The 244,912-nt window shown below is 43.4% G+C and overlaps 4 protein-coding genes and 1 long non-coding RNA gene across 10 annotated transcripts; 3 read left to right on the top strand and 2 right to left on the bottom strand.

The window, feature by feature from the left end:
* The first annotated feature begins 9,883 nt into the window (after window positions 1–9,883).
* Window positions 9,884–103,432, top strand: NRK (Nik related kinase). 4 transcript variants are annotated; one of them, XM_014255319.2, is made up of 31 exons: window positions 9,884–9,991; window positions 14,508–14,573; window positions 39,360–39,416; window positions 46,011–46,136; window positions 46,921–47,031; window positions 48,860–48,950; window positions 50,992–51,122; window positions 53,524–53,578; window positions 55,635–55,713; window positions 56,401–56,576; window positions 58,291–58,363; window positions 58,751–58,946; window positions 60,317–60,382; window positions 61,219–61,380; window positions 64,749–64,907; window positions 71,846–71,977; window positions 74,244–74,311; window positions 75,382–75,497; window positions 77,907–78,013; window positions 78,391–78,524; window positions 82,200–82,293; window positions 84,348–84,521; window positions 85,019–85,148; window positions 85,508–85,666; window positions 87,305–87,448; window positions 88,654–88,788; window positions 90,537–90,637; window positions 91,201–91,350; window positions 94,269–94,428; window positions 98,775–98,914; window positions 99,739–103,432. In XM_014255319.2, exons 1-31 carry the CDS (start codon window positions 9,950–9,952, stop codon window positions 99,820–99,822), a joined length of 3,618 nt encoding a protein of 1,205 aa, XP_014110794.2. In that variant the 5' UTR covers window positions 9,884–9,949; the 3' UTR covers window positions 99,823–103,432. The 4 variants fall into 4 exon arrangements, with proteins under 4 accessions (XP_014110794.2, XP_014110792.2, XP_014110791.2 ...); XM_014255317.2 differs by having other exon boundaries at window positions 60,317–60,481; window positions 61,222–61,380; XM_014255316.2 differs by having other exon boundaries at window positions 60,317–60,481.
* Window positions 103,433–106,198: 2,766 nt separating this feature from the next.
* On the top strand, window positions 106,199–127,417 carry RADX (RPA1 related single stranded DNA binding protein, X-linked). Its single transcript, XM_005526254.3, has 15 exons — window positions 106,199–106,750; window positions 108,123–108,265; window positions 108,998–109,190; window positions 112,329–112,437; window positions 112,568–112,659; window positions 112,756–112,878; window positions 113,983–114,090; window positions 114,640–114,807; window positions 115,301–115,461; window positions 115,863–116,056; window positions 117,081–117,149; window positions 121,810–121,889; window positions 122,351–122,644; window positions 123,819–124,001; window positions 124,418–127,417. Exons 1-15 carry the CDS (start codon window positions 106,201–106,203, stop codon window positions 124,561–124,563), a joined length of 2,613 nt encoding a protein of 870 aa, XP_005526311.2. The 5' UTR covers window positions 106,199–106,200; the 3' UTR covers window positions 124,564–127,417.
* Window positions 127,418–133,672: 6,255 nt separating this feature from the next.
* IL13RA1 (interleukin 13 receptor subunit alpha 1) lies at window positions 133,673–151,627 on the bottom strand. The gene is made up of 10 exons (XM_014255367.2): window positions 151,457–151,627; window positions 148,081–148,238; window positions 144,744–144,879; window positions 142,858–142,978; window positions 140,950–141,134; window positions 140,431–140,576; window positions 139,139–139,271; window positions 138,581–138,677; window positions 138,214–138,298; window positions 133,673–136,396 (listed from the first exon to the last, which is right to left on the bottom strand). The coding sequence occupies exons 1-10, from the start codon at window positions 151,536–151,538 to the stop codon at window positions 136,277–136,279; spliced, it is 1,263 nt and encodes a 420-aa protein (XP_014110842.1). The 5' UTR covers window positions 151,539–151,627; the 3' UTR covers window positions 133,673–136,276.
* Window positions 151,628–151,763: 136 nt separating this feature from the next.
* LOC148183062 (uncharacterized) lies at window positions 151,764–157,183 on the top strand. Its single transcript, XR_015773838.1, has 2 exons — window positions 151,764–152,135; window positions 153,871–157,183. It is a non-coding gene; the product is annotated as an uncharacterized LOC148183062 (long non-coding RNA).
* DOCK11 (dedicator of cytokinesis 11) lies at window positions 155,089–236,417 on the bottom strand. 3 transcript variants are annotated; one of them, XM_014255279.2, is made up of 54 exons: window positions 236,267–236,417; window positions 218,796–218,912; window positions 218,484–218,573; window positions 217,721–217,803; window positions 216,707–216,776; window positions 214,404–214,499; window positions 211,295–211,429; window positions 210,122–210,299; window positions 209,600–209,679; window positions 209,115–209,198; window positions 207,259–207,399; window positions 205,386–205,595; window positions 204,939–205,061; window positions 203,865–203,947; window positions 202,281–202,403; window positions 202,020–202,096; window positions 201,319–201,503; window positions 201,142–201,207; window positions 200,873–200,965; window positions 200,351–200,474; window positions 199,599–199,720; window positions 199,094–199,180; window positions 197,089–197,178; window positions 195,453–195,571; window positions 193,373–193,442; window positions 193,171–193,296; window positions 192,527–192,598; window positions 191,997–192,143; window positions 191,432–191,515; window positions 190,906–191,017; window positions 187,307–187,485; window positions 185,340–185,453; window positions 184,771–184,846; window positions 184,403–184,506; window positions 182,394–182,505; window positions 182,207–182,273; window positions 181,686–181,733; window positions 181,433–181,498; window positions 181,071–181,204; window positions 180,430–180,545; window positions 178,530–178,667; window positions 173,936–174,118; window positions 173,167–173,280; window positions 171,276–171,491; window positions 171,135–171,192; window positions 169,348–169,454; window positions 168,251–168,373; window positions 167,282–167,395; window positions 165,340–165,486; window positions 164,268–164,478; window positions 163,753–163,946; window positions 163,191–163,291; window positions 161,785–161,923; window positions 155,089–159,294 (listed from the first exon to the last, which is right to left on the bottom strand). In XM_014255279.2, exons 1-54 carry the CDS (start codon window positions 236,366–236,368, stop codon window positions 159,172–159,174), a joined length of 6,273 nt encoding a protein of 2,090 aa, XP_014110754.1. In that variant the 5' UTR covers window positions 236,369–236,417; the 3' UTR covers window positions 155,089–159,171. The 3 variants fall into 3 exon arrangements, with proteins under 3 accessions (XP_014110754.1, XP_087918636.1, XP_005526250.1); XM_088062510.1 differs by having other exon boundaries at window positions 199,094–199,177; XM_005526193.3 differs by lacking the exon at window positions 181,433–181,498.
* Window positions 236,418–244,912: the final 8,495 nt, after the last annotated feature.

Below are 244,912 nucleotides of genomic sequence, written 5' to 3'. Positions count from 1 at the left end.
AAATTGGAGGTGGCCACGAAGGGGATTAAATATGACTGGAGAAACAGGCAGCATTGGTATGGGAGAATAATCAAAATAAGCAAAAAGGAGAAAGGGAATGAGGATAAACACTACCAACCTTCGCTACACTGTTCACAGAAATGTCAAGGGAAAACCCAAACCCATACAGCCACACACAAGTAAAGCAAATTATCAGCCTGAGCAGGAAGACATGCCTGGACAAGAAAGAAAACAATTGATCTCTGCGGGGTGACCTAAATCCACAAAAAAGAACAAAAGGGTTCAAGTATTGTAGAGTTAAACTGAAAGTTCTCTGGTTGTTTTTTTTTTTTTTTTCTGTAGCTTTTGATTTATTTTTTTTTAATATTGATCAGAGACAAAAACCTAGGGAAAAGAATGGAAGTGGTACTGCTGCTTCAAAGGAAGAGATGGTACAAATCATGTGTCTCAGAGGAGGTGTGTGAGCACCCACAGCGTGTGCATGTCTGCTCACAGCCAGCCTGAGACTCTGGTCGGACAGAACAGATTAAAGAGGAGAAAGTGCCGAGCACATGGGTGTTAATCCACACCAGGGAAGCCCACAGGACAGCCAGGCTGGGGAGACAGCCCCCACTGTGTCCCAGAGCAGCTCAGCACAGCCAGAGCCAGGACCAAGGGGAGCAGTGCTGGGTTGGCTAAAACCACCCCAAAAGCACCGAGTTACAGCCGAGGTGCCCAGAACTAGGGGTTGGAAAGCTCTGGAGGAAGTGGATGGACTGTGGTGGAGGGCATCACTCCTGCTTGCTGCAGCACAGCAGGCTGTTGCAAAATGCAAGTGCCAGCTGCAGGTCACCAAGTTGCACAAAGGCATTGATGAGTAATGATGGCACATTACTGGGACAGGGGTCATCCTGGACAGCCCATTCCAGCACCCTCACATCTGCTCCAGGGTCCAGGGGCTGCACCTCAGTGCCACATCCTTCTTGGCTGAACCTGGTGGAGAGGGCACTACCTGGGTGCTGAGCAGATGGAGCTTTCTGGGATGATTTGTCACTGGTTTAGAGGAAACAGAGAGGGAGACCTTGAGCAGCTCCAGAGCTATGGGTTTGCCCTTCACAAAACACTCATGCAAATGTTCCTTTTCAGCCATAAGCACGTCTGACCTCAAGTATGTGGGCAAACTGTATATTTATTGCTATAAAATGACAGCAAGTTCACTGACAAAAGCAGATTGGGCAGCTGGTGGGGATTTTTAATCACAGAGAAGATTCAGTGGTCACTGAATGTTAATCCACAACTGTTTACAGAATCACATTGTTACTGCAGCACGTTGCTTTTACTTTGAAGGAGTTAAAACTGTATTCTGACAACATAATGGAATATGGTTATTAACTGACTTAAAAAGAGCATTTAGGAGATATACAATGATTTTTTAAAAGTATATATAATATATGTACTTTATATATAAATATATCTAGCTGTGCAGGATATGTCTTACAGGAAACAAAGGGGGCTGGTGATATCTTCTCATATAAAGACATAAAATTTTATGTTGTGGTTTTGTGGCTTTGGAGATGTTGCTGATTTGTCCATTTAAAAACAAACAGAAAGAAAACCTAAGAGAAAAGCCTAGAACAGTACTTCAGAGACTTGGTTCTAAGCTTTCATATTAAAATATCAAATGACTGTATTACTGTTCTCCTACTTAGAGTGTTAACTAATCCAAAGGAAAAAAGACAGGAAGGAGAGATAAGGCTCTGGGATGGGACCCGAGGGGATGACACCATTTATGTCTGCCTACACTTCCTCAGTGGATGTGTAAATGAGGATAATAACTGCTTTACTCCCACTCTCAGTGTGTAAAGTTTATGAGCACATGGGGCCATTCATAACCTAGAGCTGGGGCTTCTGGAAAGCAAAGGAATAAAGGTGGAGTTGGCCTTTTCCAAACCTGCAAGAATTTGCTGTCAGGATTGAGGCCACAGAGTGCAGCACTCTGAGGCTGGTCTGCAGAGGATTCCAGACTTGCCAACTCTGCCTGGGATTGCTTGGCCTGTGACCTCATAAAATGCTCAGGTCCTGGCTGGATGAAATCAGCTTTCAGCCTGTAAAGCCATGTAAGCATGCAAACTGCTCAGGGAAGGTAGGAGAGCTCAAGGACTTAAAGATGTTTAATTGGCTTATGGAGCTAAACTCCTTAAAGAACCTAAGCTGCTGTGAAAAGGGAAGCTGGTTTAAATCCCCAAATTTCCCTGCTGGAAGGAGAAGCTCAAGTGTGCTCTAGGGTGGCAGTGCAGGGCCTGGCTGTGACTTGGCTCCTGCACAGCAGCCACCAGCCCTCCAGAGGGGACAGGTTTCCTGGCTGGCACAGAAGCTGCTGTGGCCAGGACATCTGGCTCCCCAATAACTTTGGGCTAGTGTAGCTGTCAGAGAGGCTGCTGAAAGCTCCAATTTGGGGTGCTCTGAGCACTCTATCACACCCTAGGAACCAGAAAGTGAGAGGCCCATGAGAAATGGAAACCAAGAGGTCTGTGGACGTGCAGTGCCTTTGTTTCTACTTTGCTGAAGTTTTTTTTTAGTTGGGGGGGGTTGGGGTGTATTTTTGTTATTGTTTGGTTCTGCTTCAGCTACTGGCTTTCATTATGTCTCATGTGATTAAAATGCCACTATTTTCTCCTTAGGAGAAAATATAAAAGTCACTTCTCTTTTTAATAAGGTTAAAGCTTTAGCTATTCCAAGTGGGCACATAAAACCATTTTGTCCTCAGTATAAATTTTTGTACCCCCTCCTTTCACTGAATCCAAGTCTTCATTTCTGCTCTGTGCATTACTAGAAAGATGCTGGAGCTGCTGTCTTGGCAAAGCAGTGTTGGAGGAAAAGTCCCTTCCCTTGTCTTTCCTTGTTTATGCAGCTGGTCCCATCAGCCCTTGTCCTACAGTTTTGCACTGAGGTGTCCCCAGATTGGACATGGTTTGGGGCTCTGGGCAGTGTCCAGGCAGTGGGAGGAGGGTCTGTGCCACAGCCCTTCACCCCACTGTGTGCAGGCTGGGCTTGCACGTAACCTGGCACGAGCTGCTGCTCAGAATATTGTTTTCATGGGTTTATTTAGCAGTTGTTTCCAAGTTATCAATGAAAACAGTGAATACACTCAGTCTCAGACCTGTGCAAACACATTTCTTTCCCACAAAACTTCCATGACTAAATATGACTAAAAATGGCAGATGTACGGAGCCTTCCCGTTCTTCCCAAACCACTAAACAACTTGTCAGATTTAATTTTTAACATGTTTACAGTCTCAGCTGACAGCTGCACTGTGCAGCAGCAACATCAAGGTGAGTGCACCTCCTCAGTGCTCTACCCAAAACACTGTGAAGTGCAGAGAGAAGCTGACAGAGCCCCACCGGAGCTGCCTCTTTCCAGGCTGAGCCTGGTGTTACAGGCACAAATGAAACTTGGCTGGAAGTTATATGCAGGTTATTAATATACAAAGATAAAGAATGTTTAGATAGGACTGGCACAGATCTACAGGAAAAGACCCAGACTTATTCATCAGTTAGTGTTGGAAGAGGGCACTGTTGCTCAATGCCTACATGAGCTTCCCTTTGCCTTCCCCATCCAGAAGACACGCACACAATAATTAGGCAGCTTCCCAAATACAGGATACATTTCCCTTGAGGAAAAGAGGAGAATTTAAAAGACCCAGGTGCTGCACTGGGGCACCCAAGTGTGTTTGAAATAGTTGGAGTTGGCAAAATACTGAGATGAAAAGCAGCTTGGAACTAAATGGAAGTTGCAGCAAGAATAGAGGAGACTTCCCCAATGATGTTTAGTAGGTCACAGAGGGCAGGTTTTGTTCCAGAGGGCTGGATGGAGCTTTATAAATTACAGTTCCTCCTTTGCCTTTTTTTAACTCCTCTAAGGAAAGGAGAAGCAGAGGGCCTGGGAAATGCAGATGTGTAAGAGGGACTTGAGCAACAAGTTGGGCTTTTTTTGTAGCTAAGGCAAGGTTAAAATTGTACAATTTTGTGAGGCACAGGTTAGGCTTGCAACAGGACTGAAAACATCTGTTTAATTTACTGAAAATGTGCCCAGATTGACACAGAACATAGAGAAGGTTAAAAAGACAGGATGAAGTTAATTTTTTAATTTTTATTTTTTTTTTTGTGTAAGAAAGGTGTCCTCACATTTAAAGTTGTTGATCTTTGTTTTCTTTCCTTTAGGAAAGAAGGGAACAGAAACCAAACCAACACCCTGCCACCAAAACCCCATGCCCAAGACTGATCTGACAATTCCTCCCAAGCAAGGGTGATTCAGATACCAGCTCCTTTTTAGCTAACCACCAAACTTCAGTGGTTTGGATAAAAGGGAACCGTGGTCTGACTCATCCTGAGTTACTATTTGGTTGGCAAAGCCATGCATGCAGGATTTTCTGAAGTCAAAAAATCCCTGTTTGTCTGCCAGAATTACCACAACTTGTCTTGCTTTCAGAAAAAGACCGTCTGCCATGTGATATTTTGACTGATAAATTTAATGTGGTAGTGATTAAACTGTGCATTGTCAGTTTTCTTTGTGTTTAGTTGTTGTTTTTGTTTTTTTTTTTACTGAGAGATCTGCCTGTGAAGAGGCAGCAGCTATTTTTTTCCATAATTGCATCTGTTTCAGAGAGCAGACAGATGTTGGGCTGAAATTCATTATGGTATTCGTAAACCCCATTGGGATCTGATGACCTAGTAACATATAGCTACTGTTCCTTGCAAAGTGCTTCAAAGTGTTCGTACTTTGAATGAAGAAATAAATTTGCAGAAGATGGGAGAGGAAAGGGAAAAACCTCTAGCAAGGCAGATGGCTGCACAATAGCAAAATACAATAGTTATTAAAAAAGTAAGAGTTCAATTTATTTCAACAAATTATCTTTATTTTGCAAAATTGCCAGCCAGCCTTTGTGCACTGGTATTGTTGAAGCAGGCAGACACTGACTTGTAATTCTGATGTAAGGCAGAGTCACAGTGAAACACTCAGTGACACAGGAAAGAAAAGAAAATCAGAGTAGGAAAAATTCTAATGGAGAGATAAAATAATAGAAATAGCTTTCACACAGGGAAGCAGTTATCTATATAATTCATGCACAAAATCACCACTGAGGATTCAGCTGCTGCTGGAACAGAGTCCAAAGACAGGAGGGCAAAGTAGCATCGTTGCAGAAGACACGTAATGTGCCCTGAAGTGTTGGTGTGGCTGTTTTCAGGGAGAGCAGGGCTGTGTGCTGGGCTGATGGGAAACTGGAAACTTCCAGTGGCAGCATTTGTTTCCTTGAGAAACTCTGAAGGGCTGAGCTAAAGCACTGCTGTGAAGTCCTGGGTCAGGCAGCCACGGAGGGTGATCGGTGCTGCAGGGAGAGGGCTCCTCGTGCTCCCTGTGCTGTGTGAGGGAACAGCCTGGCATGGGCTTGTCTGGCTACCACTGGAAAGAAAATAAATTCCTGAAGAAGTCCCAGTGAGTGGCATTTGGAGTAATTCATGTTTTGTGAGAGACCTATATATTAAGTTTTAGCCTTGGGAAATGAGGCGGACATCCTGGCTGGGATTACAGTAGTCAGAGGCACTTTTTCCAGCTTGCCTGTCCACTCAGGAATCCTTTGGGAAGGAAACAGTTTGGTCTCATTTTGGATATCCTGTGAAACTGAACTAGCATGGTTGTCAGGAACTGAAAAAAGTTATTTAATTTTTAAAGAGCTGAAAACTGCTGTATGTGCTACTGAGTACTGTACGGGAAATCACTGTTTTGGTTTGTTTGTCTGGATTTCTGGAATTTCCAGTTTACTCAGCATAGCAACCCTGTCTCTTGATCCTAATGCAGCAGTCTCTGCAAAGTGGAAATCTGAAAACAGATTCAGGTTTAAATAGGACTTTCTGGCCCAGCCTTAATGTGTTTGGAATGAAGTGGGAATTTTCTTTAGTTCAAATAGGGGAAAGCATGAGAAATATTCAGAGCACAATCCAACAATGCACTGAAAACAACGACATTTTACTGTGATTTCCAAGCACTGTAGGGAGGGGTCCCAGGAATGCTGAAGATATAAAGTGGATTGTGTTGGTAGTTCATTTTCTTGCATCTCTTAACTAAACTGGAATGTAAGTGGACATCCATGGACTGAAACTTTAATCTTCCCTTCACAGTCCAAAAACATTTTGCAGCAGCTGCACTAAGTTATCCTGCTATTTTCCAAGGTGTGACCTGATAAAAGTATTCTCTGCTTTTCTCTGGTCTTGAAATAGTGATCCTGGCATTGTGTGACTGCTAACAAGCTAGCATCCAGACATCCAGGCTGTATACAAGCCTACACAGACTTTTAATGTGTAGCCAGAGAAGGGCTGTCCCCTAAATAAACACTGAGGAGATGTCTAAAATATCTAGTTATATATAGGAGAAAAGTGCTGATGTTGGAGCGTCAGCGTCAAACTGATCAGGTGCCCCAGGCAAGGGCATAATGCAGGTTCCTTACAAAGGTAAGAAAACTTCCAGCAAAATAAATCTCTCAAGTGGTGTGTCAGTGCTAAGGAAAGCTGGTGTTCCTAGAGATCCTAACGCTGCTGCATGTGCTGGGGAGCTGCCGTAGAGAGGAGTCCTGGCTGGCTCTCCACCATGAAGCTGGGAGCAGGGGAACCCAGAAGCTTGAAGAGGAATTTGTCTCCTACCTGTATAGCAGGGAGCCTAACTTGAGCTTTGAGCATGTTGGATTTGTATCCTGAAAATGCTGGGGAATGCATGCAGAGGGTTGGCTCTGGAGTCACAGATGTGGCATGAGCTGCTGAGCCTGGCTGTTCCCACAGGCATGGGAGTGGCAGGGATGTCCATTCCCTGAGCATCATCTGGGTGATTATTTCAATAAAACAATCATGTGTGTTGGAGTTTTTCTGAATGAAAATTTTTCTGAATTTACAGCTCAGAGAAATGCTGAAAATAGTTTGCCCTTTTCAGGCTAAGCCCCCAGTTTAAGAAGCTGTTTATCTCCTGTAGACCAGAAGTCTTGTTCTCTTATGAGTTATCTTCTTGTTTATTTCTCTGCCAGCTTCACACCTGTAGCTGAGACCCAATGTCAACAAAGCTAGAGGAAACAAGCCAGCATGTCAACTTGAGCCTCAGTTTTAAACACTCTCTTCCTTTACTGAGTGTCACATCTGGCAGGGGCAATTACTCTTGGTAGGATTATTATGGACCTAAATCTGTGTAAGGATGATGACAAAAGAGCTCAGAATTAGCCCAGTACTTCTGGGGTACAATGGCATTTCCTTTGCTAAAACAAAGGAAGTTCTTTCCCCTTCATTCTTGCACTTCCCTTTTAATACAAAACATCCTTTGCATACACATAGACATTTGAAAGGTTTTTATGTTTGGGTCTGTGGTTGCAGAATTTGGCTTCAGGGTTTTGACTATGGCTGTTGGAGAGAAAAGCTGTACGGATAACTTTTAATTGTCTCTTGTGTTTGTTATGCTTTTGTTGTTTAGTATTTTTAAAATCAAATTTATTAAGGGAACCTGTTCACTTTTTATTATTGGTAAGGCAAATGTGGGTTTATTAACAATTGCACTAATGCATCGAATTTCTGATTCCTGGGAGTTACTCTGCCACACAGCTTCATGCAGAAGAGTGAAGTGGGAGAACCTGCTCCAGGTCAGCAATAGCACAAGCACCCTGCTTGGTCAGGGCTTTAGGAAGGATTTGCCAGGAGCAGAGCACGAGGCTGTGGGGGACACCTGGAGCACTTTCTGTGTCTGTAGAACCTGTTAGCAAGCTGGTGATGAACTCAGGCCTTGTAAATCTGGTTCTATGTAAAGCAGCCTTGTCCTTGTGGCATTTGTAGCCTCAACAGATCTGCTGTGAATATTGGTGACAAAAGCAGCTGTTGCTTCTGTTAGATCTGCAAGGCCTTTATGGGGAAATGATGTTCTGCCTTCCTCAGCAGCAAGGGAAGAACTGCTCAGAGCCCTGCCTGCAGTGGTGTGAGTGGGACTGGAGTACCCACAGAAACTCCCAGCAGGGTGCGGGGGAAAGGCAAGGAAATGTGGTGGTAAAAGCACATAGCAGGGATAGTGAGATCTGCCTGCAAAAATACTACAAGCCATGTTATACTTCTAAACACTTTTATACTTGTCATTTTTGGGTAGAGCTTTCTCTCAGGTGGAAATTAATCCTCAAGTTGGAGCACTCACCAGAGGTGAGCAAGGCAGGCAGGATTAATTTCAGTGAAGGATCTAAGAGATGGAGAGGGAGAGAGGGCATTGGGTAGAAAACAGTTGGGAGTTTCACACCAGTTCTCACCAGGGAGGCAGGAAGGAAGTGGAAAGTGGCAGGAGACAAAGTACAGTCTGAAAGTTAGAGACAAGAGATAAATAGGGATTGTGAGAAATAACACAAGCAAAAAGGCTAATGATGTATTTATGTGAGGCAGGAAGGCTCAAATGGGGAGCAAAGCTCTGGCTTAGCTTTGACAAAGGTGACACGAGGGCCAGAATTTTCTAAATGCTGCCGAGGGGAGAGCAGGGGGCTGGGCTGTTGCTGTGTGTGGATTTCTGCTGCATTGCACATCACTGCATTACATGTTTAGTTCTTCAACAAACTTACACTTCAATGCAGCGATTGGCCTCAACTCTTTAGCAGTGCGTCTGCATGCTGGCCCGCAGGCAGGAGAGAGCACAAATTCAGGGTCACATTAGCGATAACGTACCCAACGTGGGCTATTGTACAAGAATACTTTGAAGCTGAGCGATACATCAGCACTTCTTTCAAGGAAATTGCCAAATGCCTTTATTACAACACTGCCCCTCGCTGCTGGCATTGCAGCCGTCCTGGTGTGCTAATAGGCACCAAAGACACTTCAATCACTTTGTCTTGAATTTATGTCTGCAACCGTGAAAGTACAGATTGAGAATTTCGGTCCCTTTGCTTGCTCTCTGCGAGGGGACAAGGCCCTGAACATCCTTTGAGAATGCTGAAGGACTTTGTCTGAGAAATGTTCATTTCCACTGATATTTGTCTCTAAATACGAGGCCCACGAATACCCACAAGTCCTTCCAGCCTGCTAAGCTATAGTCGCACGGCTCGTTCTTCCCGCGGTCCCAGTTCCCGGGCTGTGGGGCTGCGAGGGGCCGCGGTGGAGCCGCTGCGGGGCTCGGCTGAGGGGCTGCTGCCAGCTCGGCCCCCCGGCACGGCCGTGTCCCCGTTCATCGTGGGGCCGCGGGGCCGAGCCGACTCCGGGAGCATCGCTGGGAGCACCGCTGGAGCTGGGAGCATCGCTGGAGCCCGGCGCTGGGAGCATCGCTGGAGCCCGGCGCTGGGAGCACCGCTGGAGCTGGGAGCATCGCTGGAACCCGGAGCACCGCTGGAGCCCGGCGCTGGGAGCACCGCTGGAGCCCGGCGCTGGGAGCACCGCTGCCGTCAGCCCCCGGGCTCATGTTCGCAGCGCCCGTCACCCGAGGGGAAGGGGCTGTCAGTGTCTCAGCTGTGTGTAGTATATATAATTTATGTATAAAATCCTGCTCTTTGGGCACTGTCACTGCGGTTTTGGGGGTTTCGGGGGTTTGGTATGGGGCAGGTGCATTGCCCCGTACGCCGTGCGGGAGCGGAGCGCGGTCCCCGCTCTCGGCCCGGCCCTTCCCGGCCCCGCGTGGGGCGGTGCGTGTGGGGGAACTCCCATATCCCACATGCCGTATTCCCGAGGCGATCCCCCCATTCCCGCCCCGCGTGGGGCGCGGAGCGCGGCCGCCCCCGCCCCGCCGGCGGCAGGTGGCCCCGACCCCCGCCGGCGCCGCACGTCACTTCCTCGCAAACTTTTCCCGAGCTGCTCCCTCCGCTAAAGTTGCCGGGGAGGGCGTTGGGGCGGGCCGGGCATGCCCGGCTCGCTGCGCCCGCCGGGGCACGGCCGGGCCGGCGGGGGCCGCCCGCGGCACCGCTAGCTCGGGGCCCGCAGCCATGGCCCGCAGCCTGGACGGCATCGACCTGGCGGCGCTGCGGGTAAGGACGGCCGGGGGCTGCCCCGCGGCGGGGCGGCGGCGGGGGGGGACGCCCTGCCCCGGGCTCGGGGCTGCCGAACCCGCTCCTCGCCCCGCGGCGTGTGCGAGGCTTCACCCCCCGCGTTCCGCCGGTCGGAGGGGGCTCCGCTCTGCCGCGCCCGGGAAGGAGCGCCCACGCTGGGGACGGCAGTGGGGGGACCGCGGGACATCCGTGGCGGCGGCGGGGACAGCGGCGCGATGCTGCCCTCGGGCTCGGGGTGCAGCCTCGGAGCTCCCCGGTCCCGCAGCCCTCGGGCTCCACAGGTCGCGCTCCCTTGGCTGGAGCGGGGTCCCGCGGGAGCGCTGCCCTGCCCGGCTGCCAGCGCTGCACCGCCGAGGCGCCTTCCCCTGCCAGGGTAATAAATAATTCCCAGCGGCATCCCGAAAGGTGTTGTAAATGCTGTGGAGAGAAAACAAAAGGGAAACTGTGATCTTCTGGAAGAAAATACGTGTGGGGGGGATGTTGGCTTTTGTGGCCTTTCTGTTGTTATTGAAGTTTGGGATTTTTTTATCCTACTCCCCCTCCTTCCCCCAAGCTAAGAAAGTCAGCATTCACCTGGGTTGCTGTGCATTTTTATTGTTACCTTCTCATGTTTTTCATGTAAGCCAGACTTTGGCCACGTTAAAACCTGTGCTGTCAGTGTTTCGCATCCACAAAGCGGTAACAGGGCTGTGTGTGATGCCCCCGAGTTCCACTTGCCCTTTTCACAGGAGCTCACCACCGAGCAGCCCATCCAACCCAGGCAGGTCTTTTGTGGAGCACTCTCGACGGAAGAGGAGGGAAGAACTCCATTGTGGCAAAAAGCAGTCATCCCCAGGCAGTGATACCAAAGCAATATTTCTAAAAATATCAGGGAAAATAGAAAGAGGGCTGGGAGAAGCCTTTGCGATATTCACGTGGCGAGGAGGGTGTTCCAGACTGGAGGCAGAAAGAGGAAAAGCAGCAGGGACAGTAAAGTTAGGAAGGATGGCAAAAGGCTACTAACTAAGCAAGCAGAAGTTTAATCTGGCTCTGTATGGGGTGTAAGGCAAAATAATGTTTATTATTTTTAATTCTTTAGAGCTTTAGCAGATGAATGTTGCCTCCTTAAATAAATAAGGAAATAGTGTGAGTTTGAAAAGGAGTCGTTCTGCAAAGCAGACAGCAGGCTTTGTGACAGAACCAAGTGATTCACAGCCTCCAAAGCCTGAGAGCACTGTGTCAGCCTCGACAGGGGAAGGGATAAATGTCTCGTTTTGGAAGAAACCCCTTTGAACTTGTCAGCAGTCAGCACCCCACCCCATAGTTTGGGGTTTGTGCTAAGTAGGAAATGGGAGGTAGCTGAGCTGTGGAAATTATTTAAAGACAGGTGCCTTGCCTTTGTCATGTCTGAGGTGTTCCTGAGGCCAGTGGGAGCTGCCTGGTGCTGTGCTCCAGCCTCCCACAGTTGTGAGCAGGGTCATTTTCAAACTCAGATTGCCCTCCTCCCCTCCAAATGAGTGTTCAGCAGGGCTCTCCCCTTTCCCTGGAAAACAAGGGCCCAGGTTTCCTGGTGTTGCTGGGTTCACCAGGGCAGTCAGAGGCTAAAAAGCCCCTGAGCTCTGCATTAGGTGCTGGGGCACAGAGGCCCTGTAGAACTTGTGCTTCAGACACCTGTATCTTCTTTAGCTGCAGGGATGTGAAAAGTGCATTTTGGTCACGCTCTTGCTGCATGTGTTGCTTTTCATTCTGCCTTGCAGAGGAGATGGATGTGGCCTGGGTAGCTCTGGGTCAGCAGTCTTGCTCTTGCTTTCTGAGTGCGCTGCAGATGACTCGAGGGAAGCCAAGGTGGTCACCATATGGTGCTGTGTATGATGGTAATTAACCTTAGAGTGATGAATGTTCAGGCCGGTATTTTGGCATCTTTCAAAGGGAATTAGCAATTTAGCAGGTGCTGGCTGGTGAAGGGTTAGCTGGACCATGGGCTTAAGAGGTAGCTGAGAGGGAACACTACATCAACAATGATATGTAACTCCAAGATAATTAAGAAGGTGGCCCATTGTGAAGAATGCCAGCAAACAACTCAGTGCCGATATCCAAGCAAACAAGGGCAATCCAAGGACCAGAGCCCAGATTAATATCCTTTATGACTCTTAACAAGGCTTGGTTCACTGTGGTGTCCTGATTAAAAGAGGAGAGATGGCCAAGTATTTGGCTGCACTCAGACCTGTGGAGGCTTGAGATGTTAATGCTCAATTTTCTAGCAAGGACAGGATAGGATATGCACTATATCAACTTTAGTGCTACTGTTTATTTAGATAATTGTTAGGGTCTTTCCTAGAGTGTCAGAAGCCTTTAGAAGGAAACTATTAGGGTGCTAAATCAGAATTAAATTTATTGAAAGATAAAAGAGAAGCTAATTTTGAGGCACTTAAATTAGTATATTTGCATAATGAGCTTAAAGAAGAAGTGTGAAGACAGCACACATTTAAGTGAGAGAGGCAGTTGCAAAGTCCAAGTTGAAAATGCAATTTAGGTTCCTCTGGGTTTCTGTGCACTGTGGGCACTTCTTAATTCAGCAATGCTGCTTTGTGCAGGAGAGCTGGGGAATTAGCTCGTGCTTCCCGGGGAGTGCAGTAGATATTATGCATGGAAGCTCTTTACTGGGAGGGTTCCTCAGAGAGCTGCTGTGAGTTTCACTGCCTGGACCATGAGCTGCCTACAGCACAGTTCTGTGCAGAGGTTTTGTACCACCCACCAGTTGCTTTAGCAGTAGCAATGGTTTATTTGCTGACTTCAGTCCCACTGAAGTAAAGCATTTGTTTATATGCAGATGAGTCAAAATGTAAAATGAGGAAATGAGAAGAAAGCAAACTTCAGTGAGATCCAGTCTTGTAGGCATTCTTATGCCTGTGCTTAAGTCCATATATGAGAGTTCCCAATGATTCCCTTTTAACTGACGGCTTTTGGAATTGGAGTTTTAGTCTAGGACGCTTACTGACTTGTTTTAAAATAAGAGACGGAAAAAAAAAGACGCAGACTGACCTGCATGGGTCAAAAGTAAGTCATCTTGATCTGATTTACACATTTTCTTTTTTAAAAAAAGAAAAATGTCTTGTAAGGTTGACAGTTCAGGAAGTTTAAGATTAAAACTCATTTAACTTACAGCCAAATGAACTCACTAGTGCTTTCAGTTATGGAAGTCTGGGCTGTGTTGCTCTGAAAGCTCTTGGTGTTTATCATGACAGTTGTGACAATAAAGGTAGAATCTGCTCAGAAAAAAAACCTGTGTGGTTCCACTGGGATTTTGCCAAGGTAAACATTTCTTTATCAGATATGAAGAAAGAATTACTTATATTAAAAGATTAACATGTAAGTGGAGTGGGGATAGTAGCTTGATACCTCCAAAAAAAGGATGTTTTGCAACCAGGAAAACCAATAGAATTTGTATCTCTGAGATCGTGTTTTTCTGTATCACATCCCTCAGCAGTACCAATAGGCATTAACTGACATGACAGATTGCTGAAACAGATGTGGTAAAACTGACACATGGAGTTAATAATATTTTATATAAATCTCTTAGTGATACCATGGCAAGAAATGAGCAGAGTGATAAATGGCTTAGTCAGAAACCAAGAAAATGTTCTCTTGAGTTCTTAATGGTTTTAAATAAATCGCTCAAGTGAGTTTTAACTGGTGTTTTTATGTACTCAGTCATTCAGGAAGGAGCACTGCCTGTGCCTGGCAGCAAGATGGGCTGCCTGTACCTGAGGGGTTGCAGCAATGTTGCAGGAGAACCTCAGTGGTTGGTTTTAGAGCAACTGGTGCTATAGCACGAGGACAGAAGTTCATTCATGTGGAATGGTAGACTGATCACCTGACTCATTAATCTTTTATGTAAATTAACAGCAATCTAGTTTGGGTTCAAAGCCAAGAGTTCAATACCTCAGTCAAATTCACTTTGTTATGTTTGCAGAATAGGAGAGTTGAGTGTTCTCAGCTTGCCTCTAAGTTAATGTTGCCTGGTTTGGTACATTTCCCCTCACTGAGGTAACTGGGCTCAGGTGCTTTATATTGTAATTTTTTCAGTTCTGCTCTTTGGTTTTTTTCCTTCGTTGTACTGCTCATACCAAGTGTTTCACAGCAGAGGACAGCAGCTCGGCCTCCAGGCTAGCTCAGTGTGGTAAGGCTCAGGAACTTGGAGTTTTTCCTTATTCTGCTGTCAGCCAAGTCAGCAGTTGAATTCTAGTATTTTTAACACACATCCATTTAGTTATTGTATCTGCTGTAGTACCTGCCAATCTTCACCGAGTTGTTTTGTATATAGAGTTTTGCGAAACTTGACTGAAAACTTAAATATTAATGCATTTCTTACCCTGTGGTTTGGCAATTTCCCCTTTAGTGTGTAATGCAGATCATTAGGAGATGTGCCTGATTTCCTTTTGATGGTGTACAATTAGTTTATGTTATGAATTGGTTGCTGGAATCCAAATAATGTTATTTCTTCTGCTTTTTGCAGGACCCTGCAGGAATATTTGAACTGGTGCAAGTTGTTGGAAATGGGACATATGGACAAGTCTATAAGGTTTGGATGCCTCTTTAATTTAGGATGCTGTTCTTGATAAAGCTGTATTACCTAAAGTAGAAGCAAGCACCATTCAAGAAGGCAGGCAATTGTTCCAGTAATAGCCTGGTTTATCTTGCTCTCTTTTCTGCATACTGCAAAGTGTACTTCCTGTGAAATTCCATGGCCCTTCCTTCTGTCCTGCTTTCATGTTTTCTCATTGCTGCCACAAGTCACATAAGCGGTTTTTGTACTGACTTGCCTCTACTCTGTGCTTACTTTCTCCTTTTCAATTTTATTTAAAAGGTGTCTGGCAGAAATTTACATCAGTGATGGCTGAATCTGGCCTGGACTGGGTGAAGTTCAAAACTCAGACAGCAGTGCTCTTCAACACAGAGGTGTCAATTAGCCCTGCTCTGCAGGCAGGCAATGAAGTTTTTGGTTTCTGTCGTTACCTTTGTCACTGTGGTATCAAAGCAGAACCACCAAACAAGAAACTGCAGCAATTAGCATTGTTTGCCACAACACAGCACTCTGTTCACTGTGCAGTGCACAGCTTACTTTAGTTATAACAACAAGCCTAGAAAAGTGTTCTTTCACTATGAAGCCTTCCCTAAAAGTGATTTAAGAAGAGGAAATAATTGTGATTAAATAGAGAACCAAGTTCCATTTCAGGAACGAAGGCAGAGGAAGGAAAAGGCCATGCTGCTGAACCCTTGAAGGTACATCAGAGGAGCAGTGGCATTGGAATAAGTCTGGTGTTGCTTCTCCCTCAGGTCCCACTTCTGACAAGCCCCTGCTTGGCAAGTCCTTGTGTGTGAGCAGGCTCTTTGTGCATTGATCCCTCTGAGGGAAAATGCAGAAAGGTCCTGGTGCAGCAATGCAGGATTGTTCTTTCTCCTGTGCACTGATACATGCTACATTTTGGTGGCTATCCTCTGGTGGCAGATCTGCTGTAATCACATTTTACTTTCCCTTTGAAGCTATAGGTTCTGGAAAATGCTTCACAGAAGCAATTCTGGGAAGTCTCTCTTTTCCCATGCTACCATTTTATTATTATTATTTTATTTTTTTTTGTCAGAAGCAGGATCTTTCTCATGTAACTCTTTGTGGTGGTGAAGTCTGTTGTTTCTGAGATTGTCATTCAGATACTGTTCAGAATACTACTGAACTAAAAGTACATGCTAGGGGTTCACATGGACAGATTAGAAGCCAGGAGAGATTTAGAGGTGCTGTTGTTTTTTACCTGCAAAAAGATCCCAAAACCTCTTGAATGTTCTGTTCAATAGTTGACTTGCTTTTTGTGTCTGGATTTATTTTATATTGGGAGAGAAAAATTTCAATCTGGTAATCTTTTATGAGTGTTGAGTTTGAATCAGCTGCTTAGTCATGGCAGAAGCAGGAAGGAACAACGTAGTTTGCTTCTGTGCTGCAAAAGAAAATGTTTTGAGCTGTCATGTAGCTCACTAGAGTGTTAGTTGCCAAAATGTGCAAGAAATATTGACAGTGACAATTTAAAATTGTACCCAAAGGCTTATTTCCACTGAGCATGCAGGAAACCAGGGTCTGACAGCTCTGGGAATGGGGTGATCTGAGTCTCTGCTCATTCTGCACTTGCTCTGGCTGGAACTTCTGTGTAGCATATCCTCTGATCTATAAAATGCTAGGACTGGTAGCATGAATGAATGGAATTCTGAAATAATTTTGCAGTTTGTCTGCTATAGGCATGTGATTATAAATATTTAAGTTGTTAATTAGTCTCTGTTATCCATATACTTTACTCATATCATTAGAGCATGTTTTTATTCTCCTGAGGTGTTAGATTCTTCCTTATGATCAGAAACTACACATAATCAAAGAAAAACTTATTTCAGGCTAAATAAATTATATTCAGGATTACTAAATTCCTTTGTTGGCTGTGAAGAGGATTCATATTGTAATATATGCAACTCTATAAAAACGAAAATAAGATTTTGAGGATTCATCATTACGATTTGGAAAATGGATTTATTGAAACAGATTTATTGAAGGAGAGTATTATTCATACTGAATTATTCCAGTTCCAGCTCAGGGTTTTCTAAAATGAAATGGAAGAGGTATGAATTTTACACATAACAACGCTAGAGCTGAGTAGAAATGTTACAAAGATTTGTGTATAATAGCTGACTAAAAGCCAGCAGATTTTTTTTGACAGCTTATGAAGTAGTAGGACATAAATACTCCAGTACTGGCAACTTCAGCCTTTGGGAAGCATGAATTGGGTGTGGAAAAAATTCCAGTGGTAGCCAGAATTCATGAGACTTAGGCTTCATTACCTCTTGAAATGACAGGTGAGTTTTTCAGTTAATTCCTGGTTTCCATGTGCTGGAATCCAAAGAGCAATCCTATGTAAGAGGTGATTCGGAATGCCATGGGAGGTGGTAGCACAGAGTCTTCCCTGACAGTAAGGGAAAACTGAAAGTAGTTGGAAATAGTGCTTTTGGTGGTGGTTGGCAGGTAGGAGTATTGACTCTTCCATGCCTTTGTCTCCTCAGTGCTGAGGAGCTGAAGGTCAGATAGTGTCCCGTCTCTGCACCATCTCCATTGAATGCACATGGGAAAGATCTGTTTCTGAGCATCCCATGGACCACTTCTGGCAACGTCTGTCCATCCTCCTGCATACTCTTGAGGCCAGGGATGAAAATGAGTGTGCAGGGCATGAGCAGTTGCTCTCCAAAGTATGAGGGCCAGCACTTTTGAGGGTTTCTAGAGCTGCTGATCATTAAGGACCTTTGGACAGCAGAGAAATGTTTTGTATCATGTAACTGTTGGTGTCATCTGGAGGAAGTGAGAAGGCTGAAGGTGTCACTTGGAAGTCCTTGGGATCTGTTGAGACATTGCATTGTTGTGAGTTCTTTGCCTATTCCCATTGCCTCCAGGAGTTTATCTGCATGGACTCCCTGGCTCTGAAGTGCTGGACAGTGATGGGCCATCACCCACCCTTGATGTAGAACACTTGTATGCTGGTCTGTGCTTGTGTGCCTAGTAAACTAAACTCTAAGTTTGGGGGAAGTGAAGTATTTTTGTCAAAGATTTCTGCTGTTAGTTTCATAATCTTTGATGAGGGGTGTTTCTTCCATAGAAGCCTGTTAATGCATTTTCTATGCTCCCATTTTCAATGCAGGGTCATTTTTATGTTGAGTAAATGGGGAAGGGGACATATGGAGGCAGCTGAAGGGGTTGCTGTTTTTGGAGTGTTTGGGTCACACAATTCTTCCTGAGCTCTGGAAGAGGCTGTGAGACCCTGAGTTTATGGCTGCTCTGTTTTTTCAGTTGTCAAGGTGAAGAGGAATTGTTCCTAATCCTCTTTCAGCCATGCTCTGACAGTCCTCATCTTTCTGAAGTTTTCATGGACCAAATGAGGTCAGCAATGGTGTTTTCTGATGTCAAGAGGCACCTGACTGGGGCTTTTGTCTTCCTTATTTTTAGTGATGTGGATTAGCCTTCTCCTGGGCTTGCCATTTTTCAGTGGCCTAGGGAAAGAGAGGCCAGTGTCTTTGCATAGTTCCAGGGGCTGATGTTTTTTGGCACAGGAACTTGGAGGCTGGTGATAAACCCTGACAGATTTGCAGCTGCTGTGTGTGCAAAATGGTTGTATCTTTAATGGAGCCTGAGGGACAGGGAGCTTGGGAGAGGTGCCCTGGTTTGGAGCTGTGACAGTCAAGAGGGAAGATGTGGTTTCCCAGTGATGCAGCTGATGAAGAAGCAGGAGGGCTGTTGCTGGGGCCTTGTAGGGGTGGAAGCAACCCTGCCTTCCTGTAGTGATTCTGCATAACTAATATTTTTATTCCTCTGTGGTCACATAGGACTCAGGATACAAAAAGGAAGCAGCTCTGAGTAAGGAAGTGTGGGGTTTTGTTTGTTTGGTTTTGTTTTTTTTTAACACAGTTGCTTCTTGGCACTGAATTGAGCTTCAATTGCTGGCATGAGTCATGAGTTACTTTGCTGTTGATGTAGAGTGGCAGGAGTGCAGCAAAACATAAATACAATGTTTCAGTTTATCTTAATTTGAAAGTCTGTTAAGTTCTTCATATTCCATTCCACTGGATAACTGGCTGCTGTAATTGAGTTGGGAGTGATGGAGGGGAAGGAACCTGGGTTTTTTGAGACTGGGTAGTGTGGGGAAAGAATCACCTAACCATGCTGTTATGGAGTGTTATAATCTGTGGACTGTGTTGAAACCTTAATTCATGATAGTACCTGGAAGGTTAAATTTAAGAAACATTACAGTTATGTTCAATATAATCCAAATGGTGAATGTGTATAAACTGAAGACTTTAAAATCATCCCTTCTGTGGGTGGGTCAGAAATAGCCACTTTCCAAAGATTGTGTCTTGGGGCTGAAATGCAATTTTAGAGTCTCCAAAGTGCTGCATAGACGTTAAAAATGACACATAATCTGAGGTTGTTCTGTTGTCATTTGTGGTGAGTTACAGTCTTCAAACTAATCTTAATCTTCAGGGCACTGAGATTTTGATGAGTCAAGAAGGGAAATCAGTTGTACTCTGTAGAAATGGCAAAATGCTGCTCTATTTCACTAGCAGTTGGTAAAAGTGCTTGTTTGTCTATCCATTTACTTTATTTTGGTTTTCTGATAGCAATGCCTATTTCTTCGTCCTAAAATTAAGAGCCAGTTAAGGGATAAAGGGATTTTACTTCAGTGTTTAATCAGGATCCTTTTGGTGCAACAATTCATCAAGGTGGAATATGCACACACATAGTAGATCATGTATACAGTTTTATAGACCTTGCAAATTATTGTATCTAACGAAGATGTCCCAATGAGAGGCTTGAATGAATAATGTGACATGTCCCTATTCTAAAGTGTTCCCCCCCAGATGGGCCCAGTCCTAGTTTACAGGATGTGTTCTAGGGGAGGCTCTGGTTTCTCAAAATAGTGTAAGGCTTTCCTGCCTCCAGCTGTGAGGCCTTTGGGATGTTTGCTCTCCTGGCCTAGCAGAGCACCAGGACTATGCTATTCTGAGTAAGTATTCTGAGTAAGTATTCTATGACTATTCTAGCCTTAAAGAATTAAAAGTATGCTAAGGGCATAAGAATACGTAAAAGGTACAGAAAAAGAAAAGGCAAAAATCATTGTGGCAGCAGTGGAAGAGCTGATTATCTTGTCCACATGAAAAACTAGTTAATTACAGTAGGCAGCAGTGTATAAAGTCACTGCCAACAGTGCATGGGATGGAGTCAGCAGCTCATTGCACAGATCCTTGGTTGGCTTGTGCAAACAAATAATGGAGATTGCTGCTCCTGGCCACAAGGATCTCCCAGGAATACACCTGAACTTACTGTGTGCTGCTGCCATTGTAGTAAGATATGAAATGCTGCTGTGCTTATGAGTGGGTTGCCCTGAAAACTGAAGGATGTAGGGCTGCGACACCATTAATACACTAGAGAGGCGTGGGTGGGGGTTTTGATATTTAACTTCTTCAGTTTTTGATAAGACCCTTGAAGTCTGCATGCTACCAGGTGTGTTTCTTCATCAGCGTTCTCTCAGTCTGCAAATCCTAAATACACTCCCATAAATGTCTCTGTGCCTTTCTTATTGCTTCTGCAGCACAACTGTCCTCTTCCTTCCCATCAGAACATTCCACATCAGGTGTGGAATTGGCATCCGTGATACAAGGAGGGCAAACTGTGCCTTGGACTCCATCAGCAAGAGCCTAGCAAGCAAATCACAGGATGTGATAATTTTCCATGCTCTTGTTAGGCCACACCTGGAATGTTGTGTCCCATCTTTGCTCCCTCAGTTGCAGAAATGTTGAGAACCAGAGAGGATTCATCAAGAGACCACTAAAGCATTTAGTGGGTTGAAGAAGGAAAGGCTGAAGGAATTGGATGTTTTCAGCCTTGGGAAGAGGGCAGCCTGGTCACAGTTTTCAGGTGCTTCAATGATGGTTGGTACAGGAGGTGCCAGTACAGAGATGCACAGGACAAATGGGTTGCTCAGGAAAAGTTCCATTTGGATGTCAGAAAAAAATTCTGTACCATGAGTCATCACTGGAATAGGTTTCTTGTGGTGGTTGTGGAGCCACCCTTGCTGGAAATATCCAAGGCTGTTTGACAGTCTTGGTTAATAAAACCTGTCCCTGCTTTTAACAGCAGCTGGAACCATGTGTTCCTAGAGGTCTTTTCCAATATCAGCTTGAGTTCAAGATGTATCTACTATCAACCCTGCCTATTACAGTGTGAATTACTAACTTGGAGGATACAAAAACCCCCCACTTTTATTTGAAAAAAAATTAAAAATAAAAATTTATATATATATTTATAAAATAGGTAGTTCATGGTGTGTATTTAGTTGTCAGATAAAGGAGTATTTTTGTGCCAGGGTGTTTTAGGGGTTTGGCATTGTGTTTGTTGGAGTTTTTTTTAAGACTTGGCTTCCCTGCCTATTTGCATAGCAGTGCCAAACTATATTCAGCACTGGATTTTAAAATAATGGCTCAAACATTCGAAATTAATTAGCAAATTGTGAAGTCCTGGTTCTAGTTAGTGAATATTTCAGAGGAACTCGATTAAGATTCTTAGGAGCCAAACTAGTTTATCAAAAATAGAAGAGTAAGGATATGAAAAAAACCTCTTAGCTGTGGAGTGTCTCTATAAAATAAAGGCTCTGACTGAACAGAACAATGTACAATAATTAGATGTGCCATTAAAAGTAGTAAAATCCTTGCAAATGGTTTGTTGACAGGCCTGCTGCTTTCAGGTCCTCCATGTTTGGGACCTAAATGCCCAGGTGGGAGATGCATTTTCATCCTAAACTGTTGGCATTTTGAGCTCATGTTGCATAACACTTCAGATTTTGTCACTGGGTCATGCTATTTTGAAGGTAAGAGAACGTGCTAAAAATGCACTGGTGGTAATATGAGTGTAGTAGGAAGTAGTTCAAACTCTTAATTCCCTGCTCAAGCACTTCACTGTGCCCCAAACACCTCATTAGTGACATTGATTTCAGTAATCCTGACTGCTCAGTAGCATCCAGATTCACACCAGTGATACACATCAGTGTGACCAGTGCTTCATGGGTCTGAGTTTTGTCATATCCAACCCACTCAGGAGTATTTTCATTGTATATGATACGTAAATTTGTGGAACTTGGGGAAAACTCCTAATTGTCTATTTGCAGTCCAGAAAACCATAGCTATAACAGTTAATGAATGAATGACAGGATATTACTTAATTTTAAATAGCAGAAAATCTAGTGTGTTGTTTATAGATGTTTGAACCGATTCCCACGGCAGGTTAGCTTTAGTAACTGCTTTTTTCACAGTGAACTGCAGGATTTTAGAGCCTGATGAGGACACGTCACCTTATCTCTGTGTCTCTGTTTATTTCTTAGAGCTCCTTATGAATTGTACTTTCTGAGTCTGCTTTAACGTCCTGAAGAGTGCACGTATGTTTTTTTGAAAGTCCTTCTTTGGTACCTCTGGGCTATAGCTAATGGAGCATAATAAAAGGAACAACCAATCAGTTGGTTTCCTAAAATTGAAGAAGCAACTATTTTTCAGCTCTTTGTTGTATGCTTTTTAGTTTTCAAAGTCCTTGTGTATTATAAGTCTGCCCTTGTAACCTACTGACCTTGTGCAATTCCTGGAAGGTTCTCAAGATTTGCTTTAGAAGCACCTACTCAAAAGCCATTTCTTTCTCATCCCCTTCTTCCCACCCTTGAAAATACTGAATTTTAGTAACTTCTGAGATCTTACAGCTGAGCAGTCCAGAAGACACACTTTGTAGCAAACTGTGACCTTTTCAGTGTCCTGCATGATGTTATTAGTGTGGTCTGGGGCAGTGCCTTAGGGAGCTCCCCGTGTGTGAAAAAGGCAATTTTTCATAAAGGTAAGAGAGGGGCTGATGTGGGCAGCTGTGGCTCAGGAGATCCTGCTTCTCTTCTCCTCTCTGCTTCCCATCATAGCTAAAAACCATGAATTTGCTGGAAATGGAGCTCTTCAAGTCAGTGTAGCTGTTAAAATGGAGGCAGCCCTTGTTTTTGTGAAGCTTCTTGGGATTTTGGTTAGGAGGAATTAGTGTGCTTATGGAGGTGATTTGTGAAAATTGGTTAGCAGCCACTTACTCAACAATATGCTGTTTGAAAACAGTTTCACTTGAATCCAAACATGGGCTCAAGAGAAACCGGAGTGGGAAAATTTCAAGAAATGAGTTGGCTTTTGTTTTTAAACTTTGTTTCAGAAATGTCAAAACATTACATTTAATTTGCTTCATTTGAATATACATTTAAATTCAGGAGGATGTTTAATAGATTGGGGGGAAAAAGGTACAGTCATACTGAAATAATTTGGCATGACAAAGAGAAATGTGAATATTAATGTGAATTATTCTGAGTTTGTATTCTGAGAGAAATGTTTGCAACCAAAAGCGAGACCAGTTGGCAAAACACTGACATTTTGTTGGTATTTACTGAATACTGAAGTTTACTACATTCTGTTTTCTGACTGTGCAGTTGCTACATCTGATATGAGCTTTTTTAATGCAATTTTTTCTTGTATATCTATTGTTAAAAATGGAAACATTTAGAGGAAAAGGTCATAAGAGGAATGTGTGATGGCCTTCTGAAAAAAATAATTACTCAAGTTCAGTAAAATGTAGATATCTTTCTTATTTAGAATGCTGAATTTTAGCAAGGCATTTCCCCAGTATTTAAAAATAACAAGGGTAACTAGTTTACTAATTATTTCTGTTGCAGTAGATTTGTCTACTTCTGTTTTACTCTTGGCTTTAAACCTGTGAACAATTGTACTAAAATATGCAACAAAACCATCATGAAATAAATATGCATATGACTTTGATAATGGGTTCTCAAATGTATTATTTACACAGATTGTTCATGATGTTGTCTTGTTATATGGAAAAAGGAAAGAGCTAGAAAAAATAATATTTGTTTTTTGCAGTCTAACATGAAATATTTATCGTAACAGGCTTCTTGCAAACATTCTGCCCCCAGAAGCCAAATCTTATCAGTAGATATCTGATTGCCTTTTATTATTATCAGAGGGTAAAGTTAGGAGTTGGGGGCCAGCATTACATCATGTTTAGAAAATCTAATTACTGTGGTGGGATCTTCCAGTTTTCGTGTATTTTGCCCTGCAGAAGAGGACAGGCAGCACCAGTGCATGACTCGGGGGTACCAGAGCATTCCTGCTTTGGGATCCCTTCGGGATGAAGGGTGGTTTGTTTCCAGAGACACTGGGCTGTGCTTTCTTGTCCCTCCCAGTGAAAGACAGCCAAGTTTTGCAGGCAGGCACGTTGGGAGTCGAGGGGTGCCCAGTGAGCCCTGGAATGGCTCAGATGTGGAAGGGGTTGGAGGCAGTGAATGTGGTGCTCTGAGGGCACACTGAGCTTTTTGTGCATGTGCAGATCAGCCTAAGCAGGTCTGACATTTCCCAAAGGCATCTGAGCTCTGGTGCACGTGCAGATTGCTGGGTGCCCAACTGGGACAGCTTCCCTGGCAGAAAAAGGGCTTGTGTGGGGAGACAATGCACGGATGGTCGCCTGCTCTCCAAAAATGTGCCTGAAAATGGAAAAAGGGTGAAGGAATAGAGAGGATGGACTAACTTTTGGACACTTGGAAAAAAATCAGTCAGAACCCTTTTGAGTAGAGGAAGATACAAAACAAAGACTGAAAGCTCAGGTCTCTGATAGCACATGTTGGAGAATAAAGAACAGAGAGGATTTTGGACTCATCCTTCCCTAAGTTCCCCTCTTCCTTTCTTCACATTATGTTGGTTTGTAGGTACCCACCTGTTGGAGGACTTTGCATGGCCTGTGTCCCTGGCCTGCATGATGCAGTTACAGTATTTTCATGCTGGCAAGGGAGTCAGCCTGTACTCATTCATTGCATGAATGCCCACGTTTGCAAAGCACCTTCTGCCTTTGTGAGGCTGTTCAGAGTCACAGCAAGCTCCTGGTCAGGCCTTAGAATGTCATTTGCATTCCTACATCTGCCAAAGTCACGGTTCTCTGACCAGGAATGAAAAAAACCTGCTTTATCAGCGCTGGGTGATGGCTGGAGCCTGCATAGCACATGCCCTGTCTATCACACAGATGGGTTTTGAGTGTCATAGTGAATATATGAAATATCTGGCTGGCTAAGCTTTTGTGGTTGCTGTATCCTGCACTGTTTACATTGCTCTGGCAGATCTCTCCCTTTCAAAGTTATTAATATTAAAATAGAGCATTTCTTTATGTGGAGGAGATATCCTTCTAGCCCAGCTCTGTTAGGGGTGGCTGGGAGGCTTCAGGCACCTGTGCTGGGATGGAGGCAGTGCTGAGCCACACCAGGGCTGGACAGGGATTGTAGGTGCCAGAGGAGTTTGGGCTGGAAATGACACACTGGTCTGTAAATTGTGGTTCTTGATGAGGAGCCTGTCTGGTTGAATCCTCTGGTGTGTAAATGCTGCCTGATCTTCTGGAGAGGTTGTACCTTCAGATTAGGTGAGCATATGCCAGCAGTGGGTTTTCTTTCCTTTCTGGCTTCCTTTATTGCCAGTAGCATGAATGTCACTGTACAGTGCCCTGTTGTGTGAGCTGTCAAAAGCCATTGTGTGATGTGAAAAGTCCCCAGAGATTGCATGATGCATTTTGATTTCTCCTTGTAGAACTGGGAGCATGATCAGAAAGAGAAATGGGGAAGCTGCTGCCTCTGCCTTTTCCCCCACCCTGGGCAGGCTGGTGACCGTGCAGTTCTCCAGGTGTATTCCAGGAGCTGGTTGTGATAATCTGATGATAATCTGTGATAATCTATGAACATCTGTCCTGCCTGCCAAGGAGGACATCCATGTTTGTGATTGACCCTTTATTAGCAAACTGTTTGCAGTACAGGAGGTGACACGGAGGGCTTTGCATTTTAATTTCTTTTGTTATTCCCACCCTTACTGTGTTTGCCTTTGGTGCAGCCATGCATCTCTGCAGATGTGCTGCTGTGGTTTTGTGGCCCCAGCTGACATCCTTCAGGTGTGTCCATGGGTGCTGGGGTCTGTCTGTAACAGGGCGTGTGCCTGGACCTGCTGGTGGAGCAGAGCAACAGCTCTCTTGAGGTTTGGCAGAAAATAGTTTCTTTCTTTTTTTATATTTTTACCTTGGTGATAACAAGAGGAAGCTTTAGCAGGTAGGAGGTTGATGCTTTGCCACAAAATCAAGTTCTCACATATCAGTGCAGTGAGGACAAAACCACAAGCTGCACCCACCCCTGGCTGTGGGCAGCATTTACTGTCCCAGTTAGTGATAAAACCCATGTTCTCGCTCTTTGAATCATGAGGCATATGAATATTAAATTACTACAGTTAATTGCTGACTTTTCTAAAACAAATTCTCTTCTAAGAAGAAGAAGAAAGAGCTGGTAACAGAAGTAAACAGAAATTTTCAAAGAACTGAGCGGTAATCTCCTATTAAAGCCACTGTGAAAGTGGACAGAAATGGAGTTCTGCAAAAAATGAGCATTTTGATGGTTGGTGTGGCTAGATCAATGAAAGGGAAATGACAAATAAACCAGATTCAGGCCACTGAGCATGTCCACGCTTAACAAAATTGAGCTGGAAATAACATTTCTAATTAAACTGGGTCAAACCATACATGCAAACCAGGTCTTTAAAAATAATTATATGAAACCTTGTTTTTTTCCAGTCTTTTGCACATGATGTCATTTGTTTGACCTATTCAGAGAGGATTTTAGGTGCTAACAGTGGCGTGATGGTGCTTTGTGCTTACCTTGCACTCATTTGATTACAGAGAAAATGGCAAATCAGAATCAGTGTGGGGAATCCAGTCCCTAAAGGTGACTCAGTGACTAATTTCAGAACCCCTTCTTGTTAGGTATTTGTTTTTCTCTAACTCTTCAGTTACTGAATGTATTAGATTATTTTCTTGTGCAAACATGTCAAAAATAGGTATTTTCTGTAAGCCTCAGTGGTACAGGGAGGAAAGGAGTGTGTGCACAAAGCACACAGGAATTGAATCATCTTGGAGACTTCAGATTTGGTTGGAATGGGCTGACTGGTTAAAACATGATTGCATGCAAGAGCAGTGCAATTCCATACACTGTCTTCTTCCAAAAAAAAAAAACCTGGCTGGGCTTCTGTCTTTGGTAGTGCAAGTTCTTGCAATCTTGTGTGCTCCCCTGAGCCTTCAGAAGGTAGAAGATGGCTTTTCTGCTGTGGGGTTTTCATATGCACTTTGATTTTTTTTTTTTAATGACAGTTTTGTTGTAAATAGATACCTAATTATTTAAATTTCTGTTACTTAAATATGTGCATTGGCAATGCTGTAGAGTTTTAGTTTATCCTGCAAAATTTTCCTCTGGCACATATTTATCCAAAGCAGCAGTGAGCTCTTGGTGGCATATTTTAGCATCTGGATGTAAATGACAGAAAATGCAAAGGAGCTGCAAAAGGAAGCTGTTCTGGAATCTTGTGGATGGTTAAACTTTTAAAGTAATTTTTTTAAGTGAGAACAACTAGTTGTTAAAGCAGAAATGCTAGCTGTTAAAATTTGTATTATTCATGTAAGCCAGCAAGTTGCTGGCATTAGCTGGATGCCTTGTGGAATGTTGAGGTTGTTTTGCTGTTTTGTTTTTGTCTCTCTTGACAGCTGCTTTAGATGTGATGCAGCTGGTTGGACAGGCTATTGCTTTACAAGGTAAAGGAAACACATAGGGTTTGGAGCTCGGAAAATGCGAAGTGGCTTTGAGACTCAGTCATGAGAAGGGTTCTGGTGCAGCTTCACTGACATCTGAGGTACCTTGGGCTAGGCCAGGGGATTTCAGTCTTTCAATTTTGAATCTCTCTGTATGTGCTTCATGCATGCCCTTTTGTCTGTACTACCTGGGCCCTGTTGTGTTTGGTGTGGAGGGAGTTCACAGTTCCCATTGCTGCCAAAGCTTCATGTGACACCAGCTGAGAACCCCCGAGCAGGGCGATGCCGTCGGATCCCGGCGCCTGTGAACGTGAATACATGAGTCAGAGCAGTGAGTGTTCTCTCTTTCCATCTGGCCTTCATCTCCAGGTTTATGGAGAGCCTCATTTCCCATCGGCTCTGAACTTTGGGTGGCAGCCCTGCAGTTGCTTGTCAGAGATACTTCTACACGAGTGGACACAGTGGAGCAGTGGCTTAGGTTTACTTATTGTGTCACAAGCGCTGGCTCAAACCTGTGAGAGGATCTGTGTAATCATGCCTTTTCCAAGAGAGAAACCATTGGAAATACACTTTTTTTTTTATTGTTAAGTGAGGTTTGGTTGAGAAATTTGACCCTTTATGAGACAAATTCAGATCTGATAAACTCAACAGCAGAAATTCCTTAGGATATAGAATGATTCAGACTGTTGGGTTGACTTCAGTGGGGCCAGAAGTGTGTGTGAGAACCTCAGTGTGGGGACAATCCATGATCACTGTTGGTGGGAAGTGCTGCAGGGAACCTTTGGGAGGTGTAGCCAGCAGTGCTGGGAGGAGGGCAGGGGGCCCCCAGCCTGTGCTGGGGCTCTGGTGCTGTTTTACCCATATTCACTGTGTCATTCACTGCTTCATCTTGCCCTCTACAAAATTAATTTGGCTCGTTTAAACAGGGCAAGACATAGAGATGAGAGTTTCAAAAATCCTGTAGGGCTGTTCAGTAGTTAATTTCAGGAAACTACTGGTACCTCTTGTGACCAGTTCTTCCAATGATTCACTGCTGCTTTTGCTTCATGTGTGCTTGCAATTATGCTGAGCTGCATTGCTTAAGGCTTTGCGGCTCTTCAGCTGTAATGTGTTTAGCCATTTTCTTGAAATTATTCTGCAGGGGTATTTATTTCTTTCTTCTTCTCAAGAGCTCACTGTTCATTTCTGTCCTGCTGTGATTGACTTCAATTCCCCTACAAGTAATACAGAAATTTAGAAGATCCAGCATTGAGCAGTACCTGCTTGTAGCTGTTCAGGAACTATTACTGTGCAACTGACCTATAGTTTGCTGGGGAAGGGAACCTTTTCCAGCCAGGCTTCTGCTGTACAAAGCTGATTAGATCAGTTTAGAAAAAATTAACACCAGTGCTTCTAATGAATTCATATTTTTTTGTTTTTGAACTTGGAGTCTCCTCTCTGTTTTAAATTCATTAGAAAAGCGAGCTGTACTTCACTTGTAAGACTAATTAGAAGGGTAGTCTGGTTTCATTTTGGAGACTAACTTAACACTGAAAGCCTTTCCAAACATTTAAGTAATTTTCCCTTGAGTTTTCTGGACCATCTGGCCAATAGGATTTTGGAAGGAAATGGGAATTGACTGCTGCTGTGAGATCAGTGCCATGTAGCTCATCTCTTACAGAAATAATTCAGAAATCTGGAGGCTTGTGTGTTTTTTCACAGACTAATTGTGTTCATTAACTCCATTTTAATTTTTGGAGAGGATTCACCAGATAGAGCCAAATGAAAAGGCATGATTAGATGCTCTGTTTTTTCCCTCAGTTAAATGCTCTGGGAAGACTTCGGTATGTGCATAAAGAATATGACCTTTCCCTCGGCAAACCTCAGATCTTCTGGACTTGACAGTATTAGTCAGCAGAGTTTTTTATGTCAGGATTCACCTCAGGTGAACAGAGTCCTAGGGAGGGTATTGGCCAAGAAACACTGAGGGCAAGACTCTGAGACTGTAAGAGAAACATTTTTAGTGCCAGTTGTTAGTACTGGGCTGTCCCATACTGTGTGTGCTGTGCACTGCCATCTGCAGAGGCACGTACCCACATGGTGTTTCTCTGTGTGAGAAAAACACCAGCACAACTGGAGTGGGAAAGTAAATCACCCTTAAGGTTATTGTAGCTCTGTCATCATTTAGGCTGGAACTTGCAGCTGTGTACCCTGCTTGCCTCAAAGCCTTTTTGTAAAAACAAACCCCAGTAACACAGTTTTAACCTGTGCAGAGCCATGTCCATGTTCTCTATTATATGCAAGAGAAAATTCAACAATGTTACAGTTGCTGTTCACAAGAATGCTGAAGGATCTTTAAAAATTCAGTGATAAAAATGTTAAGAGCTTAATGTGCTCACAAGGTTGCGTTTATGTGGGATAGAAGGCTAATAAAGCTACAACACTTTAAAAGTTAAAAGATGACTCTCCAAACATGAGGTTTGTAATTACTGTGTGCAGCTTAACCTTTGTAGCAATGGTGAGCCAAAAAACCTTCCTTTGAGGGATTCTTGCTCCAAAATTCTGGCCACCCATCAGCTGACCTCCTACAGTCCAGCCCTGACTTCCTTTCCGCAGGATGGGGCTGGCAGGACACACTTAACTCCTTGTGACCTTATCCAGCAGAGATGTGCTATGAACAGGTTTTCTCTAGCGCCTTGTATTTCTGTAAATGGATGATTATGAGTCAGGCAGCAAAAATTCACTGGGGTGGAGGGATTTGTACCTCACCCCAGACACAGCTTCTCAGCAACCCCTGTTCTGCAGAGTGAGAGCCTTACAAGGGCTGAGGCTTTTCCAAAATTGTTTATTTTTCTGGATGAATAGACTTCTGGTGCAGCAGATCTTTGCTGTGGTGAATCACTGGCCTCCCAAGTGCTATGTGTGACTGGCTCTGTGCCAGGGCTATTCCAACCCTCCCATGCACAGCAAGAGGAGCCCTGGGACTTCAAATACCCCATATCCCCACTGCCCTGCATCCCTACTGCCCTGTGCTGTACTGAACAACCCACCAGCCCAGTGTGCCCAAGGCAGAGCTCCCATGGGAAGAGGAAAGCTGACTGTGTCCACAGAGCCTCCGTGCCCTGATGGGAGTCTGGGCCTGGAAATCTGAGAGTGTTCCAACAGATGTGAAGGGATGTGACAAATGCCAAAGCTCAGGATGAACAGCAAGGCTGTTGAAGCTGCTGCTTGTGCAAATAGTGATATTTAAGTTCAATGAAATCAGTTTTCATGTCCCAGTAAATGGAGTGTAAGGAAAATAGGATAACTGCACAGCCTACTTCTCAGACCTCTCCTTCAATTCACTGTGCTGCTATCTGAGTTACTTGACCCACACATGGCCCCAAAATGTTGCTTTTCTTTCCTTGTTGGCAGTAGTTCCCACTCAGGGGCCTTGCAGTTCCCTCTAAACTTAAGCACCTGGATGACTTTTGAACAGAGAGGAGCTGGAGCTTCAGTGTTTGCCATCCCCTCAGATGCTACTGAAGTATCACCCGATGGAAATTGGACCAAATCAAAGTCAGTGGGACTTCAGCAGGAGCAGCTCTGCCTCCAGTAACTCTGTGACCCCAATATGGCAGGTGAAGGTTGCTCATCCAAGGTTCTCTGTGTGCTGCAACTCTCAATCTCCCACTGACACCCACCACAAGCCACCCTGGTTTTATCTGGCCCAGGAGAACTGTTCCTGCTCTTTCCTGCTGTCTGTCTTGCACATTGTTCACATTGTTCAGAAACTTTAAGTAGCATTTGGGGATCTAAAGCATCATGTCTGCATGTTAGCTGAGCAGGGAGAAGCCACAGGAAGGGTACTTCCCTCCAAATGAGCATGGAGCTGCAGAAGATTACATGGGATGTTCTTCTGCACACACCACCCACTTCAAATAAGTAGAGGACAAGCCTCTTATATTATGGCTAGAATGGTATTTTCAAAAGAGCTTGGTGCTTTGCTTGATCTTGCTGATCACAGTAACCCATTTGGGAGGAGGTTTCAGTATCCCAAAAGATCAGCCCCTAATCCATTCCCATACCAGTGTGCAGTGGCCTTGAGTGGTTCATATTTTGGATGAGAATGGTAATTTGATCAAGTGAACATACTGATATTGCAAAAAATGTAGGTATTCAAATATGTGTTTGTGAAAGAGCTTGAATGTTTTCCTTTGTTTCATTTTCTTTTCCCACTGGTCTGCAGTCAGACACAGTCAGACAAACATTAGGCAAAGCAAACAATCTGTGTTTCCACTCATACAATGGGAGGAAATAGGAACTGAAAGGAAAAAAAAAAAAAAAAAAAAAAACCTGGACAGAAAAACTGCTTCTGGTGCCTCTTGGGTTTTACAGTTCATGAGGGTTGTGGTACAGACATTTACAGTGGGGATGCAAAACTGTTGTTTTCCTCCAGAGATCAAGGTGATTTGATCTGGTACTTTTGAAATGACCCTTATCCATCCCTCCCTTCTAGACAATGTGGATGTGGGTAGAGTTTTAAATGACTGGTGGAGGTTATATTTTATAATCTCTTCTCTGGGCTAATGTCTTGCTATTTTAGTATACAGGAAGTTCTCCTACGCCAGCTTAGTTATCTTCAGTGGTACTATGATTTACAGTGATAATTTTGTTTGTTTCTTTAAACATGTGACACAAGAAGGGGCCCTGAGAGAAATTCTTGATTTTCTTTTTTAACATCTTACCCCTGAAACATCTAAAACTTCATTTAGAAAAATTCATAAAACTGACATTTTCACTTTGAATGAGTGCAAATACATTCCCACTCTGAATATGGGGGTAGGGGGGGGAAGAAGAGAAAAGCAGTAGGATGGATAAAATTACATGTTCTGCACATAAATAGGGTGGTGGTGTTTCCAAGGAAAATAATTTGTTTTTCATTGAATATTCAATCCATTTTTACTACATAAAAGGGATAAGCTTTACAAAATTATATTTTTTTAAATTTGGAATGCAGTGTAACATTTTAGGGTTTTAAAAATAATTTTAAATCCATTTATAAATCATATATATCCCTAATATTTCTTCATTAATGTAGCAGCCTTTGTCTCAAAGAACACTGAATGTAATTAATTTTCATTCTTTATATATCTACATGCAGACATTTTAGGGTTTAGCGCTCGTATTTTGCAACCCAAGTTCTGGGATACGAGAAATAACATTTGACTTACTGGTATGGTCTATACCTAAAGTGATGCATTTTAGCTGACTTGTTAGAACACAACTAATCACAGATTTAGGGGGTTTTAAATGGGGTTTAGCATATAGGAGGAAAAAAGACCAGTGTGACATAAACCTTGAAGAGCATGTCTTGATTACCTACAGTGTGTTCCTATTTCTGTTGTTCACCACTGACAAGGGTGATGTTTTGTAGTGTTTAGGTGATGTGCTTTGCTTTCCCTGGCAGGAAACATTTAGGGTTGGCTCTGTAGGCAGCCTTAAGTTGGGGTCTGCCAGGCAGTCCTGCTCCAAGTGAGGGACTGTGCCTGGTGGTGATGTTGGACTGTCTGAGAGCAAGAGAGGACCTTCATGTTGCCTCGTGTTGATCTCAGGAGCTGGTGCTGAGTGTGCCCTTCCTCTCTTTGGCACAGTGAACGGCAGCAAAGCTACCCAGAGTGTGTTAAAGGAGCATAGGGAAGAGGAAATGTGATATTTCTGCTGCCCAGGTGGTGTTGGGTGAGACCTGGGACTGTCTGGAAATTGTGTGGCTGCTGTGGTGGTGAAAGGGCAAATGTGTTGCATCCACACGGCAGCAGTGAGGCACTGCAGCTGGGTTGTGGTTTTATGGCAGCCCCTGCATCCTGCACTGCTGGCATGAAAGCAGTCACAAGGAGAGAAAGGTGGGCTTCAGCTGGGAGATGGAGCTGAGGGCTACCCTAGAGGTGACCTGGAACAGCTTCCAAAATCTCAGCATCTCCCAGTATGATAAAAAAGGAAAGAAATGCTCTAGGGGAATACCATTTTTTGATTTACAGCCCTGAAATACAATTGACATCCAGAGCTAATGTGACAAAAGTACCACCAGAACTTTATAATGTCAGTCAGAGGAGGCTTTCTGCAGCCTGAGTTGTGTGATTAAAAGGATGAAGCTGTAATCAAAACGATAGCTGTGTTCCCACCTGGCTGGTGTCTCGAGCTCTTTGTGACGGGTTAAAAAAGAAAAAAAAATGACTTTGTGAAACTGATGCCCATCTGTCCAAGGTGTTTGTGGTTTAGGGGGTTTTGTGTGGTTTTTTGTGTTTGTATTTTTGTGGGTTTTTAAACTATCAGAGTTGACGTGGATTACATGTCATAGCCTACGATGAAATGGATTGTTCCTGAAATTCAGTGCATGACTTACTCTGAACTTTGCCTTGGGCCACTAACTAACAAAAACAAGCTATAAGCTCTTAATTACTTCTTCCTTGGAATATATCCCTGTTCTTTCAAGTTTTGCATTACTGCTGTATTTTTAGCTGAAGAGCTCTAACCACAACTACAGTGTGCTGTCTCACATGGTTGCAGTTGCTGAATTGAGATGTATGGACTGCTCTTGCTGATAGAGCTCACCTAAAAATTGCCTTCTCAGGTGATAGCCCCAGGTGTGCAAGCCCTGACCACTTGTTTACATCATGAAGACCCTGAGGGACAGCAGAATGCTTCTATGGGCAGCCTTCTGCTGTAGAACAGTGGCTGTGTCTAAGTGGCAGCACAGGAGCAGCATATCTGCAGGTTTTGTATTTTTGGGGTTCTCCTCCCTGCCATGCTGACCCACTGGAGACCACGCTGCAGCTGCATGGGAGGCTGCTCCTGCCTGCCTGTGGTGGGAACAGGCAGAGCTCGTGTTCCCACTGGCTCTGGGGCTGGGGTTAGCAAACACTGCTCGTCCCTTCTAAAGAACTGGGTCTGAGTAGAAAAGTCCTGTGCGGGTGGAAAGGGAAACAGAAGGATCGTGACTTCATTAAGGTCACATGGAATAAGACATAGGGTTTCCTGGATCACTATGCAGAGCATTGTTCACTCTATGCATAATCTCTTGAAGGCTTTTCTTGTATTGGCAGGATGGAAATGGTAGAGAGGCAAGAGGTGAAAGGGTGGGGACCAGTCCCACAAGGCACAGCTGAGCTGGCAAGCTGCCAGCAACTGCAAAGCCACACAGATTTACCCAAGATGGGCTCAAACTTCAAAGTTCATCAGTGCATTTTGAACAGGAAATCTGCTCGCTCGAGTTCACTTTCGGTGAGAGCTTGCAGTGACACAGCTGTGCCTTCACCTCGCTCCCAAAGGGCAGGTGGCCACAAACTGCATCTCTTACCCTGTAAGGAATGCTTCTGGTTGAGGAAGACCTTGACCACCAAAGTCCCACACTTCCATCAACCACATCTTGCTTTACAATGTGAATCTTGAACATCCAGAGAAGTCCTGAGAGTTAAGGTTGTGGCATCTACCAGGGATTACACAGGCAGGCAGCACTGTGATGGGTCGCCCAGGAGTCCCATACCCTTGTGCTAATGCTGTGAGCTGATTGTGTCTGTGCCTGACAGCAGAGTGTGTTTGCTATGAAATGGCTCTTCATGCAGGCACAGAGGTGCAAACTGCAAAGTGTCCAGGTCTTCTGGTTTTTGGAAGATGTCCCTGCACACAGGCACCTGACTGCCTCTCCGAAACCCCTGCTTTTTAAGGGAGACACAAGTGGTGTGGTGCTTCTTGTTGCAGACAAGAAGACAAGGACATGGAGCAAGGACTTACTGTGTGGTCAAACACACCAGCTCTGTGCTGACTTGGTGTCCTGCAGTCCCTGCCTTTCTCCTGCACTTCTTCCTGCTGCAGTTACATGGGGACAGCTCCATCAGACAGGCCCAGAAACACGTGAACATTAATGAGTGCCTGTTGCCAAAAAGGAAGCCTGTGCTGGGAATGCCGTGGGCTGCCTTGGCACAGTGTGCAGCACTTGACTGGACAGCTGGCTTCTGCTGTCTGGACTTGCAATTGTCTGCTCCAAGTCTGGCAAATCCCAAGTGGGGAGAGAAGCTGATGGGAGCTGTTTCCCACCCCTAGGAAGAGAGATACGTGCAGGATCTGGGAGGGAAGCTGTCAAACCAAGCTCTCTGCATATGACTTGCAACCAAATAATCTCATTGGGACCTTGGGTCTCTTCTTAAAATCATGGCCTCAGACTGGGACTGTCCAAAATTTTAATTAGAACCTAAGAGGAAAAGGTGTTGTACATGACCAAATGCATTTTATAAATATACTTAATTCATGTAAGGCCCCTTTATCAGCTAATAGCTGGCTGCTAATGTTGACACTCTTGTTTGATGTAAATAGAAAAGTACACGTCTTGACCCTTAGAGGTCACCTTAGAGGGTGTAGATAAGTGGTTGCTTTATCTGAGGTGAAAAGATAAATACACATCCAACAGAAATATTGCTGAGCAATCTGCCCTCTTCCGTGTATCTCTCCCTGCAGAGATAACGCAGGGTTGGAGCTCATCAGAACCAGATCTTTGGCATAAAGGATCTCCCACAAGTCTGGCTTCAGTGAGCAGTCTGCATTGAAAAATGTGTGTGTTGGCTGAATGTTACTGTAGTGACTAACTGGCAACTACTGCACACTTTATGCGGAAATATTTTCTGGAGGAGACCCGGAATTTAGCTGGACTCAAGGCTAATGGGAGAATTTTTTCCAGCTTGGATACCTCACCAAAATGAAGGGTGGAACATCAATTTTAGAAAGTCGTTGAGCCTCAGAATCGTTCATGTCTTAGCTCTGTATGAGCTTGATAGAGTTTGATGTTTTACTCCTGGGTAGGAATATGGGTGTTGCAAATGGCTGTTGGTTGTTTTGACTACATTCTCCAGAGCTCTTATACTGAGCATTTGGGTGAAAGATGAAACATTTTATTAGGGAAACCGGCCCACAGACCATTCCAGCCCTCTGCCCAGTTTCTGGGGAAATGTGCAGTGGAGGATCTTGAATCACAGCAGACTGAACTCCAATTATCTGGAGAGGATGGGCAGTGGCAGAGTGAACAGAGGGCTGGGAGGACAATGCCTCTTGTTCTTCCTCCCATTTCAGATTAAATCAATAAGGATGAACTTCAGCATGTCTTATCACTGAAAGTAAGTGAATCACTTGATCTCATTTGGTTGGGAATCAGTTAAAACAGCTAGTTTACTCCTAGAAGCTTTAAACAAAAATCGAAACACCACTTTTCTCCAAACAATTCACACATGCTCAACTTAGTGGCTTCAGCAGTAGCAGCAATGTGAGAGTTCCCATGAACTCTGGCTAACCTCTGAGATTTATTGATAAATGAAGAGAATAAGGGACCAGCACTGAAATCTTTTCTTGCTAAGGCATTACTCTCTATCTCTTAGCAAGAAGCCCAGGGCTGGGTTCAGGATATTTATTCCTCTTAGAGATGTTAAGGAAAATTGATTCTGAACAGTTTAAATGACCAATATTGAGAAATCTGTGATTTTTGTTTTGAACTGCCAGCACAGTCATGTGCCTTAATACAGGAGCAGGATTGAGTTGTGCATCTTAGTTAACAGGGACACATTTTTGAGCAAAGGTGAATAACAACCCACAAAACAAAATAACTTGCTGTTTTATTTCCCATAAATACTTATTTTCAAAACCTTTTTTTTTGGGGGGGGAGGGATGGTGGGGTGGTTAGGATTCACATTTATGGTGGTAAGTGACAGCAGTAGGTTTTGCATCCAGTGGAAATAACTGTGGCAGCAAGATAACCAATATCTGTTGTAGAGAGGGATAATTTGACCAGGAGTTGTGCTTCAAAACCAGGACTGAATGCCAAGCCTTTCCCTATTCCTTATTCTGACGAATATTCAAGTGCAGTGTTAACCTAGTACTGATTGATTATTTTTTCAATAAAGAAGCAGGTTTCTTTGCTTCACTACAGTTATGAAAATCAGTGTTAGTTCTTGGTCCTTTGCAGAATCTACAGCAGTCCAGAGGAGACCCCTGTTTTCCCTGGGCTGCTCACCTGGTGCGTGGTGTCCAGAGACATGGAGCGACCAGTGTCCTCTCCAGACAAACTCTGGGGTGAGGACAGGGTGGCTGTGCTTTGGGGAGGGCCCTCTTCCTGTCTTGCCAAGACATTCCATGGAAATGGGAACATTTGCAGACAGTGGTTCCAAGAGAGGAGCTGTGGATGTGCAGAGGAAACTTGCTGACCAGCGTTGGCGTTAGCAGGGATGGACACCAGGGATGCCCAACATCAGCATCCTTTGGGCTGGCAGTGGTCACTGCCCGTCCACACTCACCCACCGAGGCCTGTGTGGCCTGGGGAGAGTGTGTCCTCTTTTCTTCCTGCTGAGGTCTGTGCTGATCCTCTCCTGGTCTGTAAATCCTGTCATTCTACATCATGAGAAAATGCTTTGCAATCCCGGGAGTGCTTCCGTGGAAAGGGGACACTTATACAAAAAACTCAGCAGGATTTAGTCTTTTGTAAAAGAAAACATGACTGTGACATATTGCCTGAGAATGAGGAATCATTTTTCTTTGATGCAAAGTTGCTTAGTCTTAGAAATAACATTTGCGTACACTTTTGTGCAGATAGAACCTGGGTTTTAAAATTACATCAACCCGACTTTTAATTTTGTGAGTGTAAATTGCACCTGCAAATCATTTTGTCTGCAAACTGCAGCATTTCATATTTGATTTCCTGATTTCCAGGGGCTTGCTTAACTGGTGTCAGTTAGTTATTTTGATATACAGCTTTTCAGGCACTACTATTTTAGGAATAAAATTGCGATCTCAAAGCTTGAAACCCATTTCTGAACATCTGATGGAAGTGAGGAGCTAGGATGTATTGCAAACCCACTGTATATTCAAATCTTTTGATACCGTCTTCCAGTGTGAGGTCATTGCTGGTTATCATGGTGAAAGGCATCATCTGTGGTATCTGTTGAGCAGCTTGACCTAACCAAAGCAAGAAACTGCAACTGACAGCAAGATTCATGGTTTTGTTCATGATGTGTGTTTTTGTGAATCACATTTTGTCAGTCTCAGTAGCAAGTTTGCTCTTTTAATAGCTTTATTTCCTATTACCTCCCTTTACCTAGCTGTGTTTTCAAAACCAGGCCTCTTAGCTAGTCTGAAGTTACCAGCTGTCTGTTGTTTAAAAGTGCCTATGGGGTGTGGGCATTTCATAATGAACTGTCTACATGTGTAGGCACCCACAGACAGTCAAAGTCCTGGGTTAGTTCCTCCCCACCACCACAGAAGATGACATTTTTAAATTCAAAGCTCCTGCATGCTTTTGGGGAAGTAGCTGAGATACTAGCTGAGTAGTAGCTGAGATACAGTTAACTCAGCTAAAGTAAGCATTACAAAAACTAAGCATTTTGAAGTAAAAATTATTTTAAAGAAATTTTAAAAAACAGAAGAAAAGAGAAGGCAAAATCACACATAAAGCCTTGTTTCTTAGCAGCCACATAGATGTTGCCAGATTGAGGCACTGGAACCCAGAGTTTTGTCTTTACCCTGATGTGTGCCAGGACATGTCAGGGGTCAGTGTGGGGACAGAGCCAACTGCCCAATCCCTTCCAGCTTCCCCAGCACGCCTCAGCCACGGATGGCAGGACTGGAACGTGGCTCTTGTTCAGATATTCTGAGGCTGTGCTGAGATTTCCTAGAAGAGGAGGCTCCAGGGCTGGCATCACCTGTTGGACAGAAGTTAGATGGAGACCTGTGAGCTTGTGCCATGTTGTGGTGTGAGAACAGAGGTCTCCCAGCATTGCTGCTTCCTTCGTGCTAAAGGGAAATTCAGCCCTGTAGAGATAACTCTGTTAAATTCAGAGCACAGTAAGGGTGTGGCTCTGGTAACACATCACCAAACTTCACTGTGGTGGTTTTGTGTCACTGGAAGGTTGCTTGGTGCATAGAATCATAGAATAGTTTGGGTTGGAAAGCATCTTTTAAAGGTCACCTTGCAAGGAGCAGGGACAGCTTCAGCTAGAACATTGCCTTGAACTTGATTGAAAGCAATTAGTCAAACCTAGTTGTTAGAGGCCTAATTTATTGTGTATTCCTAGTTTGCCTACATGTTTTACTTAGTGTCTTCTGTTATTTTAACAGGGTCGCCATGTTAAGACTGGGCAGCTGGCAGCAATCAAAGTGATGAATGTTACTGAGGTGAGTGCAAAACCAAAAATAATATTGTCACTGTTAAGCAGCAAGGAAAAATAAATAATGAGATCAAGAGAAGGTGGACAGCTCATGAAAGAAGATCCACTGGTGTAAATCATGGTTCCTGAGCACCAATTTGTGTCTTACAAAGTACGGAGTGGTGTTAACATAATCATATTTTTAAAGCGTGGCTGACCAATGGTGACAAAGCAATAAGGGAGTGCATTGACATATATTTTGATGTTCAATAATATCAAAGGCAAGAAGTCCCTTCCTGCTTGTTTCTAGTTGATTATCTGCTTTCAGAGATAGTAATTAAAAGATTTCCTGTATCTCTGCACTGCCTCTGCTGTTTCATCACATCCTATCCCCTCGTGAGCCAGCTGTTCCTCGGCGTAGTGCCCTGACAGCCAGCAAGCAGGAACATGTTAGAAATGCAAATGCAGTGCTTTTTTATTGTGATTTGACAGATGAGGGAAGGAGACAGTTTAATTTGCACTGTCCCTACTCACATTTATAAATGGATGTCAGTGCTGAAACAAGGTGTTGAAAAAGTTGCTAAATACTGGGTTTTGTCTCTCCTTTTAAGAGCACAGCCAGTAGTGAAGCAGCTTGTCTCCTTGAGATCACATTAGTCTGAGCCCCAGGAATGTTGGGGAGGCTCTGTACTTCTTCCTCTTGAATTTCCTAGAAGTCTGGTTTGGTAGGATGCACTCAGACTCGCTGAAGACCAGCTCCCTGTTCTGTCACACTGGCAGTGTGGATACAGAGAACAGAAACCCAGCTCCTCTTGCGATATGATGGAAGGGTTATCATCTGAAATTCAAAAAAAAACAAACCAAGGGCCAAATTGTCTGGGCCAGGGCTGCCAATGGTTCATCTACACATGGTGTTTGGACATGCACAAGCAAGCCTTGCCTGCATTTTCATGTGTCTTTTCATTGTCTTGAAAGGCAGCAGACCAAGGTGGTGTCTGTGTTGGTCCTGTCACATAGAGCAGGTCCAGGGCAGTTCTCTCTGTTGATGGTGTGAGAATCCAGCCCTGAGCAGCAAGTGGTCTGAACTTGGATGCTACTGTAATGTACAAAGCACATCTAAGGGCTGGTTTGACTGTGGCTGCTGCTCACGCAATAGCTGAATTGCCAGTTTTGTGCTGAGGAGGATGGGTTTTGTTTTTAAATGAGTGCTACATTAGATCAGTGGAATTTCTGCTTTTAGGTCTGTAGGTACATTTATCATCAGGTGCTTTGGCTTTAAAAAATGGCAGTCACCAAGCATGAGGCTGCTGGATTTTGGAAGGGAGAGCAGATACGGATTGGATGACAGTCAGATTCCTGAGATGAGAGCACCTCCCTGCCTTGACAGAGGAGCTGACAGAATGGATCCTGGCACAGGCTCATAAGTTATCCAGCTCTGCTTTCCTGTTTTGCTGGGTCAGTCAACAATGTGTAAGGACTGGTTAAAGGTGTAGCCTGTGGGTTGTCACGTTAACACCAGTGACCGTCCCTTCTGTGATGAAACAACTGAAGAAAAGACTGCAGGAAGGGAACCTTGGAAAGATTTCTTTCCCTATGCTGTACATAACATAATCTCCTTTGTATGCAAGCAACAAACTGTAGCATCCAGTAATGGCTACTTACTTGAAAACAAAATTTAAAGAGGACAATTTCAGGAATTTAAAAAAAAATTAAAATATTTAAAAAGATTTTAAAAAGATTTTAAATTTAAAATATTTTAAAAATTTAAAGAGGACAACTTCATCCCACTTCATGAATCACCTTAGTAGACTGCCAAGATTCTGAGAACAAAACAAAGCTGTTAAGGTTTGATTTGCTGCAGGTGACAGAACCAGCATCATGCTGGGGAGCCTGTCCCATTGTTTGAGGGGCAGTGATAGCAGGTCATGCTGTTTTCACATTAAGACCCTTCATGGGAAGGTGAGGAGCATGTTAGTGCAACTGGCCAAAAGGATTTTCCCTGGTGCTCTTCCCCCACTAAACCCTGAACAATTCCAGCTCAACTGTGCTCAAGTGTTCCTGCTTTCTGACCTTGGCACAGGGTGAGTGCAGGGATTTCTGCTCTTATTTCCACTTTCCTAATGCAGAGTTGGCTTCACTTCTGCTACTTCTGCCACCTTTGTTCTCCGAAAGATTCTGATTCGCTTGCCAAATCTACAGGGTTTCTTTTTCCACTAAGAAGTCATTTAATCAGAAATTGCCTGACCAGCTCCAGCTGTGATTGTTCAGATCTGGGACACTCCGAGAGCTCAGCAAATCTGCCCTTTGCTGTCATGAGCTGCAGCCCCAGGCCGGTTTCTTAAGAGCGGCAGCAGGATGCTGTGGTCATTGTGGGATCCTCTGGACATCTGTCAGGAAGTGCTGCTGTATTGAGTTGCACAGGGGGGTGGGGGGAGCCCTTTGAAATGGTTAAAGGGGAGCTGATGGCAACGTGCACTCATGTGCCTCTCCATGCAGGCTCTGCTTCCTGTTTTTTGACAGAGCCAAACAAGCAGAGTGCTTGCAGAGAGACTGGATTCTTGCTGCTTGTCTCTTCTGCTATCGGTGCAGGTGATCAAAGAGCTCTTCTCCAGCACATCATTCTCCATCTGTCTTTGCTTTCATTCTTTCTAGAGAGCAAAATAACATTTAAATGTGAAACTTGTTTTTAGACCTGCCCCAGTACTAAGGGGTCTCTTGGTGCAGAATTTATCAGCTGACGATCTGGTTTCCATTTGCGGTCAGAGGAATGTGTTTTCTAGTTCTAATGCCATTGTACATAGGCACACATCTTCAAAAACAGCCTTTGATCATGAACCTGTCATCTCTGTGCACGCAGCCATCTGTGCCCAGGAACGCACTGGTTTGTGAAAGCAAACAGCTTTTTGCACCTGCACATCTGCAAGCCTGTTTCCTTTCCTGGAGCAGCTTTATTCATGAGCAGGTTTGTAGACCCCTGAGACATGGGGCTGATGGTAATGCTGGCAAGAGGGGTGGTGTAAAGTGGAAAATGTGAGTGTGGGCATGCACTGAGAAGCTGAGGGTGCTTTTGTCCCCAGTCATCGTGCTTGAAGGATGTACACATCACTGAGGCTTAGCAAGCCTGGGTTCAGTTCCTGGGCGGGCCTCATGACACGGCCCATGGGACACAATCACATTTACCCTTCTGCCTTGGTTTTTCCATGGCATTGAATATTTCTTCCAAAACTCACCGGGGCACTGGGAGGGCAGAGTGCATTTGTCTGTGAATGCCGAGCTGCTGTCCTGTGCAGCCCTTAGAGACTGACCAGCACCTGAAGGTCAGCTGTTTGCTCCAGGGGGTGTCTTCCCAAGGCAGTCAGCTGTACTGGGCATTGCTGCTTGGGCCAGGATGGGCAAGGCGAAAACAGGTGCAGGAGGGATAAAGTTCTGGCCTTCAGGGTAAATAAAGACACAAGAGAAAGCAGGAATTGCATCTTGCTGATTCTAGGAAAGGAGCATTACCCATGTGCAGCTCCTCTTGCTCTTGCCAGAGGGTGTGGAAGAGCCTGTGGGCTATCCTGGCTGTGTTCATGTGTAGGTGTAAAAAGCTGACAGTGAGAGACTTCTCCAGGGTCAGGCTGCTCTTGGTGTAAGCAGTTTATTATTTAGTAGAAGGTGGAAGAGATCTGTTTACACTGCCAGCCACAGCATAAACATGCTCAGAGAGGGAGAGAGAGAGTGGAAAGAGGGGTCTGAGAGCATGAGAGCAGTAGGCAATTAAGGGGGTAGAGAGAGAGAGAGGGGGGCAAGAGGGGGTAAGAGAGGGTAAGAGCCTAAGAGGTAAAGGGCAGTAAAGAGAGCAGGAGTATGAGAGGCTGAGTAAGAGCGTAAGAGAGGAAGTTAAGTGAGTGAAGTTCTTGTTACAATACATTATATCTTTTTCTATAGTGAATATTCTAATTCCCAGTACCCAACCAGTATATGACACACATTCTATAGAAATTACATATAGCCTGTAATAACTACTACATTACCATACAGTGTTGCATTTTAAACTGTAAAAGCTACTTTTCAAATTCTTCTCATGCTTCTTCGACCTTTGGATTCACTGTCAGCAGAAGGGTATTGTTTAATCAACAGGGATTCTCCTTCAGCTGGCTAGGCTATTGTTCTTTGGTTATATAGTAACTAACACTCAGTATCCTATAGCTCAAAGCTAGTTTTCATTTCTGTTTCGATTCTAGGCTTCATATTTTCAGAATCTTTTGCTAAACAATCATATTCATAAGGTTTCCCTGTTTCATCTTCCCCAACATTCATGGACATGCTTGGTTTTGTTTTAAAAACATGGAGGTCAGATTGCAGAGGTTTACAAAGTACTTGGATAAGAGCTTTGCCAGCATGGTTCCAACATCCAGAAAATTAATTGGGTAAAGGATGAAGAGCTGAAAAAGAGGCAGCAGCAATGAGGAAGTGGTTGGGATCTGCCAGCTCCCAGAAGGAAACTTTGTGAAAGCCACAGGCTGGTGCTGAGGGCACCGCAGGGAGCTGGGCTCCACCAGAGCAAATTTCATGTAGGTAGGCAGAGTTAAAAAAACTGAACCCTTCACATCTGTAAATATTATAAGTAATTTGGAGAAGGCCTTTACCAAAGATGACTTGCCCCTCCAGACGTTTGCAGGAGTGGGCAGAGTGCAGGAGGGACAGCAGAGGAAGGAAGGAGTCCTCTCTGTTCCTCTTTCTGCCCATCTTCCCTAAGGATTCAGAAGCTTGTGTAGGTGACAGAGCCCTTGTGGTCAGGTCCAGGATGACAGCTCCCATGTCCTTATTCTCTGCTCCTCCTTGCCTGCTTGTGCCCACCCTTTCATTTGCACTGTCGAGTTCCAAAGGGAGTAGAGCCTTGTATCCCCTCAGCACAAGCTCTCACCTCCCTTTGCTCCTCATGCTCTGTCTGTGTGCAGAGTCCTGCCCCTGGAGGATTTCCTGTTTGCTGTCTGGAGTCAGCTCCCATTTCTCCTGGACACTCCACGTGCTGCACTGGGCTCCTCTTCAGCCTAATTCAGTCATACAACATCCAGGGCTGTATCAAGCCAAGGATTAAGGGTCCTCCCTTCTCCCTAAGTGAAAACAAAATACAAATTAACTATTTAGTATAATGTATGCAGCTTGAGAGCCTGTGTTCAGCAAAGATTATTATGAAACCTGAAATAGTTTCATTTAGCTTCAACCAGAGTTGTTTTATGTCTCTGAAGGCTTAATACAGTTAGGCTTTGGTCTGGTAATGTGTCTCCTGGGTGTTGATGTTACTGGAGAAGACTTACTGGTCCCTTCTGTTGGGAGTGATTTTTATGTGGTCAAGTTTAATAAGACACATCATATGCATATTCTTGAGGGAATTTGGCTTTAGCCTGTTAGGCTTTAATGTGTTGCTCCAGGTAGAAAGGTCAATGTGTCTGGCTTTGTAAGGAGTCCATTATGGTTGTTAAAGGAATGCTTCAATGGCAAAACTACTGGAAAATAGAGGAAAAGCACAGAAAAATGTCTTTTGGGGCTGAATTGTTCTTGCTGCCTCTTTTTTTTTTTTTTCCCCCTTTGTATAATAAGTGATGACTGGGATGTTTTGCAACAAAGTAAATTAACTTTCAAGTTTTTCCTACTCCTTTTAACTGGAACAAGGATACCCTGTAGCAGCACTCCTTTCCTGATAAGGTGAAAACCTAGGTGTGTTTCGCTGGGTGTGGTGCCCCATAGCAAACAGGCTCTGAGGGGGCCTTTCCAAATCAGGCAGTTCTCTGAAAAAGGGCTTTTCCTTCCTACATAATTATTAAAACTTGTGTTTCCATTAGTTGTCTTATTGTGCACAATGTTGTATGGGCAGAAGAGAATGTCTGCCCGGGCGAGACTGGAACAAAGCCAAGGGAAAACAGGCAGCTAGTGCCTGGAAGCTGATGTCTAGGGGTGTGCTAGCCCCCAACGTGCCAGGGGCAGCTTGGTGTTAGGAGGGGGGAAAGCCCATGGTCAGGATAGGGCAGCCTCACAGCAGTAAGGGAGGAACAGATCCTGACCCTGGCTTACGCTGGAGTTTGATTTGTGGCAAGTCACCTCCTTCTTGGCTTTGGTTTCCTCCCAGCAGGATCCTCCACAGGACTGGGAAGACAAATTGTCTGATGTGTGCACTCAGTGCTTTTCCAAGTATTTAAATGATGGTGTGTTAGGAATAATTTTCTTTTTGTTTGAATCTGGTTAGTTTCTCTGAGACTAAACTAATGCTTGCAGAAACCATAAATGGGGGGGTAACAGGTCCTGTCTAAGCTCCCTGAGGAGACAATATGCAATTTGTATGCCCGAGTAGGGACGTTTTTGATTCTTTAGGTCAAGCCATAGCAATTCATTGGTTTAGACCCATGGATCAGGGTGATTCAGCTGTCAATATAAGAGCCATCTATCAGCTGCAGTCTCATAATCCCAGGGTGGCTCTGGTCCCAACCTCCTGCTCAAAGCAGGGTCAGCCATGGATCAGAGCTGCTTGCTCAGGGTGGTTCCAGCTGGCTGTTGAGGCCTCCAAAGACAGAGACTGCTTTGCAGCCTTGGGGCTCTCCAGTCTCTGGTCACCTAAGGAGCCTCCTTCTCTCTTTTGTTACAGAATGAAGAGGAGGAAATCAAGCTGGAGATAAATATGTTAAAAAAGTACTCCCATCACCGGAATATTGCTACATATTATGGGGCTTTTGTAAAGAAAAGTCCTGCAGGCCAGGATGATCAGCTCTGGGTAAGTTTTTAGTGTCATTTCTGCTCATCAGATTTACAGCTCCTTCTTTAGAGCTCCAGCGCACTTGGCTTGGACTCTGTCTCAGTGAAGCTCTGGAGTCATTGTTCTGAAGAATAACATATAAAAGAGAAAAATTACTCCTCCCTAGACATCTTCCATGCTTATGATTTCCTTTGAGGATGGGCATAAAATACGTTATGATTCTTGTGACTTGTGCTGTCATTCTGATTTGTTGCTTGAACCCTTTTTTTTCCCAATTAAATTATTCTCTATTTTTTATTTTCTGAAGTGAAAGAGTTTGTCCTTTTCTCCTTCTCTCATTCTTGTTGCTTTTTCTTTTTTTTCACATTGAAAATATAAAAAAAAAAAAAAAGGAAGCAGAAGAAATGGCAATAAAGAAAGGAAGACTAATGAATCCTCCAATTTTTTGGCTGCAAGATTTTTGAGGCTCTGCAGCAAAATGAGAAATTTCAAATTTTTGAAAAATTCCCATGATTTTCAGTGCTGTTAGCTCTTGCTTTTCCAATTTTGTATATACTAAAAAAATAAAAAAAAGAACTACTAAAAACCTGCAACAGGAGAGGAGCACTAGTGAGGTTTTTTATTTATTTAGCAGTTTGTGTGATTCAGGAAATGAGTTTTTAAGTCACTTGGCATCCGAGAAGGCCATGTGTAGTTTGCCATGCCTGGGTTGTGGTGGAGGTGGGTGTTTGCAGGTGTTCTCTCTGCTGGCCCCTGGCAGAGCTGTGGTAAAGGTGCCCTGTGTGTGTTTGTGTCCCTGCAGCTGGTGATGGAGTACTGCGGTGCGGGCTCTGTCACTGACTTGGTAAAGAAGACAAAAGGGAACTGTTTCAAGGAAGACTGGATTGCTTACATCTGCAGAGAGGTTCTCAGGGTGAGTCCTGCCAGCAGAGCTTCGCTGCTCATTTGCAACAAAAAGGCCTTTCCAAGCCTTTGGTTGCTAAAAATAGGTCACTAATGAGCATTATTGTTTAAAGGTTGTGATCCATGGGGCTCATGGGCTATGGTCCTCGAGTTCAGAAGAGCCCTGAGAGCCAGCATGATGGCTGCTTGACATCCCATATTGTTGTAGTTAATCCCATTTTCTGTATGAAGAACAGAAGATTCCTCTTTCCTATGGCAAATAGCCATCTTCTGAAATTCCAGACAGTGGGCACCTAGAAAAGGAAATAAATTTTCTGTTTTCGGTATGTCTGCCCTGCCCTCCACATCAGGACATCTTTCTGCTCAGTGCTTCAGCTGTTCATGCTTGTGAGACCTTTCTGTCCATAATTCCTTTACCATAGTACCTTTACCTGTTCCTAATTCCTTTACTCAGGGGTCTCTTTTCCACACTATATGACAAAATGTTGACTAAACAGCATTCCAAAATCTTAATGGTTTCTCTGCTGGGATAGTATTCCCCAAGACAAATCTTGGGGCTATATTTCATTCTGTGCAGGCTTAGGACTGCTTTCTTTTTCTTCTTTTTTTTTTTTTTTTCTTGGAAAGTACAGAGCATAAAACAATTCCCAAGTGTAATCTAGTGAACTAGCCTGGAAAAAAAATATGATGTTGGAGCCAGTAATTCTAAATTCAAAACCCATTACAGAGTTACTGATCTGTCTTCTCCATAATAGAGTTTTGCATCTTTTCAAAATAATGGTAAGATAAATGCGTATTCTGGGAGTTGGAATGTAGATGGCATGCTGAAGTAATGCTTGAATAGGGGTAAAACTTTCTTTTTGGGGCATAGGAGTTGAGAGATGTGCTTGGCAGAGAATATTGTCCTTCTTGCAGGGATTTGGCACTAGCCTGCAGATTATGATCGTTATATCTGGAAAGTGTGGGGAGTTCTGCAAAAGAAAAAAACCTTAATGGCACAGTCAGGTTGTTCCTCACTGGTGTGGCTGTTATATCTCTGTTAAAGCAATTGATGTTAAAACATTTGGTTTATGCTCATGCAATTGAAAACTGTAACAGCATGTTGGTAAAAGTGAGGGATTGGATTAATCATGCTTGTTTCAAGACAAAATGGCCCGGTTGCACATGGATTAACAATGTTTCCTTCTGGAAAATTTACAGTCTGGGCGGAAGCTCTGTTTGAAGCCATTAATGTTAGTGGGGCTAAATGTTGTGAGTGAAGCATCCCTGGATTACTATAATGGATTATTTCAGTGTGTTCCTTTATGTCTATGCTAGTTCAACCATGGGCAATTTTGAAATGCAGGAGGAGACAGCAAATATTAGCTGATTGAAAACAATATTTGCTGCAATCAAAAAGAGGTCTGACATGGTATTTTTAACTTTCTCTAGTCCATTTACCACTGAATTTCTCGTTTTGTTGAATAAAAACTTCAGGTCACTACAGCCAGCCATCTGCTGTCTCTGGTCCTCGTACAGAGAATTCTGCTTTGCTCTTTTTCTCTTTTGTTTGCTCTTAGCATAGAGTGTAAGGAGCATCCCTTGATACTGAGACAGAAGTTAAAATACCTTGTTCTCTTCACACTTGACTCAAGAGATGCTCCACCACTGTCAGGCCTGTGGTGAAGAAGACAATCAAACTTAGGATTGTTGTCCTCTCTCCTCCCTGGAAATGTTGCTAGTAGCATCTAAAGGACTTTCCTTATGAATAATGACTGAAAAGAGTGAAAGTGTAAAAAGGCAACAGTGCTGTGCTAGTGTTAGGAAGAGGGAATAAAGCAAATCTGATTTTCTTTTAGGGATTGGCACATCTTCATGCTCATCATGTCATCCATCGAGATATTAAAGGACAGAATGTTCTTCTTACAGAAAATGCAGAAGTAAAATTGGGTAAGTTTCCTTAAATGTGTGCTAGAAACCTGTTAGTTAATACTAAGGTTTCCATCTTGACTCAGAAAGAACTTTCAGTAACCTGAGTGCAGCATGTGTGCCAAGTATCATTGATGCTTGTGCTTACAAGGTGTCTGTAATGTAGAAGTTGAAAATGTAAAGTGTTCTGCAAGGATGTCCCTCACAGCCTGAGGGCAATACACACAGTCACACACAGAACCAGCCCGGTAAGTCACAGCACCATCAGGCCTTCACAGAGAATCCTGGGATGCAAAAGACTTCCAAAGTAAAAAAGTTGGGGGAACAAATTTTGCTAATCCATTTTTCTAAAGGAAGTGGTCTTAGAGATTTGCATAAATCTAGCAGTGGGTGGAATTACTCATGTGTAAGGGCTACCACTGAAAAACAGTCATCTCTCAAAAAGGTTGGAGGGTTTACTCATTTCCTTTTATTACTGTGACATGTCAGTGTTGACAGCCTCTGACTTCCTAAAACTAAACTCAAGTATGTATCTCTCTTGAGGAAGGCATGTCTTTCATGTTTTGGAAAGACATCACAGGGAAGTGTTTTAAAGGAGAAATCTCAAGGGGAGCAATTCTTCTTTGTGATGATCTTTACAGTCCCTCTCTTTAACTGAAAAAATTCACTGGAGAGTTGGAAAACAACAAATAATAAACATGGCTTGTGGATGTGGGATAGGATATTTGGTTGGAGCAAGTAAAATAAGTACTTTAAATCTCATTATGGTTTAACCTTGTGGCAGAAACCCGGCTTCATTGAAGTCAAAGGGAGTTTTGCTGTCAAATTAAATGAAGGCAGGATTTTGCTTGTAGTCTCTAATTCATATGTACTAATTGTCAACTGTTCCCTCTCAAAACAAGTAAGATAGAGGTGTTGTGTGTTTTATAGTCCTGTATAGTTATTACTTCCAGCATTCTTCACATGGTTGACAAAACAGTTAAACCTTTCTAACTCTGGGTAAAGATTAAACAGATTTACTAAGTATAATGATTTTTAAAAAGAAGAAAAAAAGTTATTTCCAGAGAGATTTAGCTCATGTGTCTTAAGGCAAAGAAGCTAGAAAGCCAAGAGGTTCTCAATTCAATTCTATTCCACCTCAGTGTGAGAGTGTGCACTTCCATCAGGAGCACAGAACACAGGATGTTCCCAAAGGTCAGATCCACCTTCTTGGAAAAGGTTTGCTAAGCAGGCACATGAAATTATAGCACTACAAATTATTTTGGTTTGCAGATAATCTGCAATGAGGCAACATCAATAAGAAAATCTGCTCCTTGATGGAAACCATGGGCCTGTCTCCTTTCAGTACTCTTTCCCCCTTCCTTTGTGAATACCAATCCAGTGCTATCCCACTGGATCCAATTAGTGTATCTTGGGGTTTTGTTCAAAGAGAAATGCAGTCACATAATTATTGGTTGTATGGACCCTTTTCATATTTGAACAAAACCATTTTGCTGTGCAGACCTTATGAGAGTATCACCCTTTTCAGCACAAAGGAAACCACAGGATTTGTTTATTATAATGATCTCAGATGAGAATAAAGTAGTAGATTCTCCAGTTTGTTCTAAGATAGTGTTTGAAGGTAGGGAAGGATTTATTCCAGACACCTCAAAATGAAGTCATGCAGTGGTTATTTCCAGCTTTCATAAGTGGCTATATTAGACACATCCAAATTTGCCTTGTGTGTAGATACTATTTTTACTTTCAGTCTAGTTGAAGACCTTGAGTCCTACTCAATTAAACATAAATTATTCCATAATGTCTTGTAGAGCAATTCCTCTTTCTGTAACCCACCGGTCAGATTTAGCATGCTGTTTATTTAATTCTTCTGTCAAAAAGAAGGGGGAAAAAAGAGACAGATAAATTTCAACTATTGGATAAGATGTGCTGGAGGAGCTCAGATTTCATATATATTGTAGACCAAAGGTTTGGTGTTCTAAACAGTATGCAAGTGACCAAGCACACACTCTGCAATGTGGATACAACTCTTTGCTAATTTCTTTACCTCTCCTTGGCTTTTCAGTGGATTTTGGTGTAAGTGCTCAGCTGGACAGGACTATTGGGAGAAGAAACACATTTATTGGCACCCCGTATTGGATGGCACCCGAGGTCATTGCGTGTGAGGAGAACCCAGACTCTACATATGATTACAGAGTAAGTGTTAAACGCTCCACAAGGTAAGAAGACATGTGGGTTATTGCTGAAATCCTGCTCATTTGAAAAGTTCAAACTTCCTGCCTTTTAAACCACAATAATGCTAGAACTATACAAACAGAAGTATTTGTAATATGAGGGTGGAGGCTCTTTTTAAGAGTGAGGTTTCACTGTGAGTATTTTTTCTGAATTTTTAATACATGAAATACACTTTTGTGAACCTTTCTGAAATAAAAAAAAATACTAAGAAGGTTGCAGGTCTGGATAGAAAAGAAAAGAAGAGAGGAGTTCCAAAGGAATGCTTGAGCTAGTGCAATATTAATATGGCAAGTTACTGCACACTGTGGTAGAGCTGTTTTGCTCTACTCAGCTGTGAATCCTGAGTTAATTGGCAGTAATTACTACCCCTTTGCTCATTTATGAGCATGTGACTGCAAGTGGTTTCCTATCCCAGAATGATTTCTGGTTAGTGGCAGGGTGGCTGAGGTGAGAAGGCACAGAATTTCCTGTATTATTGCAGTTTGTGAGCATTGCCTCTTGTCCTCACCATGCAGTGTGTTTTCCAGGGATGGCTTTTTGAGCAGGTATCTTCTGGGTGACCCTCCAGTCACTCCTTTAGTTCAGGTGCTTCCTCCATTGCCACTTTACACCTCTCCTTCCATTTGTGGCTTCAGAAATATTTATGAGAAGAACCTGGTTTTGCTTCCATTTCCTAGTGATTCAGAGGCTGTGATTCTCTGAGACCTTCTGTACTGCACTGGCCCAGCGAGGCTGTGTTGTGTGTGTGTCAGTCATCACTAAAGAATATTTATTTTTTTTCCATATCATAGCAATCTATTGAAACCTCAAGAAGTTAATCTTGTCTTCATTCCCTGTCCCCAGTTGATTTCCTTCTCTGAATGTGTACTTACCAGAAGATACAATCATGAAGAATGTGCACCCCTAATTCTTGAGCTTTCTTTGCCTTCAGTAATAATCCTGGTTTGTCTGCTTCCAAACAGATACTGCAAATGGTGTTTAAAAACTGATCAGCAGAGGGTTTTGGAAGCACTTGTGCAAACAGTGCTGTGACCCAGAAGGTTGCACAGGGCTGGTTTTTCCCACAGAGACTTTTACCTGATAGGATGGGCTAAGTAGCCAGAACAACCAAACAAGACAAAACAAGTACAAATATATCCACATAATTATGTTTATATACACACTGAGCTTTACAAACACTGCTGTCATCCTCCCTTACACCTGTCTGTCTCTCATGCTTTGGAACTCCAAACCAAAATTCCTTGTAGCCTGGATGTTTCTCTCACTGTCTTCAAAACCTGCAGTATTACCCCTTGAAGACTCTCAATTTCCAGTCATTTACTAAATAACAAGTCAGGATCGTGAATCTATGAAATCCCCACCAGTTTTGTTGCTGAATCCCTCCACAAACTGTGATGTGAACTGGCTTTCAGCTTGTATGAAGAGTTCAGAGCAGCTCGACTGAGAGGGTTCTGATGATAAAATTAGATTTAGAGTGCTGGGCTTGGTATGAACTGCTATTAATGTAATGGTTTATTCCTTCTAATATTTGAAGGTTTTCTGTCACTTTTTTTAAAAAAGATGAGTTTTAGAGGAGCTCTGCATGTTGGTTTAGCCACATGCCTCTCATTTGGCTACATTTAGACACAGAAAATACTGAAATAATGCACATGATTAATCAAGTGGAAACATGTGAAGTTTTTACAGCCACTGATCGTGGTTGCAATTTACCTTCCATGATCAAAACCTGGCCCTTGGCATCCAGATCAGCTGATAAAGAGAACTCCACTCTGTTAACTGAGATGAATATACATTGTGGCATAAATCTGACTGCATGATGTACTCTTCTCTCATGTGCCCAAAAACGTGTGACTAGAGACTTTGTACAGCAAAAGTCAGACCCCAAGGCCTGACTTTAATTCCTGTTCCATCAGTGTAGAACTCATCAATGACTGCTCTGAAATAAGCATTAAGACCAAGAATTATTTTTGGCCAGAAGGAGAAGGGTGAGACACTGCTGTGTCTTGCTGCCTCATGAAAAGAGATTTAAGACATATATTTAAACAGTGCCTGCTATATTCTGTCTGGCTCTTGTTTTCTCAATGCAGAAGGTCTGCATTTTGGGGCTAGATGCATAAATGATGGATCAGCTGTTCAGAGTTGCATGGGAAATGGGAAGATTCTGACTATTAGCATGTTTCCGAGAAGCTCAGTAGGGAGTGGGAGGGAGTGAATATTTGTCACTCCAAGTAAAACAACATGATCCAGGAGAGATCCAGGGAAACTTAAAAAAACCCCAACAAAACCAAGAAGAAAACAAATAAATGAAACAAACAAGCTTGAATGCTGCAAGCTGCAATGTGCATTGTTTCTTTTCCTGCAGAGTGACCTGTGGTCTCTGGGAATCACTGCTATTGAAATGGCTGAAGGAGCACCTCGTAAGTTATTTGGTATAAAGGTGGGGGTGTTCTGTGTTAAAATAACTCATGCTTGGCAAATGCACTGATGCACAGAATTCTGGTTCTGACTGTATCTTTAAAAACACTCTATGACTTTTTCTCATTTGGACTGTATTGCGTTCTCTTCCTTTTAGACTCTTTCAGTCAATGTTTTGATTCCTTGCCTTCATCTCCTGGGAAAACAAAACTTTTGTTCTTAAACTCTTGTTAGCATCAGTTTGTTGGTTACTGCCTGTGGATACAACTAAGTAGAAGTGATTGATATGTTAGCAGAAAATATTGTCTGGAGTGGCTTTGGGTTTAGGTCACTAGAAAAAATGATGACAGTGGAAGAAGGTAGGCCTAAAGGTTATATTTGTACTCTGAAACTGACTTTTTTCTCACAGATTGTGTGACTAATAGGGCATTTACTCACATGTAATGGTTTTGAGCTGTGACCACACTCTCAGCCTGTACAGCAGATTGCCACAGTTTTCCAGCCTGCTGCCCCCTCACTCCCCCAGAGAGCCTCTTGCAGGGCATGTAGAGATCTGTGAGTGCAAAGTCCTCATGCATTTTTGTTTGCGTGGAGGGCTGGTGCTTTGCCCCAGGTCCTGGAGCAGATGGGATATGTGGGGTGTTCAGTCACTGCTGAGAGCACGGGAGATGAAATCCATCATACTCTGGCCTGAGCCTGAGAGCACGTAGGCTGTTTCTAAATAACCCACTTGGCTGTTCTCCCATCAGACTTGGTTTTTAGCAGGAGCCAGCTGGAGTTCAGGAGCACTTTCAGACCCTGTGCTTTAGCCTGACTGAAGCTTAGTCCCGAGACATGAGTCCATGGGGAGTTTTCTTTGGGAGAGACCTTTTCATGCCAGCTCCTCATGTATTTGATGTTTTCTGTAGTTTTGACAGGGAAATGCTGTGGATTATATTCTGTTGCCTTGTGTTTTTTTTACTGTAGTACAACAGTGTCTGGGACCCAGAGCTAGAAACCAGACCTCTTCCCCTCATTTCCACTGTATCATGTACTGTTGAGCATACCAAGGAAAAAGTCAAAGCCAGAACCAAATGCGAGAAACCTATGGCAGGTGGAGGCAGAGAGAAATTAATAGAAGGTAGGGAAAGCTTTGCCAGAGCACAGTCTTCTCACTTCTGCTGGTTCTGTAATGCTTTAAGTCCATTTCTATTAAGAGCATCACTGCTGAACACCTAAATATTATAAGAAATCAGCCTCCATGTAGTTCCCATCAGTTGTCATTCAGTAGCTCTGTTTGGTGAAGGAAGACCTTTTACCCTCAACATTTCTCCCTGACAAATAGAACAGATTCAAAATTCAAACATACATACAAAGTGTCTGGGATAGATGAGATGTGATGGTATTTGCTTTCTGCTGAGTTCCTCATAACTTCAACTTTCCACAGCACTAGCCCTAAAGAGAAGTGCAGTGGGCTGGAGTGAAGGTAGCTTCTGAATACAAAGTGGAATCTGTGGCAGATTTCCTGATAATGTTGCTCCCATTCCCAGAGCACAGGATGGATGAAATGTGTGCTCAGTCATTCTGCTCTGTTCCACAGTGCTGGTTATGAGCTCTGTGCTTTGTATCAGCTTCTCTTCATCCTGGTTTTCTCATATACCATGAACAATGTGAGAAACAGTTTGGTTAAAACTGAGCTTATCATTTATCTGAAACCAGAAGCCAGACATAATAACTAGATAAATATTTCAATCTCAGCTTTAACTTCTGTTTATGTGCAAGCACACTTTTGTGTATGGGAAAGGTGAGCTTTTTTATGTCCTTCCAAAGCTATGTATATAGAAAACATGAAGAAAGTTGTACTTGTTCTTGCCTTGCAGCCTTTCTTTTTAATCTCTTTTAGCTGGAAATCTCTATGTGCTCAGAGACTTAATTTCTTGGCTGTAGTGTGAATTTGGTTGGCTCCTGGCTGGGTTCTGGGGCAGATGCTGTAATGTTGGAAGTGGAGGAGTTTGGAAGTGGGAAGTGAGGTCACAGGGGGTACATGTATCCTTCCATAATTTGTGGTTTCCTTTGCAGCCCTGTGTGACATGCATCCCATGAGAGCACTCTTCCTCATCCCAAGGAACCCACCTCCAAAGTTGAAATCCAGAAAATGGTAAAGAGATGTGTAAAAAAACCTGTATTTTTTCTGCAGTGGGCTTAGGAGGGCTTTTAGCTCTCTTGTCCAGAGACAGTGATTTTGTTAAATCATCTAGTTATCTAGGAGGTGATTCCTAAGCTGTCTCTACAAGCTGGATTGAGTCAGAGGGCAGATATAGTTTACATTTGGGAAGCAACATCTTTCTTCTGAACTCCGCCTAAACTGTGGCAGTTGTTTCATTTTGGTGTCTGTGGCCAAAATTGCAGGATAAACAAGGAAACTTAGATATGTTTCTTGGGGTCAAGGCTTTATCAGAAGATTGCTTGGACATTGTGGGGCTAATAGAAGTCACCTGCCCTACAGAGAATTACTTTTTGTTTTAAATGAAGTGTGTAAAGAAAATCTTCACCTTATCAAAAGGTCAAGGGCATTTTTGAAAAGCTTGTGTTGGCCAGATTGTGGTTTTGTTGATCAGGATGTAAATTCAAGGTAACAACTCCTCTGAGAGGGTGGTGAGATGGAGTTCACCTTCAGCATTGTGCTGGTCACAGGAGTCTCACTGGAGGCAGGGCTCCAATTGTCTCTCAGTTCCAGCACAGAAGGAACCTTTGCAAAGTCAGTGCTTTCCACCAGTCAGGGTAGTGCTTGGACCACGAGTTGAAAAGGATTATTGGTCTTTCTCCACTGTTGTGTCTTTTTTAGGTCAAAGAAGTTCCTAAATTTTGTTGAAAGCTGCCTTGTAAAGCATTATTTGCATCGCCCATCCACGGAGACCCTGCTGAAGCATTCCTTCATCCGAGACATGCAGAACGAGCGGCAAGTGCGCATCATGCTGAAGGATCACCTGGACAGGACAAGGAAGAAAAAAGGAGAAAAGGGTAACATAGCAAAAACAAAATGAAGGACACTTCAGGTTTTGGCAGCAGAGCACAAGGCAGATGCAGCTGGAATACTAGAACCAGGAAAATTGAGAAAGCATTGTCCATGATAGTGGGGCCACTTTGAAGATTCCTTTGTCAAAGCCTGGGTCCGTGGTGGTGTTTTAGTTCTAAAGTCCTTGGAACCTTGAGTTACTGAGAGCAGCCCTGATGCTAGCAGGGAGCGAGGACTCCAAGTAAAGTCTGGGTCTCTGAGCAGTGCTCCACAAGTGTTTCCTGGTCTCTCAGTTCATACTTCTGTCCCAGATCTAATTGATTTACCTGTTGTATCTCCATATAATTTTGTCTTGTGAGTTCTTTGGGAGCAGAAGGGTTCTTTAAGTGTTTTGCAATCGAGTGCACAAAAGAGACCTAGAGAAGACCTCCAAGCTCCAGTAAAATACAGATGTTAATAATGAATCACTTCCTTCACAGTGTGTATGAAGAAAAAGAGAGTTCAGATTTGTTCCAAATGCCAGCCTTACCCTTTGGAGCAAAAGCTGGAAGGAGCAGTGCAGGAATGGGGGTGATACTTGTGAAAAATGCCTGTGCAGTTTTTTGCTTAGGGCTGTACAAAGGGGACAGAGATATGTGGCCTCTTGACCAACAACCCTGCCCTCTCTCTCCTTCTCTCCTTCAGTATGTTTTATACTGCCAGAAGCACTGTGAGAGCAAACTTAGAAAGCACTATGGAAGTTGGAAGGTGTCTTATAAATGCCCTGACTGGACAACAGGAGTATTAGCATCTAAAATGAAATTGCTGTTGCAAAGCAGATTTACTGACTCCAGTAGTAGTTGCAAATTCTGCCACCTCTTTCAGCTATGAGTCTCAAAGCACACTGAAATAGAAATATAGCGAGTTAGAATTTCTCACAAATGCCCTTGAGAGGGGTGGAGGAATGAAAAGATAATAGTCACTTCTTCATAAATAGTTATATTTTGACCTGAAAATGCTATTTTTAATCAAAACTCCCCTGAAAAGGAGAATAGTGTGGAATTACCAGACTACACACTTCAAAATAGTTACTTAAAAAAAATGAGGTCCCAATTTAGCATGTAATACAGCCAACAATTCAGGGTAGGACCAGTTTGAAATTATCCTATAAAAACTGCCTTTGTGTCAGTCTTGAAGAGAACTTTAAAACTATGGGTTAGCTTTTGAAATTTTGTGCTAAAACTAGTATTAGTTTTTCTTTTCTTTTTTGCTTACTTAATAATTCCCTTTGATACAAAAGGAAACCTGGATTTACTGGTGGCCTCAGCATAGCCATGACACAGGTACAGAGAGCAGAGCAGGGCAGTGCAAGCTTTTATATCCTATCTTCTTTTTGAAGAACCCCTCTGCTGGTGGTGCTGTGGGGGTTGGGTTTCTCTGTGGGTTTAGCCTAATTTGTTTCAGATTATGGAAGTAGGTTAGTTTTGCAAAACCAATACAGTCAGTCACGGGAAAAGGTGGGTGTGTGTAACGGGGCTGCCCTGAATCATTATCTGAACTAGATTTTGAATTATGTACATGGGTATTTTACCTCCCTTCAGCCTCCCAGTACAACATGTGACTTTTAAATTCCAGTTCCTCTATAGCCTGTAGTTCAGGCTGAATGCTCAAAAATAAAGGTCAAGATCATGTCTTAAATAACAGCATCCTCCTCTGGTGTTTGTTTATTCTCCTTTTTAGAAGAAACAGACTATGATTACAGTGGAAGTGAGGAGGAAGATGATGAGCTGAATGAAGATGAAGGAGAACCAAGGTTAATTTTATTACTGAAATAGAAAATTTGACTGCCCAATCTGTTCTCACTGAAGGCAGCCTCTCCTCAGCCATAACAGCTTTCTTAACTTGCTCTAAATCCTTAATCTCCTGGTTGCCCTTTGGTAGCTTTAACTGTTTTGTTGCTGTCAAACACAACTGCTGGGTATAAAATGTCAGTAATAAGCTGCTGCTTTAGTTTCCTTGCAGTAGGGGGGAAGCTCTCAAATGAAGGACCCAATAATCAGCTTCAGGCTGGTTTGTAGCACACCAGGTGCTGCTGGAGACATATCGTGGTTTGCTAACACAGGGCAAGAAACATTCTCAAAGCACCTTGTATTCTCTCTTTAATGCTATGTTTTCTCACTTAGAAACCTGTTTGTTTCAGCTCCATAGTTAATCTCCCAGGGGAGTCAACTCTCCGCCGTGAATTTCTGAGGCTGCAGCAGGAGAACAAAACCCGTTCAGACCCTCATCGGCAGCAGCAGCAGCTGAAGGACCAGGAGAAGTACAAGAAACAGCTGCTGGCAGAGCGGCAGAAGCGCATCGAGCAGCAGAAGGAGCAGAGGAGGAGGCTGGAGGATGTAGGGGGCTGGCTTTGTTGTTATTCCATCACAAATTTTGTTATTTCATCACAAATGAAAAATGTCCCTGTAGGGAGTAGGCTTTGCAAGGCAAGAGGGCTCTGTTAAATCATCAGCTCAACCTGGATTGTAATCTTGCACCTTGGGGAAACTCTGTCACTTTTGAACACAATGGTTTTAGATGGGCTTTGTCCTTTTCCTGCTGGTAACCTGCCCTGAACTGTGTGAGCAGAAGAGGAAGGGCATTTGTTCGAGTAGGTTTGGTGGTGGTAGCCTGGCAGATGTGGTGAGAGATCCCCATTTCTTCCTCATATGCATTTCCCAGTTTGCAGTCTGTTGGTCTGGTCCAGAGTCTTGGCCCTGCTTTTGTTGAAGATATTAAAAGACAGCTGTTTGCCTCTTCAGCTGCCTGACTGACACACTGTTGTCTTTGAGGCAGAGCTAAATCATAAAATCACAGAACCATTAAGGTTGGAAAAGACCTCTAGGATCCAGTCCAATCATTAACCCAGCACTGATGTGTCCACCACTATATCTTGGTCCTAAGGACCACATCCACGTACGTTTTCTTAACACTTGCAGGAGTGGTGGTTCCATCACTTCCCTGGGCAGTCTGTTCCAATGCCTGACCAGCCTTTCAGTGAACAAATTGCTCCTAATATCCAATCTAAACCTCCCATGGCACAGCTTGTTTGTTACGTGGGAGAAGAGGCTGTCCTGCACCTGGCTACAACCTCCTGTCAGGGAGTCGTGCAGAGCAGTAAGGTCCCCCCTGAGCCTTCTTTTCTCCAGGCTGAACACTCTCAGCTCCCTCAGCTGCTCCTCATCACACCTGTGCTCCACACTCCTCCACAGCTCTGTTGCTCTTCTCTGAACACACTCCAGGCCCTCAATGTCTTTGTTGCAGTGGCACAACACAAAAATCACCAACATGTCTCTTCTCTTGAATATCTGACAAAACTCAAGCCTTGTGTGAACACTTCAGAGCTGACATTTGTGAAGCACAGTGCTGCTCCAGCAAGATGGGAATGCTCTGGAAAAAGAAACTCTTCCTTCTTGAAATGTTGGGAAGACATTTGTCATTAGATTAATGGCCAGCTGTCAGGGCGATCTCACGTGCCTCATAAATGACAGATCTGCCCTGTCAAAAAGGATCTGCCCAAAAGGGCAGAGGTTTCACTTCAGGTTTGGCAGTCACGGTGGTGGCAGCTTGTCCTTGCCCACTTTTGCTCTATGGTGTGTCAGGTGTCCCCTCTTTAGTGACTGCAGAGCAGGAAATGGGCCTTCTGATTTATGAACACTGGCATCAGTAATTGGTGGGTACTAAAGTAAAGTAAAATAAGCAATGTTATCCCCTGGCTTTCTTCCAGCACCAGAAGAGAGAGCAGGAGCTACGAAGGCAGCAGGAGTGTGAGCAGAGGTGGCCAGAGGCAAAGGTCAGTCAGAGGAAAGAGGAAAGGGGTAAAGAAGACAAAAGGGCTGTGGAAGATGAATACTTCATAGTAGATGGACAGAGGAAATTAGAGAAGAAGCAGGTATGAAGAGGGTGTTTGCTGACAGCAGTTTGCAGCTCCCTGTTCTGTATCTGATGTCTTTCTCAGTTCCCTGAGGGTGTTCCTATCCTCTGAATCGTGGACCAAAGAGGGACTTCATTAATGCATTTACTGCCTCTTGTTCTCGTTCTTGTTGCCTTCCTTTGAGTAAACTTAGATGTTACTGAGTTACCCTCCTTATCTACAGCAGGGACACTGCCTCTCCCACTTTTGTCCCTGCTGTTTCTCTGGGCTGAAATGGTCTGTTTAAAATTCCTTTACCCTGAAAGCTACCAGCATCAGCTAAACCTAAACTTAAATCTCCAGTCCCCATTTTGCATTCATGTTGTAACCAGGACAATTTCTTGTTCACAAAAACAATGGATCAGAGGTTAATTTTGATGCTGAACTGTCATTATCAAGTCTGTCACCTTGGCCACAATGTTTTTTTAATGTTTCAGCTGCAAATTGATCTGTAATCAAACAGAAGCACGCAGTGTTTGGTTAAAGACCTCTGGTTTTAGTAAAAGTAAAAAGAACAAATACAATTTTCTGACCTGCTGTCTAAAAAGCCTAACAGTGTTTGGTGCCACTTTATTCTTCCTGTTGCTCGAGGTTCTGACTCTTCTGTCAGCTCTGCTGGAATTGTGGTCACTTTGTTTGAAAAGCCACTATTTCCAGCAACTTGTTTGTCCTCCAAGGCATCATTGTCTCTGAGGTTCATCACTCTCTGCTTTCAGAAGATGGAAGATGTGCAGCACAACAGGAAGATGCACCGAACTCTCCCCAAAGATCAGACACAGCTGCTGTCTCTCCAGCATGATCACAGGCAGAAGAAGAAGGAGCCTTCCAAGACTTCAAATGCAGGAGTGCATCCTCCATCAAGCAGCACAAGCAAAGAGGTATTGTCTTGGCCAGGGCAGCATTTTGGTGCTTTGTAGTTTATGATGCTGTAGGAATGCTGAATCAGAAAGCAGACTGATCTTTAAACCTACATCTGGAGCTTGACCTGTCTTCCTACACTCTTGCACTACATTCTTCAGTTTCCTTTAATATTCAGAGGATAAAGGAAAGGAAGAATTGTTCTGTGACTTCTGCTTGAGTTGAGAGAAGTGTTTGGTTGATGAGGGGAGAAACGAGGTTCTTCTGGTCAAATAGGTGTCATTCCCTTGTCTTTCAAAGAGGCATGAAATAAGGTAATACCACCTGAGGTTTAATAGAGGTCTTTGCCTGATGTTAGGGTTCACAGAATTGACCCAGGCACAGAATGGCATCCTACCTCTTGAGCACAGATCTCTGTGCCCCAGCAAGCAGGCTGTGATGCCTTTTATTGTCTTGTATGTCCCAGGATAAGGTTTGATGGATCAGGGATAGCCACATATCATCAGCCTGTACTGTAATCCGTTTTCCTCCTTTGCTAACTCTATTACAATAATAGAAATACTCTAACAGTATTTCTACCCAGCAACTCATTCTGGTCACTGTCACCATATCCTGAAAAGCTCTGAGTCCATTTCCATATCCTACCTCCTCATTCCTAGCATGATTTTTTATATAATCCCAACTGGTTAACCTAGTTCTACAGCTGGTGTGTGATTTGTTGTGTCACTAAAGTCTGGGTCAAAAATCTCAGCAGCTCACAGGTGCCTCCTCAGTAGAAGAGTGGATGTGATGTTCTCTGCAGTCATGCCAAAGTATCTTCCCAAAATGCCCAAACAGAGGCATGAGGGGAACTCATGCACATGTAAATAGGAGAAATGCAGTGCAGCTTCTTAACACCTTGCTGCTGCCTTCAGGCACGTGCCATCTTTGTCATTTTCTTGTGTGTGTGTGCTGCAACTATTCCCTGAGCTGAAATGTCCTGTATTGATAGTTAAATGTAACTGCTAGGATTGGTGAAATGATGAATTTCAGTAACAGAATAGAGTCTGCGAACAGCCAAGCAGCACCATGAAGTGAGGAAAACAAAAGATGCTAAGCTCCTTGTTAGAGGAGCAGTTTGTGAAAATGAGAGTAATTCTGTTTGAAGTACAGCCTAACTGTCAAAACCACAAACACCCTGGCTCTAAAGGCTTTATTGTACTGACTGATTAAACAAATCATTACTAAAATTTGAAATCGGTATTTGTTTGATGATGGAAGGCTGGGTCTTATTCCAGCTGAGGAGCAAATTGAGTGTGGACAGAGAAGTAAGCTGCTTTTTCTAAATACACAGCATCAAAGTCAGTAGAAAAGCTTTGCCTTTGTTAGGCATTTAATGGGTGAAAATGCAACTCAGATGATTAATTTATCTTCTACTTTATTGTAGTTAGAAGACAAACCAATAAAATATTGTCTTAGATACTCATCTCTGGTTTTGGCATGTGTTTTGTAAATGACTCCTTGAAAGCAAAATGAAATATGTTACAGAATTTAGTGTGCAGTCACTGTTAACTTTTAATTTAGTGGTGAAATATAGTATAATTAGTTGTGTTTTAGGTTCACAGCATGAGGCTTTTGTCATTATGGCTACAATAATATATTCTAGTTTTCAGGGTATTGTACAATACTATTTACTGAATCTCAGAACTTCTTGGAAGTCAGAGGTCCTTCCACTAAATTGGTGGTACAGGGTTGCATTTTTTGGTTGAGACTTTTTTGTCAGCAGTCATAACTATTTGCAATGATTTAAAAACGCTTTAAAGCTGTAACTGTTTTTAACAGGGATAAGTCAGTGCTTTTGCTCCTGTTGATACTTATCTTTTCCAGTTCATTAGCCAGAGAGATATTAGTTCCTCTGTTGAGAGGGACCTGCATAGGGACAGTGGTAGCCTACACAAGAGTGAGTTTGTTTGTACTTTGAAGGGGTCCCATTTCTAGCACCAGTCATTGGTACACAGAAGCTCTTGAGAATTATTGTTTCGTTGAGACATTGAAAACAAACAGAGAATCCTAGAGCCCTCCAAAGCCTCAAGTTTAATGTTTGGGGGTCCAGAACCCTCTCTGGGAAGTTCCTTGTCGTTGCTATTGTGCTTATCCTGTGCCCAGCAGGTCAGGACAATTTTCCCCTGCACACCTGTGAGCTCACTCAGATGTGAGCTCACTCTGTGCGGTATCTGGTCCCAGCAGCACCAGGGTGAAGGAGTTGGGAGTCAGACTCCAAGCTCAGGCTACGCTAGCTCAGTGCCTGGATGGGGCTTGGCATTAGTTCTGGAAGCCCAAAGTGTCACCTGCATGAGTTTGTGTCTGGATCATAAAACCTTTCGTGCCAGCTCCCCGTGGGCACAGATCTGGGAGGTGAATTACCGTATCTGGCTTTTACATTGCCTTCCTTGCTTATGGTAAAATTTGCCTTTCATTATTATGAGTTGCAGGTAGTGGAAATGTGGCCTCGAGAACATGTTCACTGGGGCTAGAATTTCATAGTGTTTAGCTGTGGTTGCTTGTCTTAGTAAGGGGTTAGGTTTTTTTTACATTTTGGTCTTCTTTTTTCCCACAGTGGGGATCTGTGCGACTAAGTGGAATCATTTTCCATGTCCTCAGCAGTTTCTAGGCTGTGCTAAGAATATGCTTACCTTTCTGATACAGGCACAAACATCCAGATATAGTGAGAGATAGCATTAAGAATTCCCACCCCAACACAGATAAAAGAGTATTTTTATGGCATTAATCTCTAGTTTACTGTGTAGAGTTGTTTCCAGGCTGCTGAATCAGAGGATATGCTAAAGATTTACACTAGAGAATGAGAATTAGTCATGTTGAAAAGAATTGAAAAGAGTAGTAGGGTCAAAACCACAGGATAAAGACTTTCGTAATGAGCAATGCCCTCAGGAAATTTGTTCCTTCTAGATCATGTTCCTCAGTCTTTCTCACAGTACAAGTAACATACCAAAAGACAGAGTGTTTAAAGTGTTTTAAGGTAGAAAGCAACATGCAGTAATGTCAATGCTGTGGAAGGGGGTAATTAATGCACAGCAAAACAGGCTGCATGTCGTCCAAGATAAGTAAGTATAGACACATGATTCGTCCCAGCTAAAATCCCAGCCTGCAGCCAAAGGAGTGGCCTAGAATACAGCAGATGGAAACTCAGGCCCTTCTCCTTGCTGCAGCTTGCAAACTTGATGGAAAAGGAAGGGTTGCAAATGGAAAGGAAAGAGTGGTTTGTGCTGTGCCAAGGCTGTCCTTGGTGGGAAGGTCTGTCAGAGGTTTGTGCTCTGTGCTGCTGTGGGACAGCATCCAGCCCGCAAACCCAGGCTCTTTGTGCAATGTGCTGCTCTTTTGTCCTTCCCAGGCCGAGGACCAAAGAGGAGCAAAGAAGAGTGACAGCATCCAGCCCTCCCTGCAATGGCCAGTGGCGCTGGGACACGAGGCCACCCCACAGCCCAGGATGGGATCCGGGAGCAGCTCCAGCCCCTGCACCCCTGCACCACAGAGAGCCCTGGTAGTGCAGGTACTGCTGCCCTGGCTGGAGACCAGGGACCAGGGGTGCTTCTAGGCAGGACAACCCATCAGAAACAGAATTCCCTTCTGGAGCAGGTGACTGAGGCCTGTGCAAACCGGCCCGAGGTTTTCTGGTGCCACCTCTGCTGCTGGGTTCTGTGTGGAATTATACTTAAGCACTGCAGATCAGGATTAGATAAGAGTTATTTTTTATGCTTGATACCTGATTGTTGATTCCATGAAACTCCTCTCAGATGTTTCACAGAAAGTCTGAATGACAGTGCTGTTGCAGTCCCTGGATGATGTATTATTTATATGGTGCCATAAATGTATATGGCACTTTACATCCAAACACAATTTTTTTATGAGTGAAACCATGTAAACAATCAAGGTTTTTATTGATCTTATGAAATAATCTGTAAGTATGTGGAGATACAATAAGGAGCAATGCAGAATGAGATTTTACCTGTGGATAGAGCCCTGAAAGTCTGAGTCTTTTAAAATTTCAGTATTAGATGTAGAAGTGGGACCCAAACAGTACCTGTGTAGTGAAGGCATTCTGATGAAGTTCTGCATTGGAATCCTTCTCTTAAAACATTTTAGCTCCTGATATTTTTATCAGTTCTGGAAGAGGTGATTCATGGTTCTCACAATGTGCCCAAAAATTGGGCTTCCTTTCAGCATCCTACTCACAGTGTGTATGAAGTAGCTTGGACTGCAGGGTTTTTTCTCCACTCTCTTGTGAAAAGGCTGTAAGCATATGTGAGCAAAAGAAAAACAAAACAGCAAGTAAAAATGGAATAAACTACTATAAGTGTGAGCACAAGTCTTTTAGCCTGAATATCTCCACTTATTCTGAAGGTGTGCAGTGGCCAGAATAATCTTACTGCTGGTACATTTTACATAGGTTTACATTTTACATAGTTTAGTGCTGTACATTTTACATAGTATTTCATTTTGCATTCATTCATCCCCTCAGAGAGGACATACAGTCATAGCACTAGTTTTAATCTTGGCAGCTCTCAGTTTCCACTGGACCTCTGGATGCATGGATAGATAGATGGATAGTTTTTGTAGGCATCTCTCAAATTGATTCTGTGGGATTTAGCTACTGCTACCCACAGGAGTCTGACATTCAGATCAGGCTTAGGCATTGTTTGTGTGCCGCTGTGGCATCTTGTGACCTCATTCTGCTCTGGGTCATGGAGTCAAAGGGGGAAGGTCAGACTGCAGAGAAGGATGGGTTATTGGGTGCAGCTCAGCTGCTTTCATGATGCCTCATGAAAGGCGCTAAAGCAACAGTGTAGGTCTTTGTACTTTGAGCACACCTGCAATTATGGGTTATTTCTATGAGATCAGGTTGTATTATCCTAAATGTTTCTTATACTCATTGTTGATTTTGCTTGGCATGAGCTTCATATGAACATCCTCCATGAAAGGTCAGAGAGTCATAGCATGGTTTGGGTCAGAAGGGACCTCTAAGAGTCAGTCCAGCCTCTCCACCATGAGCAGGGACATTTTCAAATAGATCAGGTTGCTCAGAGCCCCATCCAGCCTGGTCTTGAATGTTTCCAGAGATGGGACATCTGCAGCCTCTCTGGGCAACCTTCTCCAGTGTTGCACCACCCTCATCATAAGAATTTCTTTCCTTACTTTCCTAAAATGCAGGGTTCTGACTTTACCTTTTGCCTGAGCCATATCCTTCAGAACTATGAACTCTACCAGTGTGTGATCACTGCAGCCCCAGCCGCCTCCAGCCTTGAGTTCACTGATTAGCTCCCCTGTGTTGGTGACCCTCAGGACCAGTATTGCATCCCCCCTGTCAGGGCTGCCTACCACCTGGCTGAAAGTCATCCTCTGTGCATTCCAGGACTCTCCTGGACTGCCTACAGCTCACTGTGCTGCTTTCCCAGCAGATACAGGAGTAGTTGAAATTCCCCAGCAGGATGTGGGGATGCAGCTCTCCCCTATCCTGCTTTGGTTTGTGCCCTGGAGTGAGTCTGAGAGCTTGGGAGGTGGATAATAGCTGGCTCTTAGTGTCTCTGAGTCAAAGCCTCCCTGCGCCTTTCCTCTTCAGGTTGCTTTGCTGTTTGGTGATGATGGAAAAATCACCAGAGACAAATGTGAGCAGAAAGGCCTCATTTGACCTGATAGCTTTTACCTGGAAAAATATTTATGTGTGTGTTCTCACATCTATTTTTTCCAGGGTCTGTTTGTTGTTTCAAGTCACGAGTATTTTAAGTGGGCTGAGTTGATGGCCTGGCTTGCAGCACCAAATCACTGGAGAGCTATGCAAGGTCTACAAGAAGGACATTTGTATCTTAGCCTTGGGCAGAGGCTGGCAGCTTCCCTGAGGCAAATATTTCAGCCCTGTAACAGCAGTGGGAGCATCCACAGTTTATTGCATTTGGGATTCTGCAGGAGTACAGTGGCTGTACAGAGGATAGTCTTGCCCTTGCTTAGGTGTCACTCCTGGGATGAGAGGCTGCTTCACCTGGGACAAGTGATCATTCCTCTGCACCCTATCAGTGCTTTCCTGTTTGTAGCACCTCTCCAAGCTGTGGATAGGGATGGTGGGGAATGAAGCAGTATTTACCAACTTCTTTAACATTTCTTGATGGAAGCTACACTACAAAAAATATATGCTGTTTAGAATGATGGTGTTACTTAAGGATAATAGCAGCAAGTGGTGCACAGCAGTTGCAGTGTGATTTCACTCCCTGCTGGGAGGTGCCCTGGTACCCCCTCACAAAGCAGAGCTCCAGCTGACAGTGCATGTAGACAGGGAGAAGCCAATCTGTGCTGCTGCCTGCTGTGTTCACATGGAGACCACATGAACTTCAATGGGTAATTTATAAATTCCCTGAAGGGTTATTTTTCCCTTTGCTAGTTGGGAGCAGCTGCTGATGCTAATGGCAGCATGTTTGGACATGCTGCCTGCATTAACTGGATGAGGTGTTTAGGCAATAGAAGTGATGGGTCAGGTAGTCACCTGGAGATTAAAAGACACAACAACACACTTGTGAAGTTCAGTATGTGGGTGCCTAGTTGATTTAAAATAAAAGTGAACTGTGGAGTTAAAATGCAAGCTGAATTAATCACAGAAACTGCACTGAAGAAATTTCAGCCAGGCTTGTCAGAGACAGATCATTTGCCAGCACTGCTCTGCTCAGACAAAAATTACTTCTTATTTTCAACAGTATTTTGTGAGATCTTGTGGCACATCCTGGATGCCCAAATCTCTCTCAGATTTATTTCACTGAGAAATTTAACACAGCTCCTGAGCATGATTTCTCAGTGCCTTACATCCTATCTGTCTGCTGAGAGAAATGTGTGATACTACCTGTTCGAGTGTACCAATTCCACCTGCTTTGTACCATGTTTATCTTTGCTGCAGTACAGTGGCAGATCCGGCTCTCTGCTTGTGGTGGTGTGGGATGAGCTGTTTTGGACTGCTTGCAGAATTTCACAGAGGCTTCTTAAACAAAGTCACTGAGTCTGATCTTCTGCCCAGCATCTCCTGCTGCCTGACTAGTGGAAAAATTTAGCTCACATCTGAAACGAGCTTCATTTTTAATTAATTCTTGTAGTTTTCCTATAGGATTTGCTAGGTATATCTTCTCTATTGTGTGTGGGGTGATGTGACTGAATCAGAACAAGAAGACTAACAATATTACAAGAGCTAGCTGTGTGTAAAGCCATGAACTGCCCTAGTATCCCAGAGTACATCTGCTCAGAAGTTTAAGAAATTCCTTTTCCTTATGCTGTTTCCTAACAACACTTGCACTTAATCTATCTCCTCTGTGTAGATTCAGTTCAAATTAGTAACTTGGGCATCCTCCAAAAAAGCAATGCAGCCTGTCTTTTTAAAACTTCTTGCATCTAAATGGTTTTAAACTAACTCTAGTAATGAGTCTTTTGAGCTATATCACCTTATATTACCATTTTGTGGATTAAAGTGTTCTTTTCCTTAGTTACATGTCCCTTTATGGTTTGAAGACACACAGTAAGTAACACTTTCTCTACCAATGCTTTCTGTGCATGAGGAGAACTGCTATTCTTTAGATATTACTTACAAGAAAAACAATTTAAAGTTCAAATCTCAGTAGTTTAGAATTATTGTTGGGGGGGGTGTTAAATTTTTTCCCCTATACAAAGCTAAGGAGAATATCAAACACTAATTTTGGGGATCATCTGAGATGGTTTTGACTTGCTTGTGGAGGCAGGTGTCTGTTCTGGCTTTACACAGAACTGGTATACTGGGCAGAGTTTGGATTAACTCAGTCACTTATATCAGCAAAGCTTATCCATGCTTTTGAACACAAATAGTTTTCTGGTAATCAGCAGGACTCAAAGGCTGGAATTTAAAAAGAAATATATATGTCTTGTTGAAAAAGGGGCAAGAAAATAAAATCCTACTATATTCTGATAATAATACACCTGCTAGAAAACCTGTTTCTGTACCTACAGTGGATCACTTCAGGTGAACACTTTGTTACTCAAATAATTCTGGTTAACAAAAAACTATTATTAGAGACAATCATGTTGGACAAAAAGGTATTTTGGAAAGACATAGATTATGAGATGTTACAGCTGCTGAAAATGCTGTTTTCTGTAAAGAGAATCAACAGAACATGCTGTTCCAAAAAGGCAGGAAAACCACCTGAATAACTAAGTGAACTTCTCAGGACTGTCTTTGGCAGTTGACTTTGCCATTCTGTTCTGGGAGGTTACAATGAAACATCTTTGACATCTTTATCTAGTTTTAGAATTTCTGCCTGTCAATATTTAATTCATGTTGAATGTTGTTCCCATGAAATTTAGTCTTGTACAGTTATATAGAGTTTGTAATCCTATTATCTTCTTGAAATCTGTGTGAAGTTGTAGTGACTGTGGTTTACTTTTTAGGATGGAGAAACTGGAGAATTTTATAGACTTATCTGATAAATCAATAAAATATTATTTGGGGAAAGTGTATGCAAGTACCTCTGGTCTAAGTTGCAGTAACTCGGTTGAGACACAGGAGTTTGAACTGTGACTCAGACAAAAATTGCAAACTTCATTCTTGGGCCTCCAAGTGTTGGAGATGCTGATGTTGCCATGTGTTTGAGGAAGAGGCACCTCCCAGAGAGCCCTGGCCTAGCACTGCGTGGGAGATCAGACGAGGTGGAGCACAGAGTGGCACAGCTTCAGGCATTTATTTCTCTAATACTTCTTCTATTTCCGTAATATCAAACTAGTTCTAGCATAGCAATCCCTGCAGACAGGCCCAGCTCAGGCAGTCTCTGTGTGTTCTGTCTTGGTGTTGTGTCCCAAGAGGATTTCTCATTTCAGGGAGGCAGTACTCTCAGCTGACGCATTTAACTCTGAGTTTCTTCCTCTTTGGAAGACACTGGTGTAGCAGATCATCAGTGTGGAGACTTCTTTTACAGAAAGAATCAGAGGACCAAATGTTGAATACTTTAGCTTGAGTTTTGCACTGCTTAGTTCTTGTTCCCTTAGAGTGACGACTTTATAAGGAAGTAACTTGACTCCTTTCCCTTTGCTGTGCTGTGATTGGGGTTTTTGCTATCCTAGTGCTCTAACTGGACACCTTTGGAGATGTTTTAAACACAGGTGCCTGCAATGGCATCACCTGGACTTAGCCACCCATGAGGGTGTCATCTGACCATGATTTCATTCTTTCTTACTGCATTCTCAAGTTTGGTCTTTCTTTTTTCCAAGTAATTGAAAACTTTGGTTCAGAGGAGGACCAGGGTCCTGACATAATCACTGGAGCATTTAAAAGTGTTTGCAGCTGGCAGTTTGCCTCCACTGACTGTGGGTTGGTGGTGGCCATGCAAAAAATAGCCTGGATGTCAACATCTAAGTTAGGGGAGGTGGGTTCCCACAGTGATTAGACTATGGAAATTCTGCAGTGGAAGCATTGTCTAGGTTTCAATGAAATGTAGTGACTCCACAGCATTTTTTGCATCATCCAAGTAGGTAGCTCCCAGTGCATTGCCAGTGACCTATTTGCTTCTCCACAGATTTAAGAAAGGTGTCTGTATATACACGGAAAGAATAGATTTGTTTACTATTTCTTTTTATTATCCCTTCACCTTGGGATATTTGTGCCTAACATGCTGGAAATTAATAACTCACTACACAGTGAATAAGGTGAATAGGGCTCTATCCAAACACAATAGTCCTGATAGGCTTAGTAAATATTTTATCTCCCAAGCAGAACCATTGATCTCTGTTGAGACTGACCTGTTAGGCAGGCAGGTGTCCTGGTTTAGGGCAAAATTTGGGAGAAAACCTCCAGTGGGGCTCCCCCTGGGAAGCAAACCCACGTGGCCCTTTTTTTCCCACCCCCCAACCGGTTCGGGAAGAGATTTCTCTGAGAGAAGTGGAAAAAACCTGTTTATTTCACAGGCACAGCACTACCCAGCACAAAAATGAATGATACCACATTACAAAACCTCTCGCCCTTCAGAAGAGATGACAAACTTCAGAGGATCTCTTTCCTGTGGGTGTTCGCTCTGTTATCAGTCCCTCTGGCGCTGGAAAATGCCGCTGCCCAGGCTGGGCTCCCGGTAGTCCACGGGTGCAAGCTCCCGGTGCTCCCCCGAGTCCCCAGTCCAGAGCAGGTTCGATTCGTTTCAAAAAAGGGAAAGAAAACAGTCCAGGAAGACCTCTCTGCTCCGGCTAGTTGGAAAGCCAAGGCGATCTGTGTCTTGTTGTCTGTCTGTGCTGTAGTCAAAACTCCCGATGCGGGGGGAGCAAGTACAGTCTCTGATAACAGACTCGGTGCTTCTTTTCCACTCACTTTTACTCTGAGATGGAATTTTAAGAATACAAAACCTGTGTCTGGGTTAGGTGGACGAATGGGGATACAATTTAACATCATAATCAACCCAGGACAGCAGGGAAGTGCAATTCAATATGTGTTTTGTTTGTTTCAAGTGTGACAGCTTCCGGGCTAGTAAGGATGTGTACCACAGCAGCTCTCTGTCAGACATGGTGACAGCACCGCTCAGCCCCGGCCAGGACGACGTGTTCTGGAGCGTGAGCCACAGCAAAGAGCAGCCCCCAAAGGTGGGTAAAACCCAGGGTGTTTGGCACTCTTGGGGGTTGATTGCACTGTGCTGTATCCACCCTCTGCACTTCATGAAACTGAAAATCTCGTTGCTTTTATATGAACTGGGTCACACTAATCTAGAAAAAGGGATGCAAATTTACAGGCAGGTTGGTGTTGTGGCTTTGTGTCTATGTCGTGGTTTGACACTGGCCATAAGCCAGGCACCCACAAAAGCAAATCTCTCACCTTCTTTTGCTCTTAGCTGGGCAGAGGAGAGGGGGAAAAAAATTAATGAACGATCACGAGTTGAGATGAGGACTGGGAGAAAAACACTCTAAGGGCAAAACAGGTTCAAATTTAAAGGTATAAAGTAAATTTATTATTAAGAGTCAAAGGAGGATAATGAGAAGTAAAATAAGCCTTTAAAACACCTTTTTCCCCCTCAGATTCACCCTCCTTCCCACTGACAGCGTAGGGAGACATGGTGTGGGGGTTTTGGTCAGATTGTCACCTGAGGTCTTTTTCTGTTTGTTCAAGGAGAGGAGTTTTTCCTCTGCTGTGCTGTGGGGTCCCTCCCACAGGAGACAGCTCTCTGTGAACTTTTCCAGCGTGGCTCCAATCTCACGGGCAGCAGTCTTGCCAAAACTGCTGCAACATGAGTCCCTCCCATGGGCAAAGTCTTCCCAAAACTGTTGCGGTGTGGGTCACTCATCCACAGGGTGCAGACCTCCAAGGACAGGCTGCTCTCTCTGGAACCGGGGCCCTCTCTCTCTATTTGTGTCTCTCACTGGATCACAGCTTTCTCCAGCACCCACCCGCTCTGGCGTGAGCACTTCTCCCACAGGCTACGAGTGAATCTCTGCATCCCCCTGGGCTCCAGGTGTTACAGGGGGCACTTTGTTTCACCATGCTCCTCACCACGGCCTGCACAGGAATCTCGGCCCGGACGCTTGGAGCACCTCCTGTCTCTCTTTCTCCACTGACCTTGGTGCCACCACGTTATTTTCTCTTACATGTCCTCACTTCCTCCTCTTCTCTGTCTAGAAGAAAAACTGCTGCCCGTAGGTGCCGTAGCCACCAAGTTCCAGCAATTCAAAGATTCCTACAGGATCTTGCAGCGCTGTGAGATTGATCTGGGTTGGGTTCAGTGTCGGGAGTCACTCGCCACGTTTTCGCTGCCGGCCAGGCGGCCCCGCTGCCATTGTGTGGGCGGTGGCGGCCGCGGCGCTGGCGCTATTGAACGCCTCTCCTCACGCAGGGCACCGGGAAGGAGAAGCCGCCCCCGGCCTTGTGCCCGCGGCGGGGCCGGCTGGGGTCGGCCAGGCAGGCAAGGCTCGCTGCAGGCCGCACCGAGATGGCGGCGGCTGCGGTGGCACATTGCCGCGGGCTGGGCCGGGATGACCCTGGCGGCGGCACCTCGCCACCCCTGGAAAAAACTGCCCGTGTGCTGGTTTGATTTTCTTCTTAAATGTCATCACAGAGGTGTTACCAACATCTCTAACGGGGCCAGCAGCATGTCCATCTTCAGAGCCATCAGAGTGGCTCTGTCGGACATGGAGGAAACTTCCAGCAGCTTCTCACAGAAGTCACTTCTGTGACCCATCCCCTGCTACCAAAAACCTGGCCATGCCAAACCAACACAGTGTATAATGTCCACCCACTTATGATATCTGCAGGATCTATGATTGCAGACACACCTCTTTTGTTAGACCAGGTATTTGTAGCAGCCCATTTGATGAAAAAGTCTGGCTTGTTGTGGGAAAGCTTGTTAGTTTGCGTAAGTGAGGTGATGGTGTATTTCCCTTTTTAACAGAATTTCTAAGAACAAGTCCAAGAGTATGTGAGAAGGAATTCATATGCCCGTGTGTGTACTTATTTTTTTACTTTGCAGCTGGGGATGTGTGTGTCTCATTCCCCAGCCTGTGGTAACAATATAAGGTAATCCACCAGATGGGGAAAGCTGCATTCAGTGACTGCAGATGCCTTTCACTGTCTGCTTTAATTATTGACCAAGAATGATACTGACTCTGAGGAAAGGGGCAAACCTCTTTCTGTCTGAACCCTGATAGATTGCAAAGGTTTGGAGCAAACTGGAAGCACCTGCTGCTGCCTTGGAGCTTCCAATGCTGGTATCATGGAATACATCCCCACAGGTCCCACTGAACTATTGTTCATTTCTGTTGGTTAGTCTTGTTTTTTCATTCATATAGGATAAGCATTAGGTTTATTGACTGAATCTAAAATATCAATAGCAACCTTGAAATGTTTGATTACGTCCTTAAGGTTCCAGAAAGGACAACCTCGAAATTCTACAGCAGGGATCAGCCTGGCCCTCAGAGGTGCCTTTCAAGGTAAGCTCTAAAGTGTTTTATGCCTATATTAAAACCAAACTTACACTGTATACTTTATATGTGTACAGTGTCCTTATACTATGTTTTATGCTTAAACTAATTTTTTTAATGTTGCTTTATTGTCAGTAGGAAAACTGAAGTATCTGGTAGATGCTCTGCCTCAGTGCCAGTGGCATTGGTTTCAAGGGAGAGTCAGGTGTGCAGATGCTTTGGTGAGGGGCGTCTGGCCTCAACTCTTTGTACAGGCACTTCTAATTACAGCTTGTGCTGCTTGTTTTGCCTGATAGCAGCTTGAACACGCAGTTTGTATTGTAACAATTTTGGCAGTCTGCCCTGAAGGGTGGTGTCATATCCCAGGAGAAAAGACCAAGGATGTCTAGAGTCCAGCAGTAAAGGGCAGCCCCCACTGGATCAGGGAACGGAATGGGTTGGAGAGACTGGAAAGCGAGGTCGATTTAGCTGAAATAGCAAAATGATGTGCAGCATTTCTCATGACTCACAATCAGAAACATCATCTGAAATAACTTTCAAGTGAAATCAAGCCCTAAGTGCTCTCCACTTGGGAATTACAGGAGGCGAAGCAAAAAAACCACATGTAATTGTCACTGTTACAAATGAGTGACTTCTGGACTGGGTTTCTGGTTGAGCCACTGGCTCGGCAACTTATTTTACTGTTCAATGCATTCATTTCTCTATTGATAAGTGACTGCTGATATATCTTCTAGGAAGGGAGTGGAGCAGTTCTACTGAGTTGCAAAGCCATGAGATTTTGGAATCAGGACTGACATAGGTCTGAAGAGTCCAAGGGAGATGTAATATAGAAGGATATTTTGTAATGGCTTGAGAATCTCTAAGTTCCCAGGATGACTGCCCAGAGGAAACTGTCCCCTCCATCATCTCTCACTCCTGGGTGGCCCTGCTTGGAGCAGCACTGAAGATAAACTTTTCATTATCCAGAATATGGTCTCTTACTCTAACAGCAGGGAGCTCAATCTGCTGGCCCAGGAGCTCTGTTCCAGTCTCTCTTCCTGCACACGAGAGTCTCATCTGCTTTTTGTCTTTCTGTTTAGTAATACTCATCAGTCATCCCCCGGGGGACATGCTCTGAAGCTGAACAGTAGCAGCAGCACTCCTGGCACCAAGCAGTGGGAGATGGGATCTCATCAGAGCAGCTGGTCAACCTCAGGTGATTCCTAAGTCAAAGATCCATCAGTCAAAATGTACTAAACTCCTTTCGCATGAAATCATCTTCTGCAGGGTGTCAAGTTCTGCATTGCAAATGGAATATGTCCTTTTAATGACATCCTCTAGTGAGAGGCTCTTGAAAGCCCTCTGGATTTTATGGTTCCATGTTCCTAAAATATAAGCACTTCCTCATTTGAGTCAGAAAAGTGACTATGAATATATTTTCATATGGAAACTTTGAATTGCCTCAATTAAGAATTGAAAAAAAATAATTTCAGTTTTGAAAAAAATAATTGCAGTTAGTGACACAATTGAAACTCAGCAGAGCCAACATTCCAGTCACACTGATGTAATTCAGTACTGATGTGCACCCATTGGCAAATTCTGCTCTTTGCACTGCCCACTGATGATAGAATTGAGCAGTTGATGTACACTAATATTTCTGCACTCTAATAATGTACTGGCAAAAAGAAGCATAAGTCTCTCTCTATGGAACATTATGAAATATTTCTCCAGTATTCTTTTATGTGCAGAAAGATAGTGGATTTGAAAAAAAAAAAAAAGGGCAAAAGAAGTTAAAATTAAGAGAAAACTGTCTGATTTAGGCGAAGTACAGCTTACTAAGCTCCTTTGCTGTCACTGGTAATGGTGTAGGAGTACAGCATCTTGCTCATTGTAGTGAAGTTTTTTGCAATACAGATTCTGGTTCCTGAGGTTCTGGCAGATGGGGACATGGAGAAGTGGACAGCTTTTTTCATCTCTTGCTACTATTGTGGGTGTTTTCTGCAAGGCAGTTCTTGAGTAGCCCCTCACAAAGCTCTGGTGTGTCACAAGACCTTGCATCCAGGTCAGCCACTAAAGACTGGGAGCATGGGGAGTCACACATCCCAGGTGGAAGCAGGGTGGATGCAAAGAAAAGAAACCACCCCAGTGAGCTTACGAGGTCATTTATTTTTATATTGAGGTTTACATTGTTAATTTAAAAGCCCTTGATAAATGAGGAACAAATTGCTTATTTATTGCACTTATGCAATCAGGCCAGTTTTGCTTTTACTAGCTACCCAAATTAAGAAGCTTTTCTTTAAGAGAAATCCAAAGCACACTTTAAATTGCTTGGGTTTTGTTTCTTTTTGCTCTTATGTCATTTTGTGTTTGAATAACAATGTTGAAAAACATGCAACAGCCCAGCTCAACTTCGCAAAGTCCACGTGATGTGTAGCTCCTGTGCTGTTTTGGCATGGGGAAACAAAAATCTCACCAGCAATGGAAAGAATAGAAAACCTCCCTTGTGGTTTAAACTGTCTCCTTGAGTTCTTAAGTGTCATTAAATTACAGCTAGTTCTGGCTGATGGCATTTCAGATGGAGTTTGTTGCTTTCCCAAACCCACAGGGATAATGAATTGGAGGAAAAGGCTATAAATACTTTAAAACTAATAGTTCTGCTGAGTTGCTTAGGTGCTTATTGACCAGTAAGGAATTCTGAGTGTTGAAAGCTTTGCAAAATGGATGAAGATATGAAACCATTGTGACAAAACTAAATTACCAAATGCGAATCCTAATTTGTGTGAGCTTGAATTCTCCCCCCTTGACTTGCAAAGGGTCCTGTTGGTAAGAGTGGGGTAGTCATGGGAGAAACTGGTGAGAAAGGCAAATGTTGAGCTGGCCAGTGTGTCCAAGGGCAGGGTGATGGTACAGTGGCTTTCCTTCCTTTCCCTTGTGTCAGGTTTTGGGTGCAGAGCATCCCTTCAGGGCCTCTTTTGCTTTTTCCAGTGTTTGCAGGCAGTGGGGGGCCCACATTTCACAGGTGGATTTGCAGTTTAGTGCAGCTGTTTGCCCTCAGCCCAGTTGGGTCTAGATAATCAGACTCTTTGGGCTGTATTTGTGCAACAGTTTTATGAAGGCCAAATCTTGGTAGCGCCTTTATTTCCTCTCAGAGGTGTGTAGGGAGGCTGGAACTCCTGCACTTTCTTGCTGACCCACTTGTCTGCAGTCACAGGAAATAGCTGTGTGGCCTTTTGGTGCTGGAAGATGACCAGCAGTTGCTGGTGTGACAAACTGTCTCTCCTCAAGAAGAGGATCAGAGGAGGGGATTAGGATGCCCTCACCTTTTCCCTTGCTCCCTTTCCATGGAACTGTGGCTGATGGGCAGTGGGAGTATGTTGCCAAGGGTTTGGTTTGTTTGTCTTACTCTTGCAGCATTAAAGTGCACCAGTTTTAAATTCTGTACATAATATTGCAGCACCCAGAACCACTGGGAAACAAGCAATGAGATTTTCCTTTGCAACAAAGAGAAAAGAGAAGTTTGTCAGCAGAGACTGGTATCTGCTTTGGGTTGTAGCTATGTGTGCTTGTCTTGCTCTCTCACCTGCTGCATGTACACTTAGAAACTTTTGTGTTGTTTTACCCCCAGGAATCCCAGGGAATCCAGGACTTGCCAAGGCAGAGAATGTTTTGTCCCAGAACCACATGCAGTTGCATCAGAAGCCTGAAAAAGTTTCTCATCCAGGCCAGATTGCAGTAGGTTCTTTTAAATCCACTGATATTTTTGATTTGTCCATCATTCTTACCAAGGGGTCTGTCTGTGCAAGCAGTTCTGTTTTGGTGTGTGAGTTTGCTGTCAATCATGACTTGACCTGAGGGGTGTGTGAGGCTGGCTAAAGCTCACTGCTCTCAGTCCAGGTCTTGTGTCCAGCTCAGGTCCTCAGCAGTGTCCAGTTTTGGCTCAAGTCACTTTCCTGTGTGAGATACCCACCTGTGTTGGACCAACTTAAGTATCAGCTTCCTAGTAAAGCTTTTTTTGGTGTGGCAGTGACTACAGCTGTATATGCTGGGACAGTAAAATATGGCGCATGCTGCTGAACAATGGGTTCTTGAACTGAGTTTTCTTTGCTCAGAGTCCAGGCTCCTTTGCCAAGGTGAAGGACAGTGCCAACTCCTTGTTAAAAGCAGCAGACTATTCCTCCTCAAGTGACGAAGTCAGCAGCAGCAGCAGCAGCAGCAGTGATGAAGATGATACAAACCACACAAGGTTGGCTTGATTATTGTTATTAATAATAATAATAATAATAATAATAATAATAATAATAATAATAATAATAATAATAATAATAATAATAATATTCTTGTTGCACACATATCTAGAAAAAGCTGGCATGTGTAAATACTACCCCTCAGAAGTTACTATCATTCATTTGTGTCAGCTGTAATTAAGCAATTTAATTGCATTTTAATGAACTCCTGGGGGTAAATGTTTGCTCCATCAGATGTGCACAGCGTAATAATACACTTTGATGACTTGCTGCCCTGGGACAATGTGGAAATGTCTTGTTTTAACTGGATATACTGGGCAGTGCTTTTATAGGGATTACTTCACATTGATCTACATTTACATGGAAATTTTGAAAGAAAAAAGGAGAGGGAGACAAAACTGTAAAAACTATATGCCTTTATAACAAGTACAGATTACAGTGGAGAAAACAAGGCAAACATGACCCTTGAATTCATGTAGTCTGGTCACTCTGAGAGAAATAATTGCCACTGAAAAGTTGATTCCTTTACCAGGGCAGTTAACAAAAAGGAGGGATAGTTTTGTAAAATGTGTTGTATTTTTAATACTGACATTCTGCACAACTGTTGTGGTTTCCAGCTGATGCTGTGGCTCGTCCAACAGCTGATCCCACCTGAACTGTGTCTCTCTAGCTTTCCAGTTTATCTTGCTGGTTTTGTGATTGACATCTTGTGGTTTACCTGTCATGTAAAATATGTATTCTGCTGAGAAATAGTGGAGCAAGAATAGCTTGCTACTCCAAGAGCAGGGAGACAGGGGGTCACTTGGACACCCCTGCTGTTAGGAACAGCAAACAGAAACATTTTTTAATAGTGGTGAATGAAACTTCTGATTTTCTTGAAAAGAGACTTCAGTTTAATTCAAGTTCTAGGATTTACTTTTAAATGCATCTGAGGGCCACAGAGCTCTCTGGGATGGGGCTCTTGCTCTTCTGACATAATTATACATGCAATTTTGTCAGGTGTCAGGCAGAGATGCCCAGATGTGGAGCATTGTTGGCAGGTTATTGTGTTGGGTTGGTCGTTTCCCCAGTGCTGCTCTGAAGAGGTAGAATTTTTGTGCCTGCATATGCTCCTGATTTGCATTTCTGAAGTTCATTTTCAAAGCTGAGATGAGGAGAAAGAATGTTAAAAATCTTGTAGCTTATTCAGTGCCCCTGAAAGAGCTTTTACTGTAATGCCTTTGTTTTTCTACTGATCCTCTTCCAAAGCACCTTATTCTGATCTGCAAAAAGTTTTATTCACTCTAGGTCATAGAATTCATCCTAGACCTCAGAAAGATGCTACATAAAAATATGGATTTGCCCTGTAGCAATGACTTTGCTGTGTAAGTGTCAGATTGCTGTGATCCTTGCATGCTGTAATGATTTGAAGGAGTGGTATCACTGCCTTTGGAGCTCTGCATTTGTTATTTGCATCTCCTCTGTGTCTGAGATCCACCCGTCCTCTGGAGAGGTGCAATTAGCAGGATGGTCCCTGTCACGTTTACCTTCCTGTGCACACAGCCGCTGCAAGAGCCCCTGTTAAATCAAAGGTATAATCTTGCTATTAACAAAGCCCCTTCATCTTGGCATTTAATATAAATGAACATCATTTATATTAAAAGATACTTCAGGAAGTATATCCCGATTGCTGCCAAGTAAATAGCAAAAAGGATAGTGATATGACTGAAAGGAGCAGCCAGTGAAACTGCATGTTCTGGATGAAGTGAAGAGTTTGGGGTATTTTGCTCTCTAAAGCATGTGACTGTAGGATCTGAAGCCCCTTGCACTCTGGAGTGTTTCTATGGGGGCTCTGGCTGAAGCACCTTGGGCCAAGTTTTAGTGGGCTACTGAAACCAGCCTGTGTTTTCCTGTTCTTACCTGGGCTGTGGAACGGCACCTGATGTCCACACTCCAGCTTTCCCAGTAGGGAACAAATGCAAGAGAAGTAGCTTCCTCTGTTCTTAGATGAATCCTGTTAACCACCCTGAGAAGGCTCATTTCTGAGGATCCTGGACTAAGGGCTGCTGTGTTTCACCAGTAAAGCAACTTCCGGTCTTGTTTTTCTTTACAGTGAGATGAGCCAGAATTCTTCTTCACACTCTCCAGTTCTTCATTTTAAGGAAGGTGTCAGTGTATATGATCCACTGTCTTACCTCCTTGTTTAGCACATCTATTCCATTGATGTTAATTTCTCCTAGGTTATGGAGAGTGCTTCCTTCTCCAGTGCCTGCAGTATGCCCCTAAAATACTGAGTATCCTGAGACTCATTTGTATAGTTCAGTTTCCTCTTTGCTCTTTAGTTGCTGTTTCCTACCAGCATTTGGATGAGGTGTATGCAGGTGTGTGCTAGGAATTACTTTCTCCCTCTCCTAAGCTGGAGGTTGATATTATTTAAGATCAGCTGCTGTTTGCTTCCCTGATAAGAACAGGTCCTGGAATTCACCATTAATCCTAATCCAAATCTTGTCGTTCCTTTCAAGTTTAGTATGCAAATATTTACTCACCCACATAGAATGGGCAGACAATACAAAACCAAAAAATAAACAAAAAGTCCCACAAAAACTTCTACTTGTACACACCCATCTTAAATCAGTAGGTCTCTCACCAAAACTTCTTTGTTATTGCATGGGGCATAATTTAAAAGAAAAAAAAAATACTTTACAGTCTGCTACCTTTTGTGTAGGGCTCTTCACATTGGCTGAATCCAGTCAGTTTTATAATTACTGGAAAGGAGGCAAAAATGTAATAGGCTTAAGTGGATTGGAGTAAAAAAAATGAGTATAAATAAATAAATGGGATAAATAAATCATTTGAGGTGGAAGTGTGCATAAATGGGGCCAAGACATGTTTGATGCAGTTCCACTTGGGTGAAAAAGTTTAAAATGCAAAGATACCTCAGGCAGTGCAGGAAGCAGTGATGTACTGGGAATTCACAATAGACACTTGACTTGTTCTCACTCTTGCTTTTGGGATCAGCTTTTGATCACTGTTGAGGATGGAATGCTGGGCTAGGGGGGCTCTTGGCCCCAGCCAGTCCAGCAGCTCTTGCTTTTCTGTGTGTGCTCCTGTGCTTTTCTGTTCTGTTTTCTGTGTTTCTCTGTGTACTGAGCAACGTTTTCTGTGTTTCTTTTTAAGGTGAGGATGTCCATGTCTCAGGGACTGATTCACAGAATGAAATTCCAGTGTAGCCTGTCCCAGTAGGCAGTGGCAGGTCCCTGATGGCAGCACATGGCAGAGCAGCTGCTGCTTTCCCAACTGGAGAGCAGGGTGGCTCATAATTACACCTCACAGGGGAATGTGTGACGGGAGACAGAAGTTTTGAAGTAGGCACTTCTCAAATGACAGCTTGAGGGACTTGCCTGAGCTATGCAGTGTCTGAAAGATGATGGGTGAATGCAGGGAGATGAAGGGATGTTCTCTGTCAAGGTGGGGAGAGCTTCCTGCTGTGTGTGAGTGGTCCTCAGGCACAAGTCCATTCAGGCAGATCCACAGACTAATCAGCTTGCTTTTGTACAAGAACCTTTGAGTGTAACTATTGAATGTTAATTATGTTCACTTTTGAACATGGTTATGTGTAGTTTTTTCCTTTTTCTTTCTGCTTTTATTTTTTTTCCCTGAAGTAGTTCTGTTCATTAATTGGAGTTTGTTACCAGGCAACTGCTAAGCGGCAGAATTGCAGATTTCTCAAGGACAAGGGTACCAGATGGAATTGAACTGAAACCCCAAAGCACCGTGGCAGAACAGAAGGTAATTTGGCCATTTGTAAGGGGGTGGGTACAGTGAGGGGGAGTCAGGTCATTAATGTGCATGATAAATGCAATATCCATTACTTCTTGGGAGCATTCTCACTCTGAAGTCCTGCTCTGTCATTACAAATTACAGTTATAAGCCTTGAAAACAAATGTGCAGTTTCAGGTTTTGTGCTTCCTGTAGAAATGCTTACATTTAGGTACAAAATTGTAGTTCTTTATTCCTCCTGCTTATTGACCCATAGTAGTTTCTGATGTCAAGGTATTTTGTGAAGGCACTGGGAAAAAGGCACTGTTGATTATTGTTGGTGTGCATTGTTGCTATTTTTAAGAATCTTGATTCTTTTTATTCCAGTTTCAAGTGAACTACCTCCTACTGCTTAAAATATTACCAGAACAGGGGAAAACCACTTCATGTCTCCCTACTGGCTTAGCAAAAATTCTTGTCTTCTCATATGTCATGTTGTGGTTCCTTACAGCTGTAGTTTCTAGTAGAAGCTTCCAGTCATGTGGATTTTCCCCTGAGATAAATATTAGCACAGAAAAGATGAAGAGAGACAAAGCAGAACAATGTTCTTTGCGGTTGAAAACAAGAAAAAATTACAGTAGTAAGACTTGTACTTGGTGTCAGGGCCCTTTTCAGATATTACTGAGTATATTCTTGCTTCACAGATAAGGAAAATAAATCACTGTGAAACTGGTATTTTCTCCAAAGCTGTGTCAGGGTAGAAAGAAAAAGGAGTTTTCTTTACCTCTGGTGTCTCTAAACTTCAGACCAGAGTGGTGACCCTCCTGCCTGGGGAGGGAGTTCCACGTGGCCTCTGTCCCACCATCCTCAAGGAGAAAAGACTCTGCTTAGGAGAAAGGACGATAAATGGGCCATAAACCAGTATTTCTCTGCTGGCAAAACCAGACCAGTGTTTCCCCTTTCCCCTGATATGCTGGTATTGGAAGTAGGCTGCTTGAGGGAAGGAAGAATGTTTGGGTCTTTGAGGGTGAGGGAGGATGATAAAGAGTTGAGGTTATGTGTTTTGGTGAGTTTGGAGGAAAGAGTGTGGGAGGGAAAACAGGCAGAAGGCTGACATTTCTTCTCATAAATTTCTCTGCTGCCTTCTAGTCTTCTCCCCCCTTTTCATGGAGCTCCCCTTCCCTTCCTCTGAACCCTTTTTCACCCACCAGCCACAGCTACCTTGAGTCTCTACATCATCTCCAGCATGGCTTTCCTTGTCCCATCAGCGTGAAGTGCTTTGAAGTGGTTAGGTTGTATCAAACTGCCTGAGTGATTCAAATGGGGATTTGGTTTGATCTAGTTCAGTTGACTGTGACTGAAAACTGAACTAAAAAGCCCCATGCTGGCTTGGTTCCCCAGTCTCTATTACTGACTTGCATATTTTGGGATCAGTTTTTACATCTAAATTAAAACATAAAATATATCCCCAGAAACCAACCTCTGACTCCATGGATAGTGCTGGCAGGGAAGGAGTTCATGTGGTACCTTACAAGGTTCCTAAGTATTTCCATGGGATGCTGTAGGGAGGTCTGCAGAACCAAATGTGACTATACTGGAAATGCTGATGCTGGGTCCTACTAAATGTCCTGCTTCTGGAGTAATGTTTCCTAATTCAGTAAATGGAAAGTAGCAATGAAATGAATGGTGTGAAGGGCTTCAAACTAAATGCAGGTCCAGAACCAAGAAGTGCCACCTTCTGTCTGCAGTACGCAAAGGTCAGGTCTGAAACTCGTTATCATATCATTTGACTTGGTATCTCTGAGGCTGAAGTTCCTTCTTTTTCTGTGGTTGAGGTAATGTACATGAAGAATATTTGTGGAGCACTTCAGGAGAAAATCCCAGATTTGTCATCTCGGATGTTTGCCATACACTTTGGTATTTAATTTTTGGTTTTAATCTTGCCGTAGGGTTTTTTTTTTAAATGATGCATCAGGGAGAGCACTCTGAACAACATGTGCACATTATTTATCATCCTAATTAACTGGAGTTGCAGAGTGCACTGGAAATAAACTAAATGTGTTTAACTGTATGTTCTCATGCAGGATCAGATTTTAGTGAAACAAATTCCAAACACCCAAGAAGGCCTTTGGAGCATAAACAATCAGAACTATCTCCTGCCAGATCTCCTCCAGCAAAGCCAAATTACAGATTCCTCTGTGAACCCGCCACAAGTGCCACTGACTTGCCAGGAACCTCAGAACAAACCTCTGACAAAGGTAAGAGATAAATTACAGATTGACTGGATTGAAATCTAGCCTTTTTAAGTTCTTCTATCATGTCTCTTTTTCGTTGAGTTTTTTCACTACAACCCTTCTTTCCTTTAAAAGTTCTGTCTGGGAGAAAGATAAGAAATCTTGAGCTGCCTAACAGATTTCGTTGTTCCACTTATTTTCCCCCATCCCCTTCTCTGCTCTCTTTGTTTCCTTGATTTTTTTTCCTCCCCTTTTGCACAAGTTAGAGGACTCACACCCTCTGCTCCTTGCCATGGCAACATTCTGGTGTGCCTCTGCTCATTGTCCCTGGCTTTCTCCCACTCAAGCATCATATGAGGGAGCACGGGGGCCAGGGCAGCCCCAGAGGACTCTGGCACTGCTGTGAGCATGGGCCCATGGGGAGATGGGTCACTAGAGGCACATAACAGCTCTGGCAGGGAGCCACAAGGTCTGTGCCCCAAGCACCGCCGGCCTGAGGCAGCTCTTGTTTCTCTTTGCAGAGCCCATGTGCTGAAAGCCCACCTGCCAAGATCAGTACATCCTCCACAACATCCTTCACATCATTCATAGATCCAAGACTTCTGCCAATCACCCCTCCCACCAGTCCAGTAGGACCTTCCTGTAGTTCTCGTGAGTATGCTTTGCCTTTGCATTAAAATGTTCCTCCTGGGTTGTTTTTTTGGTGTTTTTTCTTTAATTTATTTTTTTTTGGGAGGTACAGAGAGGGCTTATTGCTTGGAAATGAAAACTCTTGAGTAAAATATCCTGAAACTGGAACTTCACATTACTGTGAATTTTCATTGTCCTGCTTCTGCCCTTCTTTCAGATGTGTGTTTTTGGGGTTTTTTCGGCTATACAAAGCTCTCAGGGTGTTTTCTCACCCCTCTGGGGTGAGAATTTCTTTCATTCTACCATGAACAAGGTGGTTCAAATATGACCTTTAGCCAAGCACTCACATTTTCCACAATTTCGTGTGTCTTTCATTCCAGCATCTAGTGCCAAACCTGAGCCTGTCAGGAGGGAAAATGCAAGGAAGGGCTCCGTTGTCAATGTCAATCCAACCAATATCCGCCCACAAAGTGACAGCCCAGAAATCCGTAAATACAAGAAGAAATTCAACTCCGAGGTCCTGTGTGCTGCTCTGTGGGGTAAGCTGGGAGTCCTTGGGCAGGTGTGTGGAGGGAAGGCACAGCAGGAGAGGCTGGCAGTGTCTGCTCAGCAGATTTCACAGTTGTATTGCTGCTCTGCTGGCAGAGGGTGCTGGAGTGGATCCCTGAGCTGATACCTGCGTCACTTAGATGGCCCTGCCTTCTCAGGGATGAGGTGGCAAACACATGAATTACAGCTGCAAAGGACTGTGCACTAGAATGAGAAAATGTTTTGACCAAGCACCAGCTTGAAACCATGCTTGTTGGGAGAGCCAAAAGTTGCAAATGTTTCAGCAGCTTTTGTGTCTCATGAGACTCATCTGAGCTGCACATGGGTACAGCTGATCACAGAGCCCTGACCCAGTGGAAGTAATCCAAACTTGAAACCTTTTGCTGTCATGTGTGTTAGATATTCCAAGGATCCAAAGCAGGTCAGGTACTTCCAGAAGCTTGTCTTGTTTAGTTCCTGCTGTCACTGCTTTTTCTGAACATCACTAAACCAGTGTTTAAACTTAGATGCTTTTTACAGAGTTGGTTTCATGTGGTGTAAAACCAACATACAGAAGTCAGACCGCTGTCAACAGCTGTAGACCTTGCCCCCGTTGCACATCAGCTAAACTCTTGAGATGTTTTAACCAGCTTTCTGCTTCAGAAGAACAGATGTATTCTATGGGACTTGCCCAGCCTTTTACTCCTCACTTTTTGAGCCTGGAATGGCAAGTGAATGAAGTAGATGGGACATTATCCAAAGCAAATGTAGATTTGCAGTTTATAGCTTCACAGATTTTGTGTAATGTGGGTTTGTAGGAATCAAGAACAGAGCTGTGTGGCAAGGTGTGTAATTAAATGTGCATTGAGGCTGAAGAGCACCAGGTACTTGTCAGAGCACTGCCAGTGGAGGAGGGTGCTTGTTACAGCAGGATACCTTATGTTGTGTCTTTAGAATCTGCTGATTAGAAACATAATGACATAGATGTCATTCCAGCCAAACACAATTTCTGACATTCTCTGATGTCAGCAACCCAATGGAGCCTTCTCTTCCTTAGCAGTAGTTGAATTTCAGATGGATTCACTTCTTAATTTGGCATTTGAAGACATTTTCCAAAGCGGAGACTGTTTTCAAACAAACCCTCCTTGTAACACAGTGCTTCTTCCCACAAGTTTGGTGTCCCCATGATTTGAATGTTGTATTTGGAAAAAGAGAGTTTGGGGGAGATTTTTTTTTGGTTGTTTTTCTTTTTTTTTTCATAATTAATAGGGACCCTTGGAACACTTAGTTGGGTCTCATGTATCACTACTGTAATGTTGCTGGACTGGGACTTTTGCACTGGTCACAGGTACTTTTGAAGGTCACCTGAGAAGTTCAGGTTCACAGAATATTTTCCTTTCTGTTTAAATCAACATTGACTTCAGCATGGCTACTCATTCTTCAAGTTCCATAGGTATACATGTGTTCTGCTGAGCAAAAATTCTAATGGTGAGATTTTTTTTTTCTGGGAAGTCATCCACAGAGCAACAGAGGAATTATCAGGTACCATTAAGTGAGATTAAATAAAAATTGATTCTCAAAACAATGAACACTCGGTGACCTCTGAATCATTAGGTGACTTATGCAGTACTTTTTTCATGTATTGACAGGAGTAAATTTATTGGTGGGAACAGAGAATGGATTGTGGCTGCTGGACAGAAGTGGGCAAGGAAGAGTTTATACGCTAATTACAAGGAGACGCTTCCAGCAAATGGATGTTCTGGAAGGACTTAATGTGCTAATTACTATATCAGGTTGGTTCAGTGGCTAAAAGTATCTGACCCATGTTGGGGTTGGAGGCAATTAAAAAGAATTAGGTTATAAACTAGGTTGAGGAATTTCCTGTTTCAGAAAATCACAGGACAGTTATTCTTGTTAATAGGAAAACTCTTCTGAATTTTTAACATTTACACTCCCATTCCAGAGTGGCTTTGGGACAATTCATTGCCTGGTTAATGTGTGAAATGGTTTCTGGGAAGTACAGAGTGTTTCATATTCCTAAAATGTACTCATTCTCTGCAAGCTATAGTTTGTCACTTTTCTTGTTTCTATGTTGGTCTATCTAACTTCAGTTCTATTAACATACCATGATATAACCTCATCCTGTGTTCAGCAAGGGGTATAAGCAATAACATGAGAGTGATGTCTGTTACGAAAGCATCAATAACATTAAGTGGAGGTCTTCAGCCTCTGCTGGGAAATAATTTGTACTCTGGCCTTATTCGCCATGGCTGAGAGTGGCCTCAAAGGGTGCACAATACATACCCAGGTCAGAGGTGTGGGTCCAACAAGGAATAGCAGCTCATCTCCAATCCAGACTCATCGTGATGGGCAATGGCAACAGCTGTTTGTTGCATACTGCCAGGTCCAGTTGTTGCTGGGACATGACACAGCCCTCCTCTTCAGAGTAGTCTGTGGTCCCAGAGTGCTGTTGACCATAGGTGCTTATGAACTAATACAACAAAAAGAGTGATTGAGATGAAGAATGACAAAATAATACTCTCCTGGAAAGGCATCAAAAAGAAGGATAGCTACTTTGAATCAAGATTGACAGTTAATTAGAACTAAATGAATAGCTTCTTCAAAGTGGCCATTGTAGGACATGCCTATGTTCCAGGATAAGCAGTTAGTGTGATGGTTTCTGATAATACCTGTGTCTGTAGAAACCTGTTCTTTGGCCCAAGGGAAGAATTTTAGTCAGGTGTGAAAATCTTGCATGAAGTTTGAGTAACAAGGTAAATGCACATGTGCCCAGTGCCATAGGATTGCTCCTGTGCCAGTTCCCCCTGTGTGTCCCCGTCACCCCAGGCGCTCCTTTTGTGCCCTTGATATGTTCTCTCACCCTGGCAAGGCACAAAGACCCACTGTACTCAAGGTCACACAACTCTGCCTTTTTATAAGTGGGGAGGGTTTGTAGTTCAGGGAGTTAAAGTGTTCCATCTCTTTGTGCAAATCCCAGGGAAGAAGAATAAATTGAGGGTGTATTACTTGTCATGGTTGAGAAATAAAATTTTGCGCAACGATCCAGAGGTGGAGAAGCGACAAGGCTGGGTGTCCGTGGGTGATCTGGAAGGCTGTGTGCACTACAAAGTCGGTAAGGATTTAATGTTTTTTTTCTTAGAGAGATGCTTAATCATCCTCCTTTTGCATCTCGTGACAGCAGCATTTTTCAGCTTTGTTTCAGGATTGTATTGGGTGAATATCTCATGAGTTCTTTCAAGACTCCCTGTTTTACATGGCCTTGCTCCCTGTCATTTCAGGCAGCATCTCTTCTTGCAGCAGTTACCAGATGATGTTATGGCTGTTCCCTATAATGGCTGGAAGGAGGGAGTGCCAGCCACGGTCTGTGCTCAGCCGCTGGTTCAGTTTTTCTGTAGTTACTTAAGGTTTTAATTGAACTGATGTTTTCAACCTCCTCAGCTTCCCTCTTGGCCCTAGGTAACAGCAAAGAAATTGGACCTAGTTCAAGTCCTAGTGAATTACATTTGTAGGATGTCCTTAGGTAGATCAGATTAGCCTTTTGTCTCTCATGAAAGACCCAAATATACCTTTGTTTAAACACCCTGGAAATAGTACCATCTTGCTTTTCTTTGGCTCTCAGGCAGCTCATTCTTGAAGGTGAATGTGAGGATCATGGTAATTTTTGTCATTTAACTCTGGGGGATGAATGTATGACACGAGTTTTGCTTTGGTGACGGATAGTGTGAGAAAATGGCACTTCGAAGTCAAAGAACGCCATACAGAGGAGTGCAGGAAATGGGAGGTGGCTGCTTCTCATTAATACCTTGCTTGACGATTTTGCCTTTTGTCTTTAGAAGTGGCAGGGGTTAAACTCAAGAAAGAATGTGAAACATATGTGTGTTGTTACTTTAACTGTGATTACAGCTAAGCACCCACCTATTCCACTAAAGTTGCTCATCCTTGGGTTTGGTACATTCTTTAAAAAAACAACAACAAAATACTTACCCTAAAATTAGGCAAACATTTGGTAGGATCTTCTGTGTTTACATATGACAAGCCACTCCTGCATTTCTGACAGCACAACTGCTGCTGTTTTTCTCTTGGTGAATCTTGTATCTTGACCTTTGGTTGTGCAGCTATTTCTCCAGGTAGAAAAGGAAAAGGATGTATTGTTCTGCATTCTGATGGAGTTTGCTGAGTTTTCTTTTTCTCTGCCTATATGAGATAGCATCCTGTTTCCAAATGCTTGTCTCTGGCAGAGTGAAAACACAATGCACAAACAAATCTTAATTTTCAATGCATGATTCTTCATTTATTTTCAATGGGCCCAGCATGACCTTAATTGTCATGGAGAAATTGCTCATCTCTTAAGTGCTTATTCATCTCAGAAAGATGGGAGTCCTTCACCCACACAGAGCACCTGGGGATTTAACCCACAGATGAGCACTGAAATGAAAATTCATCCTGTCAAGTCTGACAGAATTATTCAGCCAACAACCACCAGTCCTCCAAGAGTAGCTTATTCATAACCAGTAGTGGTGGGGTGTGTTCATACTTAAAAAGTCAAGCAGGTTGGTTTAGATGCAGGGTCAAGGCCTTTTTCTATGAGTAGTGAGATTTTTTTTTCATCACTAGATGAAAAGGAATATATAAACATTGGTAACAGTCATTTGACTTTACTGAAAATAAGTGAATTGTATGTTTCCAGTCAAGATATTGTCACTGGTGATATTAAACAATGATGTCCTGAATGCATTAGTCTCCCTTTCTGGATAATGTCTACTTCTACAAATAATCCATTGAAATTATTTCATGTGATGAGATGGTCTTTGATTTAAGTGTCTGTCTGATACCTAAGGAATAGTTCTTCTTGTATTACAGTAAAATATGAGAGAATCAAATTCCTTGTAATCGCTTTGAAAAACTCAGTGGAGGTTTATGCTTGGGCTCCAAAGCCTTATCACAAATTCATGGCTTTTAAGGTAAGTGAAACATCACTTTGGTTCAGATGTGTCACTGTCTCTCAGTGTCTCTCATGTACTCTCTGCTTTTGTTTTTGTTGTTTTGTATAACATTTATTCTAGCTAAAGATAAACTGAGTATTCTTTTAAAGAAAATGTAGTGCATTTGATGTACTTTGGAGATGGCAAGCATGAAACTGTCAGTTGTGAGTGTTAGATGTGAATAACTTGCTTCTCTCTACTCCAGCCAAACACAGCAGGTGCTGTGCCAAAATGTGCATTTGAATTGACAAAGTTGATGTTGATTCCCCTCAAAAGGGGAGGAAATTAAACACAGTGGTAGTCAGCCTACTTTTTGTCTAGTCCATTTCTTGAATCTTGATTCCTTTTTCAAACCACAAAGAAATTATCCAACTGTCCTTGCAACTCAGTGGATGATGGATACTTAGCTCCTTAAATGTAACCTACTATTTAACAAAAATAGCTGTCTAACTTTTGAGTTTTAAGAAGTCTTAGGATCCTAAATGTAGTTCTACAAACCAACAGTTTTATTGTGTTACATACTGCATTTTTCTTTTTTCCAGTCCTTTACCTCACTTCATCACAAACCACTGTCAGTTGACCTGACTGTTGAAAATGGGCAAAGACTAAAGGTCATATATGGCTCAGTAGTGGGATTTCATGCCATTGATGTGGACTCTGGATCTGTGTATGACTTGTACCTTCCAACACACGTAAGAGAATCCAAAAAACTACATTAATGCCTTTGTTCTTGGGGCTTTGTATTGATGATGATCAGGTTAAGAGTTGTGCTATTTTTCAAAAGTAAGATTAGTGGAAGCTAATACAAAACCACTTTTCACATAGTTTTATAACACTGAAGTCCTGTTTAAATGCTTTTATCACATTTAGAACATCCATTTTAGTGATTTAGTGTCAGAAAGCCTGTTGTATGGACAGTACTATTTTTAATTGATTTATCCTGGAAATTTAGGACTTCAACAGTCGAAGACACAATAATATCTACATGAGTTTGGGTGATTTTTACAATCTGCCACTGTGCAGACAGCAGAAACCGACTTCAGACTAAATAAATTTGCTGATCTTCTTGCCATTCAATTGCCCATGAAACCACTCTAAATTTAGAAGTTTTACATTTTCCTTGGGACTTTCTCATTAGATTGTCAGTAAGTGAGCATGAAGGTGTTGATTTCAGGAGTATGTGTACACCCTGCATTGTGTCTCTGTTTGAGGTGATGGTGATCACTAAATTCTTCCATAAGCACAGATAACAGCAAATTGCCCTGCAGAAGTGAATGGCTGGCATGGGGCTGTCTAATATGAAGTTTATGCTATGGTATTAATATATCTGGATTTTTGTTTGTTTGCTTATTTTTTAGCTATTCTAGATAGTTCTTCTCAAAGGTGTGAGTCCCAAAAGCCAGAGAATCTTGAGGGCTTAGATTCACCAAACTGGCAGGTTCCAGATTGGCTCCAGTCTGATGGGAGGCTCCTGGCAGAGAAAACTCTGTGCACACTTGAACCCTCCCTGAAGTCAACAGCGCTCCACAGGGGCTGGGGGTGCCATGGCCTCCTTGCATCCCCAGACCATATGTCCCAAAGTCATGCTTGGGAGGTCTGAAGAAATCTCATCCCAGATCTGCATGTTGCAGCCTGTGCCATGAATCCATCTATTTTTTTAACTTTTCTCCCCTCTCAGCCCCTTGTTTCAACTCAAATGAAAACCCACTCCTCCTGTGCAAGCCACTTGATCGCTCTGCTGCCCCTGCAAGCTGCAGTCTCTGCATTCTGTCAGACCTGTGTTCCTGATGGACACAGTGTGTAAGACTGGCTGTTAGATTTATAGACTTCTCTTAACTGAAAAATTACTTTTCTAGCTGTTCTAACTGTTGAATCACCTGCTAAAGGCTTGTCCTGTTTATTTCTGTGTTGGTTTTTTTTTAAGGTACTTATTATTTGTCTTGTTAGAGGGTTTATTTAATCTGACAGTAGCTTTGTTAACTATGCAGCTGTGATGAATTCACATCAGTTTGTAAATTGAAGCATGGTACCCACATGGAAGTGGGTTGCTGAGCAAGGTGAACAGTGACTTGTCAAAAGGATCATTAGCACAATTGCCAAAGAGAAGAAAGTCAAAGAAAAAAGTGAACTTTCTTAGAGGCTTTACTTTTTCAACAGGCTGCAAATACAATTAAAGTACCTGATGAGAGCGATTTCCCAGGTGACTGCCCTGAATATGTGGGGCACCTGAGACTGACTGAGTTTGTGTGAGCTCTTCAGCCACAAGTTAGCACGGACTAAAAATATATTTTCCCTTCAGAGTCTTAGACTGAAATAAATCAGCTGCCACAGCAGCTCTATCTTTTTTGCTATTCTATTGTTTTAAAAGAGCTAGAACTAGATAATTATCTCAAGGAGCTTTGTGGTGGCAATAGCCCAGACTGTAACAGGCTGACTTGAGATACTCTTGCTTTCTGGTAGCCTCTTTTCCTGGCTCCCCACCTCTTTCTTCATCTCTTACCTGCTCCGGTCGCTCATGCGAGTACCAAGGCAACGCATTAAAATTGCTCTGCGGCTCTGGATCCCCGTTCTAGTGTTACGGATAGTTGTTGCGGAGGCACGGAGTCAAGTGGGTGGCCTGAGTGTATTCAGTTTGGCAAGTACAGCTTCAGTGCTTCTTTTACTGTTCGTTGTGCCCTTATGGTGTGCATAAATGTCTGTGCTTAAGGAAAAAAAGACTGTGTGGCTGGCATGTAAGAATGATGTAAAGCTCCAGTCATATGCTTCCTATGAGTATTGACTGTGGTGGTTTAGTTTACTATTTACCATCCTGTTCTGAGTAGCGCTTTAAACAAGGAAATGCTTTGTTACTGTTTTTCTAAGGCTGTCCTCTTTTTCTTTCAAAAATGTTTTCATAAAACCCCACCTTCATGGTACTTCACCTTTGGTTTTGTTTTTTGTTTTTTTTGCTTGGGATATGTTGGCTTCTGGGAGAGGTTTGTGTGAGTGAAATGCACTGTTCCTGTGGCATGCAGAGGGGTGCCCAACAGTAGTCAAGTGGGCAGCTATTTGTAGTTAAGGATATGGGAAGGGAAGGACAGAGTGAAAAGGTCCAGGGAACTTTTTACAGCAAGATAAATGTTACTAAATTTTCAGGTTTTAAACTTATGAGCGGGGATAGGAAAATATCATGGAAAGTGAAAGCACTCAGCTCCTGGAATGTGGAAGTTTCTGTCCTTCCTCCATCTTCTGAAAAAGTGAATTCAAATTTATTTCACCTTTCTCCTATTTATATAATGCAACTATTTTGTGAGTGACTAAGTAAATATTATTGTGTCTCAATGGCTCCATGGCTTCTTGAAACCAATTAACACTGGTAAATTTAAAGTGAACCGTTGAACGTTGATTTATTTGCAAACCTACTGTCATATTCGAAGGGGGGAAAAGGAGAGAAAGTCTGTTTCAGAGGCTTACTAGCAAACTATACAGCCTCTGAGAACAGGCATTTCTTTCACTTTCCATGAGCCATGAGCTAGTTCTTTTTATTGCTCTGCCAGGCTAGTTAGATCAATGTCATCACTGAGATTGCTGTCCATGTTCTGATATAAATTTTAGTAAAATACGATTCTAGATCCAGGGGACAATTCGCCCACATGCCATTATCATCCTCCCGAACACCAGCGGCATGGAGCTCCTGCTCACCTATGAAGATGAAGGCATCTACATTGATATATATGGGCATTTCACAAAGGAGACTGTTCTGCAGTGGGGAGAAATGCCAGCATCTGTAGGTATGTATGAAAAATAGCTCTTTATTAAATATAAGATTCTGCTGCATGAAGCCTGACTTCTTTATGAGGTTTGTATCTATGTGGAAATGGTTGTATGGCACATAAAGCAGCTTCTGAGCAAACCAGATGTGTAAAAGAGTAAACAGATTTATGGGTGTTTGTGTTAACACAGCCAATGATTGCAATAGAAGCTTCCCATTTGGACCAGAGTCTGTATTCTTGTCACACTGTTTATTGCATCACACATTGACTATACAGACAGACTTCACTGAGGATGCAGCTTACCACCAGTTTTCACAGGGAGAATTATGTGAATTACAGAGGGGGAAAAGTGTTTTGGTTGTTCATAGCTCACAGCGTTTTATGTAGAAATTCACAGCTACTGAGGGGTCAGTTACTGAAGAGATCTGTAACTGCTGTCAAATGGCCCATTCATTTTATCACTTTAAATTCACAGGGCTGCCAGCCCAGGGTATTTGTGATGGATTCTTAATCTCCCAATGCTTGCAGTTGGCTGTGTAGGAGGAGATTCTGGTTGTACTGGAGCCAGGACAGCTGTTTTTTTCACCTTTCCCATAGGGCTTCAGACAGACAGTGTGGTGAAAATGAAGAACAACACAGGCAGATTTTTGGGTTTATTACTTGTTACTTTTAATTTCTGTCTCACTCTTGTTCTTTATTTTAAAACAAACATACCAACAAAACAAGCCCAAGACAATTAGACTGCACAGATGCCTGTTACTAGCTTGGTGGAAACCGGATACCACAGTGAAAAACCAAGGATGTTCACTTTTTCCTTTCACTTCTACCTGAGTAGTTTTAGGAAAAGCCCATCTTTAGGATGTGGTTGAGTTCTGATTGAAATCACATTTCAACTAACAGCTAACCTAACCTATAAATACACAATTCAAACTTCACGTAAGGGCCTCTCTTAACTGTTATTTTAATAATTTTACCACTAACTCCTATTAATTTTCTTAATCCTTTGATATCATTGGCTGTAGACAAAAACATTACGAGAGAGAAGTGTGAATAACTGTTATTTGAATGGCCCAGCTTAGGGGTAACTTAACAGTTTTTTAAAAGATCCTGTTTTCCTGGGATTTCTACACCCATTTCAAACCTCCTGAAGTCTGTATAAGCATATCTCAATTTTCACTCTCTGTTGCAGAGATAGAAGGGTCTTGTGTTACCCTCAGGGCACTCTCGAGTCATCCTTTGCTTATTTCTTGATTTCTTTAAACAAGTATTTTGAAAGAAAAGTTTGTAGTTGGTGAGAGTATTTTGATACAAAATATAAAATATAGTTTGTATTATAATCGATGGATTTAGGACAGGGAATCTAAATATATCTTATTCGTAGTCTTAAATTGGGACCTCTGTGACCAATCTGTTAATAATTTAGAGAGAGGAAGCTCAAATCCCATGGGAAATTAAAACTGTAGAAGTATTCTATGTTTAATCTGAAAGATGTACACATATGTAGGGCAAAATATAAATATAGCTGTAATATTTTCTGTAAAACAGGTTTTAAAAAGGCATTAAGAAACATCGAGTTAATAAGATTTAGGAGCACTCTTGCCCTTTTGTGTGAGTAATGAATTATTTACAGTATGTAGCCATAGAGGGTTGACACAAATCTGGATATTCCCAGAGGAACTAGTAAAAGTCTTTATTTCCTTTTCCCTGTACATTTTAGAAGCAAGAAGACTATTCTGTAGAGAAGCAGAAAAGTGGTTAAATTACTGCCTCAATGCTCTACAACATACCAGCTGGAAGCATAGGATATTTTTATCTAAAGCTGCAGTGGAAAGTGGACTCAAAGTAATACTCAAAGTATTCCCAAGGTGCTTGTAGTATAGGAGCTATTGTTCCAAAGTAAGACAACTTTTTTCTGAGTATCTGCTCTCAGTTCATCTCACATGAAACACCTTTAAAATCTCCCACGTGGGAGTATTATTATGACTCAGTACTGACCTGTGAACTCAGTACTGCTATCCTTCAGATTAATCTCCATGTATAGACAAGTCCTTATTACTGGACAACTGTGCAAATGGTGTAATGAGGCCATTTTGTTTGCATGCTGTTTCACAGATGAAATTTGGAAAAGAATTTTTTGATTCTGCTTCAAAACTGAGATTTTATGCTACTTGTAATTAAACCTGTCATTGTCAGTTGATAAGTTCTTGGTATATTGGCCAGACAATAAAGCATCAGGGCTGAACTTTGCGTATCTGATTTATTCTGTTCCTGAATACTGCCTGGAGGTCAGATCTCTTCAGAACACAGCAGAAGTGGTCCTGCAGATGACCTAGAGGTTGCAGCAGTGGTTACTGGGAGCTGCATGGAAGCTATCAAATTGAAATCTGCCAAAGGCAGATACAGACACAGTGGTACCTGGAGTGTAAATTTCATGTAGTGGAAAAGATCAGGAGACTTATTAGTTCTTTGTTGCCAGACCTATATGACCTACACTAAATAGTGTAGCCACAGAATGGTTTCATGCTGTTAATATATATATGCACCTGCCTTGCTTCCCAGAACCACAGGGTGCCTCTGTCTCCGTTGCATTCAAAAGCAAAGTTTGAAAAGGTTAATGTGATTTCAATTGGTACAAAAAAAGAGCAAAAATTTGAGTCTTGTATCATTTTGATGCTCCTCGCTTTATGTGTCGTCTGGACTTTTCAGATACTGTAGACTGCATGGGTGGTGCCTTGGGTTCATCCTGCTACTGCTGCACTGTTCAGAAATGTTAATGACACTTCCTTCACAGCCTATAGCAATGGTGCCCTGTTGTACAGCCTGAAGCATAAAGATTTTAAAATATATTCCATTTCATCTGTTTGAGTTTTAGAAAATACTCCTTGCTCCTCTTTTGCCACTAACCCTTGGTTGCTCAGTGTTGCTTTGCTTTTAAAATACGTTGATTTCTTCCTTTTTCCTCATGACTGGGATACTGGGAAAGAATTATCTTGCTCTTAGCAGTAGTGGCAGGGAAGCCTTCAGTGTGCAAAAAGAATAACTTAAAGTCTTCTGAACAGATTTAGGGGAAATTTATAGACTCTGAGGAAACTAAAATCACAACACTGTAACCAAGCCATATGTGTTTCCAAGGAGGTATGATTTTCATACATTTGTTCTAACAACAGTTATAAAGCAAGGATTCCAAGTTAATATTAAATCAACTCTGCTAGAAGTATATAGAGTCACGTGGGCATATTGCCTTTATTTTCTGTTGTCTTTCTCAAGCAGGATTGCAGGCTGTTGCTTCCAGTATCTGTCTGTACTGAAAGTTCAATTTTTAGACAAAAACCTAAATCAGCATGGAAGGTTTTAAGAAGCAGACCTTACTCACACTAATAATGTAAGGCAGACATACACTGTCCAATGAAGCTAAAACCCAGTCCAGTGCACACATTCCCTCTACATCATTTTAGAGCACCAGAATTCTCAGACTAATGATACAACAGGTGATAGTTGAGCAAGAAGAACAATTTCTGAGCGCTGACTACCAGTAGAGCATAACTAATGTGATTTTACCTTGGAAGCCCATACAAGTACCAATTGGAGGGCTTTCACTGAAACTATGCCTAATTTGACATCTGTGGTGTTAACTCCTTCATCACTATTCCAATTTCTTATTGCCAGATTTCAAGGGAGTATTGTAGTAAGCTTCCACAACACTAGTCTTTTGGTTTTGGAAATATGGCACATAACCAGTGATGGGAAGACACCAAATGAATCATGCCATGGTCTCAGATTCTGAAGTATTTAGGTTTCCAACTAAGCTGAACTCCATAGTAAATACAAACTCAGCTTCCTAATGGGAACAGAGTACAGTGGGTACAGAGAAGATGGTGAAGACTTTTCTCAAATATGAACAGTTAAGAGATGAGAGGCAAAGATGGGCACAAGTTGCACCACGTTATATTAGGAAGAAATGTTCAGTCTTGAAAGTAGTGATGCATTGCAGTAGGGTCTTGGAAAGGTTGTGAACTATCCATCAAACCATATCTGTACAAGGTCCTGAGTAACCTTGTCTATTTTGGCCCTGCTTTGGGGCCAGCAGTTAAACAAGATGCCCTTCAGAGGTTTCCTTCAAGCTTTTGTTAGTCTGAGATATACAGTAATAGTTACGGTTTATGTCTAGAGTTCAGAATATAAGTCTGAGAGGACAAACTGAAATTTAGTTACTATTTCTAAGGCTTTTTGTGTAAATTTAAAATACAAATAATTCAGAATATATTGTTATCAAAGATAAATGCATCAGATCCATAATTAACATAAATGAGGCAAGAATCAATCTTTCAGCTGTTAAATAATACCTTTTTTTTTTTTTTTTTTAGCTTACCTTCAGTCCAATCAGGTCATGGGCTGGGGAGAAAAAGCAATTGAACTACGCTCTGTGGAAACAGGAAATCTGGAAGGAGTATTTATGCACAAGAAAGCACAGAAGCTAAAATTTCTATGTGAAAGAAATGACAAGGTACAGAGATGACTACAGTGTGATGATTTAGCAAAATTGAGTAATAGCTGACTATGACAGACCAGTTCATTTTGGTAACTTTGTTTTTGGTTATTTCCTTGGTATAACTTTGGTATTGGTATTACCTTGGTATAACTTCCCTGTTCAAAGCCAATGTAGTCACTGATCCTACAGAGCACCCATTATGGATATTCATTATGGATGTTGCACACATTCCCACCACCAGCTGTTAGAACTCTCTATTCACCCAGCCTTCACTGCTGTCAGTAATAACAAATACAGGCATTGTGAACTGCACAGCACCACAGGTGTAGTGGGGAGGGTTAGTTTTTGGGACTGAGCCGCAAAAATTCCCAGCTGCAGGACTGCCTCTCATGGGCTACTGAAATTACAGGCAGTTCAGAGCAGTCATCATGGGGAAAAAAAAATCCAACACTCTTAATTGCAGACACTGATGGGTATGGATAATCAGGTATGATTTCTTGCATATAGCAGTTTTGGTAAATGTTCTCTGAAATCTGTTTAGTCCTACTGTCATAATTAGAAAATGGAAGCCCTAAAACCTTAGATTAATTATTTTTAAATGTTCTCCTATGTTTTTTCAAATAGGGGAAGAAATACATTAAATAATGCAGTTGTACCAGAAGTACAGTTTCACTTTAAAAAGTTTCTCATGGGATTGAAATTCAATTGTGATATATGTATATCCTTGTATTTGGGACTGTGGCATTCTATCACCTTTACTATATGAGTAAAAATATTTTCATAAATATAAACTGACAGTAGCATTTTTTTTCTTTTTTTTTTTTCTTTTCCCTTTCAAGGTGTTCTTTGCTTCTGTACAGTCAGGAGGCAGCAGTCAAATATACTTTATGACTCTTGGTCAAAATGTACTATTCAACTGGTAAAGCACATCAAAATGAAGAAAATGAAAAATTCCCTATAGGTAGCAGTGTAAAATTCTCAGAGGTAATACACACAAATTTGCACTTCTTACCTACAAAAATGTCATTATTAACTTATCAAAATTCATATTCTTTCAGTCTGGAAAGAATTTCATTTTCCTGTTGAAGTATTGCAGACATGTTTAGTTTGTCTTTCAAAGCATGTTGCAAACAAAGATTGTATTAGGAGACTTCAGTGAAGAATGTAGCCAATATAAGAAGCTCCTGTACTCTGAAGAATGGACAGTTTCACAGGTGATGTAATGTTGGTATCTTGAACCGAAGTCACTTTTTATGGACAACAACAGCTATAATAGGTAGATACAAAAATACAATCTATTTTGAATTGGGTTTGGACTCATTTTGCAGTTTAAGCAAGGTGTTAGTGTGTCACCGAGATGAACTTGAATGACTTGTCCAAGTCTTACAGTAGTGAAAGAGCAACAGCCTGTGGTGGCTTGAGGGATCCTCCCTCCTTGGACCTTGAGGAATCATCCCCTGTGCTGGGTGAACAGGTGTGTTTCATTAGAGTTACAAAAATAGTTAATGCTGAACATGTGCCCCATCTGGGATTTTTACAAATGCAGAGGGGGACAGACTTTGTGTTTCTCTCAGGGCTGGATGCCTGAGCCTATAGACACAGTTACTGTAGGATGTATTGTAAAAACAGTTAAATAGTCAAAATCATAGATGCATAAAGCATTATGAAGCAGAACCTCTAAGTTTTATTCACACCTGGGACCCGCACTCATATGAATTGATTTAAAGGCACTACCCATGTATATAAATAAGGGCACAAGAGCAGGCACTTTCTTTTCTTCCTTCTTGCTCTTTCACATAAGTCTTTACGTATGTGTGTAAATATAATCTTTAAACGATGGATGTTAAGATTAACAAATGTATTCTTAATATAGTTATGAAAATATCCAAAGAGTTAATCTATTATAAATAGAAAATATAAATAATTCCAGGTGCTTTCTATGCTAATTACATCTAAATAAAGCTGTGTCTTCTAGCGTTATTGGTGCCAGTGTTTGTGCATAAACTCTGTTCTCAGGGGCTTATAAGTTGGCCATAAAACTATAGAGATATAATATATATATATTATATAATCATATACTATGATTCAGTTGTAGGGTTTAATGTAATCCTTATGTAGCTGATTTTTGGACGTGCTTTGAAAATGTAAAGCATCAAATGTAATACAAAAGAGCTCATTCCAGACATGATGCAGTAGGGATAATGCTGTGGGCAAAAGTGAAATCACTAGTTCCAGTGCTTGAAAACAGGTATTTTTACTTGAAATATTTGATACTGAAAGGTGCAGGGAAAGTGTGTTGGAATGTCTGGTTGTCTACCTCAAGGATGATGGTTCTATGTTGACTAAGAGGGCAGAAACAGAGTTGTTGGAACTGGTAGCTGCATTGTCCAGTACGTCAGTTCAGGTGCTGACAGTGATGCTGTGACTGACAGGCGCTCAGAACTGCTGTCCCTGTGTATGTCAGCAGGGAATCAAACTAGGGGCTAATCACCTTTCCCCTTGCTCCCTGTGCTGGCATCTCACTGCTGCAGGCACATCAGAGGTGCCTGCACTGTTGCTGTTACGTTTCTGGCTATATGGAGGACTGCACTTTCCAAAGTTACTAACCTAGCACTTTTCACAAGCACTAGCTTATCTCAAAATGTATAGTTTTTTAATGAAGTATTTTCCTTTTAAATGTTTAACTAACAGAAAAATAAGCCTAAAGCCATACTAAAAAAATGCAGTTAAATACTCAAAGTGGTTCTTAATGTATGTGAGTAATTATCTTGTGTGCAGACTTGAAACCTGAATGGAAACTGCTTGGGCAGAACTGTGTGACAACAGGAGCTCTGTCTGGTTGTAGCAATTTTTCTGCCTGTTGCCAGGGCCTGGCTTGGCTCCCTGTGCTGCTGAACAGTTGGGCTCATTGCATTTGACTCACAGAACAAACAATGGGGTGGGGGGAATAAAAAACAAACAAACAACAAAAACAAACCCCAAAGTCTGTAACAGAACCAGGGATGAACATTACAATTACTAGCAAAAAGCAAGTTGCAGACAATCAACTTATCAGCAACTTACTTGCTTTTGACTTAAAAGTCTAAGAGACTGTAAAGGAAGAGCTTTCATTTTGCACACAGTAGGTGTTGCAAAACTTGCAAAGTTGCTCATGCTGTAAGAAATCAGTGATCCAGGCTGCCCTGTAGTATTTTTAATGTGTGCTTATCTCAGCAGCCTCTGCATTACAGAGGATGCATGTGAATTTTGTCCCTCCCCTGTTGTGGTGTCAACAGGTAGGAGGTAGATATTTTCCTGATGCTAGCAAAGAACAGTGGGAATTTATAATAACAACCCATATCAACAGATTAAAGAAGCAAATGTAATCAGATTTGTTTAAGTTTACTGTAGCAGAAAATCATGACAATAAGTTGACACGCTGTGAAGAAGTTTAACTCCATGCTAAAAGGGAAAAAACCCAAACAACCCCAAGTTCAAGAGAGGGAATATGCACTATTACATTTGGATTGTAATTATTCATTCTGTTTCCCTCTAGTAGCTTTTTCTTCTTTCTAGTTACAATTCAAGGCAGTGAGCTGGATTTTCGTCTTCTATTCACTATAGAAAAACCATTCAAAATCTTCCATATGATATTATGGAAAGCATGAGGCACCTAGAGGTGAATGCTTTTGAAGGATTTAGAAGTAGTATTGCAAATAGCAATAGCAATTGGATGCAACAAAGAGAAACTTGTAGGACTGTCTCTCTATCAAGAGACAGTCAGAATGGCTGCAGATGAGAAAGAGCCCAGAGATGTTGAAAACAACTGAAAAAAGGGTAAGTGACTGAAGAGGAGGGAAAAGCTGAAGAAAATAAACAAGAATAGCCAAAGGGGAGGGAGTGGATGTCTGGCACAGCATATTGCTGTAGGAGGAATACAAAAGATTAAAAGATGTTAGGAAAAGAAAGCAGCTAAAGAAATTGAAAGGTACCTGAAGTGATTGAGGGGAACTGAATGAGGGAGTCTTTTGAATAACTGTTCAGCTCAAAGCAAAAGTACAAAGGCCAGAAGAATCCAGTAACCAAGGTTATCCAGACCTAGTTTTAACTATGCAAAATATGTATCAGATTTGTAATTACATTTTGTGAGGTGTTTTCACTAGCTGTACCCTTTCACTAACTTTTAAAACCAAGGAGTGAACTGCTTAATGTGTTTTTCTAGTGATGTCACTTTGACATGAAAAAATGCTACAGGGGCAGAATGTTAAGGATCCATGTCATTAACCCTTTGGTATATGCAGTCTCCTGCAGGTGGTGCTCATAATGTTGCATTTGCCACACAAGATTGTGCTAATGCTGCAGCAATGTAGAACTGTGTGTATGTGCCTGCTTTCATTTTAGGCATGGTGAACTCTCTTTTGCAGCCTGAACCTTGGCACATGACTTTAAAACCTGGGAACCATGCAAGTTATGTACTGTACACTATGTATTTTTCTCTAATGTTGAAATTGTACAATTGAAACAGTAATAAAAATACTCTGAAAGTCAAAACTAGTATCACACTTGTAATGATTCTATTATATTGACATCAGCTTTGTAAAAACCATAGAAACCTTTGTTACTGTTTTCCAAATCCAGTCACTGTCATTAGGGAAACATCCATATCTGCCCATCGGGACAAAACAAATATATATCCTTGTATGGATAAAGATGTCCAAGTGACAGTGTGAGAGTTCAGACTGGACAGAGTGCTCCTAAGGGTGACTAAGCCAGTGCTGTGCTGTGTGTGCTGCTAATGAGCTTCACTGAATTTCTGTGTGTCTGCCCTTCTCTTTACACAGTAAAGATGGGATGAGGGCAGTGGAACTACAGAAAAATGACAGCTTGCAGTCACTGATGCTACAAGAACTAGAATTGTTTCTCCAAAGTCCATCATAAAAGCTGGCTTACAAATTCAGTTACACATTTAAACAGCTGTACTTTTAAGTTAAATGAAGTGTAAGCAAACCTGCAGTCTGTAGGAAAGACTTCTATAGATTTTAAAACCTGTGCAGTAAGTCTAAGGTACACACACCAAAAGTGTAAGAAATTTTCCTGCTGATAACCCACCACTTTCTTAAACTGCCTTTCAAAGTGCAGAGAGCTGATTAAAGGGCAAGGGGATGGTCAGCAGGGTAATCACTCAAAATGTTATTTTAGCATTATTTAACTGCTTATGTTATTTTCTAAGAAGATTTAACAAAAGCACCTAGGAAATCATGGTGAAATGCATCAGTAAAACTTTTCTATTTTTGTCTTCAAAACACCTTGTGGTGAACAACTTTTACAGTAAGCTTTATCATCTTGCAGACCAGCTAATTTTTTTTTTTTAATCTAGAGCATTACCTTTTATTCTTTTGTGCCTTTCATTTCTCCAACATATTTTAAATGTAATATTTAACAGAATGTAACAACATCCTCCTATTCAGCATAGCTCACTCTTCGCTGTCACTGCTATAAAGGCTAACTATTGTTTTAAGATGTGTTGTATATAAAAACCAAGATATTTGACTTCTGATTGTCTCTGAGAATTTAAGACTGTTGATTGACCAGAGGTGAACACAAGTATCGTTTCACACACTTGGTTGTAGGCATGTAAAAATCATATTGTCTTCAGTAAGCTGCTTACACACCCTGATGAAGCAGGCTCAGCATAAAGCCCTCAGTTGTTGTGATGTGATACAGCCATCTGCTGATGGCTCCTCTCCAGTCAATACTGATTCTCTGAGTGTTTCTCAACCTCCAGTTTCTAATACAATCATATCGGTCCGACTGTTCGGGTATGGAAATCACATCTAGATGTGATTAGATAGAACTTGCAGACATAACCAGTCTTTAAAACATGTTGTTGACACGCTGCCAGCAAGAGATTTGCCCTTGTTCCAGCAGTTTTGAAATTGTTATGTTAGCTGGACCTCTGCAGGTGAGAAAGAAGGCAGCAGGAGTAAGTTCCTAAGAGAAGGAGCTATCACAAACCTGCAGTGCATACAGATTTATACCATATTAACTCTGCTATCAGTCCACATCAGTCCATTACCACTCCACAAAAGCTTCAGCTTCGATGCATAAAACCACAGTGAATCACACTAATAAGATCTGGCAACAAATGCATATGTAACAATAACCTGTGTATAAATAAGTTTCTTCTGCAAATCACATCATGGGCATAGACAAAAGTGGAGATAAGATGGGAGCAGTCCACAGATTTCCTCATTATATCCACAGGTTATTTAATAACTAAAAAAAGTTATTAAAAAAAAGTTCACCATAGTTCTCCAAGTAAAGCTTGTATGTGATGTGAAATCACATCCTGTGCAAGCTCATTGAAAAGGTTTAAAAGTTAATTTTTTTAAACTGTAAATGCCATTTTATCATTTCACACGACTGTTTACTGGGGAAGAAAGACACCATGTGGAAGTTTTACCCAATACTTGGCTTCTACATAATACAAATGACTGATTTGTTTTAAATTTTCTCACTAAGGAAAGCACTGTGACATAAAATACATAATATCATTCCTAGAGAATTCTAAAGGCCAGCAAAAACTTGTGATTTATACCTCTTTGTCTAGTTTTTTCGGTCTGTTTAAAATGGTTTAGGCAACATGTTTTCCGATTTCCTCATGGCAAATGCTCCACAGTCACAAAGGCAGTAGACTCCAACTGTGCTCAAACTGGAAGAGCAGCTCTGGCCCAGCACCTGAGCCAGCTCCGCCTAAGCTGCAGCCGCACTTCTGGATTTCCAGAGACTATCTGGACCAGTGACACTATAAAGACTGGAAGTTGCTGCTCTTCCTAGCCTTTTTTTTACCCCTCTCTCCCGCTGTAGTGGCTCCTCAGAGAAGACGGCAGGGACCGAGGCGCTGGTCGCTGCTCAGGGCCTCTGTCCCACGGACGGACCTGCGGCCCGAGCCCCGGGGCACCAACACAATGCCACGGCCACAATGCCACAGCCACGGGACGAGGGCGGCCGCGAGCCAGCACGGCCCGCCGCCACCTCTCCCACCGCTTCCCCGGGCCTCAGCTTCGTCCCTGCTCCCGACTGCAGCTGCTCCCCGGCCGCCGCTCTCCTGTCCCGCTGTCCCGGTATCCGTGTCCCGGTATCCGTGTCCCCGTGTCGCTGTCCCCGCCCCCGCCCCGGCCGTTGGCGGTTTGAACGGCGCGCGCGCACCCGCCCCGCCCCGCGCGCGCGCCATGACAGCGGGAGCTCGCGGCCGGCGCCGCCGGCCCCGGCAGCGCCCCGGGCCGCGGCTATCGCCCGGGAGGGGCGGCCAGGACGCTGCCATGCAGGACCCTACCCCGGAACGCGCCGAGGAGAGCCGGACGGCGGCTTCGGCGGAGGGCGGCGGGGCGTTCTGTCTGCCGAAGGTGTTTGAGGAGGTGCAAGGCTCCTCGCAGCTGAGCGCGGAGCCGCCGGCCGTGACGGTGGTGGCGGTGGAGCGGTACCTGGCGCAGGCGCCGCCCGCCGCTCCCCCCCGGTACTGGTACGACGTGACGCTCGCGGACGGCGCGCGCCGGCACCGCTGCCACCTCGCGCCGCGCCTCAACGGGCTCGTCCAGCGCGCGCGCCTGCGGGCGGGCACGCGCCTCCGCCTCACGCGCTGCTCGTATCGCTACGACGAGAAGCGCCTGAACCGCGGCTTCCTCTGCCTGGAGGGGCTGGAGCGGGCGGGGGGCACCGCCACCGCCGCCGCGGCCACCCCGCCCGACGGGCAGCGCCCGCTTCAGCCGCTCCGCGGGGATAATAGGCACTACCTGCCGCTCTGGAACAACGAGGATCCCTACGGAGACGTGTGGGTGCCGGACAGGCCCCCCGTGCAGGTGGACGTGGACGGTGAGCCCGGAGGACGCGGCTGTAGGGGTGCGGAGAGACGCCCTGAGGCGTCCCGGGGCACACAGAGGGAGGGGGCGGTGCCGTTGTTTGCCTTTTGTTGGGCGGCGGAGTTGGCGAAGGGTCGGGAGTACAAGTCCTATGAGGGGAGGCTGAGGGAGCTGGGGGGCTCAACCTGGAGGAGGCTCGGGGGTCCTTTTCGCTTTCTACCATCACCTGACGGGAGGGTGTAGCAGTTGGGTGGGGCTCGGGCTCTTCTCCCAGGCAACCAGCGGCAGTGCAAGGGCACATAGTCTTAAGTGAAGGTTTAGCTCGCACATTAGGAGGAATTCCTTCTCAGAAAGGATGATTGGACATTGAAACGGGCTGCCCAGGGAGGTGATAAAGTTACCCTGGAGGTGTTGAACACAAGACTGGCTGTGGCACTTGGTGCCACGGCCTGGTTGATAGGGTGGTGTTTGGTCATAGATTGGACTCGATGATTTTAGGCGTCTTTTCCTACCTGACTGATTCTGTGATTGCTCGTGCAGCTGGGCTGAGCACCCTGGTATCCTCTAGCTGTCTTTGGCCCCACTGGCAGTGTGCCACTTGTGTCACAGTTCACCTGCTGCTGTAGGAAAAACCTCTTCCCTAGGAGGATGGTGAGGCCCTGGCACAGGTTGCCCAGAGTTGCCAGCTTGTAGATGCTCTATCCCTGGGAGTATTGAAGACCAGCGTGGATGGGGCTCTGGGCAACCTGGCCTGGTGGAGCATGTCCCTCCCGTGGCAGAGTGTTGGAACGAGATAACCCCTTTGAAAACCCAACCCGTTCTGTGATTCTTTGTTGCTTTGAGGTTTTTAAACGGTATGAAACACTGGCTGAAAATATGTAGCTGTGGTGCTTGAGCCCAGTCGTCTGAGGTGTCAAAAACACTGGGTGCAGTAGTAGTGTCTTGGCTAGTCTGTTGAGCAGGATGCTCACACCTAAAAGCTGCCACCCCAAATGTGGTCAGTGTTGAGGGGCTCAGGCCATTCCATGAAGCCTGGTGAGGAGAGGGGTATAAGAGGACTTCTGCATGAGTGTGATGCCCTTGTAGGCTGACACCTGTGGTTTTTGTAAAAGCCCTTCTGCTCATCTGACAACATTTCTGAGTCATTTAAAATGTGTCATTGTTCTCAATTTAAAAAAAGAAAGCAAAACTATGCTGCATGCAGATAGTTCATAACAGAATTTATTGGTGAATGATACCGGCAAATGACCCTTTCTAAATGTTAAAAACATTAATACATGTCATATCCTTGCACTTTATGTTCGTGTTTATGTTCATGCAAACTTACACGTTCAATCATGAGTGCTCTTTTTTGGTCTTTTCTTTTCCCCTCCTTTTAACCTTAGTCTCCAAACTGACTAATCTTGGTCACCTGGAAATGACATGGAGAAGCAGAGTGCATTTCCATCCACTTCTTGTGAGAATCCTGCACAAATCTAGACTAAGGTACTATGGAAAACCAGAGAAAAAAATGGATATGCCTTATCAGGTAAAGAGGGATAAATGCATAGGTTAACACTCAAACAAATTGCTGTAGGATATTTGAAAATAATTTTTTCCATATAGTAAGCACATAAAGTTATTTTATAGCTATTTTATACGGAAAATGCTGCCTTTACAAAAATATTGAGCATTCTAGAGCAGGAAATGCTGAATTTTGTGATCATACATGTACAAACTTTAGTGGATGTGTTTTAGTTACTGAAGTTCATTTTAGCTGTTTGTGAAGAAAAAGATACTTTGAGGTGTTAGTATTTTAATAGCTTGGCATTTCTGGTCTCAATGCTTTGAAAGCTGGAGTTAGTATGTCCTGTCAAAAAAATAAAATATATTTAAATTATTTCTAGGCCCTGATTCTCTCATCTGGTGAATTTCAGATTATTTTACTGTAAAATTCTTAATTATTTTTCTAATATATTTAACTTGTGATATTTTTGTGTTGAACTTCTTAGAAAAGGAGACTGGAGGTGTGGTGGGTTAGTTTAAAAATCTTTTTTTTTACTGCTGAGTGATCTGCTCAGTTTCAAGTTCAGCATTTGCCCGGTTTAAAAACTGGGGATTTTTTTCAGCTCTAGAATTCAGTACAAGTTCTGGAACATCCTCTGTATCCATTTGTAATAGAAAAATCGTTTGAGTCAAGTACCTGGTGCATGATCCAAAGTAAATACATACCAGAATGATAATAAATAAGATTACTGTATATTGTCTCTTTTTTCTTCAGGCTTACTTTGAAGTTGCTGATGGCTCAGGCATGATGTCAATGGTTTTGTGGAATTCACTGTGTCCTGAATGGTATCACAGTATGAAGGTTGGCACAGTGCTCCTCCTTGCCAAGTACGCCATCAAAACCAGTTACCCGTTTAAAACACACCCCACCCCGGGGGATTCACAGATGAAGAGATTTGCTACAATTGGTTAAGTATTGCAGAAACCTATTTTGAATCGATGAAATACAGCTTTGCAAAGTAGTTCTCCATAGAAATAAAATAGAAAGTGGTCCATTGATGAGACTAATTGATAAGGTGTAAATCCTTTACTAGTGCCTCTGAAAGGTGTCTGAGCATCCAGTTTCTTGCTGTTCCCCGTTGATATTGAACAATATCTACAAAGTTTACTGCTACAATTAGTTAAAACCTTTATTTAAAAAATAAAGAAATAAAAAAAAGAATCCCTGGTATCGGGAACTGAGATTACAAAGATAGGCCTCTGGTAATGAATTTTCATCGGATTCTACTTCCTGCTTTATAATACACATATCACTTGTACACTGCTCACACCTTTTTCCAGGTCATTGAAGGACATTATCACCTCATCTGACTTTAGATTTTAGTGTATACTGTCAAGCCCAGAGTATCTGCACAGCTCCACAGAATAAAAAGTTGCATTTTTCATTGTTGCATCAAAATTCAAAAGTTGCATCAAAGTGTTGAAAGAGCATCACCGTGGGAGTGTGTGTATGAAGACTATTCCTAGGCTATGAAAAAGCATTTTCTTACTTGCCAGTTGTTTAGTGTGGCAGATACTCAAAGGAGCTATACTACAAAAATACAAGTCCTGCAATATAACAGTAATGGCCTCTTCAAACTGGGTTTGATCAACTTTGGGTTAGTACAGGTTGCCCAGAGTTGCTCCTCCTTCACTCTATATGAACTCTTTCCCATTTTGTGCTTTTCAACTTAGAATGAAATGACAGGCAACATTCAAATTAATTCTTGAAACATATGCATGTTGGTGAAGGGTGATGTATGTATAACTTACTAACAATGATAGTTTCCTAATGGAGTTGCTACGGTGCACAAAAATAAGCAATGTTTTCACTGCCAGAAGCAAAATTTCCCTGACTGATAAATATTTGCATTAAAACCAGATCTCACTGTCTGAAGTATTTGTGATGACTTGGCAGGAGACAGAAATGTTTAGCCAGGAATGGAAGTTTGTGAGGGAAAGTGATGACAATTACAAGCCAACCCTGAAAACAATTACAATTGCCACAAAACCTTTCTATGCAAAGAAGACAGAATAACATATGCCATCTGAGGTGACTTTCTCTATGGGTAATTATCTCTGCATTTTCATGGCCTTAATCACTCTGCACATCTGATTTCTGACAAGTGTAATTGGGGCAGAAGTGGGAACAAAGAGATCAAAATGGCCAATTCAGCTACTGGGCTGTAAAGGGTAATAGCTGTGTAATGGAAGAACTAGAAGTCATTCTATTGAAAAGTGCCACAGTGCACAGATAAGCTGAAGAATCTGTAAATCTTTGGTTCATACAAAAGTATATACAGAACCCCAGTTCTTTGCACAAAGCTGAGAATTTTGTCTTAATATGAATTCACATGATCCCATGATCCATGGATGGATGGTATATGTTTGATAGGAAGAGAGTCACAAGAGAACAGTATATCCAAAAAAAAAATCTAGAGCACTTGTAACATGGATTTTGTGCAACTTGCATTGCAGGAGCATTGGGGTTTTTTTTGTTCAGATGAAATTTATTACCTCACGAAGTATCTCTGTATATGCCCAATGTGGGGCAATATTTCAGGTTTCAATTACACTGAATCACTTATGTAACAATTACTTTTTTTTTTTTTTTTTCAATTTGTAATTTCATTGAATCCCAACTTTCCAGTGTGTTCTTAGAACCATTCAACTGCAAATCTTGTACAATGTATCTGGAGAGTTATCAAGTCCCCAGTGTTAAAGGGTTTCCAAATTGAGAATCCTGCAAGGTGCTACACTTTAGGCGCATCCCTGGACTTCTGTGGAGAGAGCTCTGCATTGCTGGCCCCTGTTTGCAGCTGCAGCATTGTGGGACTTGCTGAGAGGTGTCGTTTCACAATCTAAAACCTTTGCAGCTTAGTGCTAATGTCATGAATTCTACTGCCAGGCAGTGTGCACGTTTCAGTTTCACACTGAATTTGTGTGGCGCTGATGACAGCCTGGACTCACCTCAGCTCCTGACTCATCCCAGGGTATAATCCTGACCTGAGTGTATGACTTTCATCTAATCTCAAAATAATGAAACAATTGAGAGATAGTTTTGATGCATGGGAAAGTTTTGTTTCAGGAATTTTCTGAGCAATACTGTCCTAAAAGACCATATGCAAAACCACAATTGTCCTCCAAATATGTTTCTAGAAAGCAGAAGCCTAGTGAATATTCCTAACTAGAGGGTCTGACTTGAAATAGAACACCTTCGTAATGTTGCACTTCCAGGCTGAGGCACCAGATATAATTATGTAAACAGTTGTATTCATTATTTATATCTACCTAATTACTTTTCTGGATGCATTATTTGAATAATCCCTTACTCAAAACCAAGAAACTTCATCAGAATCTGTGTTTTATATACCAGCAAGATTTGTCATGAGATCATAGAGTGCTGCCTTGTATAGTCTAGAAGCTGAAGCCCTTCTTCCTGTATTTTTTAATCTGGTTGAAGAACACTTTGCTTGCCCCAGTGTTCCACCATGTTTATAATTTAGCATCTAAACAGTCTGATTAATAAATTAAAATTTTCAGGTGCTATAGAGTAGGCATGAGAAGACCTTTTGTTTTCCTCCATGGCCATGGTATATTTGTATCCTATTAATAATTACCTGAACTGGCATCAAATATGGAAATTCTCTTGGGCTAGTTCTGTTTTACTTTGATGTCTGCACATCAGTTTCAGACCTTACCCACATTTGACAACAAAGCTAGTGTAAAAAATACTTTGGTATCTAATCAGTATGGTTGGATTTGTTCCTGTTAAAATACTGTCTGGATTGGACTACTTGGCTCATGTAAACAGTTGGAAAGTTTAACATTACTCGGATGATAAAATTGCTTTGTTGTATGTGAATTCCTTACTTTATACTGATGAAAATCTGAACTCGGATAAACTAATAATTTCACAAAGTTGAAATATTTAAGAAACTTCTAATGTTTTTTTAATGGGTTATTGTTAATTTTGTAATTTTTTATTATTATTATTATAACAACAATGATGATTATATAATTTGTATTCATGCCATAAATGTCACTTACTTTTCTTTCTTTGTCAGAAATTAGCCTTAATGTTCGAGATCCTCCTACTGAAATAAGTATTATTCCAGAAGAAATGGTTAAGCCAGAGTGGGGATTACCTGAAGTTAAATATAGGTTTATCACAAGGTAAAATAGAATTTTGTTGGTTATCAAGCTGGAATTTAAACTGCACTACTTTACAGTGAATGTTAATTGGAAATGGTTTTTGCAAAGTTTCTGAGAAAGCTTACCCAGCTTTCTTCTACTTTGGTTTTAGGTCGGAACTGGATGACTTACCGCACAATCATTCCTGTGATGTTATTGGTCTTGTGACGTTTGTAGGAAGGGCTGAGCGAGCCAGAAAAAGAGGTTTTTCTATAAATATGACTTTCAGGATTTATCAAATAGTTTCTAAATTTCTAAGTAAATGCTTATATATTTTTCTTAATATTTGTTTATATATAGAACACAGTGAAGACTTCTGGCTGTATCGCTGGGCACATGCCATTGACGGGACCTCAGACCAACCGTTCATACTGGAATTGTTTGCAACTTCTCAGCCAGATGTGTTTGAGCGTATTCATCCAAGTATTCAGCTCTCTATTATACTTACTAATAATTATTTACAATGTTTTTCTGGTTCATTGTGAATTTCTAATCCTGAGATTAGTTGTCATTGAATAAAAAAATGCCACGATTATCTCCTCAAGCAGAAGATAGTTGATCAGAAATTAAAATTTAGGTATAAAAAACAGTTTAAATATTTGAAACCCTTACAAATTGCAGTCTGTCAGTTAGATGGACAGCTGGGCCTGGGGCTCCTCTGAAATCCTTCATTTCAGATGTTTCTATTAAGCACCTGGGCAGCATCTCTTGCATCAGAGGCAATTAAAGGCAGCAGCTGGTCAAATCTCTTGCTCCTCTTGACCTGTAAATACCGTTTTTTTAATAGACAGGAATAATTTAAGAGGATTGAATGAAGATAGAGGTGAAAGTGGAAAAGCTTAATTTCTTTGAACCAGTGTTTTTTGCCCAAGCAGCAATCATCACCCAGCTGTGTTAGTTATCACACATGAGCTAAGAATAATACATTTCAAACTAGGGAATCCTTAATGAAGGATTTTAAAAGAGCTTTAAATATTTCTTCTCGCCTTCTTTCTCTTTTCCTCCAAGCACTGATCCTTTTTTTAACACTGCTTGGTGTTGATATGCATTTTTTATATCATTTTATGCAGCACCAGCTGCACAGTCCTGCTAAGATTATGGCTGCATTCATCTTGAGTGTTCTGGGATAGTGTGAGAGAATGACATTCCAGTGTTAAACTGAGATACTAACAAAAGAGTGAGTTTGAGCTTTGTTTAGAAGTTTTACAGTAGCTTGCAATAATTTCTCTTGATTTTATACTTTTTATCCTTAAGAAACACATCCATCTAAGTCCAATATTTGTACTATTTGTTTCAATGATATCCTCATGTTTTAGTTGTAATATCTATGCTGAAATTAAATTGAAGATGTCCATATTGTAATTTATAATGGAGACTCAAAACATACATAAAACATTTGTAGGGTCAAGAACTAAATTGTCTTGTTCAGAGTACTTAAAATTAATCCAGTGTATATCAGTCTTGCCATTCTAAAATCAGTGAACTGTCAGGAAAAAAAAAAAATGAAGGTTTTTTTTTTTTCTGCAGTGACATACTTGGTGTGTACACAGATGAGAGTGATCCAGGGCCTCACTGAGAATCCTTCCAGGACAGTTTACCTTACAACTTCAAATGAAAGTCAAATATTCATTACAGGTAACTTAAACTAGTTCTAGTTTTTTTTCTATTTCTTTGGAAAGGGTGTTTTCATTTTACAGCAAAATTATCAGTGCGGACTATGAGGTAATAATGAAACCACTGCATGAAAGAAGAAGGCAAATGGGATTCTTGTGAGGCATTAAAATGGCTTAATCTTGTGAAAAGTATTTCTAGGTTAAGACATACATTTTACTAATTCTTTCAGGCTGTTAATCTTTTGATAGGGTAGCAATGGTGATTACCATTTACTTAAAACATTAAAAAACACTTGAAGCTTTCCTATTCTAGAAGCTTTATTGCTAGTTGTTTTTTTCTGTTATTTAATGTTTGTCTGATTTTCAGTGTCAAATGCAAGTGTAGTCAGGGAATTCAAGGTACTCATTTTATGAAACACTCTTGACAAAAAATAAAAGACTCTTTTATACTCTCTAGTCAAGATTTTCTCAATTTGTTTTTTTCTAGGTAGTGTTCAGGAAAGTTTCAAAATGGCAACAAATTTCAGTAACCTGCTTTGGTTTTGATACCTGATTATTTTTGTGTTAAAAGGGTGGCACAAGGGCCAGCCATACACCAAGGATGCCAAAGTTAAAAGCTTCATTCAGTGGATGAAATCGCAAAGTGAAGCTGATCAAATAAAGAAAACTGTCATCGGTGGCTATTACCCTTTTCCACGACCTCCTGATAGCTTTTTGAAATATTGTAAAAACAACGAAGGTATTATATGTCAAATATCTGTAAGATTTATGGCCTTTTTCAGTCAGTCTTAATCCAAGAAAAACTCCCTTTCATGACTAAATGTTTAATAGGCTAAATCCTCATCTCACAGAAACTACCACACCATTAGCTGCAGGAGAATTGTAGAAGCTGACATGAGCTACGCATATACCCAGCAGTTTTACTCCGAATATTCTCCTAAATCAAAATTTTAAAAAGTTATTCTGAAGGGTACATTGAACTGGAAGTTTCACCTGAAACAGAAATTGTGGTGTCTGATAATGAATACTAACAGATGCTTGTGAGCTATAAAAGTTTATTGTTTTAATTATTTTCTATGTGATGTGGAAAACCAAAAGATTTAGAATTCTTTAAAATCATAACTTTAAATCAATTTAATATTTAGTAAAAAAAAAATCTTTTTAGTCTTGTGTTCAGAGATTTTGGTATTATATTTCTCTAAAACATGATTCTGGAAATTTCTTTTTTGCAGTTGAGTCAGTTTTGAAACCCATAGCTGAAATAGGGAAAGAGATTGAAGACCTGCACTACAGAGAACACAAGCGAATTGCTGTTCAGGGAATAATCAGTGCCATAAGATACAAAAGCTGTAATGATGCAGCTGAAGAAGCTCCAGGAGGGGAACTTGTCCAGGTGTGTGAGAATTAATGCCAGAGCAGCTATGATTGTCATTTGAATGGAGAATTTTGCATTTGAATTCAGAAGCTAGTTACATTGTCTCTTAATCTGATTTTTGAGAACAAAATTTTAAAAAGCAAAGATTCAGTGCTTCTCTGAAAGTATTTTGGCAATCCTCTGTAAAACTTGTGTTTAAAAGTTACTGGTTTGACTGATAACCTGATGTAAATTGGAGCGTGGGAGAGTCAACTGCTGCAACATGCTCACTTGTCACTTTCTAGACAGAATTTACCTTACTAAATTAGAAGATAATTTCTGCTAGATGTAAGGTCACTGTCAGAAATTTGCAGGTTTTTGTGTTGGAAGAAATAGCTTTAAGTGCATTGAAAGTCTTAAATAATTAACTTTTGCTGCAGAAGGATACTTCTCTGTGTCTTGGAAATTCTTCTGTGTCCAAAGAAGACTGTGTTGACAAGGGAAAAAATGAAGAAGTTAAGTCTTTTCTGGGGCCACCCTGTACTCCTGAAGAGCATCAGCACCAAGCTCTGCTGTCAAAGGGGAGTTCAGTCAAGAGAAAGACAACACGCAGATTCAGAAGAGATGCACAACAGTAAGCTCTCTTCATAAATATGTGGTGGTTCTTCTAAAAAGTGTTTTCAGAAATTAGGCTGGAGCCTGGGCTGTAGAAATTACTTAAGGTTTTAAAAGCATATATAGTTGAATCTTTAAAATGTAGCTATGTACTTTTCCTAGGCTCAGGTGATGACAATTATACTGTTCATGCTAATGAAGGATTAACTAAAGTAGGCTTGCATTGCTCTCCTCTGATTAATATTTATACTACTTTGTTGTTAAGCTCACAGATTTGAAATAAAAGTAGTTAATACTTGAACCAGATGTAGTTTAGTGACATAGCTGTGGAGCAAACAACAGTTACGGTGGTGTGAGGAAATCAGATTTCTTGACTGAAAATGCAGAATCAGGTATACCTGTTCCTTAATTTCAAACACCTTATTTTTGATTTCTGGGAAATGGGATGTACTGGATGTACCTGTAACTTGCTGTCAGAAAGGAAAGTAGATGGTGGTCATGTGCTAACCTAAGGGTTCAAAATGTAATTTTTCTGATACAACTGTGTTAGATCCAGGAGTAAAGTAACTGTTTGCATAAGACTGCCCTTTGTTGCAACACATGTAAAATCTATTACACCCCTACTCACTATTCAGAGTCTGGTGTGTACATTGACAGATGGAAGTTTGAAAAGTCAGGGCAGTCACATCTGGTTTTTTTGCAGTGGATTTCTCATACTATAAAGGGTATATTTTTCTTCTTTTCTTTTCACATCCCTAAGTCATAATGTGTGAAGAGAGTGGATATTTAGAATATTTTGAGGGGAAATGAAATAAAATATAATTAGGATTGAAATAAAATTGAATATTAATAAAGCCTCAGTAAATAGAAGTTCTGTCTTGGCAGTGTTATAGCAAACTTAGTGGATTCTGTTCTATATGAAAACTTCAGCATTTGAATGTCTTAGTTTAGTTCTGCCTGAAAGAAAAACATCAAAGTCCCTTGCTTTGTGAATTTCCATCTAAATAGATACTGAAAAATAATGGTGAATTTCCTACTTTAAGGGGAGGTACTTCTGTTAGTCCTGGGTCATCTTACTCCTATTTTACGCGGACTGTAAGAAGAAAACTTGGGTAAGTCATGTGAAATGAATTGTGTTGAATAATTGCAATAATCAAGCAAAAATACTCTGAGTAAAAATTTTACAGATTGGGATTCTCTAAGGAATTAAAATGAAGGAGCAGATCTGGGTAGAGTTTCATGTTTTCTATTCACTCATCTACACCAACTCTAAATATATCTGAATCATATTTTTGAGTGTGTTATTAAACATATTACATTGCTACTACTACTGCTAAGGGAATATATAATAATAGAGGTTCATCATGGTAATTAATGGATTTTCTGGTGGTGGCTGAGCTGTACATTTTTCTTGATGCTACAGAGGTGTAAGTGTAGTTGCCCTGGAAAGCCACTCCCCTGGCTCCTTTCACTCCCCAACACTCAGTTATTACATAACTCAGTTTGGATCCAGAGAAGGTGGGTTCTTTTTGAAGTCCAGATAAGAATTTCAAATCCAGAGCCCTGTCAAGTCTGCAACCTAGTGAAATAACTACAAAAGGGAGATTATTAATAAAACGGAATGAGTGCTTTCATTTGTTAACCAGGGGCTACAAGCTACTTTCCTTTGTGCATGTTGTTTAAGGGCCATAAATTCTTGTCACTTGTTCCAGACAGAAAATGAGCAGCTTGAAAGTTTGAACTCCTTGGTGTCAGTAATTTAAGATGTTCGCATATTTTGGCAGTGATCTGGATTTGTGTCATCACTACATATATGGCTCAGTTGCCTTTTTGGCTTACTTTTGACATCTCTTCCTTTTCCCCCCTAAATCCAAGGATCATGGTGCTAGGAATAGGGCAACGGTGGTAATGAGGGAGCTGATCAAAGTTGTTGACCATTCTGCCAGTATTGCCTCCCTACAAGCGTGCCTATTTTCTTGAAACACATTTATTGGAAGCTGATTTGCAACAGCTTTTTCTTTGGGATAAACAAGGCTCTTTTGAATCCACATGTCTGTTGTTTCCTAGTCCTTTTGGTAAAAACTGCATTTCTAGGAGAAATGGTTACCTGACTTTGCAGCTGGTTCATTAGGAGTCACCTGGCTTTAAGGTCACAGTTCTGCAGATGGTGCAGGAGTTTGCAGAGACTTGTGGAACAAATCCATAGGAAAATCAAGGTTTTCCTTAACTGTAAGGAATTCTGTTTTCTTTTGCTTGCTGAGAAATGTTCCACTTTTTCCAGGGTGGGGTGGGAGGAGAGAAAGAATTTTTCTCCCCATTTCTTGTAGGTGAAGCCAGAAGTTAAGGCATGTTTACTTTGTTCTCTGCTTTTCTCAATCTGCTACTCTCCTCGCTACCTGTGTGTCCACTCTATGCCATTAGTGCTAGAACCCCAGCTAAAGGAGGAGAAAGTCTCTGTTGGATTATGGAAAGCTGTTTCACTCTATAAAATTAAAAGGTAACTCATGTATTTCTGTAACTAACTATAGAATTGTGCTGAATTCTCCAGATTGCCAAAGGAAAATAGAAAGTTTGCTGACATACTTTAAAATTGCATTGTTTTCTATTCCTTAGATGTAGCAGAATGTCAGCTCTCACTGAAATACTTCAATACGTTCATGAAATAACAACAGTAGTTTTAACAAACTTCACATATTTCACAGAATATTCTGGGTTGGAAGGGGCCCACAAGAATAATAGAGTCCAATAGTAGAGATTGTTTTAAAATACATATTCTAACTTAAAATATTCTGCATCGAGTTTTTTGTATGTTATTTTCAGTACATGTTTGCATTTTTGGGTTTTTTAAGCAGTAAGAGCTTATTTTGAGGCTTTTTATTGACAGCTATAGTTCCTGCATTTCTGAGGTAGCTTACCTGATTTTTAAGGGTTTCAGAAAAAACAAAGAAACTGGGTAATTTAGTAGTATTGTTGATATTTACATCCTTGCTAGTAAAGACCGTCCACATAATGGTACTTCAAAGCATTTAATGTACTCCAAAGTAATTTAATTTATAGAGAATGAAGTGATTATGAATGAGGAAAGATCAGGAATTTCAGAAAGGATTATTTTTATGTGAAAGTAAAAAAAACACAGTAGTTTTCTTGGAATTTTAATCTTTGTAAATTTAGCATGTAACCATGGAATTGCTGAGCTACATGCTCCCACTCCATACTGCTTGAAATGAACTTGTTTGCATGCTTCTATCCTTGCAGTTTCACTTTTGTATTATTTTGTCACGTGGACCCTTTTGTCCTTTTCCCTTCCCATGGATGTGACAGCTAGAGAATGGGGACTATAATATAGGGAAATTCATCTTGAGGTTTGTATGACCAAAAGTTTCACAGCACATGATGTTTCCTTCACAACCCTTTTCCACATAAATCAGAATTTGTCAGGGAGAAATCAGTAGATACCAAAAATCAATTTGTGTAGACACGTCTAGTTATCATAAAAGGCTGTTTGGTCTCTCTGTTACTTGCTGTGGTAGATGTGTTTACCACAATGGTGTCAGAACAGTTAGTTAATTTCAAACCATTCTATAAAATAAGTTTTACCAGTTTTATCAGTTGAGTGCTATGTTTTGTTGTGTTGTTTTGAGGCACTTTACTTCCTTGCATTGTTTGGACATAGTTGTGAGTCATAACTATTTTTTTTCTTAATTTCATTTATCACATTTAGTCCTAGCGCTTAGAAAATAGGTGTGAAGCATGGGACATGCTTATTTTCCCAAGAGTTTCTGAAAATACTGATCTGCCGTATATTTTGATTGATGTTATTTTCAATGACAACGCTTTAAAGTAAAATGATTTGCAAGTTGAATATCAATGTATCTGAAAATAATGGAGAAAGGCTTTTTCGCAAATGGGCATCTGTGAAAAAGGGAGGCCTGCAGAGTGCAAGCTGGAAACAGCAAATCTGGCAGGGCCCAAGTTCTCCTAAAGCTGGCATGCATAAAATAGGCTGTGGGTGTTTTGGTGTACAGCAGCAGGAGCACACTGCTGTAAGTGGAAGGATTTGGGTGGCCTCAGGTGCATTGCAGACACGGTGGTTCACAAGGGAGCACTTGGCCTGTGTGTAGAGACAAGTAGTTTCCCTTACAAGCTTGGCTCAAGTCAGGCTGTTCACACACCTGACACAAAGCAGGCCTGGAGGAATAATGTGTTGGGCAGGTAGAAATTATTCAAGCTACAGATCTGTGAAAGAAGTGGGGAAAAATCGTGACAAGTTTTTTTCATATTTTCCTGAGGCTCTGCTTGCTTTCAATCAGAGCCCATTCACTTCCAAAACTAGACAACTTAAAAATAAAAAACCCATGACATCCACTTTCCATGATATCAACTTGTCAGCAGTATGACTTGGTTTAATCCTGTGCCTTAATGAGGAGAGAAGTTGGCGTGTATCTAACTTGACTCGTTGGTTTCTGAGCAAGCCTTTCTTAACATTGCTGGGGTTTCATTTTTTGACAGGTCCAAAGCTCAAAAATAAAAATTAATTTTAAAAAAATTAATTGCACAGGTTGTACTGCTTAAGCAAGGATTCTTTTGTGCCTAGATTTGGACATTATAAGCAGGTCACTTCAGTGATGATATAGCCATGATGGGAGTGCATTTTGTAAAATATACTTTCATACTCATAACGCACAGAGTATTTTCCTTTTATCTTTCCACTAGATACTATTTTAGATGTTTTCCATTTGTTATGAAATGTTGACGTGAAATTTTCAAGATACACCCTAGTATAAAATAGAAAAAAAATATTTAAAAACCTGCGAATCTTTATGAAATACAGTATGGTCCACTAAACAGCATCAAATCTTTGATTCCATTTTTACTGTGTCAGTATCTTGTAGTTATTATTAACTACTTTGATAGTCTAGAAGTTTAATGGTACCTTAACAAAGTCTTACCTGTTGCAGTTGTTTGTGATGCAAGATAATCAAGATAGTCCTTTCCCTAAGTTTTTTCAGACATCATGGTGAGTTTTATTCTAATAAGAGGAACGGATCAAAGAAGAAAGGAATAAATGGGGCTAAGAGCTTACATTACCGTGTTTGCTTGCAGAGTACCTCTTATGTTACCCTCCTGCATAATCTCATAGGTAATTTATTAGAGATTGATAAAGAATAGTTTCTTACCATTAATTCAAAACTTTATGGTTAAAAAAATAAAGTATTTACAAATATCTAGTTTGGTTGATTGAACTGATCATTACAACAGGACAGTATGTCCACAGGAAAATAGAGATTTGGCATTTCTGTCATTTTGGATTCCGGAGTGGTGACATGGCTCTATTCATGCTGTGTTTCTGGGTGCTGAAGGGGATGATAGGACAGTGCAGCCGCATGCTGAGCACCAGATTTTTGCCATCGAGTCACCTGTTGGTCACTTGTGGTGTTTGGCTGTGTCACACGTGGTATTTCCGCCAGCTGCCGGTAGAGGGCAGCAGACACCGGGCTGTGAGTGTAAAACCCTTCCTCATCCGTTTCCCAAAGCCAGGAATCGGGCAGGGCTAGTCCTGAGCTCTGCTAAGCTGATTACTGAGCACAGGGGATCTCGTTGTGTCAAGCTGCTGTATGAAACTCTCACAATAAGGTATCAGCTCATTCGCTTGAGCTCATATCATTTATCACTAGAAGTCTGTCTTTTGCTGCAAGGAGTTTGAGGTTAATTAGGTTTATGATAAATAACTGTATATATATTTGTACACACACTATAACTTTCTTTTTATAGCTTAGATGAATATCAACATGGACATTCTGTGCAAGATAAAAATGGACAGGCTGTGTCAGACAGTTTGCAATGCTGCACAGGTATGTTGCAAATAGTTGTTATATTAATCTTAGGAGGTTTCAGACTGTTTCTTTTCTTCAGAAAGAAGATATCAAAACAAATATATCTTTATAACCTCTGTTAAGACAGTTCCTCTGTATATCTGGCTGCATCAGTTCTGGGGAGCCACTGTAGCAATGTATCATCAATGTCATTCTACTCAGTGTTCCCTGCTGTGTCTAGGGAAGGCTGAAAGCACAGCATTAGATTGTTTCCCATTACGGGCAATAAATTTTCAGTATATCTTTGTAGAAGTTTTCAGTTAGTTTAGTATCTCAGAAGCTCTTAATGGCATAAGACCTCACATTTTCTCTTGACCCTTTTAATTTTTGCCACGTCTTCATAATTGAAATGTTCTAATGAAAATTATTTCTTACTTAACAGAAGAGTGATACAATTATATAAGCATATAAGGAACTATATATTTCTGTGCTTATAACAGATCAAGAAGAAGTGAGTAATATACCTGAAACTGAAGAGACCGGAAGAACTTGTGATTCCTGGCAGAGTGACCTGTGGGCACAAGTGAAAGACAAGTTAATGAATTATTTTCATCACAGCAAAATCTTCCCAGAAAGTATCCCATGTAAATTTGATTATGTGCACAAAGACTTACTTATGCAACAGTACAACCTTCATGCATCAGTGCACCAGCCAATAGAAGCCAGGACAGATAAAAACATCAATGAGTTTAAAAGTGCTAATGGCCTTGGGTATTATGAAGTGACAGTTCTGGGTAAGTAGCTTGCCTTGTAAAAAAAGTTAAGCAAGAGCAGTGTAAGTTCATCAGAAACTGAATGGATTTCTCTAAAAGAATCAGTTGATTCTGAGTATTTCCTGAGGTTTGAAAAATTACTGACATTTTAGATTTTTGTCAGAGTCCTCATTTAGGGTCATTTTTGTTCTCATTAAACATACCTTTCAATGAAATGCCTGAATATCTTGTTTCTAGTATCAATTTTCTTACCATTTCAGTTTTTGGTACAGTCTTACAAGTGTTATTTGAAGAATATGTGTAGTTCTTAAACAATTGATTATTTCAATCAGGTCTTGTTCACTATTTCAACCTGATGTAATCAGGAAAATTATTTAATTGCATTTGTCAGCTGACTTGCTGCTAGAGAGGTGTTTATCAGAAACAAATTAGTGTTCATAAAAGGAAAAAGACAACTATAAATGCTTCTTTTAAGCACTATTCTCATTGAGTTGTTTTTTTCATACTGTTGCTCCTAATGTGCCTTCTTACCATGGCAGAAAATGAAAGGCTGTATTTTAACTGCGCTCATTAACTGCTCCATGCTGCTTCTGGTTAACATAAAGTGTCAATTGATTGATTTTTATTTATTAAAATATAAATATGGAAGTTGATGTGTATCTGTTTGCTAGCTTTATTGAGGGTTATTAAGTTTGATTTTGTTTTCCCATTAAAAGGAGATAGAAATTGCTCGTGTTAAGTTCCCATCATTTAAAAGTTTTCATTATCTGCTAAGGGACATTTGCAGAGAAGCTGTTTGAACATTTGAAGTCATTAGAATCCTGGTACAGACAATACAATATTGAAGATGAAAGTAGCACTGCATTGCACACTTTACTGGTTGTAAAGTTAATTTCTCTGCCTTTGCAGATAAAGCTAAAAGGAGAATGAAACAGCTTCCAAGATTTAATGTTTTCTGATCTATCAGCATTGTTAGACTTAAACCATAGTATTTCATAACATATAAATTTGAATGTGTTTGTGTATAATCCTATATAGAAACACATTTTTAGACATTAAATATTAAGTAATGGACAAAGAAAATGTAAATAAAAAACAGTGCAGTTTTGTTCAAAAAAAAGAGAAGTGGTGCACAGAGTTGCTGATGGGGTGAAAACTAAGTTTTCTGCTAACAGAAAATACTTTTCTTCAACAGGTATAAACCATGACATAGCAATAGATGTTGCTTTTCTTCCTCTGTTTTGCCCTGACAATCCCCACTTATTTCAACTAGAAGACATTCAGAATGATACATTATTGTCCTGTATGAGTTGTATCTCTGCATGCCAGCAGAAGGCCACCAGCAGTGAGAGGCTTTGTGACACATTTCCTCTTTCAGGTGAGGCTGCCTTTCACTGATGTTACTCATTTATCATTTCTTGGTTTATCTTTCAGTGCAAGAGTTAATCCTCTGTAGAAATCTCTGGTGTAGGTCAGACACTGTTCACCTCTTCAGTCAAAGAGGTGTGAATTCTATTTCACCATTTTTAGAAAATTGCTGTAATACTGAGCTTCCAAGGCAGTTTTTGCTGGAGCTAGTCTCATCCTCTGGAGACAGTATTTTAATATCCAAATTGCAAACTCATATCTAATTCTGATGTTGTCATTTCTAGTGGTGGAATTTACGAATAAAACGAAGGAAGGTTGAACGTATGCACATACTGTACAGAAAACATTATCAGTTCTGTACACCTTTTTATTGTGTACAGAGTATACAGCAAATACCTTTTAAAACCACCTTTCCTTAACTTCTAGATGAACTTGTAAAAGCAGCGAAGGAGCTTGATGGCAAACATGTTATCTGCATCTTGGACATCTGTCACTTGGGGGATGATAACGTGGAAGTCTTTCTGAGCAAAATCTACAAGACAGTGGACTCAGGTGTGCTGGATCCAGTGTAATTTAATTTTCAAATGTATATTGTTCAAAAAGAGGGTAATAAAATTGCTGTAACTTGAATATACCCTCTACACATTGCACTTTTCTAGAACTAGCAGACACAAATACAAAATCATGACTCTTAGGGCAGTTGTAATTGTCATCCATGTAACTGGGAAGGACAATTGTAACCTTTATTTTTCAGTCTTGAAATAGATTAGACAATGTCTTGGTCACTGATGTTCAAGAAGGATGAATGGGCAGTACAGTGAGCTGATCATTTGACAGGATACCAAGGAGTAAAAGTGATTGTCCGCTGTCTTTCTTTGCCTGTGGACAAACATATGTATGGAAATGTATATATCTGGGTGAGAACTGAGAAGACAGGCAAGCTTTACTAATATTTAAGGCAGTGTTTGCAGAAGAATTAATGGACTGTGATAAAAATTTAGCCTGGAAATTAGAATAATCCTGAGGTTTGTTCTGTAATGATCTTTCTAAGTGAATGTTGCCAGAGGCAGCCTGACTGCTTTTTAGGCTTGAAACTTACTGTAAAAGGGATTAAATACCATGGTGCCTTAGTACCATGATCCAGGAAACCACTTTCAGTTCTTTTCACCTGAGCAAGGTCAGGTGCTATGTTTTTATGTCTGCTTTTGTACATGCAGTGTAAGGTAGTGAGTTTAGCATCCAAACATTTTTAATGGATTTTATTTGTTAATAAGAGTAATTAAATATTTTTTTAAAGAATTTTTTTATTGGAACTTGCTTCTAGGGAGCAATTTTTCACTTGCAAAAATTGCAAAAGCAGAAAAACTGTCTTTAAGATGTGTTAGTTGTGGCAGGATATACAGTTTGCCACATCATTTCTAGGTGTGTTCTGAGTACATGAAGGAGTTCAGCAACTACAAGAAGCTGCTACTTCCACAAGAGGAAAAGAATGGAAAATTCTGTCAACTTTTTGCCTGCACTAAGGAGCAACTGGCTCCTGCTGGTCCAGAATCAAGTAGCATGTTTTTCTCCCATGTTAAAAAGCCTCAAATCACTTAAAGAATTGGATTCTTACTAAATTATTTTCAAGCAGGAGGAGCTAATTGCAATTTGACTACTTGTCCATTTGAAATGCTGCTCTCAATTAAATTCTTTGAGAAGAAAGAATTACGGAGACTTGTCAGGTAAATTGTACCATTATTGACCAAAGCTCACAGAGTTAATTTATAGGAACAGATATATTCTTAGGCACATTTTAGCAGCCTGTTGGTAAGTGGAGATTACCACTTTCAACTAGTAGCTCACTTGTCTGCCCTGGGGGCAGTGGACTTTGCCCCTGAGTACTTAAAAGTCTGTGCCCTCTCTTCAGTTAAATGTAATTTGACTGAGAAATGTAATTGATTCTGTTACATACAAGTTCACAGGCAACTTCAGATAAAGGTAATGAAAGTAATAAAATTATTGTGTCTTTCTAGTGTAGTTTACAGTTTAAAAATATATTAATTTAACTTAAATTGTACTAGGACTAAAAGTCAACTAAATGTGACTGAATTGTATCTATTTGTTATGAATTGGAAGTATTAATTCTGGAGCAATGTTTGTCAACTCAAGCCTTTCAGAGTACCCACAGAAGGCAAAATGAAAAGATATCAACACAAGAAGAACAGGGTGTTGCTTGCAGTGTTATTTGTGTGATTGTGCTGCTTGTGGGTATGTGAAGGTGAGAGGCCATTGCTCTGGTGCAAGAACCACACAGCACTGTGTTCCAAACTGAGCCATGCTGACTGTGTCAGCCAGTGTTTTTATTTACATATACTTCAGATCGAAGTCTAATTTTAATGAAACAGTTCTTTCTTAAGGCAGTTTTTTAAAGAATTACCTTTGTACAAAAGGACTGATGTGATCTGATACTATCACAGAGCCACAGTGGTGAGATGGTCTAGACACCTCCCTCCATCCCATGCCATAGAAATGCTGCCAAAAGCTGTTTGTGGCGTCGCACTGCTTAGTACACTTTAAGCATTAAACATTAAACATTTCATCCTAGATGTTAGGACTTCCTAACTCTAAAATAAATGTCAGAATGATGTGGAATATAGATAATGTCTTTAAAATGCTAAAGGATATAATTTGATTTTACTCAAGTTTGAAATTTTTCATAGCAGAAGCTGGAAGGAGAGATATTTACTCTTGCAGAATGGGGTGCCACAAGCACAGGCACAAGTGTGCAGCTGGTGAATATCCAATGACTGTAGTAGGCTTGAAATTTTACTCTGGATCAGTCTGTAAAGTCACCATCCTGCTGAACTTAATATGTGGAGTTCAGTGGCTGAAGTGCTGCTGTGATCTATCATTCTGCCTGTCTCCCTCCTCCCTGCCAATCCAGCACTGTCAGACTGGAGCAGAGGTCTTCTCTGCAAAGAAACCACTTGCTGTTTTACTTCATTTGGTGTTTATTAGCACAAGTGTAAAACCAGTGTATTTTTGATCTTGAGTCTGTCAAAACATGTTAGTTTTCCTGTGTTATGCTAAGATAGAAAGTCATTACTCCAGCAAAATATCATAGGGATCAACTTTCTTGCTGCTGTGTATTGCTACTGCTGAGGATAAAATACTATCAGAGCACATTTGTTTACTGTGCAACGTGTACCTAACTAAAGAACTGTACTCTAAAACCTTACATGTGCATGTTTCTGTATTTTCAGCATTAATTTCAAAGAATGGGAGAAGGTAGAACATATGTAGTTAGTGGTATTTTTGAGTGTATAAAAGTTGCTAAGTCATAGATCCTAAAGATAATATTAATTTTGAATTAATGTGATATAGAAGTTGTGTGACACTGAAAGTCAGTGAATATAAATAAATGAATTAATATATATAAACATCTTGGATTGTTTCTTTCCATTTATTTCCTTTTTACTTCTTGTAAGTTGTTTTGATTTTCCAAGAATCTTCTCCATACTCATGTATAAAGTTTTCAAGAAACTTTAAAGGAGAATTAGGCCGAACTTCTGTCAACATCTGTGCCACCAATTGCAGCTTCTCTTGGCTTTCACCACAGTGTGCAGCATGAGTTTTGAGGAAAAAGGGGGTGTGTTTGTCCCTTCTTTCCCCCAGAACTGGGGCTGAACCCCAGGCTGGGCAGAGCAGGATAGTAGCAAATTCCTTGGCTGCTTATCAGCTGAATGGGCTGGGAATGCCACAGCTGTGTGTGCTCTGGACATGCTGGCATCACAGCCCTTCCTGGAAACCTGCAGGAAGGGAAAGAGCTTGGACAAGATCTGCTCTGCACTAGTGACAAAGCTCTCAGCTGCTTCCCCAGCCCAGGCTGCATTTTACATTTCCTCAAGAGGATGGAACTCTGTACAGCAGCTGAATAAGCTCTGAGCTCTGCAAACTACACCTCTGTCACCCAAGTAGAGACATCTGCTAAAGCCAGTGTTACTGACATCCACAAATCCTCATGGACTACCCAGCTGCTGTGTCTGTTCACAGCTCTGGAAGTTGTGTGAATGAAGTGAACACTACAAAACTTACAGGCATCAAGAGGAGTTTCTATACAGCTTTGGCACTTGTATGAGCACAACAGCATCCTGAACCTTCTGATAGTGTACTATTTAGGAGTGACTGTGCCACCTTGAGAGCTCTCTTGACAGGGGAAAGCTGCATGTTGGAAAGGGGTTGAGGAGCAGCCAGCCTCTGCCTCCCTAACCTCCTACCAGGCACATTAGGTAGAGAAATGAGGCCAAAGGAAGAGTCTGGCTTGGGCAGTAAACAATAAAGGCTGTCTTGTCTGTGCTGTAATCTGTGGCTGCTATCTGGGTCAGTACTGATGACTTTCATTTGCCCTGAGTGTGCCCTTTCTCTGCTCTCACCCCACTGGGAATGGGGCCCTGAACTGCAGCTTCTGATAGGGCTGAGGGCCAGAAAGCCATAGGCTCAACCAAGGCCTGATTGACCTGAGCCAAAACACACTGCAAGGGGGTCTGACAACACTACTAAAGGAAGATGAACTACAGGCTCAAGACCAGATGGGAAAGGTCAGAATATGCTGCTGTGAAGTCTGGTGTAGCAAATTTTTGGTTTTAGTCTTTTCAAAAAAGATTATCTCTAACCAGAGAAAATTAACAAGCAAATACATTTAGACAAACAGGCTGGAGAACAATCAGATAATGTGGATGTCTTCAGGTGGGCAGGGCTTTATTAATTCTGCAGCACATAATAATATGAACACTGATATGACCTGGAATGTGGGCAGTCTGCCCACAAAGAAACAGAAAACAAATCTAAATTCCAAAGGACAAATATAATATTGTCTTCAGAAAGGAAGCTTCCAAGGAATTACTGGTCCATTTGTCCAACTTTTCTTCCTAAAGTGACTGGAATTTTTTTAATCCCTGTTTTGCATTTTTACAACCATCAAGGACAGCTTGTGCCAAACTAGTCTAGTTTCCCTTTTTTACAGACCTAACATAAGAGGCGACACCCTCCTAAATCAGTTTGAGGAAATCCAAGTTAAGTACGAAGATAGATATGCAGCTATCAAAAAAAAAAACCCAAAAGCAGCTCCTTAAGAGCACTTGACTGCCCAGCAGGACAACAAATGTTGCTGCTCTGCAGCAATCTGTCAGGGCAGCAGCTTTATTCAGCATTTTAAACCATCTGACCATCTGGAAGATGACCCTCTGTGGATTATACCCAAGGAAGAATGGTTGGAAGGATGTTCAGGGACACAATTATAAGTATAAAAAATTGTAGCAGATTTCCAAAGCAACACAAATGACAAAAATGCGGTCCAATAAAGTCATCAAAAGCAGTCCCCTTAGGCTGGAGAAAGGGATTTTTGCACTGAGGAGGGACTGAGAAGGCAGCAGTGATACTGAAAAGACCAGAAATCATAGAAAGCCGTGAACTGAGGTGCAGCTCCACAGCAAAGCTGCTGCCACAGAAAGCAGCAGCTATGATTTCTGCATGAAGATGGGGAAGAGAGGCCTGACAGCCAAACAATGTAATTGTTCTGGTGGTTTGGGGATGATGCAGTCTGGCTTCAAGGGCAACACTTTATAATAAAGAACAAGTGATTTAGACAACGAGATGAAGATTCAGGCCTTTTCTTCTTTTTTTTCTTTTTTTCTTTTTTTTTTTCTTCGAAGGAGAAAAGAGCAGGGACAGAATTTGATGGCATGATCAAAGTGCAAACAATGTTCTGGTGAGAGGAGGACAAAGGAAAAAGCAACTTAATTTGCAGTAAAATTCAGCAGGTCATTTGTTGGGGGAGTGTTTGAATTAAGGAGAAAACACCAGTGAGACAATCTGAGAGTATTTGGGAGACTCTCTAGAAGAAGTTTTTTTACAAGTTTGACAAATTACCACTCAGCAGAAGCAAACATGGCAGGGAATGCCCTGACAACTCTTCCAGCCCTACCCAAGCTTTAATAAATGGATGATCAGTATAATTTTTTCATATAGCACATTGTTGTGGTGCATCTGTGTTCTTTATGTTGTAAATATTATGTTCCCTTCAGTTGGTATGCTCTGTCATACCTGAGTTCAGTTGGCTTGCCCCAAGTTGTACCTTGTCAGTCACCTGCCAATCCTTGTTACTCCCCTGCCTCCTTACCCAGGATGTCCTCTGTCCCCTCCTTGGGGTATCAATCCGGTATTATGCCTTCCCCCTTGAGTGTAAATCAATCCCAGTCCCTGTTCCAGTGAGTTCCCATCAATCCTCCCTTGTACCAACCCTTTGGAATTTCCCTAAACCATGACATCCCAGTGGATTGTTCACCTGCTTGGCAGTTTGGGTTCCCTCCCTGTGTTTCTCCGTTTGTTGGAACTTTGTGAATCCCATCTTCTGTACCTCCCTTATTTCTCCCTGATTTGCCAAGAGATTGTAACCAGCCCCTGGACCTTCCCCATATATAATCCCTTGCACCCTTGTTCTCTGCTCTTTGCCCCTGACCCCTTGGGGCAATAAACCTGTTCCTGGAACCCGTACAAAGAGGCTCCTCAATCCTTGCCTTCACACAGCTCTGACTGCTATAATGTGCTGTGGAGCAATAGCTCAGAGCTGCACTCCAGGGCATCCTGCTCCTGGAGCGTGTCCCATTCTCAGAGTGCTGGTGATGAGCCAGCCTGGGACTCCTGCACCGTGTCAGCACGTGAACAAAAGAACTACTGTTACACACCTAATAGAATGGCCCAGTGTTCCCAAGGATTTAGAAACAGGATTTTTACTCCAAACCAAGCTCAGACATGGTCCTTGAAATCCCACAGGCAGAAAGGCAGATGCCATTCTCTTTCTGCCTGGTATGTTGCTAGCATTTCTACCTTTTATTCCTCCTAGTTAAAGAGATAACAAAGTGTTGTATGCAAGAAAAGCACTGTGAAAGCCAGCTGTGGAAAAATGTCAACTAATGGTGCAGCCTGAGTACCTGCCAATTTAAGGCAAGGTTTTCTACAGCTGAATATTCTCCTAGAACATGACAGGGTGTGACATTAAAACTAAATAGCCATACCTGAATAGCTTTCCCTGTAGCTGATTTTGACATTTGAAGGACCAGGAGTTTCACACCTTTTAAGAGTACCTTGCTGGCATTTTATGTTTCCACACTGACATTTTGTGTGAAGAAAGGAAACTAGTGAGGCTAAAAAGGGTTTGAAGTACAGGAGGCAGAAAGGCTCCAACAGGAAAACAAGCTAATTTTGGCACTCTCTGCCATTTAAAAAAATAAATAAATAAAATTAAAATCAGTGTATTTTGTTTCTATTGCTACAGCTAAGCAGGTTAAGAAGTGGCAGTGACATGCCAAATTGTCTTAAATAGAGCTCAGTTCTGGTGTTTCAGAGCAGAGAACTTTGAGACAGAAATTGCTGATATCGATTTCAGTAGATCACTAGGACAGCATGCCCATTGCACAACCTAATTTTTTGCCACCATGGAGCACATATTTAGTTGGATTTGTGTTTTGGTTTTTTTTTTGTTTGTTTCTCACAGAAGATGTAGGGGCTGCTCTACTTTTAAAGCATTAGCTTAACTCCTGGTTCAAGCTGCTCCTAACATTTGATCTAGCTTTGCAAATTTTGCCTGGGATTCCAAAAAGTGACAGCGCCTGAGCTTAACAAAACATCTTTCTTGATAAGCTTTTAATCTCATCATGCATTTAGCCAAATAAACTATTTTATTAAGCTGTTTGAGCCAAATTAAATAGAGGGAAACTGATATAACAGGCTAAGAACATGATTACTGGAAATCCTGGTTAACTGGAAAGTTATCTTTTTGTAGCTGCTTTGTGTAAGAATCATCAAAATAATTGCAGTATTTTAGCAAAAGCCAAACAAGGAGCAGAAACTATTACTAGGATACACTGGCTGGTTTTCGGCTCTGTGGTGACAGCAGCAATTTTCTTTCCCCACCAAATGATTACCTTCAGAAAGCTAGTTGGTAATAATCCAAGAATGGCCATAGAAGGGGTGCTTCAGTGATAAACACCACAAGGTTTACAAACAAAGAGAAACTACTTCATTAACCTAACCAGCATGTTGGAAAAACAGATTGAAAAAACCAACCCCAAAATACCCCTGTAAGTCATCAACAAGCTTTCAGGCTCTTACATGCTACAAACCTGAGACAGTTTCCGGACCTGAAAGAAAGTTTTTCTTCCCTCTGCCACCCACCCAAAGCCACATTGCTTTGCTGCGGTAACAGAGTGGATTTAGTTACATCATGTGATCTGAGCCTCCTGCTATCACCTTGACTCAACAGCTTGCAAGAAGTTCATCCAAATAGAGAGATTTTAATCTGGTTTTGCATTTGGATTTTCAGTATTACCTAGAAGCTGCATTTCTACAGCTGGCAATGCAACCCGTGGGGCTTGCTCCCCTAAAACATATTTTGCAAATATTGTTTAAAACTGAAGTGTTTGGGGATCATCTTGATGAACCTTCAGTAGCCCAGCAGAATTGCTCCTCCCAGTCCCACTTTGCCTGTTCCTGGGCCTGTAGATCTGAGCTGCTGCCCAACAATGGCATTTGGGTGAGAAGGAGGGAGGGAGGTTTCTGCAACTTCCTGACCATATCTGGACTTCCACCCCCCTACTCACCTACATCCTGTTCTTGCCAGTGAGTGTAAAACCCTCCAAAACAAAAAATTCATTCTGTTCTTTTAATGGTTTTAATAATGAAAAAACCCAAACATTTCCTTTCCAAAGGAAATTCTGAGTACTTAAAGTTCCAGCTCAGAAATAAGTTTATTGAATACTTTCCAGTGAATGGAAATACCCAACCTGTGAATAGTTCTACCCAGTAAGCACTGAAACACTATGGCTTACACTTCAGTGTGTTCCTCTAGAAATTCTTCCAACTGTCATTCCTTAACCAAAAAAAAAAAAATTAACAACAACAAAAAAAATTCAATTTCTCAGTGATGCCAAATACAGAAAGCTTAGCTTATTTAACAGAATGTATCAAACTAGGAAAAGGTCACTTGTGAGGAGTGATTAAAATCATTGTTAGTCATTATTGCCACCAAAACTATAGAATTGTGAAAGAGAAATATGAAAGTCTTGTTTTTTGATGTCATGGATTATATCTTAATTTTGAATGAGCTGCTCACTGAACTGAAGGGAACTAAGAATTCTCTCTCTGAATCTTTCCAAGAAGCCATTACTAATGTGTTTATTTGGCAATTGAATATATTTGGGTCTAAGTGTGAAATCAATGGCTTTCAGCAGTTTAGTAACCTGGCATTTTCAATAACCTCAGCAGCTAACAAAGATGTAAAATATTGAAGATACATTGGGGAAGGCTGCAGCAATTTTATTCAAATTTCAGTTTGATGTTTCATTAAGTCTGTGGCATTAAAACATGCCAGTGTCAGAAAGTACAGAGGGGGTGAGAGCACAAACCTTGTGCTCAGCTCCATCTCTGTTCCATTTCCCCAGCCAAAAACCACGGCCATTGCAGTCTGTCCACAATGAGTGCATGGGCTGAGCTCACTCTTGAAAGGGAAGTGGGAAAAGCAACTCAGCTTTTCTTCTTTGGGTTCTGCATGCTTCAAACATGGTTTCTCATTAAAAACCCATCTCTTTGGCCTCAGTTTAATCTCCTCAACCCAAGAACAAAATGCCATGCCATCACACTGAAAAGCATTGAATCATATTTATTCACTCTTTGAGCAAATTTACAGATCAAGTAACTGCAATGAAGAAAAAAAATTGTAGCAAAATTTGGATAATTTCAAGCTAAAAAACCTTTTATTTAAAAACAAAAGCATGTTGAAGGTGAAGGCATATTCAGACATTTACTTTACATACTGAAACACAGGCTCAAGAAATGAATCCACGAGGAAGTGCCAACTAGTGTTATTCAAATCTTTCCTATATATGGACCTAAACCATCCTTTGCATTTAAATCTTTCTTTCAGCCTAACACCTTTCATCTGTTTTTTTTTCACTCCTATGGCTTTACAAATTTGTTTGGGATTTTTTGTTGGTTTGTTTTTTTAAAAATCAAACAAATTTTGGTTTTGTCATAGACACCAGCATAAAAGTCAAAAGAATTTAAAGTACTGATTTTGCTAGATTGTTATGCTGAAAGCTACAAAACTTTGTATTGTACTGTTACGCTTACTTACCTTGAAATTATACATTTCTGTTTGTCTAAGTGGTCTGTGTTGAGCAAAATTCCAGATGAGGTAGATTGAAGGAATATTTATCATTAATATGACATAAATGTTGCAGAGGGTATGAATTTGGTAAGAAATGTATTACTCTCTCCCTCATGCTATTCCTTAATCTCTGGAATTTCAGAGAGTGCTACTAGCTGACTTTGTATAACCTGAGTTTTATCTCACTGAAATCCCTGAGGCTTTATTTTGTCTCACTTATTAATTTTTATAATTGTTGGGTTTATTTAGCCTGATTGGAGGTAAAAGGCATATGCTTAATAGGGGGTCTGCTAGTTCTGCTACATTTCTCCTCCCCTTTCTACCACTAACAAAAGGAGGATAAGAGACCTGGAAAAAACTGTATTTAAGAGGCTCAGTGGGCAATGGGGAAAGAATTGGATTTATTGATAAGGAGGGAATATATAAGTGCATAAAAGATGCCCATTTGTAGCTAAAAGGCATGTGACACTCGTTCTACTTCTTGCAGAACAATATGTTCTAAAAATATAGCACTTAGTTTCACTTTTTTGACTGAGTTTGAAGACAGGGATGAACTTTAAAAGGTTAGTAGCTATAAAGTTTGCTCCTAGAAAGCTTATCAGGAGATCTCTTCCCAGTCTGCTAAGACTGCCTATGTACATGACTCAGATGTCTACACTTATATGGAAGGAGCAAGAAATCCCTGAGCATTAACCATAAAGGGCTTCCATGGATCCTTTTCTCTCCATTCCATTATCTTCTTCCTCCAGCACAATCAAGGTACCACCGTAACCACCCTTGCAGCACAGGGCAGACACTAATGCTGAGAATCCAGAGCAGAAAAATGTCACAGTTGTGCCAGAAAACACATGCTGAGCTTTGCTGGGTAAAGAACCCTCAAAACAAAACCACCAAAGAATGAACAAAACAACAACAAAAATACCTGCAAAACTGTTGTGGTAAAATACAGAAGAAAGCTTTTTAAAAAAGTCAAATCAGCACCTTGTTTTATATTGCTAAGTCTTAGAGGGGAAGCTCAAATCAGAGTGTCATCTCTGTAGAAAGAATAAAACTTATCCTTTAGAAAACAGGCCGGTGTTTTCATCCCCTCTTCCCCAGATCCATCAGTTTGGCAGTAGGGATGGGTCTTGAAGCCTTTGCATTAGTTGGGTTTCAGTGGTTTAATATTTACTAATGAGTTTGATTCATGCATCCACACTGGTATTCTTGCTGGACAGACTCAGGGTGACTTAGCTGCTATAAATCAGGTATCTTCAGGCCAATATGGCCAAAGTAGAATCACAGTCTGGTGAGACTCAATACAGTTACCTGCTACTGCACAGAACAAATAAAAAAATATATATATTTCTCATTTTAAACAAAGTATAATTAACCCAAGAAGTCCATGAAGGCAAGGAATCTGAGGACAGACAATTGACAGGATAACAAAACTAAGCCTTTTCTATGAATATTCTGAACACCAGCTGGAAAGCAGAGGGGCTTTTCATACACGTTTTCAAATAAAAAAATACCCTCTTTGGTGGGATTTGACCAAGCCCCAGCTGATGGGCAGAAGCACAAGAAGCTCAGTCCATAAGTGCCCTCCAGAGAGTGCCCAGCCCAGGCACACACACAAAGGCTTATCCACAAACAGTCCATGCTCTGCCATCCCACCTGGCAGCAGCTCCATGTGGTAGCACTAATGACCCATCCACTGTAAACCAGCCTCATCCCACCTGCTGCAAACAGAGACAAATACTTCAGAGAAGTCACAGAAAAAAAAAACCAAACCAACCCTGACAGCCCGGTGTGAGGGACCAACACAAGTGCAAGTAACAAATAATAGGGCAGAGCTGGCTGAAGCCGGGACAGGGAGTCCACAACGCAGTCACATGGAATTACGTGCATGCTCATCTTGACACGGGTATCATCAGATGGGTATTTCTGGCAGAGGTGGAAGAACAGCCACTGTTAGTGATTCATCCTCTGTGCACCAGAGAAGGAGCCAGTGAGGTCAGAGCCAGCAAATGTCTCACAGACCATTTCACATCTACAGTCAGAGCAGGAATCTGCTTCCTTCTCTTTCACTGATAAAGCAGAGTCTACCTGTTTTCTTTTTCAGGATTAGTGCTGTCTGAAGTTTCTGTTAAAATTAAAGAATGAATTTCTTCTTCTATAATTAACCTGTCAAAAGCATTCATGGGATCATCCTTTGCAGAGCTCTGAAAGAGAGGAACAACATTATTAATATAACAGTATTTCCTCATGGCAAGTGTTGCTTTTTCAACCCAGCAAGACAGACTCCTGTTCCACAACATATACCCTGTATTATCCTGAAAAGCCAAGGTAGCTGGGCAGCAAATTCTGCTTTTCAGAGCCATGGCTTAGGCCTGGCTGACAGAACAGATGTCCTCTGGAGATGAGGAACTGAAGGTTGGTCCCCGCCTTAAGGGTTCTTCCAGCTACAGCCAATGGGTGAAGTTCAGGCAGGAGGATGGAAAACTGAGCACACTTTGTAGAGTTTCCACTGAGCACACAGAGAAAATTACTTGGGGCAGTAACAAAATACTTTTGAAAGCACAACAAAGCTTTCAAAAGTAGCTTTTCAACAGCTACCACTGTTATGGCCAAGAGTCCCATCTGGGAGAACAACATTTACCACCTCATGTCAAGGTTTGAATTAGGGCTTGTCAGTGTACTTCTCTTAGGATTTTTATAAAGGGCTACTGAGATTTATTTAAAAATAAGTTTCCTAAATTGGTATTATATTTATTTTCCCCAAAATAAGGCACCACTGCAAGTCTTTCATCAGCCAACACCTGGAACAACTATAGCTGTTTTGTTCTTTTACCAACAAGAAGCTACAGGTCTGGTTTACTTCCTAGCTAACAGACTATAATAAATGTGAGAGTGCTAAAAATATTTGTTTCTGGAAGTAAAATCCAAATTGCTTCACTAAACATCATAAATATGATTAAATAGCAGAAAAAGACATGAATGTTCAGTAGAAGTCACTTAATAGAGTTGCAAAAATAAACAAACATCCTCAAACCAAAACCCACACAGCGAAAGAAGCCTGACAATCAGAAAACTGCCACCCCAAAAACCCCAACCTGAAACAAATTCAAGGGACTAGTGTTGTAGTATGTTTATTCAGTTCTGTTAAAATTGTTAATGTTTTGTCTGGTATGTTCCTGGTTCTCCCCCATTTACTGCTTCAGTTGGTTCCATTTGTCTGTTATGTAAACCCCTCCCAGTTTTCCTGAATGTTCCCCGTCAATCACCTTTACCCTGCCCCCTCTCCCCATCCATCACTGTAAACCCCACCTCTCCTTCCAGCTCCTTCCATGTACATCATCCCTTCCTCGACACATTATTGGTTGTTATGTTATGTTCCCGCTTTCTTTGTATCCTCATTGGTCCCTGACATTGTAACTTCCTCCCCTTACCCCTCCCTCTGTGAGCTCCCATTGGACCCTGGACTGTGCCCGCCCCTGAGATAAAACCCAGTGCACAGAGGTGCTCTGGGCTCTCTTCGGTCCTGATTTGTCCCAGCCGACACCCTTGTGCTCATCCCCTCTCCCGAATAAACCTGTTCCTGGGAAGTACAGCCGAGTGAGTCTCCTCCTTCCTTTTGCCACCACCCACGACGCCTGATTTTGCAGAGCCCGGCGGGATTCGGTGCTCTGAAGGTTCTGCAGTGGGATCGCCTTTCCCCTGCAGTTCCCCACTCCTGGTGACTGCCCGTGCCCGAGTGGCACCGTAGAGCTAGCCCGGAGCTCCGGTGCGGCCACGAGCAGCGTCAGACCAGCAGTCTGGAGTAGTGCAATTCTACTGATCTAACTAGGAAAGTACATACAGGCTGGGGGGGTGGGGGAAATCTAAGTTTTGGGTAATGGTTTCTGAACAATCCCTAGTATTGTAAATACTTAATCTTCATATGATATACACAGTTATAACACAGACATAGCAAAAAGAAAACTGCAAACCTAGAGATCCCAGTTCAATAGATTTGTTGGCCCAACAGCTTCTTACTTACCTGGGAATCCTCGTTCTGCTCTCCAAACATACGCTTAAGAATTTCTCTCGGGTCCGGAATTGGAGGAAGAATTAGTATCTTCAGCCTTCATGAAGATAAAAAGAAAATATTTAGATGAAAGATACATTCATTTAAAAATCACTTTAAAATCACAAAATCATTTAAAAATGTCAAGATCATGTTTGGGTACAGTCAAGAAAATTTGTGGAGTCAGCTTTGTCATCACTGGCCAGCCTTCATTCTCTGTGCAACTACCCATTTCTTATTTTTACTCCCCAAAACAAAAGGAAAGGGGAACAGTGACACAGATTCTGAATAACTCACTCTTGACAAAGACAGCAGCAAATGTAGGGAGATCATTATTTACCTTTTTAGATAAACTAGTAGAATTATTGTAGATACTGCTACTATTAATGGAATGGTAATTATTAGAACAACATAGATTGTAGAGTCCTTCTTCTCACCTGGAAAACAGAAATTGTAGAAACTTAGGGATGTTTTGAGAGATTTTTTTAGGAATAATGACAACAAAATAGTTAATTCTCTAATTTGTTCACAGACTTGGAGCTTTTTCAAGTACACTAGCACTTTTGTAGGCAAGGACAGGTTGTTTTTCAAAGATGGGATTATAATGTAGATGTGTTTGGCAAGGAAATGCAAATAAGCAAGACTCAGGACTGAAAAATTTGCTACACTGGACATTGCATAGCTACACAAATGGCACCACTATCAATATATACAGCAGCACAGGCTGGGACTGGTGGTGCTGTTGAAGGACTAGAGCTCTTCTGCCCTCTTTTCACTCAAAATTCAATAGGTACATAAGATGATCTTTGACTCCCATTTATTTAGCAGACAAAAATGTATTAAATGCTTTACAAAAGAAGAGTAAAGTGCAACACAATGCAGGGACAAGTGCTCTCACCAATGCTCTTTTCTTCACTCCAGTCACTATGGAAATTGCTGTTGTAACACTCACGCTTTGGTTTTGCTCTCACTTTGAAGGTGTATTTGCTGTTAGCATCAATGCCAGGAATTGACACAGAATTTATTTCAGACTAAGGCAAAAAAGAAAAGGTAGTTTGCTTTGTTCAATTACCAACATATTCTCAGTCACTTCCAAGCCTATTTACATTGTGCAGCTAATGTATTCTATGTTTTGATGGAAGAACTTTTTATGACTATGAAACCTCATTACAATAAGATATAGTGGCATTTAACAAGTACAGAGTGCCTAAATGCACATTCCAAGCTAAGATTTCATCTCATTCACTGCTACATCTATCATGCAGCATTTGTCATCAATGATTAAACTAAGACAGCATTTGGAACAGTGCCTTTTTTAATTTTTTTTCTCCTTCTTCTGAGAAACATCTGTGATTTACCCTCCCTTGCCTTCTTTTCAGGGCAGCATAACTTTGACTGTACCAAAGTGTTCTGTGACACCTCTACAGAGAAGAGCACACACTAGATAGGATCTAACTGCACTTATTTTTTTTATCCAAATTTCCAGTTTCCTGTGGACTGTTGCTAGCATTTGAGTTTGGGGTAGAATAAACAACATGCTCCACAGGAGAAGACTGCCATTCACTTTGAAATTTATCACGCTGCTTTTACCATTCTGATCAAACATTATGTTCAGTTTGGCTATGGACATACAGTGTGAGTCCACCCAGACACAGAACTCAATGCTTTTTGTATGTACACTAAAATCAGTGTATCTGAGGTTGCCCACTTCTTTCTTCCCCTCTGTCCTTAGTATTTATCCCCCTTGCTTTTCTGTATGAGAGTCTCTGTTCCTGTGTGAACCAGCAGTTGATTTTTCTTTAGGGCAATCAGGTCACAGCATTCAAGACCAAAGCTGCCACAAGACCACACAGACCAGCAGCAGGAAAAGCCAACACCAAGACATCAAAGCCCATATGCCTGAGCAGCATACAGGCACCATTTCCTGATAGTTTAGTAAATCCTTCTTCATCACACTGTTCTCACACACTAACAAATTGCCCTAACAAATGATGGGAAGGATTCAGAAGACTTGCATGAATTTTGATGTACAGTTTTCACTAACATAAACCTACAGTATGAGAGAAAAATCCTATATTCACACAGCACTTCCAAGCTCTGGCACCTGCCCCATTCACATGCAACTGCTCATTTTCAATCACAAATATTACAAAGGATTCACAGAAAAAAAAATTTGTAATGAAAACTTACTATCCAAACAATGTCTGAATCACCATTGCCCCATTTAACTTCATAGTGTAAGCAGTTTTTTGGAAAAGTTTCTGATGCACTCCATTTTACATCAATTCTATCATTAGTCTTTGACAATGTCAATTGTCTTGGTGTGGCAGGTTTTACTGAAAGACAAAATGGAAAAATTAGTTAAAAAGTTTATTTCACTGCTTACAAAAATTGTTCAGTGCTGTATTGAAGAATATTACACTTACACCACATTAAGAAGAGGAAAAAGCACCAGTAAGACAAAAAAAAGAGTAAATCCAACTAAAGAATAAGAGTAGAAGTTAATAGAAAATTATTCCTCCCCACCCAAATCCCCACCAAAAACAAACTCTTGTCTACATAATTTCAAATCAAAGATCAGTAGAAATAGGAAGCATCTAATCTCATTGTCTTGTCCATACTTTGTGAGGTAAAAGTTTCTCAAACACAACAATATACTACCAAACTTCTTATTTTACTTATATTTTTATGATGTGATGTTAAACTTACCAAGGGTGGTAGGATTTTTACTTGCACACACAGGCCTAATTTCTTCAGAATCATCTCTAATCAAAATACTTATAGCAGGGTAATTACTGGTGACTTTTGGGAACGTAAGATTGAAAATGCATTCAAAGATTTCCTGGTCTACAGAGTAGTTGCTACACTTCTTAGGGTTTTCCAAGCCATCAAACCTAGAGGAATAAAATTATTCTTGTAAACTTCAGAAGAAAAGGACAGCAAGGGGAAGGCTTGTTTATGTATGTGTGTTACAGATTCTAGACAGATACTGCATTAAAGCTATTTTATAGCATTTTAAAAAATAAAGCTAAGCAAAAAAACCTCTAATTTATCTCAAACTTTTAAAAGAGCACTGTTTTTGTGAAGAGTTCCAAGGAGCAGAAAGGGAGCTGGGTTTGCTATATATCAAAGAGAACAACTGCTATCAGCTTTGGTTCACATTTTCCACATGGGAGAACAATTCCAAGGAATAAAGAATATTTAGAAAATAAACTAATTTGAACCACTTCTTGTCAACAGAATTTCACCTTTGTGATAGAATGAGCTGATCAATCTCCTTTAGCTCTGCCTCAAGTATCACAGGACTTGAGACAGTTGAGCTTCACCTATTTACCCGAAATTTGCTTTTCAAAATGTCAGTATTCCCTTCCAATAATAGAGAAGTTAGGAAGACAGACTTCTTCCTTGTTTCTCTTTGTTGCCCAAGCCTCAATGAAAATACACCAGTAGCCCTTTCTCCCAAGGAAATCAAAAACCCCCACCTCACTGCCATTGTGGAAAATATATCTTTCAGTCTAAAATTGAAATGCTTTCTTAGCTTTTGGCTTTAAAATCTAAAAGATTATTATTATTTCAAAGCAGCATGAGTTAAAACATTTTGAAGTCACCCCAGCTACATCTTCCATTAAAATTAAGGGCAGGTTGAAAATATATAGCTCAAATCTAAAGCACTATTCCAGTAAGTATCCCTATACCCAGAAATTCAGATCTTCAACCCTGCTTTGGTCCTGCTCTTGTAAGAAACAAAAAGTTTGAGTAGCAGTCTAGACAGGGAACAAATAGTCCCCCCACATTTAACAAAAGCAGCAAGTTTTCTGCCGTTTGCTGCCCAAGTGCCCTGAATAGAGCAGCTGGCCTGTGAGACTGCCACTGGAGGAGCAAAAGGTTTATGTAGCTAGCTCAAAAAAGACAGAAAGCTGATTTAAAACTACACCACTATTTCTACAGAAGCTAATGCAATCTGGCATTTCACAAGTCCCATCAAGGTGCAGAAGTATGCATAGATTAGCATGTACAGCTATCAATGCCAAGAGCTGGCTCACACAAGTCTGTTCCTTTGGAACAAGACACCATTTATGGCTGTCCACTAGCCAGCAGGGATGATAATGATAAAAATAGTTTTAAAGGTGAATCAGTTATTTATAATATTGAAGATACAAACAGAAGTACTACTGAGAGTTATTAATGCTTTCATACCATTTCCCAATGGTTTATGAACTGACATACACCTTAGTGAATGATCCTAACTTAAACAGCCCATTTTGTTAGACTGCAAAGAAAGCAATTAATACATTGGTCTAGCTTAGTTCTTAATTATTCCCTCTTTGAATCAAGTGCCCAATCAGAGAAATACAGAAAGTAATAGCATCTATGTTAATATGGGCTATAGAAGCAGACTCAAAGTAGTTATATCAACTTCCCAAAAAGTCTTGGCTGTAGCAGCTTCTGGTCCCTTCAGTGGTGAAGTTTGCTGCTGGACAGGACTGAGCAGTAACTTGGACACAACACCCTGGGAACTTTCAAAGCAACAGGAAGCATACAAGTGGAATGTGTCATGTAAAACTAAAGATTAGTCCTGGAGCACTTTAGAGCTGGGAATATAAATCTCCTACAGACCAGTAGAACAAAGTGTAGTTGGTGTCACTGCTTGCGTTCTCCCCAGGACGCCAGGTACAAGCCATGTACTCCAAATTGTGCCAAACACAGCTCAAGTCAACAGCAGCAGTACCTGGAATACCTGCAAGACAAGTTGGAAATGTTCCCTAAGATTTATTTTGTCCAAGTTTTCTCCATTGTTTCCAGAAGTAAAACATTTCATTTTACATAACAAACTGGAAAGCACAAATGGATTGGTTACCTCTCAGACTACACTGCCTGTTCAGCACAGCAAATTATGAATTCCAGCTGTTCAGAGCTTGCAATGGATGAAATCTCAGCAGAGTAGTTTCTAGAGGCAAGCCAATCCCAGCCACAAATCCCAGTGTTCACCATGGCTGAATTGCTACTTAGAGTTACCAGATGCTAAGGACAAGGTATTGAGTCAGGAAAATATTTATTTCTATTAATCTACAGGTACTTTAAAAATAAGTCAGAGTAGCTGGTAATTACACGGAAAACTATAACAGCTAAATGCTATTACAGCCATCAATGTCAACCATAATTAAAGGCTGACTATTTTTACCTTCTCCAGATATAGTAGTAGTTTCTTGGTATTCTGAGTATGGCAATACCTCTGAGTCTTAAATGCTGACAAAAGCAACACTAGGTAAATTGACTTTTTAATTTGGACCCATATACCTTTAGACATTAAAATTTAACATATGGGAATTCAAGTCACATCAATACAAATGAGCACCTAGCAATTGTGAATAGGTCAATGGATTGCCCAGGAAGAGCAATTATAGAATAAAGTCTTTCATATTTAATCTTGCACTTCTGTATGAGTTCTTTACACTGTATTACATTGTATTGGATACTTTATCCTTGTAACAAGTAGCAACATCTCCATGAACTAAAAACTAAATGCATGTTAAATGCGGATCTACTTTGAAAGTCCGAGCTAGCATTCTCCCTGAAGCAGCAGCTAAGAGTACAGGCAAATGAAACAGGTTTTCCTGTTCCAAGAAGTATATACAAATATTTCATCTGCAAACAGACCTTTAAAAGCCCCAGTCTGTTTAGTACATGCAGTCCTAATGGTCTGCTTCCCTGATTTTCCAGAACCCTTTTAGAAGAGACAGACACAGGCTTGATAAGGTGTCTGATTCCCCCAGCCACATGTGGTTTTCATTCACATCAAGTCATGCTCCTGGGTTAAGACAGACTTTAAGGCAAGAGGCTCATTTTCTTGCTGTACATCCAAACTTCAAGCATTCAGCAAAATACATTACTCCTCAATGTCTGCTTTCCTAACAATTTTGCTGTGGACCCCTTGTATCTGCTTGCCAAGAAACAAAAAATACTTTTTCTCTATTCATTTTGCTATGCTTTGTAGACCCCACTCATCTCTTCTGAAAAAGACAGAATCCTATTACAACTATTTAAGTAATTAAGTAATTTATTCAACAAGCTAAATGTTAAATTTGCTGCATTTCTCCTTCCTACATGGACAATTGGAGGGTTATTTTACGGACTTCTGTTTATACAGAAAAATCATACAAAATAAACTGACTTAGATGTTAGTCATGAAGGCAGCAGGCTCAATGGAGTCTAAGCTCTTATCCCACAGCCACCACACAGCAGGAAGAAGAGAAATAACAGGAACCACACTGCTGTTTTGCAAGAGTGCTTCAATTTTACAGTCTTACCCAGAAGACTTTAAGTATCAGAAGACCCCAGTTGTGTTTAAAGGTGGTATAATCATTCTGTTTAAGTTCTATCAATAAAACCAGCCCTTGTGTCTGGTATTTCTCTGTGATGTATTTTATGATTTCTTGTCAAAAGAGCAGAGAAAAAGCCATGTCTCCTCTGGCCCAGAGGGGTCTGGCCACTGCTGGTGTTACCTTTTGGCAGAAGGGAGGTCTCCACCCAGGGGCTGGGCTCACTTGTGGTGTCATTCTTGCATTCACTTCTCACTCTGAGGTGCATTTCCTCATTCAAGTGCACATCCGTCACACGGAAGCGGTTCTTACCCCATTTCTGGGTTTAGATGGGGGGAAGAAAACCAAAACATTTGTCATGCCATCTCAGACACACAGGAATTCCTGCCAGTGTAAGGATATATTACAGCCCTTCAAAAAGACTACAGCTCAAAGCCAAAGGAAACAAGCATCTGATTATTTGGGAAGCCTCAGCATCACTTGGCTTTGCTTTTTCTTTCTCAGGTACAGTCAGAACTCACAAAGAAAAGCTACTCCTACCCCTGTGACCTACAGTCATAAGCAAAGGCTACACAAAGATCAAGAAATAAGTATAACATGGGGGGAAATTATTCTAGAATAAGTCTTCATGGATAATGCAAAATAAGCATGTTTATACTACAGCTGTATAAACAGGCACTTACAGATATGACCTTCACCCTTCTGTGTGTGTGCACATGAGGGCATGGCCAACAAGATGAAGAACATTTGAAGACACAACCAAAAAGCAGCGAGAGGAGTTTGGACAATTTAAGGAGCAAAAGAAAAACCTACCAAAACAAACCCATAAATGGCTATTAAAAGTTGTGACACCACATCAAGCCCAAGTAGCTCAGGATCTTCCATTTACAGTATGTTTGTGTGAGAAAAAGGCTCACCCTTTTATCACACACTGTTAGTCTTGAGCATCTTTTGTGGGCTAGGAGGATGCCTTTTAGTTAACTGGAAACTGGATATAAAACAAATATCTTTGTTATGGCCAAAGAATGCTGTAACCACTCAAACATAAATTAATAAATATTGGCACTAATAAGACAGCAAAGAAATCAAACAAACATGTGGATTAGGTTTGTCTGGATTTAAAAGACAGGCGTCTGAGAAGGAAGGTGGTAACCTCCCTTGGAATGGAAAATACCACCTCCTTCCCTCTGAATTATTATAACTTCGAAATTACGGGGCTTTCAGGCACAGTTATGGGACAGGAGCAGCAGTTCTTTCCCAGTGTGTATATGTAAAGCAAGGCAAGGCAGCAGCGGGTGCGGCAGCCCCGAGGAGCAGAAGCCAAAGCCAGCCCCAGCCGCTCTGGGCTGCGGCACCTTCCCCTTGGCTGCAGTTCCGCTCCCGGCCGGCAGGGGCGCTGCTGGCTCCCGGCCGGGCGGGCGCTGCCAGGATTCCCCCGCGCCTGCAGGGGGCGCTGTGGCGCGGCCGCGGCTCCCTCAGGCGCTGATGGCGGCCGGGCTGGATGGCGAAATGGGCTGCGGCAGAAGCTCGGAGCGGAGCTGGCGCCGCAGAGACGGGCACACCCCGGGGAATGTGGCAGAACGAAATGTGGCAGAAACTCCTCAGCCGTAGCAGGAGCCGCGGGGTGTCCGGGTAGGCAGGGGCTGTGGGGTTACACTGTAGTGAAAAGCCCGGAGCAGTGGCAGAGGAACGGCGGGGCTGGGCAGCGGCAGCTCGGCTCCCAAACACGGCCGGGAGAGGCTCCTCGGAGGGGGAAGGGGCTCAGGGCCCCGGGTTCTCCCTGAGGCACCAGAGTAGATGGTGAGGGTCCCTTCCATTGTGATCAGGTGTTAATAAGGTCCCAGTTCAATGGCCTCACTCACAGCACGAGAAAATAGTGGGAGACAGGATTCCTCAGTGGTGGTGAATTCCTCCCACAGCGACTCCCGGCCCCTCACCCCCCAGCCAAAATGTTGAACTAACTCTGCCCTTCCCAAGAGAAAAGCCCCAGCTAAGGGGCTGCAGCCAGCTGCACCCCTTCACCCCACCCTGGCCCCTTCTTTTGGCTCTCTCAAGTACCAGCTGTTAGCATCTCGTAACAACAAATGGGAGAAAAGTTCCTTAAAAAATAAAAAAATCCCAACCTCCAACAGGTTCTATGGGCAAAAAGATGCAGCAAGATGTACAGTTTGTTTCATCCTGTCCTGTGAAAGTACTGACCCTCAGTTATTTCATTGTTGATGACCTTAATATCTGTTAGATCCTTCCACAAACCCATTTAGCTCTTTAACCAAGGAAACTTTCTACTTGTTCGTTTATTAATGAATCAATCAAAATAGGTAAATAGGTTTCTGCTGTGTTAGCAGGTTCAGCTGGTTCATCTAAAGGTCCAATGAAAATTATTAGAGATCATTAGTGTCAAAATGAAACATCACCCTTTTAATAGTGACATTAAATCAGCTCAGCTGTTTGCAAAACCACAGAGTCACAGAATCATAAAATAGTTTGGCCTGGAAAGGAGCTTAAAGATCATTTAGTTCCAAGCCCCACGCCGTGGGTTCGTGCCTTCCACTAGAGCAGATTGCTCAATGCTCCATCCAAACTGCCAAACCACATCCCTACTCATGTCCAGGATATCCTGGAGCTGTGAGAAAAAATACAGTGGTTAGCATGAAGAGGCCATTGTAAGCATCAGGCTGTAAGATCATAACAGGGCTCAACAACAAAGGACTTTCTCAAGAGGCATCGGAACCATTGTAACCATATCTGAAATAGCAGCACTGCCTCCCTCACAGCTGGCATCTACCAAAGGCTCCAAATTCCCAGGGTTTGAAATTACGGATTTATTTTCTTACTGGCAATAAATTGTAAGTATGCTTGTCCTACAGCCCATAGCAATGGGCACCATGGCAATACCCCGAACAAACAGCAGCTAATCCACAGCAAGGAGCACAGCTGGGCTGCAAACCTTCTAACACAGAAAACGAAAGTCCAAAACAAACGAGTTATATGACTTCTGTTCCAGGCAACAAACATGTTACATGTTATCTTCAAAACACAACCCCGCCATAAATAACTGTAATTGCAGGCAGAGGGTAAATGGGGTAATGTTAATTCTTGACATTACCTCCAAAAGATGCAATGTTGTCAAACCACAGCTAAATCTGCATGTCTTTAAACTGAGTTCAAAGTAAAGGAGAAAAGCCTTTGCAAATTCCCATTTAACTCTTAAGGATGTAGACTGCCATATATCTATTTTTTCTAGAAAGCTGCATAAGCAAAGACTGAAACAAGACTTTTCCCATTATTATTACAGTAAGTCTGTGTTACCATCAGCACTCAGTTATCAGAGAGCAACAGACAGATTTTTCTGAAGATCCCTTATGCTGGTATGATTAATTTTTGAGGTTTTGATCCCATGATAAGAACAAAATGCTACATTAAAATTGTATTTATATATGTGTATATGCTCTCCCACAGGGAGTTTTATAGCATTAAGACATTTACTGGAACAGAGAGTTTAAAGAGGTGATGTACTCACTTTTCTGTCCTCAGGAACCCCATTGATGATGATATCACTGGAATACTCCAAGTTGCAGCTACTGCTGATGTTCTCTGGGGGGTTCCATGTCCAGTTCAGAGTACAGATATGGATAAATGAATAGTTCAAGTTGGATGGAGATGGAAGAATTTTTGCTCCTGGAAGAAAGGAGTTACCAGTGTAACAGTCCTGTTGGCTCACACTTTACCATTAGTAATACTGGTGGATTTTTAACTCAGACAGAAAAGAGCACAAATAACTTCTCAGCTTTGTCAGCTCATATTTGGTATCAGGTACTGCCCACTAAAGTGTTTCTATTATTCTTGTTACCTCAACTCATTAATAATTTAAATATGCACAAATTAACTGAAAAGTAATTTTTAAGAAATTGTAGCCTTCACCAATGCAGTGGTTGTGGTACTTAAGCTTTTGCATGTTGTGGGAGAATGAATTATGTGCTGAAACTTTAGTAAAAACAATATATACATTTTATGGAGCAATTAATGCTTTGTTCTCCCCAAAAGTTATCCATCAGCATAGTTTTAAAGAAATCATTAAAAAGACAAGTGATTACATCTTGCAAATAGCTGTATGTTAGAAACACAATTTAAGCAAAGACTGCAAATGCAAGAATGTTAAAAAACAAGGAAACCACACCACTTTCTCAGTTACCTATTAAAAATACAATGCTATGTTCCAGCACAGTGAGCAAAACCAGTGTGGGACGAGTGGTAATTCACTGCTGACACTTCAGTGGTACATTTTTTAACCTCCCCAAAAGCCAGTGAGAAGCAGAGCAGGGCCATGACTCAGAGACAGTCACAGCAATAAATCCATTTGTGCATTGACTGCTTCTGATCTTGTGCACTGAGTCAACGCCTACTCAAGAACTATCACAACAGCTTGAAGGTCATATTAGAAAACAAAGAAGGGAAATATGACAGAAAATGGCAAACTTCCAGGAAAAAGTAAAGTATGTATCAGACATTGATTCTCAAAATCGTAACCAAGGGAATTCCCTAAGAAAGTGAAAGTTGATTTTGTTTTTTAAAGGGCTACTCTAATATTTACTATGATAAATGATAATATTTATCTACTGAACCAGAAGCCCAACGAGACTGTTTCTCAGGCTGTCATCACTGAGGCACCACCACTTGCTTGTCTGTGGGCAGAGCGTCCCCTCATCACCCAATGGTTTCACAAACACTTCAAACAGATATCAGCGAGTGCTGCAGGTCTTGCTGTCCCAGGGAAACAAGCTCAACCCATCCCAACATTCAAGAGAGCTCATAGGAAAAGGGCAGAATAATTCCATCAAGATCAGTTTTCCCATCCAGGTCACAGTGCTGCCCCATTTCCTTCTGCTAGCACAAGGAAGAGGGAAGATAGAGAAGCAAAAGAGCTTCCTTGAGCAAGAGTTCTGCTCAAAGCATCCATGACATCATTATCTTACGTTTCACAAAAGCCACAGCAGCCAAATCTTGAAGGGAATTATCAAACTTCTGGAGCTCTCTCAGTCCTTTGCATAGTTCAAGGACAAGTAATGGTAGAGATCAGGCACCATTACCATCCATGTGTATGCACAGATAATGAAAATAATTACAAAGATTTACTGGTTTAATCTGAATATACTTAGTTTGTTTGAATACTTAAAATCTTTGGGATTTTTTTGTTAGAGCAGAAAAGAGAAATTTTTGTTCTTGCAAAAATATAGTCTCCAGTGAGAAAACTGAATGTAGCAAGAACATCTTAGCCTATTACACCTTCCACTAACAAAAACTTAGGATATATATATATATATATATATATATATATATATATATATATAGGAACATATATATATAGGAACAGCCGTGGGGCATTAAGTTTGTAAATACTGTGTCTTCTTGATTATGTAAAAAAAAAAAAAAAAGCTTTTCAACAAGAGTACACAGTTCCAAGCATTCCATCTTGTCATGATTGAACTTTTACCTACAACAGCCACAAATCATTTTAAAAATATCATCCCTGATAGCTGTTCTGAAGTTCTAAACATTTTCTTGTAATAGGTTTAATTAGAAGCCATTGTGCTTAAGTTTGCAGATTAATTGCCACACAAAGAAGTGCTAGTATTCATAGTTTATAAATTAATTATTAAATTGTATTGTTATAAAAAGTTTAAATCTAGTAGGTTTTCAATTGATCTACAGAATTCTGAAGCTTGTGTTTTAATGTTTTTAATTTAGCTTTTATTCATAAGTTAGGCCAATCTCATACTTCTGTCTGCATAAAATACAGTCTCATGCTCTTATTATTAAAATTTCTGTAGCAATTTTGCAGAACAACTCAATGACCAACTACAAAATGTAGGCAAGCCGTTATTTCACTCTTAAAATGCAAAACCACGATGGTGCTTCTAAGAAAAAAAGCATAGCAGTAGCCAGAAGAGATTAGGTGAAGCATAGAAAACGTATTATTTCTAAAAGCCCTAATGAGGAAACATCAATAAATCTTTTGCATCAAGTACCATGTGAGTGTTGCAAAGTAGTAAAAAACTCATCACATTTTTGTTCTCCTGCCTTTTCTGAAAGTTGATTTCATAGTGATAAACTGAATTGCAGACATAACAATTCTTTAATGTCTGCAGCTGGGTTTCTGGATAACATGAACAGAGAGTAAAGCTTCAAGGCCGGGTCCTTATAAAGTCCTCACTGACACGCAGGCATCTTTCATAAAACTAAACATTCGTGCTTCCAAAATCGGGAATACTAAAGGAAGAGCGAAGACAGAGGGCGAGGGAGGCTCTGCGTGTCCGCGCCCGGCGGAGCCGCTCCCGCACCGCCGCAAGACACGGGCACCGGGAGGAGAGCGAGGGTCCTGCTTGGGGTTTTAAGGCAGAAACAGTCTAGGGAAACGAGGATAGAGCTTAAAACATTTGTGCCGATCCTGTTAAGAGCTGTCTTGCTGAAAGAGGAGAGCAGATTTTCACCATCCCCACTCCCGGCAAGCGGCAGGGCGCGCAACCGGCGCTGCCTCGCACACGGCTGACGAGCTTCGGGCGATTTCTACTACAAAATGAAAGCATTTCCCTTACATCCATGCCCGCGTGTGCGCGGAGCCACGGCCGAGCTGCCCGAACCGCGCAAGGGGAGAGCCCGGAGCGGCCGCTCCAGCTCCGGCACCGCGCCTGCGGACACGGAGCGCAGCCGGCAGCCCTTCCCCGGCAGCCCTTCCCCGGCAGCCCTTCCCCGGCAGCCCTTCCCCCGCCGCCCCTCCCCCGCAGCCCCTCCCCGGCAGCCCTTCCCCGGCAGCCCTTCCCGGGCAGCCCTTCCCCGGCAGCCCTTCCCCGGCAGCCCTTCCCCGGCAGCCCTTCCCCGGCAGCCCTTCCCGTTCCTACCTGCCGCCGTCCCCGCGGCCACCACCCAGCAAACGACGAGGAGGAGCGGGCAGGGCAGCGGAGCTGCTGCGGGCACAGCCATGGTTCGGCCGCCCCAGCGCGGCCCCTCGCTCCCACTTCCCGTCGAGGGGCCGGACCAGCCGGGAAGGGAGGCGTGCAGGGACGGGACGGGCCGGCCCGCCCAGGTAACCCGAGCCGGGCGGGAGGAGCGGCCTGGCCCCGCCACCTGGGCAGCACCGCCCCGGGCCGCGGGAGTGGGCAGTGAGGGGAGCATCCCACGGCCCCGTCCCGCGGCTCTACACTGCCCGCACTGCCCTCCCTCTGTTGTCACCCCTCTGTCGTCCCATGTGCCGCCCCTGCACTGCCCTCCGCTCCCCGCCGCCCGTCGCTGCCTCCCGGACGCTCAGCACAGAGACACTTTACAGAATCAATTCGATTGGAAAAGACCCTGAGATCACTGAGTTCCCTTCCGCTGGAGCCGTCGGTGTCTCCCCGAGCCCAGACTTGGCCGTGCCGCAATCGCGGAACCGCAGCGATGCCGCGGGATGCGGGCGATGCCGCACTACCCCTGCGGGGACCGCACCCGCTCCGCGCCGCTGCCCCGCCGCCAGCCCCGTGCCCTCCGTGCCCCCTCACAGGGCACTGCAGCGCGGCCACAGACTCCCAAAAATCTCATTCTGTGAGTCAAAGTCGTTTTCCTTTTACGACCGGGTTCATACTTGTCTGCTACAGCTATTGAACCGTGCCCCAGACGGAGTATGGTTCATAACCTTTCCCAGGAAAGCAGCTACGTTAGCACATCCCCGAGCAGTTCTCTGCTCTTGATGTCAGAGCAGTTATTCACCCCCTGGCAGAATGCTGCTTTTCGAAATCCCTCCTGAAAATTCAGCTAATTTCTCCAGTTCTCGTCTGTGCTAAAAATGCATATTGTTTTTTTTTTCAGATCTGCCTTCCACAAACTTCCCCAAACTCCCTCTGCTTCAGCCCCTTCCAAATAAATATGGTTACTTGGAATTTTGCTCTCAGGTTTATGGGTGTTATGCAGCAAGTTTTCCAAAATTTTCACAGAATTGACAATAGGACATAAGTGCTATTTTGATAAATCTCAGAAGAATAAAGTATTTGGGATAAGACTTTGCCTTCTGAACTAGAATTTTGTGGTAACTAGCAAGCTTGGTCCTAGTTACCACCCAAATACAGGTATTCTAAAAATAGTACAGATCCAGCCGGGAGAAAAGTCAGCTGAGTTTCAAGGCAACCCACAATTTGTTAATAAAAACTTATTCCTAACCCAACAGAATGTTTCAGTATTTACTTAGCTCCTCAAAGAGTTTTGCAAGAGTTCATCTGCTTTTTAGACACTCATTCTAGAAAAAGGGAAGTGGATCTTTTAATGACAGGGTGGGGAATATCCTGTGTTAATGTTGGGCTTTTTTTGCTTTTCTGCCTGTTTGTTTCCCTGTGAAATAAGAGGACTTCTAGCTGCTTTTAGAAAGTTCCCAAGGACCTGGAATTATCAAATAAAAATGTGGTTTAAAGTTCCAGGAACATTTAAGCCGCGTGACAGAGATTGGATTGTGCAACTAATTTGAGCTAGCGTAGACTATGCCTGCTAGTGAGGACATTTGTAGAGTACAGCTGGTCCAAGCAACCCCTCTCTTGCTTTCAGTTTCCTTGCTGATGTTTTCTTTCCTTCCTTCTTTCTCTTTTGTCCACTCCTTCTTCCAGGAGAGCCAATGCCAAGCACACATGCAATCATTCTCTGCTTTTGGCTTCCTGCCCATCAATGTTGCTGAAACATTTTTTCCCGTCTCTCTCCCTTCTCCCTGAATGCTCAACTAGTTGTCACGTTCCCATCCCGATTTATGGCAATCACAACTGCTGCCAGAGCCTTTGGACCCTGCCACCTACCAGAGACTTCCCATTTCTCAATCTCATTGAGTCCTATCCTGCAGCTTTCTGTTGCAAGTCTCATGCACGTTCATGTTCTTGTGGGCCAATGCACTTGGGCTGTAGTGACTGGGACTCGTGTAGACACACCTGAGGTATCTTTCAAATGATCTGTTGAACAAGTACTTGGGGTATGGCTTCATGTTTGGTGTAAACTGATTTACAGTCATCTTACTGACCTGCCCTTGGCTGTGTGTTCCTGCCTTTTCCACCCACACAACCAAAGCCAATGACTGTGGAGCCATGCAGTGGGTTTGCAGATGCACAAAAATCCAACCTTTTTTCCTCTGCATGTTCCCTAAATCAGATTAACAAATGGTGCCAGTGCCTGATGTGCCTGCACAATTACTAAGTCCAGCAAGAGGCAACAATTATTAGCAGCACAGGGCCATGGGGAATTGTCCCTTTTGGGACCAGAAGTTGTTCCACATCAGTGTTGAGATTCCTCCTTTCTGATTTTGCAGAAGCTTCTGTCAATACTTCGGGTCTCAGCTGACATAATTACAGACACTTCAGAAGATGGCTGGAGTCAGTTCAAAGAAGGGCTCAAAGAGAATGCAGCTGGATCTGAGGCACAAAAATCCAAAACTGTGTTGAAAAAAACCCAGTCTGACTCATGCAGCTTCTCATTTCTCGACCTTTGTCGTGTTCTTTGTTCTGTGTTCTTTGGGGACACCTAGAATTTTGAGATACATGTTCACAGGAGACATGAACTCTGCAAACTCTGAACTGCTCCCAACCCTTGCTGGAAATGAGAAATTATGTGGAATAAAACCCATCTCCTTTCAAGAGCACTTTTGGGTGGACATGGAACCAAGCATGTTTGTGCAAAAGTTGTATACCCCATCTCTGTAAATTCCATTACAAGCCCATGCATCAACTTTTCTGCTCACTATTCCCTAAGTATCAAGATCTATTTAATTCACCTATTTATTTGGCAAAGGAACTCCTTCACCCAACAAGGGAGGCAGGGCACAAACCTGGTTTTACAGCTGTTTGGCCAAGCCTTGCAAGAGCCTCATACAGAAGCCTCAGAAGACAGACGTAGAAAAAGCAGTTGGTCTTTTATTCTCCAGTAAATAATAATTATACCTGACTTAGATTACATCATGTAAGAGCTGGTACAACTGCCTGGGCATATACATTAGCCTAACCACCTTGTAAAGTCGAGTTAGTTGAAGAGCAACAATACATCCCCAAAGAGAAAAAGTCTGGATTTGAAAATTGTAACTTCAGAACAGAGCAAAAACACAACCACAAACTTACTGGATATTTTTTAAGAAAGTAGGGTGATCTGCTGGGATGTTTCCTTAGTTGTGATTCACATCTTGTTTCTATTGATAAATTTGTGTGCATGACTGTCTGTTTTCCTGATGAATCATGTTTTTGAGACTTCCCTGAGCTGGATGTTGTGGTGCTCATGATCCTTTAGGATTTTTAAGTCAACATCTTCTATTTGTTGCTGAATAATTTAGTGTTCATGATTTCATTTGGTGTACTTCTGTGTTTGAAGATTCATTTTGGTAATCTTTAGAGGGTGCATATGTGATAGCTCAGTGCACTAGAGTTTAATCACATGAATCTTACACTGGTATTAGCTACTGATCACTCACCCTGTTCTGTGAAATTAAGAAAAAAATTAAAAAAACAAAACAACAACAAAAAAAACCAACCCAAAAAACTCTAGGCAAAACATGTTTATTGGAACACTTATTTTTCCTGTTTTTGTGGTCTTTTATTTTGACCTGGAATAAACTCTGAACTTGACTGCAATGTGATTTTCCCCCCTGGCTTCTTGTCAAAATTATTCAAGGAAGTAAAAAGAGTAGTATAGGATGGTTGGTCTCAGGAAGCTCTTGAGCAGCTCTGTTCATTCTCTGTGTCCAGTACAGCAGTTATGAACCAAGGCAAATGGGAGGTGCTGCTCTTTCACACACAGAAGGTTTAACAGGGCTCGTAGAACACTCACAGGTACAACATGCAGGATAAAAGCTCTCCTGTTATGGAGCAGCAGGTGTTAGATTTACATGAGAAGAGAGTAAATTACATCCAGCTGAAGTATTATATGTATATCACAATTGGTTTGCCACTGCTTGGCACAAACGTATTATTTGAAGTACTACAGTCTGTGGTTGCAAAAGAATTAGCTGTACACAGTGCTCCTCAACACAGTAAGAACCCCTTTTTTTGTTAGAGAACTCAAGAGAACTCATCTCAGTGAACATCAGATCAACACGTGCTACTCTGCTCAAGTGGGCAAATTGGGTAAGATGTAGCTTCACTTCCATTAAATTTTTGAGCCCATAATTTCCACTTACATTCTTCTCCAGTTCTTTTGGGCCAAGTCACTCAAATCATAATGTGGAGTCCATGGCATTTGGTCTCTTTAGAAAGGGAAAACAAACATATTTTACCTATTTTGAGACAAAGGTTTTATGTTTATGTAAAGTCTTATTGTTTATCAAAATACCATGTTGTCAATGTTCAAAGGTCTTCTGGAACAAAACCAAACGTTATACACTACAGGTATTCTCTCATCCATGAGTTTTCATTTGCTGGCCTATCTCATGAAAAGTCCTGATATCAGAAGAAGTTTAGAACACCAAATAATACGTAAAAATACATCATTTGCTGCAGTAAGTTCTTAATTCCAGGTCTTTTGTGGGGGAGGAAATGGAGCTCTAAGGTTATTTTTCTTAAAATGATCCCTCTTTTCTTTCTAATCCCTCTGCAGAGAGAAAAGCAGTAGGTCCAAGAGAGAAAATGTTTACTCTTTGCTTACTCTGTAAATCTCTAAAAGCAAGTTCTTGTATATAAAATACTGGCAGACCCTTCGTTGATTTGGCTCTGACACATCCCATTATCCAGACCAACCCTGGTACTCAGAGTAGCCAACTCCGCTCAATCCTCACAGATACTTCATCCCATTTGTTTTCCTTTTATGCAGAATTACCAAGGCATCCATTCTGAAGACATGTGCTACACAGCAGTTTTGCAGCAAAAACAATTAGAGGCAGGCAAATAAAACACATAATGTAGCCAAACTGAGGTATAGAAAGAGTGTCTGCCAGGATGTAATTTGAAATATGTTCCATTAATTTTTCAAGACTAAAAAAATCCTGGCATTCCTTAGGGAATATAAGAAAATAAAAAATGTTCATGAACAACAGACATTTCTGTTCTTCTCAAACAGGTAGCAAATAGGATGTACCCAATGTATCAGCTACATAAAACAGGCACATATACAGTACACTCTCCAGCTATATCTGTGAATTAAGCTCTTTCAGCCATAAATAAGAGAAGATCTGTAGGATTTCTCTAAACTGGGACAATTAAGTAAGTAAAGGATAGATAGAGAAAATATGATCATCTTCTTGGCACCATTGTTCAAAAACAGCTGTAAAACAATGGCCACTCCTCATCCTTTCTAAATTGATGAGTACACAAACGAAAAACAAATTGGTTTGTTACTAGTCTTTTTATAACCTATCTAAAAAGGAGGTTTTTCTGTAGAAAATCCAGAAAAAATATTTAGCAGGATAGAAGGCTAATCCGTAGGGCATATGTTTTTTGTAATTCATTAAAACTGAAAATAAGTGTATCTTCTGAAATGCTGATGTGCCTATATATTCTAATTGGACTGGTATTAAGCACTTCTTTTTTGGCCAAATTACTGTGACAGCTTTCTAGTATGAGACAGTGAAATGACAGGACAACTCCAATATCAACATCTTCAGAAGGTCAGACAAAAATTCATCTTGGACCATTAAAGACATCTGAACATACAAGAATTTCACTGGAATTCCAGTAAAAATAAGGAATAGAAATTGAAAATGCAGCCAACAATATTATCTCAGAACATTAAAGACATCAAAAAACATGCATAAGGATCTCCCTGCAATTCCAGGAGAACTATTAGATTACCTGTAGTATTGGAAAGAGCTATGGTGCAAGAGCTTTTGGATGTCTGTATCTCATACATCTGCTGACTGTAGTCAAGATATGCCTTTACTACTGATATTTAGAGGTCAATTAGCTCCAAAAGTACCTTGTTTGAATGTTTGTATCTTGATTGACTGTTAATGAGCTTCACACCTCTTAGTAAAGTAATATGGAAAACTCTCACTATATGCCTTTAAATATTATTTGTTGAAAGATAACAATCAGGAAGTGCTAATCATATTTACACATACAAGTCTCTCTTCCTCTTACTGAAAGTTTGTGCTAAATTTAGAGCCTGTCTGGCACAAAAGCACATGGAAGCAGAAATATGGCTGGTTTGTTATAGGCACATCTGTATTTTGCTTGAAACAGCTAATGGGTGAATTTAGGGATCACAACATTGTTTCCTCAGAATACGAATAATTGTAGGTATTTAGAATCATGCATAATAAACATTGTGAAATGTTGTCCAGTTACTATTTCAAGATAATTTTTGTCACAAAGATTTAGAAGCTTAACATTTTATAGACACTACAGCCAAGCTAAATACCCAGCTGGAGTCCTTTTATTATGGCATTTTGTTACATATCCTTAAAACCCCCACCCTTCCCATATGAACTACTGAAACAATATTTACATTTGATAGGATTTTGAAAAACATGGATGTTAAAAATGTTGCTGGATAAAAGAATTACTGAACTGTGTTCTTCTTCCTGAATCTGAGGCATGTTATTAAAAAAGAGGCAGAGAATGCATGAAAGCTTTGGGAAGGGGAAGAAGGAATAAAAGAATTCTGGAAAATACATTTTCTCCAACCACTTACCAGACAAAAATAATGAGCTTTCAGAGAACAGATCTGTTTAACAAGAAGGAACATGCATGACTGGTGATGCTAACAAATCCCTCAATTTTGTATATGTTATTTTGACATGCTGCAATTTTTTAAACCACATCCCTCGAATTATTAGAATTTTTTCCAAAAGTTGCTAAAGTAACATAATTTCCAACTCAATTTAAGCTGTTCTCAGAGTTTATATCTGTGTGAGACCATGAGTGGCAAGCAGGAGAAAATTCATATCAAATGACAAATCTCTGAGGTTTGCTCTCAGTGAGTACAATCCATCCTCTCCTGCAGCTGTGAAAGGTTACCCAAAATTGGAATCATCTACTATAAGCTTAGCTTTCATGAAGATTACTTTACAAATATCTGCTCTGTGGATGTATGAAAATTGTAATTTCTGATCTGGGTTTTAGTTATTCCAGACTTGGGCAAGTTTACTCTCATTGAGTACAACAGGGGTATGTGGACCCCAAAGTCACTTTTTAAAGAGAAAGGTCTCTTACCAGTAAATGCAATTTCTCCTTCATGCCCCCTGTCCAACAAAGCTTTTAGCAGCAAATATGATATAATGCTAATTTCTATATACTCTATACTCCTTCTATTTACAAAGTAGTTTTACATTTTATTATATTCCATTGTACAACTTTACACAGTACATTGTTTTGATTCATAGTTCAGCAATTCAACATGTATTTGGGTAATTGCCTTTCCACGTCCTGCTATTCATTTAGCTTAAAAAAAATAGTAGAAAACAAGCACAGTGGTGCAATGTCCAGGCACTTTCAATGTTGCTCAGCAAAATAAGCAAGCACCCTGTTTGAAAGCATGGCAACTTTTTTTGTGGGAAAAAAAAAAACAAACCAAAGTAAAACAAACCAAACCACCCCACAATTCAATCTTTGCTCATCATGGATGGTTTTAAACATCCTTTGTACAGTTCCAAGAATTCCTGAGAAGGCTCTGTGAAATATGACTGATATGTTTATATGTCAGCAGTGGGTTTGAGTGAGCAGTAACTTCCATCACCAGAGGTTCCGCTGATTGCACAGAAGACGTGAAGAGAGTCCTGCATCCACGGCGAATGCATTGTGTCTTCGTGGTAGATCTAAACAAAGCAAAACAATCACACATTCAATACAGGTTTCACTTCATTATGATAATCAAGCTGTTTAAAGAGGTATGCAAAAGAGATATCCAACCTTGTCTTCAAAGCTGTTTCACAAAGGCAGCGTAACAAAGAAATGAGAAAGAAGAGTAGTTTAGCGATTTCTGTAGCATTAATATATACACCATTCTGTATATTACTGGATAACTTTTAGTTATAACTATGCACTGTAGGAAAGAAACAGTTCTTTGTATAACTATTTTTTATGTCTTCGCAGTAACAAAATTCTAATAGGTTTTTATGAGAGCACAGGGAGTACGTGCAGCTAAATGGCCCCCAGAAATCCCCCACTACCTCTGTGTCCAGATTTTGTACTCTGTAGCCTGAAGGACACTCTGGCAGTATAGGATCCAGCTGGAATGGCAGAGATGACTGTGTATTTATTTTAACTAATGTGGTTCACCAGTCAAGTTAGTTACTTTGAAATTGCTTTAGTGAAACTGAGATCATTGGCCATCATAAACAGCTTCTGGATATCCAGCTTTCTGCCAGTCTCTGAAATTTCCTGGACCTGTTCAGATCCAGTTTATCATTTTTTTGTGTTTACATTTTAGCTTAAAATATCTGTAAATAAGTCACAGGCTGACCCAGTGATTACCCACCTGCTCTTGCATCTCAAATGAAGGGCACTGCCTTGTGCTGCTTTAGGACACTGACAATATTTAGAAAAGCATAAGTTATTTGCAATGAAAACCCTAAGGTAATGCACTGTACTTTTTACATTTTACATTACATCATGAGTAATGTTGCAAAATAAGAAAACTTATTCCATTAGGTTGAATTTGTTAGATATTAGGTCATTTGATGGCAATGCAAAGTTCAAGTCAGCTGTTGTACATAATGTTGTGCAACTATGAAGAACAGTGTTCATAAACATGGTGTTTTAAGCTGCCTTTTGAGTTATTACAAGAAGAAAGTGAAAAGTATATCCTTCCAAGGGAGCCCTTCACTTGGACATTTCAGTCTTATTTTGCCTGTTAAGCAAAGACAACACAGCCATGGATAAACCTCTTGAGGTAACAGGGTGTTTTAACAATGCTTCTTTGTTCTAAAATAATCTTAGCTATTGTACTTCGACAGTGCAGGACTGAGTGATTTGTTTTTGATTTGACTATTGCAAAATTCAAAAGCCACAGAAGTTCCAGCAGCTGCATGCAAATTAGATGTCTTGGTGCTGGCAAACAGAGGAAGCAGGTAGCAGTTCTTATGAACAACCCTCTCTGAGCAAAGTTCAGTAGTGGAGTATGCAGGTAGTGGCAGTGAAAAAACCAGTGTGGCAAATGTGCAAAATCAGTAGTTTCCACACTAAAAAAATGGTGGCCATGAGCAGAATAGAAGGGGAATCTAAAAAAAGCAACAGGAATGCAGCAGTCAGACAGATCCACCCTTACACTCCTACAACAAAATTCATCCCCATCGTGAGACTGTTTCCCTGAAATGATATTGTACTCTTCCATAACAAGACTCTGATTCCCATAAGGATTGTTTTATTGCAAATTAACCTTATTTACAAACAGCAGCCTAGTGCAGTTGTATTATTTTGCCACTTGCAGATTTTTCAATTGTAGTGTGAACAGCTACTCAATTGACCATGGAATTTGCCTATCCATTTTTAGTGAGTTAACATGTTGCATATTTAATTCATAGTCACACACAGACTCTGTATTGACTCCCTGGGAGATCCTGAAAGCATTCTTCTAAATTTCAAATTCTATGGACAGCAATGCAGTCTACTGTTGATTTTATATCCTTGATGCTATAAATCTACAAGCTTTCTTTTGTCATAATGAAGGCAAAATTAAAGAGTAGAGGAATGGAAATTACTTCAGAAAGCCAGTTCTCATCTAATTTCACTGCATAATACTAGATAGAAGTACAATTGCTCTTTCAATCTCTCACCTCTCTGGTGCTACTATTCAAATGTATTTTCCTAGAAAGATCCAAGAAAACATAATATAATAGGTCGGGTATATTAGCACGAATTTTAACAGTGCATATAAATGGCATGTTGGCATTAGGAAAAATTATAAGAAAGGCTATATAAGGAAAAATAACATATTAAAAAAAACCCCATAAGCTGTGTATAAATGAGGAAATGTAAATTCTGCCAAAGAACCTTGACCTGTGACCTCTTTATAATTTGCAGATATGATGCAGAATGTGGCATAGGATTCTGGTGACCGTGGCAGGCAGTGGTGTGTCACTGAAGCACCCTGCAGCACTCTGAATACCAACATCAGGCTGAGATTTTCAGTCAACAGAAAGCAGTTTTAGGAATCCACCAAATCTACTCCTTAATTTTCATGTTTGCTTACTCATCTGTTTAGCTACAGAACACGAGGAGTGATCACACTTTCAGTTCCCAGCCAGTTTTCAACTAAGTCAAGCACAGAGAGCCACATCCATGGGCTCCCACTGTGCAGTACGTGCCTGTTCATGGATGATGTCAGAAAGCTCTTTCACCATATCTTGAAAGTTTGATTTTAACCCCTCATGGTACTCCACTTGATCCTCCTTAATGAGACGCTCGTTGAGCTCCAGAGCAATTCCACAGGCTTGGATAAACTTCCTGGGGAGGAAAGGAATGAACTTGGGGCATTACAATAGTCCAGTCTTCTACCAAAGCAAGCAACTGAACAGACAGGCAAATCTCAGTATTTCCCACCCCCTTTTCTTCAGTGTTTGGGGCAAGACATATTCCAGGAGTATCCCTGGCACAGTGAATTGGGGAATGCAACACAGATACTGGGCTTTCTGCTGGAGCTCCTTTGGGCCTGGATCCTCAGTAGATGGGACAGCCAGTCCTGCAGGGCTGGCCAGAGCCGGGTGCATGTGACACAGCAGGGCAGTCAGAGGTCAGCCTCCTGGCAGCAGAGACACCCTCCAGAAGGAAATTCACACCATGGGGAGCTGTAATGCTCTTTCTGGGGTCTGTTATTCATTCCTTGCTTCATCTAACACACATATTTTCCTTTTTTATAAAGCTCAATAAATATAAATTCCCAACTGAAATGGAAATTGTGTTTGCACTGTAAGGCTGGAAAATAAAGCCATGCATGGCATGTTTTCAGGGACTGCTCCCTGATTGCCAGGTTACTTGATACACAGAAGGAGAACTGGATTGGCCCAAATGCTGGCTCTTCATACAACAATAATGGAGAAATGGGTGAAATGGGAATCACCAGCACAGAGTAAAAAATGCAGGAGCTGGTGGACAACTGGTTACATCTGGGAGGTCCAGAAAAGAGTGGGGCAAAGACTCATCATCCTAAAGTGAAACAAGAGTTGCCTAATTACATCTTGGGGGACACTTTCAAGTGGGAGGTAAAACTTACCCTAAGGGACAGAAAATGGAAAAACACTTGTGTAAGTCACACAGTTTTAAAAATTAGCAACAGAAACAAGAACAGTGTTCCTCCATAAAATGGGAAAGGATTTGCTTAAAATATTTCAAGTTCATCATTTGGTAGAAAAAAATCCCCTTGGAAAAATGGGCAAACAATGCACAATATCAAAGACCCCTGAACACAGGACCGTGTTTCAAGCCTTCAAACATACTTCATGTGATAATCTCAAATACCCACACAAACTGTTGAGCAAGTGTTCAAGCAAATCTCCCCATGGAGAGCACAGCCCTGGACCTGGGAATTCTTGGTATATGTAATTTCATTGGCTTTTTTCATATGTGTGAGCACCCACAACCCACAAGACTTAGATCTTTAGAAGATATATCTAAGTATCCAGCATCTGCTGAGTTTGGAGACAGACAAAATTATAAACAAAGCAGGTACCATCTTCCAGCCAGCTGCTAGTTTTTATTACATTAGAAATCCTACCTGAACATTTCTTTCAACTCATTCACCTTCTTAGCAGGATATTTGTTGGATTGGCTGTCACTTAGGAAAGCTCTGGCATAGGCCAAAGGACCAGCATTAACCTAGAATGAAAGAACTTTAAGAATTTATGCTAGAACTACTGCTGAGATTAAAAGAGATATCAAGTTTGTTTCCTCATACTTTTCCTCTAATTTCCATGTGGAAAAGCAGCACGGTCTGAGTCCTAAGTCACTTATCCAGCTTGAGAAGCCAGGCTAACAATAGCTTTTTGTGCCTGATTCTTACAGTCCAATCTTGAAGACTTAAGTATATTTCACAGTTACTTAAGGCTAATTAATGTGCCTTTACACTTGGACTTGTCACTGTAAACACCACTGGAGAAAATGTTTATTCCCACGAGCCAGCTGGTGGTGTAGCACTGAATGTGACAGGGAGACTGTGCTGGCTGCAGCCCTGGAGCCCGGGTAGTTAATGATTTCTGGGAAGTAAATGTGTTGTGACGCTGCTTCACCCTGAGCTATGTATGGAAATGCAATTCTGGACAGACATCAAACAGACTGACCTGCACAGAAACACAGCCCTGCAGTTTGAGCTGCAGCTGGATCATGTCAACGTCACCACCAGAGCTGCAGAGCTTCTGCAGCTCTGCTGTCTTGTCCTTTATTTCATCAGTAGCGACATCAATTGGTTTTAAATTAACCTGATGTTCATAATTGACTGGAATTCTCTTCTTAACATATGGAAAGGAGTTCAAAGCTAGCAGAAACAGCAAAAGAAATTTATAGATTGAAAAGTCATGCAACACATAGGAGTTCTCTTCATAGAACATACAAAAGCAGATCCTTGCCCTTGGGGATGTGAAATCCCAAACAAGGCCATAATTTATCAGCACTATTTTTTAATCTGTAAAAATGTGCACATAAAAACACAAAGTAAATTCCCCCTCCCAACCAGAATATTGTCTCACAATTCTGATTAAGCTGAGAGAATTTGTCACACTTCTGGAATATTTTCATGAGCTAGAATGGTCTCCTAATAGTTACTGATACTGTCTCATGCTCAGATATTTGTACTTACTAGTTAGAATGGTCCTTTTTTTACACTGTTCTTCCACACTGCCATGCTTTTTTCCAGATAAAGTGTAAGGAGTTTCAAACACAAATCTATTGATATTATGATTTCTTTCAAATTCAGTTTTTCTTTCTGACATTTCTTTGTCTTCAAAGTAGGGCTTCACGTAAGTCACTTGAATATGGGCATACTTGGGATCAAGGTCTTTAATGTTGACCTATGAAATAAGAGGGTTACTCACAGAAGGAGCAAAGGTCAGTAAGTTATAATTGGTTAATTTATTCACTGGGATGTGATTTAAACTAATTCCCTGCTGACCCGGCCGCACTGCATGAAGGCCAGTGACACGCCGAATTATCATTTTGCCCTCAGCTGGGATGTCTAGACAATCCACCAGCAGATAAGACAAGGAGGTGTGGCACAAGAAACACATCACCTGGTGCCAAACAAGCTGTTTCTGCTGTAGACATTCATGTCCCCTGATCCATCAATGCAGCACAGGCCTGAGCTACTCAGTCCTTCTAATATGACCACAAAGCTTCCAGACTGTGATCCAGTGCTCATACAGTGCTGGGCCAGGCAAACCTGCAGGCTTGCACTAAACCAGCTTTGGGATCACCAGCACTGTCTTTGGTAGCCTGGATAAATCCCACTGCAGCCTAAGGGTGTGCACAGCTCTTGCAGGGGGCAAAAATAAGTATTCCACATGATAAGAAAGGAGCTAAGGTTGCAAGGCCCAAAGAGGTTTTCTCTTAGACTTGTAGCACCAAAGCAACAAGAAGTAACTCTGCTTCCAGTTATCTGATACTCTGTGCTGGTTTCTAAGGCTTTCAACAAAGCTCAGCACGATGGGGATTGCAATTTCCCAGTCATAATTCACCCCTGGGAGCCACAGCAGCACCAGCACTTGTCAGGCTGTGCAACATATCCACACACAGGAGTACGAGGAGGCAACTGGATGCAAGGTGTTTGTAACAGAGGGTGGAGGACAGGGCTCATTGTTCCCCTCCCACTGGCAGAAGGAAGGGATGCTCTGTCATCCTCCTTCAGCTCCACAGAGCATGCAGTTTAACTCTACCTTATTAGAATCCTGGATAATCTTTACAGTGTCTGACCCAAATTTTTCTCCATAAAGTTTAAGAAGTCTGAAGGAGATCTCCGAGAGGCCTGTCAGTTTGGGTTCCTTATAGACATATTCCTTCCCATCTTCTTCCTCAAAGAACGTCTGGCATTAGCCACAAAAAAAAAAAAAAAAAAAAAGTAAAAAATTAAGCAGTGAGGAATAGCTGTATTTCTTCATTTGGAAAACTTTTATCTTAGATTTTTTGCTTTTAAAGCATCTTCCACTAACATTTTAAAAAGCCAAAAAGGTTTGGAAGGCTATGTCTCACAAAGTCTCACTGAACTTTGCCTGTTTGATAGGTTACTTTGAAAATGGTCCAAAAAAAAAATTCTTCAACCAACACAAACACAACACATCATTACTTCAGTATGACCAGTGAGAAATCTAGACTATGTGGTAGATGGTTTGACCTTTTGGAAGGTTGGAAAGAGACAAGCAGGAGAAAAAACCACAAAAAAAAGGTACAGAAAAGGAGTAGAACGATACATAAGTTGAGGAAGCCCTGACAGCAGAGCCACAGGAACAGTCTAAAATTAAGGAATTTGTGTAAGCTGCAAGAGACCTATAAACAATAAAAAAAGAAATGTGTTTCCTGTGCTTTAATTCCTCTTGTATTCAGGGAAGTGGGATTTGGTGCATTTACTGTAAGTGGAGATGAAAATGCATCAAAGGCTGTGCTTGCATCACCAGTCTTACACATAATGGAAACAGCATGGGAACTTCATGGTTTGGCAAGCTGTTCCAGTTAGAACTTGTGACACAGCGTTAAGCTATCTGTGTAGATGGAATATAAAGCCAGAAAAGCTTTCAAGTGCAAAACTGGATCAAGTACTGGTTGTCAGGATGCTACACAGCTTATTTTTAAGGGCTGATCCAGTTATTTCCAGCTTCTGGAAAACAAAGCTAGCAGTTGTTTCCTTTTATCTGTTGCTAACCTTATTTACTTTTTACATATCCAGAGTTACAGAGAAGATGAGAGTAAATATAAAATGCATGTTTGCCACAGCAAAAGTCACTACTCCGGTATGTTGTGACAGTGACATCCAGAGGGATAAACCCATGATGGTTTCAGGGGTATTCATCACCTCCTCTAAAAGAAGGAATAAAGAAAGGCAAGGCTAATATAATTCACATGGTGTTTTCTAAAGAGGGACCTTGCACCTCCCCCTTGGTTATGAGTCCAAAAGCAGAAGCAGGTTGTTCAGAGACAGAAAGGACATGAGGGTATCACACTTCATTAACTGCTTTGGTGAAGAAAAAAAAATAAAACCACAACTGCTTTAAGCTCAGAGACTTCACAAGATATGATAAGATCATGCCACTTCCTGGCACTTCTGAGCCCCAGGTCTTATCCAGTTTTCCAGCTACCTCAGCTAACAAAAGTACTATCTATCTCTACATGTGTGTACATGTTCTCTACAGAACCTGTCTCTACATGTGTGTGATCAACACTGATAGATATTTTGCCTCCAGCTTCTCTCATAACCTTTTACTCTGCTAATACCCAGAAGGGAGCAGCATTTTTCTGTAGAAAAAAATGTCTGTTACTACTACTGTTTATATACTATGGTTATAGTTATAAACTGTTACTAATTATTACTATACACACTAAACTGTGTCTGTGTAACCTACAATAACTATAATGACAAAAAAACCCTCAGTGTTTTCTGAACGCACTAAGCCATTTCCTAACTGCTGACTTGTTTTACGGAAAGCCTACCAGCAGAATCATAAACTTTATAATAAATCAAATTCTCCTGGAGATACAAACCCTCATCCCCAATGTGCAATTCCAAAACACTCACACAGACACACTGGTGGCTGCACCAGAGGAGCTTTTCTTTGGGGGCCAGGATGCCTGGTGAGGGGTAGCTGGCAAGCCAATGTGTATACTTACTTGTCCATAAAAGGCCACTCTAAAAAATGTTCCAAGAAGCCTCTTCCTTGTGTGCATTACTTCCAATATCTTAGCATATGCTCCATGGAGTGTTCTGTACAGCTGGGTGAGTTTCTGGAAGTCAGATTTTTACATTATGATGAAAGCAGGATTTTCCAAGCAGGATATGCTAGCTAACACCAGAAGCTACTGAGATACCTGAACACAATCCTCTGGGGAACTGAAACCTTAATTTCGAAAGAGGTTGAACTCATGCAGTCTTGTTTGAAAAACCTGGTTTTAAGTACATGCTTAGTATCAGGTCTGCAGGGTGCCACAGACTGCAGTAACACCACTGCCCCTGGAGAGAAGGCTGCCTCAGCACGTCTCTTGGCTGAGCCTTCACACACAGAACAGCTGGCAATATTTTACCCAGGAAGTTGTTTTTTTTATTAAAAACAGGTTTACAATGAGAAAGTAGATTGAGGTAAGGCTTCCCCCCCCCAGCTCCAGCTGTATGGCTGGATGTTCTGTCATGGCAGAGGGAGAGAAAGACGACCAGGATTCAGCTGAAGCACAGGTCACAGCACGTGGTGGGAAGGAGAAAGGCTGGGAACAGCTTTCTTCCTTTCCACTTGCCACTGAATTACCCACAGATCTAGTCCTTTCTTTGAATTGTTCTCATTCTGTGTTTTAAAAACCTCAGGTCTCAGAAAGAATCCATGATGAGCATACGGAATGACAACAGTTTTATTTTACAGGAAGGAAGACGGTAATGGTAACATGAGTAATTCATGTCATTAGCTTTGATAACTACCTTTCAGTTAGTTTTCACTAATTTCTTTAATGACCAACAATGAAATACAGTGTGTGCTTTACTGACACCAATTCAGTAATTCATAACTTCAAAAATAAAAAAATCCCCTGGGTTTTTTTTCTTAGCTGTCTAGAAAATTCCCTGCTCTATGAAAACTAGTTCAAAATACCCACCTCAAATTCACGCCGCTTTTCATAAATAGGAATGATCAGTTTGGAAACTTCAGAAATTATTTCATAACGCTCTGCTTTCCACAAGCCATCTATACACTGCTCCAGCAGCTCCACCAGGACCTCCTGTGACAGCAACCAAATGGGTGGTGTTACTAACACTCCAAATTACAAGATAAAACCATTTTAACTTCAGATACTCTTATCAGATCCCAGAATAAGTAATTGCAGTTACATAAGTTTAAACCCTGTGTATTCCTGGCCTTTCTAAAGGCATTCTAAACTTTGGTGAGGGGGAAGGGGAAGAAGAAGAAAAAGGAAAGCCATTTTTAAAAAATTCATTAATTCTTCATAAATCATTAGTATAATAGCCAGCACATATGTCCTGGTTATTTAGTTACTTTCCCAGGAAAATGCAAAAGCTCTGGAATAGCATGGACATGACAGCACTGGAGATCAGAGGTGTATGACTATGAAACATGTCCAAGAAACAAGCAGTGGGCTGTGATGCCAAGGATCCTCAAGCCCTGATGAAAGAGCAGCTGGGCTGCAGGGCCACCTCACTGAGCTGCACGGCCGAACCAGGGCAGCTGCACAGGGATGGTGCAGAAGTACTTGTGAGACTTTATGTCTCATGGGTGGGTCTACCCACTTCCCCAATGCCTTGCTATGGTTTCTGGATTGTTCTGCTGCCACAGTGTCCTGCAAACAGATCTAACTCCAGGGGGACCCTAAGATGACCTCTCCCTTGCAGGGCTTGACTTAGTTCTGTCCCTCCTTGGAAATACCACACCCGGTGCTGCTTGCGCTGGCAACATCAGCGTTTGCATAACACAGCAGGCAAAGCTTGTGGTGCAGCTTTTCAGCCTCAGTGCTAGAAAAGACTTTTTATAGGAACCAAGACCTTATATCAGTTTTATCTGTCTCAATCGTACACAGAAAATTCTTCAGAGCAGATTTCTCTTGGGAAATTGGAGTGGAATGGTCTTGTTTACAGATACCAGTGCACAACTGCAATTTGTTAGAGCTCACATGAACGAAGTCTAAACTAAATCCTAATCAGATATCAAATATCCTGTATCTACAATACAGGACCTCACCTCACTGTAATGTACATCCATCATCCCACCATCTTCTTTCATTGCACCCTCTTCATCAATGTTAGGAGTGATTTTCCTGAAGGCAGTGCATCCACTGGGAAACAGTTCTGCCGCAGACAAAAGCAAATGGATTAGTGGAATGGTCTCAAATGTGTCATGCTGCTGAACTTTAACCTGATCTGGTAAATCAGTACCACTCAACAACTCTCTCACTGTCCCACTCCACCCTGGTGGGATGGGGAGGAGAACGAGGGAAAAGAAATAAAACTCATGGGTTAAGATAAGAACAGTTTAATAATTGAAACAAAGTAAACTAAGGTAATAATAATATTAATAACAGAGAGCTATAAATCTCAAGAAAATCAAGTGATGCACAACACAGTTGCTCATCATCTACTGACCACTGCCAAAATCATTCCCAGACCAACCCCCTTTCCAGTTAATTCATTGGGAATGACATTCTGAAATGTAAAATATCCCTTTGGCCAGTTCAGGTCAGCTGTCCCAGCTATTCTCCTTCCCAGGTTTTTGTGCAGCTCATCACTGGCACAGCATGAGACACTGAATAAGTCCTTGACTTAGAGTAAACACTACTGAGAAACAACCAAACCAGCCATGTGTTGTAAACATTACTCTCACTCTGAATCCATAACACAGCACCAGTTACCAAGGAAGAAGAGTAACTCTATCCCTATCCAGCTATTGCTGGAGAGCTGGGTGGTAAGCAGACAGCACTCAATACTCCTAGCAAGGAAGCACAGTTAGGTACCCCAAAACTTTAGGTAGTTCAGCCTTTACTGAACCATTCCAGCCTGTGTATATGCAAAGAGTGCCAGTGACAGAAATAACTCAATGTTCAAACTTCATTTAATATTCCTTTGGACTTGTTCCTCTTCCCTTTTAGGAGTTCTCCTTTGCCACTGCTTGTGGTAAACAGTCTTTGTGTACAAATTAAACATTGAGGACTTTCAATACCCCCCTCTCTGCAGCCATGTGAAATGTGCATATATATCACAAGAACAAGTCCTGATTTTTCCCACTTTGCCAAGACAAAGTAAAGAATTTGGAGGGACTCCAAGTCTCCTGAACAGGGCACTGAAGAACTTTCCAACCAAGGCAGTGCACGGAATCAGCTTTTATGCAGCCTTAACTTTCTGAAATGTTAAGGGTACACTTCAAGAATTACTCCCTTAGACAGAAATGCGAAAAGGAGTCAATATATCAACTGTGGAACAGGTATTTAAAAGAAAACCTGCAATGTGGTGGAACTTGAGAACACACAGCTCTATCCCTCCTTCCTGTTTTGCACTAAGCCACAAAACTCTCCTTTTTTCTGATGATTCTTTACATATGTGCATAGTTAGGCTACAGTCTCATTTCTTGACTGAATTTTCACTGCTTTATTCTGCAGTTCTCTCTACTGCCTATAGTAATAATTCTGATGATCACATTGAGTCAGTTTTTAACATGGCCTTCCCCTGTGAGCACATTTCCTAATGTAAAATACAAGTGAACATTTTAAGCAAGGCAAGATGTGTCAGTTTTATTTCCCTCAGCATCATGCTAAGTATGGTGCATGGCTAAGTAAGTAGGTATGAACAACAGTCATTTCTTAAAAACTACTCATCATCTTCTAACTTGATACATTGCAATAATTTATTTTCCTTTTTAGTTTATTTTTTAAATAACAATTTACCAAATTGTGAAAGCCTTGTCTTTAAAAAGATTCTGACACCCCCAAATCCCACCATCATCTTCCTTGTGTGTCCCAAACAGCAGACACTTACTCTTCCTGTGCAGGAACTCTGCAACGAGGGCTGCTACGTGAACATAACACATGGCTGCCTGCAAGGCAGAAAGGAAAATTAACAAAATGTCATCTGTAGATCTGTCCTGTTGTTCACCACGTTTTCCATTGCACAAATTACCTCTGAGAAGTCTCCGTTCTTCACGTGTATCTTGGCCATGCTGTCCAGCCACGTTTTCCGGAGCTCTGGGGTACTTGCGTAAGACTTGGCCAAACTGTACTGGAGATCTACCAACATTTCTGGGTCCTTTTCATGTTCTTTCATTTGAGCAGTAGCCATGAGCACTGTGCGGATTCTCTTTGTCAAATCTTTGACTTCGGAAGGAAAAGCTGTTGCCTGACACAAAAAAAAATTGAATTGGAAGCTAATACAGAAAATACAGGCTTTGCCAAGGAATGACCCTTTCAGCCAACACTTCACTTATCTGAAAACACCGAGAACACGGTAGATAAGGCTAATTAATTCTTCCTTACTGAACTCACACTGCACACAGTGTACAGTGTTTCATCTATGTTCAGAGGCATTTCAGTCATGACATGCACAGGGCCAACCTCTCCAGGTTTCCCCAGGATGCCAGGCTGGCTGTTCCTGTGCTACAACGAGGCTGCCACTTTGGCATCCTGAGGAGCTGGTGTGAAAGCAACACAGAAGTGCTCCATGAATGCAAATATCTCTGGATGAGACTACAAACCACAGCTGCAATATTTTTTCATGTCATTCAGCATCTGGCTTGTTAGGCTCTGATGTGTTCTCTCTTCAGTTCCTAAAGCCCTGAAGGTATTTGTAGAGCTTCCCACCACATTCCCACCAGGAATGTAGTAGAGAAGCACGTGCTCTGATCTGATCCCCTGCTCAGAACAAGGCCAACACCAGGTTAGAGCAAGGCTTATACAGCCAAATTTTTAATCTCCTAAAACAGAATATCCACCTCCTTTTGAGGCCCCAGGGCTGCACAGTGTTTTTGGGAAATTTTTTCTTAAGCAAAATTGGAATTGCCCTTGCTGTAACTTGCATACACTGCCTCTTGTCCTCCACTCCACACCTCTGAAAAGAGTCTAACCATGTCTCTATAAACTGCCTGCTGTGGAAAGCAGCAGGTAGGCTCCCACTCAGCTCTCTCCCCTCCATGATGAGCCTGGTTAATGTTGCCTCTTTGCAGATTCCTGTTCCCCATCTGCTGCTGTGACTGTGCATGGCATTCTCTCCAGTGTGCTGAAATCTTTCTTGTACTCTTGCACTTACACAAATACATAAACTTGATATACTGATCATCTCGTGAGGTAAATTACAAGTATAGCTCAGTGAAACCCTTACCAACATCTGTATGCAGAAAAGAACTGAGGTTTTTGCCAGGTATATCCTACATATAAATTTGTTGTATCACAATTAAACACCTAATGGAAGTCCCCATTAAGCCTTTAGGTCACAGGATAACTGTGGAACTGTAAAAATACCTCCCATTTCCCCTATTCTTGGCAGCTACTCTGTGTGGAATAGAGCATGCTGCAATTGCTCAGTGGGTTGGGTGCAAACCACTAATTCTAGCACAAAGACAGGCAATTATTTTCCAAAGAAATACAACCATTAATCTCCACATAACAGCTTTTTCTTAACATTACTGTCACTCAGTTGAATAAAACTAAATCCTGCTAATTATTACCTTCAGGCAACAGAAATACCAGACCCTCCCTTATAACTTCTCTTAAAGCTGGGAGTTCCTGGAAAGCTCTTTGGACAACCTTGCAAGCAGAACACTGCAAAGCACAACCTGAGCTGCTGGGCTCGCTCCCCTCATCATGAGACCTGATGTTTGGAGCATGAACTGCCTGAGCAGCTGGTCCTATTGCTGCTGGCATGACACTTGTTTACTGAGCAAGTGCCGCCCACTACGAGCCTATAAATCACAGTTCCAGTCATTAGCCCAACCCTTAAACACAGTTTCCCAGAGTATGTCCTCAGCCTTGCATAAATGGCTGATGTCACAGGCTGGGATGTGATGTCTCCAACTCACCTTCATTGGCCTGTCGCTGTTTGCAAAGTTGTTAATGATGAGCAAGGAGTCCTGAAATCTGGTCCCGCCACTGAGGGCCACATCTGCAATTAACTGGCTCACTGCAATTATTATCTGTGGGACAAAGTAGAGGCTTCATTTAAATGAGCTTAAAGAAAAGGGTTTTATTAAGGTCACACTTACTAAAATGCTCACAGGAAAACATCTCCAGCATCTTTTCCACCATGTAAGCAGCTGCTGGCGTTGTGGCTCAGCTCTCACATCTTCCAAGGACAGACAGTCCCCAGAGGACCAAACTGCTTTGCAGAACTAACAATCCAACTATTATAATACAAATCCCTGTTTGGACATTAGCTACCTTCTTCTGTGATTCTTCACAACCCAGAGGTACTCATCTGTCCCCCTAGGTATCTACATTTGCTTTGATAACTACCAATGCCAAAAAAGCAGCTCCAAGGAAAACCCTTCTCCTGCCTCAAGGGCAGCTGTCCTTTCCACCCCATCCCAGCCAGCCTCTGTCAGAGACATGTCTGCTGTCTGATAGTCTAAAACTGAACAGCCTGGAGTACTTGATGACAATTATGTTACCTGAAAATGCCTAGACCAGTCACTGGGAATAGGAATTAGGCAAAGCCTGGAAAGCAGGAGGATTTTTGTCCATATGGCAATAGCAGGATCCTCTGCAGGTATGAGGTCACAGAGCTCTATTGCTCTATCTGTTTGTTAAATCTGAGATGTCCTGCTCTGTAGCTTTTCTCCAGCCACTGACCTGAAGATGTGTTCTCAGAAATGTTTTCCTTTTGGTGAACTCAAAATTATTTCTCATCAGGAGGTACAGAAGAGCAGAGGCTTCGTTCCTTGTGGAGGACACCTTGGAAGTGCAGCACTTTAGGATCTCATAGCAGAGGGCAGCACACATGTTCACCCTTCCCTTGAAAAATGCTGAAGGAAACTTCACAAGAGACATGCAAATATTAAAAACCACACCACTAAAGGGCATAGGGTTCAGATGGGCAGGGGCATAGGGCAACAAACTAAGCTCCAGCCTGGACAGCCTCAGCAAAACTTCTACCAGAACTCTGAGCCTTAAAGTATTTGTGGGAATGAATTTGGAGCCTATTTTTAACCACATTTCCTAGAGCAATGTGAACTTTGCTGTCACGCTTCTTGGGGATGTGATTGCTTACGTCCATCCAACCCATTCCCTGACAACTTCTGGGTTTATTGGCAAATTCTCACCAAATTGGTCTGGCAGAATTATGTTCTTACAAAAGCCATAATCATAAGCAGTGGGGAAGAGAGGAGAGGACCCACCAGAAGCTGCTATCTGGAACATCAGAAAATCCATTGGAACCCAAGCAGGAATCCAGCCTCACTGGGAAATGTGATCTGCAATGCTCACACATCTACATGATCTCCCAAAAACATCTAAGATCATGCCTGCATGCCCTCAGGAATGCAAACAAGAGACTGGCTTGTCCCTCAGAACCTAAAATTCAGTGACCTGTCCTGCCTCCCCAGACAGGGCCACCCAGGCCAGGCAGGACCCAGCCAAGCCACAGTGCAAGGTCCCTCAGTCACAGCAGGGCTCAGGGACCTGCAGCAGGGAGAAGGGGAGCACCAGCACCCTGGTGGCCTGGTCTGTCCCCTCGCCACAGCCTGAGCACAGCTGTCAGGGCAAGCTCAGCCCTGCCTGGAGAGGGACACCTGCAGCAGAGCCCTGCCCCAGCTAGCAGCAGCCTCCTGGGGATGCCAGGATGTGTCCATCTGGCTGTGGTCACAAGAGGTGGCTGGAGGGGAGGTGGCACCACACTTGGCTTCCTTCCAGCCCGGCCACAGCAGGCTGAGCACAGGGAAGCAGAACAAGGAAGGGCCTTGTGCTGGCACGGAGCCGCTTCCGCAGGCACCGCAGGGACCTGCTGGGGAGGGGAGATGCCAGCACCTCCCGACGGGGTGGAGGCTGTTTGGGCACTGCACAGCAGCACTCTGCTCCTTCTGCTGCAGCTGGCACCAGGCCCAAAGAATTTCCTGGCACAAAGAGGCAACACAGACAACCACAGCTTTACCTACTCAGAGAAAAGATGTGCTCAGTTTGTTCAAGACCCCATGGTCCTCATGGCATGGTCCATTAGCCACTTTTATCTGCCCCAATACCTTCTGTCCATGGGAGGTGACAGTGAATAATGTCAGCCAGAGGCTGAAGCTGTTATTCTGGCCCTCTACTCCTTACATTAAGTATATATGTTCCAGGAAATCTTGTAGATACTGCCATGGCTACCACTGTGGTGTGCTGGTGACAGGGTCTTAAAACAGGGATCTGTGGCTAGCAAGATACTGGGATTGCACCAAGAAACCAGAATTAGGACACAAAATACTTTTTGTTCACTGCTTTGGCCAAAAATAATCTTCAAAAAACAAAATGGGAGAAAGAAAGAAAGACGCAAACAAACATCATAATAACACAGGGCACAAAATCGTGTGTGCCCTTGGGAAAAGTGCTCCCAAGGATCAGCTGTCCTTCCCCCAGATCCCACTGGGTGATGGTCAGCACTGGCTTAGCCCAAGCTGGCCCAGCTGTGTGATGGGGCATGCACAGACAGCACAGCTGTGGCTGGCACCTGCTCTCAGAGGGACACTGCCTGCCTGCAGAGGCTTCCCAGACATTTCCAAACCACTGATAGGATTCCCTTACCAGGGAATCTGCTGCAGGAGGAGCCCAGTGCACTCCACACCACACCAGCTCTAGAGGAAAACCTGTGCCCTTTTCACAGGGAACCCATGTCCCTTTCTGGAGCCCAAGCAGAGGCAATGGCTCCTGGTGCCAGGCTCAGGGAAGCAGATCCATGGGTGTATGGCTGCTGGAGATCTGGGCAGGCGCTGCCTGTGGCTCCCCAGCTGGCCCAGAACACACTGGGGAGAGCATAAAACAGCCCCTCTGGGGATGACAGTGTACTGCATTCCTGATCCAGCCCAAACTAAATGGACCAGAGCAGGGCTCAACCCAGCAGCCAGCTCCCAGAGAGGCCTCAAAGGGATGTGAGGGCAGGACAGCCATGGGGACAGGCAGGACACATGTCTGAGCTGGTCTTTAACGCACACCCCTCCTCTATGCATGCTTTCCTTTATAACTTTTAATTAAAAACCATTCCTAAGCACGCATATAGGTATTTATATATGTATTTATCTGTAAATAATGCTCTGAAAAGACAGATTCAATTGTTAAGAAAACCTAGAGTGTGGAACGAACAAGAACAATTTAGTTTTTGTTGGCTCTTACCACCTAGTACAACAGAGGCAGCTTTCTTGCCAAATTCCCAGAACACACGTGTGTAACCAAAACCAAAGATGCAAACAATTACAGAAGATTTTTGTTCTTTGCTCTCTTGCAACATTTTTTTAAAGTCTTTTGCTATCGAAGAACTGGATTTAATGCAGAAGACAAATTTTATGATGCAGAATACATCTCAGGAGATTTTTCCCTCCAACAATCATTTGCTGTGACCACAAATAAGAGGGGGATTCTTTTCATTGTAATTGTAGCTACATAAGGCCATAAAAATGAGAAATTTTCCATTCTAGCTGTGACAAAGGTATAACTCTCTTTAGCTTTACTTGAAGTTACAAAGTAGAGCAGAGCCAGCATTTGAAAACAAACTTGCAGGACAACATTTCACCCCTGACTTGTCATGAAATGCAGTGAACCACCTGCCTTGGCCACCAAAGCCACTTTAGGCCTTAGAGGAACCCTTGAGAGGACTTAAAAGGAAGTTTGGGACTTGTGTGGTTATGGAGTTGGCAAAGAAAACACTTCCTCCTTATAGATACCATCTGCTGGGCTCATATCTTGCTTTTACAGAAGCCACATGTGTCCTGTCATAGGGGAAACGTGAGAAAGCTGAAATCAGTAATTTGTATCTTTGCAGACCCATGTGAAATTCAGTGTGGATTTAGTCTGGCATAAATCCAAGCAAGCAATCCCCCTGCCCCCCTCCTTGCAGCAGCCAAGCATGCAGCCTCCTTGCTGTCATTGCTGTTTTGGAAAGCAAGTGTAGAAGCCCTGAAGGGCTCCAGGCTTTGAAAGCAGAGTGAGATCAAACTGAGCAGGTGTGCAGGTTTGGCTTCACATTTGAAAAAAAAAACACAGGAAGTCAAGGAACGCCTGTTATTTGCTATAGGCACAAACCAAATATTCTGGCTAAACAAACTTTTGGCTAGCAAGGGGGAGAGTGGGGTGCGTGCAGATCTGCAGCAGGATGATCTCAAGGCTAAGCAGATCACAGGTGAGCAGAAAACTCGAAAGCAGAGCAATAAACATGCACTGAACCCTGCAGAAAAACAGTGATTCCTGCCCCTGCCAGTTGCCAATCTAGCAGGCTTTAAGGAGCCCCATGGAAAAACACCTTGTAGGAGACCACACTACCTGGAGCAGACAGGGAGCCAGCAAGACCTCTGCATTCTGTGTTTGCTTAGCACAAGCCAAAATCCAGCCCTAGACTTAAACTAACTCTTAGCTTTGCTGTGGGGTTACAGCAAAATGAACAAAGCGCAGACTTTTTCCACCTCTGAAAAACAGTTTAGGAGTCCCTTCTCTTAATCAGACTTTGCTCAGCAGCTAGTGTAAAATCTCCTTTGGAAGTCACTCTGCTGCTTACCACTCAGATATCGTGTCCTGCCTGGCTGCAATCTCCCACATGGGCTTTCCTTGTTAATGAAGTGTTGTGCTGAAGGGATTTGAGAGGTTTTAATTAATTTTCTATTTATGATAACTGTGCAGCTTGGGAGGAACAGTGTTTCCATGTACATGAGATCTTCAAAATGTCCTTATGAGCAGTGGCAGGTTTTGACAAGCACAAAGGGCAAGGTGAGGCAATAGCACCAGTCACTGCTCTTTTGTGGTCAGCTGTGGCTCTGCCACTTCTTGAGCTCGGGGCATTAAACAGCCTCACTACCTGCCAGGGCTCAGAGAGCTCAGAGAACAAAGTTAGCAAAAACTATAATCTGTCCCAGGCAGAGGGTGAGGAGCTGCTTGCCAGTGCATGCACTATTCAAGCAATAGCAATGTGGGCAGTATTGGCACTTTAGGGCAAAGATTCAAGCACCAGCTGTTTGTTGAACAGACACTAATCTTTGTGACCAAGGCAAGTGAGGGAATTCCTCAGGATTTCTCCTTTTGCTTCCTGATACCAAACAAATAATAAATAACTAGAGAACTTAACCTGGGCCATTTTTTAATATAGTGAAGCTGTTTTCTAAAACACTTCTCCAGAATATCAGTTTAACAGGAGTTTAACCATACTGGCCTCTCTTACAAATACTTAACTATACTTACAAATTCTCCCACATCCTTGTGATGTATTACCTACCTTGCTAATGAAAGCTCTCAGAGAGGCAAACACGTGCTTAAGGGCTGCTTCTGACTGCCCATTTTTGAGAAAAGCCAGATGAATATCAAAAACCTTCTTCATAAGTGGATTGTGGCCATCGTTGCTTAAAAGCTGGGTCTGGAAAGCAACAGAGAATTTACTTTGCAGAGATGTTGTGCCTGAAGCTGGAAATGACAGAGATAATTTTGCATTAATCACATTAATTCTTAAGCCAGATCAGCCACAGGGCCTTCAGTAAAAATACAACCAATAAAATGTGACAATCACTAAAAACTTACAGTAGTTAGCAGAGGCTATTTTGTAACAGAGAAAAAACGAAAATATTTTATCGCTTTTGCATCACTAATTCCAAAAACCTAAGTCAATATTCTGTACAACTTTCACTGCTTGCCAAGTTATTTTAAATAAAACATGTGGTTAACAATGTACGTTTTTTCCACTTCTTTTTATTTGTCCTGAAAATTGTTTTGTTTGCAGCCCAAAAGAGAGAGAGGGAAGAAAAAAAAAAAAAGACCCATTATTTCACTGGATAGATTGACAGCTGTAGTTAGTCATTTCATTTTCCTTGTTTCCTGCAGAGTTTTGCCAGTTTGCACCTTGTAGAGACACAGTAAAATGGAATTACTTGGAGGTTACTGATACAGCTTGGTGTCAGACCAGGTGGGCTGTGCCCGCTGCCATCCCCACAGGGCTGTGCAGGAAGTTTGTGCATGACACAAGGATGTGGATATCCTATACTGATAGGAAATCAACAGCCCCCATCTCACTGCCAAGCTGGCTCAGATTTTAACACCTTGGTCTGGCTCAGATTTTGACACCTTGCACAGACCTTGTGGTAAGTTCAAGATCCAGACTTTTACACTGAGCTCATTTCCTGTGGCAGTGGAATCAGCCCAGCTGCTGCAGCACAGGACCCACTCGTGTGTGCTGTGACCATAAAAGCAAAACCAAAGCCCACTAAAGGGGAAGGGAATCCAGCCTATGCTGTGGTTTGAAAATCACATTGTTCTGTGGTCCAGTGATATTCCAAAAGAGGCAGCTGAGAAAGTCAAGCAAGTTTTAAGTGTTGCATTGAAGTGCTTTTGCTGTTACCAAAGTTCTAAGGAGCAATTTAACATCTGCACCAGGATGGCTTTTTGGCTCTGCAGCAGAAGCAGAGGCTATGAACACCTTTCTCTTCATCTCCACCTAAAAAGGAAATCTCCATCATGCTTGCTCTGAAATCCAGAGCTGTTTTTGTGACACTATGCCAGACACGTTGCTACTTGCAGGACTCCTCTGACTAAGCTTCAGGAAGAGCATTTCTGGAACAGTGCTCTGCCCCCATCCTAGGGCTCTCTTTACCACAGAGGCCTTGGTTTTTGTAGATGCAATGACTGCCAAAAGAATGAATCCCAACATGGGAGAAGACTTTCACCCACGGTTCTGGTCCTGTCTGCAACCACAGCTGGAGTGCCTCAGCCCCAGAGATATTCATGTACAGTGCTTCAAAGAAATTTGGGCCTTGCTTCTAGGTAATTTAGGGTACAAAAGAGTGACTGTTCTAAAAATGCTGGACATTCATTTCCCTTTCCTCAAGTCCCTCCTTTCTACACAATATCCATTTCCTCTTATTCTATTTTTGTAATGCCTACAGTCATGGTATAACATCCATATGATTTTCTCTGGCCTTGCAGTTTTGAAGAAATGGCAAGACTGTGTAAGGTATAATTACTCTGAGACCCCGCAAAACACTCCATGGAAAATAAACAAGCTGCAAATTATTTGCTTTTGTAAAGCCTTCCAAATTCTTTCACTGTAGGAGAACAGATCACAAAAATCCACACACATATGAAAACACAGCACCCTTTTCTACAACATTTTTGATTTCAGTGCTGACCTTGAAACTCTGAGTGAAAAAAGAGATGGTGTCCAGGACTGTCAGGCACACTTCGGTGGCAATATTGCCCTCCAGTAATGCCTGGTGCACAATATCTGCTTCTGAGGTGCCTGCATCTGTGGACAGAGAGAAAATCAGGAGGAAACTGTTCAACACTCCAGCTCCCAAAAAATCTAAGTGCTGACATAGATAAGGTTACTATCACTGTCTTTAAAGCCAGACAGAGCATGAGGTGTCCAAATTGTCTCCAGAGAGGGGAAATGGCAAAGTGCTTCAATGGGACAAAACGCACCCACATGGAGAGGCTCAGAGCAGATCCCAGCACAGGTTTCTGTGCAGTGCAGTTCTCCTGAATGCCCTGCTCTCTACCCAAACCAAGGTGTTACCTGCACACACACTCAGCCAGGGAGCTGAGCCCAGACAGGCAAGAGCAAAAAGCCACACAAGTCCTAAATCCCAGGGGTGATTTTTAAGGGGCCACCCACATCCATCTAGGAATGTTTGTGGGGAGGCCTGGTGACCACTGCAGTTCTGCAGAATTTGAGTAACCTGTAGCAACCAGCAGCAAGTGGAAAATGGCTACATGCAGTTTTCATCAGGCTGACACGTGCCCTGGGCCCCTCTGGCTCTGCTGCACGTACTGTGGTTGAGGGTGAAGGAGGTCTCCAAGCTGCCCAGGTGCTGGAGCCGCACCCCAGCCCTGCTGCGGAGCGCCGGCATGGTCTGGGATTTCCTCTCGGCCGCCGTGTGCTTGGATAACCAGGCATCCTGCACCCTGCAAGGGGAGCAAAGACAGGGCTTGGGCAGCAGCAGCAGCCACACCACCAGGGCATGACACAAGGCACCAGGATGGAGACCTCTCCCCTCCAACAACCAGTGTGGGACAATCCCAGCGGGACTGACCGCACTACGCCGATGTCTCCGCTCCACAAGGCCCTAGGGCTAACACAAGAGCAGGGATGCTGCTCAGGAAGCAGGGATGCAGCTGGGACTCTTGTCTCACCTGCAGCTGGCTGGGGGGGACACTGCCAACCTGCGCTCGCTTGAGCCTGGGGGTCTCATGCAGGAGCTGGAGGGGAGGGAAGGGGCAGGGTGCTGAGATGAGGGGCCCCTGCTCAGGGCACGGTGCTGAGCAGAGCCCCAGAACCACTGGGGTTTGCCCAGCGTGGGTGTGCACGAGCCCATCCCACCTCCCCTGGGGCAGGGAGCACGGGGACGACCCCCACACCCCAGCACCAAATGGAAGGATGCAGTACCTGGCAATATTTCTCTTCCCCACGTATCTGAAGTGAAATAAACACACCCTAGGAAAAAAATAAATATGTATCTGTTACACATCCTGCAGATCAGGAATGATCCAGAGCATTTAAAACCTACCCTATTCTCGTCTGCAGACACTTCTCTGTGCACAAGGGTTTGGGTCTGTATTTAAAAGTCACTTGACCTCACACTCTTGATTTCAAAATTATATTGCACATCCCTGTCTTCTCACCCATTTGTTCCCCCAAATTTCCTGCGAAGTGGAGGCTGTGACAGTGACAGGGGAAGCTGAGCCCACAGGTGGTGGGACACACCCCAGAGAGAGCACAGGGCACCACCACTACACCGTGCTTCTTCAATATACACTTGCTTCCCTTCAGAGGGAGGAAGAGTTTGTCATTACAACCTGGCCAGACACCCCTAGGGCTGCACAGGACAGTGTGCACTGTGGTCTCCTCCTTAGCCATTCTGACCACACAAAGGTGCAATGTTTGAATAGCAGTCTCACGATACTCACTCCAGAAGCATGAGGACATTGATCAGCTCCTGGGGGGAGAATTTGTTCCAGTAAGCTAAAAGAGTATCTGAAAGAAAATGAAGAATGGTGCACTGAGATTTTAAAAAAATCAAAGTGGGGACCTTAAAGACCAAAACTGATGGTCCCTTGTCTTTCTGGCTGCCTCCAGTGAGCAGAAGGCACCAACCTTCAGAGATCATCTTCACAATGTACAGGTAGCACATGAGAAGTGTCCGGATCTCGAACTGGTCCAGCCGGCTGCAGTGGGACACGCTGCTCCTCATGGAGCTCCTGCGGATCTGTTGGGACACAGGTGTGACACAGAGGGCCTGGGCTGTGCCCCAGAGCTGTGCAGCACAGGCACAGCAAACCTGGCACACATGCTGGCATCCTTCCTGCCTCCCATGTGCACCCCAAAGCACCCTGCCTTGGAAAACAGCTCATCCAGTGATGAGCAGCCTGGAAATCACCAAACACTTCTCTGCTCAAAGAAAAAAACATCTGGGCAGTGAATGACAGGTTACCCAGCAAAACACACAGCAGCCTGCTTTCATTTCCCCTGCTCTCTGCAGCATCTAAGTTCCTGGACAATTTTAAAGCCAGTTCTTGAAAAAAAAAAATCACTGTCTGTCAACATTTAAAGCAAAAATGTGACTTTCTGTTAAAGACATACACTTCAAAACAAAATGTCAGTTATTAAAAAAGGAGGACATTTAATCTTAAGAACTTTTTCCTCCCCTTGATTTTTGGAAGTGTTTAGATTTTTTCCTCCTACTTAGTGACTCAGGCAAAGTAAATCAAATCCTGCTGATGAGTCAATTTATGTGGGAAAGGCTTGGGCATTGTGTGGTGGGAAGCATGACTTCTAAAGTTATACCGATTTTATTTTGCATTCTCTGTGCTTGCCTGAGCTGTATCCTTTGATAAATGCATAGGATTAAACCCTAGACTTCTCCAAAGCTTTGGCTCATGTTTGGAGAGGGATCCACAGATCTTACTTGCCATTTATTCTGGGATAAGCTGTGGATGTGAGTCATAATAAAGCAGAAATAAACAATCATTTTAGAACTGGAGACATGGTGCTCTGGCCAGAGATTTGCTATTGACCGTGCCAAACCATTAAGACAGCACACAACTCACTCCAGGGGAATGGGGAAATGAGCTAAGTGCCTGCCTCTGCAGAGAACTGCTGAAGCTGTGCTCCTCCATGTGGCATTGCTTTTACATGGTTTTGTGGATATTGCATTCCCTAACAGAAAGATTGCTTTCAACAACTCTGAAAAACATTCAAGCACATTCAAGAGGATGTCTGGCCATGGGGGAAGAGCTGGGCTGGAAGCAACACCACCTCCTGCAAACCCCATCAGCGGTGCTGGGGCACATGCTCAGGGCTTTGCTGGAGAATCAAGTGTCTGGCTGTACCCAGTGCTGGAGCTCTGTGATTTATGGAGGAGAGCTTGCAAGTCAGCACACAGCCAGGAGCCCAGATAAACTTTGCCTTGCTTGTTACAAGGGCCAAAGTTTTTGAAGATGCATCAATGACCCACGCCAACCCAAGATATCTGGAAAATGCCTTGAGGGAAAACCAGGGACTGGTTTGCACAAATACCTGATTTCCATGTGTGTAATCTGCCAAGAAGGAGAGTACTGAATACCCCCCAGTCTGAACAATGGGGTCACAGGTATTTGTGGCATGACCACAGTCACCTTCTGCAAGTTTGGGCCTGTGGTTATTCACCTGGGCTGGTTTTTCTGAAAGCACTTTATCTTGAGTCAGTGGTCACTGTCAATCTCACACCACGGTGCTTTGTTTCTCATTTGGAAACCAATTCCCAGCACCAGGCACTGGTGTCTGGCCAGGCTCAGACCTGCCCACACACAGGGAGCACATCTGAGTATGGAAAAATGCACCAGAGGAGCAGAGATTTTCCACATATTTTGTGTGAAAGGTACGTGATTTTGCCTTTCATCTTCAACAAGTAATTTGTCAACAATTCTACTTTTGGCTCAGTGACGTTTGAAGAGGGAAAGCATACAAGACCCATGACTCTGACCTTTGTTAAACATCCATCTGTTTCCAGAGATACCTATAAGCTGGCTTTGGAGAGTGCTACCACAGAAAACTCATTTTCCCTCTCCCTTATTTAACAGAGCCTGCAGGCTGAGTGCTGCTCCTCCCAACCCCTGGTACATTACATTTTCACTCTGATCCGGGGAACTGGTTGCTCCCTCTGAGTTCAGGGATCCTTTTGAGTCCTCTCGTTTTATTGCATGGCCATTTGGAAGGGCTGCTCCACAGGCTGAAAAAAAACCACCAGACCCCACAATTAAGCCCTTTGCACTTGTCAGCACAGCACAGATGGGGCTTGCCAAAGCCCCATGTCAAAAGCTGGAAAAGGAAAAATCTGGAAAGGGCACTTAGGGTGACACCACATCTGAGGAAAACCATGCAGAGTCTGTGAGGTCTTTTAGGGGATGACTGTTTCAGGTTTTGGGTGCTTCAGGTTGGTAATAGCTATGCTAAAAATAATTAGGAAATTTAGAATTTAGAAAAATTAATTTACCTGGATCTTTGTCTGCAATCAGGCTGGATCTGCTTGAGGGGGATGGAAAACTGCATATGAATTCATCCCTGGATGCCTGTAAAGCAATATAAGGTTCTGTGACCAATGAAAGATAACACCTCTTCTCCTACAGAAGGGAACAGTGCAATACAAAATGGCAAATTAGAGCAGGTTTTAAAAACAACACAGATGAAAACAGAAATTTCCTTACTTCTATAACAAGGGACAAAGGACTTGGTGAGGAGTACAAAGAACAGCAGAACACATTGAAGTCACAGAAGTGTTTTCCTTTTTGTTTTTCATCATTTGAATAGAAATTCTGAATTTTCTCAGATGTCCTATTTGCTATTCTTTTGCCCCAGCAATGAGGGAAGTCTGGTCTGCAAGGCTAAGGCCACTTGGGAGCCACAGGCACAGCTCTCGGGGCACAGGCAACTCCCCAGAACTGCTGCTGGAGTCCCAGGCTGAGTCCTGGAGGGACTGCAGCTGGAGGGACTCACCTCCCCTTGTGGGGACTGCACACACTGTCCAAAAGCATGTCAGACATGGAGGCACCCAGCTTTACTCACAGGGCTGGAGGCAGGGCAGGAGGTCAGTGCCTCGTGGCCGGCCACGCGCTGCAGGTTCTCCAGGAGCACCCCAAACAGAGGCAGGTACAGCTGGGCAATTTTTGCCTGCTGGTTCTGAAAGCAGGCACAGAGAAAAACCTCAGTAAGAGCCCAGGTTTCCAGTGGAGTGAAAAAAGAGGAGGTCTTGAGCTTTTTTTATATAAAAATATATAATATATGTATACATATATGTGTATGTTATATAAGTGTATATATATATACACACACACACATATATATATATCTGTATTCACACACTGTATGTGGTGGTGTTTGAGAACATGAGCTGGTTTGGCTCCTCATTTCCACTTCTAGAGCTGACAGAGAGGTATCACCCCTCTAGCACCAAGCTTGGGGCACTGGGGGGTTTTGGAGGCTAAATAACATTCCCAGTCATACAGGATGTGTGACAAACTAAGTCCTGGATTCCCTCACTCTTTAACTGGCACTTGATTTGCACAGTTTGATTTTTAAGTGCAACACCCAGGAGTAACAGAAACATTTTCTCCATGCCTGGTGCTGGCTACTGGTTCCAGTCAGAAACTCTCTATAGTAAATGCTTCTAGTGTAAACAGTTTCTAGGAAAAGATTAATTTGGATTAACTGGTACAGACCAAAAATGATTGGGTTGACATTTTCTAAATGGAGGACTCTTTTACATCCAACTCTTTTTTGTTAAATATATCCTGGATTTTGCTGAAAGGTTAAAAAAAAAAAAAAGAAATTTAAGGTTTGCAACATTTTAAATAATAAAGAAATCTAATTTTTTCTTCGGATCCAGTATGACAAAAGATAAAAAAAAATCTTGAAAATACTACTCATGAGTTGACAAAACCTTCTCTCAGCTGTTGACAGAGCCAGGGTTGGCAGGGTGTGCCAACACATGCTCAGCCTGTCCTGCCCAGGATGTGATTTTTTTTCCCTTGGAGTCTCTGGACACCAGCTGAGCATCCTGCTCTGGCTCCATGCAGTTTCCTGGTCACACTGCCTTGAGCACAGCTCACACACAAATATCCTGCGGGACAGCAGTAAGGCAGGGGGAGTTTCTGAGGAGCCAGGGGAGTGCTGCACACTGAGGGAACAAACAGCTCCTGAGCTGGCCATGGATCCTCACTGCAGAGAACAGCAAGCCCACCTCCAGCTCAGGCCTCCAAACAGGCACAGAAGGGAGGGAAGAGGAGCTGGTTCTGGGCCCATGAGAGCCCCTGGAGCACATGGGGCACTCCTCCCACCCTTCATGCCAGGAAGCCATCCATGTTCCAGCAGCACTCAGGAATGCAGCACACTAGGAGCAATGTGAGGGCCACAACTCGAAACAGAGACATGTTTCCAGGCTAGAGCAAGGACAGGTAGTGTCTGCACAAATAGCTGGGCACTTTGCAGGGTGCATATGGGTCAGCAGGGAGCAACACCGAGATAAAACAAACCCATTTCCAGCCTCTTTCAGCATCATCACGTCCTGAGCCTCTGACCAAAGAAAACTTGAGGAAATCCAGCACCTCATGAGAATCAAGATCCTCTCCTGAGTCACTGATTAGTAAAACATGCATCTGACTTGTAACAGAGATCAGTTCTGTTTCCTGATTATAGCATATTAATACAGGATATGAATTTAGGCCCAGGACCAGAACATCACTGATGTCCTAATTTTGTTGAACAACTCTTGGCTAATGACTCTCTCATGTTCCTTAATGATTTAGGGCTTAATTACCTAAATACTCAGCATGAATAAGAAGGCTGCAGTTGTCTCCTAGATGGTTTCAGAGCTATTACTCTTATCCCATAACTATCAGTTATTTACAATGGTTCCCTAAAAAACAATTAGAATACCCTTGGGTGCACCATGCAGTACCTAAAACTCTGGTATGTGATTTTTTTTCATAAAATTCAACAACATTAATTTAAAGAGCCAACAAGACAGGTCTGACCTTGTGCTGGTATCTGTTGTCAAAGGCATGCTTGATCAAGAGATTTTTTAATACAGAGATGGCTGTATATCTGATATCATAATTGTCCTGCAAGGCAACAGAGGCTTCTCTAAGAAGCATCCCCACGAGGAAGTGATGCTTGCAATACTCATCAGTTAAACTGTACTCAAGATTTGTATCTGAAAGAAACAACAAGGCAATGGTTAAGGCAAATGTTCCAAGAGTCTGTTCAGAGCAAGACTTAACAGTCATGGTAAGCCACAAAGTCCTCGAACAGTGTTCACCACTCTCCTGCAGTGCACTGATCTTTGAAGAAAGCTGAACTGATCATACAGTTTTCTCCACCAGTGAACTGTCATGTCAAAGAATTTGGTGTCTTCCAGGCCAGGCTGTTCATTAATTTCAGCCCTCACTGTTTCAGCAGCACCTCAAGGAAGGATTTCTGCAATGTGATGTTCTGCAAAGCTTCTCTCTCCAATGAGTAATTTGTAAGTCAGAGATAGCTGAAATGGGGAAAGACAGCACAATTTATTGCCTGGGGATGCTTTGCTCCTGACTGGGGGCTGTCCTGTAAATTCCCAAGCTACCCAGGCAGAGGGGATACCAACCTCCACCAAGCAGCTGTGAGGGTGGGAATGGGCAGTGGAAATGGTGGGTTTACCTGGCCAGCCAGCCCCAGCAGTGCTGCCCTGCAGCTCATTCCACATCCCCCACCAATCTGTGCTCCTTCTCTCGAGGTCAGAGAGCAGAGCAAAAGCATATAGTGTTGCTGGGATGAGGGGTGCAAATGAGGACACGGTGCCAAGTGGCCAGTGCTGCACCCCAGCCTGCACAGCTGGGCAGCTGCATGGGCCAGGGAGCCAGGCTAGGGCTCCAGGCTGCTGCTGGCCAGAAGCAGATATTGAACAGCTCCTCAGAAGCTGCACTGACTGCCAAGAGAAAGCCAGCTCAGTACCTCGACACCTTGCTTAACTTAACTTGTAACCTTAACTTAACTTAACCTGCATCTCACACAGATTCAGACTCTGTGATCAAAGCAGAGGCTGCTACCAGGATAAGGCATCACGTCTGCTGAGGCACCTGGGCAGGGCAGCAGTGACAGACACAGACTGTGGTGCAGGGTCATGTGCACTGGGCTGCTGTGAATGGCCTTGTCCTGACACCATTATCCCTGCCAGGCCATTTACCAAAATAGAACTGCCACAGGGGTTTGGTTTTCACTTCACTCCAAAGCTCTCTGTTCTTCCCCCAAAACCTACAAATGCCAAATGCTCAGCTCAGATTTTCTTTTTGCAAAACCCCACAGGTTCTAAAAGCTCTTCTGTGGTAAGGCAGGGGGCATTCAGCTTTGAAAATCCCAGCCAAAGGGTTCCAACAGCTATGTGGCTGCAAAAGTTATTTTTAAATTCATTGATTCAAAAGTAGCATTTACTGGAATGTGAAACTCTGATTCAGAGGAAAGAAAAAGCAATCTGGCACATTACCTAGCTTTCACTGTTAGTCATGTTAGCAAATGCCTAATTATCATACGTCACGATTATTACATTAGTTGGATGCAAGGTAACTGATCAGAAAGTGAATACTTAATTTGACATTAGAGGATTTGATCATTCTAGTTAGACCTACCTAATGAAGTGAACCATTCCACAGCAAATGAAAAAAATTCTAATTATGTGTAAAAAGAAAAGGGACAAATAAAAAGACAAAAAATAAACAGGAAAAAGTAATGCTCAGAATCTTGGAGAAACAGGACAGTATGTCATGTTTTAGTATTATTTGTGAGGCTTTTGCTTAACTCTCAGCTTCTGTCAATCCCTTGGATTCTTTCCCATGACAATATTGCAAATCTAATTGTATGCAGCTGGCCATGAGGCCAAGCTTGGGGGCTTGCTCTGGCTGATGTCCTCATTGAGGCAGCAGGGACAACCAGTCCTGCATTAGCTGGGAGGTTTCAGAGTTGCTGTTCCAAGATGCAACACTCCAACTCAACAGGATGTTGAGTGCAGTTGAAAGCTGTGCTCTGCCAGCCTGCCCATCTGCACTGGATGAAGTTGCAGAAACTCTCTCTATCCACCTCCCTGAGGGCTATTCCTTCTTTTCCTAGAAGCAGAGCAGTAGGGCTTTGGGCATCCCCTCTCTGCATCCAAACAGGCTGATGAAGAGGTCAGACACACCAGCAGGGTCCCTGCTGACCCCTGTAACCACAGGCCTGTCCATAAAGCCAGACAAGTTTTCAGTGAAGGTGCATGGCTCTACCATGGCAGCCAGGGCTCAGGCACCACTGCAAAGGCACTTCTGCTACCTGAGCTTGAGCTGCTCGGCTGCCATGAGCTGCATGTGAACCTCAGCTGTAGGTCCAGTCACAATAAAACACAGCAGAAAAGATGAGCTGCCCTTACAGCTTTTCAGGTTAACCATCACAAAAGCAAAGGCAAATGTTACCCAAGAAAGAGCATCTTTATGTTACTGTGCCACTAGCAAGCATCAGAGAGGCAACGTGCCTGTGTTTTTCTTGCCTGTTTCTAGAATACTCTTTGTTATACAATGCCAGGCAAGTAGCCAAACTGATGTAAGAGATTAGCAGCTGGTCCAGAAAACTCTGAGGGCTCAGATATTTGCCAAAATAAGGCCTATTTCATTTACTGCTACTTCTGCCACCTGTACGTGTGTGGAACCACTTTGGGACTTGTATGGCTTCACTGTGAAGCACAACCAAACATCCCCTTTCCTCCACCAGAATAAATCATACAATCATAAATCCATGGGGCTTTTACATGGGGAATCCCAAACCTCACTCTCCTCCAGGCCAGGCTATTGGCATCCAAACCTGGCAATCTCTACTGCATTTTTGCAGCACAGATAAGCCATTAGGACCCAGAGGGGATGAGGCTCTGTCTGTAGCACTCCTGGGGGCTGGCAGGGGCTGCACTGCCATCAGTGCCACAGCTGCAGCCACCCACAGCTGCTCACAGCCCCTGCTCAGCCCCTTGTACCCCGTGTTGAGCAGCTTCAGGAGCAAAGAGAACACGGTGTGACAGCGAAAGCAGCGTGGCTGTGCAGGGGTGCCACAGCACAAACACCCTTGGAATGCACCGAGGACTGGCACGGGCTCAAGCTCTGCTGGCTGCCTTCAGGCTCCAGAACAAGCTCAAACACACTGTGCACTGCTGTGCTCTTGCTCAACCTGAAAGCAGAAGGTAACCCAGATCCCCTTCTGGTGGCCACAAGGAGAGCTGGCAGCAGGGCAGTGAGTTCAGTCTGTCCTCCTGCACCCCCATTCCCTGCAGGACCCACCATTGAGACACCCACTTCTCAGGGGAGGCTGAAAACAGGATTGCATTGCACAGCTTGCCTATTTACTGAAAGACAGGCAGTGTCTTCCAGATATTGCTAATCCCATGTAAACTAAAATATAGGAAATACCGAAAAGACTGACTGCATACCATACTGGAACAAAATGATGTAATCCTGACAAAAAAACATCTTGTCCTGAGGTCAATGTCCTAACCAGGACATACATTTCCTTGACATCAAACCCAAGTTCATCTAGTCAGAAGCCATAAAGACAAAAAAATTATAGCTCTTTAGCCAGAACCTACCTTGAACTCTTTGGAGCTTAGGTTTGGAAAATGTCATTGGTAAGTTCAGAGGAATGTAGTGCTCATGATTGCAAATAGTTTGAAGAAATTCAAACTTGTACTCAACCAGCAGCTGAGATAAAAAAAGACAAACACAAACTATGTTTTTAGTTTGACACATTTTCTTCCAGTTCAATGTGCTTGTTGCACAAGGATTGAAGAATCTAATAAATAGCATCTGGTGCAACTATTAAATGGCAAATTCTCGTGTTGTTCTCTCTAAGTGTCAATGCACATGGATGTCACTTGGGACTTTTTTGTCTCTTTCATCCAGGCTATTAACCAGTCTATCCTTTCATTCTGACTCTTTAAATTACTTTAAAGAACATCTGGGTACAAGCTCTTGGCCCGGACAAAGAGGCCTCTGCCTCTAAAAGGAACAGAGTCTAAAAGGCCTCCAAGAGTTGTGTAAAATAATCACTACAAAGCTGGGACTGATGTACATATGTACAGCTGCAAACCACTTTTCAAGAAACCTACTGCTTACCTTAGGGTCTTTTGGGCTGAATCCAGAAATGTAATCATTTATCAAGTTAAAAACAAATCCTCTGTCCATAAAGGTCAAACAACGCTGGAGAAAAAATAGCAACATGTGGCCAACCATTAAATATAAAAGCAATCATCCTAAATCCCCTCCATACTACTGTCCTGTCAGCAGCCAGATTTCATCCTCTGGGTTGCTGCTGATTTTCTAAAACATACATGATCCTGTTTCTCTGAAATCATTTGGGTGATCTTACTTAAGTCTCCAGTGGACAACAGAAGTATTTAAAATGAGAATATACATATTTCAGGTTCCAAACAGTTGCTAGGTGTGCCTGAAAACCCTCAGTAACATACAGAGTTACTGTCTCTTTGGAAAGAGAAGGTTTCCTTCCTAGGAAAGCTTATCCCCTTGAGAGTTTTTACAACTGAAAAAAACAAAGACAATATAAATTAAAACCACATTTGTTTGCTTGCTCCGTATTTCTCATTGTCTACTTTTTTTTTTTTTTTTTTTTTTTTTTTTTTCCCCCTGATAAAATCCTGGGAGAAGGAAAGAAACTGCTGACCTTCAGGAAGTTAGCCAAGCTAAAGTTGACATTCCTGGACTCTTCAGGGATCTCATTATAGCGGATGGTCACGTGAGGAATGATGGCAAGCAGCAGCGAGTGCAGGGCGTGCTGGTAGGACTCAGGGAACCTCTGGCCTCTGGGCAGCTGAAACCAAGAGCACATCCCAGCTCAGTGCTGCAAGCTGGGGACAACTGAGCACAAACAGTTCTTTAGGGCTTGTTTTTGTTGCTCCCTAATAAAACAGTGGCCAAAGAAAGTATTGGCTGCAACTGCAGTAGGTAGTACCAGAAAAGGAGGCTGCACAAGCCGTAAGGACTTCTGGAATTTTTAAATTACAGCTGAGAGCGAAAGGACAGAAAAGGGAAAAGTAAAGTGAAAAAGAAAGTTAAGCTGTTCAGCTCGGCAAGTTGTTTTCTTTTTAACAGAGAGCCACACAGCTTTTCAGAAAAGCTTCTGGAGGAGTTTGTGACAGTTCTGTAATGCAGCATTGACCAATTCATTTTTTATTAATAATGAAAAATTTTTACCTTGATTTTGTTTTCTTCCAGTAAGTACATTGCCATCGACTTTGCCAATGCTTCAAAGAAAAACCACGAGTACTAGAAGGAACAAAGAATACTATTACTTTCCTCAGCACATTGGACATGACTGATAAACTCTCTCTATGTGGGGAAGCACCTATGTGGGAGGGAAAGCATCCAAATGGCTTTTTGGAAGCACAGCTCTGCTTGCACAGTTGACTCAGAATAGACTTGGCAGCCTTTGCTGCCCAGAGACCTCCTGCCATTCTTAGGGTGGGAACAGATTTAGCCCCTCTGCAAAGTGAGTTTCTGCCTCTCTGGGCCTTTGCAGGGCTTGCACCCTGCCAAGAACCAGCTGAGTTTGGGATGCAAGCCCTGCAAAGGCCCAGAGAGGCAGAAACTCAGTTTACCTCCCAGGTGTGGCTTGAATGAACAGTCTATTGGTGTCTCCTGCCATGGGCTTAAATAGAGGTTCCCTGCAAGAATTCATCTCTGTTCTAAGGGGAGAACCTCAAGGATGTGGATGCAAGGAGCTGCCCTGGCAGCTTTGCCCCTGCAGTGGGTTTGGATGGGGATAAGTGTGGGGCTGTACACCAGACCCCCTTTTCTTCCCCTCTACCCTTGGCAGCCAAGTACTGTCAATACTTCACCTTGAGTAGCTTATTGATGGCTAGAAAATCTGCTGACTGCTTCAGGATGGTGGCCATGGAAAGCACCAGGATTTCATGGGTCATCTTCGCCTGCTTGGCACTTGGTTTCTCAGCTCTAAAGACATACTGAGGCAAGAACAGCAGTGTCAGTGTGTGCCTGCTCCCAGCAGGGAGTCTGGAGGGGCGGTGTGTCGTGACTGACCTTTATGAAGGAGCGCAGGTAGTGGTCCAGACCTTCCTCGTGGCACTTGGACACGATGTGCAGAAGAACCCTGGGGAGAAACGTGGTTTGTGTTTAGCACGCAACACGAGGGCAAGTTCCTCTACCTCACAAAGCAGACAGCATGTGTCCCATCCTGCTCAGCCCCAAGGGCCTCACTGCTGGCATGGCCTGATCTGCAGAGCAACAGTTCTTGCAGGCCAGCACCCCACACACAGCTCCTGCACCATCCTTGCACAAAGCACTCAGATGATGCTCCCAAAGCCTCTTCTCCACTTCTGTGCTGGCCCAAGAATCACCCAGACAAGCTGACTTTTAACACTCAAGACTCCTTGCACGAGGAGGTGAGACAGAACATTGTCCATCACTTATAATCTGATACCTCCTTGAACCCCAGAATTTATTCATTCTGGAAGCCTCTATTTTTTTTCTTTTATTTTATTTACATCATATGGTCCTTGTTACATGCACTGGATTATTTTGGGCTGTTGCCTTGCAGTGTGGGAAGGTCAAGCAGACCCTGGAGAACATGCCAGCCCTTTGGACTCATTCCCAGGCAGCTGATCAAGGCAGCAAGAGCTTGGTTTCCCCAGCCACTACTGGGGTTTTACATTCCACTCCCAGCCAGAGGGAACAACAAACTATTGCATGTTGTCACAGACCCCAGAGGCCAAACCACAAGGAGGAGTTTACAAGCCATTTATCAGATAAAGAAAGTCTGATTAGAAAAGAGACATTAAACAGAAAGCTACTGACTGGAAAGCATCAGGCTAAGCTTTGATAAAAATCACTGGAAATGAAGGTGGGAGCTGGTCACCCAACAGGTACCTGCGGTCACCTGCTCCCCTGTCCTCACCCTCTGGTGCTTCAAACAGAGTGGAATTACAGTGCTCCACAAAGGAAAAGTTCTCACAGCCCACATCAATATGGCACAGGGCTGTGACTGCAACAGGCACCACATCCCTGGGCCCAGGGCTCAGCCTCCAACCTCCACCTCCACGAGAGCAGGATGCTGCTGGTACCTGGATGCACGCTCTATTGGCACCAGAGAAGGATGACATGCAGCATCCCCTGTGCAGGCAGCACCTCACTGAGGCAGCACCATGGAGGAAGATGCGTGTTTGGGGGCATCTCTGGGCTCCAGGGAGTCGCTGCCAGGCAGGGAAAGCTGGAGCTCCCTGCAGTGCCTGCCTGTCCAGCACTGCCTCCTGGGCCAGAGCACTGCAGGATCTCCACCCAGCACAGCTGGGGCTGCAGAGCACTGCAGGATCTCCACCCAGCACAGCTGGGGCTGCAGAGCACTGCAGGATCTCCACCCAGCACAGCTGGGGCTGCAGAGCACTGCTGGATCTCCACCCAGCACAGCTGGGGCTGCAGAGCACTGCAGGATCTCCACCCAGCACAGCTGGGGCTGCAGAGCACTGCAGGATCTCCACCCAGCACAGCTGGGGCTGCAGAGCACTGCAGGATCTCCACCCGGCACAGCTGGGGCTGCAGAGCACTGCAGGATCTCCAGCTGGCACAGCTGGGGCTGCAGAGCACTGCAGGATCTCCAGCTGGCACAGCTGGGGCTGCAGAGCACTGCAGGATCTCCACCCAGCACAGCTGGGGCTGCAGAGCACTGCAGGATCTCCAGCTGGCACAGCTGGGGCTGCAGCAGCCACACCCAGCCCTGGGGCAGCAGGAGCAATCCTGACAGCAGGGACTGGGGTGCTGGGATGAGACCAGGACATTGCTCCCCACATCTGCTGCCTGCAGCTGGGACACGCCAGGGCACTCTGGAGCCTTTTGAAATGACAATAACTCAGCTCCCAGACACACCAAACCCTTTCCCTTTTGAGAAACAAGCCAGGAGTATCTTAAAAGCACCACACTTTTCCTCACACCACTCCCAGGCCAAGAGCCCCACTATGGCCCCTGCCACCCACATGATCCAGGGGAAGACAGCAGCAGGGGACAGCCAGCGTGCTCTCTTGGCACCCTGTACTGGGAAACCAGACCCTGCTCTGCACTGCCTTTTGTGGCTTTGCATTTGTCACTGGATGGTTCACCCAAGACTCACATGGTGCAGTTGACAGCTACTTCATCCTCCTGCGTCACGTTTGTGAGGACTCTAAATAGTTGCATAAGAATTACAGGTAGAAACTGAATCATTACTTGGATCTCCATGGCGTGCAAACACTAAAACAAATGTTCAAAACACAGACACTTTTAGTTCAACGTGTTGCAGATGTTAAACATTTACAGCCCGCAGACATTTCTGTGGCAATGGGACAGGCAAAGGCTTCGGGGTGTGGAAACGCTCCATCCCACTGGAGGACACGGCAACTTGGACCCACAGCAGGACTTGCTGCCTCCTTCCAGCTGACAGATCCCAGCTGCAAACCTACAGGGACCAACATAAATCCCTCAGGGCAGGTATTAATCCTCATCTCAGATGTGTCCAGGCAGCTATGACTTAATTAGAAGTCACATGCTACTATTGGATTTGAAAAGCCCAGAATTTAAGGCTGAAGTTTTGCTCTCAAGTCTTCTCATCACTTGTGCCAGTTTTTTGAAGTCCCATTTCCACAAATGCCTTTGGAACATGAAAAAACTGCTGCCCAATGACTTTCAGAGAGACTTTTCAAAGATTGCTGTTGAAAATGGAGTTTAAGGCCCTTGGCAAAGGTCAAGATCATCTCATGCACACGCTCTCCACCAACCTCACAGAGCTCTTGTGCCTGAAGCTCATGCATGATATGAGTCTAGGAAAGACAGCATGTTTCATTTTCAGTTTTCAAACCATTAAAAACCAAAAGTTTTTAAAGCTGTATCTAGCTATTTAAATTACTGAAATTCTTGAGGTGCTGGTGGTTAAGAATCCCTCACTTGTGGTTAGCACATACCTATCTCCCTGTCTGTAGGCTGCACTGAGGGCACTGGGGCTTGGCAGGATTAGGACCTGGCAAAATGCTCACAACAAAACTACTGGGCTTGGCTTTGAAACCTGCTACTATTTCTATTTCTTTAAATTTTATACATTATCTGACACACATTAAGTAACCCTGTGGTGACACATCCCCACCACTGGAAGTGGAGCTGTTGCTACAGCACCACTCTCAAGAACAGGCAGTTATGGAAGGAAACAAGGACAAGTAAATAGCCAAAAATAATATTCCCTGCAGAAGCCCTTGCTGGACCTGCTCCAAAGCCCTTACTCATGCTGCAGTGATTACCAAAAAGCAGGGTCTAGGTCATGGGTCACCTCTGCTCAAATTTAACTGGCTGATAATCTCATGTATCTTTTCCAGCCTGAAAAAGAACTCCTGTTTCAAATGGGCTTCCAGAAAATAAGGAATTATGCTACAGTTTAAAGGGCTGAATCAAACCTAGAGCAGCACGGGAGGAGTGTGTGGGTCCACCAGGAGAGAGCTTTGCCATGAGCATGGCAGAGCAATGCTGACTGCTTGCTTTATCCCTTGTGGAAGGCAGAGGGAAGCAGCACACAGAAAATCGTCTGACAAGATAAAATGAATGTAGGGACATGAAAAAACATTTCATTTAAATACTAGCCCATCTGACAGGAAAAAGCAAAAGTGAGGGTACTGCACAATGCACTGGCCCCAGCAAGGGTGTGTCCCCACAGGGAAGGGTTCTGGGTATTTGCTGACAGTCTGTAAAAACACAAATGAAGCCCAGTGACAGGCAGTGTTCACCTTTAGGTATTTAACAAGCTCTCCTGGCACTTCCTTAGCTCCCGCCTGAACCAGCTGGCAGTAGTGGAAGAATTTGTGCAAGTGCATGTCCTGGAAGAGACAAACAAGTTCAATTCAGCAGCCTCAACATTTGTCAGCCCCTACTTCACTGCTTGCACTTGGAAATCTGGTGACTTACCTGCAGCAGTGGGCCATGCTCCCCATGACCCTGCCAGTGGCACTTTTGATCCCCAGCTGCCATCTCCCAGGACTGCTCTCTGTCTTTTCCAACATACCCATCCACTGCTCAGCCCCTGGCTCCCAACTAACCCCAGTATTAAGCACAAAACTTCCAGCAGTGTTAAAATCTCCTGTGGTCCTACTCCCCTGAGCCCCAGTCCCCAGCCAACACCAGCCTGGAGAAACAGCAGCTCTCTCAACAGCTGCAACTCACAGAAACTGCTTCACCACCTGCCTCCCACTTCCATCTGAGGCAGGCTCTCCTTGCCATTACTCTCCCTCCTCCTCCAAGGTCAGATTTAATTACTGGCTTATTTAACTCTGAAAAGCACCTGGAAATGGAATTTGGTGGGATGCACAACTACTGTGCTGCTCTCAGTGCTATACAGAGTCAGTAAATCTGCAAAACAGAGTTGGATGCTGAAAGCCATTTGCTCTGAATGTAAATGCAGCTGATGACATCCAGCCAAGGGCATTGCCCCAGGGGCAGAGCTGACAGGAGGTGCCCTAGAGAATGTGCTGCGGATCTTTGTTGCACATCACATGAAACTTAGGGAAGTCCACAACTACAGCAGAACACATGAGGACTTGGTAAAACAGCCTAAACTGCTTTCAAAGGCAAACCAGGACTGTTTTCTTGTGTCTGCTGTTGTCAGAGAACTTTTGTTTTAAAAAAACCTAAATTTTATTAAGTCTAAAACTAGCTTGGACTAAACGATCTTAGAGGTTCCTGGGAGTGTCCTTCCTTTTGTTCCTTCTCACCTATAGAATTTTTCCCCATTAGTTGCAGAGAAACCTGACTGCTAGTACTTATTAGGTGCTTGAAAACACAAAAAATTTAGCTGGGCCCAGGAGGGAAGGGGAGCAGGTAAAAGAGAAGGCAGGAGCAGCTGTGGGCTGGCTGGTTTTCTAAAGCTTCAGAACAAAACACTCAAAACTGTTATTACTTTAAAAAAAAAAATTAATTCACCATAACCCAGACAGAACTACTTCTTTTTCCTCATCTACATGGCCCCTGCACCCCCTGTCCTACCAGAGCACCCTACAGTACCAGCCACCACCACAAAACTTCTAATACATCTCATCCACCAACCCAAAATTTCTACACATTCCTACCATTCCAACTAAGTATTCCACAACACCAAAATCAACTACCCACAAGAAGTTTGTAAAAGATAACCTCTCCTCCATCCTTTCCCGTCTCAAATGAAAAAACTGTCACAGTCCCTGTTTCTGCTTTGTTATTAATGCCATAGTTATTGTTATTTATTTACCTTGTTATACATACTAGTAAAAAACTGTTACTCCTACCCCCATATCTTTACCTAAGAACCCCTTAATTTCAAAATTACAATAATTCAGAAGAAAAATGTTCACATTTTTCATTCCAAAAAAAACTCCTACCCTCCCTAACAAACACCTGTCTTCTAAACCAAGACAGAGGTCTTTTCAACATTAATGATTCTACAGTTTGGGGAAACCTCTCACATCCACCAGTTCTGTCTTTTGCATCATTGAAGCAGGTCATTTTCTCAAATGTTTCCTTAGTCCTGCCAGTTATAGTGCAATTGGCCAAGGAAACATCTCATTCAGGCACACAATTATCTCATCCCATCCAGCCAAGGGGCAGATCCCTGCAAGTAATCCCAGCCATGCTGCTTCAGAAGTATCTCTGCTTTGCACACCAGGCACCAGGGCCCTCTTCCCCACACCACCTATGGCCTAGCTGTAGTAGAGACTCCTCCTTTGCACTTGTGCTGGAAGTTTTTTAAGGTGTTTGACTTACCTGGGTGTAAATGGTTGAGTCCAAATGGATTCTGATTTTAAACAGTGGCTTTGCTCCATCCACCCATTTTGCATCCATGCTGGGCTGCTGTGAACAGACAACATCCAAGCACTTGGTCTCAGACTGTGGTGAGAAGGTGGCTCTGTGCAGACACCTGGCCAGAAGGTGCTGGCTGGGGTGGAATAAGGGGTTCACCCCCAGCACAAACACCACCTTCCCCCAAAAGACATGCACACAGAGCATGAGCTCACTCTCCTGCTCTGTGCCATCTGCAGCTGCCCAGCCTGCCACAGAAATATCCCCTGCAACTTGCATAACCAGAGAAAGTGGAATTAAAGGTGTTCTGTCTCCCATCCCTAAGAACTTTAAGCTTTGGGGGTGCCCTGCACTAGAGATCTTTTCAGCTGAGCAAAGAACCAACAGAAACCCAGAATTTAAAGTGGTAACAAAAGCTCAACTTTGCTCTTCCTTTTCCATTCCAGCCCGTTTCAGGTGGCCTTCCTACCTTCCGTGAGTCAGTGTCTGCGAGGCCCAGGTAGCCGGGGGGGAGGCTGGATGACACTGGCAGGTGCCGCTCCAGGGTGACGATGCGCCCGTCCTTCAGCAGCGGCGCCCAGGCGAACCCCACTGCGGAGGCAAGCACGGCAGCAGAGTCAGCAGACACACGGTGGAGCCTGCTCAGCTCCAAAAGAGCTCTGTCTCACCCTGGGAAATCCAAACCTGCAGCTGTGCAAGTGGCTGCAGCAAGGGATCAGCCACGTCGGTGTCATTAAATCAGCTTTCACCCCGTGAACAAATTCAGACACAGCACAGACCAGGAGCGGTGTGAGGGGCAGGAACAGCGTGTGAGCCATGGCTGTGCACCATGGGGGTCCTTTGAGGACTGGATGGAGGGAGAGGTTTCCCAACCGGTGGGACCTAGGTGTGCACATTCCTAGTGTTGGTAGGGTCAGCCCCTGAGACCCTGATCTCACAGCAAGTTCGTACAGGTGACCTGCCTGACAACAGCACACTTGTGCAAGTCAAGTCAGGAATGCACAGAAAGAGTTGCCAGACTGCAACAAAAATTTGAGCTTTAATAGAAACTAAAAACATTGAGTTTATTCCATTTTAGACCTACAATTTCGTATCAAGTTGCTTTTAGAAAAGAAAATACAGATAGGCTGGTAAGTTAATCACATTTTTTCTCATGTCCCTACATTTGTTTTATCTTGGCCTTTTACACTCCAACAGAAGTAATTTAAGCATTGAACATACCTTGAGTTTCAACGGTGTCTTGTTTTTTCGATGTTGCCTTTGTATTAATTTCACAGCTGACATGATAGAAGGTGAAAAGCAAATGATGCTTTTGATGGAGGTGAATTGGAAGCTCAATTTTAATCTAAAATGATATCATGATAGATCAGACTGTATTTTTAGTTGTGGGGTAATATTTTAGTTCTATTTCACTTCACAAGTGTTATGTTGTACGCAGTTACACAAGACACATTCTTACCCATCTTAAATAACTCCCAACATTTTCATCACATTTGCAACATTACTTATTAATGGGGGTGTGTGATTGGAGTGCACAAAGCGTGACAGTAAAGACAGCACAAAACAAACTGACATTAAAACTTGACAAAGGCTCTGGTTTTGCTGAGCCCTGCTGCTGAGGCAAAGGGCTGGTGATTATCTTTACCCATATTTCACCCAGCCCTGGGAAAAGAGGTATCCTGAAAATCCCCTTGGCATTGTAGCATCCAGGAAAATCTGCTGTTTCCCACACTTTGCTTTTACCTCATCGTAGAACTCCGGGCTCTGGTTGTGATGCAGCACGGCAGCGTACGCGTTTGTGGTCAGCAGAGGACCCCCGGGTTTGCCATATATGCACTGGAAACACAAATGAAGAGCTGAATTTGGGGTCCTGCCACCCTAAATCAGCTGGCCAAATTAAACCAGTGATCATGGAAACTCACTGCTTTCCTCCTGCCCTGCTCAGCCTGGCTGGTACAGAACACCCAGCAGTGGCCAAATGGCAGCCCTGATAACAGGTAACATTAACCCACCTTTAATGGCCTGGCATCAGCTTCATCTGAATCCCTGAACTCAACACAGACAGCAATATTCCTTGCCTGAAATGGGGGAGAACAGGAGGATGAGCAGCAGCATCACCCTGGCCCACACCAAGCTGGCTGCAGGTCACTGCCCAGGTCACTGCTCAGGTCACTGCCCAGGTCACCCACCTTTGCAAACACTTTCTGGTTCTCATACTTCAAGTGCAAGGGGTAGACATAGAGATGGTTTTTGTAGACAGTGAAGGGGTAACAGTATTTTGCAACTTCTGGGACAAGCTCCTCCACTTCAACTGCAATGTCCTCAGCGCCCTTCTCAAAAGGTTTTATAGGAATATAAGAAGCTGTGAAACAATCTAGAAGAGAGTAAGAACAGAAAAAATTAGGTCTATTAGAAAAGCCTTTTGGACAGGAGATCAGCCTACATAACCTGTGACAGGAGTTGCCAAAAGCCCATGAAATGACACTGAACACATCACAAGTCCTTTCCTTGCTTCAGTGTCTTCAAATCCAAGGTAAAGAATCAGAAACACTGACCATGTTTGTAAAAAAAAAATTCACCACATGATGTTATGGATCAAAAATGTGATATGAGATTGGTGGTAAAGCAGGCAGCTGGCTTCCTTCAGATACAGCATCTGATGGCCAAACTGTAAAGCAGTTCACCCCCTCAGGTAAATCTCTGCACTTGGACCACATCTCCTCCACAGAATGCATCAGAAAGACTTACAAGCCAGTGGTTGTGCTGAATTACTCATTTCTCATTGCAGCCCTGAGATACTCTTGTTAATAAAACAGCAAAATCCCCCCTAGAAGCATTAACTCCTGAGGCTCAGGCCATCAGCATTTATGTTAAGATCCAAGGTCCTTACTTGTGAAGTCTAGCGGGATGTCTTTGATGATGATATTTAACTGGGCTGGAATGACCTGCTGCTTTGTCTTCTCTGGTCTGTGTTAGGAAGAAAGGAACAAGAGTGCGAACCATGAAAGCTCAGGTGCTGAGTATATCATCAGCTTTTTTTTTTTGCTACTTCCAAGTATTTTAGAAATTGTCATCTCATGCTTACACTTAACTGTTTAAAAATGTATGTTAAAATGTCTGCCCAGCCCCTGCACCAGTCTCTCACACTTACTTCTTATACTCAGCTAAAAGCTTCATCATATCTTCATTTGAGAGTTTGCCACTGTCTTGCTTGTACAGGGGTGAGAATTTTCCATCAGCATCAAGAGTGCCCTGGGAGTCTTTGAAAACTGGTCTGCAGAAAAGAAGCGTTGTACTTTCAAAATGTTGGTAAACATACAGACACTGAGGTCTTTGGCACATCTGAAAGGCAGTTCATCAGGAAGAGCTTCACTGGCCTGTGACTGCTCCCAGTGCCACAGACCTCACTGCTCTCCCACCCTGACAGGGTGCTTGGACCCAGGCTGCAATTTGTCACTGCGATCACATGGGACATCATTACCCACTCCCTCTCTCCAGCCAGAAGGACACATTCAGTCCATTTCCAAGCCTGGTCCACAATCACAAACATCCTTTCATTCCCTCCCACTAACACCAGGTGGTAAAGCATCTTCCCACTTGCATATGGGGTCAGAGCACAGAAATCCTCCTGAGAAAGGAGTACATGAGAAAAACCAGTTTGGAAACATGCAACAGCTTCCTCCTGAAACCAGAGCAGGAGACTGGACTCTGCCCTGGATGAATACCAGCATCTCTGCCTTTGAAAAGAATGGCTGTCTGTGTATAATAACATTAAAGCATCTGCACTCCCCTTCTGTGCAAGCACTTTCCTCTGAGACCCACAGGGGAAATGTTCTGTGGATGTAGAGCAACACAGTTCCCTGCACCAGCCCACTCAGCTCCTTGGTGTCCAAAGACAGCTCTTTACCCAGCAGGAACAAACCTGAACCCAAAGTCAATGCCCACCCAGAGCCCACCATTAGGCTGAGAGTTCACTTGGAAGAGGGCTGAGTGCTGGCTCCCAGGATCCAGCTGCATCCCAAAACCACCATCTCAAAGATGAGCAGCCAGCATTACAGGAACATCCAGTTCAAGAACACACATTGCAAGCAGTATACCCCCAAACTCCAGCCCACTGTGACAGCTTTCTGTGTTCCCGTGTCATTCCCAGCCCTTTTGTCAAAATGCAATTTAGCACTAGGAGGCAGTAGATGATCTTGCCTTCCTCGGACTGAGCTTTAGAGAGTTAGCACTGACATACTTATCAGTCCCAATAAAAGAACAGCAAGGGAATGGGATCACTACCTCCAGCCATTCCCAAGAACTTTAATTAAAGCAGAGTTTAAGATGGAAAACAAATTCTGTCTGATTGCCACTGCCAGGCTGGGAAGTGCTCTGCTCTCATCCTGTCCCTGGCAATGGCTGGTGCCAGGAGGGAATTTCTGCAGTGATTCCCTTGATAGAATGGGATGGTGTATTTTGTCCCTAGAAATGTTCTGCCCTGATAGCAGTAGCTACAGGTCAGTAGGAAGGTTACTGCCTTCCCAGCCCTAGCACTGTTTACTTTTGAATATTTTGTTTCCAATTCTAGATAGAGCATTTCAGGCCAATCCCAATTCATTCTTGGGAGTCGGAGCCAAACTCTGCCCTCGGCTGCAACCTCACTGACTTCAGTCACTTGGGCCCTTGCCCAGCCGTGTCCCAGGTCACCCTGAGCAGCTCCCACAGCGGGCAGAGCCCAGCCCGAGGCACTGACCTGGCAGCCCAGCCAAAGGGCATCCGGTACTGCCCCAGACGGCTGCACACCTGCTTGGCCACCTTATGGACCTTCTGGGCAGCCTGCAAAACACGAGAGAGGCAGGGCAGCGTGTGCCAGGACCTGGATGGTGCCCAGAGCAGCAGGGAAGGGCACTGCAGTCCCCAGGGACGAGCAGCTCTCCGTCTGCTCCCCAGGCACCAGCGCAGCTGCCAGACGTCCCCATCCGTCACTTCACGCCACTTCCAGCTGTGACTTCGCAAAGCAATTGCAAATGTGGGCAGCGTTCAACCTCCTCGGGAATGAACTGTCAGCGGATTAGTGCTCTGTTTGCTGAAGGGTATTAGCTTATTTTCCAAAACCAACTGCAATTGGCTCATCCTATACAGACTTACAAACTGTGCCAAGGGAATGCCATCATTACCAGGTATTCTATAATCGACTTTTCAGGAACTACTCCTGACTGGCTGGAACAAGGCAGCGTCAGCTCCACCTGGATGCAGGCTGATGCCGGTGGTGGAAGCAGCAGGGCCTCTCCTTTGGCTGTCAGGAAACATTTCTTCACTTAAAGGGTTGTCAAGCATTGGAACAGGCTGCCCAGGGAAGCAGCAGAGGTATGAAAAAAACACATGTAAATGTGGTGCTTAGGGACATGGTTTAGTGGTGGGGTTGACAGTGCTGAGTTAATGGTTGGACTCAATGATCTCATAGGGTTTTTCCAAGATAAAGGATTCCATGACTCTATGCAAACACTTCACTCTGGGGATGAACGGTCCCACTTTTTCCTGCCAGCCCAGGCTTTGGCTTGGTGAACTGTAACGGGGAAAGGTCTGGCCCCAAATGCTTGAATGCTTGGCTCTTTCTAAAAATCCTCCATCTCTTTCCAGGGGAAGGAATCAAGTCTCCCAGGAGAGCCCAACTGAAGCCAGCCTGGGAACAGTGCAAAAATAATGGACAAAGACTGCATCTGCCCGAAGGAGACCGAAGAGCCACAGAACAAGCCGTGTTTCAGCCCACTCCCTACAGCAGCAGACAGCATCACTCAGTGGATACTCCCATGGCCCCAGCCAGTACCTTCCCAGGGTCCGAGTTTTTCATGTAGGGCTCCACACAGTGGGCGATGCTGCCCTGCAGCACCTTCTCCACACGGGCCACCAGGAAGATCTCTGCGTGCGGGTTGGTCACGGAGAACACCCCCTGCAACAGAGAGGCAGCAGCTGCCACACAGCAGGACCCCAGTGTGCACCACGGGGTGTGGCCCTGACCATCCCACTGCCCCTTCCCACACCCTGCCCCAGGGATGGGCCACAGGGGCTCACCAGGCCTGAGCACGGCCAAGTCTTGGAAAACTCTCCCTGGCGCTCTGTCACTGCCAGTGAGCCCCGTGCGGCAACTTCGACACTGCCCAAAACTCAAGAGAAAAGCTGGTTCCTGGTCACCACACAATGGATAACAACACACTTCAAGGTCACTGAAAAGCCTCAGCAGTGACACAGAGTGAGGAGAAAGTGAGATATTCACCCGTTTTATGTAGCGCAGGCAGGACTCGGGGACCCCGTGCACGAGGCTCTGGCCAGGGCAGTGCCCCTGCACGCCCTCTGCTCTGGGCTCTGAGTTATCCAGCAGCATGTCCCGGACAGATGGAGGGTTCAAGTCCACGTGGAAGTCAGCTGAAATCTTGCAATTACTTTTCAGGTCGAATAATGCCAAGCTTAGGAAAAAGGGCTCAACCTGGAAATTTTATTGAATATGTGTCTTAAAAAAATGCGTGGCACAGGCTCAAGAGTATTGATGTGCACTGCTCTCCCTGATAGGGAAACTGGGAACCTTCTGCTTCTGTTTGTTCCTTTAGTTTGGTACAGCAGTATTTTACAAGACTGTGCCACACAATCCATGCTTATTTGCTTTATAAATATACAGATCCATTTTTTCCTAAACCTTTTTGCATTTTGATCTAGTCAGTTTGAACAAAGATATATGAAATATAAAGAATGAAATCCATATATTTTTTATGTAAGTGGAAAACTATGAAGTCAGGAAGAAAATATGAACTCAATTTATTTGAGCTGTTTATCGTTTTGCAATGAGAAATCAGCTTAAGAGTGTTTATGATCACCTGCTAAAGATCACTATATTTATTTTCCAAAGTCTACCAGCTCTGGATGGCTCAATTGTGACACTCAAAATGTTCCTCAGATGCTATCCCAGGAGGAAAGTAAGTTCTCCCAGCCAGGAGAGCTCAAATACAAGGCTGACACTGCTGAGGAAATGCATGTGCAAAATCTGCCAAATGGTTTGTAGCTACTGACCTTGACAGCACCAGGCAAGTGGCAATAATTCATGTAATTCTAATTCAAACATTCTAGTAGGCGTGCATCCATGGAAAGATAAAAATGCAGGCCTGAAGATAAAACTGTAGCATGCCCAAGACATTCCAGCATGACTTGGAGGCATTACATCAATGCTGAAAATGTGCTGATTAGGTCTCACTCTGGACCTGATTAAGGATGGATAACAAGAACCTTTGCTATTAGCAATGCATCCATCTGCTGGGAGTTACTGAGCCTGGTGTCGTGTATCAGAGCTGTGAGCTGCCAAGATGAAACCATCACAAAAAAGCCTTTGTGATTCTACCAGGCATCAGACAGGGCAGCAGCAGTAGAGATGGGGCAGTGCTGGTGCCTCTGCCTCCCCTGCTGCTCTGCACCCCTGCAGGAAAGGCTGACTCCAGCCAGAGCAAGCACAGGACGTGACAGCAGGGATTTGTTCTGGGAGCAAAGACTGGAGGAGACTGGTCTGTTCAGCTTAGCAGAACAAAGGCTGAGGTGAGATGTAATAGCTGTCTACAGACATCAGAGGCTCAGAAAATACAAGAGTTTTTAGGCTAAGGCACAACTTTGGCACAATAACAAATGCATATAATCAAGTGACTGTGAATAGAATTAGGCTGGGAGTCAAAAGAAGGTTCCAGAGCAGGGAAATCCCTCACCACTAGGGGAAACAAAATAAAATACAGCCATAAGTGGTTTGGAGATGGAGCTTAATAATTTACCAACAGGACTTTCACAGGGATGCAGAATTTAGCAGACACACACTCCCCATTCCCTGTGCCCCTGAACCAAAGGTTTCCCAGCAGTCTCAGTTTCTGGCAGTCTGAGTCATATCAGCACAGACCCTGCCCCCAAACACATTTTGGAACACCAAAATACCAAAGCAACCAAATCCTGCAATGACTCTGGGCCAGCAGTCACCGCCTGTCCAGGTTCCACTGGTGCTCATGGCAAAATGGGATCATTTCACACACACCCCCCTCGCCCCAGATTAATCTGACAAGGTATTTTCTTGCTGGTGAGAGGAAAAAAGACAAAGCAGGACATGCTGGAGCTCCCCTTACATTGGTGGGTCCTTCTTCTGCCCTGTCACTCAGCTGAGCGAGGAGGTTGAGGGAGAAGTCCTGGCAGCAAACCAGGAAGCGCCTGCTGCACTTTTCTTCAAAAGGCTTCACATCTGGCTCAATCCCTGAGAAATCGAGTCTCTAGACAGCAAACAAACAAATCTGTTCTCATTAAAAAAGAAAACAATCCCCAGAATAATGTTAAGGGATTACATTACTGCCAATACTATCTTTATCAATTTCTTTTTAAGTGGTCCGAAAGGTACAAGCCATTCATAAGTAAATACGATTTGAGTATGTTACACAAAAGTACTCAAGACATGAATTCATGGGTATGTATCAATAGCAGCCTGTTTTGTAGAGCACAGCAAACTAAACCTCAGAATTATTTCAGTTCCTTCCTGCATTGTTGTAACCCGGGGGGATCCTCCCAAACACCACTTAGAGCTTGGGGAAGAAAGAGGAACATGAGACAACGTTACAATCAGTAAAGTATCTTCCACCATGAAGGTATGACTAGATTAGAGATAGCCCCTGTGTCTGAAATAGAGAGAAGGCACACATGGGATTGTGAGCAACATTTCAAAGTGGAAGGCATGTCCAGCAGCACAGCAGTAACAGCAGTATGGGTAGAAACAGCAAAGAGTGTCTGGCTGGGAAATCCAAACAGGCTCAGTTATCATCACCTCCTCCCTAACCCAGAACAGCCACGCCTGGTCTGTGCCTCCACATCCACCTTCCTCAAAGAGCAGGCACACTTGCAACCTAAGACCCTCAGCCTTTGACACACCCATTGTGCTGGGGGGGACAGAGCTAGCAAACACCCCTAAATACCAGCAGGTATTTTTGCTTCCCTTATTTTCTTTTCATGAGGGAAGTACGTTGCAGGTATACAGTCCTGCTCCCAGTTTGCTTAGCACCAGGCATACAAGAGTGCATGGAGCAGCACTGACTGGAGCAAAGACTCTGAATGCCTGGTGTTAGAGCAGATCCAACTGACCCACATCAGAATGAAGCACTCTGGGTATAGAAAGAGGGCAGTGAATTCAGCCTGACCATTTGGTTAGGTAAAAGAAGTTATCTTAGATGCTCCACACTGAGTAATATTTCCATTTTTACTATCTGACTAGAATATTTCCTTGTTAAACCAGAATGTTCTATTTTACGGGTGTGAACATGCCAAACCAGAAGGAGAACCAGAAACAATGCCATACCCTGGAACAGTTCTCTAGAACTCTGTTAGCAACTGCAGCTCATTCCACTGAAATCCCACACTTGGACCCTGGCAGAGAATTCAAGCTCAAAGCCAAGAAGAAAACAGGCCAACAGACAATGACCCCTACTCCAGTGCATCAGACCACCACAGGGTGTTTTTTTCTTTTTGTCTGTCCCTACATCTGAAAACTCCCTAAAGACTGAGGCTCTCCCTGTAATACCCTGTCATGGCCTTTGCCACCACTTCTCCCTGTGCCAGATGTGCTGAGCCCATGCAGCATTGCAGGTATCCATGCAGTACCTCTTCTACTGCTTCTTTTTGCAAGCATGAGAACCTCTCAGAGCCCCAGAGAAAATCTGGTTTGAAATCCAGCAACATCACACAAATGCCAGCAAAGCTGGAGGGAAGCCATGTGTAGGGCTGCTGCAACTCTTTCCTGAGCTATCACCTGAGCACTGACATCTCATTCTGCTCTCACTGACAGGAATATGGGCTGCACTTCAGTTCTCCACTGGAAAACATGCTAATTCTGCAGTCAAACGCTGTGGCCATGCTAGGGTATGAGGGAGCCACGATACAGTGTGAGGGAGGCACGATACAGTGAACAAATCCTCACACTGGCAAATGTGGGAATGTTTACCTGGACTTCTGGGTCAAAAGAAAAGATGTTTTGTCTTCCATCATTCCTGCTCAGTTTGTTTAGTTGATCTGTTTCTCTTCCATACTAGGACAAAGGAAGGCATTGATATTAGATGGCCACACAGAGGCAAACACTCGTTATTGGGAAAGAACTGAGTCAAAACAAAATAATTATTTTTCAGGTTGCTTCTGTGATATATGAGCTGAGGCAAAGCACTGACATGGAGCAAGGACAGTACAGAGATGTGGCTGTGCTGAAGGACAAATCAGGCAGAAGCAGACAACCACACTTGGAGACGAGGAACACACAGTCTCAAACCATCTCCATCCATGACAGATTCAGGTGGGATAACAGAGACTCCACCAGGACTTGGTGCCTGCCCAGTTCCCCCAGAGCTGGAGACACAGAAAGCAGAAAAGCCCTCCCACAGGTAAGCTGGACAGAAGTAGCTGTGGGTGGGGAGAGTGATCCTGCAAACACAATACCTTCATCAGCTCTGGGTGCATGCTTCTCTCCAGGCTCTCCAGGATGTTCTCTGACTTTCCCGGCGTGCTTGATTCATCATCTGCAAGGACACAAGAAACAGATGTTCAAAACAACTGCAGGAGCACGGCTCTGCCAGAAAGCATCCTGCAGTGTTTGCTAACAATAGCACAGAAACAGTTTACGGAGACTTTTCCATTCCTTGGGAGTAAGATTTTTCCATGCATTACCAGTATCAAAGTGTACTATTACAGTCTGCTAGATCTGTCCAAAGCCCAACTTCAGCACAGAGCCAATTTTCCAGGAGCCTTGAAACTTCGCCATGGATTTCCCATCCAGAAGAAAGGTCACGTTTCCCTCCACTTTAATTCCTCAGACTATCATCTGTGTTTTACTAAGCCTCTCTGCATGATACTGTGTGTTAGCCACAATTCTTGCTTTAAATACAGTACAGTATACACTTCTCCAGGCATTCTGCTTGTATCCTGCTGCAGAAGGGAGAAGGGAGGTGTTTACAAACTGACCTTGCACAGATTCCACAGCATCTTTCTTCTCTTGCACCAAACTCTCAGTATTGCTCTGAATGATCTTCCTCAGAGTTACCAGCCATTCCTCCATCTCCTGCTCAGTTTCAGCTGCAAGATAGTGGCTGTACTTGTCTATTGTCTTCAGCTCAAATGCATAGCGGCGCATCTTGGGACACTGAACAAATGAGATTTAGATTACATTTTCCACAAGAACCCAGCACAGTACCTGCCACACAGCTCCTCTCTGGGAAAGCATCCTGAGCTGAAATATCACAAAGGCAGGCACCCTCCCTGGCACAGGAATCCAGCTTTAATCACAGGGGGCTTCGTGGCTTGAGCAGTGCACAGGTCCATGGCCAGCTGCTCTGAGTGAAGGAAAGCCAGACTGAAGCACAGACATTGCACCAAGGAGCAGGAACAGGCTCATTCTGATGTCATCAGACCTTTAATATTTACCCAGAGAAGCCAGGAACTGGATTTTTCTGACATGGTAAGTAATGCTGCACTCTGGGACACTTAGAGGCATCTAAAAAAAGCAAGTGGTACAACACAGCTTTTTGGAGCTGTGCTGGCCTTTCAACAGCATTTTCCAACATAAGCCAAGGCAAGTCTGATGCAACCTGGGAAGTACATCCCATACATCACTGAGGTGTGTGCATTACTGCTTTTGCTGTGTTCAGAAGGATAAATGGAACCTCACGGCTCTGACTCATCCATGCTGAAGCAAACCACTGGGGTAATTTAAGCCGCCCTGCACCACACTTGGTGTTTGAAGCCTCTGCAGAGACAGCAAGGGCAGAAGGCAGAGCAGCAATCTACTGCTGCACTTCACTCTAGCACAACTAAGCAAGCCCAGGATTTAGACCTGTAAAAATGCTTGCTCCTAAAACCTTATGAGCCCTGAGCAGGTCCTAAACTCCGAAGGAATGCATGCTTGCATAGACTTCTCAAGATACAGTTTAAGAAACAAGAAGCTGGTGCAAGCAGCACTTAGAGGAGGAAGGTGCCCCAGATAACGTAATACCATTTACTTACAGGCCTATTGATCAGTTTAGCTGACCAGCTTTGGGTTAGTTTGCAATTCCATGCCTTCAGACCTCGAGAGAGCAGGCCTGTCTCAGAGCCAGCAATCCCTGAGTCCATGCAGAGCCTCACAGAAAGGACACCTACCTGAACCACATCATTGCAAGCATCCAAGAAAATGCAGCCTTTGGATTCTTTTGAAATTTTCTCATCTTTGTAGGAATTCAGAATATAAGAGCCATCTGTGAGCTGTGACAAGTAAAAATACCTCCTCTTGAATACCTGTAAAAATACAAATTCTTGCTCAGGCAAGTATTCACTCTGCTGTACATCACAAAAAGAAGTTTCCATATCTGCCCTCCCTGCTATTGAGAAAATACTGTAACGTGAAACACTGCTGACCCTGAAGTGTTGCAGATTCACCCATTTGAATATGGTTTGCTTTTACAAAGAGAGATTTCCATCATCTTCTGTAATTTTAATGCCCTTGTTATTATAAGTTTGCCCATCTAAAGCAATGCCCCAGGGCTTCCAGCTCATCTCTCAGCTGGCTCCAGCCTCATTTATCTTTACAAAGTAATGCTGCACAGTAAATTCAGATCAGTGCATTATTTGAAGATCCATCCCACCCTAGAGCAGGTATTTCCAGAGCCTTTTTCATATAGACCTCAGTTAGAATTACAAAGCAATTGTCTGGAAGACTTAGGAACAGACATTTGGAAATTCCTAGCACTCAAATGCAAGCCAAGGGACAATGCAATCCATTCAACTGCTTTGGGTTTTTTGTGGCTTTGGGTTTCTTTACACAAAACTATTTTCATGAACTGGTTTTGGCTTAGTGTCCAATTCTTACATCAAAAAACCAGTCATTTCGGGAGAAGTGTTCCTGTGTTTGTACTACTGATTTTCATGAAGAAAAAAAAAGCTCTCCAGTATCTCTCAACATCTTTCTTCATGCTTGTCAGCCAAAAGCTACTGGACTATAACTCAGGAGAACATTTTGGCAGCAATTGTGGCACCACCATATGCTGTAAGGAGCAGGGTGCATTTCACAGTTGCTGGGTATCCGCATTAGGACAATCATGAAGGAAGCCAGGCCAAGCAGCACTGCAAATATTTCTGCTGTTCTCTCTACCTGGAAGATCTACCAATAAACACAGCATTTTTCATCCCACATGGGAGATTACAAGTAATTTCCTGCTTCTATCATTACTGACACTAGCACATCTTCAGTAAAGCCACTTGCTTGCAGAGAACCGGGAGGGAGCACCATGCCCTGAACCATAACCCATCCCTTCTGAGAGGGAATCTCTGGCATCACTTGGATGATTAATGAGCTGTAGAGATGCTCCATGGGCTGCTGAGCTTTAAGTTTTATAAGATTTAACTAAACCTTTAGCTCAACAGAGCATAAAGATACATGGAAAGCTAAGGATGTGAAGCATTAATCCAGCCTAAACACTGATTTAGCACTTCACTGAAGCAATCTCAGGAATTTTGGCAGTGGATGCTACAGAAACCCATGACAGATCTCTCTCTAGATATTACAGGGTTGATATCCCTCGTGGTTATGGGATTTCATGCTAAACTTTGCTGAACTCTGCTCAAAAGCAAATGCAGAATCAAAGAGCAAACACTGTTCCTGTGATCTGTTCCCCGTGCAAGCACTGCTGTCAGAAATTGTCAGAAGATGATGATCATTTGAAATGAATACTATGAACCTGTCAGCAGAGGGAACATCCCCCTCTGATCAGGCTACAGGTGCTGATGGTGAGCACCAAGATTGCAGAGGGATGGCTGGAGAACTGGGAAAGTGCATTTGGGCGGAGAGGATAGAAGGACAATCCTGATGTTGCAGTGCAGGCCACCAACACAAACCAGACAGGGAGAATTGAGCCAAACCAGAGCAATTCTCTGCAAAGGAAAGGTTGCTCTGAAGTAAAGGGTGGCATCTTCAGCCTAATGAGAGTTTGCTTGTGGTTCAGCTCTCCACAGAACACACTCTGCACATGCTTAGCAACACTGTGAGGCACAAGAGCTCAGCAAAGAACCAGCATTCACAATATGGACCCATCACAGCAGCCTCTCCAAGCGGTGATAGATGATGGTCAAAGTCCTCAGCTTTCTCACATGTGCCTTAGAGGTGTTTTGTAAGACACAGCTCAGAGAACACCTACTGATTCTCAGTACTTTGATATCAGAGTTTCACTGGAGACTCTGGATTTTATTAATTGAACTGAAGCCTGGAGTAGCTCAGATAATTCTCTGAGAGGCAGGTCTGAGGTGCAGGCCACTGAGACCAATACCACCAGAGGCTCAGACTAGACCAGAACCAACTGATTACTTTGAGCATGAATGATACTGCCTCCAGAAGTTTCAGGGAAAAAAGTTGCTTTAAGCTCACTTAGAAAAGCAGAGGATCAGAAAATCCTTTTCTGTCTATCACCTTCAAACCCATTTTAAAACTCAAATTAAAATTAGCCCTATGAACAGTCCTGTTCCACTTCTCCTGAAAGCATAACTCATTGAATCAAGCCTTGGAACAGCTGGGCTTTTTGATATCTATTTAATACATCCTCACAAAGCAGCCTTGGTGCAGCCATCCCTCAGCTGTACCACTGGGCATCATTCAAGAATCTCTGTGCTGTAACAAGGGAGCTCCATGGTGAGACAGCAGACAGCCTCACTGCCATAGCAAAAACCTGTGGCAGAACTATTAAGAATCTCTGCACAATCTAAGCAGTGTCACACTGGATTACAAAGAGCAGAGAACAGGATGTCTCCTGTTCCAGGCAGCTGGTGCTTTTAGGTCAGTAATGTTACATCTCTGCAGTAATATCACCCCTGCTTTGAAAGCCAAGATTTATCATTCTATTTTAAAGCTGGCCTCTCTACATGTTTCCAACCAGAAGGGAAACTATCAATTCCGAAAGCTGTCTTTGCAGTGCAGCTGTTTCACTTATCCCAGTTGCCTTCCCCTCCTTGGCCTCAGCTGCTCATCCAGAAAACATCTTGCTTTACCAGAAGATGCTTCACCTTTTTGGTTAGCTTCCTTGTCGTGGCCCAACTCACATCAGTCTTACATGCTGGGAAGGAGAGAGTCAAAAACCGTTGCCAGCTGGGTTTTCCAGTCCACCATCGGATACAAGAGGGGCAGATGCCCATCCAAACCCAGCCCTTGTGCTCCTGGGAGCTTTGGAAATGTGGCCTGAACTTCACCTCATGCCTTGTTCATGAGTAACTGGACCAAACTCACCTTCATGGTAACAGTGATGGTGCTGTTGACATTTGCTTTGTGCAGCCAGCCCTGCTTTATCACACCACCCTTCTGGGAGCACAGCGAAGAGGAATCCTGAAAGACAGCAAACAGTGATAAAAAGAGGAGGTCAGGTAAACTGTTTCCCACAGGAAACTCCCCTTGGAAGAAGGGATTTGTCTACCCTGGAAAGCAATACCATTTTAACTACAGCAATACATGTAGAATGTAGGTGCAACAGGTACAGCTATGCATACAGTACTATCACAAAAAAAAATTTAAAAATTAATAAAAAACAGGGATATTCCTTTCCAATAAAGGGGAAAAACAGGCTAGATTGGGTCACCTTTGGAAAAAGAAAGATTACATCTATTCTGATAGGGCTGCACAGTGATTTTGCAATGAGGCAGTGAACCTGCTGGTTCTTATGCAGAATTTCAAAACTTGAGGAAGATGGAAATTTTAAAGATGGTCTGTTTAGGAAGTTGCAAAATGCAGAACTCTGAACTTATTCTGTCATTTCCTTTTGTCATTCTCACATTTTATATTTCAGCAAAAACCACCAAACCCCAGTAAAATAACTGAAATGTAACTGGCTGATTTCACATTTACCAAACCACAAAGTTTCAAGTGACCCAACCAGGCTGCTCTTGGCATACCAGACAGGGTTTCCATCTGCTCCTGTCCCATGGTCCCAGAACAAAAGAATGGCTCTCCATTCATACCTAACCATGACCTCCACTGGGGAGAGAAATGAGAGCCCAAAGTGATGAAAAAATCTCACCCTAGGGCTTCCAGTGACTCAGCAGCAGAGGCAGCCTCATGAGAGAGCTGGTTTATAGAGCCTGCTGCATCCAAAGGGGCAGGTTTTCACTCTTTTCATGTCACACTTCCAGAGTACATTTTCTGACACTTTATTTCCCCGGGTAAAACAAGCCATGATTTCTCCTTTATAATGGTTCACCTTTTTTTCATTTAAGACATTTCTTTTACTTGAATTTCCATTACACAATTCTAATGCAAATGCTCTGTTGGGAAATTGTAACAGAATCCTTTAGATATGGCCATGCCAAGAGATAGAAGTGTCAAAACATCTGTGAAAGCGCTTGGAATACTCTTCCACAACAAATCTCAGTAACTTCTCTTGTTTGAGTATTTGGGGCACTGGCCAAAAGAAGAAAGGTCTCCACATTTTGATAGCGTATTTTTGTCCTTTTGCTTTTGTGGAAGCATGCTGATAACAGTGCACAGCAATGTCTCCAGCCCAGAGCAGATATTTTTTTAAGAGGCAGCACCTCAAGTTACTGATGTAATGCAAACCAACAACATAGCTAAAAAAAGATAACGCCAAACTTAACAAAACTTTTCCATTTATAAAGAAGCCAATGCAGTCCAGCCCTGAGGTGTGCTGGGACATACCTTGATAATTTGAGGAATGTGCATGAAACAGCCCCTCCAAACCTTTAGCTCTGCACTAAAGTTCCCTTTTTTACCTCTGTAAGTTCCTCAGCAGCAGCATATTGGTGCCATGGGAATTTTAAACAGCTGGGATAAACCCTTCCCTCTACAAACAAAAAATTCCTAATGTCACGTGCATGGATTAATCTCCACGTGGTACTTGAAACAGAAAAACACTGCCCATCCCTTCGGTAGCAAATGTGATATGCATGGGCAGGAAATGTGGCATCTGCATCACCCAAAATAACCAGGTCTGGGATGTCCCAGTTGGCAGAACCCCCAGCTCACCCCCACAGAGGAGCTCCAGGGCTGCAAATCTTCCCCATCCCAGCTGGGCACAGATGCCAACTTCCAGAGGAAGAGAACACCTCCCAGCACTGGCACAGAATGTACAGAGCAGGACTGGCACACTGTCAGCGTGCTGGGTCGAATGTGGTAAACCACAAAACTTTCCAAGAGGAGAACCCCAGAATCACAGTGTAGCTGAAAAACAGACTGCCCAGTTTTAGTTCTGGACATGAAGAATTTTCCTTAGTAACTACTTGGCTTATATTTTTTCCTCTTCCAATGATGCTCTGTTTCAAGGGGAAAAGCCATGAGAAACATGACTAATCTTCCAGACAACTTAGGAGACCCTTGGCTCCATGAGATTATCTTGTCATACTCTGAAATAAATCACTGCCTCACTTTTGATCCCATTTTCACAGCAGAAAGCATCTCACCAGAAAACCATTCCTAGGAACTGAATTCTAGCTTTGCTTTATGAAATTAACTTTATAATGTATCCCTGCTTTTTAACGGGAATACATTAAAAAAAAGACCCAAAAAAACAACCTTCTCCTTACCTCATCCTTTTCAAAGTCTTCATCAATTTCAAACACATGGCTTGGAATCTTGTCTGGCCTAAAGGATTTGCTGAAATCACAAGACATTTTCATGTTTAATGAATGGAACATGAGCATCGTTTGAGCCAGCAGCTGATGCTGGATCCAGAAGCAGCAGCTGAACTGCAGCTACAGAGCACAGAAGATGAATTGCAAGAGACCTTCGGCTCCTTACAGCTGGGGAAAGCTAAGTTCTGAGTGCATTTCATGGAAATTAAGCACAAGCAGTCTAATTAGCTTTCTCTTGATAGCTGTTGGATTCTGCAGAGTTTTTGCTGACTTGCATTTATGGAACAAAGAGAGAGCACTCTGGTTTATCTTCCATCTTTACAAAAAAAGAAGCAAGATCAGACTACAATTTTAACATTATTTGATCAACAGTATGACTCCATTGCTGCTTCACATCCCCTCGAGACCCTCAGAACAGACCCACTACATCCAATTAAGAAGAAAAAGCATTTAACAAGCTTCCAGCACACGAGCAGCCTGGACAGGCCCAGAGTGTGGGCAGTGAGAGCAGAGCAGGCACCATCACTGAGAAAATAACAATCCAGCAGAAATCCAAGATGTATGTGCTTGTCTGAAAAACCCAATTAGCTCTGGAGCTGGAAGCACTGGCACAGCCCAGCCTTTCCAAGCACATAACTCCTCGGCACTGCCAGCACCAGCAGCAATATCACATCACCCTCTCTGTACTGGGGGTACGTGGAGAACCTGCTTGGCATGGGAACACTGTTTATCCTGCCATGGGTCTGGGCTGCAGTCTGTCCTCATCCCAAATGGAGGGGGTGTGCACACACTGGCGGATTGGACGTGAAGCACTGACCCAACAACACAAACCTCTGGCTCTAACCTGCAGAGTGACATGCCTCTGGAGGAGAGGCTGCTTGTGGGACAGGCAGCAGGAAAAGGGCAGACTGCTCCTGCTAAGCCCTGTGATCACACATCAGCATTCCAAGGGAGCACGACACTTACCATGGCAACATCCGAAAGTCTCCTGAGTATTCCTCATATTTGTAGTTTACCACGAACCAGTCAGAGCTGTAGGTTTTAATGCACTGAAAGGAAAACAATACAGCTCTTAGAAAGCTACAGCAAGGAAAACAAAGCCCAGCAGCAGTCTGAGAGGTTACATGCTGCAGGGTGAGGTAAGCACAAGCGGGAGGGGCGTGGGCAAGGCTGCTTCACTTGTTTCATGTAGCAGTGCAGAATTTCATGAGGAACATTTCAGCACAGAGACAAAAATCACACAGCATCTGGCCTGCCACACAGCTACAGATTTTGTATTTGCATCACTCCAAGGCTCTAAAAAAGGAGTAGTGATTTGGGAGGAGACCATTTTCCAGAAAGCAGAAGTTTTCTGTCCTCACAAACACAGCACGTCTAACTCGACACCGACCATCGCTTTTTGTTCCACGGCACTTGAAGGGAATGGTCCTGGAGAGCAGCACTTCACAACAAACCCAGCACTCCAGATGCTCCAGGAAGACTGTGAATGCCCTCCTTGACAGGCAGGTGGTGCAAAGCCACACACCTTGGCTGCGTACAAAATCCACTGCAAAGACACTTTGCAGATGAGATACCTGTGAGAATTCTCCTGTGCAGCAGGTCGGGCAGTGCTTCCCACAAAGGAAAAGCCAAGTGATCCACAATGCTGCGGATCAGGAGCTACAGCTGAGCATCCTGTCCAAGGGTAAAAAGTGCTGAAGGCATGGTGTCACATGGGCTTTGCCCCTACCTCTTTGACAAAGAGACTCTGAGCTTTCTTTAGAGCATCTTCTGGCACCGTTGACTGGACAGTCCTTCTCTGTCGGCCGATGACTGAGATCTGCAGGAGAAAGAACATTTTTTCATCACAAACTCCATCTTCAGGGCTTGACGCTCACTTTAAATAAATGTGGTGGGCCTAAATCACCAGTGGGTCATTTTGGTTTTATGTGTCAGTAATGCAGCCAAAATTAACATGTGGTTAATGGTGGAAATTTTCTAAGGTAAGCAGGACAGGAGACGAGTGAGCCTCAAACACAGGAAACAGCCAGAGCAGACTCACAGACACATCTTCAATCGGAAATATCAGGAGGTCCCGGAGGGGATCACTGTAGATCTGAACTCTGCGTTGAAGGATCACGTTCTCATAGTCCAAGGGTTCCACCACTTTAGTTTTTTCCTGCAGGAAAAACAGATGATGCAAAAATTTACATAGATGTAACATCTAAAATAACCAGTAAACAACATCTTGTGCTTAATTTCAAACTGTGTGAGCACTGGACTGCCCATTATTCAGCACTCTGATACTCCTGTGCTGCAGGTAACCACCAATGAGCATGTTTTGCAGAGAGGGAAATGAGGGGTTAAGTTTTAAGTAATAAGCTACAGGAAGAAATGAAGCACTGTGCTGCTCTGTCTCAGCACAGTCTCTAATTTCTTAATGGAGCAAGAAAGCCTCCTGGACAGGCCATAGCTTTAACAGCTGCAACATCCAGCATCTTTATGTTTGAGCAGCTCATCTGTACAGCCTGGAAGGAACACAGGCTCCTGCACTGGCTCTGCCCAGCTCGGGGCTGGCTTTGCTTGAGGAGCGGATGAGAGCTGTACTCTCCCTAGGAATGATGAGTGCAAGGCTGCTGCTACAACTGCCAAAGCAGGAATCTCAGCCCATGGAAGGAAAAACAGCATCCCTCTGAAAAGACAGGAAAGCCCCCTCCATAAATCTCACCCCAGACACAGCCAAAGGCTAGAGCCCAGTTCTATTCTCACTCACATTTCAGGGAAGTAAGAGGAACTTCTCCAAAAATCCCGGGAGTCACAAGCAAAAACTATTAGGAGTGCTTCATTACATTCCCTACTGCACCAATTCTGTCTGTGTAACAAGCCCAGAAAGCAGAATTTAGTAAAATGAGAAAAACACAACTTCTGAAGCAGGCAAATGCCATCTCAGCTGCACAGCCTGACTTCAGATTTCATGAGCAAGAGTTGGGCTCTCAGCACTGCATTGTCAAAATCAAACTTCACATCAAAAGCCAGCCAATAACTCTATATGGGAGAGGTCACAATAAAACAGGAACCAAATGTTGACCCATCACCTTTGCCTTGTTTTGAACCTTGACCAAGATCCTGATGCTTGGCCCTGCCACAGCCAGTGTTTATGAAGCCCCTGCAGCAGCACATGATGCCAGGTGCCTCTGGACATGACATCCCTGCAGGACAACATGCTTGGGCTCTCCACTCTTGGAAGAGGAATATCAGATACTTCCCCATGGGCAGCAAATATTACCCTGCAGTCAAATGGCTTTTCAGGGATGAGCTGTTCACCATGACTGGAGTTAAAGATGAGACCAACACAAGGTCTCCTGCTGAACACAGCACAACCTGCAGCTTAAAAAAATGAGTCCCAAGTGAGGACCGAAAGCTCAGCACTGCATAACACCACTGGATAAACAGCCACACCATCTAGAGTCCAAAAAACCTCAATATTTTCTGTGACACATGAGATAAGCAGGGAAGTCAACACTGCTCTTCCGTAACCAATCCTAGCCAAAGGTCCCGTGCCTGTTCTGTGCCTTTGGCTCCTGAGGATCTGGGATGCATTAATGAAACACCTGCTGCCTCAGACAGTTTTGCATTTAAAATGTCTCCTTTCCATGCTGCAGAAATCCAGCATGAATTAGCTCAGTTATCTGAAAAAGGTCCCTTCTTAATCACTCTCTGAAAACTTTGCTTTACTGCTTGCACCGTCCTGAAAAGAACCTCACACTCCTCAGATTACCAGTGAGAAAGACAAAGGTCAATCAGCAGAGAGCCCAGGCTTGGTGCCAGAGCATCCAGGGGCTGCTGCCTGTTCCCTCGGCTATGAGGGATTTGGGAATGGGGTGACAAATGCTGCCAGTCCCACTGCACACACAGAACTTCTTGCATCCAACACCTGAGCTATGCTGGGATTTAATAAGAAAAGAGGGTCCATCTGAAAAACAGGATTTCTCTGTCTACCAACAGGTAGACAGAGAAAAGGAGCCCATTTATTCTCAGTCAGTCTCATGCTCATTAAATGTTTAATTGAATTTGGTTAATCATCTGAAACACCGGTCTTATTTCAGGATAGCACTGTGCACTTCTGGAGGTCTGCTGAGCTTTGCAAATAAACGTGAATTACCAGGACATCTATTTGCAGGACTGGGGCCCCAAAGCTTGTTCTCCCCACAGCAGCAGGCAGGGCCCCACGGAGCAGGCACACAGCTCTCTGCTGGCCTCGGACTCACTGCAGCAATCCTGGTAAAACTCAGCAGCCTTGGTGGGCCAAAGCAGGGCCATGACCCAAGAACCCGCACCAGGGCCCCTCTCACCTCACCCTGCAGCAGCTGTAACAGTAAATTAGAGTCCCTCTATGAGCCTTCCACATCTCTTTGGGAATGCAAGTCTTCCAATCACACAGTACTTTTAGTCCTTTTTTATTTTGCAACATGGTCCTGAAACTAGGACTGTATTTCTAAAGCTGTCCTTTTAAAAAGCTGGGGCTTTGATGACATTTCTTTTCTAGATCTGATACCTCTGATGACCAGCAAGACAAAGTCCTGGCACTCATCCTCATGGGATTCAATGACAGCTAAAGGGTAAGAGCTGAAAAACATCCCAGATCCTTACATGAGATGTTTGAAAACGCATAGAGCACTGCCTACAACAAATCAAAAAAAAAAAAAACCAAAACCCTTAAACTTTGCTGCAGCCCTTCCAGTCTGGTGGATGTAATGATATTGGAAAAAATGTGTGGTGCAGGCTGTGATCTGTATCTGACAAACCAGTGCCAGGCCCTGTGACACACATCTGATGCCCGAGGGACGGAGGGATGTGCAGTGGCACCCAGAAGGGTTGTGCAGCACCCAGACAGGCATTTCTCCTCTGGAGCTGTTAGAAACAGTCCCTCGGGCTCCTCTTCCCCAAGGTGTGCACATCCCCTGTCTCAGCACACAGCAGCCCTCCTTTCCCTGCACTCAGTGTTACACTGACCATGTGTGATGTGCTCACACCCAGCACATCGCCCCGGCTGCCCCAGGCCATGACAGGAACCACAGACACGTCTCTAAAGCAAAGACAGGAGATGTAGGTCAGCCTGTTTGTTAGCAAAGCAGCTGCTCAAGGAAGGATGTGGCCTGGCTCCTGCCTGCCATCGAGGAAACAAACTCCTCCATCCATCCTGAGCTGTGCAGGCTGCCCAGCGAGGCCAGGCACGCTCATGTCCCTGCAAACACACCCATGGAGTGAGGAGGGATCCATCTCAAATACTTGTTGCCCTTTTGACCCTTTGAGTCCACACACTCCCATCAGTCCAGAAAGGCTGGAGATAAAGCTTTAAATGCTGAAAATGGGATTTCAAAGTCTTAATTTTCCTGAAGGTTGAAGTGCACACCCCACACCACCCCAGGCTCAGATCACACTGCCCAGCACTGTCACAACAGCAGATGGCACCCACCAAAGTCATTACAAAAGCAGAGGAAAAACTATTACACTAAAGTAATTAGAGTCTTAGAAACCACAAATTCCTCCTCAGAGGAAGCCAATACCCAAGTACAAAGAAATGCTGCCAGTACAGCAAGAAAATCAATCCGTTTCTTCAGGAAAAAACATGCAGTGCTGCCAAAGGCATCCTGCTCTGTGGCACACATGCAGCAGCTCTTCATCCAGGGCAGGCAGACACTGCACTGTGATGCTCCTGATCTCCTCTGAGCTCCTGAGAACACAGCAGGGACAGGCTGGGGTGAGCTGTCCTCTCCTGTGGCTCCTGTGGGTGCTGCACCCAAGCACACCCTGCAGCAGCATCCAGCCCAAAGCTCACTGTGCTGGGATTAAAAACAAGGGAACTCTCTCAGAGAAAAACAAACAGAGATTTTAACAAAGGTAACACGACAGCAGTGCACCCGCACAGATAAGGCCAGGTTCAAGCCCCACACCCCAGCCTGCTCCTGAAAACACACATTGATCTTTCTGTCCCTCCTTCAGCCCCAGGGCTGCTGCTCCCCAGCACAGAGAGCTGTGTGTGCCCTGCTGGAGCCCCTGCCCATGCTGGGTCACAAGCTCCACCTGCACAACAGCCTGGCCACTGGAGTATGGACTCCCCAGCACAAGAGAGCTGGCTGGCATTTTAACAGGAAATTCAGAGAAATTACCTCAAGAGAAACACACCCACAAACACCAGCACCAGGCTTTGCCTTTGGCCAAGTGCAAGCACAGAGCCCAGGATGAGGGAAAACCCAAGCAAGGTCCTTGTCCTCAGTGCCCTGCCAGCCTGAGCCCAAACCCTCCCCAGGACAGAAACCACCAGAGAGAGAGCAAAGGAAAGGTTTAGCAGGAAAATTATCCATTAACAAAGAGGGGGATACTTAAGTCAGATTAAACTGGCACCTTCCCACATCCATTTTACAAAGCATGTAAAATTCCTTTTATTTGCTTTATAAACAAAGGCTCACAATGACAGCTTATTCTTCTGGAGAAGCATAGGAAACATTTCTATTTTAAAGTTTTAGTACCTGAAAACCAGCAGCCACCTGCCCTCCTGTGTTCTGCATTTGAATACCAAAAAAACACACCGCTTTTTTGATTAATGTTGATCTGATTAATGTTTTTGTGAGATCCGTTTCTCCCAGAATTACAACAGATATAACCCAAGTTATGTGCACATACAGAATGAAAAATGTTTCATTTGGGGATTTTTTTTTTAAAGCAACAGCCAAAGGAAAACTACGAGTAAGCTTTTGCATTTTCAGTCCTACCAGTTCAGCCCTCATTTAAAACAATATCCAGAGAAGAAAATGACAAACCAGGCTGGTTTGGCTGCAGTGTAACCAAATTTCTGGTCCCTTTGCAGGGACACAAGTCCTCAGCAGCTGGCGGAAGCCAAGCCCAGCACTGGAGCTGCACCACGTTTGACTTTCACTTCTCGTGCCCCAACGGCCCCAAACCCACACAAAAACCAACAAAAACCAACAAAAACACACAAACACACACAGACGCACACAGACGCACACAGACGCACACAGAAAACACACAGAAAACACACACAACACACACAACACACACAACACACACAACACACACAACACACACAACACACACAACACACACAACACACACAACACACACAACACACACAACACACACAACACACACAACACACACAACACACAAAACACACAAAACACACAAAACACACAAAACACACACAACACACACAAAACACACACAACACACACAAAACACAAAACCACAAAAACACACACACACAAACCCACACAAACACAAAAAAACACACGAAAACACACAACTACAAAAAAACACACACACACACACAAAAACACACACAAACCCACACAAACCCACACAAACCCACACAAACCCACACAAACCCACACTAACACACACTAACACACACTAACACACACTAACACACACTAACACACACTAACACACACTAACACACACTAACACACACTAACACACACTAACACACACTAACACACACAAACACACACAAACACACACAAACACACACAAACACACACAAACACACACAAACACACACAAACACACACAAACACACACAAACACACACAAACACACACAAACACACACAAACACACACAAACACACAACCCCAAAAAAACACACACACACACAAACCCACACAAACACACAAAAACACACACAAACCCACACAAACACACACAGACACACAAAAACACAAACACACACAAACACACACAAACACACACTAACACACACACACAAACACACACACTAACACACACGCTAACACACACGCTAACACACACGCTAACACACACGCTAACACACACGCTAACACACACGCTAACACACACGCTAACACACACGCTAACACACACGCTAACACACACGCTAACACACACGCTAACACACACGCTAACACACACGCTAACACACACGCTAACACACAAACAGAAACCCACAAAAACACACACAAACCCACAAAAACACACCAAAAACACCCCCCACACACACACTAACACACACACCCTGCCCTACAACACTTCCCCCAGGCCTTCCACTGAAACACCTGCAGCTTCAGCAGCCCCCAGCACGTGACTTTTCCCCACATCCTCAGAAATGAAGCCCAACCCAGTGTGTGCATCCACACAACAGCAAGAGACAACAAATGAGATGAGGTTCAGAAGTGCTGGTTGTTTAGAGCAGCTGAGGAGAGAAGGAGGAAGAGAACAGATCACGTGTAGGTATATAAATGTATTATCTCATTATCTCAGAGTGCACACTGTTCCCCAAAATTGAGCAACCATCTTACAGCCTATTTGCTGCCTCATCTGTTGCAACCCTACATGGAAAGCCAAGCAAAAGACCAAATTTTAAAATAAATACCAAAGAGTCAAGTAGGTGAAATACACAGAGAGGAAAAATCAATTTGGAAAATTAATGGCTGAAAGAGGGGGAAATGGAGGCATACAACTACCCTTGGGACACACCTGTCACAGCTAAAATCACATCACTTCTGAGACTGGCAACACTCCAGGGCAGAGGGACCACTCCCCACTGTGATGCACAATCTGGAAATGTGAGGGTACCTCAAAAACAGTGGAGAGAAATCCCCATTTTTTTATTTTGTTCAGGAAACCTGACTGTACATTGGAGAATTCAAATGAGGCCTGGGAACTGAGCAAACTCACTTGGCAAACCATATGGGCATACAGAACTGAGCAATTTCTATCCACAGAAAAGCTTTTCCATAGCCAGGGATTCAAAGATCAGGTCAGGGCAAACTCAAATTGTGTGGTCTTTAAGAGTTTTTTGGGTTTTTTTTAGTATCACATTTGTGACTCCTCACTTTTTCCACCCTCAGTTCCTGCACTGCCATCTGATCCCATTTACACACTCTCACTCAAGCTTGCAGAAAGGCTACAGAGCTCAATTTACAAAAGCTCAGATTCACAGAGAAGTCATCATTCCAGACTGCTGGGCATAAGAAAGAATAATGAAAACCCATAAACTCTGGGCTTGGCCATCCAATGTTTATGGAACTGCCATAAACCTCTGCAAAGCCAGAATAAAGTCTGTGCCCCAACGGCTTTGAATTCAAAACTCCAGGAGAAGGGAAGAGGTGGGAACAGAGATCAGGGGAGGAAGGACAAGCAGGAAGACAGTGTGAGTCAGCACATATGGCAACACAGTGCAGCCTTGCTGATGCCAAGAGGTTTGTGGGCTTCTCAGCAAAGCCACATTTTGGGAAGAAATCAGCAGGGAGGCAATGAGGCAGCTCTCAGCAGGTGATGGGGAGCTTGTGTCCACGAGCCTGCTGCAAACCCAGCACTCAGCTGGATGTAGCAGGAGCACGATGGTAAAACCTCAAGGATGAAAAACAGTAGACAAAGCTGGGTAAGAGCAGGTCAAAACTATTTTTACCAGAAAGGAGGAAGTTTAAAAACACAAGCAAAATGTCCATACAGGAATCCTGGCTCTGCTGAAGACACCAAAACACTGAGACACCACAGCTGCACCTGGGACAGGTGAGAGGGATGGGCTGCAAGGTGGGCATGCGAACACACAAAGCGTCTTGTGAAATGGCAAGGGAGGAAAAGCTCAGCAGAAGGAGGAGAAGCAGGGGAAGCATGGACAGGGAAGGGTCTCAGGAGCTGGCCCAAGGTGGTGCTGAGGAGGGTAGAATGGGGAATGGGGTTTTTACCCATCTGGGGATGGATCTGTGCAGGGGCCACATCATGGGAAGCAAGAGTTGTGCAAAGGTTGGGCAGTGTAGCTGTGAGGGCAGGAGATGGGGTCAGGCAGGCCAAGAGGGGCAGGCAGAGAAGGTGTGCACTGCAGACAGGAGAGGAGCCCATGGGCAGTCAGGAAGGGAAGAAGGAATTGGTGGTGAGAAGGGGCCTGCCCGGGAGTGATCAGGCGCTAACACAGCTCAGAGCAAGGCTCTGCTCAGCCCTCCAGGGGCAGCAGGACAGCAACACATCATTGCTAAGGGTCTCACTAGACAGGGCTGTGGGTCAGAGTCCACACTCCCATCTCCATGCAGGAGTTATGTGCCAGAGCGTGCCGTGCTCCAGCTCCAAATGCAGCGCCAGCAGCACAAGGCTGCTGTGCTCCACTCTTCCCCTGCTCTGCACTGCCTGGGGGTGGCTGAACCTCTCAGGAGCCCTCAGAGAAATAAAAAGCTGTGTGATGGGGAAGGAGAGGATGAGTGCACAGTCCTGGAACTCTGCAAGAAAACATTTGCAGTGGAAATGACTCACTCTTTCCATCCGAAAGCTCAGAGCAAAAGCCAGTCCCCTCTCCTGTGCTTCCCTCCACCCCACCCAAGCTCTGTGCAAAAGCATTTCACCGACCTACACCTCTCCCCTCCTGCACCAATGGCCATGGGTGGCACCAGAACCGGGTTCTGGGCATTCTGTAATGTGGGTATCTCCTTTTTCAATGTAATGTTCACTTTACAGTGAGAAAGTAAATGTCTCCAGTCACAGTGCTGGCCCTGAAAGCGACACACCATCGGTGTGAGACACCAGCTTGGAGAAGGCTTGAAGAAAGTCAAAAAGTTGATGTCAGCATAGACATGCAAACATTTATCTGTCATTATTAGGCCTGTCAAATAAAATGAGTTCAGGCCTTGAAGTGTCTTCAAACTGGTTTAGAAATTACAGGAAGCCAGAATAATCAGCATATGACTGTTCATTTTCCTTCCACTTACTGAGAAATGGGATCCACAGTTCACAGCCTTTAGCAGATCCCATTCTGAGGCAGAGTTCTGCAGCCAGGAGAGGCAGGAACACTGTTTTTTTCTTTCCCCTGAAAGTTTGAGATTCTTGCATAATCACTTAAGCAAACAGCCCTCAGAAAACATCTGCATTGCAATGAAGCAGTGGGAGTTCACAGCCCAAGTGTGAGTGACCCAGCCAAGAAGGCAGTGCTGCCCACTCCAGCCCACCTGTACTTCACCTTCACACATCACCTCCGAAAGTGATGCCTTGGACAAGTGCAGAGTCAGCAGGAGAGCACTGGCAAGCGGGGGCATGACCCACGTCTGGCATGAGCACACACTTGATCCAGCACTGCTCCTGCACAGGGCAGTGCATTAGGACAAGCCTGTGAGATTGCTTTCAGTACCCTTGCTCCCTGTGCCTGACCTTCCTCAGCATCACCAAGTGCTTCTGTGTGACAGTGACAGCTCAGAACACACTGCAGGAAGTCTCCAGTCCCCTGCCACAGCACCTGAAGTCCTGTGAGTCCCTGCCAGCACTGCTCCATCCTGGCTCAAATCCAGCCCTCCTCCTCGAGGAGCAGAGGGATCAGGGTAGCTCTATGTCAGCCAAACGGCACCTGCAGCCAGCTGAGCTGCAGAGCATGAGAGATGTGCAACACATCACAGCTTTGATTTTCTCCTCGGAAAATAATAGAGCTAATAGAAATTGGCAAAAGGGTACTGGTTTCTATGGGACAGCTGAATTTCTGGCAGATAGGACTTCTCAAAACATTCTGTAAGTACAGGCATGCTAAAAAAGGAAAATAGTGATTACAACGACAATAATACATGTTATTTATTTAGGTTCTTAACTGGAACATCCCAAAGTACTTTTCAGATGTCACTTGCATTTCATCATTTATTTATGTAGTATCAGTTTTATATTTAGCATCCAAATCCAGAATAGCCAGCTCCAGAACATCTTAAAGCAATTAATGGCACATAAGCAGAACCCCTCCCTTTCCTGTCTGTCTCAAACTCTTGTTTTTCACTTAGGAAACCACTCGCATGCAGGGCTGAGCCAACAGCGCAGCCGCAGCCCCAGGCGAGCAGGGGAACATCCCCAGCCCCACTGGGGCATGGACAGAGCCCGGACAAGAGGAACAGACTTGTCCAAGGCCACGGAGCAGCACTGGGGAAGAGCAGAGCAGGAAGCCCCAGGGCAGTTTTGGGCTGCCTCAGCAGTGCAGCCAAACCCAGCCATGTCATCAGTGGTTTCAGCAGCTCAAGAAGTTGTCTCAGCCTCAACTGTGCTCCATATTCAGGCTGCAGGCATTGGATACAGGTACAAAGGGGCTGTAAAGTTGAACTCTGCTCCCCCCAGCAACTCCCATCTGGCAGGGGATGCTGTGATTGGGATCTGTAAGGGATGGACTCTTCGAGGCTTCAACCCACCCAGAGACAAAATGCTGCTGTCAACAGAAGCACCTCAAAGCTTCCCCAGATAAAAACATCTGTACAATTGCCAGCATCATGCAGCAGGACAAGGGAGAGTTTAGGGTTCCCCAGGCACAGAGGGAAAGTAAAACCTGTGTGAGTCCAGTGCAACTCTCCTGGAACCCCAGAGTGCCACAGAAGGCAGTTTTCTGCTGGAAGCTGACTTTGTCTCCCTGAACACCAGCTTTGTGGGCATTCAACTCACCCCAGCCAGCATCATCATCTCCCTCCAAAAGATGGAGACTCCCTTTTCCTCCCCTGACCATGACCTTTCTACCTGCCCTTGTCAGAAATGCAGCTCCTGCCAAGCCTCTCGTGTCCCTGTGTCTCCCCATCCCTTTCTGGCTGGCACAAGAGCTCCCCTGAGCCCCTGCTCCCCAAGGGCTGAACACAGAGCCCTGGCAGACATGGAGCCAGCTGCCTTTCTGAGCCCTGGCTTCCTCCAGGACACATGTCCTGCTGCACACAGACACTGCAGCCCAGCCCACATCCCAGGCTCCTGACCACTGCCAAAACACAGTTGCATGGAGAGCTGCTATGGCTCTCCAGAGCAATGTACGGCACTCTGACATCACCAGCTACTGCACAGGGGAGAAGGCATTTTCTTGGCTTCTCCCAAGCAGTGTCCTTGCTCAGGGGACAGAGGCCAGGCTGCTGTGGGGATGTCACCCAGCACAGAGCCAGGGGCAGGATGAAGGAGTGGGGAGTGCTGTGGACAGCAGAGTCTCCTTCCAGATGCAACTGCTCCCCAGGAACAGTCCTGTGACAGGAGATATTAATAGGGGAGAGAAGAAACTGCTTTTCAGCAGGAGAGAGGGGTGAGAAAGGGGTCAGGAACAAGCAACCCTAACCCCATTAGAGAAGCAGCAGGAGGCAGGGAAAAACTGTAAAGATAAATCAGGGCTGTATTGAAGGAATGAGGAGCAAGGGAGAGCTTTGATTTGTACTTTTAAGGGAATGAAAGAGATGGAAAGAGGTGGTGGCAGGGAAACATATTCCAGCATTTTTAAGATGACAGCAATGGCCACAAAGGTACAAGAAACTACTCTTTTCTTCCTTGTGCAAAGCAGGAGTGAGGAGGCCAATTAACCAGGGATGCTGAAGCACACGTGTACCCCATGTCTGGCTGCTGTTCAGCTGCTTGTGTGACCGTGACTTGCATTCTCAGGCCACAGAAATGTCAAAAGCTTTGTGCAATTTTGCACCATTAGAGATAATAAATCAGCCTACAGAGGGCTAAATGAAATGATGAAAGAGCCACCCAGCTGCATACAGAAAACGCTGCTACACTACACACTACAGAAGGTAGTCCTGGTTCAAATGCTCCTGGTGGTGGGGGAGATACCTGCAAATATCTCCAGATACCAGAACAGGCTGAAACAAAGCCCAGGAGCCATCCCCTCACTGGATTGAGTGCACAAATCCCAGCCGCAGTGCTGGCACCACCACAACCATCTGTTCCAGGCGTTCCACCGCACTGACGGTGGTGGGCTGGGGCAGATGCTGTCAATACAGGGACACTGCATTTCCATGGCATTGTCCTCAGAAAAAACCACTCTCAACCTTGCCCAGCGAGTGCTAAAACCTCAGCTAGCACAAGTGGTAAGAGATAAGCACATGTCAGGGCTGGATGCTTTGTTCTCTTCCTAGAGCTTTCCAAACAAACATTTCAACGATGCCTTGGGAAGGATAAGATTTTGTGCCCATCAAAAGCTTCCAAACCCCTTGAGAACTGGACACAATGACTGCCCATCCTGTAACAGTCACACCTCAGCACACAGGCACTCAGAGAGGAGCAAGGAATGGCTCCAGCTCTTAAGGACTGGGTATCAGTAGGAAATATGCCAGAGATTTGTCCCCACATAGCTGCAGAGTGTACTGGAGCCTTGTTCCTCTCCATCAAGCCCTGCCCTTCATCATCTCCACAACTGGTGGGTGCTCCTGCAGGAGCAAACTGGAACTTCCCTGGCACACATTGCCCAGGGCCAGCTCCGGGCTAAATCCAGCCCCTCAAGGCACAGGAGCCTTGCTTCAGGACAGCACATGATTAGTTCTAAGAATGCTTTTAAGTGTTTTCTTGAATAAGCCCCATGAACAACATTGTCTCCACAAACACTTCCACAGGATTCACCAGGGCCAGCTCTGGAGGCACCCAGGCACAGCAGGCAAATCCTGCCCAGGTTAAACCAACAGCCAAACTCCCACCCACTTACACAGGGGCAGAATTTCCTCCCATGCCTCATATATGTCTGTTTTTCTATGTAAAATGTGCAAACACAGCATGTTGACTACCCCCAGGGGGAACATGCATACATTCTGTCTCTCTTGAGCGCCAAGATCACTACAAACACTGCATATAAACAGGCTTCACATTGATCAAAGTGAATTTAGCTTATTAAAAGAGGACTCTATGCAGAAAGCTGATTTATTCTGCATGAGCATAAATTGAGACACTAATAATATAGTTTAAGCTAAAAAAAAAAAACCCACAGAAAGAACAAAATGCCTTTTTGCCTCCAGTCAAAACCTCCTTAGTATCACCATTAAGGAGCTTCATATCTCCTTTTTGTGTCTGACTGAAACTGAGCCACCCATAGGAGCCCAGCCCAGCCAGGATCAAACAAAACCCATCTCCTCCTGGCACGCTGCCCACGCTCTCACAGGGAGCTTTCAGGGAGCACATCCCACAGCACCACGTAACACAGAGAGCAGACACTTGCTCTGAATACCTCTGCACGGCAAGGATCCACACAATTGTTTGTAAGCAGATGTTCTCTCACACTGCCATTGCTGGGGCACCAAGCTGTGCCCTGGGGGGACCCAGAGATGCTCCCCCTGCCTGGCTGACCCAGAGAAAATCCTTTGCAGCTGCTCCTTCTCAGATAAGATGCTCTGCACCCTTTCTAAAATTTTCATGGCAAATCAGTAAATGCATCTTCAGTTAAACTGTATAGAAATGATCTAAAGAAAATCAGAGCAATTGTGCGAGACATAAAATTGCCACCAGATGACTGGCTTTGGCAGCACTGTGGGAAAATGCATCATCTGTGTTTTGTCAAGTGCTTGCTGCTCTGATCTCGTGCCTCCCACACTTTTAATTTCTGTCACGACACAGAGAACGACACTTCTGGAAAACTCGTGCGTGGGTTGAGACACAGCCCCCCCTCCTTGCTGAGCACATCCCAAAGAGACAGGGCGGGCACAGGGTGTCTCTCAACTTTGGCCTCACGTCCACCCAAACACGTGCAGCCGATTTGGATCCCTGGGCAGAAGGAAGAGCCTTTGCTGTTGTCCTGGCAGTGTCACAAGACCCCGGATCTCACTCACACACGTGTGCCCTTAAACTGCTCAACTCCACCTCGCCCCACTGCACTCCATGGGGTGAAGGAGAGGTGCAGAGGCACTTCCCTCAGAGCAAGGCACACCTGAGCACACGTGTGCATCCTGCTGCCGTGTGTCTGAGCCTTGCAAGTGCCCGGCTCCCACAGCAGCCAGTGCCTCCGAGCAGGGCTCTCCTGCCCTGCTGCTCAACTTTCTCACTATTACTCAGCAACATCAGAGGAGGGGAGGAGGGAGATTGTACTGAAGGTCTGAGCCAAAATCACTCATCTCCATCCACCGCCAAAGGTGCCTGGCTGCTGTCTTTCAGCTCCAGCCCAGATGCCTCTCCCAGCTATCATCAGCACTTGGGCTCTGAAGTTGCACTTCTAACACAGTATTTTACTGTTGGTGCCCCAAGGTTTAAGCTGCAGGTCATCTTTCGGTTAAGAATAGTTTAAGTTATCACACTTGGGCTTTGACTGCTCCTTTCTTTTACCTAATCTTGACATTACCCTTTATCTTTCAAATGTGTCATTTATCCCACCTGCCAACAAACACTTCTACTATATTTGTGTGTTTATTTAAACAGTGACATAATTTATCAGTTAGCCTGCCATAACTTCATCCCCAGTTGTAATCAGTAGCACACATCAGGGACCATTGGAAGCTGAAATTGATATGATCTGCCCTGCAGCCTCTTGAAGAAAAGAGCACAGAGAGAAGCGGGGTTCCCACAGCGCGCAGCTGCCTGCGGCACCCCGGCACACCCAACGATGCTCTGCAGGGCTGTGCCTGCTTTCAAGGGATTCCTGCTGAACTATTCCCCTGTCTGTCTGTCAACGAGATGCAAGGCCAGAATGATGGCCAGGATGCTGGGAACAGCAGCAGAGTAAGAGGGAACAAGAGCCCCAAGTGAACTGCACCTCATCCTTCCCCGTGCTTCCCACAGGGCCCAAAGTGCCCCCGAGCTCCGCAGCACAGCCTGTGCTCACTGCCACTGCTGCAGCTCCAGGCTACAGCTCTGCTTACCCTGACAGGAGCAGCGCTGACTGCATCCTAGCAGCTGGTCCAAAGGGCACTGTGTGGACACAGGCACTCCAGGACACATTGGAAAGGGACAACCTCCCCTCACTGCCAACCACCTCCATAAGCAATGCTTCCCTTTCACAAGCACAAAGGAGAAAAGCCCTGCTAAAGTCAACAACATAAATATTCTCCTTGCACTAGACAGGCATATATCAAAAACCAGGAACAGAAAAAAGATGGCATGGGCTTCACTGCACCTGCAAGACAGCAGCTTTGTAAGCACTCTGTACCAGACATCAGACTCCCTTGGGCTGGACACAGCACTTCTGGCTAGGGAGACACCTCCTTTAAGTCACAAATTGTGGCTCTGGACAAGCTGACCACTTCCATGACGTTAAAAGCTTTCTTCACTGAGATGTTTTCATTTATGAGCATTTCATTCACTGACTACAAACAGCTTCTTACTCCAGACAGCTCCTTGTCTCGAGGAGTGCCCTGAAAAGTGCTGAGTTCAACCAACACACTGAAAGAGCACCATGGAGCCCACACCTCCTGGTGATGAAGGTGTGTGCTCTGGTACCTGCAGCATCAGCTCTGCTCACCACCCTTCATCTCCTTCATGCTCACCACCAGAGATACCTGTGCTTTCAGCTACAAGTGCCCCAAGGCAAGCAGACAGCCAAGGCACTTGACAAGATGCCTGAGGAAGTATTAAACTAGCTCATAATTTTTATTGACTCAACATCACCTGCTGTGTCCAGGATGCAGGAAGAGGATGGGATCCTGCCAGGCAAAGGCTCCAGTGCAACTCCAGCCGGCTTCAGAAAGTCCCAGTTCCTGACACCCCGGGACACAGCGCATCACTTACTGCCAATCTGCTCCATAAGTTATCAAATGCCAAATCCTACTCCCCGTGTATCCACTGGCCACCTCCTGCTCCCCAGAGGCACCCCTGAGCTCAGCACTGCCCCAGGGTGAGGCACAGCTGGGATCACAGTCCTGACGCTGGGCCCTTCCACCTGCCCACAGTGGCTGTGGCAAGGAGAGGGTGGGAGGGATGGGGAGGTGCTCACACAATGCTCAGCAGCTGCCCAGCACCAAACTGAGACTCACCTTGGGAACAGGATCAGAAACTATGACTTCTCAATCTCACCTTCACTCCAGCATTCACCACCATTATTTCCCAGGATCCCCTCTGTACCCTCCCAACAGCCAGCACCCCAACGCACAGACTTCCCTTTCTCACGAAGATGAACTAATAGATAGAGAGGAGACAGCTTTTTGCTGGAGCTAACCTCATCCTTAATCACTGAGGAAGGTCAAAATGCCATCTGAGACAGTCCTAGAAGCTTGTACCACCTCCTTCCCCACTCTGTGATCACTGCAGTGTCTTATGGCTCTTCCTAGTGATGCAGAAGTGCTGGGATTTATCCATTGCTGCTGAACTGCTGAAAGCAGGAAACTCTGCCAGGGCCAAGGGATCAGAAACACCTGCCCTCACCCTCCTCGGGTGCTTGGCTGCAAACACACGAGGCAGCACAGCAGCTCTGGGGATCTGGCTGCCAGAAAGAGAGAGGAGTTGGCAGGGACAGCATGGGCAATGAAACCCTAGAGAGGATCAGAGAAAGAGTGGCTGCCTGACAGACTCTGACAGCTCCTTTGGGTTCCTGTCAAGGTTTTATTTATCTTCATCTGCAGTTCCACCCATCCCTTCCCCTTCTGAGAGAAGGAACCTGACACATGTTCTATATAACCTTTTGCCTGTAGGATACCAACGCTCTTCTGGTCCATTATTTTTAATGAAAAGTTCCATCAGCTTGTACAAAGCCTTTGTCCCTGTGTATTGTTGGTGAAAGAGGGAAAGCAAATCACGTGGAAGTCTGTAAGGATCTCCAAACAACTGCACATAGGAAGCAAAAACTAGCACGAGGAAATCAGCCTGGATTATCACCATGGCTCTTTTTTCAGGCTTAGAAATCTGTAAATTTACAAGAAAATTCCATTTTTAAAAGAAATGTTCAAACCTCTGTATTTATTTAACAGCACATGCCATTCAGTCTAATAGTAGAGAACTAACAGGAATTATTTGCTGAACTTGTAGTGCACTTTCTGCATATCCCATTGCCTAACCTTTCTTCCATCAAAGTCAAGGTCAAAGCTGATTACACGCTAGAGTAATTCAACGAGCACCAGCGAAACACATCCAACAAAGCCCCGGGAAGCTGTGAGCTGACCCCGGCATCCTCCCAGGGCTCAGCACTACCGTTTGCACAGCTGTGAGCACAACAAAGACAACCTGCTGCAGCATCCCACATGCCGGGGGATGAAACGCGTCTGAGAACGCACGTGACTTTCTTTCACCCCAGACACTGGAGAGCGATTCCCGGGATATATCGGGCTTACACCAGCGCCTGTGCCTCCCACCTTGCCAGGTCGTGCCCTTCAGTCCTGCCCTATCCATGTGCTGGATTCACGCTGTCTGCACCGTGTTACTCCGTTACCTGTTTGCTCGGCTCCCCGCACTCGCAGGCTCCCGTTAATTCCCGCTGCCACCCCCAGCACAGCGCACACCGGGACCAAGCGCCGCTTCCCCGCGATGCTCTCGGCTCCGAGCGCTCACAGGGGCGGATGAGGCAGGTGGGGCGGCCGGCACAGCACACACGGAGGGGATCCCAAAGAGAGACCCCCATCCCCTGCCTTGTCCAGCCGCGCCCTCCTCATCCCTCGCCCAGCGTCTCCCAAATCCTGCCCCGCCGCGCCCTGCGCATCCCCCGCTCTGCCAAGCCCCGACCCAGCTCTGCCCCTTCTCCAGGCCCTCTCCAGCCCCTTCCTCTGCCCGCTCTCGGCGCATCCCCTGCCCGACTCTGCCCCTTCCCGGCGCTGCCGGGCTCCTCCCGCTGCCGCCCGTCGCCGAGCGGGACCGGGCGCGGCCCCTCCCGGGCGCTGCCCGCGCTCACCAGGACGAAGGAGCTGCGCACCGCCTCCGAGACGCTCTGCCGCAGCTCGGCCGCCGTGCCCGGCTTGCTGAGCCGCTTGGTGAACTTCCTCACTTCCGACATGGCGACATGATCCGCGCCGAGCCGAGCCTCAGCCTCCCCCGGGCGCTCGCTCGCCGCTCCCTCGGCGGGCAGGGCCGGGCCGGGGCGGGCGGAGCCGCGGGGCGGGGCCGGGGGTCCCTGCTCGCCCCGCCCGGCCCCGCTTTGTCCCCGCCGCAGGTGCCCGCACCCCGCCCGGCACACGGACACACACGGGCATGCTCGCCCTGGGGCTCCGGGGGTGCGGCAGCCGCTCGGCCAGCGGGGGCACGGCGTGCCGGGGCTCGGCCGGGGGCAGCAGCCGCCGGCTGAAGGCGCTGGAGGTTTAGAACGACATCACTCGGTGCGAGTGGGGCACGAGTCCGCTCGGGCTGGTGATCTCCCTGCCCTACCGGGTGTTCCTGCAAGGCTAAGCTGGATCCAGGACAAGACTTTTCTACCGAGCATCTCTGTGCTGGTTGGGGTTGTGTTAAATTTATTTTTCTCCACGGTAGCGGGCTGTGTTTTGGATTTGTGCTGGAAACTGTGTTGATGATGAGGGATGTTTTCCTTACCGCTGAGCGGCGTTGACACAGAATGAAGGCAAGAGCATTTCTGCTCCTCACCCCGTCCCAAAATTGCTGGGGGTGCAACAAGGAGCTGGGAGGGGACACAGCCAGGATAGCTCACCCCAGCTGACCCGAGGGACAGCCCACACCCTGTGGAATCAGACTGCTATAAAGCTGGGTCAGAAGAAGGGAGTGGGGATGTTCGGAGTGTCTTCCCAAGTCACCATTACTCATGAGGGAGCTCTGCTGTCCTGAGGATGGCTGAACACCTGTTTGCCCTGGGAAGTCGTGGATTAATTCCGTGTTTTGCTTTGCCTGTGTGAGTGACTTTTGCTTTACTTATTAAACTTATTAAACTGTATTTAGTTTCCTCACTTATTCCGTTCTGATTTTCCCCCACATCCCAGTGGGGGGAAGGGAAGGAACAGCTGTGTGCAGCTGAGCTGGGATTAAATGAGAAAATATCCAACCTATAGATTTTGCTATTGGGAAGTGTCTTGATTACAGAGGCCATGATCAGATTTGCTTGCCCAGCTGCAAAACCAAGAAGTAAGGATATGAAAAGAAGGTTCCTTAGGATTCAATTCCTGCTCCTCATTACTTTGTCATTATGTACTTCTTTGAAGGGTGGTGATCTTGAAATTACAGTAGAGAGCCTTTGTTTTGTTCATTAAAGCCTTTTAATTTTTTTTTTTTTTTACTTATTTTGTGTGTTGTGTCTTCACAGCAAGATACTGAATTAAATGGAGTTGCCATATAGTCATAGGCATTTACACACATTGTGCCATATGACTGATTAAATACCATCGACAAGGATCTCACTGGAATTACAGGCATGCCACAAGTCACACAACATATAGAGAAATAGTTTTGATTATGAGAGCCAATCTGTAGAGGGTAATGAATACAGCCATTATGATCCCAACCATTTGAAATGTTATTTGTGACTCCTAAAGCATGCAAGCCAGTTATTGTTCTGTTTTTTAGCAGTTCACTGAAGGGGCAGCAGTCACCATTTCATGTGAAACATTGCTCTTTTTTTTTTTTACATCAAAGGCAAAACAAATCTGACATTTTATTTTTAATTATCAAATATCTATTAGATGCGGGATAGAAAAAGTTGACGAGTTAAAGAATCTGAATTTTCACAAACATGAAGCTTTTCTAAAGCTAAGTTAAATGAAAAGCATAGGGGTGCACATTTCCAGTAGCAGCACAGTGAGGTTCACTTCCTCATCCCCACACCCATGAACGTTCTTACAGAGATTTTATCAACCACTTCAAATCCTCACAGAACAGCTCCAGCAACTCCCCTGCAGTGAACTGACAAAGAAAATGATTAGGTCTCCTTCACCTGGCCACAAAAGAACAGGTGACACAACGATGCTTGTCACAGAGTGAGGGTAGCCCCGCTCATCCTGGCTGCTGGGGAGAGCCCCTGGTCCCTGTGGTTGCTCAGAGGGGGCTGCAGGAGAGCCCACACCAGAGACTGGGGTCAACCTGGGGCAGAACCACTTCTGCCTTCTGTTTGCTACATTAGGAACAGCTCTGAGAACCAGAGTGTTTGTCCAGGGAAGAGAGTGCTGTGATGGTCACCTGACAAGAAATAAAACCCTCCCTAAAGCACACACTCCATTTCTTATCCAGGCAGAAGCAAAAGGTTCCTACCAAGATTATGAGCCTGGTTTGGCACCAGCATCTGAAGAGCTGCCCATCAACATCCCACTGACCTGAGCTCAGCAGCCAGGGAACACCAGTGAACAGTGAGGCTGTTTTTTTGAAGCAAAGCATGAAAAGGAAAATAAAAGCAAATTGAAGGCCACATCACATGAAAACAACCTGCAGAAAGCTGTGACTCCCTCTTGGGCAGACTAAACATCAGAGTAAGAGTTTCAAGCACAAAAAGTGTTAAGGCAAGACAACAGCAGCCACAGCACTGCTGTTACAGACAAACAAACCCAGGCCTGCAAGGACTGTACTTTTCATCTCCTTTTTCACAGGGAAAAAAGGCCAGTAATGGTTTATCAGCATAAGAAAGGCACCCAAGGACATGCAGGGGCATTCTAGAAGTGCTGAGGAGTTGCACTGCCTCATAACCAAATATAACCAATTTCTTTCCAATTTCAATTTCTTTCTCCAATTCAGTCAGCCATGGGGAACTCACAGATTCAAATGTGCTACCATTTTTATCTCTTTGTCTTTTTGTTGAGACTGCAGCCTTGAAGGCCCCAATGTCATGTTGATCCCACACCTGCCTGACTGGTCAGAGAGTGAGCAGCAGCAGCAGCTTGGAATTCCCAGTGAGGATACATGCTGGAAGGTGCAGCCAGCCTGGACAGCTCTCCTGCCACACCTCCTCCCCAGCTCTCCTGGACAGCACAGACTACAGGAAGAGAAAATTTGCAGAGGACATCATATTAGACTGATAGTGGTATCCTTCCCACTTAGCAGTAGCACTATAGCACAGAAGATGCACTAAGGAAGAATATATATAATTTATTTTTTTTTTACAAATATCTGTCAGTGCAGCTAATGCTGACATATGGTCTGGAACCACATATAGGGGACCCCTCCACAAGCCTCCCAAAGGTGCTGAAGGGTAAGTGGTAGGCTTAGGATTTAATCTCTCAAGCCATCCAAGATACAGGGCACTTAATTATCAGCCAATAATCCTGTTTTTCACTGCTTTCAATGGCTATTTGTGGGCCTTTCTATCACCTGCACATGAGCCTGTCCCAGAAAAACACTTACCTGTGTGGTTAATTTAAGCAGGTGATTTACCAAGTGTTTCACTGCATTGGGGCGTGCCCTGCATTCCTGCGGGGAACCCAGATCCAGATGTGCTTTTTTTTGCTGGGCAGGAGGAGGATTATGAACACCATTATATCTTCCATTTCCCAGCTTCAGAATTCCTGTGAGATACAGCTGTGATGTTTGAATGCATTTCAAGTACTTCAAAATTACAAACAGACAAACCAGTAAGTGGCCTTAGAATGACATCTGCACACTGACCCTTCTTGATAGCAAAGCCAAGGCAAAGACTGCCCCAGGTTCACACATGACAAACTCCTTAAGCAACAATTTGTGTGCAGCTTGTGCCTTCTGCCAAAGCAAGGGACAAATGAAGTGCTTGGGTATCTTGATCAGACATCCCTCGTCATCTGCACATGCAGCCAGCACTGCTGCTGTGCTCAGGGGAAATCGGGGAAGTGTCAGGAGATACAAACACTGTGCAAGGCTAGGTATGGCAAGAGCAGCTGGCCAGACACCACAGCTGGCTGTTCCTCTCTGGGAGCCACATGCCCTGTGCCCATGGCTGGAGGTGTCAATGTCACTAAGCAGCCACTTGTTGGCTTCTCCAGGCCTGTGAAGGGCGGCTGCTCCAGCAGTGCACCAAGAAACTGCTCCTTAGGCTGCAAAGTCCTGGCGTTAAAGGGCTGCCCTCTGCTGACTCGTGCCTGGATGGCACAGCCACAGCTCCTGGGGATGGGAGGAGTGCCAAATCCAAGCTTTGCTCTTCCCAGAAGGGCACCCTCCGGGTAAGCAATCAGCTCTGCAGGAGCACACACTGCTGCCCTTCGTGCCAGGGCTGCTGTACTCCTTGTTCACCTCCTCCAGCTCCTGGGAATGGAAGTCACGGCAGCTGCAGGTCCATGCTGGCAGTTCCCATCAGCATCCAGCTTCTTGGAAGAGCATACAAGGGTTTGCAGGGACCTTGGGTAAACTCCTCCTTGCACAAAGGGTCAGTGAAGTAGCACTAAGAGGCACCACCAGTAATGGTCAATTCATGTGATGTCCCAGGATGTCCTTAGCACAGCCTTAAAGAGACAATATTGACCCAGCAGTCACCAGATTTTTGTATTTTGTATTTAAAAGTTCTCCCAAAGTTTACCTCCTGAAAAATAAGGTAACTTCATCGTATCTGATTTAAGAAAATTTGACCAAGATGCTGTTTCTGAAACACCCAGCATCAACTATTTTCAGGTACAGAACTATTAAGAAGATCAACAGCAATTCCAGCTGTCTCTAAATCCCCTCTTCTTAATTTTTCGTATGTAGCTTTTTGTTTTTCTGCCACAGAGAACTGAGCACATATAAAACGTCCTCACTCCATGTATTCTGCACACCCAGACACTGGAAGGGAGAGAGGTCAAGACATGGTTGTTGGTGAGACCAGCACTGGTCTTACCATAGAGGTGGAGAGCCCTGACAGCAACTGCGGAGTTGCTGCCTGCAGCAGCCCATCACAAATGTGGTCACACACACCAGTGACAGCACTGTCCTGGCTGCCTCACTGCCCCTGCAGGCTCCACCCCTAACCCCAGGGAGAAAGGACAAGAACAACTTCTGGTAAATTTGGAATACCTCAAGCAGCACATGTTTGAATCTGTTCTAGCGTTTTACTACTGTGACAGGAAAAAAAACCCAAACCCAACAATTTTTAAATGTTTATTAAAACACAGGAATTTCCTCTATGTCATTTGTGCCCATAGCCACTTGTCCTTCCACTGGATGCCACCAGGAAGTCTCCAACATTTACCTGGTCAGGAATTTTTACACATGGCAAGATCCCTCTGAGATGGCTCTTCTCCAGGGTGAACAGAGCTCTCTCTCCAGCTCTCCATAACCTGACTAGCCCTTTGCTGGACTCTCTCCAGCACATCCTTGTCTCTCTGTGTACTGGGGAGCCCAGCACTGCAGTGATGATGCCCCGGAGCTGCTGCCCCTCTCTTCTGCATCCTGCAGTACAACTGATCAGATGGGAGCGATGGAAGGGAAGCACAAGGTTGGGTTTAAGCTGTAGAGCTCTACTGTAGCACAGTAACATCCAACTTACGAGCACTCCCCTATTTATCTTCCTCTGCTTGAAGGCTGTAAAGATCATTTACAGTAACTGCCACACTAGAGGATTATTAACATCTCACACAACTCCCATGAGCAGCTCTTGAGCTTGGACAAAGAATACAGCAATTGCGAAGTGGATACACACAGCTGCTGGACATCCCCGCTTAGGTCAAAATGCCATTGCAGCCTGGTCTCAGCCCAGTATTTTTCACAACAACTCTGTGAAAAGGCAAAAAAAAAAACACCCTGATGTTTGTTTCCTTGTATAGATATGTGAGGCCAACTGGAAAACAGTATTGGAAGGGGGAGGGGTGTCACCATTGCTCAAATAAATCTATTTCACAGTATGCTCTGCAAAGTCAAGTACTCCACAGGCCAATAAATTAATTTCTCACCCTTTCAAATTTTCTGACTTTGTTACAGCTCTTAATTATTTGTTTTCAGAAAGCAAAAGGAAGGAGCAGTTATTTCCATAAATACAAGAGTCTTTTGAAAACCATAGGCACAAACTGAACATAGGAACAAATTGAAGCAAAGTCCAGCAGGTCTAAAAAGACAAAAATGGCATTGGGACATTTAGATATGCAAACAGAGGAAGTAAGTGGAAGAATGAAAGATAACAAGGAAACACTTTCTGTGAGGCTGGTCACATACTGGGACAGGTTATCTAGGAAAAATGTAGCATCCATCCATCCCTGGAGATATTAAAAGGCCTGTGCAACTTGCTCTGACCTGGGTGAGCAGAGAGGATTGGACTAGAGCTCTAGAGGACTCCCTGGACCCTGAGTAACATGTGATTCTGTAACAAGCTGTTCTGTTGTTCACCATAATATATCAGCCTTTATTCAGGAGGGTACTAAAGGATAAGTTTAAATTTATGCATGAACCCTACAAAACCCAAAGGAGTTACGGTTAGTGGAAGAACAAACTTTCTGGCACAGCTCTAAACATGTGCTCATCATTTTCTGCAGTTAAAGACAAATTTACCCACAGGCTTAAACAAGTAGTCGTGTTCCTTTCTGAATGGCCTTTTGTGTGTTGTTCTGTACATAGCACTTGGCTTCACTTATTTTTTGTGCTCCATTTACTGAGCATTATAGTCTGAGCAGAATTCCACACCAACGCCTGAAGCACCATCACTAAAGCACACACCAGTTTCTAACTATGTGAACTGAAAAGCCTCTGCTGCATCTTAGCAGGAGACCAATACTATTAGCAAAATACTAGGAAAGCAAAAGTAGCAGCTACAGACATCAGTATAAAGAACATGGATCCATGACTCCAGCAGCATGTCCTCAGAACCAGTCAACAGTTCCCTACAGCCTTCCAGTGTGTTCCCACTTTTACAAAATGAAGCAATGTTCTTATAAGCAGTTCTCAAACAAACAAAGTATCATATATGGAACTAGAGAAAACACTTAGAAAACAGACACTGATAAAACACACAAAAAATTGCATTGTTGATATTCCAGCCAGAAGCAGCAGGTAAGTTTGCCTGAAAAGGTAACAGCTGAACATTCCTTACACTCACAGGTTTGCTTTAGCTCATTTGAAGAGTGGCCATTTTCCAACATGTATTCAGTAAATTGCTAATGAGAGACAAAAAAAGCCTAGTGGCCTTCCATGACTGATGAATTGATTCTGCCATGCCTATGGCTAATGCTCTCATATTTAAGTGTTAGCATCATGCCAGTTGCAGAGTTCAGCATTGCTTTCAGTTAAAAAACAAAACCCAAAAGAATCTCACCAACCAAAAGAAAAAAGACATCCCTCCCATTTTCAACTTCAGAAAACATGATTTGTGTAACATCTAGAAATCAAATTTTAGCATGATTCAGCCACTCGATCTGTTGTTTTTGTCCCTCTGTAAATGCACTGGGCTTGGTGCCCAGCTCTGAAAGAGACAAAGGTAGCAGAGACAAAGCTTTGTTTCCACCCACAGCCACTCACTGCTAGAACCAGCTGCCAGGAGCCAGCTACAGCAGAAACGAGGTGCTGAAGATCTGTGACATGCCATTCGGCTCATTTTATTGGTTCTTGGGGAATGACAGGGTTAATTCACATTTCCTGCACCAAGGTCCTTCTGCAATGGCAATTCCACACTTGGCCTCCTGGGAATTCTAAATCCTGTTCTGTAAGCAGAATTTTGATGACATGAATGTCAACCTTTTGTTTTTTAACAGAAGTTGTTAAGTAGGCCCCTGGAAAAAACACTCCAGAGAGAGGAGCCCTCTTGCACAAAGAGAAGTGTTTTATATCTCCATCCATGCTGTGCTTGTTCTCCAGCCAGGAATGTCACTGCAGTGCAAGGGCCCTCCCTGATGTACAGACAGTGAAGGCACTTGGCAAAACCCAACAGGCTCAGCAGAGGAACTGACATTTACCTGCAATGTAACATTTACCTGCAAGGAGAACTTGGAGGCTGTGGACAAAAGCAGAATGCAGTTGTAAGGTACCAGAGAAGCCTCTAGACCCAGCCAAGATCAGACAGGAATGGACACAGCACCACTCAGAACTGGAACTTAACTTACACAACTTTTGGAAGGAGAGGGAAAGAGGCACTGATTTCTGAACCATCAGAAATGAGCAAAACAGTTCAACTGGGGAAAAAGCATTAAGAGCACATCAATGCAGGGGAACACCAGAACTGTGAGTGCTGAAAAGCTAAATATCAAGGTAAATGGAAGTCAATCTTCCTCAAGATCAGCTTTGTTTACTGCCTGGATAATGAAAACAATAGCCCTTTTTTAATGATCCCCTGAGTACTCAACAGGTCCAAACACATCTTAATAGAGTTTCTGGCAGTGAATATGCAAAACTAACAGTTCAACTTGTATCTCCAAAGTAGTCACTGTTGAAAGAATAAACCAAAACCCTTCAGATGATTAAGAGGTTACAGAGGAGACTTTGCACAGAACATGTAAAACAACTGCCAAAATGCAGGCAATTCATGCTGCAGGAACCCCTTCCCAAAGTCCACTTAGCCCCACACGTACCTCCAACACTGCATGTTGACAGCAGCCAAGTCTTCAGTCAAAGCTGGGCTTGACCCATCCTCTTCTGTGTATTTCTTAGCAGCTAGTAAGAGCTGCCTTCTCCTATTACATCCCTATTTTTTGCATTTACTATTTTAACTGTAATATGGGAAAAGCAGGAATGGAAGAGCAGCACACGC

Source organism: Pseudopodoces humilis, chromosome 15 (assembly GCF_049639895.1).
Source record: "Pseudopodoces humilis isolate 2021_Gansu_Grassland_sample_001 chromosome 15, ASM4963989v1, whole genome shotgun sequence".
Taxonomy (NCBI): domain Eukaryota; kingdom Metazoa; phylum Chordata; class Aves; order Passeriformes; family Paridae; genus Pseudopodoces; species Pseudopodoces humilis.
Note: the sequence above shows the minus strand (reverse complement) of the source record. Positions and strands in the feature narration are given on the sequence as shown.

What these genes read in the sequence shown, in the direction of transcription:
- NRK (XM_014255316.2), top strand. Translation starts at nt 9,950, where the DNA reads ATGGCCCGCAGCCTGGACGGCATCGACCTGGCGGCGCTGCGG. An exon ending in AGGACCTTCCTGTAGTTCTC is followed by an intron (nt 85,149 to 85,507) that starts GTGAGTATGCTT and finishes CTTTCATTCCAG; the next exon opens with CATCTAGTGCCAAACCTGAG. An exon ending in ACAAATTCATGGCTTTTAAG is followed by an intron (nt 90,638 to 91,200) that starts GTAAGTGAAACA and finishes TCTTTTTTCCAG; the next exon opens with TCCTTTACCTCACTTCATCA.
- RADX (XM_005526254.3), top strand. Translation starts at nt 106,201, where the DNA reads ATGCAGGACCCTACCCCGGAACGCGCCGAGGAGAGCCGGACGGCGGCT. An exon ending in AAGTCAAATATTCATTACAG is followed by an intron (nt 114,091 to 114,639) that starts GTAACTTAAACT and finishes TTGTGTTAAAAG; the next exon opens with GGTGGCACAAGGGCCAGCCA. An exon ending in ATATTGTAAAAACAACGAAG is followed by an intron (nt 114,808 to 115,300) that starts GTATTATATGTC and finishes TCTTTTTTGCAG; the next exon opens with TTGAGTCAGTTTTGAAACCC.
- IL13RA1 (XM_014255367.2), bottom strand. Translation starts at nt 151,538, where the DNA reads ATGGCTGTGCCCGCAGCAGCTCCGCTGCCCTGCCCGCTCCTCCTCGTC. An exon ending in AACTACACTTTGTTCTACTG is followed by an intron (nt 141,135 to 142,857) that starts GTCTGTAGGAGA and finishes TTATTCCTCTAG; the next exon opens with GTTTGATGGCTTGGAAAACC. An exon ending in CTACTAGTTTATCTAAAAAG is followed by an intron (nt 138,299 to 138,580) that starts GTAAATAATGAT and finishes ATCTTCATGAAG; the next exon opens with GCTGAAGATACTAATTCTTC.
- DOCK11 (XM_014255279.2), bottom strand. Translation starts at nt 236,368, where the DNA reads ATGTCGGAAGTGAGGAAGTTCACCAAGCGGCTCAGCAAGCCGGGCACG. An exon ending in CTTTTAGCTGAGTATAAGAA is followed by an intron (nt 202,097 to 202,280) that starts GTAAGTGTGAGA and finishes TTCCTAACACAG; the next exon opens with ACCAGAGAAGACAAAGCAGC. An exon ending in CTCCTTCACCCTCAACCACA is followed by an intron (nt 180,546 to 181,070) that starts GTACGTGCAGCA and finishes CTCTGTCCACAG; the next exon opens with ATGCAGGCACCTCAGAAGCA.